At 44.1% G+C, this 245877-nt stretch overlaps 11 protein-coding genes and 1 long non-coding RNA gene across 21 annotated transcripts; 6 read left to right on the top strand and 6 right to left on the bottom strand.

Annotated features, from left to right (window-relative positions):
- Nucleotides 1-16807: 16807 nt before the first annotated feature.
- On the bottom strand, nt 16808-19370 carry LOC111846753 (forkhead box protein B1). Its single transcript, XM_023817296.2, has one exon. The coding sequence runs from the start codon at nt 18907-18909 to the stop codon at nt 17965-17967; it is 945 nt and encodes a 314-aa protein (XP_023673064.1). The 5' UTR covers nt 18910-19370; the 3' UTR covers nt 16808-17964.
- A 53605-nt stretch (nt 19371-72975) lies between these two features.
- On the top strand, nt 72976-74841 carry gtf2a2 (general transcription factor IIA, 2). Its single transcript, XM_023816518.2, has 4 exons — nt 72976-73155; nt 73820-73924; nt 74177-74303; nt 74543-74841. The coding sequence occupies exons 1-4, from the start codon at nt 73009-73011 to the stop codon at nt 74566-74568; spliced, it is 405 nt and encodes a 134-aa protein (XP_023672286.1). The 5' UTR covers nt 72976-73008; the 3' UTR covers nt 74569-74841.
- A 4510-nt stretch (nt 74842-79351) lies between these two features.
- On the top strand, nt 79352-128966 carry LOC111847005 (OTU domain-containing protein 7A-like). 3 transcript variants are annotated; one of them, XM_023817812.2, is made up of 13 exons: nt 79352-79707; nt 102495-102622; nt 106661-106857; nt 115317-115499; nt 115734-115955; nt 116396-116497; nt 117156-117283; nt 117833-117945; nt 119597-119724; nt 121468-121617; nt 126168-126282; nt 126711-126795; nt 126877-128966. In XM_023817812.2, the coding sequence occupies exons 3-13, from the start codon at nt 106773-106775 to the stop codon at nt 128395-128397; spliced, it is 2832 nt and encodes a 943-aa protein (XP_023673580.2). In that variant the 5' UTR covers nt 79352-79707; nt 102495-102622; nt 106661-106772; the 3' UTR covers nt 128398-128966. The 3 variants fall into 3 exon arrangements, with proteins under 3 accessions (XP_023673580.2, XP_023673589.2, XP_072574264.1); XM_023817821.2 differs by lacking the exon at nt 102495-102622; XM_072718163.1 differs by lacking the exons at nt 79352-79707; nt 102495-102622; nt 106661-106857 and adding an exon at nt 113488-114019.
- A 7470-nt stretch (nt 128967-136436) lies between these two features.
- On the bottom strand, nt 136437-154235 carry LOC111847773 (Krueppel-like factor 13). Its single transcript, XM_023819260.2, has 2 exons — nt 153445-154235; nt 136437-143528 (listed from the first exon to the last, which is right to left on the bottom strand). Exons 1-2 carry the CDS (start codon nt 153878-153880, stop codon nt 143224-143226), a joined length of 741 nt encoding a protein of 246 aa, XP_023675028.1. The 5' UTR covers nt 153881-154235; the 3' UTR covers nt 136437-143223.
- On the top strand, nt 152796-164654 carry LOC140593449 (uncharacterized). Its single transcript, XR_011993819.1, has 3 exons — nt 152796-153190; nt 157540-157669; nt 164521-164654. It is a non-coding gene; the product is annotated as an uncharacterized lncRNA (long non-coding RNA).
- An 18469-nt stretch (nt 164655-183123) lies between these two features.
- On the top strand, nt 183124-190158 carry LOC111846687 (transient receptor potential cation channel subfamily M member 1-like). Of its 5 annotated transcripts, none has more exons than XM_023817134.1 (7): nt 183124-183269; nt 184740-184816; nt 185618-185804; nt 187286-187410; nt 187955-188126; nt 189572-189746; nt 189829-190158. In XM_023817134.1, exons 2-7 carry the CDS (start codon nt 184781-184783, stop codon nt 190007-190009), a joined length of 876 nt encoding a protein of 291 aa, XP_023672902.1. In that variant the 5' UTR covers nt 183124-183269; nt 184740-184780; the 3' UTR covers nt 190010-190158. The 5 variants fall into 5 exon arrangements, with proteins under 5 accessions (XP_023672902.1, XP_023672910.1, XP_023672896.1 ...); XM_023817142.2 differs by lacking the exon at nt 183124-183269 and adding an exon at nt 183345-183495; XM_072718162.1 differs by lacking the exons at nt 183124-183269; nt 184740-184816 and adding an exon at nt 186472-186685 and having other exon boundaries at nt 185670-185804.
- Nucleotides 190159-191290: 1132 nt separating this feature from the next.
- On the top strand, nt 191291-202548 carry LOC111846677 (transient receptor potential cation channel subfamily M member 1-like). Its single transcript, XM_023817118.2, has 18 exons — nt 191291-191368; nt 191807-191907; nt 192312-192488; nt 192633-192767; nt 192924-192974; nt 193075-193215; nt 193333-193362; nt 193597-193886; nt 193997-194225; nt 195075-195203; nt 195312-195443; nt 195776-195904; nt 196094-196345; nt 196770-196944; nt 198728-198872; nt 199630-199832; nt 200372-200504; nt 200812-202548. Exons 1-18 carry the CDS (start codon nt 191311-191313, stop codon nt 202004-202006), a joined length of 3705 nt encoding a protein of 1234 aa, XP_023672886.1. The 5' UTR covers nt 191291-191310; the 3' UTR covers nt 202007-202548.
- Nucleotides 202549-202626: 78 nt separating this feature from the next.
- Nucleotides 202627-216205, bottom strand: rab8b (RAB8B, member RAS oncogene family). 2 transcript variants are annotated; one of them, XM_023817176.2, is made up of 8 exons: nt 216058-216205; nt 209077-209137; nt 207679-207739; nt 206953-207030; nt 206066-206155; nt 205908-205973; nt 205661-205711; nt 202627-205505 (listed from the first exon to the last, which is right to left on the bottom strand). In XM_023817176.2, exons 3-8 carry the CDS (start codon nt 207679-207681, stop codon nt 205413-205415), a joined length of 381 nt encoding a protein of 126 aa, XP_023672944.1. In that variant the 5' UTR covers nt 207682-207739; nt 209077-209137; nt 216058-216205; the 3' UTR covers nt 202627-205412. The 2 variants fall into 2 exon arrangements, with proteins under 2 accessions (XP_023672944.1, XP_023672934.1); XM_023817166.2 differs by having other exon boundaries at nt 215945-216158.
- Nucleotides 216206-217426: 1221 nt separating this feature from the next.
- LOC111846079 (dnaJ homolog subfamily A member 4) lies at nt 217427-220921 on the bottom strand. The gene is made up of 8 exons (XM_023815957.2): nt 220711-220921; nt 220251-220409; nt 219717-219897; nt 219366-219470; nt 218933-219160; nt 218599-218829; nt 218091-218191; nt 217427-217974 (listed from the first exon to the last, which is right to left on the bottom strand). Exons 2-8 carry the CDS (start codon nt 220380-220382, stop codon nt 217765-217767), a joined length of 1188 nt encoding a protein of 395 aa, XP_023671725.1. The 5' UTR covers nt 220383-220409; nt 220711-220921; the 3' UTR covers nt 217427-217764.
- A 3809-nt stretch (nt 220922-224730) lies between these two features.
- On the top strand, nt 224731-234507 carry acsbg1 (acyl-CoA synthetase bubblegum family member 1). The gene is made up of 14 exons (XM_023818313.2): nt 224731-224905; nt 225874-225944; nt 226157-226425; nt 227193-227281; nt 227538-227658; nt 227750-227830; nt 227908-228057; nt 228805-228981; nt 229052-229233; nt 229306-229539; nt 230438-230655; nt 230936-231075; nt 231166-231412; nt 231541-234507. The coding sequence occupies exons 1-14, from the start codon at nt 224826-224828 to the stop codon at nt 231615-231617; spliced, it is 2136 nt and encodes a 711-aa protein (XP_023674081.1). The 5' UTR covers nt 224731-224825; the 3' UTR covers nt 231618-234507.
- Nucleotides 232256-237800, bottom strand: idh3a (isocitrate dehydrogenase (NAD(+)) 3 catalytic subunit alpha). 3 transcript variants are annotated; one of them, XM_023818344.2, is made up of 12 exons: nt 236794-237124; nt 236436-236465; nt 236255-236317; nt 235812-235895; nt 235492-235606; nt 235215-235402; nt 233879-234012; nt 233533-233635; nt 233386-233450; nt 233202-233286; nt 232896-233048; nt 232256-232801 (listed from the first exon to the last, which is right to left on the bottom strand). In XM_023818344.2, the coding sequence occupies exons 3-12, from the start codon at nt 236303-236305 to the stop codon at nt 232718-232720; spliced, it is 1062 nt and encodes a 353-aa protein (XP_023674112.1). In that variant the 5' UTR covers nt 236306-236317; nt 236436-236465; nt 236794-237124; the 3' UTR covers nt 232256-232717. The 3 variants fall into 3 exon arrangements, with proteins under 3 accessions (XP_023674112.1, XP_023674094.1, XP_023674104.1); XM_023818326.1 differs by lacking the exons at nt 236436-236465; nt 236794-237124 and adding an exon at nt 237648-237800; XM_023818336.2 differs by lacking the exons at nt 236436-236465; nt 236794-237124 and adding an exon at nt 237165-237590.
- Nucleotides 237801-239468: 1668 nt separating this feature from the next.
- Nucleotides 239469-244084, bottom strand: lrrc61 (leucine rich repeat containing 61). Its single transcript, XM_023816565.2, has 10 exons — nt 243958-244084; nt 243634-243815; nt 242777-242872; nt 242381-242527; nt 242139-242199; nt 241531-241616; nt 241374-241439; nt 240673-240741; nt 240422-240547; nt 239469-240264 (listed from the first exon to the last, which is right to left on the bottom strand). Exons 2-10 carry the CDS (start codon nt 243659-243661, stop codon nt 240158-240160), a joined length of 786 nt encoding a protein of 261 aa, XP_023672333.1. The 5' UTR covers nt 243662-243815; nt 243958-244084; the 3' UTR covers nt 239469-240157.
- Nucleotides 244085-245877: the final 1793 nt, after the last annotated feature.

The following is a 245877-nucleotide window of genomic DNA, read 5'->3' as shown; positions in this document are numbered from 1 at the left end:
CCAGCAGTCAGACCCAAATTACTTCTGTGTCATTGCTGAACAGTATTTCCCCTCAGAGCATTCTGGGTTTTGTGTACAGCCTGACCCTCCGCAGTGCGTGTGGAAATGAGTGTTTGTATTTTACTTTGGGGTGGGGTGGGGGGTGGGCTGGATGGCTCATCCTCACTGTCGCTGCGAGGCCTACAGCTCGGTTTGGGGGGAAGATACAACTGACGGTATTGATTACCGGAGTGGAGAATCCGGAACAACAGGAGCTCATAGAGAATCCGGGAGACATGAAAGTCGGATACAGGAATTCCAGGAGAAAATCTACCCATAGATGATAAAGAACAGAACCTTGATGGGGATCACTTAATAAATGGGCCTCTATGAAATTTACGCAGAATTCCACAAGATAAATAAAGCAAATTGACATCTCCAAAATGATAACCACATCCATACACACATTGCTGTGTTTAATACACAAACAGATTAGACACAATGAAATCCCAAGATGTTATAGGGTAGCGAAATCTCAGTATGTCATTATTTAGTAAATATATACCTCTCTATTCATTTATTTCAAAAAACAAAGCAGGCATGTTTTCATTTCACACCTTGGCTGATTGAACTAGGACATACATAATTTAACGTTTAATTGTGATTTTTTTTTTTGTTGTTGTTGTTGTTGTTCACTGGCTCCGTATTGGTATAAAAAGGAGTCCCGTTACGGTTGGCACAATTGTGTACAACTGCAGAGAGTCTCAAAGAGGCAGTAAAAGAATTGGGCTGAACACCCCCCTCACACACACCCCCGCCCCCAGGCCTAAGTGGGTGGTCCCTTCACAGTGGGGTAACTGTGGAGTCGGCAGGCATCCGGGCCGCGCTGCATGTTTCTGACGGGACTTTCACGGTGAGCTGCTGTACAGCTGCGAATTATACTCACGCTACGCTACCTTTATTTAAGCCTGGGCTGTCAGCGCTGACGCAGGAAATGCAGCCGGGGGAACCTGCATTTCTACCAGCGTCCTCATCGTTCAATAACTTCCCCTGCAATGATATTTGATTTTGCTGAGACCCTCAAAAGTACACGGTAATAAACAATGACACGTGTCTTTAGCTAATTTATCGTTTAAACAGCTACGGGGGTTTCGAAAGCCGGGTCCCCTAAAGAACCTGTTAGAGGCCCCACAGAATGTGTTTTTTTTGTTGCTACAGAATCCCATTGCGCACACGCCCAGACGGTTGGGCGCACCTTCCCGATAAAAGTACAGCCGCCCCATTCCAGCACGCCCTTAACCCATTGCCCCAGAGTCAGAGAGCATTGCTGACCTGCAGTCTGCGTGCAAAAGCAAGCCGGCTGTTCCCCAGGCAACACAAATCATCATGCGTTTTTTTTTTGAGTTTTTACCTAAATTCTGATTCCATTCTGTAGCGTGTGGAAAATTCATCCGAATATTCCCAAATGAATCTGATACAACATTAAGGAACAACCTTACCAAGACATTCACACCTACGTTGTACGTTGTATCTTTAAAAAATGTTAAAACAAAAAAAAAAAACTTTTTTGTTTAACTGTTAACATATTTATTTAAAACTTTAAAACAAGTAATTGTGAAACAGTTTATGGTAGTTAGCAGACTGCTATATATAAGAAATTATGTTATCCATTAAATTTACTTTTATTAATCGTTTGTGATTACAGCCAGGAAGGGTCCATTGTATAACAGCAAAACACTGCAGAATTATTTAAGTAGGATCCACAAGTCATGCATTTCAATTATTTGTTCAAAGCGGTCCACAATTAAAAGCTGCAAACAAGTCTTTTGAATCCAAACTCAGACAATTAAAAGTGTTTCATGAGTGCATTAGAGGAATAAGTTCTGAATTAGCACTTTGAATACACGAGGATCTGGCTCTGGAATGGCTGCCTTTCACGCTTACGGGAGGCAGAGGGAGGGACGGAGCGGGAGAGAGGGGCCCTTTTTGAAGTGTAAGGGTTTCTTTCTCTTTTTTCCAAGGAAAGAAGATTGAACCAGCCTAATCTTCTACTTGTACATTTGAATGTCTTTTGCTTCTTGAGAGAGAGGATCCTTGTTGCCTGATAATGGCCCAGGTGCAGGGGACACTGGCCATGTCTAACTTGTTCACAACAGGGGTTGTAAATCATTGAAAGCAGGCCACCCTTTGAAGATGCACGCCTGTTTTCAGCGGTGATTTGTGGTCACTCAGGCAAACGTTTACTGCCCCACCGATGGCAGCCCCCCAAACAAGGTGCGGGAGGCAGCCAAGCGTGGCCCCGTGTGCTCACAGGCCCTACATCAAAACAGAGGCACTCGGCGGCTTTCAGCTGTCACCCGGGACGAAGAGCGCGGGGGCGCCGTGCGACGGAAGGGGGGGGGGGGAATGGGTGCTCTCGAATGTGCTCCCTCAGGAGATGTAGAAAAAAAACCAGTATTGATTCCGTGTCAGAATCGATTGCCCTTAAACGTGCCTATTTAACCTGCTTCCCTAATTGATTATGGAGGGAAAACGGAAATTGGTCTTCAAGTAAAATGAATGGAATAGCTGAGACTTGCGTCCAGAGAAACTACAAAAAAAAAAACTACTTGAAAAAGCAGATCATAACCTCGAGCTGAGTCAGTGTGGCCTGACTGCTTTGCTTGGCTGGCAAAGACTCATTAAGCTATCATGGAGATGAAGGATGAGGTCACACCCTTCCATGCAATCTGGCCCAAATCCCAAAACGCTGATCCTTCACCTGTGGGCCAGTGACTGACTTTTGAACCCCGAAGGGTCTCTCCCGCATCCGAGCCATTCCTGAAATTCACGAACATGAAAAGGCACACGGCGAGATCGCTGGTGAAGCGGAAGCGTTTCTATGAGCCGAGGCTCCCGCGTGGGGGTCGTCGTCATTAGGAGGTCAGGAAAGCGCACTGATGAGCATGAAGCCGCATCTAAAAAGCGCAGACGCTGAAACAAAGAGCGCGAGCGCATTCAAAGACTCACGCATCTGTTTCATGCATATAGTTACTAGAGGCAGAATATAATCTATACACTGTGAAATGCGCTAAGCGGCGTCGCATAGAGCTGCAGGGCGGTGGCCGATTAGCATGCGATCGGAGCAGCTTGCCTAAAAAGCACCTTTCAGTGAACGCTTTCGCCTATTAAAATTAAAAAAGGAACTCACAGCGATACATTTCTCCACGCGCTCCGTGGGTTTTGCGGCGAATATGCCGCCATTACTCAAATTGCGTTACCAACAAGCAGCAGCAAAAAGGTGTAAAACTGTCAACATATGAGCCATGTTGCTAAATATGCATTCGAAGTGGCTCCAGATTTCTGTGCCATCATCGCCCAAGGAGTGTCCTCGAAGCCGCGCTGCTTGGAAGCCGCTCTCAATGGCACATCATCAAGATGCAGGCTGCCGTCTTCGAGATCTGCTGCCAGCATCTGAATTAATCATTCCGTTCAGCTAGAGGTGATTTTGTTTGCTTTCGTTTGACCTATATAACAAGACAACAGCCAGCCTCTCTCTCACTGGCCCCGCGATTCACTTGTTAGCGGCAGCGCTAAATAAAGCGAATTAGCGGCGCGCTGGACGCCCTATTGACGTGTCACGGCGGCGCCGGCTGCGGGTAGGCCAGGCCTGTGAAGTTCACTTTGACATGCATACCCCGCATTGCCATGTTTGTTATTTAGATGCCTATTTACATTTGTCAGCAGCCGGCGGTAAGCAGAGCAGTGTCTTCCCCCTACCGCCGTATGACAATCGGCTGCAGCCAGCATCTCAGGAAGGCATTGTGAGCTGCACAGTTTGGGAATGCGAGTGGCTTTATTGCCGATGAATTAGTGTCGTTTTCTTTTCACACACCCAACCCTCCCTCCTAACGCCCCCCCCCCCCCAGTACACCTGTGCGGATGTTAGCCTGTGGGGTAAGGAGTATCTCCCATCTTTCCTTCCAAACTCTAAACGGGGGGGGGGGGGATGAAGCCGTATACCTCACTCCACATTACCGTGTCACGCGTGGCTCAGGAACCAGCTCCAAATTGGCATAACACCAAGTTGCCGTTCTGATGGCACTCAAAAAAGTCAAGTACGCGATTAGCTAAATACGGAGACTACTTGGAATTCTTGCATCGAGTTTCCTGGGCTTATTAATGCAACTTTAGTCAGGAATTTAAGTTCCCTTTTTTAAAAATGATTATCCTTCCTGATTTAGTCTTTACTCTTTCCCTTTTAAAACAACCTTAATATATTATACCAGTGTTACAAACATAAAACCGCTGAATGACTTATTGACTACAATAAGCAATTTCTTTCATACAATTTCATCATTCGGTGCATTCATTAATTACCGTGGATAGCCTACATTCCTCTCTAGCTGGGTCACAGGCCCGAGCTCGCTGAACGCCGTTATTTCTGATAGGGATTTCCACACTCCGGTTTACTAATCTCCGCTATATTTAGTGGAGTCTCTAATTAGTAAGCACGTCTGCGGGAGAGCGAACGCCTTGGTGTCAGAGCTCCCTGCAAACATGGTAATTAGTGAGCATGCAACCTTGCGACTAACATGATTAATTATAGCTCACGGTGCGGCCGGACCAGCGTTGGGGTGCGTCGGTGACGGCACCGATGACACCGGGAGCAGCGGCTCTGCGGGATAATGAGGCCGACGCGGAAATCGGCGCGGCGACTGCAGAGCGAGCGCCGAACCCGGCGTCCATCCGTCCCAAAGACGACCGCGACGGGCCTTGTGGTCCAGGCGGCTCAAAGACGCGTCACAGCTTCTGTACAAACACTCCAGGGCATAAGACAAACAATGCCCTCTCAGGAACTGGCAGCTGCGTACAGCGCGGTATCAAGCCGCGGCGCGATCAGCGTCCTGACATTTGTATTAATTACTCGCTTTACATGAGAAATTGGACCGCACTGGAACCCCCTAGAAGTTTCTTTCTTCACAAACCACCCCATGGACTTGCAGATGGTTGCAGTCTGATGTGCTTTCCATAGAGACTAATTACACCGGGGACTAGCGCAAGGCTAACGCTAACCTGGCACGCTAGCCCAAATCCTCCAGACTCAAAACAGCCATAGGGGAGATATTTGACTTAACATAAATTAGGCCACCCGGGAATCCAGAAATCGAACATACAATGTGAGAATTATGGATAAAGGGATGACGGAAAGTTTTAAGAAAGCCGAAAAAACTGTGTGTGTGTGTGTGTGTGTGTGTGTGTGTAAGATGTGGGTCTTTTTTTTTAACAGAACTTTCACTCCTTTTGTTTTTCCAGAAATGTGTTTTCTGTTGTTACTTCATAGTCACTCTGGAGATGTTTCCTTTCAGTTATTTAACTCCAGTGTTAAATGCAGTGCCACTGAGAAATTTATATCTGCAGTGATGATCATCAAGATGTTCTGGAAAATCCTAAAACTACGGGAGAAATCCGACCGCTTGGATAGACGCGACACCACATCCTTTAGCTGTAGTGAATCAAACATAATCCTGCTAGCGATTAACGTAAAAAGAGCTTACTTCTAGAATATATATTTTGTTTAACAGTATCTGTGGTCTTAACTATTAATTAGTAATATTTCCATGCAATATTAAAATGTTTTTAACATTGCAGGGATGTGATATCTTCTTGCATCCAAATTAAAAGAGATAGACTGATTTCTTCTGTAGAATACACTAGTGACTGCTAATTAACCTCATATTGGGTTAGTTAACAAAGAGACAAAAGAACAAAGTGTAATTTAAATACATGAGATTAGCGCAGTGACAAAGGGCCGGGCCGGCGGGCCTTGCTGCCGGTGAGCGCTGATGCTGAGCTCCCTGCAAACACCCGATCACATCAAAGACGGCTGTGAACAATGACATGGGCTTCTCTGGCAGCATACAAAATAATTAATCGGCCTCTATCACACAGATGCCTGTCACACACTTTTCTGCTGAGCCGTTAAAGTTTAATATCAAACTGTTTGTTTCCGCCAGGATGTTAATTCACACTATTTATTCTGATTCCAGTATGTCTGGTACTACGGTGTGCAGTCCTAAAGAATCTCACTGGCTGGTTGAATGAAAGGAGTTCCTTACAATACCCTGAAAAGATTCGGATGACGCCCAATCTCAAACGAGCCCAACATACAGGAAATGATCCGTCTTCTTCCTCCTCCTGTGTATGTATTTTTTTTTTTACATTTTCTTCCTTAAATGGGAGCCACTGCTGACATCATCCTGCGGTTTTATAGTGGGAGCGGCAGCTGGCTGACCCACAGCCATCCAGTGGGAGGCGCTGTCTCTGCGGAGGGAGGCTCACGCCCACGCACACCGCTGGGGGAGGCGGCCCGGCCCACTGGGCCCGGTCCACGCTTCCAATAAATCAGCTCATCAGAAAGCTCTCATCTATCTGCTGATCTTGCTGGTAGCAAAACGGCAGTCTGTCGCCACCTCTGGTTCCCAAACTAGCTTTGAAGTGTTAGTTTATGGCCGTATTGAGAGAGAAGCTCCTCGACAGGTGATAAATTAATTTGTTACTTCATGGTTGCAGGGGAAATAGTGGGGCACTAAAATCCACAGGGCCTGTAATTATCCCAACACGTTTTGCGAATAGCAAATAGCAGCTAAAATCTGTTAAACCCCAAACACCTCAGTGTCAGCTAAGCTAAATACCTCCATTAAAGAGAGCTGTTTATACTGGGAGAAAGGGGGAAAAGGCAGTTTTAATCCAGTTCCCAGCAAGAAAAGTGAAACTCTATCAAGCCAACCCTTGGTAGTTCTGTGCACAGCTAGAAAGAGGTGCCATTTAAAAATCCCTTAATAAATAGACAGTCGTTAATTTAATTCTAACGCTTGGCAGTTCTGGAACAAATGGGAAATAATATGGTACATAAATCGTATGGATTTTGTATCATTTCATATATTTAAATTTATACAGAGGGGACTTATCCTCATTCACATAAAACATTTATCGTTAAAACAAAATAGTGACAGATGGACTTAATAAGGTGATCTGTTTCAGTTAGTACCATTCTACATTTAAAAAATCTAAACTGCTTTCAACTGCAGGGGCACTTTTGACGAACCTAGATATCGTTGAGGTAAATCACAGCACTGTTACTGTTACGTACAGTTTTGTGTCGGGCACAGTGCGGGCAGACCTCTCTCAGCTACCCGGAGGGGTCCTGATGGAAGTCAGCGTGGTGCGGTGGGGGCATTGCCCTCCAGCTGTGAGAGAGTCCTTCTGCACCGACCAGGAGTCACAGCGGAGGCCTACCAGCTCTATGCCACAGACATGCCCGGGTCTTACCGTGGTAAACAGCCGGGCAGGTGGATTTGTGACCTCCATGTAAACGGCAGAGTGACTGTGTATTAGGTGAATCATTTATCTTCCCACCCAAATTAGAACTAAGCAATAAGCACAAATAAACGGGACCATCTCCAAAACAGAGGTAAAGATAGACTGCTTGGGATGCCTCTCTCTCTCCCTATCTCTCTCTCTCTCTCGCTCCCTTTTTTCTCGTAGTCAGAGCGTCAGACCTGCACCCCTGAGAGTGATCGACGGTAGGTGTAGCTGCTCTCCCCAGGCCCCTGTCTGTCAGCACTTGTTCAGGCAGAATGAGAGTAGGGGAGGGGGGGGCTGAGCCGCCCTCCCCCGAGACGGGCTGGCTTTGAACTTCATTGTGCCTGAGCCCTGAGATTGTGACTGTTGCACATCTCAAGCGCGGCTGCTTGGGGGCACCTGGCAGTCCTGCAGCAGCCCTCATGCAGCAGCCCCTGTGCAGCAGCCCCCGTGCAGCAGCCCTAATGCAGCAGCCCCTGTGCAGCAGCCCCTGTGCAGCAGCCCTCGTGCAGCAGCCCCCGTGCAGCAGCCCCCGTGCAGTGCCATAACATGCTGTATTACACTCACGCACTGCTCACTTGTTTATTGAGGTCTTATTCATATTTATGGTGGCTTTAAGAAAACATGTATGCAGCAAATTGCATCTTTATGCTACATAAAGGTAGACATTCCAGTCTGCATCCCGGTGAGAAGGCTAAAGTGCACTCACTTCTGAATGGTGCTGAATTTTCACCCGGTCCCTTATTAAAAGAGCATAATCTAGAAATAAGAAAATACTCTTTTGAACTTTTTGGATCCTTTCTTAAAAATTGTAATTCCATCTGAACACAAACACTATCTGGATCCTGGCAGGGCACTGGGTCAAGCGTGCATTGTACACATTTGTATTCACATCTTCGTGGGGACCATCCACTCATTTATAAGTAAGCGAAGAAAATACAAGACTTTTGGCATTTTCAGTTTTTTTATGGTAGTCACAGAAAAAAATGGTCCCCACAACATCAAAAGAACAGTTTTTGATTACACTATGGGGATATTTGGTCCCCACAATGTAATATATACATGACCACACACACAAACACACTCACTCCCTGCTGCCAGTGAAAGTGAAGCGATGGGCTTTTCCACGCTGATCCTGCTTGACTAATGGCTTCCATTATCACTTCCTTGTGACAATACGCATCCCCATCCTGAATAACAAATGACCGTCTCTTCCTGCTCTCACATGCTTTGGCAGATACTTTTTATTTTAATCAACCATATTATTGTTACCTACACAAATGACGTAGAGTGTGCACACACACACACTTTTGGCTTTGTGCCAGAAAAGTCATTGAAACTCATAGAATATTTAGTCAGATGTTTACTAAGAATGTGCACAAACGTTAGTCTGCCTCATTCTACCAGAACCCGCTGTCCGGATCCCACCCCCGGCCTGACAGAACCCGCTGTCCGGATCCCACCCCAAGCCAGACAGAACCCGCGGTCCGGATCCCACCCCCGGCCTGACAGAACCCGCTGTCCGGATCCCACCCCCGGCCTGACAGAACCCGCTGTCCGGATCCCACCCCCCGCCTGACAGAACCCGCTGTCTGGATCTCACCACCAGCCAGACAGAACCCGCCGTCCGGATCCCACACCCGGCCTGACAGAACCTGCTGTCTGGATCTCATCACCAGCCAGACAGAACCTGCTGTCTGGATCTCATCACCAGCCAGACAGAACCTGCTGTCTGGATCTCACCACTGGCCCGACAGAGGCCTTTGTCTGGACCCACCGTCGGCTCAACAGATCCCACTGTCCGGAGCCCACCTTCTGTGCGCTGTCCAGAGCCACCATCAGCCAGACAAAGCCCGCTGCCTGTACCCACTGTCGACCCAACAGAGCCTGCAGTTCGGACCCACCGTTACCCCGACAGAGCTCACTGTCTGGATCCCACCATCAGCCTGACAGAGCCAGCTGTCTGGATCCCACCGTCAGCTGGACAGAGCTCACTGTCTGGACCCACTGTCGGCCCGACAGAGCCTGCTGTCCGGATCCCACTGTCGACCCGACAGAGCCCGCTGTACGGACCCCACCGTCAGCCTGTCCCGCTGCTGTTACGAGGCGCTGCCAGCGAGGGGGCTGAACTTGAGCCTTTTCTTGTGTATGACGACCGGCCGAATGCCCCACTGAGCCGTCTTTCCTGCCCGGGGGGGGGAGGGGGGAGGCTCGCCATTGTGTAACCCCGGCCCCTACAGACATACACAAATGGCATTCAAAACAGTCCCTTTACGTTTGCATAATAAACACTGCATCCACTTCTCGGCATGGCCTGACCACGTTCTTATCTGCAAGAGACGGTGACAGATATTTCAATAAAATATTAGTTTTCGGGCGCGCTTCATCTCCCAATACCGCATCATGCACTTGTAGGTACCGTAAAAACGAACCTTTATATTTCTTAATTACGGTGAAACACAGAAACACAAGCCTGAAAGCAAAGTGACTGAATCGAACCCTGGGCTTGTGCACATTTGAGCACAGGATACGGGCAGACACTTGCATTTTTATGTTGACAGGGCCTGTAGCTTAGCAACAGCCTGAATGGCTCTATATGCACTGATTGCACTCAATTGTCTCGACTTTGTGGCAAGTGTTAACCGAGCAGTCCCCTATGGCTGACCAGACGGTGACTGCTGTTACCCCCCACCCCCCCTCAGTTTTTATCTTAGTAAATAAAATTAATCTAGTCAGAGTAAATGTGTTGAGTATGGCTTAAAATGTATTCATTCATTCATTGATTCAGTGCTGAATGTCGGTGATCACCACTGTTTCACTACATGTCGGGTATTTGGGTGTAGAAAGGAGGTGCACATGTAGACGTACCCAAGCACGTCTGTGGACGGCTGTGAGGTTCATCTTTCGTGCAAAATGAACTGTTTTGGCTTTTATTACTCTGTTTTTTTAAGTGGGGGGAGGGTGTCTGTGACACACCGCATTATACCGGTTACATTTCTGATGGCCTTGGCCATCACAGGCACGGACCACGCTAACTTTGAGGTGCCACAGCGAAAGGCTGGTGGAATGCGACCGCCCAATTAGGAGTTATCCGCTTAGACTAATATTGCAATTGCCACCCATTGATATAATTAGTTTCACAGTCACAGCCTGGTAGCATGAATCAAATGTTGACATTCTAATTTCATGCACGCATGGGTGTTTGGCTGGCTGGCCGGACACAAACTCCTGCGCCACTCCGTCTGCTGGCCACCTGATGCCGGCCGGCACCGATCTGTCCCCGTCAGCCTCTTTAAGCCTCGGCATTCCGGAAGATGAGTCCATCGAGCGAACATCAGAGATGGCACTCTGCGGCAGGGTCAGGGTCTGAATCTGAATCTCATTGGATCCCGGCGACACTGATATCAGACCACGCTAGCAGATGTCGGAGGTAAAATCGTACACGTGCTACTGGCTGAACGAAGAGGCGGAGCCTGCATCAGGGCAGGAGGATGGAGCGGCACTTGGGGCGAAGAGTCATTGGTGTGTCCCCCGTCTGAATGTTCCCTGAAGGAGGGGCCTTGTCATAAAGTGGGGGTAAATATCAGCCTCATTATAGAGCTGGGAATGGATGAGGGTTTGCGAGGGGCTGTTGGTTTTTACAATGAATTATATTCTTTATTTATTTAGCAAACAATGTGCTGCTGTTCACAGGAAACAGACTGTATACGTTCAGATGTGTGTCTGTGTGTGTGTGTGTGAGTGAGTGAATACACTTTATATATGAGTGTTTACGATGTACGGCGGCACGTTCTGCTTAGAAGTCGATATATATGCAAATCGTCAAAATTCCAGTGCAGTTCCCTTTGAATTCCGGGGCCTGTTAAGGTCCCCCCCCCCCGCCCCGGCTTGGAGTGACGACCTTAGAACGCACTTCGAAAGCGAGAGGCCTGTAGCCTCAAACACTCGCCCCACCCAGAGATGCGGCAAAAACTGCAAATGCACATAAAATATTTGTTCTGTTGTTGTTGTTTTACTAAAATCATAAAGTGAATAGCTTTCTGGGAGAAAACTATAGCCATAAGCTGTTTTCAGACTACAAAACAAGTCTCAAGTACTCACTTTGCCATATTTACGCAGAAAAGTTGATTGAATTTTTTTCTTACCCTGGATAAATGTGGCAGCCTTTGAGACAAAACAGAAAAACACTCAGTAATTTCTAAAAGGGGCCACGGTTTCAGAAATACAGTCCCATACACACTATTTGTTGTTATATCATTAAGCTTTGATGTAGTAAAACATAAACATTTAAAAGAATTATATACCAGCCCTTTCAGAAAATATAAATTCATTTTTATATCTAATGACCTGTTAGAAAACCTTCTTTCCAGCAAAGAAACAGTGAAGTAATAAGTTAGAGTCATAGATGTTTAATAACTTTCATAATTTAGACAGCCAATGATAGGAAACATACCCAAACACACAGTAATTCAGCTGTTCCTTTGCCTGAATTTTCAAAGTCTTAACAGTAAAAACTTTTTACTTATCCGAAAGCAAGGAATAAATTTCTCTCCAAATGGATGTGAGAGACACATATATTGCAATAGAATGGTCTCATGGCTGCACAAGTAACAATGTCAATAAGGCCTTTTTTTTCGTTTACTGAAAGCCAAAACCCCACAAAATTTATCCAAAGTGATCTCTACCCCCTTGACGTAAGACAAACTATAAAAACATAATAAATAATAAGTTCCTGCCCATTCCGTCTCTACCTACTTAAGGTTAAGTCGACTTTATTATTCAAACCACTGCCACTATGCATTAAGCATAACATAAATTACGCATACTAATTATCTTGGATGGGCTACCACTTTAATTAATTCTTTTAATTAAACTGCAACATTGTGGTTTTGCACAAGATGGTCTATATTTCACGCTGCACCTTGGTTAACCTTCATCTGGGTGTGAATGGATCACGGCCACTAGTACAAGGGCACCAGCGTCTCAGTGCCTTTGCTAATAAAACGGGTCCCACTCATGTCGGCTTTATCTGCAGCTGCGATGCTTCGTGCGCGTTTCTCGTCCAGAATTTGCCATTTGACATCACTTCAGGCCACCGCGTCTTCCTGATCCTTCACGATTTTGGGGATTTGTCTGAAAAATCTGGCTTTTAAGCAGCTTCAGTTCAGTTCATTCATTCATTATTTATTTATTTGTATTTTACGACGCCAGCTAATGCGCCTATGCAACCTTCCGCCTGGCCCGCCCACGCCGCCTCAGCAGCCCCCAGATGTCATGCCCGTGACAGCCATGCATGCGGATAATTTCACACGGTGCATCAGCTAATCCCTGAATCTGCAAGGACTGGATCTCCACAAAGTAGGAGGTGTTTCTAGGTAACGTGCTGAACAGTCCTACTGACAAACCCCACGCAAGACACATCAAACAAAGTGGAACCACGTGAGCAAAGGAGACGGAACGTTTTACCTACAGAACACAAGAGTTCCATCTATGTCCATCAATCTCCAGTATGACTGGGCCTAACGTCTATAAGGGTACCATGGTACCTTCATATAATTCCTGTGTTGTGCAGTCTAGCGGGATTATTTTAACTCGTAGACCAGCATATACTGAAAAACAAAGCCAACATTTCAGTCAATACAGTCACGTGTGTAACATTCGCACAAATTAGCAGCGCTGTTTTGACTCCATCGCCGCAGTCACGTGACCTGCTAACTCTTCCTACAGCAGGTTAAACGGCAGGACCAGGCTCCGACAGGGACCTTCCTCTGTATTCGCTTTCTGAAAGGAATCAGTCACAGGGATCAGAAAAAAAGGTTTCTTTTAGAAAACAGCAAAGTGCAATTCGTCTTTAGTTATGTCCAAAACTCATATAACGTTATTATGGAATTACTGTTGGGATTGCAGTTTCAGATGCGGATTAAAGACTTCACATTTTCATTGAAATCACACGCTGCCCACACACATCCTCGCAGAGTTAAGTTAATAAACTGACACGAAGAAATGGGAGCACCATATTTGGCTCACAATGATAGCCTCAAGTTAAAGGTTTGATATATGGATCTATATTTTATTATGAGTCTCTGGCCCCAGAGAAAGTATTAAAATTTCTGGATGAGTAACCAAACAATAAATAGACAGCAGAGACGCTTTGAATATCTTATTATTTTACATGATAACGAGATAATGCTGGCTAGTGCACGCAGCCATTGACACTCTGTCTAAATTATCCTTTCGATTGGCCAAAGGTAAATGAAGGAGGTCCCGATAAAACCAGAGCTGCACGGGATGTCAATGGCATCTGGAACGAGAGAAGGCGCTTTGGATAAATCACAAGCAAATTCAGCATATTGTTTGCTTTTTAAAACGTCTGTAACTGTTAGTTTTTAATAATGTTTTCTTCATTGATAAGAATGTCTGTAAAAAATCAACGTGAAAGAAAAATTAACAATAACATTAAGCTTATCTCTTTAAGGCCACGATCCTTAGTAATCCGTTAAACTGTTAATCACTGACACTGATAAAAAAAATTCTTGATACCAGTAGCCAATAAAGGGTTAAACACTAAGAATAAATGTATTAAGCCGGAAATTACCATAAAAACAAAATAGTATCGGTTCGTATAAGCAAACGTTCAGAGACTGTAAAAATTAAATAATAAAAAATATATTGCTCAACATCTCGGGGCAGGTTTCAGCTAGCGAGGTTCTCGATATTCCAGTTACCAAAAAATACAAAGGAACTAAGACGGGAGCGGGAGAGGTGAGCTCGTAAGGGCGCATAAATTCAGCACGGAAAGGAAGACCAAACAAGCCCATTCATATCTCAAACATTTCCACATAACAATCCTGTTATTAAATGTAAAAACCAAACTGAGTGTTCGAATTAGTTTTAATGATTATAAATTCTAATTATTATGACGGTAACTGAACCAACACAATTATCTGATGGGTAATTATTGTTCTATCATTAAAGAAATTGCTTGCTGAGAATAGAAAAGTCCATCTTAATAAAAACGTTAACCCCGAGATATCCCGGAATACATACAATAATAACTAACTATTGCATGCAAAGTTTAAACTATATGCGTTTAATTGTTACTGGCTGGTAGGCTTAGAGAAAAAAACAAATTATATTCGCTGTATCAGTTTAACTGATATAAATGCCAATATCGTAGGTTACGTTGAGTACACACACTTCATTAGACAATGTACCTGATTTTATATTTTTTCTATACAGTTTTGTCAGTGTTCAAAATAATTAGGCCTGTGGTTCGATGTCTTATCGCGCTGATGTAAGGTATAGGGCGCAAAACTTACAAAATATCCGTATGTCATGCTTTATTATTTACCCTGAAAGATTCTAAGTGACATTTTACAAATCTCAATAATCGTCACAAAAAAACACTAAACACTAAAAACAGTCAAAATAGCAAAAAAATTCACTGAATATAGCCTCAAAGAAAAAAAAAATAAAGAGCCAGACTGACGGTGAAGTTAAAATTGTACTTGGAAGTAAATGTTTATACTGATGGCACTGAGCCACGATATTTAAGTAATTGCAACGCACGGAAAGGAAAGTTCAAATTAGCGGACAGGTAAATAGGCCTGACTTAAAATCAACAGAGACATATTGGGTAGTTTGTCCCCAGCCACTTCTCAGGTTAAACGCAAAACAAACGCGTGCATCGTGGCAAACGATGAAAATCTGCTAAAAATGAAATTTGTATCGCTTGTCCTAAATTGCTCCGCATCAAATACTGAGCCTTAATTAAATAGATACAATGTTTTACCAAAAATGCTCGCACTGTTGTGCAAACAGACTCGACAGGGGAAAAAAGGGGGGGGGGGGTGTAGAATTTAAATTCCAAAGGGGTCTCAGAACTGGTTTCCTAGTCCCCCAGTCAGCAATGTGTTTGTGAAAATCAGTCTTTTTGTCTCTTAGAAAAAAGGCAAAATCTACATCGGTGGCCCAGTCTAAGTTTGCTATTCTTTGCATTTTCTATTCAAGTGAATAAGAGTGAATGAAGTAGCCCTGGACCCCTTATTTGATCCACTCAATTGCATAAAGTGACGGAATTCTAATATATTTGTTTAATACTTCAAGATGGGCGATTGCTTTTCGCGGTGAAAGGTTTACGGGGACTCCGGGTTTGTGGTGCATGTATGTCGACCAGCAAGCATATTTCATACCTTGTTTTGTGTTTGAGGACGTATTGAGCGCAGTTTACATGCAAATAAAACAGATGTGTCCCAATGTGAATTCCAACAGTGGGCTCTAGAGCTACAGTCAAACACTCCGCAGGCGGTCTGGGAGTCCCGCTTCTGTGCTGTTATCAACACGTAATAATATGACCTTTTTGAATTTTTGTATATGTTATCTATTTGCTAATTTAAAATATATGTCTAACCTTTTTCGTCTTCGACAAGGGATCCTTTGCACGTTTAAATGCGTATTTTTGAGGACATTGTATAACAGATTTTTTGTGGAGGCGCATCTGAGAAAACAGAAATATACACGCATATATAGGCCTGTGTGTGCGTGCAAAGATTATAATTTCGTGTTTTAGACATATCTTTATTTTGGGATTTTAGTACATACAGCCTACACATTCTAATAAAATATAATTGCATCCTTGAAATGTATGCGATAAGGTCAATTTGTGCATCTTGTATAAATATTGATATAATAACATCAATATATACACAGATCGTTGCAAATGTATTACATTTTTTAAAATAACTTGTATAATGTAGTTCCTTTGTAGCGTTTTCTCGGAGTGATCGCGTGCATGGAGCGTGATGAATGAACCCGGTTGTCCGCGCTGTGACCGTAGCATGGTAACTTCATGCATTTTAATCAACCGCTTGATTTATTTATTTCCATCCCTGGAGTGTTGCTGAGGGATTCAGTGACTTGACCGTGTGACAGTTTACATCGCATTTCTCAAAAAGTGCTAATATAGTATCACTACCTGTTAAACTGCACTTTCGCACTTCATGATATTACCGGTGACGTGTCATAATTGTATTTTTCGAAGCGCAGTGAAAGGTGATCCTTGTGTTGTTCTGCGGGAGACCGTTAGCCTCGTTTAGCTTTATAAATAACATCTAATTTTAAAACGACGATACGTGACTCTTCGACATCAACCTGTCCAAAGCTGAAACAGGAAAAATAGAAAAAAAATCATATTACAACAAACTAAAGAACTAGGCCTATATTAAAGATATGCGTTACGAAAGTTAACGCTCGAAGGCCTACTATTGTTTTAGGTTATGCAATAGTAAAACACGCATGCTATATTAATAATAGTTAAAGAATTTTAATAAATTATGTAAGCCATTACTAAGGAAGGTTTAACTCCTTTATGTTCTCCCGCACGCCTGTGTCGCGTGTACCTGCTCGGTCCATTTTATAAATAAAATTCGGACAGATCCATAGCATAACATGAAAATGGTAATTTAACAGAAAACACAACCCATGATTTTACATTTACGCAACTTTTAATGAGAAAATATTTTGATGACCAGGTTTATAATTTATTGCAGACACGTCGCACACTTTTTAAAAGCACGCATGCTTGCAGCAAAAACAACACAAAATTTGGAAATAGCATGCTTATCTATACAGAAACGTACAAATTTACAGCATTTATTACACATGGTCACCACAGCTTTTAAATTAAATGGTTCACAGACCAAAATTTTTCTGCAAACTACAGATAATCTAAAACATTTTACTAAAAAGTGCATTTACACATTTTAATATCCCCTATTTGCAATAATTCATATCAGTTTCGAGTGTACTTAACACCTTGCGTGCCTTTTAAGTGAATATATTTCAAGTCTGAGAGTTTTAAAACGTAATATCTGTGATTGTTCATTTTAATATAATCAATATTAACACAGCTAATAACTAGGTATTTGGTATACCAAATGCAACGAGCATTCTGTGGGCTTTGAAAGTGTTATTACTTTTGTAAATTGGAAATTTAGATTAACTTCAGCGAACTGTCGCTGAACCGTACTTGGTTTTGCTTGCATTTGTTTGTTTCCAATAACGTGACTACTGCTTGTGTTAGAAAGCAACTGTCCGCAATAAACAGGGAATACGTCTGTAAATAATCCTTAATGGTTATTTCAACAATACTGACTATCGAAAATATATTTACTATGAAGCCTGGTATGATCTGGATTAAAGTATTTCGAATTTGCATTAAAACATTCGCCAACCATCCTAACAATTAGTACCTTTTAACTTGTTAACGCCACGTATGAGAATAAAGAAACTGCTTGCAGTACTTTAAACGTATAAGCAATCACCCCTCAAAAGTAACAACACGATCTTAGAGCACCTGCAAAAGAGTATTAAATTATATGTGCGCCGAAAACAAACATGACACTATCTAACCATACTCAAACATGTTATGACATTAACATTAGAAGTTGCACATTAAAGTTAAGATACATATACATAAACATTACTGCAAATCACAAATATCTTGCCTTGACGATTGTAGACGAGTTTTGTTCGGTGTTTAGTTGTCATGGGTTGACAATAAAAATACAGCTTTGGAAGTGGTAAAAACCGTAGGCCTAGTTTTCAAGTCCCAAAAAAGGAGAAAGGGAAACCTTGCGGTTGTCAGTGCACCGCCACCGACTGCAACGCAGAAGACGGGTTTGTCAGGGTCTCGCTCGGGGTGGCAGGGCTGCTTTGGCTGGTAGCTGTCTGCGGGGATGTGGGGCTCAGAGACTGGGGAGAGTTCGACAGGAACGCCGGGATATGCGCCGGCAGTGCGGAAAGACCAGGCACCGAGGCCGGCGTGGGCTTTATTGGCACCGGGATGGCAGGTAATGTCTGCCCACCGTGGCAGAGAGATTTAATAGGCATGCCATAAGCACTGTAGTCACTACTGGCCATTGAAATAGGAGCTGCTGTGTCTATCACGCTGGTACTGTACATATGGGGCCACGTTGTCGTCAGCTGGTTATGCAGGGGATAACCAGCGGACATCGACTGCATCGTGGAAAACGCGAGTCCTCCCGGCATCTTATATTCTCTTGCAATGATGTTCTCGATGGCAAATGGGTGCTTGAAGGTTGACGGCTGGGACACCCCTAAGTTATAGCTGGACATCTGCGGGAGGTGGGTGCCAGTGGCCGCCAGCGCGCTCAGTCGGAGTTTGGCTTGCTGCTGTAGGTAATGGGCAGCGTCCGAGGGCTTGTTGGGTGCCAAGTGGTCTGATGTCGTCATCACCTTAAAGCGTTTACGGCGCCTCAAAAAACTCCCATTTTCAAACATGTCGCCACAACTAGGGTGCAGAGCCCAGAAACTGCCCTTACCCGGCTGGTCCGGCCGCCGCGGGATCTTAATGAAACAGTCGTTGAAGGATAAGTTGTGTCGCAGAGAATTCTGCCACCTCTGCGTGTTCTCCCTGTAATACGGGAACCTGTCCATTATGAACTTGTAAATCTCGCTTAGAGGTAGCATCTTCTCCGGACAGCTCTGGATAGCCATGGCAGTTAGAGAAATGTACGAGTAAGGTGGCTTCTGGTCGCTGTATGTGTTTCTCCCGGGTCGAGGCATCTTCCACGAGCAAATCTGAAGGCAAGGCGGCGTCCTCGGGTCTGGATGATTTCTAAAAAAATCAGTTCAGTACTCTCAGTCTTCCAATATTTTATGTGGCTCGCCCAGCTCGATTAGTAAACATAAATGTAACTGTTATTCAACGCACCCGCGAAATTGCGTTTCCCAAACGGTGAAACTTGCAGAAAGTTGGTAAAGTAAGCAGGGGAGCGATTCCGGAGCTCGGAGTCTGCAGTTGCTGGAAGACGTCCTCAGAAAACAGTCTGCTTTTCTCAGGCGAGCTGTGATCTTTACTTAAGCAAGCGCCGGTAAGCCTCCTTTTTCCCACAAGCTGAATGGGGCAGATCTGTTCTCCCGTCCTTGATAAGATGAGCTAAGTAGCTGCATCCATGTCCTTCCTCTAACCATCTGATAGTTTTATGTGGTGACATGAGCAGAAAAGACCCCTGTAGAGGCGCTTCATTAATGTGCCACTTCTTCGCTATCACATGACAATCGCCTTGGGAGGAGGGGGCTGAGAGAAAGGCATAATCTGGTTTCATTTACACCTATTTACATGGACACCTTGGGCCAATAGAAATCATTTCCATTTGAAGACAGAGCAAAGGGGTGAAAAGGCTCAGCAACCGGAATTGAAGTGTGATGGCACCCAGTAACAGTGTGTGAAGGTATGCGCTAACCTTTCTGTGGACTTCGCAGGGTGCTTAGTCTACAATTCACACTTACAAATGGGGCTAGCAAGCTACGGGATGTTTGACATGGAAATTGGTCGGCATTGGCTGTTTGCTCAGTATTGTCAATGTAGTATTTTTGCTGCCATATGATTGCTATCAGGAAACATTATTTAGACATGTTTCTTGTCCGTGAGTTAAAAACTGTAGATGTTCACAATCACGTAACGGAGCGAGGCATGTTGAATGGCCGTCATAAAGTGACATTCAGTCTTTCTATGAGTAACTATCAACATTGTTTGTATATATTTAATATTCGAAAGCTTGTTATAAATAAACACATACTAAACCTTTGTGTTTTACGCAGGTTTTCGGCGCATAGAAAAACAAAATGCAGTCCAAAATATAGCGGGGACAAAAATATTTTAAGTTTTTATTCTTTGTTGGAAAACCTTAGAATCAAGATTGTAATACTTCGCTGCGAATGCATATGTGCGGATAAATAACAGCAGTACTAAATAATATTAATAAAATCGACGATTAAACTTCGCTATATCAAGACAACCCACTGTTACTGTTTTTATGCATCTGAAAACAAAAATTTCTGTGCACATTAGCATACTTAAATCAGATGATTGTGTAATGATTATATTCACATTTGCATGGCTACCAAAATTTAGAATGTGATAATTTAGCATGTACACGGCATACACATTTTTGTCCTATGACATACGTTGTTTATGATGCTTTTAATTGTTTTGTGCGCGATTTCATTAGTATAATACTGCCTTCACGTTACATTTAAAAGTGAAAGTTAAAAGTAAAATGTTCCTCATGTGTCCGGAAGAACTTACGAAAAATGGATGCGAAGTATGCATGTTTGCATTTTGTTGCATTTTATTCGGCTATATGACATATTCAACTGAGTAACGGCTTAAACGAAAAATGTACTCGAAATATATACAAAAGCGAGGAGAGCCGAACTTACGAAACTTCATCAGGCTAACCGATCTTTGTAATTTTATGTTAAGCAAGTTGAAAAGTACTTCACAAATGCAAATAAACTATTTAGGTCAGCGTTGTGAAAACTGTATAAAATACCCATAAGTCAATTATATGAATGTGAAAACCAAATGGACGCCTATTTTGAGCAATGGGCATTCAGCCCTCTTTTTTTCTAAGCTCACCAAGGGCCACCTTTCTGCTTGGCGAGTTTGCTCTAAGAAGGACCACACACGTTCACGGATTTGCTCATAATTTATGCAAATTTCCTTCCATAAATCTACAATGCGCTTCAGCGAGAGCCCAAAACATTCAGATAGGAAATGGGCAGATGATAAACATATTATTGACTGAGATGCAAATATGTTTTAGACGTAACATATGAGACAGTTTCATGGGAAACGCTGTCGTTATTCTTGTTTACGATAGGGGGTGTCCGACAATAATGTGTGTGTGTGTGTGTGTGCGCGCGTTTGTGTGTGTGTGTCTATATAGGGGTGGGGGGCATAATGAAGAAGAAGGAAAAGTTCCACAACTATTTATATTTACAAAATTGGAGGGAAAAAAAATCAGCGTCTCATGTTGTTATTTTTTCGGCTGCCAAAGCATTTGCTCAGACTATTGAGTTTAGAAAATTGACTCAGTGTCATGCCGCTATGCGTTATTTATTTATTTTTCCTGTACTAAATGCATTTTAAATGTTCTTGTCATTCTTTGTGTATTGACAGAAACCGCGGAAAGGATTTCAATTTCCCAGGCTTTTCACGCGAGCTTTACCAAAGCGGTCCGACAGCCTCTGGGAACCAACGCAAAACGAGCCGAATGATGTGTGATAGTGCAAGTATTCGTCCCATAACGGGACACATTCGGATTTAAAAATACACGGATACATTTATTTATTTTTATTTGGATTTAATGTAATCTAATACTTGAAGACTGCATATGTGCCTGTTGTTTACCGATTATACTGCTTATCCCTTATGTTTCCTTCATTTCACCTGCTGAAATTCGAATTAGACATTACAATAAACTAAATAAAACAAAACAATACATTCATGTTTGACAAATGTCATATTTATAGTCTGTAATAATTATTTCAAATGAAGAGCATTCTGTTTTTTCAAAGGCAAGAAGTAGATTCATTTCATAAATTATTTCCACAAGTCTAATCCAGATTTCCTAATGGCTATATAGTTTAATCGAATCTAAATAAACTAATGTTTGTTATGTTAATTTGTAATCATCTTGTGCTATGGCTATATTCGTATTTCTCCGAATAGGAGCGCACAATGCGGTTATCTCTTCGTGTGTTTTTAGGCCTATACTTTGTTTGTTTGTTATTACGGTTAGATCCCAAAACAGCTGCCATGCCCCGGTTTGTCTTTAACTTAACGCTTAACCAATTGAGATGGGGACAGGCTGTGCAGCGTGTGAGCGCCGCCGGTTTTTCTTACTTTTCTGCGTTTTCACGCCGGGCCGTGGCCATTGTGTTATGCGAAAGGCACACTGAAAATGCCACCATGATTCTGAATAGATTAACTCGCCTTTCTCTCAGCAACCGAAGCCCTGTGTTAAGGCAGCAGTAGATCAACTGTATAATGTGTGCACTGTTTGGTCATTTGTACAAGCTGAACAAAGGTTGGGCTAAGCCAAATTGCATTGCACTTGTGAACCGAGCTTCTATCTGAAGTATCTTTTACAGCAGGGGGACTGAGAACAATTTTGTGTGTGTCTTTAAAAAAAAAGGAAAAAACAAAAGCACTTTCTGAAGCTTCTCAAAGTAAAGTAGTGAGGCGTGACATTCCCAGGGTGATGGGACACAAAAGCTGAGGTCACGGGGATGAAAAAGAGAATCAAACAGCCACTTTCACACGTCTGCCTCAACTGCTGCACCTCCGCACAATAGGAAACAAATGTCGTTAAAAAGAGGATCGCTGCCATTCACTCTAAAGCAGCAAATGATAGCTAAAACAACATTGTCAAAACTGAATCAGTTTCGGATACACTGCCACCCAGCTGCGTGAATAAAATAACCTTCTATAGATTATCATGTAAATTATTACGGGCTGCACTGTAATAATAATAATCCAAATGAAAGTTAAAAAATAATAAAGCCTATATTCAGAAGTACATACATGATTTATTTTAAAAATTGTTAAAACATGCACTACAGGTGTTGCGCACTTAAAGATTGATGGGTAACTAAAGAAATATAGTTAGCAAAAAAAATCTGCAGAATCAACATGTATTTGTCATCGCCAGTGATTTTGTATGCAAAAATAAGGTAGCTTTATACAAAATCTGTAAGAGCGCTTCGAACTCAGAAGTGTGATTAATGCAAACAAAAAGGTGCATTTTAATCTTTTTGTTTTACTTGTTTATTTACAGAATTGTAGGGAGCGATTCTCTTTTGTACTAATAAATTAGCATAAATAATTAATAACAACTTAACGTCGGCGTTAATTTGTTTATTTATGTAATTTAAGTCCCGAAATTTAAACGTTAAAAGTTGGACCAAAATTTTCTTGACTAAAGAAATGTGTTTTTGTCTTTGTCTGTAGCCTGCATAATATGAGGGAAACTGTTTACCACGTATAAAATCTAAAAAGTTTGTTTTGATACCGAACAATTGTATTCAATAGCCGCATTATCATTAAATGTGATGTTGAGAAGTAAAATACTATTCCACTTCACAATTTAAGTGTAAAAAAAGAACAAACAGCTAATTAATGACATGTTAATGTGTATCGCTTAGCATATGTAACATTTCAGTGGTCCGTTTTATTCAGGTCACCTGTGTCAGTAAAACGCCTCGTTCGAGCTCCCTGCGTCACGTGATCGCCCACCCTTGATCTTTTACGGAACGCTACGTTCTGCCCTTTAAATCTGTTGTCACCTTGTTATTGAAACCAGGGTCCCGCTGAGCTCACTGTAAGCTGGATGTGTATTTCATAGCATTATTAGCCCACTGTATCTGCAGGCAATGTAGATTTTATAAAGAACTAATGAATAAACAAATTGCAACTGCTGGCGGTTCAATTTACATTGTTAATACAAACATTTGTATACACACGCAATTAAAACCTTTGACTAAACTCCACTAAATTTTTTTTACTAGAATAATCAAAAGTTGACTTGTAACTGTACATTACATTTTATATGAATATCCATATAATAATTAATAATAAGAATTTGTACCGCTATCTCATGTTAATTGCTCCATGATGATCAGTCGGCATGTTACCAGTCGTAATTTTGCTATTAAGCATAATAATATAGGAATTAAATAATTTCGGAATTGTTTCGGAATTCTTGATTGTTCTTCCGAAAAGACGAAAGTTCCTCATAACTTTTTCATATTCCGGAGAAAATGTTTGTGTTTCACACGAACAGTGCAAACTAACTTGTTAAAATATTGCCAGCTTTCTCACAGTAGGCTACACATCATGTCACCCTAAAATCGTCACCTTCACTCACACCTTCTTGCCGTAGCTGCTTGTGAACATCGTGTGTTTTGTACCAATGAGGCTTAGTGAAAACTCTACTTTCACACTTCGGCAAGTACAGATCTGTCCCTTTCCAGGTGCCTTCGCTGCCGTTTGCCTGCATCTGACACGCCTACAGTATCTTAATGAAGTCCATGGTGAATTCATTTCCTGAAATCCGCTCTGCGGTGCAATTAGCAGCGTATTGGCGATAACGCACATGAATATTCAGGAGAATGTCAATTAATTATCAGACAGAGAGATCTCATTATAGTGCTGAAGCCCCTTTTAGCGCTAAACAAAATTAAGCGGGCTTTTGCCGATGTACTATAGGGTCAGAGAGCATTTTACATTGCGTTAATTTAACTTAATTATCATTTCACTTACGATGCCCTCAGATTTTTGTTAATTAAAATTCGCGTTAATTGGCCTGTAAAGAGGAGACATTAAGTTATTTTAAACTCATATATCATTGCTATAATAGAACGTTTTAGAAAGTACAATTATGATTTCCAATATATATTTTTAATTTAATAGTTATCTGTTATTTAATAATATGTACATTGTTATATTAAAAAGAATAATTAATAATACTGAAATGTTTGATTTAATAAAGTAATAATAGTTTAAACATATTTGTCAGAACAAAAAAAAAAATGTACACACGTCTCACTTACAATGACGCTACTCTTTCAGGTAAGGAACGGTAGCGTATATAATTCTATATTATCAGTTTAGATTTTTTTTTTTATTATTATTTTTTTTCATATATATGCGTGTCATCGTGTTGCACAAATGTTGATAAATATGCATCATTTGACTAATGCTTCAACAGAACACAGTAATTCAAAACTGGATAAATCACTTGGGGTATAATAACCAACCTCCAATGAACAATAAATTTCCAGGAGAAAAGTTTAAATAGGGGATAAAATAAAATCCGATCTCATAAAAGGGAACGACTAAATACGTTTCGACTTAATATGCGTGTATAATTAACTATGTGCTTCTCGCTGACATCAGAAATAAGTGTCGCACCTAGAGAAGGGCCCCCGGGCAATAGGAACATATGTTAGAATCACAGGCAATTGAGCAGTTACACAAACCGAGCATTCATGGACTGGGAAGCGCGTTTTAGAGTGGCGAGTAATTCGTGCTATTTAAGTAAGTACAAGAAACGGTACATGAATGTGAAATAATTATAGGCAATGCGGTTGTTGTTTTAAGGACTAGGGTGCAGTTTGCTAACATGTCGAACATAAGCACCCGACAGCTGTGAAGAGCGCCAAGAAAAAACAACACCAGGGGCAACGATTAAAGAGTATAAATACGTCATTAAAATCAATTACGTCAGGAGAGATTGATCAGTATTTGCCTTCAGACCTGCTAAGTCCCCACTGGTACCACAGTGTACTGAGTGAAAACAGGAGTAATATTCCTTAATGACATTGGGCTATTTGAGAAAATAGAATCACTGAACATATGCTATTTAAATACAGAATTATCCAAACACTTTCAAGTACTTGTGGAATAAAATTGCAATAAATCATGACGTTAATAGGAAAAATGTATGAGTTATTTTTTAAATACACGTATACTGAAAACTGTAATTTTATGTGTTTAAATGTATGCTTCTTTCAGGAGTCGTTATAATGTAAAACGAGTTTTGATATTAATCTGAAAGACATTAAGAAAATGCGGATAAATCACAGTGCAAAAGTTTTATTTTAATTTGACACCTAAAATGAGAAACTTAACGGAGGTTCTTATAGGTGCAGGCTAGTATACGGATAGAGAGAAAGAGACAGAGAGAGCGAGAGAGAGAGAAAGAGAGAGAGAGACGGAGGTAGCGTCCTTTCTGTAGTATGAACAGTACAGACATGCATGCCATTTCTATTGGATGTTTAGAAAAATTACCCACATTCAACATCCTTTACGTTATACTATATTATTAAGTTAAAAAGATACAATAGCAAAACGACAAAAATAATACTATTGCAAACAACAACAACAACAACAATAATAATAATAATAATAATTATTATTATTATTATTATTATTATTATTATTATTATTATTATGGCTTGGTGGATTTCTGGTTTCAAACATAAGGGTCTCTTAAAAATACCAGGAGAACCTGCGGGATTCTGGCTTTATTATGGGGCATTATTAAGAAAATGCAATAACCGATAAAAAAGGTACACGTTATTTTTTTGAACCACGGCGATAGTAACACCATTCGTATCCCACCATACACTACATACACGCTCAGTTGCTCACACTGCGAGTGAATCAGGTAAAGCAGCTTCAGCACGCTGGACAGCTCTACTAGTAAACACACACCCCACCCCCACCCCCAATACGAAGACTAACACAGAACTCAAGAACGAACCGTTAACTGTACCTTTAGGACAATTTACGTATGTTTGGTGACGTTTTCTGAGACTATGGTTGTACAGATCACACATTATTTGGTTATACATAAAACCAATGGCAGATCCTTTACAGAAATCTACAAGTAGGGGCTGAGGTGTTGAGGGTGTCACTGGCTCACAGGTGATGAGAAGATGAACAGCTTTTAAATGGGGAAAACGTGCCAATGGCAGCCAAGGGGCGGGGCTTACAAAGCCATCATGGAGAGCAAGGTTACCTCACTCTGAGCAGGTCACTGAATCCATATGGTGCAGAACAGCTGGAGAGATGAGGCTGTTACCTGAGGTCAGTGTACATGCTGTCAGGCACACGAGAGGCCGGCTCACCCTGGTGTAATTCATCGCTGGTACAAACGCAGCACACTCCGCTAGCATCTCGTGATGGATGGCGTTATTTAAAACTGATCGTCGTGCGAAACGGAGACGACTCTGAATCCACCTGATGGCGGGGGGGGCTTTGCAAGCTTTGAAAGAGGGCGCTACACCTTTGAGGCTAAAAACAGACACAACAAGCTACTGTCTGCCAGACGAAAGATGAAACACAGGTCTGGCCCAGTTAATGCTGCAGCCCCAAGCAGAGGTGCCACTACAAATTTTGGGCCCCTTGAACGAATCTCAAATGGGGCCCCCAACCCACACCAATCCAATTTTGTTTTACATTTTATAGGGCCCCTGTCACTCAAGGAATCGTCCTAACTTTTCCCCTTGATAGTGCCCCTGACTCTGAGAAATACTCGTTTCACTCTCTGACGCGATGAACAGCTCCTTCTTTCCCAGAAAGAGCAGCCGATCTGTTACCTACATCCCACTGTGATGAATGCTTAATTACCAGCAGCTCACAAAGTAATCAATCCTTATCAATTCATACATTACAAGATCACAGAGTCATCAGCAGATGCTTGAAATACATCAAAGGCATTTTAAGTTTTGTTCTTTAAAAGAATCACAGCTCAGAGATAATGGAAACGCTGCACAAATCAGTCACATGAAGACGAAGCTGATTGCTTTCTCAGCTGTTCCTTAGCAGCTTACATGAAATAATTTAAGTTCCTTGCCAAAGACACTTTTCCAAGCCAGGGGTTTATGTGCGTGAGTTTATGGAGTGATGAAAGTGTGCTTGTGTGTATGTGTATGAGCATTAGGCTTTGGTCTTAAAAACAAATAACATCCCCTAACAAGTGTAGAACTGCACTCAAGCAATGAGTGACACCATAGGCCAGTAAGTCAGGCCAGTGTGCTGAATACAGTGAGCTGAACATTGTTAGATGGACACAGCAAACTTAACACCACAAGCTAAACACTGCAGGCTGAGCACAGTGAGCTGAACACCATGGGCTTAGCACCGCAAGCTGAACACTGTGTGCTGAACACTGCAAGCTGTACATGGCATGCTGAGCACCACAAGCTGAACACCACAGACTGAATACAGTGGACTGAACACAACAGGCTAAACACCAACATCATCGGCTGAACAGCTAGGAGCTGAACACTGCGGGTTGTACACTGCAAACTGAACATCTCAAGCTGAACAACCACAGGCTAAACACAGGGACCTGAACACCATGAGCTAAATGGCATGGGTTGTATACTGTAAGCTGTACACCCCAGACTGAACAGTGGGAGCTGAACACTATTAGTTGAATGCCATGAGCTGAACACCAGGAGATGAACAACACGAGCTGAACACTGTGAAATGAACACCGCGGGCTGCACACCATCAGTACCCACTTAGACATGCATCTGCTGGCCCACATGTGCAATACAGTAAATACCACGGAGATTATTCACACACTGCTTGACTCTCGGCTCACAAGTTGAGATTAAACAGCTATTCTTCTGAGCTTTCTTTATTTTGAGACAAGAAATTATTTGCTGGATGATATCTTTAATGGTTAAAAAAAAAGAACAGAGTGGAATAGAAAGTACAATTAAACTGAATAACCGACGGTATGAGTTATTGGTAAACAAAAATGAAAATATTTTATAGTTTACAGCAGGACCAAGAGGGATCAGTTTATAAAAATATGGAATTAATTTCAAATAGCGGTTTGAAATCATCATCACTATAGTTCACACTGCCACTCTAATGTAAAGAAACACTCTCATAGTCAGTATTAGTGGCTGAAGGTTTTGGGTAAATGATTGAATGAAACAGAAGAAGCTGTAAGTTTGCCACATGTCAAAAGATTCAAGAGAGTTTAGTGTCATAAACAAACTAAACAGTAACACTACACAATGAAAATTTCACTCTGTTCTTACAGCCACCAGTAAACATAAACCAAGCACAAAACAAGGTGAATATCAACTTCTCAGTTTGATCACAGTAATAAATTTCATTACTTGACAGATTCTTCTATCCGAAAGGGGGCACATTTTTGAAAAAGCAAGGTGAGCCAGTGTCTAGAGCAATTGGAGGGTTAAGGGTCTGGCCCAAAGGCCAAGAGCAACATCAATCTGCCAAGCTTCGAAGTTGAACCAGTGACCTTCTGAGCACAAGTGCAACATCACAACCTGCTGTGTCTCTGACACACAACCCCAAACCATAACTGACTTCATTTCTTCCCACGTAATATAGTCAAAAGAACACAAGCTAAAAGCAGCAGCGTTTAAGTGCCCAGCTAGCAGGATGCGGCCCTGATTGGGTACGGAGTGGCCCCTGGCTGCTGCAGAGGGCTCCTCACCCCACATGGCGCCCATCCCCCACCTCCTCCACGTTGTGCCTTTCACTTCCAGCAGCCCAGGCCTGTTCGCCCACCACTGATATTCAAATACTGTAATTGGCTATGATTTACATTGTTTTGAATGGACCCAATTTCCACTGTTAAGCACAAACACGCCTCCCCAATAAATCAAGCCTTTAATGGGGCCATACAAACACGTTTCGGGGCGAGTCAGGATTTACTGTGGCTCCTGAAGAGTTGGCCGGTACGCGATGCCTCCTGCTGTCAGGTAATGTGCATGACAGATTTCCAGGCACTAATTCATTTATATATTAATAAGACTATGCTAACCTGAGCTGTAAATAGAGCACAGCAAATAAACCATAATGATGTTTTTTAATCCACGGCTAATCAAAGGGCAGAAGATGGGAGTCACTGTAGCACTTTTCAGATCAATTAATATTTGGTTTTTACATAATGTATTTGGTTCATATGAAACAATGCAAATATTGAACTCATCTGAATATAGCATTCACTCTGCATAATCATCCAAACACAACCTGCTCGTGGAATACAATGAGCCTCGTCATTGGCAGAGTAAAAGCGTCTGTTTTTAAAGGGAAGGCACGATTGGTTTGTGAGAACAGTTCATCAAGTGCTCTTCAGTCATGCATGAACCTGAAAATGTGATAATCTATCTGTTAATAAGGAAAAATGTACTGAATAATAAATAATGGAATTCTACACATGTATTATAAAAACATGGAGGGAAGAAGTATGTACATTAATGACAGATTTTAGTTTCATTGAGATATTTACTAATATCACATCCAACTGCTGACGTGACATATTATGATTATTATTTTAACTACCATGTTTATGATTATGAGACAAATTTGCTTCGTTGTTTATATACAGATTTCATCACGTGGAAGGAGCGGTGCAGATATTCGAAAGACAAACTAAATTAAAGGTACTTCACTTTTTCCATTTTAAGGGAAAAAAACAAATTAGGTAGCTTCAATGAACCGCTGAATGCATCACAGTCCCTGCTACAGTTGTATATGTCTCCTTTCTCCATGCTTTCAGTGTTCAGATCAGACTGCAAGTGGCCTGATTAAGTTGTCAAACATGCCACTTTGCACCCGTGAGATAAATACTAGAGCAGCATCTCCTGCTCCTCTGAAACCATTCCAGATCCTGACTGATCCTGTCACGATCGCAGGCATGCAGATTCCTCTCGCGATTCCAGCAGGAGGAATCTGGAATCGTTCCAGAACATTCCAGGAATGGATGCACGTCCTGGGATACCGGGGGGGGGGGAGGCTTCAATAGGTCATGTAACATTTCGTTATTTGAGCGGTGCGTTCGGAAGTTTTTTACCCCACGTGTACGCTGGTGCTGATGCCAGGAGTGTCTGCCCCCTGTTTTAATAAGGGTGCCCCCTCTTTCCTAATGAAAGGCTCAGTGAGAAGACTCTTGAGTATACATGCTCATAATGAACATGCTCCTCCCTTCTCGCTTTTCATCCATGCATCCATGCCCCAAGACAATAATTAATCCTTTAGTGACAACCGAGCCGCTGACAGGCCCTCTGTACAGGCAGTGACATGATTGGCGACCTTCCTCATAAACTAGCCACAACAAATAACCAGTAACACACCTCAGGGAAAACATTAGTATATTTTGAAATATGAAAAACAGAATTTTTATAAACAGAAATGTAATTTTTAAGAAATGCCCACATTTTCATGGGATCACCACTGTAGCCTCAGACCTCCAGGGTTGGGGGTTCGAGTCCCGCCCCCCTAGTACTTTGTGGGCGGGTTTTGCAGGTTCTCTCCCTTTGCACTAGCGCTTAATTGGGTTTCTTCCCACAGACCAAACACCTGTGTTTAGAAGTTGGTGTGTCTAAATCTCCCAGAGGTGTATGGCTGTGAGTGTGTGCACACCCTGCAGTGACCTGGCACTCTGGTCAGAGTGTTTGCCTGCCTCCTGCTCCATGCTTTTAGGGATTGGCTCCGAGCCACTGTCACCCAGTAGGAGATACGCATTTATAAAAGATGAGTGCTTGGATGGATGGATGGATGGATGGATGGAACAGTGACTGTAACTGCAGCTTTGGAAATATTGGAAGCTTAAGTGATTAAATTTGTTTTTTTTTTTCCTCTGTACTTCTTAGCAGAATTATTGCCTGCAGTTGATTAATTGTCTAGAGTGTATGAATTACAGCATGCAGCCAGCAACAACCACGCAGAGAGGATGAAGACAGACAAACAGGTTTCATGCAGAAGTGGGTCATTGCTGTCATACATGCATTATCAGAGCCACAACGTCCATTAGGGATAAGAAAAACACCAGAGTCCCACCATGGATCAGTGCATCAAAAAGAATATAAAGTGCAGCTACAATGATTTTTTGAAATTTTCAAAAAATCTAAACATGAAATATGCTAAAGGTATTTTAAAGAGTTAGAACATGGTTTTCAGAAACAATGCATTAGAAAAGATTCGCTACATTTCTTATTATTGTTGTAACATTTTTTCTCCTCATCAACCTCCCTTTGTCATCCCTCTCAACATCCCTCTCTTCATCTTCCTGCTCTGTATCATTCCTTCTCCTCATCATCCCTCCCTTCATCATCCTTCTCTTCTTCATTCATCTCTTCATCATCTCTTGACTCATGATCCCTCAATCATCCCTCTCCTCAACATCTCAATCATCTCTTCTCCTCTTCATCCTTTCTTTGTCATCCCTCTCCACCATCCATCTCATCATCCCTCCCTTCATCATCCCTTTTCCTCATCATTTTCCCTTTGTCATCTCTCTCATCATCCCTCTTTTCATCACCTGTCCCTTTATGATCCCTTCTCCTCATCATCCTCCCTTCATCATCCTTCTCTTCTTCACCCATCTCTTCATCATCTCTCGACTCATAATCCCCTCATCATCCCTCTCAACATTTGCCCCCACAGGTTCGTGATCTCTGTCTAGGCCGACCCAGAAACAGACTTCAGCACCTCCAAGACACCGTTAATTCCCACCTCATCCATGTGTCTCTTTGGGGTTTCAGAGTATTTCCCAATTTTTCCACCAGGACTGTTAGCAAAGCAGTATCAACGAAGCACACTGGCACCTGAGCACCAAAACCTTTGGAAAAGACACGTTTTACACGCATACAGAACAAAAACATGTCCTAGGTGTCATGGCTGCCATGTCATCTGCCTCATTGTTTACCATAATGCTAATAATTCATGAGCCTCTGCTAAGGGAGAAAATGCCAATGTATAAGGTCGTAACAGAGTGACAACATTTACACTGAGCTTCACAAAGAATTACAGTAGGTTGAAGTCAACATCCAGCTAAATACACACCTAATACACAAGCTCACCAGAGGGGGTTGGGGTCAAGACTCGCAGATTTATATCTGTCCATCTTTCGGCTGCTTATCCTGTATAGGGTCAGGGGGCATATTTAGGTGGATTCTGAAAGAAGATAAGCCAACGGATTCAAAAGCTCTGTTAAGAAATCCAGGATATCTGCGGTATAATGCAAATAAAAAGGTTTATCAGTAGAGATGTAATTTAATGGAATAATGTATTAATGGACAAATTATAACGGAGAAGCTTTAAACAGATAAATTAAAATGGTGAAGCTTTGAACAAAGTTGGCTGGCAAAAATTGCCTCACTATTGCTAAGCTAAATTGCTCTTGCTTTCAGTATCAACAGCTAAGTCATCACAGCCCAGTTATCTTATTTATAAATGTTTAATCCATGCTGAAAATGTTGGGCCGACATGCTGTCTACCTACTTAAGCTCTCTGTCCGTTACCATGGTATCCACATTCTCCAAAATGTAGAAGAAAAAAAAAAAAACACTCAAAAATATTCTGAGAGTGAAAAGATTATAACACTAAAGATTAGGTGCCAAACAATCAGGAAATATAATTTAAACATGATTTGAGAATATTCAGAATTCAGGTGTGGACGTACGAAACAGGGATTGGAAATTTAATAGCATTCTCACTGCTGCACACATGAAGCTCCAGCAAATGAAACGCAGTTGTCAAGTACCACTGGAAAAAATGACAGTGCTCTGCCACAGGCAGACACAGGCTCCAGCTTAATATATAGTTCTGATCATTAGGGAAATATGCAATTCCCCTGCCTGAACCGAAACCATTACAATCCCAAATAATTGAGTTTCAAAAACCCATTTTCTCTACAACAAAATGAAACAAAACAAAATCCCGGGTAAGTGCAAAATATGGTGAAAAACAAGGCGGTGAACACACGGCCTATCAATAGCGAGGCATGCCCAGGATGCAGCTGTATCCTGTTTAATATATGCACCTAAAAATGATAAAACATCCATCCATCCATCCATCCACCCATCCATCCATCCATCCATCCATCCATACATCCATCCATCTTCCAACCACTTTTCCTGGTCAAGGTCATGGAGGTAAACCAACATGCTGCCCTTAATGAGTTTATAATGGTGTTTTTCCTGTGTTCAATAGGAAAATCAATAGTCTTCATCACCTCTTTTCACCATTATCCTTCTATAGCTGTCCAACCCTACATGCACTTGACCATTTATAGTTAAATATTTACTTTAAACAGTACTTCAGAATGCAAAGTAGTGTATTAGACACAGCCAAGAAACATTTTGGTTAACACTGCAGGCCCGACCTCATAAAACACCCTGAAAAATCAGAGCTTTTGAAGCTGAATTGCTGTCCCTAAAATACTGACTGAAAGTCAGTCCTGTTTGTTTGCTGGCAGACTGGGAAAGAGAACCAGCCCCCTTCTTAACATTACATTGCGGAGAAACAAACAGGAAGACTAGAGTTGAAGGACAGATTGTTTAATATGCACACTCATTTTCTTCATTTAGCCATGCAAAAAGACAGAAGGAAACTCAATATTGTCTTTACGGCTGGCTTGCAGGATCCTGAGGGGCTTCCTTATTGCTGGGGACGTTTTCTAACACAAACCTCGTCTGCGTTTGTTAGTTTAAAAACTCTGAGATTCAAAGAATTCCCCGCGATCCTCCTTGGCACCGGCAACCACGTTTACAAAACAACATTTACACTCGAAAACATTTGCAGATTTAACTAATTAAATTAATTAAAGCAGCGATTAACCAAATGAAGGCTGATTACAAAAATTAGCGGGCTGCTATTTGGAGGACTTGAAATTAGCTAATTACTGAAGTGATTACTTGAATGTGAAGTGCCTTAGATGTGCTTTAAATTGCATCATCACTGAGTACTGGAGTGGGAGCTGATTACAGCTATAAGGGGTTGTTGATTATGAGGAGTATGAAAGGTCGGACAGCACACCTTTCCGTCGAGTCTCAATTACAGACAAGGTGGACATGATGTACGGCGGCTGGAGGGACTCCCAGACAAACGAAGCACACGGGGAACACAGCCTAAAAGCAGCGCCACATTTCCTCCTGGAATTTAACCGTTATAAATAGGTGAAATTTAAAAGTAAACATCGTCAAATGAATCCTTCTGCAAAGAGACAAAATATTAACTGAAAATCAAACAAAATAAATACATACATGAAGAAATACTATATTTATTTGAAATTAAAACTATATTCTGGAAGGCCATGGTCCAGTTATGGATGATTACAGAATATATTTCATCCGATGACAGTCCCCTCCCCCCCCCACACACACAAATTATTACATATTTACAATATTAGTAGCCAAAATGTTTAATAAGACTATGTTGCTAAAAAAAATAATTGCCAATCTTTTATTGTTTTCTCTTTTACATATAGGATAACACTACAAATTCACAAATGACCTGCATTTGTAAATACGATGTTTGTAACCTGCTTTGGCTCACAAAATCATTCAGCTGCGAGAACCGTCATGTCTGCCCTCACTGGGGATATAACACTTGATACATCCCATTTTCTCAGCCCTAATTATTCCATTTGTGAACCTGAATGCCATTTAGATGCAAGGTAATTCAGCATGGTAACTCAATTAGATTTGCACTGACTGGGATTTATGAAACATCAATAGATTCTCAGCGAGACCAATGGGAAGGTGAGTTATTTATCCCCATACCTACTGATAGTGCATTTCCGTGGACCAATTAAATATGCCAGCAATCAGAAAGACGTCTGAAACAATCTTAATGAGATAACACAAGACTTAACCCTTCTCTGCATATTGTGAATACTGAGGCTTAAGAATTAACAGGAGCTTATGAGATATTACTTCTAAAATTAAGTTTTCTTGCCACCCATTTTATAACTTTATACCTACACTAATTCCCATTATCGTAATTTTGGATGTTGAAATAAATCAGGGCCCCAAGGTTTACCACCCTGAAGAAAACATGGACAACACAGATACAGACAAATGTAATATTGTCTGTAGTTTCCCGGCTTCACCGCAACAGTCGGCCATTTTGCCTTCAAAACACACGTTTGTTAGATTCATATCCGTGCCTTGGCATAATGAAATTCATCCATTTGTTCACCATATTTATGCTGATCTCTGGCCAAGAAAATCTGGGTTCCGTCTTTTGCTTTGAAGGACCTACTTTGACACACATTTAAGAATTATCATTATATGTAATTATTCTGAGAAGCTTCACATTACTGCATTTTAGGACTGATTAAACGTAGTGCCTGCGATAAAGTGACATGGTCTGGTAATAATGCCCTAAAAGCTTGTCAAGGAACAGCTGTGAAAGAAAGTTACAGCTTAAGGCAACCTTTGCCCTGTATTTTATACTAATGGATTTCATAGGAATTACTTTGATGCATGAAATAGTGCGAATTAAAAGAAAGATTCATTTAAATGGCATGACACTGTAATGTTTAGCGCTGCGGCTACTCTCCAAGTGCTGCTGGTGTTGTGGCTGATGCAAACAGACACTACAGATAAACACGGCCATGTTCATTTAAACAGAACTGAACACATGCTTAGTAAAGACTGACTGGAGGGAACATACTGTCCATTACAACACTGCTGCAGCGTCTCAGTGTGGCGGCATGCCCGGCATTTTCCCATTTAGTTTTGTTAGACAAGGGGGGTCGTCTTCAGCTGCACTGTCAGACATCAACACAGCGCTGGCTGGTTCTGTGCCACCTAACCTTCTTTATTTGGGTAAGTCTGAAAGTCCAGTCCTTTAAAAATTCTATACCAACTTTGCTATAAAACAGAAATAATTACTAATTTTTCTAACAAAACAAAAATTCTTTCAGTTGGTGACTACTAGTTACTTTTACATGAAAACAACGCTAAGCAATTGTCACCTATGTTTCAGGTACGCCATTCTGAAAATCAACATCCACACCGAAGAAATTAGAAACATACATTTCTAGTTAAATTATAACATTTAAACTGACATTTTTAGTGGAACCAGGTAAAGGTCCGTTTTTGTTATAAGATTTAACCAACACTATATATCCTTTATTTGGACCCGAGCATTAATATATTCAAAGGCCAACGATAACTAAACCAACTCAGGTGACACCCTGAAATCTCAATAAAAGGAGTCCAATTAGAGCAGATTTTATTTTGGGTGTCATCATGATTAATAGCGCACTAAAACGGATCAGGGAGCTTCGCGTCAGCATGGCGACAGAGGGGGCGCTGCGTCTCCCCACGTTACCGGCGACGAGGCGGCGGTACGAGAGGCAGCCCCAGCCATAGTATGAATATTTAATTAATAATTAGTCATGTAATTTCTCCTCAGGAATTATTATCCCTCAAACTGGTTTGTGAATTTAATTATTAGCACCCTTTTTGTTTTCATGTCCCCTCATTACTGTCAGGATTGATGTAACATAAACTTCATTAAAAATTAAAGTAAGAGTCTTAATTACAAGGCTACCCTGACTGAAGTTAGAATTAGCCAAGTCAGTGATGTGCAAATGAGTGCATTATTTAAGAAACATGCTGGAAGTAGTTATGTTAATTTGGAGGGTTCACAGTAGCAGACCTTTTCACTTGCAGTTGCATATTCATTAAACGCACTATGCAAATTTAATGTAGCAGTCTTAGTAATGCCTTGTTAATTTATTCAGATTTATTGAGTACGACTTGTAAAAAGTACCAATTTAATTACTCTATCTACTCGGATGGTAGGTGGCGATATTGGAGGTTTTAGAGTGTGTAAATCTGGATTACTGCACTTTGATGGCGGAGGGGCCACCAGAGGATGCAGCTTTCTTAAATAACTGGACTTGAAAAGAAGAATTTGATTTACTTAATATGATCTGAGAGAAATCACTTAAATTGCGACCAGCTTCCCAACAGGAACGTAAAAAGGGCTGATGGGAGAAACGATGTGAGCTGTATTAACAGAGGAGGAGAATCAACTGCTGAGTCCACAGTCTAATGGTCCTAATGGTCCTGCAGAGACCTGTAAAGGTTACAAATGGAAATCTGTGGACAATCAAGAGTCCTGGCAAGACATTTGTTAGCAAGTCCCACCGTCAGCACCAAACGCACGCGCGCACACACACACACACACACACACACACACACAGGCGCGACGCTGCCCCCTACACGGAGGTGCTTAAGACCAGCTTTCTCCTGAGACCCGAAGCTCTAAACAGCCTCTTTATCCAGCAGCTGCCAAATCTGCACCTCAAACAGAAAAACTGAAAGCAGCGCAGAGGGGGGACGTCGCTCACAAAATCAAATGTTTCTTAGCAATGGCAAATCGACATGTTGTTTTTAAAGTTATAGAACAAATTTCTACAGCATCCACGGGAGCCTAAAGTCAAAAGGAAAAAAAAGGTTGCGGGGAAAACGGTTGTGAGAATTTTAAAGACATTAATTTGAGAGGAAGAGCTTTTTCCGCCCGCAGATCACAGGTTCGGAAATGTTTCGTTTGCTTTAGCGTCAACATTAAAAGTCTGGTATTCCTTTCATCAATGTAGTTAACGGGAGGTTACAAGAAACACATTAATCTTTCTGAATTCCTCTTAGATCTCCATTTTTATCTATGTTGACACATTTTCACAAGTTGTCTTTTATGGTTGACTCTTGGAAGGGCTCAAAGATCTTTGCGCGGGGGGGTAAATCTCAGCAGATGTAGGGGGGAGTAGCGTCTGCGTCAGTGTAGTGGCTGATCTCCTGCAGCCAGCGCCGATTCGTTATCTCCCCGCCTGGGGAAAAGCTCGCGGTTACGTTAAGAAAGAGACAGACCCCCGATTCCTGCGTGCATCGCTGACTGAACTAAAAATGACACAAACATCACTGTACTCCATTCGGTTTTAGAAAACACATTTCTGTACGAAAAAAAATTAAAATTTGTTGACACCTGAGGCTATGTTTATTTCAAAAACACGTTTAAATAAATCTTGTATATGTTTTGCTTGCTGTGCGTGATTTGCATAAAGAAAATAAACTGATAGGGAAATTCAAGGGCCTTAGGTTTTATAAGAGCATATAAACTAAAGGCCCTTAGCGAGATTTCAAAAACACACAGCATAAACATAAACATGCAAACACTTGTAAACAATTTTTAATATATACATACACACACGCAGGTTTGTAATTATGTCTTTGTGGGGACTCTCCATTAATTTCTATGGGGAAAACTCTAATCCCAACATGACGAATTTAACCCCTACCCAGCCCTAACCTTAATCACAATAACCAAACTTTTGCATTTTCAGTTTTTGGAGTGCATTCATAGATCTTTGTGGGGACCTGAAAAATGGTCCCCACAATGTCAAAATAACAGGTTTTTATCACATTGTGGGGGACCTAATCCACACACACACACACACATTATTCAATAAGTACATTATTAGTGTTAAAAAAAATAGCATATGTACGTCTACATACACACACACACACACACACATAAACATTGCTATTTATAATTAAAAATATTGATGTTTATTATTATTTTCAAGGAAGTCCTGGGATGAGCTTTTCTGAGTTGGCAGGTTTGCAGGGTTCCCTGCAAAGCCACAGAGGCCCTGTACGCAACACCAGAAGCTTCCGGAAGGAGGGTCCCTGTCGCGGCGGACAGCCGCCAGCGCCACGCTCATGCATCATTAAGAGGAATGGAGAAACTGCACCCGCAGCTTCGTGCTGAAGCTGAACCGTGAAGGGTCATAACCGGAAGATAACGGATCAGAACACGGAGCCTCTTTGAAACCTGCTCTCATTCTAACAAAGGATTTATGAGGAGTTCTGTACACACATATTTCCACACAGGACTCTTTACCTGTGTGAATACCGGCCCTATTCTACCTGAAGAGTGAGACAAATGTGAGAAGCTGGAACCGTGCAGATCTGAAGAGTGCCTCCTGTCTCTTCTTCCTGACAGGACCTCTGCAACATCCATGGTGACGGATAATGTAACTGCATATTACCATGATGTCTTGGTGGAGCTCAGATTAGCTTAATCGAGTTCATCAGGTGGACTGGCCAGAGAATCCCCTTACCTCCTCCCTCCACTCTGTCGTCTTCCTGCCTGCCATGCTCGCAGAATAAATTCATGACATCATTAGCTTCAAGAATAAGCTCTGCTAGAACAGTAAGTTAAAAGTATGGCTCACCCCAAACGCTGATATCTAGTGTTTTTAACACTTGAATGTCAGCAGGATTTGTTCCTTTACTTCAGCTGTACATGTGTAGCTTTTCATTAGGTTTACTATAATCTTATGGGATTTTTTTTTTTTTAATGTTCAAGTGTGAGTCCAAATCACCTGATTCGAACACACAATTTCATCCATATCAGACATACCTCTTAACCACATGTATGAAGTGACGTACTCTGCAAAATTTAATAAAATATACAGCAATTAAGAGAAAGTTCTCGATATGAATCTGAAACTGAGTAAATCGCATTTTGGTGACCGTATCTCTTGATTTCTATCTTTTCATCTGCTTTTCTGCAGGGCTTGGTCATTAAACTCAGAGATTAGCAAAGGACTATTAAAAATTAAAGAGGTGTATTTAATTTATTGATCCTCAAAAAACTGTCAGTGTGTGGCATATTTGTAACACATCAGAATCCTATCAATAATTTGCACCAGTGTAAGCTGCCATGAAATCTAAATAAATATTTTTAAAAAGGAAAATGAATAAAGGTATATGTAACACACACCCGCATATCTTTACATATGTTTTGTGTGTATAAGATATATACAATAAATAATTAAAGTACATCAATTATGCATAAAAAATACACATTTGTTGTGATTATCATCAAATAAATGTATTTAAGTACTTTATAACCTAGGATTAGAAGCGTGTAAATTACAAGTCACTGAAGCATTCAATATCCTCAGTGTCTTGAAATGAGATTCATATTTTGCTTTTGTTTGATCTGTCCTGAATGTTTTTGACATATAAAACTAAAGAAGGACAAGGTCACCATTTGTTAATGTATAACATGCAATCAATGGGTTTGTTTGTGGCACCAGAATGTCACTCTGTCACTCTGTGAAGACTGCCACCAATTCTGCTACAAATGCAGATAATCAGCAAATCAGTTCATCATACTGAATAAAATGTTAGAGTAGGACAGAGTTTACAGCAACAGAGCCCTTGCCAAGGGGATAAAAGATGGCTGCATCTGTTAGCGACATAAATAACCCCAATTTATACAAGGCTGAAACACAATTAAATGGCAAATGAAGTGTAGCGGAATTAAATGAACAATTAATAGTTTTCCATTATTAGCTGTTTGTTAGGCTCCAGTTGAAATTAAGTAATCACTCACATGACATCACCATCTATTTAAAACTTCCTTTGTCAGCAAAGCCAACTTCCTTTGTCAACATCCGAATCTCAGATTCCCAAATTTAAAAAAAGATAGAAAAATGAACCGCATTTAACAGCTCTTAAATACCTCTCATTAGCAAGATAAACATGGAATTTGTCAACATAATGTGTTTATCCCTCAGGCTGATATTCATGTAGGGCAAAAAAATAGAGCACGATATACACAGACAACAAATCACTCCTGTCAAAAACTCAATGAAAGTTGGAGGTTTTACAGTGTGCTACATGGGGGGATTTAGGGAATCTCTTCCTCTCAGTAGGACGCGCCATAAAATCCATAAAACCATAAAAAACATCTTTCTATAGTTCCGGAAAATTGTACTGTGTTCTGAACAAAGCACGTTAACTTTGAAGAGAAAGCTATGTCCAAAATAACTGAATCCTCCATTTTGACTTTCACACAACCTGTGTCAAAACAAAGCAGCTCCCTCTGTAATGTGGGATATCACACAATTACAGCGCGATTTAAAAGTCATTTATCAAAAGAGACATAAGATTAATTAAGCTTGAAGTCTGGATTACCCTAACCCGCCTCTCATCAAGGTGCATCTCAAACCCACTGGGAGATCAGCTAGAGGGGTCCTGTTGAGGAGAATCCCAAACCCATAATTACGCACGTCGCTTGTCCATTCGCTGCAGGAGATACTTTAACCCTGACACCTACCAGTCTGGCTACATGTACATGCAGCACGGAGTGATGAAGTGAAGACACATCATGTCAATAAATAGGAGACGGACATTTGCGTGAAGTGGTGAAATTTATGTAGGGCCCAAAACACACACCCTAGTGAAAGCTTGGCAGAAAGGGGAAAAAATGGTTGTGAAATCGCGAGAGGGAGTGGATCCTCATCTGAGTGCCACGCCAAACCCAGCAACGCTGGGCTGAAAAGGCAGCAGTCCCCTCAGCCCGCCAGTTCATTATCAAAACAAATATATTACTAAAGCATTCCCATATATATATGTAGCTAACCGCTGCACCGCTAAAAATCACAGCCATTGCTAAATTAATCATAGCCTGACTGGGCCCGTGTCCACGATGGCGGATCAACGTTAGGCTTCCCAGTGGTGGCCGCTCGCACGCTCCTACGGGGTGTTTGAGTTTTGATGGGGCTTCCAGCAAGCCGCGATGCCGTGAGGATTGATGCTGACATGATGGTTTTATCACCGCTGTAGCATGTGGCCCTCTGCATATTATTTTATTATTTCCTGCACACACACATACACACACACACACACACACACACACACACGTGCGCACGCACATATATGCGTGTGCATATATATACATATAATCAGTTCATTAGCTTAGCCGGTCGCGCGGTGTCCCTCATCCGAGCAGGTCACAGCTGTGATGGATGGCCGGCATGTTTGTGGCTCCAGGGTAGGATTCCACTGCTCGGGAGCCTCTGCAGAGCCACGATCAGGGTGGAGAGAAGGAAAATAAGAGCGAAGGCAAGTAACGGAAAGAAGGGCATTTGGATCCATGGAGAATTCTCTCTCCTGGGTCCAGCATATCAAAGACATTAAGAATCTAATGTGCTATTATTCTCCATCACCCCCCTAAGCCTTAAACATCTGTCCTCTGGGTCCCTGTTGTAATAGAGCAGGGCTTTAGCACTGCTTTCTGGGAGAAGACACCGGCACTTACAAGAGCCCTTGACATGCCACTGACTTAATGTTGACTGCATCTGTGGCTACTTGGGCAAAATTGACATTGTCTAGAGAGTAAAGTAATCACCCGCAGCGGCATTACGGAGCATTTATGTTTGAGCTGTGCTTCCAGACAGCAAATCTTGACCTTTATGGGGCCCGCCGTTGGCTCTGCCGGCCGCGCTCTTTCCAGCTCGCTCAGAATTAGATTGTCATTCCAGGAGGCTTTCCTTTAGCTCACTTGTGGGTTTAATTCATGGCTGCAATCAGTTTCTCCTAATGCCACGATAAACTCGAACAGGAAACAGGCCAGCGGAAAAACAAAAATATATATAACAGCGAGATTAAAGCGCCGCACTCGTCTGAGAGGAGCCAACGCTTGGTTTGACAGGTTGACACCGATCACGGGGCAATGGGTATCGCTTCTCTTTGTTCGACACTCATCAAATGGGACATTATTTCCTGGGCTGGTTAGAATCACAGACGAGCGACCCAGCAGCCCCCCAGCAATGACATTAACATGCTTAAAAAACAAATGTCAGAAGTTTTAAAAAGGCAACTGAAGCCATGCTTATATTCCATTTAAAATACATTCATCATTAAGTCAAATATCAGTTCCAATGAAACCAAGTAGAAACTGTTTAAATAATAGAATTAAGAATTAAGAAAAGCTGGTAATATGTCTGTCGATCCATGTACTGGATAAGTGGCCATGGAAGATGGATGGGAATGAATGATGTACAGAGGCCAGTCTTGTCACTGATCTATCTATTCATCTTCCACCCGCTGCTCCCAGTCAGGGTCTCAGGGTCTTGTCAATGGTATAATTTTTACAGCCTCAGATAGTGGTGATTAACTGCAGTGTAGACTCGTCAGGGTCTCACGTTTTGTTAAACATCTCACACTAATAAAGTAAAAATGGCAAGGACGCCGTCAGAGGAGGTCTTTAAATTAAATTCAATAAAATGATGACATGAGTCAAAGGTCAAACATTATAGCTATGAGTTTACATTATCATCCTGTTTAGGTGCTGAGCTATAATGAAACTTTACAAATGTACGTCAGCCTTAATTTTGCTTTTTTTTGCATGTTCAATTCAATATAGATGAATCATTAGACAATAATCACTCATTCTAGATTAGACAAATGAGCAGGTTAATGCACATAAACTGAGGCTCCCTTAAACACACCGTTCATAGGCCAGCATCACGGAAGAGGCTGAAATTGGCAGATGCTCCCTGGTCTTCACCCCATCGCCGGACTGGTCTGATTAGTGCTGAACGCCCCATATTTAACACGACATGCCGATATTCCCGCTTTGTCATCAGGCTTTATGGTGTCATCGTCACTTAGGTTAGATCAGTCTGAACGCTTTGTCATGTGCTGTAGAACAGGACAAAATGACCACATGGGATCTGAAACAGTCATGCCAGAAAGCTATTCATATTTATAAGTCAGGCAATTAAGGTGATAAAGGAGACAGAGGCCTTAAAACCATCAAAAGAAGCATTTCTTCCACCACAAATTCTCAAAACGTTTCATTTGTGTCTTTCAGAATCAATTAACCTTTGATCTAATGTGTTCGGCAAACAATTACAGTTCAGTTTAAGGGTGACAGTGACTGTTAGCTAGCTGACCTTGAATGAATTACCCTCGATTGGGAGGCTTTACACAGAGGGAAACTACAGACAGGGAAAGGAACATAGCAGGAAATAATTGACATTCTTTTCTTTAATTATGGAAAATGAACCTCAACTAAAATATCGCAAGCAAGTACATATGTTTTAGATCATATCGAATTCATACATTTATTGAAAAAGAATCAAAGTTTTTTATGGTCTTATTTAGTTATTATTTAAATTTTGAGGTACATATATTGCACAAATAAACAGAAATATGAACATTTTAGGTATTACTTAGAAAGAATCAATCAAACCTTGTGATGTATGAACTAATTTCACATACTGTGCCAACAAATAAATGTGGGAGACTAAAATATCTGGGATGGTTCCAAGCCACACGGGAAACGTAACCTCCGGCACACCATGGGCCAAGCCAGCCTGGAACGCGGCACGCCCAAGTCACTCTGCGAAATAACCGGTGCCTAAACGATCTTTAAGTGCCACGCCATGCAAATCATCATCATAAAAAAAAAACTATTCAACATGGTCTGATGAGGATGACTGAAAGCCGCTATGCTTTTATTATTTAGCTATTGTGAAAGCAAAATGTACATGACTTTCTCTTTTCAAAAAGAAAAATCAATTAACATAGTTTAGTATTTGAGGTTGTCTTTCTATTAATTGTAATGTAGTCTGAGCACAGTTCACGTCGACGTAAAGGCTTTGTGTTTCCCCCAGGCCCTAATTAAAAAACAATCCCTTTTTAAACAAGAAATGTATTCAGCTCATTAAATATTAACAAGACGGGGAAATTATGGGAGAGCTGCTTTGAAATCCTTTACAGAAGTCTTATTCTGTGTGTCCACTTAGGCTTAGGAGTATGTGTTAATTAAAACCCGGGTTCTAGAAGACAGGCCGTGCCACACTGAAACGATATCCTGGGCGTGGACAGTCAGTCCTCGGGTTCTCCGTCACGGCAGTCAGTCCTCGGGTTCTCCGTCACGGGTGGTATGAAGCAGCAGAGTGGAAAACAAACAGCCTGACCCCTTTCTGCTTTTTCAGGGAGACCTTTATTTTTTTGACTCTTCTAAGAGACGAACGGTGAGATCGAGACCAGCCTAGCAGATGGCTCCAACTATGCCTTTAAGTGCTTTTCTCATTTAGCAATTAAAAGTTTCTAGTCGCGATTTTTCTCCCCAAGTACAGATTGCAAACAACATGAGAGGTCAAATATCTGCAAGGGAAATGGAAGGGGGGGGCGGGAGGGTGTCACGGGGCGGCGGTGACGCCTCAGCTGGCGTGCGGGAGACCGCCATGCACCTGAAGGAAAGCTTATAATCACCCTGCACCAAAATGAATAATTAGCCTCAATAATTACCATCCTTAAGATGAATCTGTGTGGTGCCCCCACACGCACCGCCATTGAGGATAACAGGTGTTCCAGGTGCCTTGAAGGGACAGAGATTAAAGATTATTTCATTATCCCTCTTCCTTCAGGCGCAGACGTCTTGCGCTTTATCCCGTCATGCACAACGAGGTCTGAGCGAGGCTAATTTCCGTCTTGCAGGACTGTGATCCAGGCAGATTTGAAGTCGGGCGCTTGACAGAGAGTGAATGTTGTTTAATCTGGGAGAATGATCTGTCCTTGAGATTTTCGGTAAACTCGGTGTCCATATAACCCCCAGCCACAATCTACCACAGAGGCACACACCCATTTCCGCATCCCGGTTTCACCCTGGAGATTCTGCCCCCCTTACAGAGGGGTGAAGAGAGAGCGTCGGCGGGCTTGGCGCTGCTGCAGAGTGAGCAACCTGACATTAGGAAACAGTCCCCCTTTAGAGGGGTGGCGGCTCCTCGCCTGGCTCTTCAGTGTTGATGGCGGATGCACTGTGAGAGGCACAGGAGAGCCATAGTTCCCCTAATGACGCTGGGAGAGGAAGGAACAATGGCCAGATCGGGGTTAACAGAGCGGTGTGCAGATACAGACCACGCCACTCGCAGGAGACGGGGGTGATCCATGTCTGCCTGCACATGCTCATGTACCGGCCCTCGTCAGTTACACTATGTACACTCCTGTACTTTTAGCACCTCTTACATTCAGACACTACAATCACAATGTGTAAATAAATCAATAATTAAACTGTTCCATAAATACCTTCCAGAAATGCTCGGACGAGCAGAATTTTAAAATAAGCCTCCATCAAACATGAGAGAACAGCGAGGGATCCTAACACCGACCTCCCCTGTAAATGAGTTTGTGCAACGCTGTGAATCCACAGGCCTGACGCGAGTACCTAACCAACACAGCAATAAAGCCGGCCGCCGCGGGGTGTTTGCTCTTGCTGAAATTACTTTAAGACTCACTAAGAAGACACCAGCACTCCTTTGCACACTGAGCCTCTTGTTATTCAGATTTGTGGGTTTTTACAGTTCCAACAACAGGTGTACATGGTCTAATACTCACCTGTGACCATCGGTGTTTACATTAAACACAGACACCAAGATTTCTTACCTGTAAAAAGGACAGAAATAATTCATATGTGATATTTCTCCATGAGATCGTGGTTTTTTTTTATTCCCTAATACACGTGAAGCTATACTTTTTTTAATAAGCTGAATGTATGTTCTGAATGTGCAGCCAAGACAGGTGACTGTATAACAACTACATAACAGCATATGGAGCTATATAACTATACAATTAGGTTTAATGAACACAGTGGGTTTTCTTAAAGACAGTCTGCGCTGCCCTGTTCCACAAACGGCACCATACTGTCCCAGCAGTCGGCACCAAACAAAACAAAGAAAGCAGAAGTGTGCATTTTCCCCCCTTATTTATAACATTTTCATTTATCTTTTAAGCTACTGCGAAAACGTACAATTTAAATAAACAGCGTGTCATTTTGGGAGCTATGTTGATAAATCCCCAGAGTGTAAAACGGGCCGCGTGAATATTTACGCAAATAAAGATGAATGCAGGATGGGCCGCGCGCTGCTTGATTACGCAGCGAGAGGCCGCACTCCATCTCGCATTGCGTCCTCAGTCTTATGATATCTTATCATTAGTTTCCTTGACAATGATTTAGCAGTCGGTATTCTACCTCAGCGTCAAGCACTGTGTTTAAAAGTAACCTTCTTTTAATAATAATGGCCATCTGTCATTTTTTTTCCCCACTGACACCTACAAGGGCCACAAATAAAATTGGACCCCCCAGCCCTCGTCAGGAAGGAGGTTGTATGCAGACATGGCACATCCCCAGATGTATAGTGTCATTTAAATGGTCCTGGAAGGTTACCGAGTCGCTACTGTAACATTACTACCTTTAATTTCTTTGGGGACGGAGGGACTTGGCGTCTGAGGCCCCGGCCGGCTGCAGCGGACAGGCCCGCTGGACGTTAAATAAGATTCAGGAGCGGCGAGCGAGTGGGCCCTGGGAACCGGTAAGGGGCCGGCCTCTGCTCCCACACACTGGCGAGCAGCAACTCGTGCAGAAAGCCGCCATCCATCTCTGGCAATCTGCTAATGGCGCATTTTGGGAACGGACTTTGGTCGGAGGCAGTTTCCAGGTTACTCTTCACCGCCATCCCGCTGTTAAGAGCCACAGCAACGCTGAAGCCTGCCAGTGAAACACAAGCTCCTGCTTTTGGGGGGAGGAGAATCCTCCAGAAGCCCTTCCAGATATAGTAGCTGTGTTTAATGTCCTTTTACCCCCCACCTCAACCCCTGCATTTGTTCATGTCTAACGATGTTTCTGGGAAGGCGGCAGGATGAAGCTTAAAGCACGTTATTTTAATCACAGTATCCGGGGAGTCGAAACTCAATTTAGACACGTTTAAAAACACAGATTAACAACCTTAACATATTTGTCATGTTGTACATCTAACAGCAATATGACGGTACAATCCACGTGCTGTATGGTAGGGCAGCATCATGAGCATAACGTGTTTCTGTGACGAAGGGTCGTGCACTATGTAGGTGATAATTAGCTGTCAATAAATTAGCATAAGGCAGCTCAGAGATTCACGGTCCTCACACAGACACCGCGCAGAAACGCAGATATGATCCACTCTGCTCTGTAATTACGGCCAGCTTCTATGTGCGAGCTAATTTTATTCAAGCTCACGCGACAACGATCTCGCGGTCCTCTGTAAACACGCGCCGCACGTCCTGCGCGTGGCCGCTTCGCCGCGCGTGCTTTACTCCGTCTGACTGACGCAACCAAGCAACACAGCTTTAGTATTTCCTGACCTTTTATGAAAATTAAAACCAAATCTCAATTTTGCATATATTTAACTATGTTATTTACCTTTTCTGATCTTAGGAATCAAATACCAACTATTCATGATAAACTATTTGTATAAGTTACTCATCTTCCACACAGTGCTCTTTTAGGTAAATATATTAGTACTTCTGAGTTCTGGACATGATATAAAATGTAAAACAATGTACGTTTGATTCTACATATTAAAAGACTTGATCATGTTACACTTGGCCGATATTTTTGTGTCCTGATTTACAGCTCTTGCTCAAATTTATCGTATTCTGACATAAAGCACAACAAACATTTTTGCTAAAGCTGAACTGCCCTGTTAATGCTAAAAAATGATCGACTGTGAACACAAGCTACATTCAGTTTTAAGTCTGACAGGCACCTGTCTGAGACGCCGTCACGAAAAACCCTGGAATCAATCCTCCCAAGCGCTCAGACACATTTCCCTCAAAACAATCTTTTCTGCTTCCAGAGATGGCTTTCAATAGGATCCATGTCCTTTTTCACTTTGCCTCACAGCTTTAACTGAGAGCTGAATATGGATGAGAGGCCTGCAGCCTCGCCGAGAAGCGCCGCGTTTTAGCACATAGCAGCTAAAAAAGCGCGTTTTCAGCACGCGCCATGTAAATGCGACGCCGCACGCCTCGCGGCGGCGAGCTGCGCCAGATAACGCCGCGAGCCGCAGGAGTATATACCACTTTATTTGATAATAAACAGCGAATCTATTGCGCACAGCCGAAGCAGGATCAGTAACAACCAAGCATTAATTACACATGTACGTTCATGTGATTTATACCTCTGTTTCAGAAAGAGATTTGGTGGCACAGTAAATACTTTCCGGCGTGTTCCATCTTGGTCACTAATGAAAGACGTATTCCTCCTGTCGTCCTGGCTGACGGTGCCCATAATTCAGCCCCCCTGACAGCTCCTTATCCTTGACAAGCATTTGTCTCCAGATATGGACGCTGCTTCTACGTCGGGCAGACAGGCTCGGCTTAATGCCATTTTGTTATTCTGGGCGAGGGGCTTTTGAATAAAAAGATGTAATATGTTTATCTTTCTGTACAATTACTTCACAACGCACCTTGGAGTGTGTTAAATTGATGTTATCAATATCTTGTCTGTATAACATCCTTATCTGCGTACAAAATACTGAAAGAGGCACTCACAATAACAACCCCATCTCTTTTGCATTCAGATAGAAAATTAATTCATGCTTAAAAAATGTTGCATAACTATATGTAGTTGTTATGCAATTAACGGACTGCATTTCAGTCTAGTTTTGAAAGGGAAAATGCACATTATCTTGCAAACATTCCTACAACATAAGGTTAACATGGTTTTGCAGGAAGCTGTCAAACTAAAGCGGCCGATGACTTATGTACAAGTTCAAAGGGCAAAGAACTGCATTTGTCTGCCATGGTGGTGGATGGTGTGTGTTTGGCATCTGCTGGAGTTACAGACAGGCTAGTTCTGTGAAGACACGAGCACACGTACAGTATGTGCATCAAAAAAATCAAAATAGTAGTTTTATAAATATTATCAGTCTAGTTTGTGCACCTTCGGCCTCTTGGAAGACTTTCACACCATCAATGCACACTAATCGCAGCACAAATTCACACAGATTCATTCATGCTCTTTTATAAGCCATTTCAAAAAAGAAGGAGCATTAAAATAACTACAAACATTCAATAATTTTAATATCACATTTGTTCTAGAAAAGTGTACAGGGTACATGAATCTGAAACAGAACATCACAAAAGACACAGACAGATAATATCAGACATACACTATATGGACAAATGTATTGGGACACACCTGTCCATCATCAAATTCAAATGTTTCATTCAGACCCATTGCCACATGTGTATAAAATCAAGCATCCGGCCATGCAGTCAGGTTTACAAACATTTGTGATAGAATGGGTCATTCTGAAGAGCTCAGAGAATTCAGTGTGGTGCTGTCATAGGATGCCACCTTTGCAATAAGTCAGCTTGTGAATTTTTTTCCCTGCTAGATATTCCACAGTCAACTGTAAGTGGTATTATTGCAAAGTTGAAGTGTTTAGGAACAACAGAAACTCACTCTCAGACAATGTAAAGTAACAGAGCAGGGTCACTGAGGCGCGCAGTGTGTAAAAATCACCAACGTTCAGACTTAACTACTGTAGAGTTCCAAACTTCCTCTGGCATTAACCCCAGCAAAAAAAAACTGTGTACCTGGAGCTTCATGGAATGGGCTTCCAAGCCCAATGACAAACTTCAGATGCAGTGGTGTAAAGCACGCCGCCACTGGATTCTGGAGCAGTGGAAACGTGTTCTGTGGGGTGACAAATTACGTTTCTCTGTCATGCAGTCTGATTGGCAAGTCTTGGTTTGGCAGGTGCCAGGAGAACGTTACCTGCCTGACTGCAATGTGCCAAATGTAAAGTTTGGTAGAGGAGGGATAATGGTATGGGGTTGTTTTTCAGGGGTTGGGCTTGTTCCCAGTGAAGGGAACTCTTAATGCTTCAGCATACCAAGACATTTTGGATAATTCTACTTTGCAGGAAGTTAGGGGAAGGCCCTTTTCTGTTCCAGCATGCCCCAGTACACAAAACAAGATGAATAAAGACATGGTTGGGTGAGTTTGGTATGGAAGAACTTCACAGAGCCCTGACCTCAACCCCATCAAACACCTTTGGGATGAACTAGATCGGAGACTGCAACCACATCAGTGCCTGACCTCACAAATTCTCTTTTGGAAGAATGAGCAAAAATTCCCACAGACACACTCTAAAATCATGTGGAAAACCTTCCCAGAAGAGTGGCAGCTGTTATAGCTGCAAAGAGGGACCAACTCCATATTGATGCTTATGGATTTAGATGGGATGTCATAAAAGTTCTGGTAGGTGAAATGTCCAGGTGTCCCAATAATTTTTTCCATATGGTGTATAATTAACATCTACTCATTAAATACATGGTACAATAATACTATTTCTATATCAACAGTAAACATCCTCCTTGTTCTTATATGTTCTTATATATTATAACTTTTTTTTAAAAAAGAAAAAAAATCAAAGCAAAACATGGTTTTCACTAACGGAAATATTTAATGCGTATTAAGTCAGTCATGGTCAGTCATTTTAACTAATTTGGCCAACAATAAAATGGCTAATTAAAGCATAACTGTATTACTTTGCTAATAAAGCGGACAGATTGACTCTGGGGAACATTTTGTGGGAAGTTAATTATGCACAGATCCACTGTGCAAATGTGAAGCGATAAAGTGATTATTGTAGAGCTGGCTTGCAAAGCAGAACTAGGCGTTCCTGGAGCAGCAGACCCATGGGTCTTTTTGCCGCACAGTACACTGACACTAATCGGATGACCTGGATTACAGGGGGTTAAAGCGACTGGTGCAGGACAGTAAATACTCAACCTTATATCTCACCTTAGCGAGAAAAATTAGAAAACCCCGAAACATTGAGTACTGGATGTTAAAAGGAAGAATTGTATAAAATAAATCAAATTTGATGTATAGGCTTTATGTCACAACAGTGGCATATTAATATAAATAACATAAGTCATATGTTGTGCATTAGTAGGGAAGTAACAGATGTTTCACTGGAGGGGCATAATGACCCCCCCAGTATGTGTCTCAGATGTTGGAGAGCGGCTTTAATGATAACAGCAGATACGTGAGAGAGTGACACGCCGCAGTAGCCAGAAGCCAGCGGCAGGCCTCTCGGTAATAAAGGAGTCTGTACAGCTGTGGGGTGGGGGGTGCGCCCCCACCACAGCGTTGGCGTGTGGTCAATACTCTATCGGCATTTCAATTAAGCTGAGGAACGAGCAGATCATTTTGTCGTCGCGACTTAGCAAATGGATTGTTTGTTATGCCGTCCACCATCAATCAATACAGAGCGCAAACAGGGGCTTCGGCTCTCCACGGCCCCAATGCCTCTCCCACGACTTTGGCACCATCCATCCACGCTTAGGCCAGCGCAGATTCATTCATGCTACTTCTCCTGAAAAGATATGTAGTCTCTGCTATGGTGAAATTTCCATTGACATACATTTTTGGTGTTTCCATTGTTATATTCTACATACTACTGCTGTTAGTAATAGTAGTATGTACTATTCCACATACTACAGTTTTCTTTTGAATTTTGTATTAAAACACTGCTGTTGATTTTGGAACCTGTGCATGTTTCCCATATATATGTATGTCAGACATTCTCAGCAGAAACCAGCTGGATTACTGGCACATTAAAAGAAGTGTTTTCCACTGGAGACACCAGTGAGAAGGGAGATATTCTCCTTGAGTTTGGGAATTGTCCCCATGCAGCGCGTCACACCGTCCAGCACTTCGGCCACCTTCAGTCACACAAACACTTCCCTTCCAATGACAAAGGCACGCTTCACACACCAAACAAGGTGAAATGACAGAGTGCATATAAAAAGGCCTTTAGTGGGCCGCATGAATAATTACAGCATAAAAGTACCACGTGAATCGTCACATCTCTCATCGGTCCTGAATCACCATTTGAAACGTGGTGCTTAATGAGAGCGCAGCAATAACGCTGACGGATGGGCCCAGTCGATCCGGGTGGCTCTTTGTACATACCACTCAAACCAGGTTTATATCTTACAGATAAATACCTCACACTGTGGGCTGAGATGTTAAGGGAAGGAAATTTCAATTAAAGTAGGAGGTCGGATGTATGAAAACACTGTCAGGGAGACTCAGCTGGAAGAAATGCCTGAGATGTTCATACCAGACGGTATAGGGATGTTTTATCCTAACTTTCCCTGGACCAATAACCTTTATTTCATTTTGATTTTCATTCATATTAAACAATTCATCATAAATAGATTAAATATACACATACATTCCAGCCGTGTGGAATCTTTTCCCTAAAGAATATAAAATCATCCTGAACTGCGTTCTGTTGGCTTTTAACCTGAGAAATCACAAACTAAGAGGCAGAATTACACTTCAGGATACAAGCACAATGACTCAAACCTGCCACTGCATGTGAGGAAAGCACATAGACACTGCATGTGAGGAAAGCACACACAGACACTGCATGTGAGGAAAGCACACACAGACACTGCATGTGAGGAAAGCACATAGACACTGCATGTGAGGAAAGCACACACAGACACTGCATGTGAGGAAAGCACATAGACATTGCATGTGAGGAAAGCACATACAGACACTGCATGTGAGGAAAGCACATACAGACACTGCATGTGAGGAAAGCACATACAGACACTGCATGTGAGGAAAGCACACACAGACACTGCATGTGAGGAAAGCACATAGACACTGCATGTGAGGAAAGCACATACAGACACTGCATGTGAGGAAAGCACACAGACACTGCATGTGAGGAAAACACACAGACATTGCATGTAAGGAAAGCACATAGACACCGTATGTGAGGAAAACACATACTGTAGACATTGCATGTGAGGAAAGCACATACAGACACTGCATGTGAGGAAAGCACATAGACACTGCATGTGAGGAAAGCACATAGACACTGCATGTGAGGAAAGCACATAGACACTGCATGTGAGGAAAGCATACACAGACACTCCCCAGAATATGATGGTCCATGTTACAATATTTTGACTTTATGATGGGTAAATGGTTTTCACTTTCAGTACATTACTCAATAAATTATATGGGATATTCAATACTTCATTATAAATGAGGCATTGTGTTAATGATTTAGCTCAACTCTAGGCTAATGTAAATGTCCTAAGCATGACTTAGGTAGGCTAGGCTAAGCTATGATGTTCATTAGGTTAGGTGTAGTGTATTAAAATGCATTTTCACCTTACGATAGATTTATTGGAACGTAACCCCATGGTAACCTGGGTGGAGACTGTGTTTAAAAGTCCGCTGTGTCTCTCCACCAGGTGGCAGGAGTCGTCTCTTTCCCCATGTGCTGAATGATGGCGTGAGGTTTCCCTGGCTGGGTCCAGGCCGCGGACCCCACTTCCAGGGCCAGGTCTCGCCTGCTCCTCTTCTGGGATATTGATGAGTCTCTTCAGCCACTGTTCCGCCGGCCCTTTGGCAGGGTGACAAATCACGGGGCCTGATGCAGATGTGTTAAATAAAGACAGAGCGCCTGACACAGCACAGCTGGCAACATTTTTTTCAGTGTTAAAGTTCAACAAAAGCATCCTTTCAATATAAGACATACAACAACTCACAATACACCATAATCCCAGGCCCAGGGCTTCATGTTAAGTAACATTCTGATTAAAAACCTACTAAATTTACCAAGAGAAAACCAGAAGAAAGTATGAAACATAAACCAAAAATGAAGTTTACTACCTGACTTTACCATAATTGCACTGACATCACTGGTAAGAAGAATATTTGTGATACAAAGAACACACTTTTGGTCTCTGGCCAATAATACAAGCAATGGCTTTTAGCAAGTTACAGAATGAAATAGGATTTATGCTAATAATTAATTAATTAGCTAATCTGCTATATGTCCTCCATATGAACAAACCACAAATGCTTCAGAATTCCATATATTCAACCAAATTAGCATTTTTTTCTCTATTAAAATAAAGCCAATGAACTGAAATTATGCAATTATTTTGGTGGGAAGATATAGTGTGTATTTAATCCATAGCACTAAAATGAGCATTATTCAAATGACAGGATCCATTGTGCTGATAATTAATGAATTGAAACACACTGCCAGTTTTCAATAATAGAAAAGTCAGAAAGAGGAGACGTACTCTTCCATGCTCTCCCATAACACCTTCCGACAAGACACGTGTGAAGACCAAAAAGAAAAAAAAAAAACGGAATTTCTATATAGACGCCCCGGAGTAACCGTCGGGGCTCAGACAGTGTTGGCTAAACGCAGTCAGCCATAGTTCAAACTCACAAAGCGAGGGAGAGGGTTTATTACTGGGCAGAGCTATTAATCTCTGTGCCACTTAACTAAAATCTAAAGCAGAGAAAATATTAAAGTAGATTCTGCTGGGTTAACATGATTGATATGTTAAATTACATTAATAAAGCGCACTCTGCAGAGTTTGACCATGTCATGTATCACACAGGGATTATGATGTTTAATTTACAAAAAAAAAGACATCTGCTTACAAGTTAAGTTAAATTAATGAAGGGAAAGGACCGCACCAGCTTCGTGCCTTAAAAGAAAGTTAATATGTGATCTGTCTTGGCTTGTTAGAGTCTTACTCCTCTCCCCACCCCAGACACTTATTAACCCTTTATTAAAATAAGGAACAATATCTGGAGAATGACTCCCCAGCAAAAAAAAATATATATATAAAAAACAATGCCTTTTAACTGGCACATAAAAATAAGGACATGCTCCAGGCCATCTTAACTCAGCTGAACAGCCCAAGGGGATTACAGCATGGATCTGACTAGTCCTCAAGCGTATATAATACAGTCCGCATGCAGAACTCAATCATAGTGGGAATAGCCAATAAATAGCGACTGTTTTTATTCAGTATAACTTTACTACGCTGTCAAAGAAAATAAAACACTGGAAACATTTTCAGGAGAAATATGTTGCGCTGCCTCCCTCTTGCTAATTGAGTTGCCACCACCAAGACTGGGGCTCTGGAGTATAATTTGTCAGAGCAAAACATTCAATGGTCCAATTTACTGCTTGCTGTAGGCTGCGAAATTCCAGCCGTCTTTGATCAACCTTTTTAGGTCAGTTTCACTCACAAGAAACTCAAGGAACCAGAAAGAATATCCCTCCCCGTTATCATGTTTTCTGAAGGAAAAAAATATGTATTTTTGCGGTTTCACATTGTTTCATACGGCAAAAATGCTACATCCGTTCTATATTGAGTCAAAATTCTGTAGGCCAGAGTAGGCAACTGGTTAAACGTTGGAATGATTATTGCAGCCATGGTACAGGGCATTTTCCTGCTGGTTCAGCCCAGCAGATGCTCCGCAGACCAGCGCGCAAACTGCCGGTGTGCCCTTGTGTTCCGAGCGCCGGCCGCCACAGAAAGCATATCTGCAGCCAGTCTATTCGGCAAAGGTAGCTGCAGGGTCCCCATCTTGCTTAGCTGAGACACAAACCTGTTAAATGTTCCGTTTCTTCCTCATAACATTAAATTATTCAGCACTGTAAATGCACCCATCCGTCCATCATATGGTGCTTGTAAGAGTCTCAGGATCTATGTCAATGTTTATGTTAAATACTAAATTCCAATAAAGCCAAACTGTCTAAGAAAACTTTACTACAAAATACTAGCTACTAATTCTGATTTTTAACAATTAAGTGGACTAAAGCGTCAGCCAAATGAATGCACATATAAAATCTAAACACTTTCACATTCTGTTTTTATTTTCTTTATAGGCCTACTGCAAAACATGGAAAACGTCACTTTAGTCAAACTTCACAGCAAAAGACCTACCGATTTCCGAATCAGAATTCTTCATTGTCATTGCACAATGATACATACAAATAAAAGCTCTTTGGCTCGCTCCTAATATCAGCATCAGTAGCACTACACAACAAAGGCACAACAAACAAACAAACAATAAATAACCAATAAACAACCATAAATAAACAATAACCGTAAACAATAAATAACACAAGGCCAGGGTGTGTAGTAATAAATAAACTGCAATATATAAGCAGTATAAAGTGGCGAGTGTGTAAACTAACAGTTCAAGTGTAAAACAACAGTCCAAGGTACGTAGCAGCATTACTAATCTTTGGGTCTGGATACAGCTCTCAATTTGAAATGCCTTTTCTTGAGGGCATCCCCCTATCCAGTCTGAATGTACAGTAAGAGAGGCGTTTAAGGCCTTTATCTAGCGCCCGGAGCCGTGACCTTGGGAGCCACGCCGCCACCGCGGACGCTCAGACGCGTCTCCACCTTGATTATCTCCCGATCTCATTTATAATCTCGGGAAATGGTCTCAAGGTCACAGGGCTGGAAATTTAATTATGGAGGCGGTATATTAAGTGGCACATTTAAAAATGCTGAATCGAAGTAATTAATTTTTTGGACGGTGGTCCCAGAAGAGCTCCCGCTCCTGCTTTTTTCCTTTGGCCACGATGCTGTGTACGGACATCCATCAGCCTTATTGTGGATGACAGCTGTCTTTTAGCCGTAAACAGCGTCGTTATTCTTGTTTTACGAGAGCTTTTTAAAACAGTATAGCACCTTCTCTGTTTTTAATACATTATATATGCGTGTCTGGTGAAGTGTACTATGCCTCACCTTTGTTGTAAAACATGATTTCGGGTCCCTAGAAATGCTGGCCAATTGAAATAAACACGTGCCCTTAAATTCCCGTCAGGGGCTGAAACATGACCGACGAGGCTGCCCCGGGAGAGCCGAGTCCGGCGCACCGGTCCGGGACGCCGCGGGATTAGCGAGCTTCTCGGCGCGTTTGTTAGGACTCTGCCGCTACCTTTTAGCTAAATAAATAAATAAGCAAACAAATCAATAAATAACCTCCCTGCAGCATTTACCGTCTAGCTTTCAGAAAGCTTGTAATGTTTAATGAACTATTTGTCATTAAAGTCGCTGTAATTTGCCATCTTAATATTAGGCAAGATATGGTTCATATATATTTAATAAAGGCGTGAAGAGGTTGCCATCACTCCCCATGTACATTTAATAATAAAAAAAAATCCTCAGTTTATTTCTTGGGAGAAAAAAAGTAACTAGAGTTGGGGGCATACGGAGGAATTGACGTCCATTTATCTGGAAAGCCCATAGAAAAGTTGTTTGCTTAAATCTCAAGTATAGTGTTTTTTCATTTTGATATAGATGACTGTTACAGGATTTGGCTTAAATGTATACATTTTAGGCGCTATGCATTTAGTAAAGATGATAAAACTCGACGAAATAATGTAATGTATTTGATTTTTCTACTATCGGTAGAACTGGTGTTAGTTTTGGACAGCACAATTTGTCATTCTGATGTATAGTTATGCTATGAATTTACAGTGAAGCCGTGATTTTAAATGGTGACATTTAATGTGACGATGCATTAATTAGATTTGCACCACAAGGACTGTTATCAAAATATTTTGAATGTGTCATCTTTTTCATAACCACCAGGGACACAGAGGTCAAGAACTAGGAGCTGGCAATTATATGCTGTGCAATGCAATGGCCCCACAAGTTGGAAATCTACACTGAAGGAAAAAATCTTGCTGTCGCCACAAAACAAATAAGTTTTAATTACTTGGCAATGCAATGCACTGTCTGCAGCCTAAATCAGCTCAAAATTCAACTCACGCAGGCAAGTCTGCTTCTTATGCCTCAAGCGGAAGACTTACGGAAGTCATTGAAAAGTACTCCTCTCTATGCGCATAATCTTCCCTCTTAGAGTAAACAGTTTAAAGGTTCCGGTTCTAGAACTTGCATTGATCAGCTCACAAATAATAGAATTTGCAAATACAATCAGTTAAATCTGAGTGGTCTAGGTGTAGTCAAACGTGTAGATGGATTTCCTCATAAGAATTAACTGCACAGTATTTAAAAAAAAATAATAAATCTACGTAGTGACTAAATGTTGTTTATGACAAACCCCTTGATACTATATATGACTTTCTGCTTTCAAAGCCTTGTTGCAGGGACACTTGGTCTAATGAAAGCTCATAACTAAAATGTGCTAAACAGCCCATCCTTACACTAGCAGCCTCTCAGACCGTCTTCCGGGAAAATCTGCCGCAAATGAGAACCCCTTCCGCTTGGCTACGATCATGCAAACAATCACAGGGAATTTATTTAACCTTCAGCCGGGCACGCAGCCGGCCCGAGATTGTTGATGGCCCATCAGAGATGATCAAGATGGAGGAGCTAAATAAAGAAGGCCGTTTTTACGACAGAGCCATTGAGCTGCTAACAGGACTTGAAAGGTTGTGTCCGCTGAGCTGGCATGGTCAAGGAGCTCAGCTGCGGGAGGGAAATAAAACTGTTAAGTCATGGCAGTCTTCCCATCAGTCAGGGGGGTAATGATCTCTGACTGGGGCTGGGTTGTATGTCAGCAAATACTCCTCTGTCAGATGGGCCCAGTGGAAGCCCCCGGCCCGCTGCATTGTTATCAGAGAAAGCTGCTCTGATGTATGGAACTCACAGACCGGTCATATAAATAATTTTCACTGCCTGCAGCCTGAATACTGAATTTTAATACTGAGAACTTTAACACGGGTCCCCAAAGGCAGCTTTGTTATCCGCCTGTAGCGACGTGCTGTTTCGATTTTTTTCTTCTTCTGTATAGAAGCAGTCTTGCTGGTCATACCTTTGTATATATTGTTTACAACTTCAATTTGTGATAATTCTGCAGTTTTTTAAATGTTACTGGTAAGCAGAGAAAGGTAGACAGGGCCGCATTCATTATTCACATGCAACAGTAGCTAAAGATTAAAGGGCAAAACACAAGAGCACTTTATATAAAAAACACGTAGAGTGAGCAAACATATTCAGAAACTTAATGCTAATATATGAGTTTTTTTTTGGCTATTCGTGTAGCTTTCTGTTAGTCATTTCGGTGTTTATTTATTCGTGTGTGGCAGGCAACACATACTCACCTGAGTAATTACATTTCAAAAACTGCACGTAACTCCAGTGACATTGGATGTTATAGCTGGGAACTTTTTTCCACTGGTTGTTTTGAATACATTTGTTTTAGTCATATAATGAATTGCACTACTATTTAATTTTTATTATTAAAGTAATTATGGCTGTTAACATAATAGTATTTTGTTGTTTTTACTTACACAAAACATATTTTACATACCTTACAAAAAATACATGTATAACATGATAAAGGTCCATTCTGAAATCCAGTACTGTACCTTAATAGCCATAAAATGGTCAATTTGGTTGTGTACCAATCTATAAGTTGGCCAACCATAGGCACACTTTACGGTGCAAGGCTTTATTTTTATTTCTGAGGAAGGAGAAATACTGAATATGTCAGTTTATATTGGTCATCTGGATGATTAGCGGAGGTCAAGTGGAGATCAGGTCGTTAATGTCATTTCAACATGTTCCGAACCATCTGGAAGTGAGATGAGGCAGGGCCGTCTTCAAGTCCTGCCAGTGACTTCTTGTAGACTCGGTCGAGCTTTTTGTGAGATATTCAGGGATGATTTCTCATAAGAAAAAATCTGAGAAATGTCAAAACAACAGGCCTCATCTTTGCTGCTTCTGTTCTGTTTCTCCTCAGTAAAATGACAAGCGGATATCTTACATGATTTTCCATATCATCTGTATACTGTGGTTGCTCTGAATATTGTAATTGTGAAATGAGAATAGATGTTATTGAAATATAACACTTCAAAGACACTGTGTACCCGCTACCTGATAACTTTTGGTAGTACTGAAAGATTGACAGAACTAAATGTATGACACTTGGCTATTATGCCAGAAATTAAAATGAATCACAAAATGAGGAAGCTTTATTATATATGAATAATTTCTCGCTTGGCATGATGGTATTGTGACAGTGGCCACTGGTGCTCATGGTCATGCTTTTGAAAGCTGCTGAGATTCACGTCTGCAGCTCATCCCACAGCACGTCCCCTAGTGGTCAAACTCGGGAAGATCCAACCGCAACCCAAAATCCATCCGGCGTTCAGAGCGAAAGGAGCTGCACACACATCGCTCAGTCGCACATCCCGATAGTGAACGCTTCCCTCCCTTCATTATCTTCCAGTATGTTAATGAACTAATTCACCATGCACATTCAATCCTCAAAGGTATTCTGCTTCTAATTGTTCTCATTGACTCAATTAATTGTTTGTTTGCAGATTTAATTATTTGTCGATTTCAGAAGTGTACTTAAAAAATTAGTGGAAAAATGAATAACGTCGACATACTATCCACTTCTGAAAGAGAGCTCTCCTGGTGGAACCAGCAGCCACATGTGAAAGATCAGGAAATGAATAAACAAACAAGCGCATGAGTAACAGACACCATAACAACGCGAACATAGTGATATGAAGGGAAAGTCAGGGCTCGCTTGCACAGTGCCGTCCCAAATGAAACTTCAGGCTGCTTCAACAGTTGATCATAATTAAATCTCTCATGCAACACCTTCAGCATCAAATGATTCTCTTGTAAGGACAAATACCACATGCAGTAATCCCACACTAAGGCAACGGTTTTCCAGGAATTTTCTAGAATGTGCTGAAAAGCAGCCCTGATTGTTACTTTTGTTATTTTAAGTGCCTGCTTATTTAATTCAATTGGCAACGTCTTTGACAAAGACACAATAAGCTGCTTGTTCTGCTAGTTTGTAATTACCACAGATGCAAACCCTCTTGAACTGGGCACATCAAAGGAATCAGAGAATTAAAACATGGGTTCACAATAGCTAATCGAGAGCTTTCAGTTCAATTATACATACACAAAGGGTTACTGTTGTCATCTGACGATATTAGTCACTACACTTTAGGTACAATAACTCAATGCTAGCTTTGAACTTTGACCTAGAACCAAACAAACATCAGCAACAGTTCTGACATGATGAGTGTCAAAAACTGTTACTAATGGTCTTGTTTATGTTTTGGTAACTTTCTGTGGAGAAAACACTAATATTTTTAAAAACATTTTGGGATGCAGACCAAGCTAAATTAATTCCTGGGAAGATGACATCGTGTTACTGATAGACACTTGAAACTAGTGACTTGCAGTAGCTATACAGGGAGAAATTGTGCCCGATGCATTTTAAAAAAAAACCAAAATATTAGTAACAACCAAGATCCCTCCGCAACCCTGACCAGGAATAGCTTAGGGAAGATGGATGGGTGGATGGATGGAGATCCTTTTTTCCTAAATATGCAGCAGAAACTGTTGAAAGACACAGAAAATCAGGACTCAGCTATACTAGACTTTTTTTAACGGGCATGAAATATTATCTCTTGGTCAAGGAAATGCCAGTGTGCCACTCTGAAGCCATCGTGCTCCAGCAGGGACATTAATCATAATCGTCAGGTGGCTGATATCCAAGCCACACTGAGTAAAAGAAAAAAACAGCATTCATGATGTGCATTTGCTAGACGGGAGCATATGCTGAAGTTTGGATTCTGCGTGGCCCTTTATCAGCAGCTGTCCTGAAGCCAAGTGCAGAAATGGCACTAGCCCCCCCTGCCAGAACCCTGGACTCCGGCAGCAACAGCAGACACTCCTCATTCTCATTCCAAGTTCTTTGGTGGCTTCTGTGTTCATCACACTGTTCCAAACTTTTCACGAGGATTTCAGTGTACTTCCTCCTCATGCACTGTACACAATTGTATGTGCTATACTTTTACATGACTGGCAGTGCAGTGGGTTTGTTTACACCAGCATCACCACAAACACTTGAGTAAAGCATTGAGCTACGACGTCAGGAGGCAATGGGAATTTGTTTCCCATTTCTTGCCTTGAGTTCCTCCCAGTTTGACAGTTTTATTAGTTTAACTTGTTAGTTCCAATCCCATTATTCAACACATAATGTTTCGGTCAACGACAAACCACATATATGATGTAATATATGGGAGCTGAGAGATTCCTTTTGCTGGATGACTCTGTAGGTTTACTTGTGTTTGTGGTGATGCTGGTGTAAACGAATCCACTGTGCTGTCAGTCATATAAAAGTATAGCATATACAATGATGTACAGTACATAATACTTGATAACCATCAAAATCAGCTATGATACTGGTTTATGTATTTAGTACATTGTACTTTTTAATCGTTATTTAGGCTATACCACATAGCGTAGATGTATAGTAGGATTATACCATATAAGTTTTTGTAAGTACAATCTATGATGTTCACACAATGACAAAATCACCTAACGATGTATTTCTCAGAATGTGTCCCCACCACTAAGTGACACGAGTGTACACTACTAATGTGCACTATGATCTCCAACAATATTCACAGATTTCTTACTGTTCATCTTCCACCTTCACATTCAGCCCAGAGTAGTAAACTTACTTCATTAAAATTGAATATCTTGTCACTGTTGTGTCTGTGTGTGACTTATACAACAATGAGTATGCTGCTGCCACATATCAAAAGTAGAAGTGTACCTCCCAGATGTGTTTATTTCTCTGGTTACATCTTTAAAATGCTGGTAAAAGAACAGAATTTTGGAATTACAATCATGGTAATGTAGGATTATGCATAAATATTATGTAAATGCTTGAAATGGACTGTTCTCTTCAGAGTACTGGCACCTCTCGATATCTGCTGGTACTGAATAACATCTGCACCTTTTTTTGAATAACAAGATGAGTACTGGCACCTGTTTTTAAATAACAAGGGGAGTACCTGCACCTGTTTTTAAATAGCAAGGGGAGTACCGGCACCTGTTTTTAAATAACAAGGGGAGTACCGGCACCTGTTTTGGAATAACAAGGGGAGTACCGGCACCTGTTTTTGAATAACAAGGGGAGTACTGGCACCTGTTTTGGAATAACAAGGGGAGTACCGGCACCTGTTTTTAAATAACAAGGGGAGTACCAGCACCTGTTTTTGAATAACAGTAGGAGTACCGGCACAAGAGCGTACCGGCACCTGTTTTTGAATAACAATGGGAGTACCAGCACCTGCTTTTCCATAACAAAGGGAGTACCGGCACAAGGGAGTACCGGCACCTGTTTTTAAATAACAAGGGGAGTACCTGCACCTGTTTTTAAATAACAAGGGTAGTACCGGCACCTGTTTTTGAATAACAGTGGGAGTACCGGCACCTGTTTTTAAATAACAAGGCGAGTACCGGCATCTGTTTTTAAATGACAAGGGGAGTTCCGGCACTTGTTTTTGAATAACAATGGGAGTACCAGCAGAAGGGAGTACCGGCACCTGTTTTTAAATAACAAGAGGAGTACTGGCACTTGTTTTTGAATAACAATGGGAATACCAGCACCTGTTTTTGAATAACAAAGGGAGTACCGGCACAAGGGAGTACCAGCACCAGTTTTTAAATAACAAGGGGAGTACCAGCACCTGTTTTTAAATAACAAGGGGAGTACCGGCACCTGTTTTGGAATAACAAGGGGAGTACCGGCACCTGTTTTTAAATAACAAGGGGAGTACCGGCACCTGTTTTGGAATAACAAGGGGAGTACCGGCACAAGGGAGTACCAGCACCAGTTTTTAAATAACAAGGGTAGTACTGGCACTTGTTTTTGAATAACAATGGGAGTACCAGCACCTGTTTTTGAATAACAAAGGGAGTACCGGCACAAGGGAGTACCAGCACCAGTTTTTAAATAACAAGGGGAGTACCAGCACCTGTTTTTCCATAACAAAGGGAGTACCAGCACAAGGGAGTACCGGCACCTGTTTTTCCTCATTACAAGCACTTAGATTTAGAGTGGTGATTAAACAGTGCTGCTGCTAACAACATGGAAACCTAAGGAATCGCATTGTCATCATGTGGGACAGCCAAAATGAGCATCTAATGCTAAAGGCTAACCACGTCTTAGCAGGGCCTCAGAGATCATCACAGTGTGCAGCATAACCCTTTCCAGTGACAGCATCTGACCACCTACCCACTAATCCTGAACAGTGTCACAGAGGACCTGGCAGAGCAGGGCACATGTACCCAGTTTATTAGGTACACCAGTGAACCCGACTCAATGCCCACAGCACACAGATACGGTCAACAGGTTCACTCACTACCTGCTGGGACTGGCAGACCTCTGTTGTTACAATCTCATAAACGAAGACACTCAGTGGAGTTTACTCCACGTTGCTTAATAACATCAATAATTTTCTTACTTATTCTTGGCGTTTTTAGAGGAGACTATTTTAATATTTATTTGGGAAATCCCACATGTATTTGGGAAAGAAAAGACACCTCGCCTCGTGTTCCAGATAAGCTGAAGCTCGCAGCGGAGATTTGAATTTCCTTGAATGCTATTGTCACCGTCTCTGTTTTCCCAGCTCACAAAGAAGGCCGAGGAAGCTTTTCAATTATCGCTGCCTAATGGTTTGTATCCTGTCATAAACCTCTGCAAATCCTCTGTAACCGAAAGGGTGACTAGGTAGGGTCGCTAAGGAGAAACAGAAGTATGATGTCGTCAGTGGCTGAGTTTACACTGCGGTATCCCTGCATGCACCCTATGATTGTTCTACAGCTTTAAACAGCAGTTCTGCACTTTTGTTAGCCTCCCATATCACATTTCTGAAGATCTGTCAGCTTTATAGTTTCGCTTTCACTATCAATCTATTCAATGTGCTCATTAACCAATTATTCATGACAATTTAGTGCTTTCATTCTAATTAATTTCCACAATGTTCTTTTAGACAGTCAAAATTATACTAATTTAATCACTGAATTAGTGCAAAAGTTCTAGCAAACTTCAAAATGAAACACTGAGTCTATCATATAAAAAAAACATAGCAAACATGAACATAGTGGAAAAAACTGTTCAATAAACTAATTATATTGGATTATCTTTTACTTAACAAGGCGCACTCATTTGAGAGTAAATAGTTATGTCTTAATTAGTAATTATGTCCTATAATCCAAAGTAAACAGCGGAAAGATATTAGGTAGAATGGCAGAGAATCACACTGGAGGAATGGCAGCCGCATCTAAATCAAGCGTGACATTTTCACGGCAAAAGACGTTTCCTCGATTCTACCTCCCAACATGTAGCTGTGTGATTCATCCACTCCAGATGTTCCTCAAACCATTTTCACAATTAGGCGATTAGGACACGGTGATCATGAAGCCATCTCAGGAGGACTCAGCAAAAACACCTGCACAGCATAATGAATTATCACCAAACTCGTCCAAGCAGTTATATTGAGACCAAATCACTTATAATGTAGGTCTTTTTGCAGCAGGAGGAGACAGAATGACACAAGAAGATAAAGACAGACAGATAAACCTGAGTGACTCACAAGGAACAAAATCCTAAAATGTTCACAGCATATCTGCAGAACTAGATCATATGTTTGCTTATGGGGATTCATCCTATTTCCAGTTTTTGTTCTATTCCTAGTCCCAGGGTTTATTTGCGCTTTATCATACCAATAGCTTTGCCCTAAATACACCCAAGATATAATTAAAGATATTTAAAGCATTTCTTCTCATTTTTCAGCTAATAAATACCAGTTTGCACTGTTTGGTATTTGTCACATATTTTTGGATAATCAATCAATTAATAGTGAAAGAAGTTTATGACTTTTTTTAAAAGATTGAGATACATGCAGTTTAAAGAAATTATAATAGTTTTGATAGGTTAAAGGTCAAGCAAAAGCAATGTAGTTTTGAACATTATTTTAGTTTTTCCACAATAAGTGAACATTACTTGAAAGCAATTAAAATATTGTTTTCGGCAGTGTTAAAAATGCTCATATTTTAATCTAAGCGTGAACTAAAAATGAGACCCATTTATTATTCTAAAATATAATTTAATGGACCTGATGTATGCATTACGGCAGCTAAAGCTGGTCTTTTATATTGAAATATTAATGTTTATCACACATAGACTTTTGAAGTCACAGCAGAAGACTAAAAAATGCTTCTTCCACATTCACAGCAGCTGTTAAACACACCGACCACAGGCCATGTTTAGCACAAGGAAAAAAACATTAGAGCAAACGGGCAAAACAGTTACAACTCACTAATTTAACATTAATAGTCCTGTTTTACCAGAAAGAGCTTACGCAAGACAGACGGTCTGCCAGCTGTTTAAATCCGAGCTCACCCGCAGCAGATGTGTGCTTCTTTCGGGCATTTCTGCTTTCCTTGCTCCTACCTCTGAAGTCATCCTTCCTCTAATTAATGCACTGTTGGAGGCCACGAATTTCTGCACGACAACAAGATGTGCGGTTAAACAAGACCACTGTCGAGGCGATGAATTTGCTCTGCAGAAAGTCGTCTTCCTGCAGAACCGGCATGGCAGGAAGCGTAAGAGCAGCGCTGCAGATGTTATTAAGGAAATCTACATGTTTAAAGTTGCTAATTTGCTAATTACCGTTGCAGTAAAAGAGTTTAGTCACAGAAGACTGTGGAAAGTGTTCCAAATAGCAAAAAAAAAAGGCAATGTGAAAATGCATGACGTAGGAATTATTCTGTTATTAACTGAGTGGAAGCATACTGAAGGGAATATTACAATATGACTTAGAAAATGTGCCACATATGTCATTTTAGGTCATCCACCATTATAAACAGAAGTATTCCGTGATTAATAGAAATTTAGATTTAATAACACATCCCATAATTGACATGTCAATCTTCCTAAAGGTCATGTCATGTTTTATGAAATAATGACAATATTTATTACTAATATTAAAATCCATAGCTGCTATACTGTATGTATTATGACAGTTATGTTCAACAGCATTTCTCAGTGATGAGCATATCAGGATAAAACTGCTAGATGTACAGAATGAGAAATCAAGTACGGTTTTAGGTCATTCTGACAGTAACACGAAGAATTAAGGATCTACACGAATATCCATAAGTACTGAAGAACCGTGATGTTTTACCGGACACGGGTGACAATTCTGTCCACTCAAAACCCCTGTTTTTATTGACTAGTATAGTGCCACCATGTGGCCATTCAATATTTGTTTAGGCCATTTATAATGTCCCAGAGTACTGCAGAACGTGACGTATAATGAATAGATAACATATTACATGTAATATATGTGATAAGCAAAAAAGAAAAAAGAATGATAAATTATTAGAGGCGCAGGTCAAAAATAAAGAGTTATGTTGCCGAAGTCATCCAGCCGTCAGCCTCCCTAGCAACTTGCACATTCAGCCAAACATTACAAAGTAAATAATTAGAGGAAACCAGCACACCATGATCCACACCATGAGCTGTCCTGCGAAAATGGTCAGCAAATAAGAGTGTGAAGAGATGCTTTGATGAGATGTTCTGCGCGGGGGCGTTGATCACTTCATGCAGCGCAAACATCACTACGATGCCCGCGTTTTTACGTCTGGGCATTAATTCGCTTTGGCAGAGCAATTAAATGAAGGAGGCAGTTCCCATTTCCTACGTGGTTTCTCTATTAATCATCATTTACTTTGGTCGTTTATAAATAAAACTGTAAAGAGAGATAAATAAGTTAAACGAATGCAATTACTTAAAACTGAAGTCGTAAATAAATTCTAATAGTCTTGTTTGTGTTGAGCTCGTAGTATTTTACTAAGTCCGAATAATTCAAGTCACTTTCTTTTTTCACTTTTTTATTAATATTTACAAAGTGGCTTCTACTATTTGCATTCTCGGAAAAATGAAAGAAATCTTGTCACTTTAAATCAAGTTGTAACACTCTAATTCATTACTAAAGCCAGAATTTATTATGTAGAACTATGTGTTTGTAGTTTACAAAGTACCGGTTAAACAATGATTTATCAACCTTTTTACAAATATAAATGCTTATTCTAGCATTAAGGAAAGGCATTTTTCAGCATCTGGCAAAGGCAATTTTCAGAATATTGCCCCGCTAATGAACAACTTTGTGCTGTAAGCACTTGGCTTGACAGTCTTCTGACAAAATACTAATGAACAGAGGGTTCTTCATTGTTTCTTAACACATTAATTATTCGCTCATTTATGCATAGTGTAAAGCATAAAACTTGAAATCACTTTATTATTCAAAAGCCAGTGTGTCTAATTAAGAACTTAATTTATTTACGTGATCAATCAGCTTATTCTCTACTGCCCAAATCCATGGTCTATGGTAAATTCTGTAAAATTCTTGCAAAAATTGTTTACTGCGAAGTTAAAAAAAAATGGCAAGAACATAAGGAATTTGCGTGAAACACGTTACACTGACGCATTAGAAGAGGTAAGTGTTCGTTCAGTTACAAAAACTTGGTCATTTGCTACCACCTAGTGGACATCAAAAAAATTACTCAAAAGTGTTATCCACAGATTTGTTCCCGCAGTAAAATAAAGCATCAACCACTGAGACACATTCCTCTTATATTGATTTATGAGAAAGAAAAAGACCAGCGCTTAGCCATAATTGAAACTGTATTTAAAAGTGGGAGACAACACATTTAAGTATTATTCCTTATCAACAATTCCAGAAAATCTTGAGAATAGACTAGCATTTAAAAATCTCATGGTAAGTTCAAAAGAAAAAAATGTGGAAGATGTTTATCTAGACCATATCTAATATCTAATTGCATTTTAACCATTTTGTTTTACACTGCAATACTGCTGGTCTTTATACCTTCAACGGAACATCACTTAATTAAACAACTAAGCCTGATAATAAAATAAAACAAGAGCTACAATCAAAACATATCTGAGGCACATTGAAATCATGACCAAATAAAATATGTGGCAAACTGGCCAAATGATTGTTCTCTCTACTATATTAAGTAAAATAATCCAAAAAAATAATGCTAAAGAGTGGCTGTATGTGTAAATGATGTATGTGTGTAAATGATGTGTATGTGTGTGAATGATGTGTATGTGTGTAAATGATGTATGTGTGTAAATGATGTGTATGTGTGTAAATGATGTGTATGTGTGTAAATGATGTGTATGTGTGTAAATGATGTATGTGTGTAAATGATGTATGTGTGTAAATGATGTATGTGTGTAAATGATGTATGTGTGTGTGCCCTGTGGTGGGTTGGCACCCAGTCCTGGGTTATTTGCTGCCTTGTTCCGGTAGCTTCTGGGATAGGCTGCAGATCCCTGGGACACTGCATAGGATAAGCAGACATAGAAAATGAATGGATGGATGGATAATGCTGAAGACTAAAGACTAAATGGTAAAAAAGTCAGTTTCATTCAAACTACAGTAGACCAATGCAAAATACATGACCACAATGTAAAATGACTGGCACCCCATCAGTCATGCTGTCTGGAACGGGCGCGCTTCTTTGACTCGGGTTGGGCAGTAGGCTGTATCAGAGCACTTCTCAAATGTTACAAAGATGTTTTAAATCTCAGGGTACTTTGATAGTGAACTGTTTCATTTGGATGTGCAACAAATATCCAAAAATCCCCATTTCGACAAGGATTGTGTTACCACGACCCTCACAAAACTGACATCTGCATGCATATTCCTAAAGTTTGTAAGAACCACATTAAATATACAAAGCCTTAGACTTCTGCACTGCTTTTTTATGCAGAATCATCATTGAGTCTGATCCTTAAAACTAGTTTAATTCAAATATAACTAAACGAAAGTACAGCCAAAAAAGTATCCTTCCACAGTTGAACTATTGTGTAACGTAATTGCCACACCCACCACACGACGAACCACCTCAGGGATGAGAACACGAGTGCGGGCGTTTGGGGGGGTGATACCTCAGCACCACACTAGTTTGAATGGAGTGGAACAGTGTGAAATATTCCCTGGAAGCTGGAGGACCTGCTTGTAGGGCCGGATGTAGGTTAACGTCATACCCAGGATGAAGCAATTGCAGGTTAAGGGCCTTGCTCAAGAGGCCAACAGAGTCAGATCACTCCTGGCATTCATGGGATTTGAACCAGTAACCTTCCGGTTGCCATGTGTATTCAGTTTTACTCTTCTTTCCATCTCATGTATGTCTACAGGCTTTAAGAATTAACACTCATTCTCAGGAAATAAAACTCCAGCACTATTGCCAGTTATCCTTATAGATCTTTCTCATTATGTAGTGGAATCTGCACCTTTGGAGGAATCATTCCCTATCATTCTTAATGTGTTCACATTATAAAGGTCAATGATTGAGGTTAATGATCAACAGTCAATAATTAAGAAATAAATATTGTAATAAACTTGCTATCCAAAGATGCAGTCTTAAATGTATATGAAGAAATAACACTAAATACACAAAAAAACAAGCAAGCAAGCAATCACATAAGCCAAAACGCCAGTGTTAAACTGAAATGTGACACATTCAAAAATATGCTGATAACACTGAATACAAAAACTGCTTATTTTGTCCATTCTGCATAACTTCAAAATAGGCCAAGTGTTTTATGCAAGTTCTTTGTGCCAAATACATATACCGAGACTTGTGTTCACCTGTGTAGAACAAACGACCTATTTCTCATTGTACAGGCGCTTGGATATGCGGTAATTCAAACAACGTGAACAGACCTGCTGATCAATCTAAAATACGAAAAACAACAGCTCATCTGACTCGGCCTGCAGCCTAATTACAACCGTGGCCAAAAGTTTTGAGAATGACTCAAATATTAATTTTCACAAAGTCTGCTGCCTCTGTTTTTATGATGGCGACTTGCATATACTCTAGAATGTTATGAAGAGTGATCAGATGAATTGCAATAAATTGTAAAGTCCCTCTTTGCCATGAGAATGAACTTAATCCCAAAAAACCCATTTCCACTGCATTTCAGCCCTGCCACAAAAGGACCTGCTGACATCATTTCAGTGATTCTCTCGTTAACACAGGTGAGAGTGAAATATTAACTTTTTGCATAAACTTAATGTAATTGTCAATAAAAGTCTTTGACACTTATGAAATTATACTTCAGTATATCATCGTTAACATCTGGCAAAAGATCAACAAAGACTGAAGCAGTAAACTGTAAAAACCAATAATAATGATAATAATAATAATAATAATAATTAACTTGTGTCATTCTCAAAACTTTTGAGTATGGCTGTAACTAACTGCAATTCCCAAACTAACTTTAATAAAGAAAAGAACAAAATACTCATGTATTAAAACTTCACATTGTTACCATGTTATGTTTACAGATTAGAAATCGTATTTTGGTAGTAGGCTCAGTTTTGTTAATTATCCTATAGCGTGTTTTAATACCTTTTGGTAGTTTCACACCTTGAGTTTAAGTTTTAATCTCTTTTATCTATGCCCTATTTGGGAAAAACTTGAAGATATTCATTGTACTTTTATGCATTAAACGGAGAATAAATTGTCTTTAAATGTAAAAAAATTTGGCTTTATACTTTCGTAGTAACGCTTCGTATCTGTTATACGTATAGGAATTACTACAAACCAAAAATGATGTAATCCTCATAATCTCCTTAAAACATCAGCCAGGAAAAATAGTTTTAAATGGTTAATATCCCAGATAGCACACATATGTTGAAATGACATTGATTTCATACCAGACAAAAAGGTTGGATCTACATTGAGATTCAATGTTTCATTTTATATCAACATTGAATCAAGGTTTTGCCACCATCAGTTTTTCAATATTGAAAATCTGACCAAAAATCAATTCAGTTTCAACGTCAATAATTTAACACTGACCATAATTCAACGCATTTAACCATAACTCAACGTTGAAACAATGACATGTTGCTATATGGGATGTAACCTGTCACGCTGAATATGTTGCCTGATTTTTTATATTCCTCCAACGTAATATCAAGTCAAAGTCGATACATGGTGTTAGCGAGATTCAACTAAAGTTTACTCATATGTACGAAAAGAAGAACAGAATGACAATTTAAGAAACTTACCTTGTACGTCCATTCACTTCCCATCGGTTTATTTTTTGATTCCGCGTTTCCAGCTGACGACGGCGGTGATGTATTATGTCCCTGGCGGCGTGCCGTAGGCAGTCCTTGGTTCCTGCCGATGAGGCCCGGAAGGCCTGCGAAGCTCCCAGTTTTTTCTAAAGACGCGCTCCGTTTTGCATCGTTCGCGGCTATCATGGCTTATCAGCTGTACAGAAACACCACGCTGGGAAACAGTCTACAGGAGAGTCTCGATGAACTTATTCAGGTAAGAGATTGTGGAGCTGATCGCTCATCGGGTTTGTTAATCTCATTTAACAGTATCAGGAAAATATACAGCCGCCTAGAAGTGCGCCCAGAATTCCTGTTTGTTGTTGTCCAAGTGGTTAACATCGAAATGTCATGGCCGATTACAGTGGCTTTTCATGCTAATCAGTAACATTTGGGCGCCGATGTTTGAACTTGTAAACATGTAGTTGCACCGGAGCCAGCTGATTAAATGGCGTCATATTAAAGCGGCTCGTACTCCCTCCTCCGCAAGCCGGCTACGTGGGGTTTAGATGGGAGTGCGGTTTAAATGGTTTTGAGCAGGCTCAGGATACTCTACATATAACCGCAACCTGTACTATGATGATTCAATGAATGTTTGCGGGTTTGAAGGTAACTATATATTCTTATACTCCACAAACTTTAGTAATCTGGTATCATATTTTAACAGCAGTCTTGTTTATATTAAATGACACGCTCCCTGTTTTATGTGCTGATGTTTATTTCCAGTTACTTAGTCGTATTAAACAGGATCCGTTTCGTTAAGGGGAGGTAGGCCTTAGTGAAAAGTTCTGTGATTATTTAAGGTTCATTGTAGTTTTCATCCTTAAAACCACGCCCCTGTGCATGTTTAGCAACTAAAATGTCCCGCTCTCTGCCCGCAGAGCCAGCAGATCACCCCGCAACTGGCGCTTCAGGTCCTCCTGCAGTTTGACAAAGCCATTAACACGGCTCTGGCCAATCGCGTGCGCAACAGGGTCAACTTCCGGGTGAGTAGGCGCGCGGTCGCGCCTAGATACCACGTGTCCACACTGTATTTTGTGTCCTCTTCCAGGGTTACTTGTCTGGTATCTTTTAAAGGCTTTCTATTAGCGATGATCTACCCTTAGCCCACAAGAGGGCAGTGGTGCTTTGTAAAATCGCCTCTTGATCTTGTCTTGGGGTTGGGGGACACTTTGCATAGATTTGGTGTTGTATATTAAGTTGCATTTAGAATCTTTTGACTGTTCTCTGCTTTTCAGGGCTCTCTGAACACCTACCGATTCTGTGACAATGTGTGGACGTTTGTACTGAACGATGTGGAGTTCAGAGAAGTGACTGACTTGGTGAAGGTGGACAAAGTTAAGATTGTTGCCTGTGATGGGAAAAGTAAGTTAACTGTCTTTCTTTTCTGATAAGTAGAAAAAATGTAAAGCTAATCAGTTAACTTCAAACAGCAAGTTCTTGATTTGTAACATAGTTCAGGATAATGAAACCTCATGGGTTGATCTGTCTGGAAGGGTCAAAACTCTTTAAAAGTCATCATGAAAAGTTTCACCTGGCTTGGAAGGAAGTTATTAACCTCGATGAACATCTGATGAACAAATGATTTTTCTGATCTCTTTCAGATACCGGCTCCAATGCTGCTGAATGAATGGTGGAGCAGATGTGTGCCTCTATCCAATGAAGAAAAAAGCCAACAGATTGGACTGTATATATTTATAATTTATTACTGTGATTTCTGTATATATGCCACCGACGAAGGGATGAGGGAGGCCCCCAGACCTGGCAGGACATTTTAAATGAGTTTCATAGCCAGCTACTTTCAGTTAGTTATTGTTTGATTTCTTTAATGCATTTTTATTTATACATCTGTGGTGTTTTTTTATGATAAAACTAAATGAATAAATAAATTTACCTATGTGAAGTGTGCTGTTTTGGGTAAGTAATGGCTGTAAAATTGTTCTGAGAGAGACGTGTTCGTATGCAAAGCGAAGGGATGCATTAATGTTTCAAATTTTAGTTTTATTCACCTCTTAAATTTTTATTAAGGAAACGTTTCTCATATCTTTCCATGATGCTGGGGAAATATGTCGGGTCATAAGATGGCTGAGAATGATTTGTTTAAAGTCTCTGCTCTAGCTATGGTTTTATAATTAATACAAGAAAACGTTTACTAGCAAAAGACAATGATTCAAGTGTTAAATGTAAGAAAAAATAGAAAAACGTAACCTTTTATTTCTGGAATAATTTCACTTCATTTCACTTTCATCTGGATGAAAACATTTATATAATCGCATCTCTACTTAGCTAAGCATTAGTGAACAGTAGTTTGATGTTACACTTTTTAATGTCACATGTTTTTACTTAGTTTACTGCAGGCTGAGATTTCTCTAGATTTTCACCTGTGTGGGTTAGTAAGGACTTTCCCAATTTTGTCCATTTTCCCAGCTATGGGCACTGAACACTGCCACTGCTTAAATTAGTTAGTTTTGGTTTGGTGCTAATCTGACTGAAAACAATGCATTTCCGTGACTAAGCTGGCGGTTATACCTCAGTTATCTCTATACATATTATGTAAATGTTTTTTTTTTTTTAATGGGAATGCTCGTGTTATTTTGCCTTTTCATAATATCCTTTTTTCTATACAGTATTTTTGAGCTGGTTCTACAGTCTTCCCCCTCCCTCTATGTTCCTATGGCCAATGTCTAGAATCACTTGGCAATTATCTTCATCATCTTTAATAATTAAAGGTGAAATGCACCAGGAGTTTTTACATATTCAAGCACAGTACTGCTATGAAAGAAACTTCCCATCCACCCCAGGAAGGAAGGCGATTACTGTTTATATGGAGTTGAGCCGTGAGTTTGAAGGCACGTACCGATGTACCCCCGCTCAAGACGGCTGTCACATCCCCACTCCTGTCCCCTGCCCTCCAGCACACATGACGTGTCACACCGTCCTCAGCGTCTGCCAGCTGGGGGCGTCTGCATGGCAGGCTGTCGCATCTGAGCACAGAGCGTCGCTCTTTGTGTTCACCGCAGGTCAATGAGCAGCGGGGGGTTGGAAGTGAGTCGCTGAGAGTCGCCTCTCAATGCGAGAATTTTACAGCAGTCTGTCGTTTATTGCGTCATTTAGTTCTTGACGGGAAGCCGTAACTAAAAAAAAAAAAAAGTGTGTTTCGCTAGATATTAATCCAGGGAGAACTGTCAGATTGGCTGGGAGTCCAAGAGGGGGCTTCGGGTTTGGTGTTCCAGGACTCGGGACGAACCCGGGTGCGAGCGGAGACTCGGATCGGTAGTGGGAGCATAGCTGTGGCTCTTACGTTTCTGCTGTGAGCCCCCGTCGGCCTGATGGGCCCGAGTCCTTCCCGCACATTCCTGCCACCAGCTCGGCCGTGAAATTGTGACCCAAATCATTTGGAACTGAATCTCACATGAGGCCTGGTGGAGTGGAGGAGGGAGAAGGAGGGGCACATCCAGACAGGGCCCAGTTTTAACTGCTGGAGCACAGCACAGAGAGGGCTGCTCACAGCGGAGTAGCTGTCAGCCAGTCTTGGATATGGTGTCATTTTCAGACTATTTTACCATCAGTATGGCTACAATGTTCTACAGAGATTCAGTCTACGGTTACCACCTTATCCATGTCAGGGAGGACACTTTGAGCTAGGACAGGATTTGTAAACTACCATTTCAATTAAAAGGACCTGGATTTTACTTAAGCACTGAGTTCTTGCTGTGTGCTGATTGGTTAGTCGCCTATAATCATGCATGTGTCACTAATGTTAATGTGAAACAGCTGGATGAGTCTTTCAATCATAGAAACAAACCAGTAAAAGTGCAAGAAGATCTGAATTACTCAGCCGAGCACGGGAGCCTTTCAGTTAAAATAGTCTGTAAAACCTGAAGTAACTCATAGTGTCCTTTCTGACATGGATTAAGGTGGTCATCCTAGTTAGGTGGCAATGTTAAATGTAGTTGAAATTTGTTGTGACAAAAAAGGCAACTATCTAATTGTTTTGCTCAGACTATAATCTGTATTATAAGAAGTACATTGGTCATGAATCATCTAGTGTCAGTCCAAATGTTTCCTAATTAATGCTATAAACAGCTGCTGAATTGCCAAGATTCTTCATATGGTCTAATCATTTGACATAAAATGAGTGAGTTGATGATCCAGGACGCAGATGCTGTGCAGGTTGGGCTGTGTGGGTCTAGAACCCATCACTGACCGTGGGATCCCCAGCAGGGCAGAGCTAAGCTATTCACCACGGGGCCCGTAAGATTCCGGCTCCTTCTATAACTTCTTCATGGCAGGAGCTGTGCAAACTGCAGCCCCCATGTAACACGTCGGCCTCCCGGATCCAGCACCAGCTGCATGGAGTGACTCTACTTACCCCGTTGCTGCCGCCTCCTGCCGTCTCGCTGTCTGGTAAACAGGGGGATTGCCTTCAGCACAAAGATAACTAGCACTGTTCCTCCAGGGATATTAAGACAAACCGTCTCACAATTGGATGGGACTTCTCTTCTATAAAATATAACCCCTTTTTAAAGAAAGCATCCATCATCTTCCATAACCGTTTTTCGAGGCCCAGCCCAAACACAGTCCAGAGACCGCAATTCCCCTACCTACATACACTTTGGGCCACAGAAGCAAACCACCAATCTAGAAACGTCCCACACGCACCCCATGCAGACAGGCAGTGGGTAAATCTCAATACCAAGAATGCAAATGCCGTACTTGCTAACTTGCCTTCCAGGAATGAACTTGGGGCACAATGAATCATGGTATCGCTCTCGTTCGGCGAGGATGCAAATGATGTATCCTTGATATTTGGGGTGGAGCAAGATCAACATCTAAGGATTTTTACCTTCCTCTTTACTTCTTAGTATTGGAACTGCTCTTCGGCAACGGAAGATGACGTAAAACGGATACATGGAGGCAGCCATGTTTGTTCCGAGATGTGGTAGCTCGAACGGGAGATTGTCGGACGTGATGTCACTCAACTCGGAATTTCCGAGTTCCGAGAGAAAAACGAACGCACCATGAAGCTTGGGTTAGGAGTGCAGTGTCACGCCAGTGGTCTGCTGGCCCTGGAGCAATCGAGAGTTAAGAGTCTTGCTCAAGGGTCCAATGGTGACATCAGTCTGCTGGCCCTGGAATTTGAACCGGTGACCTTCCGATCACAGCCACAGTCTCCCCCAAAGGGCCATCATGCCTACAGAAAAATTAAGCTGTCATTTAGTGATGTCCAGAAGGAAGCTTTCTCCAGGTAGCATTAGAACAACACAGTAATATAGATAACATACAGGCCCCAATTCTTTAGATAAATACATTATTATTTCAGTGCCGCCAATCATGTAGCACATCACTCTCTTCCCAGGTCCGTAAAGCATAAATCAGCAGCTTACCAAGGGTTAGGGCAGCTCCTGTCTTGTGGTGGTGATTTTGCAACAATTATTAATGATGCTGATCGGAGTGGCCCTTGGTTCTGCACAGCACAGTGGTTGGGTCAGTATAGACCAATCCAGCATTCTGTGTTCCAAAGCATCCTGTTACAGTGCGAGAAAATGCAAACTAGTCAACCACATGGAAATGACCGAGAGGGCTTACATGGACAAAGAACACTAACTGTGCTCATATTGATTTCTTTATCTAAACAGTTTCTCCACTGATGCTTTGAAATGCCCACATATATCAGGAATGCGGTTGATATGTTTCCGAAGTGCTCTCACCCCCCCCCAGAAGAAAACTCACTGAAACATTAGAAAACCTGCAAACTCTCCCTCTCTCTCTCCACACACACACACACACACACACACACACACACATTTGCACTCATATCTTTGTATAGACCGTCTGATCATTTCTATGGGAAAACCCCAAATGCCAACAATGACGACCTAAAGCCCACCCAGCCCTAACCTTAACCATAAGTAATTAAACAAAATACAAGACTTTTGGCATTTTTGTTTTTTTATTACAGTCACAGATTTTTATAAAAGAAATGGTCCCCACAAGGTCAAAATAACAGTTTTTTTAATCACATTGTAGGAATACTTAATTCCCCACAATGTAATGAATACATTGACCACCCAGACACACACAGAGCTCTGGTCAGGAATCGCGGCCACCAGTCCAAGAGGTGTGAGGCCACTGTGCTGCCCACATGCTGTACAGATGACCTGGATTAAAACCACAGGACCACACTTCAGCATGCCATTGTATTTAGGACACCAAACTATTTAGGACACTAAAAGTACAGTCTTATCAACTGACTTGTCCTCATTACGGATGACAGCAAGGCACTCCTATAACACCGTGCCCTCCAGATTCTGAGAAAACTGTGTAACCCAATATGAGAGCGACAGGCCCGTGCCGGGAAATCGTTAGACATCATTACAGAGTCCGACGTGCCGTGAAGGCACCAAGCGCCATCCTCTGGCTCAGCACAAACGTGCAGCTATGCAGCCAGGAGTGTTAGACGAGCTCCTTCGCCATTTTCACGCCCACCAACCCCCCGTAGAGGGAAGCCCACCTCCCGGCTTTAACTGACGCTGAAACGGGCGAACTGAATCGGAGGAGACTGGATGCGGCCGGCCCCTGACGTCAGGATGCCGGGGGAGGAGTGACTTTGTGCTGCTGGTGCAGCGGGGAATGACACGGGGGTTAGCGGAGCGGTGCGGAGCCGGCGCGGGTAGGGCGATTTCCCAGCCGCCTTTATTATAAGGGCTTATTATAAGGGAAGCCGAAGAAATGCAAACGATGGGGAGTAAGGACTGAGCGGACGGTGGTAAGGCGGCTTTTCCTTTTTTAGCGATGCATTATGTCGTTGATGTGAGATCTTTGACGGAGGCAGCAGTTTCATCGCTGCAGACGGAGCAGGTGGAGGGTCGCTACGTGCCCGTGTTAAGTCGCGTCTTGCGGGGATAAAGTGCCGAAAGAGCCGGACAGGGGTGTGTGGGGCCGTTAATGCAGATGTGCTGTTTTTAAATGTCAAGACAGCATTAGCTGACTAACTGGAAAAATATTCTAACAGAAAGCACTGGTTTCTGTATGAATACTCAGATAACGCTCTTTAATGATTCTTTATCTCTGTGTTGTACGTAATGCCAGCGTTTTTCATAACGCTCACTTTTTAAATCCGATAATTTAATAATAAGACAGGAAGGTGAAGAAGGGATGCTGGTTTTGTTTTGCTCTGCTTAGTACCGAAAGCGCACACTGCTTTAGCGCAGTTTCCTGTTTATTCAGCCCGCTGTTATACAGTCGACGTGATCTGTTTACAGTATCTTTAATAATAGTATAATAAAAATGTATTAAATCTCTGTTCCCTCCAGTTTTTACGACTTACGCGTTTGAACTTCGATCAGAATATTTTGCGTTTGCTTTCCCAATTGTGTCTCATAAAATGAGATGTAAAGTGTTGTGACTAATATTTTCTCTAGGAAATATATGTATATGCTAAATTTTCTTAGAACACTACAATGACTTATCTTGACCACAATAACATGCAGTTTGAATATATTAATTTAGACCTCGTTCAGACACCTACTTTGGATAACAAGTTAATGTATTTATGTTGGTGAGTTTAATGTAATTTAGTAACTAAAATATATGCAGGTTTACACAGCGTCTATAATCTGAGTTATGAAGACTGATATGGACCCGTGTTACTTTGCAGTAGTTACTAGAGTAAGTAAAACCTAGTTTATGTTTTATGCCATTAATGAACGTATGATTCTAGACGAGTTAAGATTTTGTCTTTGGACATGTAAAGCTTGAAAAAAGTTTAATAGATGCCCTTCAGATTTGCCTTTCTTAATGATATTTAGTATGGTCTGTAGTTGCTGCTTGGTCTATTGTAGGTTATTATCAACTAATGCGTGCTAAATGAAAATATGGAGAGATCACATGTAACCTGGTCAAAATGAAATTTAATGAAGTGTTACTGGCTAGCCTCTTGTGACCTGAGGCGTTTGCTTGAAGCATTTTCCTCCACCTTTTCTAACTAAATGTACTGGAGATGCCTGCCAGTTATTATTTATTTTCTATTTTTAACAGCAAAATAAAATGCTGTTCTGAGGTTCAGGTTTTACGATATGAATTTAGTTATATTGGGATGTCACTGTGCTGTGATTAGGAGTAACACCCAGTGGACGATTCTGCGGCTGCGGAGGCCTGACTTCTACATGTGTTGTGTAATCTCACACAGCAGCTGATTGGTCACCCCCAGAGCCCCTTTATATCAGTATTAAATAAGGCCATGTGGCTTGAAGACCTGATTGACAGGCATCTGTCTTAGTTATATGGAGCACTGCAGCATTATGGGAAAACACCTAATGGTGCCTGCTAACGTCCCAGCATGGTATAGGATCCAGTCCCCCCCCCCCCCACACACACACAACACTGTACTAGGTAAGCAGTTTCTCGATGTATGTCTGTACCAGCTAAACTCTGTTGTTTAAACGGGTAAAAATGATAACACACTTCAATATAAAAGTGTTGAGTCAGCAGCTAACTGCACAAATGATCATCCCCCGCGCTAGATGTGGGGTCGTGACCCAGACATCTATGCGATCATCAGCGAGAGGTGCTCCTTTAAGCGTTTCATGTGCAGATGAGATCCTGCCTGCAGGTGAATTGTGGGTGTGTCCATTGTCCCCCAGATATCCCCAGCTGCATCCTCAGCAGACTTTTCTAGTCGAAATGGGTGTTGTGGCTAATTTACATTTAATTTATCTAGCAGACACTTTTACCCAAAGTGATATACATTTTTGGGAAAGCAGGGTCAGACCATCCCTGGAGCAGTGGCAGGTTAAGGGCCTTGCTCAGGGACCCAAGAGTGACATCACTCTGCTGAGCCTGGGATTTGAACCAGTGACCATTTGATCACAAGCACAGTGTCCTGATGCACACAGCGCCCCCAATAATTTACCTAATATGAGAAGGGTGTGATCTCAGTCTCCCTCTTGAAATGAATTTTACTTGAGTCCTCTCTTCTAGGGGTGCCCAACCGTTTGACGTCCACAAATTGGTTTACACTGTAAAAAGATTTCACCGGTAGAATGGGTGATGGGGGAAAAATTTGCTAAGTGTGCAATGTGTACAGAAATGTGGGACAAATCTCGTATTTTTGTGGATGGATATGTGACACAGCACTTCAGTATGGGGTGTAATTTAAGGCCAGGTGGAATACTAGACTGAGGTTTGGGACCCTACGCTCTGCGACGGAAAATCTCGGACCACTCCTGCTTTGCATGCGGTGGAAAATAAGACATAAAGCTCTTTGAATATCACGCAGGGGAGACTGTAAAAATAACACGTTTAATTTCAAAATCTCTGACAGCTGCACTCATCAGCCTACACATCTCAGAGGCTGTGTGTTTTTTAAGAAGCTGGGTGACATACTGTGGAAAAATAAGGGACAGATACCTCGGTTTGGCCAGTGCCTGGTAGTGCAGTACAGTCCTCATCCTGAGCCGACACCAGCAGAACCCAAGCTGTCCTCTATAACACAGTCATTATGTATGGAAAAGTAACAGATAACACTGAAAAGACAAAAAAATAATCACCCCCTGCTTTGACTAGACAAAAACTGGTCCTCGGGGACCAACAGACAGTCCATGTTTTTGCTCCTGAGGGAGCAAAAATGTGGACTGACTGTGGGTCCCTGAAGATTGGATTGAGAAACACTGGACTAGCGAATATCAAGCTTCAGACCCATCAGCTCGCCCTCTGGGTCTTGCCTAAAAAAATATCACCAAAGGCTTCTGGGCTGGTCCCGGCTCAGGAGTCCGAGCTGAGGTGCAGTCAGAAAGAGCCCCAGGGCACTTTGTCACGGGCCACGGCTTGACCTCTGGGCAGCGGTGACCAGCAGAGAGGCCACAATGTTATTCTTGTGTTCAAACAGAGGCGACTGTTTTGGCGACGGTCCAACCATCGATCTAAAGCCCTATGAGTCCACGCTTCTGTGTCTGGGATTCTGTGTGACACAAAGTGGGAGTATGAGACAGGTTCAAAAGGCCGAGTATTTACCGTATGTCATACAGCTCCTGCTCAGAGTGCGGCCGGCCCAGTTCAGATCTAAAACGAGGGCTGGCTTGAGCACAGTGATGCAGTTTTTCTGTGCTCTCATGCAGCACGTGATCCAGCAGGGTGCTACTTGTGTGTTTGTGTCTGCGTGGTGTAAAGATCTCTAACGCAAACCTGCTGTCTCCCACGTCCCTCTTGATTGCTACAAATGAATCCTCATGTCTCTGGAGATTAAACTATGACTGTAGTGTCAGTCTGTATCAAACCGGGAGGATGACTACCTCGATGAAGAACGCGGGGATATTCCTGACAAGTGCTTCCAGCTCCTCAAGGCCACTTGCTCTGTCGTAATCAAGCTTAAATCCACTGATGGTGGATATTGCGAGTTCACATGTTTGTCTGTGAAGAGGAACAATGAAATTAGCGAAAACTTTCTCTTAAAATACCCATACATGTGTGCTTTATTCCACATTGAGGCTGGATTCTTGTAATTATACTCAGATTATGGTTTATATATTTTTCAAGATGATAACTTAGTTGAAGGATTTTGCAAATTGAGTCTTCTAAATGATACTTATAAATCATTTACACTGAACATTTTAAATATAATTTGGTTCACAGGAATAGCAATGGATATTTAATTGATTTTATATTTCAGTATAGCTTTTACTGTCTCATGGTTTTTTTTTACTCTAAATTATGTTTTGCACTATAATATAAGAAGTATGCATGATGTTTATTCATAGAATGCTGTTAAAAATTAATTTTGTTTCATGTGGATTACATTTTCAGGGCAAGAAAGGCTGTTTACTGAAGTGGTTTATTTAAAAGGATATATTGATCTGTGGAAAAGTTACACTGAAAAATCATACAGCTTTGACTTCATGAGCTGTTCAGTAAAACCCCACCTTCTAAGATAGGACTGACCAAGTCAAGTGTCTTCTGGAAATCATGTGGCACCTCATGCCAGACACAGCAGGGCTCTCTGAGCGGGCTGGAACATCTCAGACATCTCCAGTGGTAGGAAGCCAGGTCACATGGGCTGTCTGCTGGCTCACTGTATTGACCCCGGTCAGGCCAATGTGAGGGCTAACTCAGGGATCCCGGCCAATGAGCTTCCATCATCCCCACTGGGTTATTTTATGGCGCACAAACACGGCATCTGGCTATTAGAGTCAGAAAAAACGTAACATAGTTTTTATTCAACGAGGTCTTTTTTGCAGTTCTTTTTGGCAGGAAAGGTCACCTTCTATGTGTTTGACTTAAAATACAGGTTTCGTTCATCTTATTTGTTTGTGTGTTTTCATTATTTTTATAGAATTTGGGCCAGAAAAAAATGTTGAACCGGAATGATTTAGAAGGTGATCGAAATGGCATCAGTTTGAGACAAAAAAATTATGTAGTATTAAAGAGTACTGAACTCTGATTTCAATCTAATAATTCCACCTGTAAAGGCGACATTTCCCGAGCACTTTTCTTAATGTTAAACGAAGAACTGTTTTCAGGTAATACGGTTTCCTAAGATTGGACAGAAGCTTAGAAGCGCTGAGGTCAGGAGAGCCCACGAGAAAAGGTAAATTGTCAGATGTTTCCCTGAGGACCGACGACACTTACAGATCATGGTAAAAATGAAAGCAGAAATACTGGTTATTAATGTGCTGAGTTAAGCAGGAGACTGAGATTGTATTTCACCTGTCACTGGAAATAATGCCTTTCCATCTTGCTTCTCCTTCCCTCTATCAAATGCAATAAAAACAGGAAGCACTGTAATGTTTTATAGTGTTTCCGTGGCCGCATGATCTGCCTCCTTTGGTTCCTTTTGATGGAATGGTACGTGTCCATCTGCGGCTGTGTGTTAGTGCCTTTGTGACTTTTGTGACTTTTGGGGACGGTGTTTTAGCGCTCTGAAGATGTGGAAAATTACACGCTGCGATTCATATGTGCCGGTCCTGCTAACGGTGCCGTATCGTTGCCCTTGGCACTACATGCGAGAGGCCGGCCACACTGGAGTGAGATCCCGGTGATGGAAATCTGCGGATCGCTGGGGGGGGTGGAGTAACTCAGGTAATAGGGTCAGCAGTATGAAGAAAATGTTAAATGTGTTAAGCTGCTAGAAAATGCAGAGACGTGGCTTTTAGAATTAGGTGATCAGTGGTCATTGTTGACAGACCACAGCACACAACAACGAAATGTGTCCTCTGCATTTAACCCATATGTGACATAGCAGGGGGCAGCTAATTCAGCACCCAGGGAGCAGTGCTTGGGGGTGGTACCTTACTCAGGGTACCTTAGTGGTGCCTTGCTGGTCAGGGATTCAAACCAGTAATTTTTCAATTACAAGTGCATTTCCCTAACCATCAAGCCACCACTGCCCACAAAAATCATGCTAATCGTCAGCTAAGTCGGCCAGTGTACAACAGGCTGCTTGTGCTTGCCTGCTAGTTACTGGATTGTATTTACAAATTTTTCGTTGGCAAATACAGTTTAATTGTTTTTTTTTTATTACAGCCCATTGTTATTTAGAATAGAATAGAGGTCCTTTATTAATCCCTGTGAGGACATTGTCATTTTGCCTGTCCTGTCTTGCTCTCAGTGACAGAAACATATACAGGTGAGAGCAAGCCTGGGGGGTCTCAGTGCAGGGCTACCCAGCATGCAGTGCCCCCGGAGCTGTGGGGTTGAGAGCCCTGCTTCAGGGCCCACGGACATGTGACTGTTCTGCCAGGGCTCAAGCCGGTGACCTTCCAATCACAGGCACAGAGGCTTAGCCCACTGAGTCAGAACCTTCCCCCCCCCCAAAAAAAAGACTTATAGTGAGGAGGTACAATTTATATGTGCTTTATGGAATTTGAACCCACAAGCTCTGCATTGTTAGCGCAAGGCTCTGAGCTACAGGACAGCTTAGGGAAACCTTGCTGTAAATGGAGTTGATTTGGTTAATTCCTGCACACTTTCCTGTTTATTCCGTTATTTCTGAAAATATATAAATATTGTACCATGTGTGAAGTTTTTCTAACTCATGATTCACACTGTAATGATCCTATCTGAAAGAGTGGGTATCCCATTCTCTTCCAGCCTCTCATCCCCAGTTTATCCACAGTACCATTAAGAAGTAACGTAAATGATGCCAAAATCCATATTAACAATCGTGTAAAATTTCTACATTCTGACCCGGATCCGCTTGCTGCTCTCGAGCCCCTCAGACCTGCAGCAGAGCATTTAGGGGGGTTTCATAGGGGCACTTAAAGGAAGCTGGGGCCAATAAGCTTGTTTTTCCTGTTGATTTATTCTAGTTCTTTAAGAAATGTCGGCCCCTGAGCGGCCTGCACTCAAGCAAGACAGGCCCCAAAGAGCCCCCACACCCCTCACTGGCAGTAGGACACTTGGGGGACAGGCACAGCTGGATTTTCGGATCCATATCTTGGTGTCATTGCTTGGGTTGGGCTCAGTGTGCATCATCGGCCTGCCAGGCTGGGCCAGACCTGACCACGTGGAGTCGGGCTCGACCCCGTGCCTGCACCCCCGCCCCCGCAGCTGTGTTCCCGGAACAGGCACGTGCTGGCCAGCTGTGGGTCCTCTGCACACCGCCCTCTCTAATCACATTTGCTGGCACTGCGCGGCTCCCGCTGAGTGCGGGAACAGGCCTGCCGGTAACGTCTGACATTGTCTGGGCCTCCCAGAAGTGTCGTCCATAACTCTGCGTGTCCTGCTTGTGCGGCGGCTGATCAATAGGCCCCGACACAGGTAGCATTCAGCTTGAGAGCTCATTGGTCATCGGCAGCAATATTTGCCTCTGAATTACCCATATATCTTTAAACTAATGGATCTGGATTTGCAACAGAACAACTGTCTTTCATTTATGGCAAGTTTTTCTTGTAATCCAAAATTAAGACTTTGCTTTGCTGATTTGGAGGTTTTGCACTACCACTGTAGTCTACTCTTCACTTCCTGAAAATTCCTTGAGCACAACCCACAGATTGCCTATAAAAAGTGAGACAGGCTGTTCTAGAAAATCCCCACATGCACGCGAGTGACAGAGGTCATCTCTGCTGTTCTCTCAGTCTGTCCGGACGCTGTTTCAGCAGCGGTGGAGATGCTCCGTTAAGATCTATTTGCCAGGGACTGTAGTACCACGGGACGCTGGATTTCTTTTTAATTGACATTGGCAGTTTTTATGGAACCACTTAAATTTTAGCTTGGTGAGATTCAGCCTCTGGGTGGCTCTCAGGGGTTTAATTGCATTAGCATTAGCGATGAAGTAATCGGTCGTGTCTTTGACCCTGATTGTCGGCAGTATGTTGTGCGACCTCCTAAGCCATGGTTTAGGTTCACTAAAGTAGACCGTGCGAGTTCCTCTTAGATGACCGCTGGCTGACCACACGGGGCACTGTCACCAGTGCTGTTATATAATGCAGTTTTATATAAGGTTTATGAGCTCAGGAAACAGCTTGCAGTCTGTGCTAAACAAGCAGAGAGTGGTCCTTACAGGTCTGGCCTTATGGTCCCACTGTATCAGTGACCTTTGCGGTCTTACGGTCGTGATGTAGCAGTGACCTCCTCGGCCTTATGGTCCTGATGTATCATGACATCCGCGGTCATGACATCATCCACATCATGACGTCTTGGCAATCTTACAGTCCTACAGAATCTTTGCACGAATGTCAGTCACGTCAAAGGCTGTCAATAACGGTGAGATGGGGGGGGGGGGGGGGGGCTGACAGTAAGTGCAAGCAGAGCAATAGAGAAGTGAAGCCTTTGATGGTCCTGCACGTTTCGGTACTCTCTTCACAGACGGCCATGTTCTCGAGGTGTCCACCGAGTGTGTGGGAATAGAAACTCCCCTCAGGAGTACTTGCACGCTGCTCTCCGCACACCTGATCACTTCAGTTCTGTTTCATTTACCTATAGGTAGTAAACACAGTGTTGTGTTAGTGTGTGTTGTTAACATTCACTGGTACTTCCTAGAAGTATGGCGGTGTTATGCTGCATCAGGAAGATTCTCTGAGATGTCAGCGAGTCAGAGCAGGGCCGCAGTCTTGCAAGAGGGGACAGGGCCGCTGCACGAAACGGGGCCTTTGGTTATAGTTTATACCCAAATACTGAGAGCGAAACACTGTGGCTTTTTAAAGCAGGGCTGTGACAGGTGAATATATCCAGAAACATGATTAGGGTTCCCCTGATTTTCATATAGTCAGGGTAATTTAATGCATTTAGTGCTTGGATTCCCAGTGTTTTTGTTTATATATAAGCAGACAGTGTGTTTTTAATGCAAACACAGAAAATGCTGAAAATGCTGAGAGGTTATTGAGTTCGTGGGTGGGTGGGTTAGGTGGAGGATGGGGGCTGAGGGGGCAGAATGGCTGGTGACAATCCGAAATCCTGGGTCTAGCAGTGAAAGGATGTGCATTTAGGGTAAGGCTGGCAGATACGGACCAAAAACGGCATCTTAGTATTCTTCGGCAGAATAGCAATACACGATACGCAGAGTGTAATAAATTATGCCTATACCAGTGTTGCGTGGATCAAACACAAAAGCTGCGACATAGAAGTGTTACCCTCCATTGCATCTAGCAAGAAGGTGTCTCCTCAGCTTATGACATTGCTCTCAAAACAGAAGGTGAATGTTTAGGAACAAAAAAACATATTTGGCAAGAATGCCAACCATTGAAAGTGCATTTAATAACTGCATTTTAAAGCACTAGTCTTCTCATAAAACAAAGATTTTTTAAAAATATATATGATTTTTCAAAAATATCTGTAAGTTTTTAAAAACAAAATGAACCAAGTAACAGTGTTGTGACTTTAAAAAAATTATGGATTAACTTTGATAGCCCTGATTTTAACACGTAATTAAAGTAAATTGATATAAACACTATTGTCTCATCCTACATCTCTCTTGAAAATATAACGATATACTATAGAAAGTTCATGTATGGCCCAGCTCTGGTTTAGAGTGCTATCTGTGTCTGTCTGGAAAAGAGTCACTTTGGGTAACGTATTTCATGTGTTAAACATGCCAGTATAATTCTGCAGACACCTTTGCTCTGCCCAGAAGCCCTGTAGTCTAGTAGAATAATGCGGAATCACTTCACAGAGATTTTTTACAGAAGTAACCCGGTTTACAAGTGGTTTACTCTGGTACTCTGGTCTGGTTTACCAGTGTTTTTTTTTGTTTTTCTGTCCCAGTTTACCAGTGGGTTTCTTTGATACTCTGGCCTGGTTTACTCGTACAGTAGCTTTCCATGTTACTCCAACCTGGTTTACTGCTGGTTGTCTCCATAACTGGTCTGGTTTACCAATGGTTTTCTCCATTACTCTAGTCCAGTTTACTGATGGTCTCCTCTGTTTCTCTGGCCTGGTTTCTGGGGGCTTCCTTTGGGCTTACTCTGGATGTATTTACTGCTGATTTCCTCTGTTACTCTGACCTGGTTTACCAGTAGTTTTCTCTTTTACTCTGGTCTGGTTCACCAGTGGATTTCTCTGTTACTCTCGGACAATTTTCCAGTAGTTTTCTCTGTTACTCTAGCCTAGTTTACCAGTGGATTTCTCGATTACTCTGGCCCGGTTTACCATTGGACTTTTACCGCTGGACCTACCCGCCACCCCCCATTGATCAAAGTCACACCAGCCCTGCATTAAGCAGCAGAAAAAAAACATATTCTGCTCCCAGCTGCGTCCGCAAGTTACATCATCAGCGGTCCTGCGAGCTGAGGATGCCTCTCAATCCTGTGGCCCAATTGGTGGGCAAATGCGTCCCCCCAGCTGAATTCTGCTCCGATGTGAATATGGGCACAGTGGTGTACTTACACTTCACTTTTGGTGCTTAATAAATGAAAAATAAAAGATGCCTCAGACTGAAAATGTAAAACAAAGGTCGCTGAGTACTTGCGTGTGCAGCAAGAAAACTGCTTAACATTTCCAAGGGGTATATTAATCTGTCTTTCTGGATACCTGGATGTCAGTCAGTCTGACATTTTATTATTGTACATTAAAACACGTATATAAATGAAACATCCGTTTCTTCTGTGAGCTTGTGACCCTACATTTTAGAAGGTTACCTTGTCTTTTCTTTTTGGGGGGGGGGGGGTTGGGGGTTATAGCATTAGCATTGGTCTCTCATGCCACCGGAAGCAGACTTTCGCCTTAAAGGTGAGCGTCGTTCTCCACAGTGAAGGAGAGGTTGGGGTCCTTTCCACGCTCAGAAACAGCCCCCACACCCCGAGCATAAGTCCACCAGTAAGCAGTTACTTGGCCTCTGCTGGTTTGCTAAAATGTTCTCACTCATCTCTCCTTACTGGGCTCTCAGTTTGACCTTTTCCTCCACAGAGAACCTGATACGTGTTTTTTTTGAGCACTGAATTTTCTCTCAGAGAACATGGTCTGAGTAATTGACATTAGCTGTGCTGGTGACTTACGTTAGTCTGAATAATCTCTAAATAAAGCATGAGACACACTGGGCGGGGGGGGGGGGGGGCAGCTGTGTGTCCTGTTCCAGACTCAGCTGATAGGCCGCGAAGGAACATCGCGTCTCGCTGCCGAAATGATGTCACGGCCCGCAACCGCCTCCCACCCCTGGCCGTGCCAAACTTTTAACCGTATCTGATCTTGCAGCGGTACTGGGCTTAGAACCGCCCTCGTGCCGGAGATGCTAATGTGGGCCGCAGGGGGCGCCATTCCTTAGAGCTGCTGCGGCAGGGATTTTGCCGTGAGATGCTAGTCAGCTCCTTCTCAGAAGGAGCCCTTAGGTCTGCATAAAACGAATCGCTGTCCTAGGTCGTCTTCAAAAAGGCCGTCCTGGTGAAATTACTCACGCAACCGAGCAGTATCTGCAAGCCCGAGAGGACCGGGGGCGTGGGGGCGGTCGTCCGAGTCGCATTCAGAACCGCCACATCTCCGTTAACATGCCGGGTTGCAGGCGCACGGAGGCACAAGCGCTGCTGGAACATCAAGGGCCTCCTTATTCGGGGAGGGGGGGGGGGGGCTGCCCCCATATATAGCCCTGTTTCTTTGGCTGTTGCCCCATAATAGTGTTAGCATTAGCATTAGCGATGCCGCCAGAGAGCTGCAGGTGTGTAGAGGTGCTTGCCCCCCCCCCCCCCCCACATGGACACCCCTCTTCCTGTTTACAGAGGAGAGGTTCTGATCAGGTTGAGGGGGCACTGAGCCCGAACGTGACCAAACCAGCCTTTGCACATCAGAAGGAACATATTTTCTAGCAAAAAGAGTAAGGAGCCAGATATGATTCCAGGCCCAGAATATCTTACTATGTACTCAAGTATGTAGTAAGGAACATAGTAACTAAAAGGCTTAGTCACCTGCTGTGCTTCAGTTTTAAAGGACTATTGTATATTTCATTCATGTATATTTATTTTGTATTTGTCTCCAGTGCCTTGGGCACCTTCTGTCTGTGTTTAGCAGTGGCAGCATACTCCATTTCCTGATTAAGAGAGCATGTGAAAAAGCATTTACACGTCGGCGTAGTAAGTGGGCGGGGCTGAGCGCTGCATTGAATTCTGGGACACTCTGACTGAGCTGCGGAATGCGCACAGACTGATCCGGGTCACATACAGAGCGTTACTGCGGGGTGGTCTATATGATCTCCTGACTGTCAAGCAGCATGTCGATGACATCATCCGTAATATCACCGCATTTGTGTCCACCTGGCGCTGACTTTAAATTCGAGAGAATATCGGAGAATAAAATTTGATTTAGGCAATGAGGTTCTGCAGTTTTGTTTTTGTTGGATTTTTGTCCCAAAGTTAAACAGAAATATTTTCAATGATTTTCATTTGCGTTGAAGTATTCCTGATTATTCGAGGGCCGGGAGTTAGAATCAGGGGCGGCATGGTCCCCCTTGGTAAATTTGTTGGGAGATTTTGTGTGATAGTCGGTTGTTAGAAAAAGGACACGTCACAAGCAGGGCACGTGCGTTCAGGAGAAAGTGGCAGGTGCACAAGTCCCCCTCGTCCCTTTTTTCCGGAAATGTATTATTTTGTATTAAATGTATTTTTTTCAGGGATGTGGCACCACACCTTGTCCTCGGGCCTCGTCACACCCTTGCTCATCCCTGTCACTTTGCTGTCCGCTTTCTTTGCGCCCCCCCCCCTCTCCTTCAGCCTTCGTCCGTGTGTCTGGTTAATCCTTCTGGACTCGTCTTCCCGGGGGAGGCCAGCCTCTGAAGGCAGGAGGCAGGAGGAGTCTGCCCTATCCCCAGCGTGTGAGGGGAAACCCCCAGGCCCTGAAGTCCCCCCCCCCCCCAGTGGGCAGAACACCCCCCCCCCCCCCGCCCAGCGTCCTATTAATGTGCAGAAGCTGAGAAAATGTGATGCATCAGCGAGACAAAACCAGAGGATAAAGAAAGAGTGATAGAATCATCCAGAAGCATCCGTCTCCGTTTAAAGGGCCCTCGTCTAATTTATTGGGGCTTTAATCTCTGTGACTGTTACAGAAGCTGCTCCCAAACAAGCTGCCTCAGAGATCCCGGTTATGTTTCACTGCTGGTTTATTTATTTACGACCTCAGGAGATGGGTATCTATCAGCTATTACACACACATATTAGTATTGATATGCAATGATACCTTTCGGCCGCGATGCTTCAGTTTATGTCCTCGTGTTTTTTCTTGTGATTTAGCTGCACGCAGATACTCAGTCTGTAATGCCAGCTCATGATTTCACAGCCCATTTGCACTAAGGGTGAAGTGGCACGGCGATGCACAAGTGAAGCAGACAGAGAGTAAAGGGCGTGTTTGTGGAATCGCTGGCCGGCTCCTTATGGCAGCGCCGGCTTGGTTCGCTTCCGGAATAAAAGCGCGCTGTGCTGTACTTCCTGAAAGGCCAGTGAAAGGGTATTCCAGAAACCTGGCCCAGGCGCCCCCCCACTCCCAGCATCCTCCCTGGCCTGCACCTCGACCCCCCCAGAACACAAGTGGCCCATTGTGGCCCAGGAAGAAGAGACCGGGACGCACTGATTGATTCTCTCACTGAATACAAATGCTCATTTTCACAGGGCGCCGCGGTACAGCTGCTGAATGCTGAGCGCCCTGGTGCGCTCGCACGGCCTCGTGAGACACCACGGCCCATTGAGTCACGTTGGCGACACTGATTGGCTGACAGGCGTCCCCCGGAAACGCCGATTGACAAGCGCGCTGTCCTGTCAGTGCCGGCAGGTGCCGGTACGCCTTGTGAAGCATGCTCACCATTCATCCACATGTTACTGCTATTACAGTAAAACCGTCAATGTAAACATCATTATGAAATGAGTCTTCATAATTAGAGCTTAATTACCACCAGTAGAGAAATCCAAGACTATTAATGCTGCTATTTTGCATTTGACACTTTGTTTACACACTCGCTGCTTTATAACTGGACACTGTCACCTTATTTATTACTTAATATCCCACTCTTGTGTTGTTTATTGTTTATTGGTTGTTTATTGTTTGTTTATTGTTTCCGTAAATGACAATTGACATGTGTCTTTTTTGTTTTTTTCTGTCTTTTTGGAGTGACCCAAATGGTTTTTTGTCAAATGTGCTATCGTGCAGTGACTATAAAGAATTCTTTTTAACCACGAGGAAGCGGATTGCTGTGATACGGCTGTCTAGGACCCCGGCGTGACCCCCAGTGATGAGTGATCTAATGTGGTGCAATTTTTTTTCCCCCAAAACATGAACTATGAATAATTATGTAAATTACAGGCTGAGGTCACATGATTGCAGATTAAGAAGCTTGTCATTCTTCACGCGTCAGGGACGGATGAGAGCTGCCAAGGTGGATTTTAGTTTTTTATCCGGCTGAAACGTGGCCGATGATTTTCCCAAGGTCACGGAGGTCATGGCTGCCGTTTGTAGCAGCCTAAGTTGCCCTTGCTTGTGCTGCTTATTCTTCATGGGTGTATGGGCATGTAACGTCAATGGCAGCTATCAGACCCTCAGGAGAATATACCAGATGATACGTCCTCCCCAGGCTGGCACCTTCAGGATCTCATCCTCACTCACCTACCAGTATGAACTAGACCCAGACATAAAAGGATTTCCTTACGTCTCCCTCCGTGCAGAGGCAGAGGCAGCTGGGCGGGGCAGCTGGGCGGGGCAGCTGCATGTGCCGGCCATGTGCGAAAACCCACAGCGCTCATGCCATCCTGGAATTCCTGCCCGTCTTCAGTTCCTTACCCATGCAGGGCAGACTGTGGAGCGGGCGGCCACAGATTTTGACATTGCACGATACGTTCTGCGGGTCTGCATTTTGGCCGTGCAGACACAGTAGGCCTGCCCTAGAGAGTCACGCCGCCAGGCCTGACACCCATCATAGGTAACAGATCACCTCCATTTCATACCGTCTTCGTCACTGACCAGTGGGGGGGGATGTGGAATTACTGCCACGAATTTCCTATAGGTATAAGGATGCAAGTCATTCTGCAATTAACAACAAAGCACATTTTTCATTGTTTTTCTGTTTAGTACGGGAAACTGGTTTAGTCACTAACTCTACTGTGCAAGATGTAAAACTAAATTAAAAATGTACATAAGAATATTGATAGAATAAGAGCACAAGGGAAGCAACATCATAATTATTTGTATAGTGTAGACAGCCACTTTTCCTAAATATATTATTGTTCTTGCACTTGCCAGCGTATTCCGTGTTACACGGGTACCGGCTGAAAACTGACTGAGAGAATCTCAGTGCCGTTTAATGAGAGTTGGTGCAGAAAAGGCTGTAATCCACCATGACTGGGAGATCGATAACCCCGGGAGGAGTGTTCAGGCGGCCTTATCCTCCGCCTTATTACTGCAGTGACCTCTGTCTTTGCCGGTTACCCCACTTGCCCTAGAAATGAATTTGAAAAAAAAAAAGAGATATCAGCCCGTATCAGAAGGCTCTGTGCTGGGACTGGCAGGGGATGGGGCTCTGCGATGCCGGAAAGCCCATCTGCTGTTTTTGGCTGCAGGTGGGGGTCACTGGCGTTTCATTTGGACCATGCGCTCGCAGGAACTGCGACCACGGGCCGCAACAGGCTATTTTTGGACAGGACGCTCTATGCGATTCATACAAGTGCTGACAGAAAACAAGTCATTGTGAGATTGCGCCGTACAAGGGGAAGAACCAGGGTGTGGTCGGGCTAACAGAGGCAGTATCTCTGGAATGGCTGGAAGCTGGGATGGTGTACAATCATATCTTCTCGAGGTTCAGATGCATACCACACTGGTACCACGGTACATTGATTCTTTATGAACAGTGTTTCGCATTAGAAATTAGAAAATAATGTGAGTAAATGTTTTATCCAACGCAGAATCATTTTGAGGTAAAAAAAAATATATATATATATGTATATCAATCAGGGATCAAATATGGAATTCCTAAAACATAACGATTCCATACAAATCGAATCACGCTGAATGTCGCCGCAGATGATTTTTCCCGGATAACTGGACTGAGATCCAGGGAACGCAGCCGGATCCGTCCCTCTGCCTTCCAGAATCCTCCGGCGGGAGCAACAATGCCGGCAGATGGTTTGTCAGTGGCGGGTCTCGCAGCAATTCCCGCGGTGGGAGATGGGAGCTTCGGAAAGCGCCGCTTTGCAGTGACACCCTCTTCTCCGTGTTCTGTGTTAAGCTGCTGAGACTCGGGGGAGGTCACACCTCACAGGCTACCTGACATTTATGCTCACTCTCCTCATCTTATATTAATATTTTGGTTTTTTCTAATGTTTTTATATCTTCTGTAACACTGTTTATAAAGCTGGACCTTGAGGTCCATGTATTTGCTCCCTCCCAGCTCCCTGCCAGACAGTCCACATTTTTGCTCCTACTGGGAGCTGGGAGGGAGCAAAAACATGGACTGTCTGCGGGTCCCCGAGGACCGGATTGGCAAACACTGCTTTGTAATGATATGCAAGCATCTTAGCTGCATCTTAAGCACTTTCTCCTGTGAAAGAATGCCCCCTGAAGTCACAGGTGATTTCAGTTAAATTTAGCATAAATTAGCTAAACAGACGTTTATTCTTCCTGGGTTGTGATTTGTCTTGTCTGTTTGGCTTAGGGCTGGCATTGCAGGCTCCTACACTAAGGCTGCGGGTTTGAATGGAGCCCCGACTGTTTGATAACAATCTCTGTGATATACAGCATATAACGATCCAGACTCTTTATGTCCAGAGTGACGGCTTAGCTGGAGATGGCAGGACAGAAGCGCAGGACCTGAGGAAGGTGGAAACACTAACCCAGGGTGTAGGGATCAGGGTGGGCTGTTTAGTTTGGCTTTATTCTCCCCCTTAATAAATAAACATTTGCGTTTAAATGATTATGTTATGTACCCCCCCCTCCAATATGAAACTGTCACCTATTCACTTGCTTTAACACCCTGTTTATGGTGCCAGGAGGGGTGAGTGTGGAGACATACGCTGGGGAAACAGGGAGCAACCCTTCATGACAGAGCAGCCCCCCCCAGTTGAAATCAGAGCAGAGTTGGGGACCCCCTACTGACAGTACATGATCACAGCTCAGGACTCGATGATGTTTCTGTTTCTGGCTATGATTGAGGGGGGGCCCCTTTAGTGTTTCTCGGAATGCGTCAATTTACAAAATGATCCCCCCCCTGTAGGGGGTCATGCACCCCTGGTTGAAAACCAGGAAGGCCAAAACAAATCTGAGCATCAGCGATGAGGTCACCCTGCTGCTTCAGGCTCAGGGCTTCTTGGGAGGGACACTTGTTTGAAGAACCAGGGAAAACAGAACCCCCACCCCACCCCCTGTTCAGATGTGCTGTACAGATGATGCCTTTGCACTGTGGCCAGTAAACCACCCTTTCCAGCTCATTACCTGCCCCACAGCGCGCCTGCAGTGGGGAAACCCCTTTAGCTTCAGACTGCCGAGGAACGTCTTGGATGGATTATTCCGGAAAGCAAATAAGAGCCGCTTGTCACTGGAAACAAGCTGCGCTGATTTAATCACGTTTGGCAGCGAGTGTGCAGCTGTGTTCTGGGCCGCTCTGTCCTCACGTTGCCATCATGTGACACCTTTCCCCGTCACATGACTGACAAAAGGCCCCCCCCTCTAGAGGAATGTTCACATCCTTACCGCCACGTTCCTGCCTTGGCTCTTGTGATTCTTGTCTTTCCCAGCTTACATTTATAAGTGAATCAAAACGTTTAGTAAAATGGACCTGGTCGATCCAGTTCATTCTTTCTCAAAAGCTGTTTTGACACTACCCATATGTTCATGTATCTAATAGTTCCATATGGTATCGGTGATGAACTAAAGATATATATTTGCGTAATTTAGCTAAATACAGACTGGAAAATGTACCATAGATGCACACAAGGATTTTTCTTACTCTATTTAAAGTGAACATGTTGATCCTAGCTGTGGAGTTACCGAGCTAGATAACACTTGACTTAAAGCAGTCATCGTAATACATTATAGATACCTGCATAATGCATTATAATGCATAAAGTATTATAAACACGGTTGTATCTATTTATAAAAAGGCATAACACATTATTACCAATGTTTATGGTGCATTATGAATGCTCATCTATAATGTACTATATATATGCCTTCATAAGGCATTTTAAGTGTCAGCATAAAAAGTGCTTTAAGTAAACTGTTACCCAAAGCTGCCATATGAAATCATTACAGCTTCAGTATCTTCCATCCATCCTTCCCTCCATCCATCCATCCATTCACCCATCCATCCATCCATCCATTCACCCATGTTCTAACCAGTTATCCTGGTCAGGGTCACCTGCAGCCTAGCCAAGGCAGCACAAGGCAGAAATGCACTTTGGAAAGAGTGCCAGTTCATTGCCGTAAAGGGTTTGTGCATTCCTGTACTGAATTAAGAATCATTTTTATCCAGCCTAGCTGAGGTAGCAGTGAACAGTGCGAGGTGCCGTGTGATGAGGTAGATTGTAATTCAGCAGACGGAAAGAGAAATAGCAGAGAACTTAAGAAGCTTAGTGCTGGTTATTACTGTGTTTGGCCAACGCAGCGGCTCGTACAGCAGAAACAACTACTGTTTGCTAGCTTCGGTTAAGGCTCTGTTTCGCAGCGGCATTCGCGCATCACACCCTCAGAGTAAGTGTTCAGCTCACGCCGCGGAAGGTTCTGGAAAGCGTGGTGTGTAATTTCCCAGGAAACGTGGGAGGGTCAGCGTTAGAATGCGATCAGGTTACGCGCGTTTGGCTTCACGTTTTCAAACACACCACATTTATTTATATACGCCATTGTAGCCCAGGCTGTCGTCTCCTTCGGTAACTCCACATGGCAGCGGGCTCTTCTAGAGCGCCGGCATGAACTTCTGTTTCTCAGCAGAGAGACTTTTGACTGACTTTAATACCTTCATCCCGGAACTCCAATGTGCTGATGACTGAAAGCTCTGCGAAAACCCAAAAGCGTCTTTTGAGTTATTTATTTGCATCCCACGTACAACACTTAGGTGAGTGTTGTCAGTTGCGGTCCATTTGGGACTTTTGCATTGGTTGTCTTCTGGGGATCTGTTGGAATGACCTTTGGGATCAAATGTGCAGAGACAGACTGGATTCAGTGCAACTTGAAGGGTTCTTAGCAAAATAAAGCAAGAGCTCTTGACCCCAGTAACTCCATCCATCGTCCGCTCTACTCATGAACAGGAGATCATCCTGACTTAACTTTTCCATGGGCTGCTTCTTCTGAAGTAAGCAGGATGGGCTGCTCTCTGGTACGGAACTCTAGTTTTTATATATTATCCATGAGTATCCCAAGTTTAGAAACGTTCTTGGACTGGTGCATTTTGGTGTATGGATATGGTCAGTAACTCAGACATTTAGAGACTTGCTGGTGTCCTTCTCGATCATGGCTAAGCAAAATTTGCTTCGACAGGCCTTCAGCTATGGGTCACCTACTGTCCATGTTGAACATACATCTGGACCAGACCTACCAGCCATACCAGCTATAGGGGATTAACTCCAACAATGATTCTGCTGACAAGATTGCAGGAAAGCAGAATACCGTTTTATTAAACAGGTTCCACATCTAATAAGCAACTAGCGTGAGCTAGGTATTTATTTTGTTTTTTGGAAGAGTGAATTCAGGGTCAGTTGTGACCTTCAGCTCAGTTTGCAGAACAGCATTATTCAGTGGTTTTACTGGCTTGGCTTGACTCTCCACCGTGTGTCTGAAACCACAGAGGCCTAAGGAGACATCATCGCTGGCCTGGCCCTGGTTGTCAGAGGCTGCTCTTTGCTTTGAGGCTACAAACAGACATTCGGAAACTTTCAAAGGTGACATGTCATCAACAAAACTGTTTTCGCAGTCGGGTGAACTTTTGTATCGGTGAAATGGCATGGATACTGGTGACTCTCATTGAATAGCATGAGTCTGATCTCAGTGAAGAATAATTTCTAAACTGCAGGTTATTTGAATATGAGCCAGACATCAGTTTCATTTAAATCGCAGAAGGCTCACAACTGGCTTTGGGATATGGCGAACAGCGTTGCAGGCCAGTGACAGTATGGATGGATGGATTGATTGGTGGAATTCTCTATTTACCTTGAAGGAAACTGCAAAAAATATCCGGGAAAGTATTGCACGGAATTCTGTAGCAATGGTTCAGAAATGAAAAGTATTGCACAAATGAATGCTCTGTGGATGCAGTTCTGGGCCATTCAGATAGTTGGTCCTCGTTGTCATAGGGTGACTTGTAGAGTTTAATAGATGATGGTAGGAAGGCCCTTTCTTATCGCTCCTTGGAGCAGCATCTCTGTCTCTGTTGGCTGCTGGAAATGCTCTGTTTGTCCATAACATAAGATGATAATATCACCACAGTGGAAAAGCTTCAGAGTTGCTCCATCACACATTGGCCCAAGTTAAGGATTAGCATGTAGTTGCTTAGATATGTAGTTGCTTAGATAATCGTCTTATTCATTAACACGGCAGGATATTCAGCTCAATGGTACCGCACCAAGGCCTTTCCCGGTTCTGAGGAGTTGGTGATGTCTGGGGTCATCGATCACTGCCTGGTTAGGAAATGACCGTTTCTGCTTTCTGAACCGGCTGGCATGTAGAAAAGCAACCATTATCCTCAGAACAGTGTCGAACTCCTCAGGGTGAAAAAAGCGTAAGGTTTTGTTTCAGGTCTTTTACGGGCCTCTGACTTAAATGTGCTTCTTTTCTGAGGTCTTTGTGCTGTTTTATTCTGAAGAGCAAAGAAATATTCGGCTTGTTTAATATGTACAGTCAGTCCTGCTGCAACGCGACTAATGTGTTTCTGAAAAACCTCAGGTTCACTAAAATCACGTACTAAAATAAATATATCCAATTGGAAAAAGGTTTTGGCGTATGTGACTCCAAGCTTAGATACTCACGCCAAACAAAATGAATTAAATAATAAAAACAGTGATACCTGTGGCCAATAATGTAATTGTATGCTTTTTAAATAAAAAATAATAATACATTAATGAGTTATACTATGAACATCTCCTATTGGTCTTATGAGAATGGCCTATTAGTATATTACTGAGAGCTGGGACTAGCAGAAGCCAAAAGGACACTTCCTCAACCATTTGTTGTATTTTCTGACCCCACGAAATGGGGCTCTTGGTTTGCTTTGGGACCTGCCTTGAGCCCCATCTAGTGGGGTCAGAAAATATAGCAACTGGTTCATGACGCGTCATTTTGGCCATCATGAGATGGGAGTAGTGAGCCACAGCCACTGTGCTGCCGGGCACAAATACAACAGATTACGGTATGTGGAGGGGCACTGAGGGCAACATGGCTACGGTCTATGGAAACACATGTAAGTCAATAAAAAAACGTTGCTGTGTTTTTCTGTGACAATTTATCAAATATTTTTAGATTTCTACAACCTAGGACCTTTGACCTGTGCAATGGGTGGTTGTACAAAAAGTTTGATTCTTTTAGATGTAAAAATCGGTTTGACCAATTCACAGAAAATAACTGGTTCTTTACTTACCCTGCTTACCTATGATGGCAGTGGAAATGGTGCCAGAGGGACAGATAACTGTTTACGTTGTGACCGGTTGGCGTTATGCTCGGTCTCGTTGCCGTGATGAATGCATCATGGCACACGCCAAACTCACACACATGCGGCATGGAAACTCGCTCCTCGCCCTCTTCATGCATCACTGTTAGGAAAGCTTGTTTTGACTGAAACTGCTCTTTCTAACTCTACCGTTGCTGGTCTTAGTCACAGAACCACACTTTTTGAGTGGAATCTCATATTTATTGACTGTAAGGATCACTATTCTGCTGCTAAAAGTTTTCCTTTTCAAAGGAAACATAATAAATATATGTGTTATTTTTTCCATCGAGAGGAAATTCAGAAAGAAACGTCCTTCGATGACTAGAGAGGAGATACAGGTTTAAAATATGAAAGGTCAAACCCATGGATTGACCTAAATATGACCTCTGTTTGGTACCATGCGGTCAAAGTAACATGACCCATGAGACTACGTGCGAGCGATGCCAAGTACAAACACAGACAATGTGAAAGGAATCGGCTCAGTTCATAGGCGGAGCAGGAAAGGCAGGACTAACCGCAGCCCCCTATCCTGCTCCTATGATACAGCGTGAAACACGTGGTATCTGTCTTTGATCAGTACGTGCTATAAAATGCAAATGACCTTGCAGCCTGTTTGACATCCAGAGGCCTTGTTCTCCGTCACGTTCAGCCCTCTGTGATTTTTGGTTTCTTCTCCATGTCGTGGTATGAGCTCGTTGGCTTCTTCCAGAGCTCCATGCTACGGGGAGGAGCTTCACAGGGATGTGGCACCACGTTGTCTTGTCCTACGCCATGTAGCTGACTGGCGAGCCTGAGAAACACAGGTACCCTCTGCATTTTGACTTCACGGCCGTTTTTTCCACTGTTGGGGCCCTGGAGCTGGCAGGCATGCTGTAAGACGCCCCGCGCCCCGTCAGGGAGCCTCTCTCCTGTGCTGCCGCTCAGTTGCCACTTCCTGTTGGGAGGACTTTGGTGACAGCGGTTAGCGGGTTCGTGCTGCGATTAGGCCAGGATGTCAGGATGTCTGCGTGTGACAGAATCGGGCATGTGGAAAGAGCGTCGCGTGGTGCCTCACGGTAGCGTGGTGAAATACGTGTGTTTCGTGGCTTTTTTATCATAATCAATCAATCAAGGTCCCCAGCTTCTCTGCCGTGTTTTAGCATTTCTACACCTGACGGGTCAAAGACCTAAAACCACTTTTATATATTATTGTGAATTATTATGCCTGCATGTCAGGTCATTGAAAATTTAAACACTTTCCTTATTCCATTGCCAATGTTATTCAAAGAGTAATATCTTTGGGACTATTAACATTTTTGCAGTAAGCTTTGACTTAATATGCTAACATTTAATAACGCTTATACTTTTAATCATTTTGCATAGTCTGTCTTTGCAAAGAGTCGTCAGGACAAGTTTGCTCCCTAGATCAGCGTTATGTGACAAAATGAGCATGGCCGTCACCTCCCGAAACGAGGGGTTAATCGTGCCCCCCGACCTCCTGTTCTCATCACGTACAGAGTGTGTCAAAGTGCTGCTTTGTTCTGCAATTCCAGGCGCCGTGGCAGCGGTCTTCCTGACATCCCCGCTCCTCCTCGCAGGAGTATAGCGTGAGGCACTTGGGCATCAGCAGGCAGAAGCACATCCACACTGGGGCGTCTGGGGAACGAGTTTCGTGCCGAAGGTGAGCACCTCCAATCCCTAATATCCCACTTCAAGCTCATCCACTCAGTCCTGGCACAAATTATTCCAGATATATAACTGCTTCGATTGTTTGTCACAGAGAAAGAAAATTTCCATAGTATTTAAATTCAATTTAACTATGGAAGGTGTATAAATATATAGCAGGAATATCTTTTTGATTGCTAATCAAGTCCAAGACCAAAGATGACATTTCAATTTTAATAGTATTTGCTATTGCACCATGTGTTCTTCAAGCAACATTAGGTAACTTGTGATTTTATTTTCTTTTAACCTAATAAACAAAACATAAAAAAGATTCATTGCTCCGCTTGAGACTTCGCTCTCTATTAGAAACCAGAACACTTGAAATGTCATTGTGTTTTTTTTTAATCATTTTTAAGCCTGAAACAAATCAGCGCCTTATGATCATATGTAAGCTTTTTTTATTTCATTTAACGGGGAACCATACTGCGCACTTTCGTGGCTGAGTGGCTTCCCATATCTCCTTTTAGAAGATCATTTATGAAGCTGGATTCCTGTTATTGGGCTTCAGAAGTAAATGTCATGGTCTCGGTGCAATGACTAGCTGTTAAGAACCAGACGCAAAGATGCAAAGGCCTCCATTCTTTTAAACCACTGACTGTCTGTTTTCCACCATGCAGACCTTTACACTGGGGCTCAGTACGTAAGCTGTATACCTTGGCGATGGTTTTGCTTGCTCCGTACGGGTGTGGCAAGAAAGGGAGTGTGCACATAGCTGGCGTTTATTCAGCTGTGAGGCCCTAAGGTGCATCCCGATTGCTGTTTGGCTTCGAACGAGCCAGCAGTGAGGTATCTTGCCGTGTTTGGTCTCTTTGAGTCAGGATTTCATTGCGGTTGCGGTCACTATGGCCAAAACAACTGGAGGTTTAGTTCTGCCGCTCGGATGCTGTCATTGTCAGTCTGCGCTCCTCATTATTGGTTATTTAAAGATGGTTCATGTCCTGTTATTGGTTGTTGTAGAACAAATACTTTCCAAAAAGGCATAATCTTTTATGCTTATAACTTAGTAATGTGGAGTTCACCATGTGCTAGTTGCTATTGGTCAACCAGTACCAGTCTCATCTCTGGGATTTAGGTCTAGGTAGGCAGCCACAAAAAAGAATTAGCAACAGTGGTAACTTCCGTAGAACTTGGCTCACATAACATTTTAATCCGCCCCTAATGGCTCTCCATGGCCGAAGCTGTCAGAGACGAACAGAGGCACGATCACGCCCAGTGGAGAGGAAGGAGTGAGTCACGCAGGGGCCAAGCGATGTTTCATTATCTCGCAGGCAGGGTGTCACTCCGCAGGCTGAGAAACACAGCCTGGCCCCAAGGGCCCCTGGCGGCCCACCTGTGCGGGGACACATTTCCGGCCCCTTCCTGTCACCCAGTAAATGTTTGGCCCCTCTTCTCGGGGTGCCGGGTTTCAGGATCATGTGACCTCAGCCTCGCAAAAGGCCCATCCATATAAACGGGCCCCGAGGTTTATATGCCTGCCGAGGAGAGGGTGGTTGGGGGGGGCAGCCATCACGGGTGCCAGGCGTAATTAATAATGAACTCATTAGAGCAGCTTGATAATATAATACCTATGCGACTCTCAGAGGCCATTAAGTATTTTAATTGCATGAGCAGTTCAAAAAATGTTTTACAGTGATTTGCTCTAGCTAAAGCTTCTTAATTCTAGATTAATTAATAAAGGTATTGGAAACAATTTTATGTAATTTTTTTATTTCCAGGGATAGCAATATTTGATATTGACTTGGTTTTTGAATTATATACAACATTGATAATTATTTTATCGTTATGTATCTAATTTTATTTTGGCTACAGTGATTCGCCCCAACAATGAACTAAGCAGACCCTCGGCACTAACCAGGATGAGCGCGTGGACAATGGATGGAATGAAACACCATTGCTTTGGAGGAACCAACATTGCCAACATATTAATTTTGAAATTGCATAAAAGTTGCATGACGGATTCTCTGAAATCCAGAGTGAGAGCAAAAAGTGGTAGCTTATGGCTGAAATGAAAAGCAAAATTGCACCAATATTTGCGGAATTTGGGTTTCAAAACAGGACAAATTTAAATAGTCTGCCATCATCGTTCTGGCAGGTGACACAGGCAGGTGGCATCAGGGGATGAGCAGGACCTGTACGCATATAGAAGTCCTCTAAAAGTACGCTACTGGCAATAGCTAAAACTCACTCATGTTCAATATGATTTGTGGCACTTTTTAATTCGCTTTGATGTGATCAGAGACTGGCTACATCATAGTCACAGGGCCTGTTATTCTTAGCTTTTTTATGTTATTCTTTGGGCTGTTGCCAAGAGCTCCTGGAGTATTCCGACACATGACGAGCTGCTGACACAGTCATACCATCACATTTCTGTAGTGTCACACCCCTGCTGAAACTCTGCAGTGGTACATTCCCTTATTTTCTCCAGGGTGACATCACCACTGCAAGTAACTCATCACACACAAAATATTTATGTAGCTCTTGTCACTGGGCACCTGCCAAATCATCACCAATTAGCACATGGTCGCTAGTAACTAAAGTCTCCTCCTTCAGTCAAGTTGACCCATGATATCAGACTGTGGAAAAGTGAGGAGAATTCGGTGCCCTAGAAACTGGACCATAATGTTGCTCGCCTCGTGTTGGGTTGGGGTTAGGGTTGGGGTTGGGGTTAGGGTTGGGGCAGGTGGCGTGATCCGGAAACCTGTTTGGCCCTGTTCTCCTGCTGCTTACGGAAAATGTCAGAGAGCAAATACCCCAGAGCAGTGAAACAGTAACAGGTGGGGGGAGGGGAGGTTGTTTGTCCATTTTTCAGCTGAGCATGTCATCGTGGCCTGTGTGTGTTGGTGGTGGTGCTGACCCCTCACTCCGCAGCCTCTGTCCCTTTACTTCCGGAGACAAACGACTGGATTCGTTCAGATTTCTAGTGGCTGAGAGGAAGCTGCGGTCTTGGCATGGAATTAAACGGAGCTGCCCCAGATTCCTGGGCGGAATGTAGCGGCCGTGCTCCGTGTCTGACGGAGGTTTACGCTCCTCGATACCTGGGCTCGGGGCGTGCCATACCGAGTGGTGAGCCACCCATGACAGACGGACTTTGGAGAACAGAGAGAGTCCATTTGTTGTTAAGTTTATCTTTGTTAATATATCCCCCCTAAACACATGCATCATGTGTGATGATCAACTGGGAGGTGATTAAGAAAAAGAGCCGTCTTATGCAGAAATGAGGAGTCTTTCTTTTTCTCCAGTTCCTATCTGGGGGCAACTTTGTTTGTAACATATTAAAATCTCACTTATAGCGGTAGCAGGGGCATCAGGCGTCTAAGTGGCGTTTCAGTCCATCGGCCTGCAAGCAGACGCCTCACGCCCATCGTGGGGGCAGTTTGGCCGGGGAGGGATCTCAGGGGTAAACAGTGCGGGTGCCTCGCGTGGTACGAGCGTGAGTCATTCTCACATACTGCTCCCATTGTTACTTCTGTGGTCACCGGGGGGTGGGGGGGGGGGCAAGGAGATACAGAGTGTGCCCGGGTGCGTCGTCACGGGGAGGGAGGGGCCGCCCCCTCACTTCCTCCCATGCAGGTCGTGAGGCCCCGCCCCCCCAATAGAGGAATACGCCACCGCTCACACAGGGGAAGCTGTAGCTGTCGACGTTAACAGCTGATATATATATATACAGTTTAAAGTATCAGATTCAGATGGAAATTATTTATTTAGTAGATCCTTTTATCCAAAGTGACACACATTTTTGAGAAAGCAGAGTCAGACAGTCCTGGGAGTAACTGGGGGTTAGGGGCCATGCTCTGGGACCCAATAGTGACATCACTCTGTCAGCCCCAGGATTTGAACCTTTTACCTACTGGTTTCTGGCACAGCGCCCTGACACCGCCTTTCGCCCCTGATGGACTCACGTGTCAGAGTGATGTCACCATTTCTTCGAGCCCAAAGCTCTGCTTAGCAGGAAGTGGCTCCTGATTTAACATCATTTTTTCCTCTCTGTCCTCAGAGATGCCGATCGGCCTCCCAGTGACGCTAACAGCTGTTTCCAGATGAGCACCTAAAGCCTGGCGGCTACATCGGTTTCCACTGCGCCCTGGGCGCCCCATCCATATGATCACATGACCCTGGATATGGACGCGGTCCTGTCACACTTTGTTCGGTCCACTGGGGCAGAACCTGGTCTGGCAAGAGACCTGCTGGAAGGTAAGGGCTGGGCACTGCTCCTTCTCGCTCCTGTAGGGGGCATGGGTGTGCCTGTATGCGTGTGTCTCTCATGTGTCTGTATATTCAGAGCAGTCAAATATCTACAGAGAATAATTATCCTCACCATGTTCTCACAAGGATAAAAGCAAAGCACAGCTTCTGTCAGGCAAACAGATACCAACACCTCTAAGTCTGGCCTGAAAATATTCCCAGAGCCATTTCTCTTGCTGTATGCTTTCGGTTATGTGATTTAAACAGGGACATTTTTCATCCAAAGGATGTTTAAAAATATTTCTTGTCACATTCAGCTTTGATGGAAAGCAGCTTTTCTTGCTGGGAGACACTGTGTGACACCGTAATGTGTGTGTGTGTGTGAGAGAGTTATGTATATATTACATTGTGGGGGCCAAATGTCCCCACAATGTGATAAAAACCTGTTATTTTGATGTTGTGGGGGACATTTTTTCCAGTCCCCACAAGGGAAATTCAATTTTATAAAAATCTGTAAAGACTGCACTCAGAAAACTAAAAATGTCAAAAGTCTTGTATGTTGTTTGTTTACTTATGGTTAAGGTTAGGGTTAGGGTTAGGTAGAGGTTGAGGTAGTCGTAGTTGGGATTAGGGTTTTGCCCATAGAAATGAATGACGGTTCCCATAAAGATATGACTACAAACATGTGTGTGTGTGTGTGTGTGTGTGTGTGTTCATGGTCCAGCTGCTGATTCAGTGTCCGCCATGACAGTTTTACGAGTGCTGGCTGCGGCACAGTGACAGTGAGTGAGGAAACCCGAAAACGCCCGAAAAATGCTGTCAGGAGTCTTACATAGCAGTCCTGTTTTGGACTGAACATCATGCATTCCAAATCCATCAGAAATATATAAAGACACCAGCCTTCACTGTTACATTATAAACAAAAGCAACCAGGAACAGTGTGATTTGAGATGCTTACCAGGCTGGGTCTCAGCTTATTGTTATAATCAAGCACACATGGGATCAAGTGGGAAAGTAGCTGAAATTACATTTTTACTGTAAACGATTCTGCTACATCACACCATTCTGCAGGATGATAATCGTCCTTTGCAAGAGGACCTTTGGAAAGACAGTCGTGTGTGACCCTGTTGTTCTATATTATGCCACATAAACGACGCCTACATGTAATCAGGGTTGCCAACTTTGGTCAGCTGGTTGGATTGAGATTTTTAATTCGCCACATGTCTGCACCCTCATCTACATGTATGTAACAGTTTTATTACCTTGTAAAAAGTCTGCAGGGTTTGCAAAGTACTCCACTTTTGATGTATCTAATTTTAGTATTTGCCGTAAGATGTCTTGCGTGAGAGTGAGTCTGAATGCGTGAGCGTCACGCCAGACGCATGGGAGTCGGCAACCCTGATGTAATACATGTGGACGTAATAGTTATTATGTGGTCGATGTAATGGAGGGTGAGTAGTTTCCGGTTCTGCTGAGGTATGTTTGCTCTTCTCTGCGAGTTATTGTGCGATAGTATGAAAAGAGGCAGGGTGCTGATAATGAAGCAGCGCTTTGCCAGAATCGCAGGCGCGTGTCTTGTTCGGGAGCCCGGCTGCGACCCGCTGCTTTATTTCAATATTGCCAATGCCGCATGGCTCTGTGACTCTCATACTGCATCGTGAGACAATTCTGGAAAGCCAGACGTTAAGCGCGTGTAAGACATTCCTGCGAGCCGTGAGGCGGTGAGCTCGTACGCATGCATCAGCCTGGCACACTAGCTTGGTAAGCCTCTCTGAAATGTCTCACTGGTTTTAAGGGCCGGTGGCTATAGCCAGTGGTTCCTGTTTGTTTTTGCCTTCTGCTCGGGGTGACGGTTCTGCATGCGCCTGTGGTCGTCCACGGGGTTTAGCATGTGACACTAACCATAGCTCCATATTATTATGTTCATACTGTGTAGTGTGAAATTACTGAAGTAATTTATTTGGAAATTGATTTATAACGTTATTCTATACCTCTTTAATTTATAGCCTGCATTATTGGATGATTGAGTGAATGTGTACTTTGTTATGTGTTTGTGGTTGTGAAACTCCGGGTGAACCGTAGCTGTACATGTAGGCCTGTTATTCAGCGCACAGGCTGATACTGGGGCATCCTTGTGGAATGCCAGCCCTTCCCATGCTCCCTCTCTTTCCACGGATAAGGTCACTTGCGGTTATCTTAGTGAGAATGTAAGGGGAAGGCTGCCCTCTAGGGGACTGGAGAGGGATTGATGTCGCTCTGTGGTCCTGTAAGGAGCTGAATCTGTTTATCTCCGATACTTTTCATATCCGCTTTTGGATAGCTGGCCGCCTGAGGATGGTTGTGGTGGACACCTCAGAGGACTAAGTGCAGCCGCATGACCTCAGGTTAAATATCTCGTGTCTGCTTTTAAGAAAATCTAATCACTGGTCTAGTCCATAAAACCTCTAATAGATGACATTACACACATTGCACCTTGGTGGCATGCAGTCCTGAAATGATCTTGAAATAATCTTTTCACCAACAACACAGATCCTAGGGAGCGGATGTGACTCCCGGTGAAGAGACTCCATTAACAAACTCACCGTCAAAGCCAGACTCAGAAAGAGGGTGATGTAACCTCTAGATGCTGCAATGGCCTTGTTATTCGGAAGGGATGTGCTGTTGATTAGTGACTCACACAGTTTAAATTAGAGAAAAGCATGACATTAGGAAAACCCAAAATACAATGGAAAAAAAGAAGCATTCAGCACTGAGAAGCTGGACCACCCACTCCATGGACCACCCACTCCATGACTCTGTGGGAAATGCAGAAACCGTCGTGTCAGAAGCCATTGTATTCATCTGTTTTCAGATGTAACTGACTAAATACATAAATCAATGTGAATGGGATTCTCCTATTTTCTAGGCCATTACCGAGCCTCAGAATGTCTTGAACTTAGTAAATTCAACTCTAATAAACAAGAAAAATGTCAGACCGTCGGGAGGGGTCAGCTTCAGCAGGCAGGATGACTGAAGCTGCGTGGAACATGCTGACAGAGGGACAGGGGGCATGAAGCAGAGGCTGCTGAAACAAGCCACCAAAGCAACACCTTCCCCCCACTCCCCCACCCCCCACTCGCCTCCCCCGGCTGTTATCGCCTTTTTCCAGCGCGGCTGCGGAAGAGTGACAGACGCTGTGGAGGAAATCCCCCATCACAGGGCCCCCGGTGCAGCTCGTGCCCCCCACTCTGGTCCCGACTCGCCGCGTCTCATTTAATGGCCTGATGAGTTTCCGAAGCGTCACAGTGTCCTTTTGTGGGTTTCTGTACAATCATGTAAAATGTTTCCCCTCGTCTTGAGCAAAGGAGGGTGCAGGATGGACGTGCTGTTTTAGTGCAGTTTCATGGCTGGTGATTTCCTCAGTGAGCCCCGTCTGCGTTCGAGCGACGCGGTCTGTGCTACGTCGGTGCACCGCAGCCGAAAGTGTCTCAAGGTCACGTTGGGTGTATTGAGGTGAATTACCTGTACGGTCCATGCAAAGGCAAAATGAGGCAATTCCACTGTGAGCAGAAATGATTGGCGCAGCTGTTTAGTCAGAAATAAACAGTGAAAGGTGTTTTTATTCTAAGCCGAGATCCCATTGAAGCAAAGGGGCCGCAGCCTGGAACTGCTGTTTGCGAGAAGCTCTCCGGCCGTGATGGTGAGCAGGAGGACGTTCACGGGGATTTTATTCAGGGAGGGGCTGAAATGGGGTTTGTAGAGACAGGAGGGCAAATGAAAAAAAATGAACTGAGTTAAAGAAACCGGTCACATAATTCAACCCGCTGCAGTCCCACCCAGACACTGGCACCGCAGTAGAAAATGAGCCCAGTCACCACCTCCCCCCACCCCCCCCCCAGTGAAATCTATCATATCGCATGCTTCACTGATTCTCTCATACCATAATGGGTGCACTGACCAGTAGGTGGCAGCACTGACCAGAGGGGGGCAGCACTAACCAAAAGGTGGCAGCACTGACCAGAGGGGGGCAGAACTGACCCCACCGTGACCCCGGTCTGTGACCCAGTACCATGCAATGCTGGGGAAGCTACACTGAACGCATAGCTTTGAAAGCTACCGGCCACTTCACACTGGAAGAAGCTAAGCTACAGCAAAACTACCCTAATGAGAAATCTGGTTAAGCTACTTAGAAAAAGTAGTTCAAACTATTTTGTAAAAAACATCATCAAATTGGCGTGTTATACAAAATTATAACAAAATACTATAATACAAAAAAGTCACATGCCAGCAAACAAAAAATGCCACTCAAACAGAGTTTACTGCAAAAAGCGCCTTAACTAAAACAGGCAATATTGCACCTCCATACATAAACAGACACACATCACACAATTTTAAACAGGTGGAAAGGAAGGCAATTGTGCACCTGCCGGTATTAGAGGAACAGATCTCCAGCTCTCAGTCACACGCACGCACACACACACACACACACACAGCATTCACCAGCATTCACAAACACACAAGCTTGAACACTGTTCTAAATATATGACACATGAGCATCTCAAACTTCTTATCCGAAAGACGGTTCCTATTGGCACTGAAAATGTCCTTTCGTTACCAACCTGAGAGTCGCTATGGAAAAGTAAAAATAAAAAAAAACGTTTGTAGTTTCAGTAAACTGCACAAAAATGGCAAGAAAGTAATTTAACTACTTGAATCACTATGCAAATACACTTGCAATTGAATTACCAGTAAGCTACTGCAAAATGTAGTTAAGCTACTATTTTAACTACATGTAGTTCACTACTCCTCCGCCTGCACGTATCCCGGGTTACGCCAGGCTGTGGTAATGAGCAGTCCATCTCTGATTTCCCTCTTAACCTACGAAATGCCGCTGTGTTGTTGAATAAACATCATTAAATAATCGCCACACAGATATACATGCTTGAACTAATGTCATGGCAAGGGATTGCTTTATTTTATAGTATACTTCTGCGTGGTTCAGACTGCCTTCCCCGCCGGATAATCACCCTAAGTGATGAGGCAGGCGGGCAGTCAGGTACCCTGATGTCTCTCTGTAGAGTGAAGATGCCTCGTCTCCCGCTGCAGGATCCCCTGTGTGCTGCTCAGGCTCCCAGCTGCTTGATCTTGGCTGGGTTACTATGCGGATTTGCCTTGTTTGGCTCTTACAGCTGCAGCCTGCAAAACGTCTCGCAGTGCTGCCGTGAGGGGCTGTGTGTGTGTGTGTGTGTCTGTGTGTGTCTGTGTCTGTGTGTGTGTGTCTGTGTCTGTGCCTGTGTCTGTGGATTAGGTTTATATTACATTGTGGGGACCAAATGTCCCCAAAATGTAATAAAAACCTGTTTTTGACCTTAGTCAAAAAAGTAATAATGCCAAAAGTCTTGTATCTTGTTTGGTTACTTATGGTTAAGGTTAGGGCTGGGTAGGGCTTAAGGATGTCATGTTGGGATTAGAGTTTTCCCCATAGAAATGAATTGAGAGCCCCCACAAAGATATGATTACAAACCTATGTGTGTTTATGTGTGTGTGTGTGTGTGTGTGTGTGTACACGTTACACCCAAACATTGAGGTGGATTCCCACAAAACGAAAGTACTTTACACCTTCACTGAATATTCCAAAGCAATCTTTGTTTTGGGCTTTTATCTGTTTCTGCGTGTTCCAGTGGATGTTAGTTGGGAAACCCCCCCCCCCCACCACCTCTGTGGGCCCAGCCCCCACCCCAAAATGGGGACTGAATGCATAGAGTGTCATTTTAGTAAAGTGCTGCAGTGAAAATTGGTGGCTTGGTGGTCAGATGCCATCGTTAGGTGGGGGGGGGGAAGGGGGTGCCCCACCCGATGCATCCAACAGCCTGCTCGTGTCCCGCGAGCAGAAGGGTGTGCAGACAGCAGCCGGAACAATGCAGAACAATCTGGAGCCAACCGTCTCTTCTGGTGAGCCGACCTTCCCACGAGCTGCATCACTGAGGATGCGGGTTAGTTTTGGATGAGAACCCCGTCGTTGGGATTAACTCCATACCTGTGCCCCTCCCTTCCTGGACAGACAATTAGTTGTGCTGTGCTCATTCTGTCTCTCCGTTTGCTCCCCGAGTGTCTCTTGCCTGAGGGGATACAGGATAATGATGTTTTTTTGTCACTATCTGTTCACTGATTGCTCATCGTATGTGTGCGTGAGGGGCTGAGAAATAATGAACGGAAATATCGCTTTTTTTCTGTCTGCCCAGAGGCTGCGGTTCAGTTCATAGCTGGATTTTGTGCCATATGGCATCAGGTCACAGGGTCACAGGGTGGTGACCCAGAATCGGGCCTGAGCTTCTCAGGCTCTCATCCGTCCGCACCCTGCCCCCCCCCCCCCTCCCCCAGCACTGGAAGCTGGAGGAGGAGTAACCTCACCCTCTACAGTTCCCTTTATGAAAACGAAAGGAACCGTTTCTCGGTTTTGAGCGGGCGGGTGGCCAGTGTGTCCTGGCAAAGTGCGTGCAAACAGTCACACGTAATCACAGTCACACGTAATCACAGTCACTCGTAATCACAGTCACACGTAATCACAGTCACTCGTAATCACAGTCACACGTGATCACAGTCACACGTGATCACAGTCACTCGTGATCACAGTCACTCGTGATCACAGTCACACGTGATCACAGTCACTCGTGATCACAGCCACTCGTAATCACAGTCACACGTAATCACAGTCACTTGTAATCACAGTCACTCTTAATCACAGTCACTCTTAATCACAGTCATACATGATAATAGTAATGGAGTCATCTGTGACCCCTGTGAATGTTTAATCTTTGTGCAATCACCACAACCCTGTGCAGCTTAGGGGTCACAGTGGGTGGGTGGGTGGATGGATGGATGGATGGATGTTTAATATGCCTGTTGATGTGGCTGTATAAATGACATCCTCTTCCCTGTCGCCCAAACCCTCGGTGAGAGCTGCTATTGTTAGACGTGTCATTATTCTTTCTTTGCCCTTGTCTCCTACGCAGCTTAGCACAGGGTTTCCCGTCTGCCGCCATTAATGCTGGGGCCCCTTTGTAACGTGCACTAGACCTAATTCCAGCAAAGCCGTCCTGACAGCCACAGATAACACATACGCAGAGGCAGGAAGAGCGAGCACACAGCCTCTCCCCGTCTGCCTGGCGCGTCTGCCAGTGCTGGGCCGGTGGTAAGTGGCGGTTTGAATCCTGTCACTGTCAGACTGAGCCGCAGCCCCTCCCTGATCCATATAGCCCCGTTATCCTCATTGCATTGTCTCCGTAATCATATTTCCTATCAGTCACTGAGGGGAGGTCTTTCTCCCACAGCTTATGCTCACGTCTGCTCATTTACTTTCACAACGCTACACACTCTAAGGTGCTCATAACATCAGCAAATTAGCTTCACACATACCCCGAACACATATCTCCGTTCGCCGTGGTGATAAAGGTAGTAAAAATTTGTCTTCTGCAGACAGCTGTTGACATCCATCCCAGCTCACAACCTGTTTAAATAGAGTGTTCTTTACAGGATGAGTTGGGGTAGTTTTTACAGGATGCAGGCCTCCCTGTTGTTTGGCAGTCTTTACAGGATGCAGGCCTCCCTGTTGTTAGGCAGTCTTTACAGGATGCAGGCCTCCCTGTTGTTTGGCAGTCTTTACAGGATGCAGGCCTCCCTGTTGTTGGGCAGTCTTTACAGGATGCAGGCTTCCCTGTTGTTGGGCAGTCTTTACGGGATACAGGTCTCCCTGTTGTTGGACCGTCTTTACAGGATGCAGGCCTCCCTGTTGAAGGGAAGTCTTTATAGGATTCAGGCCTCCCTGTTGTTGGGCAGTCTTGACAGGATGCAGGCCTCCCTGTTCTTGGGCAGTCTTGACAGGATGCAGGCTTCCCTGTTGTTGGACAGTCTTTACAGGATGCAGGCCTCCCTGTTGAAGGGAAGTCTTTACAGGATGCAGGCCTCCCTGTTGAAGGGAAGTCTTTATAGGATTCAGGCCTCCCTGTTGTTGGGCAGTCTTGACAGGATGCATGCTTCCCTGTTGTTGGGCAGTCTTTACAGGATGCAGGCCTCCCTATTATTGGGCAGTCTTTACAGGTTTTAGACCTCCTCCCTGTTGCCACATTGCCTTCTAGTATTTGTCTAGGTTGATAAATTCTGCTTCACTCTAATTGTCAGTGAATGGTGAATGGTAAGCTGTTCTAATCTGTGTAAACTTCGCCACTACACAATGACGAAGATCAAGGATACAGCTAGTTTCAGCTCTATATTACCTCAGAATGCGGCCCTTGTTGCTCTCCACAGCAAATTAAATTATTTCTGTGTATGAATATAACTCGACTGGAATCCCAAGGCGGATGCACCCCAGCCTTGGGTCCTGTGCTGCTTTGGACAGGGGCCCCACAGGGACCCTTAGCAGGATGAGCGGTTAGAAGATGGATGGATCGATGGATGAATAGAGCTGTCAGTCTCGCTGTTTGTGTATACAGGGAAAAACTGGGACCTGAGCGCTGCCCTCGGTGACTATGAGCAGCTGCGGCAGGTCCACACGGCCAACCTCCCCCACGTGTTTAACGAGGGCCGTTACCAGAAGGCGAGAGAGCGGGACACGCCTCAGCACCAGAGCAAGCCGGAGCGGCCGGGCGTGCCCAAGCATGAGGATGGGATGCAAGGTGAGGCCGCCTGTTGGCCATAAACAGTCACTATACTGGGGGGGACAGCAAACTTGCCCCTTTATGGACCACAGCTAATCACAGGCCACGGCTCAGGCTGACTCATGTCTCACGCCAATAGATATCGCCAATACTTAGTCTGCTGCAATCTGATTTGCTGATTGGTTGTCAACCACAAGCTCACTAACAAACGCCTCATCATCACCTTTGTTCCTCGATGTTGACACGCTGCAGAGAAACGCCTCACGCGGGGCATCTCCCACGCCAGCTCGGCCATCGTGTCCTTGGCACGCTCACACGTGGCCGGCGAGTGCGGCGGCAGTGAGCAGCTGCCCCTGGAGTTGCCCATTTACACATTCCAGCTGCCCGACCTCAGCGTCTACAGCGAGGACTTCCGGAGCTTCATCGAGTGGGACCTCATCGAGCGTTCCACCATGGTGGCCCTGGAGCAAGCTGGTGAGGGTGCTGCCCGCACTCTGGGTCTTTGTTCTGGTCAAAAGTCTTGCATTAAAATCATCACAGCAGGAGTCCCACTGTTCGTTTTTCCCGATTTTTAATAGCTGGTGTGATGAGTGTTTTGGGTTGATGTTTTTTTTACAAGGAGGCCAAATTGGTCTATTTGGCATAGTTTGCCATCAAAATCCAGAAAAATTAGCTTACATATGGTAAAGAACCTTGGGAAAAGCATCCATAGCAGATGGATGTGACAAAAGACAAAAGCTGGACATCCACGAAATCCCTCTGGTTTTGTTACATTCTCCGTGTCCAGCAGATGCACCAATATCTGTTACTGCTGGGTATTTTTCATGTCAATTCTGGATTTTAAGTCAGGCTTCCTCACTCGCTTGAGGTGAGCTGTGAAGACCTTCTCACCAGCATCCCCCTGTGCTCCCCAGGTCGCCTGAACTGGTGGTCCACCATGGGCACCAACTGCAAACGTCTGCTCCCGCTCACCACCACAGGCGACGGAAACTGTCTCCTGCACGCCGCCTCCTTGGGTGAGTGGGGGGGGGTCTCTAGCTGTCCATCGCTCTGGTTCCGCCTTTTCGAAAATGACCCACTTCCTGAAGAATCCTCATCTGGAGAAGCCTGAAGAGAATCCCTTTGCTCTGACGAGTGCTGCTAGAAACCAGAGGCCGGTTCAGCCGTGGATGATTCCACAGGAAATTTCAGACAGATCTCTGCCTACATCTAATAGTCTGACCATTACGGCCCAGAGATTATAGTGCCGTCCTACAATCGGGGAGCCCCATGATTCAATTTTAGAAAAGTGAAAGGGTCTTATTGTTAGAAATGTTACAGAAGTATATCTGAGGACCTACACAGATGGGAGGTCATTCTGGATGTGAATTAAATAAATCATTTGAGATGCATTTAAAATATGAAATTACTATCCTGTAAAACGATCCAAAGGAAGTCGAATGAATATCCACGTCCAGGCAGCGATTATTGACAGTCAGTCATGTCTGATCTAGATAGTACAATGTAGCCAGGGATTGAACCAAGGGGTCCCAAGTAAGAGTACTGACCTGACATCAGGAGGAGACTCCATGGCCTGTTTCTGCTCACTCTGTGAGTCTGTCGTTCCCCACTTTCACGCTCTGGGATTCTCTAACGGCACAGATTTTTCTCTTTGTCCGTACCTGTGCTATTCAGGAATGTGGGGCTTCCACGACAGAGACCTAGTGCTCAGAAAGTCCCTGTACGCCATGATGAAGAGCGGCGCCGAGAGGGACGCCCTGAAGAGGAGGTGGAGGTGGCAGCAGACTCAGCAGAACAAGGAGGTCGGTGCTCAGCGCCATCTTCAGGGCGAATGTACCAAGTGCACGTTTGAGAACCGCCAGTGGTCTTCAAGTTACCTTCTGGTCCTTATCTAACTGTTTGGAAGAATCAGATCTAAAGCCTACTGTTTGGGAATTTCGGAATTGGTGTCAAAGCCTGTTGTTAATGTATACTAAAATTTCAGTGAGGGTTCCATTAAATATTTAGTAAATATAACACAAAAAAAACCAAAACCAAAAATACAATGCTCCAGAATATGTCATAAACTTAATTATGGCTCCTACAAATGAGCTTATGTATGCATTTAGATATTATCACAAAGCCAGTATTAATGTAGGCAAAGTGAAGTTCACATCCATTGCATAAACATCATCCAGGTACCATTCTCATCTCATCCATACTGAGGATTCGGACACACTGCTCACTCTGCATACTGTATTTCGCCTACTACACAGCAAACAAGTATGTGATTTTGGATGCACCCTCTGTGTGCACACTGTCGAGCGTGTGTCTCTGTGTGCACACTGTGGAGCGTGTGTCTGTGTGTGCAGTCGGGGCTGGTGTACACGGAGGAGGAGTGGGAGAGGGAGTGGAGCGAGCTGCTGAAGTTGGCGTCCAGTGAGCCGCGAACACACGTCAACAAAAGTGACGGCACGGCTGGAGGGTGAGTGCAGGCGGGTGGGCGAGGGAACAAGGGAGCCAGTGAGGGCGGGAGGGAGGAGTGGGCAATGGAGGGAGGAGTGGGCAATGGAGGGAGGAGTGGGCAATGGAGGGAGGAGGGCACATGGCCCTCAGGATGTGGAAAAGTTAATAGCAAACAGCGGGGAGGTGTAAGCAGGGCATTACAGGAGGCTGCTAAAGGCAGCTAGCAGGACATGTGGACCCAGAGTATGTGGAGCAGGACACTGATTTGTGGTTCCTCTATGCCTGTCTGCCTGAGACACGATGAACCAGGGCGCTGACCCCAGCATGGAGGCGGCACAGAACGGTCTCGATGAAGGGGTTTTATCAAACCTCACAGAGGATGAGCACTTTGAGAGGAGACACGGAGCTTCCTACTAATCTGTCATGAATAGCCGGCGTCCCTTTTTACGTTTGATTATGCTTTTCAAATAAGAAGGACGTGTGCGATGCAGGATGTTGAAATCAGGAAGTTACTGAGCAAAATGACTCGTGTATAAATGTAATTTCCTCTGCGATGTGCAAGATAGCCATCTGCTGGCAGGATTGGCCATCGACAGTCTTTAGGAAGAATAGTGATTCACTGGAAGACTCACTGAATGATGAGTGCATGATGTACAGACTGTGGTCACCACTTTGCAGGACTGGACATTGTGCCCCGTGTTCTGTCAGAAGTGCAATGATGACAAGCTCCTGTGAAACACTCAGCGTTAAGATCGGGGGCTACAGATTAGTCATATTTTATGAGTGTATTCATTATTAGATATAGTGCAATCATTGCTAAATTTATTACGATGAAAACATTTATTAAACTGTATATTGTTTGTATTAACTAGTTTTACAACTTAGGTTCATAATCGTAAAATTAAGAAATTTATGCATAAGTTTAAAATAAATATGTAAAGACTGGGCAGGATGGCTGGATTGAGGGTGATGGCAGTGGAACTTGCTGGGTAGTGATCAGCCTTTTTAATGGCAGCTGTAAGCGATTGTGAAGACCGGGCGTGTCCTCTGGAAACAGAAGTCTCCTCCCTGGCATGTTGATCATCTGCATGTTAAAAAGTGCTGAATCTGCGTTAATATAGCCTCGCTGCTGTTCTGACCTGAGGACCTGTTTGTTCTGTGGTCCCAGGAGGGGGGGAGGCTGGCTGGCCTGCCGGATCCCACACACAGGGCCTCTGTGTGCCCCAGTGAGTGCAGGGGAGTTACGGGGCGCAGCTGTGGCCTCCAGGGCCTTCATACGGGGGCTGGTTAGAGTTATGAAGCACAGAGAGGGTCTGTGGGAACAGTAGTGTTTACTAGTCGGATATCGCAGGACATGCCAGTAGAGGGCGCACTGAGCCATGTAGAAATGTTGGAGTGAGTTACATGTTGCCCTGTGTCCAGCGTTGGGGAAGTTGCTTACAAATGTACTCTATTACGGACAGAGGTGGAAAGTTCAGGTCCAGAAAGTACAAATCCAGACCAAGGTTTTGTTTCAACCAACCAGGTAAGTACTGTGTAACTATGACTTTACTGGGTGGTTAAAACAAAACCTTGGTCTGGATTCATACTTCCTAGACCTGAACTTTCCACCTCTGTCCGTAATGGATTACATTTGTGAGTAACTTCCCCAACGCTGCTTATGCCTGCAGGGTGGATAACTCAGAAGAGCCCGTGTACGAGAGCCTGGAAGAGTTTCACGTCTTCGTGCTGGCGCACGTGCTGCGACGGCCCATCGTGGTGGTGGCCGACACCATGCTAAGAGACTCTGGAGGAGAAGGTGAGTCCAGTGGGCTGAGGGTCACCAGTATGACTCCCTGCTGGGGACGCGACCCCGTGTCCTTCACCAGATTCATAGTCTACATTACATTATATTGACTTACCAAGCGCTTCTGTCCGAAGCAACAGCAAAGGGATCCCATAGTGCATCACAAGCATGAGAGCCAGCTAGAGTAAGTGCTGCTAGGCTGAGCTTCCAGTGAGAGACCAGAGACTTCAGCATCATGGGAAGAGCTATGCACACAGATCTGGCTTTGAGGGCTAGTACAGCTGGTCCCAGAACAGATGGGTCTTGAGGTGTTTGTTGAAAGTAGAGAGGGATTCGGATAACCGGATGTGGATCCATTAGCGTGTTCCGCCATTGTGGAACCACACACTAGCAACGTCTCAAGTGAGACTCCTCACGTGGTGGAAGGAGATGCAAGCAGCGCTGCTTTGCTGACTGGGGAGGGCGAGACAGGATGTGGGTTTCGATGATGCTGATAGGTTCTGTTCCATTGGCGGCTCTGAAATCCAGGACCAGGGACTTGAACTTCATGCGCGCCGTCCCAAGGTCCCTGGCAGGCCATGCAGCATACGTACAGCACGCAAAAACATTACACAAAAATTGTTTTTCAGTATTTATAGTTTTATTGGATATGTTAAATTACAAAGGGGCATTCTCGCACTATTTGCATCATTTCTCGCACATATTCCATAGGGAAATTCGTCTGTCGTTAGTCTGCTTGGTTCACGCCTAAATTCATCACTGCCTTTTCCAGAAACAGATGTTATCAGTGTTTTCTCAAAGGAATTTGGTCATGTGACCGGCCGACAGTGGCACATGGCCCCGGGTGACAGCTGGAGGGACTGCACACTCAGCATTAGAGAGTGACCTTGAGTCTCTGTGATCCCCCTCTCTGTGCCGTGGAACATTCCTGCACAACACAACATGTAGGCAACTGTCATCTAATGCGGCGTCTGTCTGTGACCCCCCTAGTGTCGCCCTGGGTCACCCAACTATGGGTCATTCTATAGTAATGTGCTGTTTGCCTCACTTCTACATGAATAAATGAATAAATAATAAAGTAGTATATTTTACGCTAGACAGTATAGTATACGCTAGATGCTAAGTTTGTATTTCACATGACCAGACATTCATCTCTCGAGTGGATGGGATATTCATAATGACGCCTTAATTTCTGTCCCGTGTTTCTGTATTTTGACTTATTTAGTTTATCGTACTGCTGCCAAATCCTCACTTACTAGCCAGAATGTGCTAGAGGGTAGAATGTACAAGCAGCAGTCTGCGATTAATTAGATATTTTAATCAATTTTCACGTGGAAATTATGAATGAGTAAGTAAGAATAGTACTTGTAGTAACTGTAGCCATTTTGATGCATTTTTAAGTTATGTTATGTTAAAAAAAAAAACTCAACTTATTGTTTAACCGCACGATTTGTGCAATACCCATATCAAATAAAAATAAGTTTTCGATGACATCTTTTACTTTATTTTGCTTTGCTTTAATCACTACATGCCGTCACTGCTATTCGTTTGTTATATCTGTGTCACTTTGTTGGGGCCAGTTTTCTTACTCAGTGTTTCTGACCCTGTTACTTGTAGTAACAGTGACTAATTCACCGCTTACAGATACCAGTTAATTGTGCAGCTATGTTGAATGCAGGCCACATAGCCCCAGCGGCCTGCTTTGCTCTGCGTGCTGACTCCCCCCCCCCCCCCCGCCCCCGCCTGTCATTGCAGCGTTTGCTCCCATCCCCTTCGGGGGGCTCTACCTCCCCCTGGAGGTCCCTCCAAACCGGTGCCACTGCTCCCCGCTGGTGCTGGCATACGACCAGGCCCACTTCTCCGCCCTGGTGTCCATGGAGCAGAAGGAGCAACAGCGAGAGCAAGGTACAGCCACCACATCCCCAGGGGCCACATCCCCAGGGGCCACATCCCCAGGGGCCAGGCAGGGTGACGGGGCTGAGTCTCCACTCTGTATCTATGAGTAGTACAAGGTGCCAGCTGGTGTGAGAGGCAGCTAATGCTGGGAAAATCTGCTGTCAGTACCTCCAGGGAAAGGGGTTCGAATCCCACCTCCTGTGTTTCCTCCCACAGTGCAAATACATGCAACTATGCTGCCTAGCATCTCTAGTCGGCACATTCAGTATTATATGAGCGCGTGTGTGTGTGTGTGTGTGTGTGTGTGCGTGTGTGTGTGTGTGTGTGCGTGTGTGTGTGCCCTGTCATGGACTGGCATCCCTTCCAGGCCTCAGATCCCCATTGAGACTAACCAGGATGAAATCCCAGTTCTCCACAGATGAGTGTAAGAGGCAGATTCTGACTTTTTAAGAGTGCTGCATGTTAGATGGCCGGTGTTTCAGCATGCCCTCCTGACTAAGGAGGGCACTGTCCAGGCTTGTACATGCAACCCACGCCAATTAGAGCAGAGCGGGCCCACATCTGAGTGGCCTTTTGGACCTGGACTGGCCCCTCCCCCTGAAGTGTTTTGCTCAGTTATCTCCCACAGAGGCCCCGCCCCTTTGATGCCCACCATGATTCTCGCAGATGCCCCACCTCCTCGTTGCGTTGCCCTCATGACACTCACAGAGGCCCCAACCCCTTTGTGCCCCCTGTCACTCCCAGAAAGGCTCTGCCCCCACTATTCCCCCCCATGGCTCCCAGAAAGGCCCCGCCCCCTCTGTGCCCCCCCATGGCTCTCAGAAAGGCCCCGCCCCCTCTGTGCCCCCCCATGGCTCTCAGAAAGGCCCCGCCCCCTCTGTGCCCCCCCATGGCTCTCAGAAATGCCCCGCCCCCCCGTGCCCCCCCTATGACTCCCAGAAATGCCCCGCCCCCTCTGTGCCCCCCCATGGCTCTCAGAAAGGCCCCGCCCCCTCTGTGCCCCCCCATGGCTCTCAGAAAGGCCCCGCCCCCTCTGTGCCCCCCCTATGGCTCTCAGAAAGGCCCCGCCCCCTCTGTGCCCCCCCCCATGGCTCTCAGAAAGGCCCTGCCCCCTCTGTGCCCCCCCTATGGCTCTCAGAAAGGCCCCGCCCCCCCTCTGTGCCCCCCCATGGCTCTCAGAAAGGCCCCACCCCCTCTGTGCCCCCCCATGGCTCTCAGAAAGGCCCCGCCCCCTCTGTGCCCCCCCTATGGCTCTCAGAAAGGCCCCGCCCCCTCTGTGCCCCCCCATGGCTCTCAGAAAGGCCCTGCCCCCTCTGTGCCCCCCCATGGCTCTCAGAAAGGTCCCGCCCCCTCTGTGCCCCCCCATGGCTCTCAGAAAGGCCCCGCCCCCTCTGTGCCCCCCCCTGGCTCTCAGAAAGGCCCTGCCCCCTCTGTGCCCCCCCATGGCTCTCAGAAAGGCCCCACCCCCTCTGTGCCCGCATGCCTCATTCTGCCCTTGCTGCCATAAGCCCTCGCTAACCCCAAAATGGCGGTGCGTGTGAAGGCGTGCCAGCTGTCCCGCCCCCTAAATGCCCGCTTGTGATTCTGCGGTTACAGAAGTATGACAGAAGTCTGTCCATGTAAACTTCTACCGTTATTTTTAGATTCGGTTCCCAGAGAGCTGCAGGTTTTCTTTGGCATGAGCTGTGCTTTAATCCGCACATAAATATGGAAAAGGTCTCCATATTTATCCCGTGAACAGCCCTGAACACTGAGCCAGACAGCGGGCTGCCTGCCTGCTGCCCTCGGCAGTGTGCGGCACAGTCTGCAGTACACAGAGTTTTTGTTTACAGAAATCTTTCATGTGGCCGTGCAAATGTGGTATCCACATGCCTGGGATGCCGAGACAGAGCAGGTACTGAGGGTGACATTGTCATCCGTGGTTTTTGCTTTGAAGGGCAGACATCCAAACGCTGTCAGACTGCAGGGCTTACATATTTTTGACAGTGTGTAATTTCACATGTAAAGTGTTTTTATAAATAAATAAATAAATAAATGAAAAATGTGTATCATGATACATTGAACTAAAGGAACCTGCTGTAAATCCAGCCTCACAGACATGAAATGCAATGCAGAGGCTGACTTGATTGTGCTGCCGGTACTTATTAAAATATCCACCAGAGGGCGCCCCAGTATGACCTTTCAGGAAGCACAGGCCAAGATACTGCCTGGTGGCTAAAGTAGGATTAAGCAGTGTTAAATCAAACAACTAATTCAGTCTGGCTTATAGTCTGGCTTTATTTCCAGTAAAAAAAAATCATTACATGCATCCATCTGTAAATTTATGTTCATTATACTGACTTCTATTTTTCTTTCCAGTCTAAGCCAGGCTATAAATGTATGGTTTGCAGGTTTCTTATATTTCAATGTAACTTACAATTTTCAGCTGCTAGTCTCAAATCATGACATGCTGCTGGTTCTAAACTTTTCAAAATAACGTCTGAATCTCGTGCCAGGTATCAGGCAAATGTTGAGAACTGCTGTTAATTGACCCTTGCTCGAAGGAGATATTTGTGGGTTTTGGTTCCTTTATAATATTAGTGTAGTTCTTTTTTCACCAGAGACTAGAGGAGACCGTTATGTACTGTACTCCCCTGAGCAGTTGCTGCTTGGGAGTTTTCACACCCCTGGGTAGGGCAGCCATTTTCTCAGACTTCTCTGCCCTGTACATGGCAGACACTTCATCCTGTGTGTTCTTTGATGGCCATAATCGATCTATGCATCTGTGCGCTCCTCGTTTACCCTCGACTGTGAAAGGAGGTGCCGATTACTCGAAGCAGCAGGTCTCAGCAAGACGGCACAGGCCCCGGTGTCTGTTTACACTCTTTATTCCCTCCCTCGCTGGGCCAGCTCTGCCCTATCATTTCCTCCACATCGCCACCCTTGGCGGTTTCCAAAAAGCCGTCCAAATAGCAGCTGGCACGCTGCTCACATTTCTGGGAGGGCTGTGATGTCATCTGTGCAAACAGAGTTCGAGAAGGTCGTCTCGGGACAGGGCTCCACCGCTGCCAACTGCGGTAGTAAATACAGTGCCTGAGCTCCTCCGAGCCGTACCGGGAACGACTAGCGGGACAAAGCAGGAACGGCCTGTACGGCAGCTTTGGGCTGGAGGCTTGGCGAGCAGCTGTGACAGGAGCCTGGGGGTGACCCGAATCTCCCCCCCACGCGACCCGCACGCCACTGGCACCTCGAACGCACATCTCCGTACAGCGTCAGCAGCCTCCCGCGTCTCCGTCTTTGTTTACACTGGCTCTCCTGGGCAGCTTTTGGGTTCTTCTTTTACTGAAGGTGCCAGCTTGCATATGTTTTTCTTAGGTTAGCGAGTTTGGCGTAGGGCTAGTGCAGAGTCAATGGAGTGTTAGCAGGGGTTAGCATGAGGTTGGCGCGTTGCTAACGTGGGTTCCATGGCGTTAGCACAGGGCTAGCATGGGGTCAATGCGGTGTTAACACGGGGTTAGCATGGGGCTAGAATGGTGGTTAGCACGGGGCAGGCATAGCTCAAACAGGCATGTACAAACTCACCCGTTTCTCAAACCAGCACTAAACTGAAAGACACTAAACTGAAATGCATCTGTTTCAGCTTGGCTGATGTGCTAAAATGCATTACCCCCCAGTCTGCTGCAGGAGAGTCACGAATTGCCCCCCACAGGGAGGGCACAGCGCCACACCCCCAGCCAGCTTTCAAATTTAAATCTAAACTTCAACACAAATAAGAACAAATGGCACAGACTGTGCCGGCCTTGTATTTCACACACTGTCTGACACTCATTAAAAAGTTGCCTTTGATTGAAATGTCAGTCTGTTTCAGAAATGCCGCCGCTCTCCAGGCTCTGGCGGGTCCAGGCCTCGAATGCCATTGGGATGCAGATTATTAGCCGCTTTGCATGAGGAGTCAGGATTTATGCTAATTGGATGTCAGTAATGCGATACAGTGGCGCAGGCAGGGAGGTGTCTCCCCCACTGTCACATGTCCCTGCATTATCAGCACACAGACATGCAGCAGCAGCAGCGCAGCTTCTGAGTGATCCGGGGGGGACCACGCTTCTATGTTCGGGGCCATGTAAACTAAGCAGAGCCCCTAGCACCGTAGTGCAGGGCACCAAGGCTGTACTGCGCCGCAAAGCTGCGAATGGATCTTGTTACGGGAGCATCCACAGCAGTGCTGCCTAGGGATGGCGTGCAGCTCATCCTCTGTGCAGAGGTGGCTTCAACATCTCGGTGTGTCAGAATGTATGCAAGGTAGCTTGGTGCAGAGCACAGGAACGTGGAGGGTGGTTTGGCACCGTCCCCTAACCCAGAGCAAACTGGATGGGGGAGGAGTCTGAGCTGAGACAGACCCCAACCCTGGCAGTCCTGACCTGCCTGTCTGTCTCTATCTCTGTGTGTCTGTCTGTTTTTCTGTCTGTCTCTTGGTCTGTCTGCTTGTCTCTGTTTCTATCTGTCTTCCTTTCTGTCGGTCTGCCTCTCTGTCTGCCTCTGTCTGTCTGTCCTTCTGTACCTGACCCTTCCCTCCCTTGCAGCTGTTATTCCCCTGACTGACTCAGAGCACAAGCTGCTGGCTCTCCACTTCGCTGTGGACCCTGGGCAGGACTGGGTGTGGGGGAAGGACGATGGAGACAGCAGCAAGCTTGCCAAGTAAGCGGTGTCACTCTCTGCCTCTGGATCGGGGGGGACAGGACGTCCCTGGGGGGGTGGGGGGCCTCAGCCAGACACTGGTGGAGTTAGCCATGGTCAGGCTGGAGGCCCACAGCAACTGTGCCAGTTGGAGGATGAGTGGTTAGCCGCAGTCAGGAGTTCTCCCCACGAGTGTTAATCTGGAGCACTGAGATGGATTTAAAGGGCCAGCATGCGGGGAAGATCAGGAGGGGGGACAGGTGTACCTTAGGGCCACATCCACATAGCTGTGCTACAGTGTGCAAAATCTGTGGACAAACTAAAGGAGTAAGGATTCTGTGTGGCTCCAGATTCAGTGTCACCTATGATGTTAAGGTACACAAACACTAACACTCCTTACAGGTTCTGATTCGGCGTGATTTTAATTGAACTCTTTTAATTTTTTCCAGTCTCATCCTGTCTTTGGAAGCCAAACTCAACCTTCTGCACAGCTACATGAATGTAACGTGGATCCGAATTCCATCAGAAACAAGGGTAACGTTCCTCCATGCGTCGGCATCTCTAGCGTGACCACAGGAGGGCACTCTCTAAGTCCCTGTCTGCTCCGATCTGCAGGCTCCCCTGGCCCAGCCGGAGTCTCCCACAGCCTCGGCCGGAGAGGACGTGCAGTCACTGGCAGAGTCCGCCGACTCGGACCGCGACTCCATCTGCAGCAACTCCAACGTCAACAATAGCAAATCCAGCAAGGAGAAGGAGAAGGACAAGCAGCGCAAGGACAAGGAGAGGGAGAAGGAGAAGACACGGGTCGACTCGGTGGCCAACAGGCTGGGAAGCCTGAGCAGGACGCTGGGGATTAAACTCAAGAAAAACATGGGGGGGCTGGGGGGACTGGTCCACAGCAAGATCAGCAGGTCGAGCTCCACCAACGGGCGTAACACCGAAAACGGCGAGAAGCTCCGCAAGAAGGACCTCAAATCACAAAAAGGCAGCAAGGAGGAGTCGGGCCATTCAACCACCACATCCTCCTCAGAGAAGACCACCAGCCCCTCCCCCATTGAGGGGCCACTGGGCTCCTCCCCCCCAGAGAAGCTCGGTATGCTGGGCAGGCCTCTGGGCGACAAGGCAGCGGACCCATGGAAGTACAGTGCCGACGTCAAGCTGAGCCTGAGCATCCTGCGGGCGGCCATGCTGGGTGAGCGCAAATTCATCCTGGCCGGATTGCTGCTCACTAGCCGCCGGCACCAGTTCCACCAGGAGATGATCAACTTCTACCTGGCCAACGCCCAGGAGCGCTTCAGTGCTGAGCAGGAGCAGAAGAGGAAGGACGCAGAGAGGAAAGTGCTGCCCAACGGCATGGTGGCAAGGAAGCCTGAGCAGGAGAGCTTGCTCCAGAAGGACAAGCCTCACGGCTCACCAGACGCAGCCGGCTCCCCCCTCCTACACCAAAGCCATAACTCACAGCCAGTCGTAAAGACGCAGGAGAGGAACAGCCCCACGCTGGCCCCTCCTTGTAACGGTGCTAAAAAACCTGGGCCCATCCCCGTGTCCGTCCACTACAGCCACACACCCCCAATCCAGAGGCATAGTGTCATCCATCTACAGCCAAGCTCTCTCCCCAGTGAACCCCGCAAGCCAGCCGCCCTCCTCATTGAACCTCGCAAGCCGGCCGCCCTCCCTAGTGAGCCCCGCAAGCCGGCCGCCCTCCCCAGCGAGACTCGCAAGCCGGCACTGGGCAGCTTGAAGACATGCGCCACCTACCCCCAGCAGAACCGCACGCTGTCCTCTCAGAGCCACAGCCCGAACCGGGCGCCCGGGAACCACGTGCCGGGGGCCCGCACCGGTGACCCCTACAGCATGCCTGGGGAGCACAAGTCCCACACGTATACTAACGGCTTCGAGGCCAGCAATAGCGGCGAGCCCCTGGATGAGGGATCGCCCGCTCGGGCCTGGCCGAGCCGCGACAAGCCCAGAGGCCGCGGCACCAGCTGCGCCTTTTACTACCTGCAGCAGAAACGCTGCAAACGGGGGAACTGCTCCTTCTACGGAAGGCCAGAAACCGAGAACTACTGCTCGTACTGCTACCGGGAGGAGCTGCGGCGCAGGGAGCGCGACGGCAAGGCGCAGCGGCCCGGATAGCCCTGGTGATGCAGCCGCTGGTGCAGACGGCCTCAGCGAGGCCCTGGGGACAGCGGCAGCCCGGCATCCAGCTTCCTGCCCGTCCGGGAAACCCCTCTTTGTTCTTGCGCCCGATAACAAAGCGAACGTGGCTGAAATCGGTTTACAGCTTTGGCCAGAGATTTTTGTTGTTTTATTTATGACTCAGATTACGAATTTTATATATTTTTAAAGTAAAATCTTTTATTCGATGACGCAGGGCCATATTACAGCATCATATTGTTTGTGAAGCATATGTGCAACATCACAAAAACCTCCATTTAGAACAGTTTATTCAGATGCAATATGACACAGCTGAATGATTTTGTTCGTAAAACTAATTTAATTATGGAAGTAAGTTGCATAGAGAGCAAATATAAGTGCAACATGTTTTTTAAAAGCAATAAGTTATCTGGTGTCTTGATGTCGAGTTTGTGTGAAGATGTTTTTTTCCCTATGCATTAATGTTTTCAGCAGATAGCATATTTTGTCATACCACAGCCAAGTATGGGCGGTTTTAGTTGAATACAATTAAAATCAGTTCATGAGCACGTGTAATGTATTTTCATTTATGATGTTAAATGACCTATCTAGGCAGTCAAAGGCTTCCATTATATTTTCCAGTGTTCTTAGATATGCAAGATTGCAGTGAGGTTGCTCGTGGGAGTTTTACTTAAACAAAAATGTTCTGAGGCCAGAAGGAAAACATGATTGGTTCAGTTTACCTCTCTGAACCAGTCATTTTTCCTTCTGCCCTCAGATCATTTTTGTCTAAGTAAAAATCGCATGAGCAGTAAAGTTCGCTCTATGCAGCCGTTGGAAGACAGTGGGAATCGCCAGGGCTGAAAGCTAACACCAAAACATGGCACAACGTACTTCTGAGCTTTTCCTGCAGGCCCAGACTGCACTTGTAGCTCCTGTGGCTGTCGTATCCACACATCTGCTTCAGAAATACAGTCTTTATCATAGCGGTGGGTTCAGAGTCTCCTGGCCAAAGCTACGGAGCCGCCATTTCAGCTGCTGTCAGGGTTCCTGTCCCAAATTGTCAGCCCTCTTCCTTCGTATGTAATAGGACCACCATCAGACACAGGAAATATGATCTTGTATTCATTTGAAAGTTTTACACTACTCTAAATTACTCTATATCTAATTTGCACATTAGGTACTGATGTAAATATGAAAAAATAGCTTATACTTTAAAAAAGTAGTGTGTTGTTTCTGGACTAGAGAATGTGACAACACTGGGAATTTACAAGCCACTTTAAATTGTAATATTAGAAGAAAAAATATTTTTATATCTTCACAAAATGCCATAAAGCAATATTTAGCATATTTATTCTGGCTACATAGTGAAAGAGTGTTCTGCTATATATTTGGTCACATTTAATATTAAGTGGGTAGTGGAGCTTTTTACCTGAGCTGTAGGTACATCATAAGGGGATCAGGGTGACATTAAAGCAGTGCTGACATCATTCGCATAGCAGCATCTTTACAGGATATAAAGCACAACGTGATCAGAAGGTTGCCGGTTCAAATCCCAGTGTCGACAGAGTGATGTCACCGTTTAGCCCTTGAGAAAGGCCCTTAATCCCCAGTTGCTTCAGGGATGGTCTGACCCTGCTTTCTCAATTGTATGTCGCTTTGAATAAAAGCATCTGCCAAATAAATAAAAACGTAAAAGCAGAACTTTCTACAGAATGTGAAGTGTCACTAGATATTTGAATGCTACTGAATATCTGTGGTGCTTACAGCTCATTAACATTTGTGCAATTTATACATCAAATGAAAGGAGGTTTATGCCATTTCATTTTATGCCGTCGTGTTCTTCAAACGGCTGGTTGATCCCATGATGCCAGAGAGTCTCCTTCTAAAAGTGCAGGGTGTAAATGAGAGAGCGTCTTCAATTAATACAGTGTCACAGTACATATAATTACATTTAATTAATGGATGCACACAAATTATATGTCCTGTTACATGATATGTGGAGCAGTGAGTTTTGATTTAATATTTAATATTCAAAATGGACCTTGATGGAAGCAGTTGTTGAATTATGCAGCAGTGTGCGTCTTTGATTTAACGCAAAGATCTGGATCACTGGATCATCCATGACCTGGATCACTGGATCACCTGTCATCTTCAAAGGTTGCTAATATTTTGCATCAAACTCCAGGAAATATGTTTTAAAATACATTTTTTGTGAAGCTAAGTGTACAGTAGTGTTTAACCTTCATGTAAGGATGCCTGCTGGGATTGTGTAAGAAGCCCAGAATGTTCTGGGGATGGTCCATTCTGAGAAGGATAATGGTCATACTGTGCGATGGTGGTACGTTAGCATGCAAAATGCCAGTCACAGGTAAGTTGGCCAGGTCATAAACTGTTTAATTGTTAATATTTTGTACACATTCCCAATTTCAGGCCAGCACCGCCTTGATATAACCCATGGACAGCAGTGGTATTTACCGTCACTCCTGCTGACCACAAACAGTCACACCAAATATTGAATAAGCATGTTTCATATTTAGGAGATGCTGAAGGAGATAATCTGCTAACCAGCCAGCTATTATCTTCTGACTCTACTCGCCATTTAGTTTGTAAAACATCTGAGGTAGAACAGGGAGCCCCAGAAACAAGACCGACTCCTGCTCGCAGTGAGTTCCAACACATAGCAAATGACACCCCCGCATTCACGAAGGCGTTCTCAGACGGTCCGTAGTCGCCGTGAAAAGGCGCCTGTGCGCACAGTGCCGCTGCTGCTCGGTACGACTCCCCTAAACTGCGTCCTACCAGGCTTGTGGCACTTTGCACGAGGATCACCAGCATAGGAAGCAAATTTATTACAGCAAGCGAGTGGCTGTCACATTTTCACGGACGCCCCCTCCCCCAGCTATCTGTGTATCTGTGAGCAGACAGTGAACCCCCCCTGTCAGACGGTCTGGGGGGGGGGGGGGGCTCATCTCATTCGCATTCTGCCTTGTTCCCTCGCATATGGCACCACATTGCCATCACCCGGCACTTTCCGTGCCCTCACGCTGCCAGCGAGGGGGGGGGGGGGGTGAAGCGATAATACTGAGGGAAGGCTACAGTTTTCAGGAAAGATTAACAGACAGGCAACAATTGTGTGAATGATGTGTTTCCACCAGAACTTTGTGATCGACGTAATCCCGAGGCTCGACGTTAATAATTGCTCCAGTCCGATCTTGATACAGCTCAGAAGCCCCCACCACCAGCAACAGGTCCTGTATGACACTGCCCCCCCACCATTGCCCGGGTGCCGTGTCCCAACAACTGATTATCAAAGACCCTAATTAAAAACTGCCTTTCATGTCGTAATGAAAGCAGCTGTCGCCGCTGCCTGTCACGTGATCAGCCCTGCTCTGCTGAAAAACATGGCCGTGCCTTTGAAAAATATCAGTGTTAAGTGATCAGATTATTGGAGGGTCCAGATTAAAATAAAACGAATTTATAATATGCTCACAATGCGTGCACTTCAGCAGACTGCATTTGGCTTTATAATGTGCTTTTCAAAAGCCTTTGCAGTACCCACCCCCACAAACACATTCAGACAGTAATAAATGTTAATATATTACAGAACCAAACATTAGTTTTGTATACATTGGTGCACACAATATTTGGTAAGCTAATGAGTAAATTTTTGCAAGCTACACTTTTCCAAACAGGTTTCCTAAGATCTACGTTTATATAATATACTAGCAGAAAATCAAGAGTCCCGGTTATGCAACACTTGTTATCTGGGTAGGCTTCCAGCGGCGCCGGTGTGTTGGGGCCGCGGATGGTAACGACCCCCGGAGTGGAGCCGCGGTCTCCACGGAGCGAGGCGGTGCTGAGAGCGGCCCGCTGGCCCCTGCCAGCCCGAGCACTCACAGCACATCCTGTTCCCCGGCACACAGGCCTGCGAAGCCACCCGCTGCAGAGTGGGCGGTGTTGGACGGCTCTCCGGCGCCTGCCCTCGCACGCATCGCGGGAGGAATCGCACGCTGTTCAGCGCCGAAATGCCGCTGCATTGTCAGACACCCCGACTCGCGGCCCCTCAGTCTCACGCCGGCTCGCAGGGCAGCCGGATCCCGGCGCGGCGCCGCTGGGGGCAGGTTGGGGGCGGGCCGGGGGCTCCGGGACCTTCCGTGCATCACAAAAAGAGCGGCACGACTACAGAAACCCCCGCCCCCAGCCTGAGTCGTGCCGGGGGAGGCTTTGCGATCGGTACACGTTGTCAGTTCTGGTGTCAGACACGCTGATTCCCACATGTAAATGTTGTTGCAGTTCCCCCCTCCTGCTTAAAGCACCCACATATGCTGCATGTATATATACCGTCTGTGTGTGTATATATATATATTTATACACACACACATCATCATGCCTATTCCTAGCCGATTTGCAGTATTATGGGCGTCTGCCCACTCGATGCTCCCATTAAGTGCTACTTCCTTTCGTTTTTGTCATCAGTGTAGCTCTCCAAATAAATTACTTTTCTCCTTATGCTATGTCCTTATGCTGCTAATTGACAGGTTATGGTTTTGGCTCTGTTTCCGTTGTATGCAAACGGTCTGAGGTGATGCCCGTTCACTGAGAACAAAGGAGATTCAGCCTCACCTGGAAATTAAAAAGCGGTTTCCACCATACTATTAAAAGCATGCATACGGATCCAAAAGTACAATAGCTCTTCTGACATTTTACCCTAACGATCTCTAAATGGGCGTGATTGAAGTGTGTTTCTTTTGCACAAAGATAAAAAATAAAATCCCGCTTCTTGTGCAGGCTTGTTGGACGGCACGTTAATCGACGTTAAAGTACGCAGAGACGCCCTCCTCTGAATTCTCTAGGAGACTGAAAAACAAACAAACAAAAAAAAGTAAGTCGGGCGGCGTTATGCGTGCGTCAACCGCGGCGGCGGTACTGGAAATGCGTGCTCCAGCTCGCTGTCTGACATTGGTGTCAGCGTGTGGGAAGCTGGGATTGGCACAGAGAGAGGCAGCAGGCAGATAACTAGCCTGAGTGCGGAGTACCCAGCGTGTTCCAGCTATTTTTAGTGGCCCTTCCTATTACACTTTGGATTTAGTGATTCACATTTGGGATCTGAATGCCGGGAGATGAACGGGGACGCGCTTCCGGGGAGGGGGAGGGAGCAGCCTGTGAAAGGAACTGAGCCTCTTTCCAAACTCACCACAATGGGAAACCTGTAATGAGCTAATCACACCAAGTCGGTCACGGCGGTGTATTTGTGGCAGGGGGACGGGGGAGGTCACATAACGTTGAAACACATGCAAACGGGGGTGGGTGGCAGAGATAAAGCAGCCATGCAATCCCCCCCCCCCCCCCCCCCCCCATATCCACATGAAACACATAAAGATTCCAGACGTAATGCCGTGGCAACCAAACCTTCTTCATTGCTGTCCGAGCTTCACACAAAGGAACAATGGGCACTTCCTGATTCGAGTGCAGACAACAGGAAGTGAAATTCGCATTGTCCCTGCATGGCAGATATATGAGACTGGTGTCGTCCTGGGTCAGGGGACATCAGCCGGCTGCCCCTGCCCCCCCCCCAGCCAGGCAGAATATGCGGCGTGCAGCGACGGTTACAGCCAAACTAAAATGGTTACAGCCAAACTAAAATGGCCACTGAAAGAGGCCAGTACAGTTGTGAGTGGGACCTGCAAGAAGATGGAGGGGCAGATAAGGACAGGGAGAGCCACTCTTATCCCGGGACGATCATGTGACCTGACAGGAATGGCGGCGCGTGGCCGACCACTACCACGGAGCCCAGGCGTCTGCTGACACCTCCGCAGCTGCTGACAGTCACGGCTCTAAGCTAGCATGCTCCCCCGCTCCTTCCGGGGGCGGAGATGATCGCCTGGTGAATGGCAGCCGGCCTCATTCCTAATTCGGTTTATATTCTTGCTGCTGGTCCTCAAGCGTGTGAGAGAACTGGCAGCCTGCGACGTACTGGTGCCATGCTGGATATCCCAGCAGCCATTCTTACAGACTGCCGACTGCTAGAAGAGCGATGGCTCTAACTACACTCTCCAAGTGTCTCAGCTCTTTTTCCCTCTGAATCGAATGGAGAAGCACATCTGGCACAGAGCAGTGCCATAAAGAATGTTCTGGATTACAGTGTGCCACCCCATTGCCACCAGTAATTTACTAAACACAAAAGCCTCCGGCTGCAGCCTCTCTACCTACCTTTCTTGCACTAATTGGTTAATTAATCACCCACTCTTGATCTGACTGGATGACAGGACATTCCCTGACTGAATCTGTCCAGACCCACCGTCAAACAATCATATCCCTTTCACCTCCTGTCTAAAAATCCTCCTTGGCACCCAGCCTTCGATATCTTCACATGCATTTTTAATTTGTGTAATTAACTTCTTATTGTCTATTCACAGCAGCAGTTAAGATTAAGTGATGTGAGATGTCAAATATTACTGAAAATCTCACTTTTAAAATGAAAATAAAAAACAGCTCACTCCATGATCTTTCCAGTTCAAAGAAAATGCAGTGAAACTGGTCAATAAAGTTGATGCTAATTTTCAGGTACGTTGTGTCATGTGCCCATTGTGGTCTGAATCATGGTCTTCCTCACAGTCTGCCTTATCATCTGAGTCATGGGCTTCCTCCCATTTAACCACTTGAGTGCAAGTGCACTGATACTACACACACTTTGGTGATGTACATTGATTTAATAAGCAAAGTGTACAAGTGTATGTAAAAAGCTGAAGTGTGAACTGTGATATCATTTGTGCTAATTGTGTTTGAGGATGTCCACTGTAGCATAGGGTATGTAATCATTTGTTGTACAACTATGCGCACTTACATTAACACTTCTTAGGAAGCATGTTGCGATCTGCTGTGCTGACAGACTTCCTCATGTTCAAAGTAAACAGTCTTCACTGATGCAGTGCATTGTGGTCTATATACTTAGCCAAAAGACCACTTCCATGCAGTATTTGCCAAAGTGTGGATAAAGTGAAAATTAAGCATGCTGCACTTGAGGGACTGAACACCCTTGAATTCTTGTGCTAAGCTCAGGAACACGTCTGCCAAGTGTGGTAGTGTGTAATCATATACTTAGTGAAGCAAATGGGATGAAGCCATGGTCTTCCTTATGGTCTGAATCAAGCCCTGCCTCGTGGTCTGAATAATGGTCTGAATCAAGCCCTGCCTCGTGGTCTGAATAATGGTCTGAATCATGGCCTGCTTTGTGGTCTGAATCATGGTCTGCCTCATGGCCTGCCTCATGGTCTAAATCATGGCCTGCCTCATGGTCTGAATCATGGCCTGCCTCACGGTCTGAATCATTGCCTGCCTCATGGTCTGCCTCGTTTTCTGGATAATGGTCTGAATCATAACCTGCCTTATGGTCTGAATCAAGGCCTGCTTCATAGTCTTAATAATGGTTTGAATAATGGCCTGCCTTGTGGTCTGAATCATGGTCTAAATCGTGGCCTGCCTCATGGTCTGAATCATGGCTGCCTCATGGTCTGAATCATGGCCTGCCTCATTTTCTGAATAATGGTCTGAATCATGGCCTGCCTCGTGGTCTGAATCATGGTTTGCCTTACGGTCTGAATCATGGCCTGCCTAGTGGTCTGAGTAATGGTCTGAATCAAGGCCTGCTCTGTCTGGGAGGGCATTCAGATTCTGGTCTCTGACTGGATCCACATAAGTGTCTCTGTATAACTGGATATTTATTCACTTTATCTTATATTTAAAATGCGCTCTTCAATGTAAACATTGTAGTATATATTTGCGAAGATTCTGCTTAATTCACTACAACAGGCTTTGGCCTAGACCTCAGTCATCTCTTCCTGGATTCACAGATGAGGATCCTTGTGTGGCCTAGTTGCCAACTCTGTTCCTTCTGCTAAATTTTGATATTATAGTCTTTTTTCATTGTGAATTCCTACCATTTTCTTGTTTCATATGTGCAAATACCAGCAAGATATACTGTACACTATTACAGTGCTCGAGTGTATAGGGCTGTAAAGAATCAACACAACACTAAATCCTTTATTTATGAATTTATTTCCAAATGTAAACTTCACTAATTCATGCATACAAGGTAAGACAACAGACAATATTTTACATTTTGTTAATTTTTTTGCATAGGACATAGTCACAATATATTGTCTAACAAGTAAAAAATAATTTCATAAAAAGGTACAGCAGAGCGACAACAGACCAGCACATTAAGATCTATATCATTTATGGAACTGTACAACGGCAATACTTCAACGTAGTGATTTGGTTGATTGAGAAGTATGTTACACGGTACACGGCTTTACTGTGGTAACGGGAGAGGAGGAACTGAACTGGCCGAAGTTATCTCACGAAGCAGGGAACACTGGTGCAGGGCAGCAAATAAGCACCATTAAATGCTCAGAACAGGCATCGCAGGTGATGTACAAAAGACAGAGAGAGAGATCCATCAGAAAGGCAAGTTTGTTCAGGGGGAAATCTAGAGGGCAGGTACTGCTCAAAGGTCTACAGCCACACTGAAGATTTCGCAATTATTAAATCCTATGCGATGCTGGAGGATACAGGCCAGACAGCATTAAAACCATGCATTGACTCTGGGAGCGTAAGGGAACAGATTGATCCAACATGTCACACTTTTAAGACGTATTGCCATTGGATTCGCTGTCCCGCAGGCTTTCAGGGTGAGACATGACCTACGCTATAGGTCCAGGCTTCACCATCTGAATGCGGCGCTGGATTGTTTTAGTCTCTGCCAGTGCTGACCTTGTATTTCCACTGGCTCACATCATTATTTGTACATCTGTGTATGATCACAGTGTTCGAGACGACCACTGACCTGAGGCCCAAATATAATCCGCTAAAAGAGGCATATGGGGATGGGGATTCTCGAAGCGTGGTCACTAGCGTGCTGGTTACCAGCTCAGGCTTCCAAACTGCTTGATGCAGTATTACTGTCCCTGCTCAGATAATCCATGAAAAACAATGACTGGGTATAACTGACATTCTTCACGGATTAGTGAATGTGCACGTATTCACGGCGTAAATGTCTTCGCAGTAGAGGCATCGAAAAAAATAACTCATCAGGCCTCAATACGTCCAGATATTGAGCAAAACCAAGGAAATGATTACATGGCTTCTGGAATTGTCCTATTCTAACATGGAGATCTTTAAAGAAAACGCCACGGCAGAAGGCTCACCCAACGGACCTGTGGCGAAGCGCGCGTGAGGTGCGGTGAAGACGCACCAGCAAAAACGGCATCACTCGCGGACCCCAGGGGATCGCCGGGGGAAACGCGGGCCGTGCCATGGGGCGTGCAGGAAGGTGGCGGAGCCGACCGCGCGTCAGCACGGACGTGGGGATGCGGGAGCCGTTCGACGGCTGTGCAGATTCTCACGCTGATGTCTGGATACAGTCACCAAACATCATAGGGACATCTTTCATCTTTCCTTTGGTTACGATTCCTGAATGTAGTCTACATGAAATAAGGAGGGTTAACTAACTCAACATGGTTAGTAAGTCTACTTCTTTGCAACACATATACTAGCATATCATCTCACTCGTTTCATGCCAGCCGACAGGCATTGCTGGTTAATCAATTGTCTCCGATTTCATCTCATACTGTCGTAAGCTTCCCCGGGCACCTGCCCAGATGCAGCTTAGAGCAAAGGGGTTTTACTACTCTGGTTCACATTGCTGACAGCTGCTTCACACACCATGTCCACTGCAGAGGACACCGGGCATGCAGTGGAGAGCAACCGCAAAGGTGCCTTCCACGGCCACCAGCAGCAGTATCCAAGGAGACAAAACTCCCAAGTCCTCGTCATTCAGCCATCACCGGGAAGGGCTTGGGGCTGCAGGACGATGCAGCCCGACGCGACGGACAGTGAGTGAGTTTTTCCAAATTCCCTTTTATCACAGAGCTCAGATTTCAAACAAAACAGCAGAAGCTTTGCCTGAGGAACCAGCCTACTGGACAGAGAAGAAGCACACTCTTAGAAAAACACGACTAAACTAAACAAAAGAACTAAAAAAAATAATAATAAAAAAGCCAACGTTTACATTTTTGAAGAAAAAAAAGTACCAAGTCTATTACTCACAAAGACTTATAATTAATGAATCACAGTCGATGTACAGAAGATGTAAAAAATAAATATATACAATTAAAATGAAGCTGTGGTACACTGCGTGGCTCTGGACAGCATGTGGTGATGCTGGCAGGTTCGGAATGGACAGACACAGACTTGTACAGAGCAGAAGAATTAACCAGAGATCCGCTATACCAAACTGCATTACATTTATCCTGTACAGCATGATAATTCAACATCTTATTGGAATCAAATGTATCAAAGCGCATTACTAGCAAGTCAGCTGCAGTTTTAAAACTAAAATTGATTTATTTAATACACAAAAAAAAACCCATTCAATCCTGCACACAAGTCTATCTGTCATTCATACAAAAAGAGTCATGTTCTGTTATGCTTCGAAACGTCACTACAGATTTTTCCAATTTCGTCTTATAACATTAATGGAATGGTCTTCTACATGCCTTTGGCACACAAGTTTAAAGTTGATTTCAAACGGCTTGTAACGTCATCCTGAAGCACACGCAGTACACCGATAACGTCAAGTACTCGCGGCAAATATGACGGCAGATCTGTGACGACTGTGTGTCGGGGTAAGCGGCTAAAAGGGGACAATCACATTTAACATACAGTCATACAGCCGTGTGACATGGGCCATTTGAAACGGATTAAAGTCAGTGCCCTCGGTATGCTGTTGTGATTTTGGGAACACCCAAATGGACAAGAATGCCAAACTGCTCGGGAATTCCCCTCTCCACTGGGCACAGAAACGCCATGTCAGTATGTGTATTATATGCTCCCCATATAGTTCGGCACATATAAAAAGAAGCAACTAAGTAAAAACGAATATATTTATATGTATAATGTAGTACATCACAATGCTGTGGTCTCTATGGTTACGCGGGTGGATAATGTAGAAATGCAACCGAGTAGCTAATATGTCTCGCAATTTCCCCCCTCATTTCAGGTCACGGTACTTCCTGTCACATCATGCTACTTCCTGTGCCCCATGTGCTGAGAGACAGAGGAAACCTTTATATTCAGGAAAGCATATCATTATTAATAATAATATTTATAACAACAATAAAATTCAGTGTCTCTGCGTAAAATAGGAGAGTATGCGCTTTCATTTTCAGTATTCATTACTCTATGTGTCTGGGGAGGGGAATGACAGGACGATGCCATGAGCTGAATTAATAACACAAATAATGGAAATACAGACAGAATACAGAACAGAGAGATAATAATCACAATAATCAAAACATGACATGAAAACAGTAAAAGTATTTGGGGGAAAAACAACCCATTAAAAGAACATATACAGATTAAAATGAATATTCCCACAATACCATGAAGTTAAATGCTAATTTGTTAGCCAAGCACTAAATAAATACTGATGAGCTACACGTCAGGCAGTTAGAAATTGGCATTTCTCATGTGTCTCAAGTAGTTTGTTACAGTGAAAACAAAAGAAACTGTATTAAACAAAAGCAGGACAGCTGAAGCGCTGAATGTTTCACCCCTCTTTCTGGAAGTTTCTCTCGGTATGCTAGCAAAAGCCAGCCGCTGACAACCTGACAAGTAAGTGTGATACAGTAAGGCCTCGCAGTGAGGCTCTGAGGGAAAATCACTGCGCGGGTCACCTGCCGATTCCCCCTGAACCTGCAGAGCGGCGACGTAATGAGTGGTCAGGGTGCGGGGATTACCGTGCAGCCTGGGAGAGGCACGGGGAGCTTTCTGCATGCGTCTGCTCCTACACTGGCCCGCAGTGTCGAGAGGTGCATGGGGGCCACAGAGGATCAGCTGATTGGGGGGGCGTGTAACTGTACAGTGGCAGCCCTAAAGCATTATTCATGTAGCAAACAGCACAAGACATCCGAACACCGGAGACTGTCCTCTAATAACCTTTTCTCTTTCAAGTATTATTAACATATATAGGTTTATATATATCTAGGCATCTATATATGATAAACCTATAAATCAAACTACCGCTTGTGAATCTTCCCTGTTTACTTCCTGTTGATGAGTGGCAGATTTCGTCATGTTTATTCTCGACTGGCCATTAAAGCCCAGCCACTGCTGATCATGTGACTAGTGGTCACTGCTGATCATGTGACAGGCAGAGGGGGATTGTGGGTAGAGCTGAGTCTTACGGCGATTCCTAGGACACAAGAGAAGCGTGTCGTTCTCCGGTTTCGGCACACAGAGGAATCCCTAGATGCGCAATGGTCGTCCGGCTGGAGCTGGTTTTGGCTTTACATGGCAGCTGCAGGGGTGTTTTATTAAGGAAAACGCTGGGGGGGGGGGGCAGGAGAGGTGGCCTGGGTGGAGGTGGGGAGACAAGGGGGCCCGTTCATGGTCCTAGATCCGCTTCCCTTGTCACACCAGCAGAGCGGTGCCTTTCCGACGGGGGGGGGGCACTGACCAGAGAGGAGTGAGCCAGTGGGTTAACATGACTCAGGCTGCATGGCCCTCTGTCCTCTGGCTATGTCCCGAGTGCCCGTGGGGCTCTGCAGCCTTTTCCCGGAACTAGGGAGGGACGTGTGATTATAGCAGAGTTATTGCATTGCTATACCCAGGAAACATCAGTGTGAATCGGCCACACTCTTCCCTTCTGCCGGCTGACTGATATGTTTCAGGGCGACGCGTTAAGCGGGGGAGGGGGGCACAGAGGCAGCATGTAATGAGAGGGAGAGTTTAAAAGCAGCTGTTGGAAAGCTTTCAGAGGTAAGAGGTAATGTACTCTTACCACATGCTAAAGCAGCCGCAACAAAGTGGATGTGGATCCCTCCCCCTACCCTGCTGCAGTCTCTTAATGCAACTCTGGAGGCTCTGGGGGGGGGTTGCAGTACCAGCCAGCAGCCCCTCCCCGTCCCCTCGCTGTCTAAATGCGCCATGATGGGACAGTGGTGCAGCAGGTAACGTGGTGAGTCGACTTCCTGAAATCGTGCAAAAAGTGCCCCACCCTTCCAGAAATCGTGGATCCCCTACCAACGTGCCTCGGTGAAGTACCCACGATGCAATGCAGGGCAGAGTTGACAGCGCCCCGCTGCTGCATCTCCCCAGTGAGGATCCAGTTAACCCCCCTGTCGCTAAGCCCTCAGAGGCTGCAGTGCGCTCTTCTCAGGCTTGGCAGTTGGCGTCCTGTTTCCGTTGTGACCCAGGGGTGTAGCTGGGTGTGGGCTCTTCTGATTGGTCAGCTCCCGGTGATGCCGGCCCTTATCTAGGGCCTCTGGATCAGGGTTACCCCACTGTCTCTCCCAGATAGCCGTCGCTAACTAGACGCTGGTGCCCTGCCAGGAATCTGCGAAAATCCTCCAGCTTGTCAGGGGCCTGGAGTCCTTTGGGCCCAAGAGTGGCCTGCCCCCCAAGTGGGGTGTCCCTCTAACGGCAGCTTGAGAGTGACGGGAAAAGCCAAACAGCACCATTGGCTAGCGATCAGATCCCCCAAGTCCAGCAAGATGGACACATTCCTACAGCTGATAGGAGCCAGTCTTTTGGGACAGGAAGAGGAAACAGCCACTTCTCAGTGGTTTACGATGTCCTGTAACGCAGATGTGACCCTCGGGTTGGCTTGGGGGGGTGTGGCATGTGCTCTGCGGCGGGGGGGGGGTTGGGCGTTAACTGTTGCAAGTCCCTTTCTTCCACAAACAGACACTGACACCTTGTATTGCTGGATGTGTAGGTCTTAATTTGTAAACAGCTGCTTTGAAACTTCAATTATCTAAATTTAAAATCCCATTGATCGTTATTCTGGCTGGGCAGGTTCAGGTTTTAGTGCAGGACAAATAACCTGGGGTGCGAGACCCGCGCCTCATGTCCGAGATGTTTCCCTTTAAGAGAACAGAAATGGAGTCACTGAGGTTGTTGTGTTTTAATGGAGATCCGGTTTTATTCCCACACACTGAGAAACGGAGAAACAAGAATGAAGTCTCAAGGGCGAATAGGAACAAAAGCAAAACTTAAACCTTGGGCTGAGTGACATTAATCCAGTGCTAGTTTCCCCCAGTGTGAAAACTAACAGATGAAGAAAGAAAAAAAAAAAAAGAGTGCAAATCCTGTTGAGTGTAAGGCTGCTTTCTGTGTGTTTGTCTTCATTGCATTCACTCTTTCAAGCTAGCAAGGCCGTCCCTGAGCGGGGAACAAAATTCAACCCAGTTGAATTTCGGAGTAAAGTGATGTTTGTATTGTGCAGTCAAGTAAGTAGTAATAAAACAACTGTCCTGAATCCTGAGGTGTAGATGTGATTCCCCCCCTCCCCAATTTAAATAAAGGTGAAGAATACTTTATATACCGCTCGATTCATCTGTCTGTTTTTTTTCCTTGTTGCTAATTTTTGTTGTTATTTTTAAACCTGAAATGAGTTGTTTAAAATTAAAGAAAAACTTAAATAAGAACACTATCGATACCCCGGCGAGTGCCATAAGCTAAAAACAGTACATAAATATTGAATACTAAGCAAAGATGGCCTTCTGGGGAAGGCGTGTTTTCGATTTTTTTTTATTTATTTTTTTTTGGTTTTTTCTGTTTCTTTTGAGTTGCACAAAAGATTGCACTACAACAGGGCCGTTATTTACAGTGCAGCAAGCGAACAGGGGATTAGCGCTTAGGAGGCAGCGGACGAGTGTGCAACACGCGAGTGACGGGGCCCACGGCCATCCGTCTGGCCAGGAAGGAAAGTGCGGGTGGGGCTTAAGGTGGGTGGGCGGGGTCTGGATGAGGGGGTGTGGCTTAAGGTGAGCTGGCGGGGCTCAGGGTGGGGCTGGAGGCGTCCGAGCGGCTGTAGTCGCTGAGCGAGCCGGTGCGTGCGGCCACGCCCAAGGCTGGCCCATAGGGCCGCTTCAGCATGCCGGGCTCGAAGCCGGAGTGGCGCCGGGCGTGCTTCATCAGGTGGTCGCTCCGCATGAAGCGCTTGTCACACAGCGGGCAGCCGAACTTCTTCTCGCCGGTGTGCGTGCGGTAGTGCCGCGCCAGCTCGTCGGAGCGGGCAAACTTCTTACTGCAGTCCGGCCAGGTGCAGGGGAAGGGCCGCTCTCCTGCAGGACGGCAAAACAGACACCGGCGTTTACCACCATTCATACCATGCGGGCCCCCTGCTGGCCACAGGCATTCACTACACTAAATATTAAATAAACGGCATTTTCTTTTAACCAGCTAGCTAGATACTGACTTTACTCACTAGCTAATTATTTTCTAAAACATTTGGGGGCTATGCCAGCCTCTCAAAGGCTGCGTTAAATAGGTACTTGGCGAGCGCCTTCATACCTGGGTCTCCAGCATCAGACAGCCCCGAAATGCGACCACAGAGTCACACAGACTAATATCAGCCAGCTGGACCAGCAGCACTGGCCAAGCCTCCCACAAAATGGATGAACAATGAAGGTCTTTTGTTTGGGCACCATAACACATGAAACGCTAACAGTACCTTATTCACCCAGAGGAGTCACAAAAATCACCCCCCTGCAAACTGCTAATGCTATAAGCCAGCTGAATGTGCTCGGTGCAGCCACCCTCGCCGGCGGTTACCGTAGCCACTGACCAGCAGGTGTGCCAAGCGTGGCTGCAGCCTGCTGGTGGAACCAGACGCTTAATCACAATGTAAACTGCTATTTATCGCACTAGGAGCGAAAGGGGAAGTCAGCGCTTGTTTTAGGGTCCATAAAAACACCACAGCCATCGATTAAAAGGGTGTTCCTTTATAACTGTTTGCTACGCAAAACGCGTTTTCACCGAGGGCTGGTAGCGTGACTCTGCGGGAAATACCGGCTTCTCAGCAGAAAAAGGCGAAATTAGCCTCTCGTAGTACAGGCCCACGCCAGCGGGGGGGTGGGGGAAGTGCTAGGGGACGCCCCCCAAACTGCACGACCATCTGAATAGCTACTGGGGTTCCTGGCACCTTTAAATGCTGACGGGGGCTTCAGAGAAGTGCTGCGCTACGTCTTTCAGTCATGGCCTTATTCTCAGGAGCCAGACAGGCAGGCTCATTAGTCGGCTGCCAGATAATGACCTTAAAATCAGCAGCCAGTCCCGTATTGACATGACTGTACACGACACGCGAAAGCCTCTCACCGTGGTGGGACGCGATTCTCCAGAAAGCAGACGGGGGGGGGGGGGGGACACAGCGTTTCCCGGGGGGCTGTCACTCTGCCTCGTGAGAAAGGGGCAGACACCGGCTAATCGAGCATTTTGTGAGCCGTGCCTGACTTCAAAATGGCGGTTCTTTCGTGGTTCACTCAGTTACATCACGGTTTAAAATAACACAATAAAGCCACGTCACTGGTGAATTTATTTAGAAGGAAGGGGCCGAATCCAGATGTGAGGCTCTCCGTAGTCCGGCAGCACATTTCAGTAAAAACAGCACATCTACTTTACGAGACTTTTTTTACTTATTATAAGATGGAAGGAGACAGACTCAGTGTTTTAGGGTCAGTCTGAAAACAAGCGTCACTCACAGACCATCCACAGCTATGCTTGTTATATAAGTACAATACACAAGTCAATCAAGCAGCATGGTGCAAATTCAACACAAACTAGGGTAGGAAACCAGAGAGCAGAGGACCCCCCCCCTCCCCCTCCAAACCACCACTAAGCCATAGAGTGACAGAGCTCAAATGGCAGAGAGCACCCTCATCTCCAGATGGGCAGAGTGTTAGACGCCCGGCACACAGGAAATTCAGGAGCATGCATGCGTGCGCACACACACACACACACACACACACACACACGCACACACACACGCGCACACACACACGCGCACACACACACGCGCACACACACACACGCGCACACACACACACGCGCACACACACACACGCGCGCACACACATACCAGGGGGGGCGGGGGCTATGGTACATTTACCTGTCACAAAACAAACAAACAAGGTCATTTTTACACAGAAACATTACTTTGCTTTGATTGTACCTTTCCCAATTCAGACAGATGCCCCCCCCCCCCAAATCAGGCAGTGTCCCTTGATTCTGACAAACCCCACCCTGATTCAGACAAAGCCCCCCCTAATTCCTAATTCATCCCTCCCCGATTCAAACAGATCCCTCCTCTAATTCAGACAGAGCAAGCTCCCCCCCCCCCCCAGTTCAGACAGCGCGCCCCCACCATAAGAGTCATGGGTCCTGGCTAAAGGACAGCCTTCAACTCGCCGCACGGTGACAGGCAGAAGGTAACAGACTCCATGGCATGAATATTTCACAGAAAGGGGGAGGTGAACAAGGCGACCGTGCGCAGGGGGGGGGGGCAGTGAAGCCAGTGCATATCAGTTACCTGCAACCAGCCATGACACCCGCCTGTAAAAAGTCTGTATCGCAGCCGCACCTGACGATGCAGACTCATGGATGAAGCTTCCGGGTCAGACACCTGGGGGGCGGGGGGGGTGGGGGGCGGCGTCAGTGAAGTGGAAAAGCTTTTAGCGGGTGTGCAGACGACGCCCAGCCAGGCCACACAAAGACCACGGGGCCCCAGGGGGTCTAAATCTGCCCATCCTCTGCATTTCTGCATGCCGGTCTATGCACTGTAGCATGCACCCTGCTGTGTCTTGCGCTCACGCTGCAGTAAGAAATGCACGTGTGACGCTCCATGTTAGCTATAAGCTAAGTGCTTTTTGTGGTGTAGCAAAAAAATGTGCTTTTCGTGATTCAATGGGAAATGTACGCTTGAGACTCCACGTTAGCTATAAGCTAACCGCTTTTCACAATGCAGTGAGAAATGCACGCTTGACACTCCATGCCCCGCCTTCCCGGCCTGGGACACTCTTCCGTAAGGACACTCACGGTGGCCCGGATTGGCTGGCCGGACACTCACGGTGGCCCGGATTGGCTGGCCGGACACTCACGGTGGCCCGGATTGGCTGGCCGGACACTCACGGTGGCCCGGATTGGCTGGCCCGCCTCCTGACGTCAGGCACTATTTTCCTGATCCTGAATTGTACAACGAGAGACCCGCAGAAGCCCAGAAAAAAATGCCCCCCTTTGTTCCTGAAACAGAGCAATGGGGGGCCCACAGCCCTGAACAGCCGCCCATCACCCCCCTGCCAGCAGCCCCCGGGGCAGCCCGGACGCCCACGATGACGTCAGGGCCTGCCGATGGGCGGGGGGGGGGGGGGGGCACCGTTAGGAGCCGTGCCGGAGGCGGGCCACACAGTCTGCCATTCTTGGAATGGGAGGGGTAATTAGGGAGGCTCTGGATCAGTGCTCTGCTCTAACGAGCACAGTGACCTAGTTACCCTGAGAGAGACTCGCTTCCGGAACGTTCACGCTGCCTCTCCTACTAACCAAACAGCAGCAGCACCATTATGTCACAGGTAGTCAGGTTACATAAGCGCTCCCCGTCTGGGGCTTTCACAGACGTCCTCCCGTGAGCGCGCCGGGATTCACGTTAAAGTGGAATCCACACCTAACCTGGCAAGCAAGGGCTGAAATAACAGCCGGAAACAGGAGATAAAATGCCGATACTCTGGTGCACCCTTAAATACTCGGGTAGCCTTAGGTGGGCCCCGGACACCCCCCCGAGCGGACGGCTCCTCAGTCCCACATGGGTGTCATGGATGTAGCCATCCACGTACCAGTTAGACTTGGCTCAACCTCACAGTGTGTCATGTGACCTGGATCAGAGGTCAAGCAGGGGTCACACACAGGGATTAAAATGTCAGCACAGGAGGAGTGGAGGGGGTCAGCCAATGAATTTTAAAGTTCAGAGTCATAATTTATTGTCAAGCCTAAAAGGCCTTTCCTCGGCTTAACTGGATATTTAGCTATAAATATGTAGCCGATAACAGAAAACTTGCTTGTTTAAATTGGACATTGAAAAAAGTTTGAATGCAACACAAAATAAGGAGGGGAGAGTGTTTGGTGTCTCTTACAACAGCCAAAAAGTGCCAAAATCCACAAGGCAGGCACAGGGTTCATCAAGGAGTGCCTATGTGGATTATTAGAACAACATCAGAAAATATTACGTTTTTCTTTTTTTATGGGAAACTTAAATCATGACCGGCCTCGTTTTTATGGCGAAGATGGACCTCATAGACGAGCAGAGGGTCACATACAGGTCAAATGCTTCCAAACCAAGTAACGGCTCACTCTCCCAGCCTCGATGTATCAGATGTACGACAAATGAAATGCAAGAATACGCTGGTGAACTTCCTGCAACACATAAAATTAAAGGCCCTTAGTCATCTGAGAGAAGTATGTACTCCAGAAACCTCCTTAAAGATTTACTCCTCATAAAGCCATCGGTCCACGTCCGTGTGACTTTTCGTACGTATGGAACGGACTTCAAGGGAGGGTTAATGAGCCGGGACAACCTTCGGGAAATGGGACTCCTCTCATCGGGGGGGGGGGGGGGGGGGACTTTGGGCTCAGGAAAGTGTGCCAGAGGCTGGTTAAAGATACACAGGCAAACCAGCAGGTGGTACAGCAGTTAAAGGGCTGAAAGGCAGCAGCTAGTCTGGCAGAACGCGGGAGGAAGGCGGCAGATGCCGGGATGTGGCAGGAGACACGCCGACTGCGTTGCCTAGGTGATACTACGACCAATGCCGGCCCTCTACACACCATAGTGAAACTTCTCTCTACTCCTGACTTACAAACAGCAAGCGAGAAGAGCTGTATGTGGATACGCCAGAGGTAGAAGATGCTGAACATGGCTCTCTCTGACCATCACCTTTGTACCAATTTAATCATTTTGACTTATAATTCCACAGGGACGCCTCAGGAGACTAAGGCTGTTAATCATGCTTGGCTTTTTTGGGGGGGGGGGGGGGGGGGCTGTTCACTTTTGTCTTTAAGAGTCTGCCAATGCGTGGGAATCCTGTAAGGCGAATGAAAGAGTCAACATGTGGTCTTCATTATTTTCTTCAGCTCCACTATAAACACAAGCTACTGTATGTAAATAACCACAAAATACAAACACACCCCATCCTTTTCTTCAAAGACGCCAGAAAGGAGTCCAAAAAAAGAGTCTGCTGCCTCATGCATGACCCACACACATGTACACGATGCCTAGCGAACAAGCGGCCGCCCAGATGGTCAGCTTCTGTGGCCTTACACACATTCTACCCGCTGCTATCAAAACAGAAAGGCACACTGCACAGCTAGGTCTGAAAATGCTCTATCAAAAAGGCTAAATCAATAAAAGACACACGAAACCTAATAAAATTAACAAATGGTTATGATTTTTAAAAATGGGCAGCGTTCAAATATCAGCTGTAAAAATTAATTAAATTCCTATTAAAACGGCACAAAATTAAGATTCCACACGAGGCCGCAGATGCTGCTCATTAGATGCACCTGTATTTGCTCCCTGGGACTGGCAGCCTTTCGGTATCCACGGCGATAACTGCCCGTTCATCTGCTACTCAAGGCCCAGTCATCAAATGCCCCTACACTTACATCATCGAGTATAACAGACAAACCCACGGCATCCAGGACATGCTGCGAGACATGGGCCGCATTCAGTTGTCTGGAAAAGCTGGACGGGTTCCACCTCGGCATGTGCCCGCCCCTCCCCCCGCCGCACCAGGAAGCCTCGCCATTCGCTGGATGTTCATCCTGCTCTTCCTGCTCCCCACACCACACTGCGTGCCTCGCTGACACGATGCCCAGACAGGCTGATTAATGAGCCTCTCGCAGTGTAAAAGCCAGACCTGTATAATGGAGAGGTTAAACTCTCCATTCTTTACATGCTGTAGAACAGTGTTTCCCAATCCGGTCCTTGAGGACTGCAGACAGTCCATGTTTTTGCTTCCACCCAGCTCCCTGGAAGTGGGAGAGAGCGAAAACATGGACTGTCTGTGGGTTTCCAATGACTGGGTTGGGAAACACTTCTGCAGAAGACTCTGAGTCCATGTATGTTTTTATATTTTACTGACAACAGACTAGATCGCCACAGGATCTCTAGAGCCCAAAGCCTGTTCCTCCAGATACCACCAAAGTGGGGTCTGGACCACAGTGCCGGAAACCTCGCTGCTCCCTGTGCGTCGGTGCTGCTGCGCTAAGCTTCTTCTTATGACATGCGGGCCTCTTAAAAGGAGGAGGGAGTGCTTCATCTGAGAACCTGCTTAGTCGCGGATGGAAGAAGATGACAGAACCGGGTCGAGGATGAAAGACGAAAGCTTGAGGTATCGGATGAAACACGCCAGGCTGTGGCTCAGAGCAGACCATCGGCCAGGATCTAACTGGGTAGCAATCTGCTCGTGGTGTTTATGTGGATTAGGAGAAAAGGCCAGCTTGGCATCATTTACATCCCAGGGGGAAACATGAATGTAGAGTCCCCTTCAAATGTAGCTGCTCTTCAGTCTCAGCCTGGAGCTCTTGCAGCCCCTACATCCCAAGCATGATCTATATGTTACACCACTAAACTATTACAAACAAAATACCCTACACACCATTTTAGAAATTTTGAATTCTTTCTTGCTAGCAATTGTGATAATCATAAAATGGATCTTGTAAACAATTTTGGGCTGGCATGTGAAAAACGCATTCCTCTGACGCTTGGTGTTCATTGTTGTTCCAGAAAACCTTCCTGGATTCGACGTGTTACATGCAGAGAAGAAAAACAACCCGCACGTCCAGTCCCCCAGCCCTGACTGTCATTAAAAGGGAACACCTTCACTTCCTGAAGATCAGATAAGCAAAGAACATAATGTACTCAGGCTACAGAAACTGAAAGCCCATTTGAAAGCAAATTCAGAATGAAAACAACATGAAGGGCCCCTTAGCAGAGTGGCAGTGTGATCTGAAAACCCTTGTTTGAATACTGATATTGTGCAAAATTTAAGAGAAAAGGGCCAATGACATCGAGAAAGCATGCAAAGCATAGGAGGCGTTTCAGCATAAGCAGAAGACTTTGAAGATTAATGAATATCAAGAACGTGGCTTATTTTTAAGTGGCACCCCAAACTGTGCTTCATGCAAACTTGAGAATAAAACTGTCACGTTTCAGTGAGACACAGAGGCATGGCAGCCAGCATAGTTCAGATTTACATCCTCAAGAACCAAGATCAATAGTGCTATCTGCTGATATATAATGTAGGAAATTAACACAGGAGCAGAACAAACAGCAATGTAAATATACCTATCAGCATGAGTGGTACCACAACACAAGCCATCCTCGAGAAACAAGACAATTAGCAATAAGGAGAAAGAATCAGTCCCCCTGTAGTCTTATCAGAATTCATAACGTCTGAAGCCAGTGTTCAGAAAGGAGCCACTCCCAGTTTGATTACACTGCACTGTTTGTAGAGAATGTTGGCAAAATGTACACAGGAAAACTACTTTTGTCCAGTTTTTGATTACCTAAGATTTTATCAGTTATTTCATTTAATGACACATTACTGAAATGTTTATATTTAATAGCGGTACTGTACATTGTTTACACAAGAAAATATCTTATTTATTCTGAATACAGTAATATTTTCAATTCGTATACAATGAAAACTTAGAATCTGCATTTCTCCCGGGGGCTGGGACCGCCACGTTTTTCTTTAGGTCTCCACCCCCACGTGACTCACAGCTCCTTGAATTGATAGGGTTAAGCGAAGAGGAAGTGGAGGCCTCGCATTCTCCCCACAGGCCTCGTTTTATCATTCTGCTATGACCGCAGAAAAATTACACCATGCGACTCTGCCAAAAGCATACCCTTAATTACCATATTGCGGAGTGTGCAGCATGGGAAAGTGATTATAGGTACGGTGATTATAGTAAAAACAGGTGATTCTGCACGTAATAGGTGATTACAGAATGTGCTATTCAATTTTGTCCCCAGGCTTGAAGGACTCATTCAAAAACACAATCGTGCTGTGCGTCTGCGATGCCACATATAAAGGGGCAAATATGACCCAAACAGACACGATAAAACTCAAGCTGAAGCAAAAATGTTCCTCGGTATCGGCTGTTATGAGTCAAGGACGCCACTTGGCTTTAAACTTTGCTTTTGGAACAGCACGTTCCCGTTTCAGTATCAGCCTGTACAGAAGGGGGATCCGTGCCTCGTCGCTCCGTTGGTACAGTCTGGCAGCAAAGGGCCCGATGAGCCCAGGAAAAGCAGTCAAACGCAGAGCGGAGCTGTAGCCTCCACTTGACTGACACACGTTCTCTGATTACCCCAACAAGTGAGACGGGAAACTCATTATTTAATAGTAACGCTGCCAGCCCAAAAGGTCGCGTCTGACCTGCAAAACACCCCGAGGTACAGGGTGCTGTCGCTCGTTAGATACCTGAAAAGCACTTTGTCACTGAAAGCTTACAGCACTCATGCTGTTTTCGTCATATGTGTGTGTGTGTGTGTGTGTGTGTATGTGTATATATATATATATATATATATATATATATAGCATCGGTTTAAAAGCTATAGATCAACGCATTAAAATTGAAGAACAAAATAATATAGCAGCTTATTATAATATTTGACGTTAATATGTCCCGATGGACCGTTGTGCATTGAGATTTGGAACTGATTTTAATTAGTTTCACTTGTATCGGCAATTGCTGCATTACACAGGAGGACCTTTAATAAAATCAAAATCCAACCATGGCTTTAACAGCAAGACACGACAGCTTTGGGGTGTCTTTCAGTTTGTGTGTCAACGTGCTTTAGCTTAGGGGCTCACTGGACTACTGGTGTAACCGTTAAAAAATACACAATCGCATTCGAAAATACAATCTATACCTTACAAACACCAGAAAAACATCGTAGTAACACCCCACCTGACGTGCCATTTAAGTAACACCTTTGATCAAACGCACTGCTACTTTCATGCTCGTTAGACTCAAAGAACTGCGCGTCCTGGCAGCTGAAAGCCATGTCCGCATTATTAGTAACATTGCTATTGTTACCAGACGCCTCAATGTATCGTTAAGACTCTTAAAAATCAGACTACACGATAGCAATCGTAATTTAAAACCAGACCAGAACCTGAAAAACGTGATCAATATAAAAAGCTAATAATTTGGACGGACTAGCTCGCTCTCTGACACGCAACTCCCGCAGCTAAAGAGACCGTAAATCCCTCTATGTGCGACACTAACATACAAACGCACCCTCGTATGCATGTGTTACAGCTCCGGATATACATGCAAATAATACAGAGATAAGCAGAGAGGCTCCGTTTATTCGTATACACCTAAAACAAGAATCCGTGGGCCGGCCGGGATCCGGAATCTCACACCCCCCTGTCGGCTCGGAGTTCGGCGCTCAGCTAGCTGGGTCTGTTGCTGGCCAGATCAGCTGGCAGGCCCTCCGAGGGGGTGTGGTGCATCACAACAAAGAGCTCGGGAGTCAGACGGGCACCGCGCAGCCCACACCAACCCCCACTTTTCTGCCTTTTCCCCTTCCTGCTCCATAATCCAGGGACAGATATATCCATTTTAAAGCTGTGCACCGTGATCGCGGGCGTTTGCCTGCGGATCCGCTCGCATATCGGGGGAGGGGGCTCGCCGCGTATCCCCGAAGTTTCCCTTAAGTTCACACATTCCGTCGTAGTCGCTCCATACTTCCATGCGCAGGAGGATGCATACTTTATCACTAGTTACATCATGCATCTGCAGGCACTAACGGCCTGCTCGGGCTCATTTTTAAAAAGTACTGCAGAAATGTAGGCAGCAAAAAAGGGAGTCTGCAGTTACCCCCTCTCCACTACATGTCAGCCGGAGCCTGGGTCATGTCCTGAAAAACCCGAAGGTGACTGGTGAGGTAAACGGGGACTGAATGCTGCGGCTCTTCTTTTTCGCAGGCGTTACGGTATCTGATGTGCATAACAGCAGGCAGACTTATACGCGTAATATGCCGAAACATATAATTAACCTGTACGCCGATCTTAAAGCAACACTTTTACCAAAATCACACCGAAATCCAGAAATCAATCCAGGAATTCAAGGTGCGCTCGATAACGAGCTGTAGTTAAATATTCTGCCAACCATCAATTATTTACTTAACATGCAACTGACCTGTATGTGTCCTTAGGTGGGCTTTAAGGTGAGACGATTTGCCATAAACTTTTTCACACCCTGAATAGTGGCATTTGTGCTTCTTTTGGGGAGATTCGTGCTCGCTTCCTCTCATGCGCCTTACTCTTTGTTTGGGACCGGTGCTACCGTTGATGGTGGTAGGTGTGGCAGCGTTTCCATCGTCGCTTGAAAGCGGTGACTGTTTGTTCTCGTCTTTTATTTTTGTCTGGTCGAATGGACTGGCTGAGGTCTGCTGGTTGAAATCTGCTAAAATTCTGGCCACCACAAAGTTGTCTTTCGCCACCGTATCTTTACTCTCTTCTCCGATCCTTGGGGGAGATAGCGTTTCTTGTTTTATCTCCCTGTTCCCTCTAGGACCATGGACAATAGCCCGACTGGACATTGACACAAGGCACTCTGCTGCAAAATGATCCATTTCGTATAACAGATACAATCCCTGTTTATGTGTGACATTCAAAAGTAACTGCGTGTTAAAATCATCCGTTCCCCTTTGATCCTTTTCTGTGATGCTGATATGGAGGTAGTAGCTAGGTCACTCATTACAAAACTCACTTTATGACCTTACCGGCTTCTCATCAAAATGAACATCCTGTTCGCAAACCGGTCGAAATCGAAACGTCAGTGCGTCAGACGAGGTCTCTCCCAATGTTTTATAATTTTCTCGCCTATACGATTGCCAAAAAGTTAAGTAGATTTTAAATGAAAACTCCCATCATTGCATCTCACCTCCCTCTTTCCTGCACTGTGACAATATAATGCTTTCGAATTAGTGCAGTTTCTATCCACGTTGGGGGCGGGGCTGCCCGGAACATATGGCGACGGCGTCATCGTCTTCGCGCTTTCATTGGTCAGCGTCTGACCCCTAAAAGGCTCTGTCCCCGCCCCCCCTGAGAACTTCAGGCACTTTTAAACGGGCCGGGTCACGTGATAAGGCGCGAGTGTGGGCGCGCTTGCACGGGAGGTGAGGGTGCACTTTTCGCGTTTACGCTTGTGTGAGGTTATGTGAAAAGACATAACGATATGATACGATGCGAACATTGAATATAACGAGACTGATGTAGATTGAGATTGAGATTCAGGACCCACCCAAATCACACCAGGCAAAAATTATACTATACTGATATCTTTTTTTCCATCGGAATGACCTGGTCGTACTGGTGTTAGACCTTCAGTTTTACGTATCAAAATTTGCATATGTCAATTGATAGAACTCTCTATTTCGCAGAAATGTGAATTCCTTAAAAGGTGAAAACTGATTGAACTATCAGTACTGACACACAATGTAATGATGGCACAGAATTTACCTCCATGTAATAATCCACTTTACTGTATGTATAAAGCTGAGCACTGTAAGCCATCTGGTGTGTTTGCTTTACACATAACACGTTCTCATTGTATCTAATGTGCCTTCTGTTTGTATCCTATGACAGTATATGACTCATCTTTAAAACAATGCTGTAAGTAAAAGTCATAACACAATTGCCATAATGCCCTTGTCAAAAGAGCCGTCAGCTAATTTTACTTGCTGAATAAATAATACCTTTATTTTTTTACTAAAACAATGGACAAGCATCACACAATTTACTGTATGGCACAAAGGCAGATACCCCACTCCACAGCGACAGAAGGGCTTCAGGAAAATCCCGGGAATGACTGGAAACTCATGCTGAATTCATTATAAATGTATAGGAATATTTTAATATTGAAATAGTTCCCATTGGAAATGATAAAGATTGATTGCTGTCCCCCAAATTGTTCAAATGTAGCATTAGAAATACAGTTTTATTTAAAAGCATAGGCTCACATTTTTGACTGCTAATATAAAGTACAAGCCATTACCATTAAGCTTTAATAAAGATGTGTACCTTTCAAGGGTAATGAGCTTTTCTCTTTTATGATACTTGGTACTTATTGTTTTATTACATTATTTTAATTTCATTTCCCATATCATACAGTCTGCGATTGTGTAGTTGTTATGATATACCATTATCACCACAATAACATTTGTTTCTCTTTTCTAATATTAAAATCATGACAAACAGTCTGGCGGTGAAGTTAATTTGGCAGGTTTTAGAGACCCGAGTGTTACCTTTCACAGGCTGATGTACGATCACCGCTGACTCCCCATTTTCATTCCGCATGTGGGCCCTGCATTTTAGCTGCAGAATTACCAAGACTGCTGCTCAGAGAGAGGACACCCCCCTGCTCGAACACGTCATTCTGCGCCGCTATTAAGAGCAAAGTCTGCCCACCATTATGGGAGGGCATAAAATATCAAGCCAGCGGTTCTGAGTGAGTTCTAGAAGTCCGCTGTAAGTTTGCTGGCCTGGAAACACTGCCTTAAAGGCCTTTCACACACGTGTCGGTGTTGTGTTGCTGTACTGAACTTCTCCAGGGTGATTATTTGTAAATGATCTTTTCAAAGCCATGTCATCCTTTTGTGGTGAGCTTTGACACCGCAAAGCAAAAGCGATTTAATTTACTGCATGATATCTGCTGTGTCTCTATTGTCCACAGAATAGGCCTATTATGATGCCTTTTAGGGAGCTATTCTTACACACAACCTTTATAATCACATTTTTGTATCATCATATACTGACCAAGTGTCGGAGATGTGTGCCTAACTTTGTCATTTTTCTTTCTCCGGTGGTGGAACTGTAACCAAACACTTTGTCTTTAGGGGGAATTAAAGGAACTCCACCCAGCCTGGTTCTCATAAGAGCAAAGAATCATCCAATTAAATGACTTACACATAAATTAAAAGCACTGACAATTTAGATGAATCAGAATCACATACAGTTGATAAAAAAATAAAATAAAAAGAATCATTTTCCGCCTAATTAAAGAAGTGGTTTCTTAATTAGAAGTTGTTTAGGTATTCACTGTCATTCCTAAGTGCCGGTGAATTACCTTTTCAGAATAGTTGTTTTTTTCAAAACTCCTCTAGCTTTGTGTTTCCTAACCCAGTTCACGTTTTTGCACCTTCCCAGACAGTCCACATTTTTGCTGGGAGGGAGCAAAAACATGGACTGTAGGTGGGTCTCTGAGGAGCTGAGAGGGAAACACTGCTCTAATTTCTCAGAAACAGAGATGTGGCACCCGCTATTTTCAATTCTTGTGGTTTGGCTTTGAAGCTTTAACCTGAAATAAGGAAACGTTTAATTTCCCATCATGGGGGCAAAGAACAGCCCCGCCTGCTTATCTGCGCTGTGCTGCACTGGCGAAATGGGTGGGGTGAAATTTCACTTTCACGGTATCTCTATATTGCAAAGGTCTCTTGTGCAAAGTTGAACTGGCTTCTCTAATGTCCTTCCCTAGATGATGTTTTGTCTTTGCTGCGTCGTGTTGTGAAACCGTCACTGTGCAAATCAGAACTGCTCCAAAGTGAGTCATGAAAGCCATCGGGCCTCCACTAGCCTGAATGATGCTCCTTATCATAAACGACTAAATCAGAGAGCTGAACCCTTAATTATAAATTTTGCAGAAAGAAATACAGAGATTTAGGAAATAGCTCAATAGCTAATCACTTGACCCTGCATGTTCCTTTTTAAAAATGTTCTCAAAAGTTCTTTGTGTTTAGCTGAGGCTTGGGCCCAAAGTCACTGCGCTGCTTGACTGGGGTCTGTATGGTGACACGTCTTCGCATTGCTGGCCGGTTGCAAAGGCAGAGGCGTTGCTTCCTCTCTCAGCTCCAGATTTCCTCGTGGGGTGTGTGGCTGAATTTCTCTTTAGGAGAGTTTGCTGTCTGTAGGTACATGTCTGTCTGTGTCTCCAGTGGAGAACAAGATGGGATTTGGGAAAGGCACCCAGTTTCCTCACCTGGGAAGCCGCTCTGTTTGCTAGGGAAAATGTTTTGTGTGTCATACGTAGGAAATTAAGGTTTGCTTGTAGGATTTGTGAGGAATGCATGGTTCATTCTCACTTCTCCTACATGACAGCAAATCCTCCATTGTGCCGAGTCCATGGACCCAGCAAAATGCTGCATGGCGGTATTGTCTACACCGTACAAAAGAGCAGTGACACAAACTGCACACTGCTTACGCCGATGACCCCTGACTTCTGTCCCTATTCAAGCGGTGCCATGGATCATGTGACACCAGCCTCATGGGGGTCTGCTGAGCAATGCACCTCGATCAGGGATCCTCCAGTCCTGCAATATGACCCAGGACCCCGTTTCCCGATCACAATGATATAGGGAACTGAGGTATGTACCTCTCCATGTTATTTAAAAACCTGCTTGTCTTTGCACAAGTCTGTTCTTTCTGGGTAAAGGGTCAGCACTGATCTATATGCTGCTGTGTTTCTGTTAATCACGGGCTGAGCTATAGTCATTAATGAATCTCTCCTAGCAGCCCTTCCTGTTGTCACAGAGGTCTGGGAGACGCCATCGTGGTGGAGCTGATGTGGGTGGCGTGGCCTCTCTTCTGAATGCCATAAGCCTGATAGCATGTTAATATCCCCAGTGTTAGTCACATGTAGGCTGTCACGTGATCCTGAATATCCCTTTGTTTTGCGGAATGCTCTTAAATTAAAATGTGAGGTGGCAGCAAGTCAAGAAGCAATCTGTGACGTGCAATTCTGCGTCACTATGAAAATAAGGGAACAGAGTGACATTATGTGCAATATCACGCTAGTTTTTTTGCTTATTGTTACGCACTGAAAGGCTACAAATGATATGACTGTATATTCCTATTTTCTTATGTTTTCCAAGAATCAGCCCAGTCTCCAATGTTGCAAATCATTCTTCTCACATATGCCAAAATCCCATTACTGTAATGTTGAGGCACATTCTCAACTATTGTTCAGCACAGATTTTTCCACTAAACCTTTAAATATATATATATATTCAGTACTTGCGACACAGGTTTGTATTTGTTTCAGACAGTGAGTCCGCAGAAGAACACATTGCACCAGTTAATCCAGTTGATTCCATGTGGATCTGTCTAAATAAGTGCCACTGAGAAGATTCAAGCTAAAAACATAGCATGCAAACCCATGCATCTCTGCATGTAATGAATCAGAACAATGCAGATCATCCCAGCCTGCACTCTGGAGAATGAAATATTTAATTCAAGTGCTGTTTTGTTTGTTTATTAATTAAAATGTGCACATTTGGTCATATATAAGCCTGACCTAATTTATAGTGCTCACACTACATTACACTGACTAAGCCATATCTGCAAGTCACATTTAGTACCAGTGTTTGCCAGTGTTGTTTCCTTGACTATGAAAACTACAAGTGTGCTTGTGATTCAGACCAGGACATGTTGTTCACTTTCACAGATATGTAGGTGGCTTTTTTTTCAAGGAACTCTGGTATGGAGAGACATTTTCATCTTAATGGAGATCTTACTTCTGAGACCCATGTAGTGGCATTGAACTGTTGCCAAAAGTTTGGTCTCCACAGGCCGCATTAGAGGTCTGGTTTATAACATCGTTCGCCTGTGACTGGGGTCCCATTGCAGCAGGGCAGAATGGGTTCCTTTCCACCAGGGAGGGGAGAACATGACTTAGCCAAGGTTCCTCAGCTGGCTCCTGCCTCAGTGCTTCCTAGGGACTTGTTAGGCGTGTGCATGTGGGGGGACTGCCACTGGCGGCCACACCTGTTTTCATGTGACCTACAAAACAAGCAAAAGCACGCTGAAAGCATAGCACAGGACTATGCTCTGGCTGGCTCCCTACCCCTGGATGAGAGCTGGGGGGGGGGGGGGGGGGCTACAGAAAGCAGAGTCCAGCCAAGAGCTGGAGAACAGCCAAGACTGATGAAATCCATAACAAAAAAAGCCTGACAAACAACAGCCCAGACATTGCTGCATTTCTCGCCTGTTTCCTTGCAGCTCAAATCTATCTTCCACATGACAGCTTAAAAATAGTAACAGAAATTCTAACATTCAAGCAGTTTATTCTTGAGTAATGGTAACATGAAACCCAGATTTCCTTCTCTAGTGCATTTTAAATACATGCATGTGCTGAAACTGACCTCAAAATGTAGGAGGCAGCTGTGGATAAAGTTGCATTGTAGGGTATTAATTACCATTGTCATACCACTACAGTTGAATTCCGGTTATTTATTGGATAAGTTATGCAACATTTTGTCCAGATATCACCTGCTACAGCTTTGTTTTCACAGCTGTCTTACAAAATATTTTGCTGTAGGTAGACAAATGGATCCTACTAAACTGCAAGTTGATATTCTTCTTTTTCAGAATCAGAATACTTTTATTATACAGGAGGAAATTGTTTGTAATTACAGTCTACACAGTACACACCTACAAAAAAAATGAAAAAATAGACAATACACAATGCTATATACAACAATTTCTATATAAAAATAAATAAGTATAGATGTGAAAATGACAAATAAGTGAGTATGAAAATAAGTAGGGAACTGTGGTGAAAATATACAAATTTAGCACAATACATGAAAGGAAATACTCGTAATTCATACAATAGTGTTAATGTATTTAAGAACTTTCACATGTGTAAGAAATATCCGTTTTGATTTTTATCCCTTTGTGTAATCCTACAACCTGTTGAAACAAAGAATCTGAAAATGAACTTTCTAACAGAAATAAATAAATAATGTCAATACGGTCGTAAAAATCATTTCAAAGGCTGTGTTTTGGAAGCTTGCTCCTGCTGCCAGAGCACATTCTTATGGGGTTGTTTTGGTCGGAGAGCACGCGAAGTCACTGAGTTCATGGCTGGGCGGAGGCCGGTCGGCTGCAGCGTAAGTTCGGCGGGCGGGCAGCAGCAGACGGGCTCGGCTCCACCGGCCGTGTTTAATGCGGCGCCAGCGCGCACGACCCTTCCGCGGCGAGAGCGAACGGGGCACAGCGACGAGGCGTGAGCTGCCGGTGCGGTGGCACGGCGTAGCGGGCTGCGTAGGGCGACTCGCCTCGGGTGACCCCGCCGCTGAACAGAGAACATCCCGTCCTGGGATATTAATAGCGCCGCTTGCGTCACCGGATTGTGCTAGACTGCGCTGGTAGACACGCGACGGAGCTCCGGCGCGCGGGGGGCAGGGGGCGGCGCGCACGCGGAGAACCCGCGCGCTCACGGTTGCTCCGCTAAACTGGATATAATCAGAGTCGCTTCCCGGTTTCGCTCCCCGCGAACAAAAGGTGCCGTGTTATAATCGGCATACTAACGACTTGTTTTCAAGCTCTGACAAGTGGCCGTAAGGCGCTGACCTTGCGAAACTTAAAGCATTGCAAAATGTCTCTGGTGAGCCCTGCACTACAGGGACAAAGGGCATAAACAGGAATTGTTTATCCGTTTTTGAAATTATTGTTCAGCCCCACGATTTTAGGGAACAGAAATACACAATATTGATGCATTACATTTCTCCCTGAACGAGATTATTTGCTGCTGATATTTGGAGTCAGTGACTTGCTGAAAAGGTTTTACTACAATAATTTCTACTGCAGCCTGTCGGTGACGTATGTGTGCGTCTATACATCTGTGGTGTGTTCCTACATCGAATGATCTAGAAAGAGAATAACGTCGCTTATGTGGATAACACATTAGAATTCTTTTTAATGCGAAGCGATACATTTCACGATTTAAGGCAACTAATAATCCATGTAAAAATGCCAAAGTCATCTTCCAGCACGTCTCTATGACTTAATTGTTTAAAATGTCATATCAAATAAGAAAATCCACCACCCATACTTCCAGATTCGATTATATCTCGCTCTTTCCTTTTGTAAGTATTAAGGTACGTCTAAATCCGCTGTTCCAAAAACATTCCCTGATCAACGTGTTTTTTTTTTTTTTTGGTGTGTTGTTTATGAATTCAAAGTCGTTTTGTTCCTAGTACACACCACTGGGCTTCCCATCTCCCCAGCTGTAAGCCCACGGGCTGATGATAAATGAGCTGGAGACCCAATGAATGCTTGGCAGGATCCCAGGGGGGAGGGAGTGAAGCGGTGGGCAGCCTTCTCAGTTCCTGGGTTCAGTGGCTGCGCTGTTGGGTGGGGATATGAGGTTTCTCTCAGAAAATGTCTTGGCTGAGCTACGCTGATCCTCAGCTGGCACAGACCAGAAACAGCCCCATTCCCCTGGAAAACGCTGACTTTACAAATGGACCTGCTATAAAACTACATCTGTCTCTTTGACATATCTTTATATACTGTATCTTAATAGAAAGCGGTCATTCGCACAGGTAGATGTAACAGTATGTGTTCTTTGTTGGACTTTTCTCTGATAAAATGCGCTGTTCACTTCTGTTCCAGAATTAATATAAACTTGTCATTGGCTGTTAAAGCTCCCATGGCAAGATAAATAAAAACATCAACAGAGAATTATGGCAAAGTGAAAATGTTAATTGAGATCACTTATTGGCATCAAAGAGCCTTCACCATGCCTAAAATGCCCTAAATCAACTGGTGACCAAGGTTTCTGATTTTCTGAAAAAGTCTAATGGATTCCTAAGAAGTTTGTGGGGCGTTCATAAGGAAAACTTCAGGTAGCTGTGAGCGAAAATCAAGCTTTTATCCAAAATATTGAAGTCTCAGAAGGATCCGGAGGAATGGCTGTGCGTGTGCAGCTGTGTCGACTTGAGGGACCTAAATAACAATAATAATAATCTATAACAGAGTAATATGAGCTGAGTGAAGAAGCTGAGAACATGGGTTGTTCGAGCACTTGGGAGACATTCAGCAGCCTCTTGACGTCGACTTCACATCCAAGGCCTGATATGGCCGCCTAGATTTCATCTCCACTCTGCTATCAGACACAGTGATTCTGGACGCCCCAATCCACAGCCTTTTTACTCCACCCTAGCTGGGCCAGTCTGGTGTCGTTTCCAGACAACGGGCTGCGTGTAAATTACAGTCGGCCACAGACACGCCCATCCATAATTACGCGTGAGAAATGAACCCCTTGAGAAGGCTTTTGTTAGGTCTGCAGCTGAGCTTAAAAAGTGTCCAGGCTTTCAGCTGCATGCAGCATATGGCCAGCCGACATTAAGGACCTCAGGAGCAGCTTAAGTGAACTGGGAGAATGGGGCTTGTTCCGCACAGAAAGAGGTTAGTTGGGCGTGGAATAAATACCAATTGTCACAGTGTCAAAAAGTCAAAATAAAAAAAAAGAGTTTCTGAGTCACTAGGAAAATTCCAGAAGAACCATTGTGGAGGCTGTGGTTACACTGACACTGCTGAATAAGATTGGCCACACGTAAGAGCCAAATGAAGGATACAACAGCTTTTAACCAATCAATTTTTCAATACTATAAGTATAATAAATATTATAAATATTATATAACCTCAGTCACAAAAAAGAAAATCTATATTCTTGCATTCAGATTGAAGGCTGTGTATCGGTACATGGAAAACATGGTTTGATGTGCTTTTCTTATGCCTAGCTTTTTATCCATCCATCCATCCATCCATCCATATTTTAACTGCTTATCCATTACAGGGCTGTGTGGGCCTGCAGCCTGTCCCAGGCAGCACAGGAAATGGCAGGGGCCACCCTGTGAGGGATACCAGTCTGACACACACTATATCCTTATTTGTAAGGAGAATATAAGGCATTTATTCATGCATCCACCCATCCTTCCATTTATTTTTCATAAGCACTTTCTCAGTATGTGGTCAGAGTGGTCCTGGCAGCACAGGCAGCACAGGCAGCACAGGCAGCACAGGCAGCACAGGCAGGGGACACCCTGGGCAGGATGCTTTGCCCTTAGGGGCCAGGATTCAATTAATTTGGTCTTTTTATGCCAATCAATTTGCTTATTTTCCTATCTTAGAGCCAGGAAGAGGTAATAAATTTTTCAGTGGTATACCCTCAAATACTCAGTTCAGATAATATACATTTGCATGAATGAGCGTTCAACCCTGCTTTGCATCTGGCCTGTGTGTTAGTGTTGCTTCTGGAATTCATCAGATGTTGTGCCATACTTTTCAAAGTGGAATTGTGTTGATTTTGAAATGAGCATAATTCTTGGATTTGAATAATCTGAATACATACTTTGCTTTTTCTTATCGCTGTTTCACTTTTACTTTAAAGTGTAAGGAGTGAAAATAACAGATAATGATAATCAGACTGCATTTCGGTAAATAGCGTCAAAATTGTGACCCGAGGCGTTCTCTAAGAACCCAGGGAGGGCTGCGTCTGTGATTTTAGCAGTGCCAACTTCCCCTTTCCTGCATGTGACCTAGTGACCTTCTGGAATATCAGGCTCTTCCCAAGCATGAGATTAACATTAGCCAGCACATCAGCTAATTAATATGTTCAAATGGCGACCTGCACCACCTGTCACTCGGACCAGTCGTGTGGAGATGGCCTCCTCCTCTTTCACGGGACTTTTAGTTTTGCATAATTAGGCATTAAAAAAATAAATCCAGCGCTGCTCGGCTCCGTCCATTGAGCTTAACGCCGTCGTTGCTCAGAGGTAGTTCCGCTCCACCTTCTGTATTCCTGGACTGCAGAGATTTCTCAAGAGATCTGTGAGTAGCAAGCATTTGAAGGCATTGTCCCGCTTATGGACATTTTGCCATGACACGTGTGAAGGACACATGTGAAGGACGCGTGTGAAGGACGTGTGTGAAGGATGTGTGTGAAGGACGCGTGTGAAGTGCCAGTGGGACACAATGCAGGTGCAAAGGGGTTTGGCCCTTTCATGTCTGTGAATCAGGCACCTGAGCCTACTCCTATATGTTCAAAAGGTATTTCCTTTTAATTATATGATTTATAGTTATAAAGCTTGATGTTTGTACTTACTTTCCTGAATGTAACTAAAATCCACATGATAAATGTCTATAGTTTGTATTGTAGAGATGTTTTTTTCCCCCCACATTGCGTTTTCCCATGCAATCCATTTTTGTTTATTTTAGCGTTAGTCCAATTGGTCATGTAGCTTTTGGTAAATATAGAACGTGAAATATTCACTGCGTCCAGTTCCTTTTAAATAGCTGAGTCTGGGCACTTCGATGGATTCTCAAAATGGCTGACAGTCAGTTGCTTGAGGAAGTGGACTTCTAGCACGAATGACGGTGTCAGAGGGTAACTGCACGTCTCTGCATTGTTCCATTTTTATCTTTACAGCCTGACTGTCTGTCTGAGCCCTGTGTGTAATGTCACGCTTACAGCGACGGCCTCTGCGGCGTCCTCAAACAGCCACAGCGGCCCAGTGCGAGGGGTGTGACTCAACTAGCCTTTCTGATTCCCGCACCCGATAACAGCTCTGACACTGCCTCTCCATGCTTGTGAAATAAGGAACCATAATGATTTTAAACCTACGCATCTTTACCAGTCTATGACCCTGTACTAGATATGGGGCTGGCAGTTAGACAGACAGATGGATAGATTGATATATTTACCATTATTTATGTAGTAAGTTGCATTCCCCTTATGGAAAAGTTTTTAAAGAATAACAAACTAATGTGTTTTACCCAAATCATATAAGCTCTTTATATGACAGTCAAAATAAATATCCAAACCATTTCAGCTTAATATGTTATTAAGCATATATGACCAATATGCATGTAAAATACATATGAAATTAATGTACCATCAGAAATATGTCCTACATTCATGTGTAATCCATATTAAATATATGTGTCATTAGTCATTTGTTCTTTATTAATGTGAAATACATATTAAATTAATGTTTTGTAAAACATATATGTTCGACATTGATGTACAATGCATATTAAATGAATGTTTTGTCAGTATTGGTTTTATACATAATTCTTTGAATCATGGACAGTAGTTCCACAAAACTACAGTCAATATTTTGAAAAGCAAACATCCTTTATCGCTTGATGCGTTTATTTTGTGTTCTGAGATCACAACATGAATTTTCTCATGTCTAATTAAACCAACTGAATGTGGAGGGTATCATACATGTCTTTCATTAGAATAATAGAAAAATTTTATTAAGAAACAACAAGCCATAAAAATGTATTTCCTACTAGAGTCGTATGTTATCATGAATTGTAAAATGTAAAGTTCATGTAAAAGTTTTACATTTTTCCCACAGGCATTTCCTTTGCGTGTCTTATATGTCAGGTGTGTTTTTGGTGTGAATGTGGCCATAATCATACAAGGAAAAACACTGACTTATCATGAACATATAAAAAAACATCATGCATTGTCATGAATAATTAGAATAAGAAAAATGCTTGATAGTCTTACATGAACCATGCATTTTTTTCATATGGGTCCTGGGTAACTAATGTAAAATTCACATTCTGCTTGTGATGTACTATCTGACTGACATGTAGGTCACTGTAGCATCTGCCAGATGAATAAATAGATTGAAATGTAACGTAACGGTATATCTGAGCTGATCGATGGCAAAGACGGACACACTGAGGCCTTGAGCTGATCATACAGCCTGTGGTTTTTATGGCAGGAACCTATTCAGACATTTCCAAGAATTCAGCCATGATATCGACTGACTGTTAGCGCACAGTAATCATGTCTGAAGCAGCGGGACAGTCAATAAGACTAGATATGAAATCACCACAGTCAAGGTATCAGTGTGAAATGTTTTATTCCTTAAATTTATTCAGATTTAAATGTGTTCTACACCCCTGCTATTCCAGTTAAGAGAGCGTTATTGTGGGTGTTGTAACGTATCCTTACTCGCAGTAATTTATGAGAGCTGAAAGACAACGTGTCCAGTCCTCTCATTTGGCTTTGGCACGGCGCTGTTCTAATCGTAACCACTAGGGTGAGTTACTGTGTAGGGGTGTGAAAAATCACAGCGAAAAAATAGAAATCTGTGAAGGTGTGACTGAATCTGAAGGCTCTGGGAAAGGTGTACATGCTTATGTCATTATCAGTGACATAAGCATGAAATACACCCCTTGGCCAGTATTATAGGTACACCTACATATTAACACAGTCAGCCTGCTCCTCCAAACAGCCAATCACGCAGCTCACAGCGCACGGACAGGGTCAGGAGGGCCTCTTACTGTCCGGCTGAGCAGTTCAATGGCTAAGACGCCTGGTTTTGAATGTAGTGTGATTGTTGGTCCCAGCGTCTCAGAAACAGTCGCCCTCCTGGGACTTTGGCACACTACAGCGCCTAGGTGTGATGAACGAAAAAATATTCAGTCAGCAGCATTGCTGTTGCTGAAAACACATAGTTAATGAGAGAGGTCAGAGGAGAATGGCCAGACCGGTTAAAGCTAACAGGAAGGTCACAAGTGCAAGAAAAACAGCTCAGTGTAACAGTGGCGTGCAGAAAGGCTTCACTGAACACACAACTCAGCAGGCCCCGCGGTGATTCAGGGGGGGTCCTACCTGGTAACATGCAGGGACACTGAATCAAGTGGCTGTTGAGTGTATAAATCATTGAATATACAGATGCAGACAATAAACAGAAAAGCCACTTCAGGTCAGGCGTTGTTGAAGTAGACATACAGATTAAATACAGATGGCGAGTTAAATATTAAAGAAATAAACGGAAAAGTTTTAGTGTATTTATACAGTAAAAAAGTTTTCTTCGTATTTTCCTGTCCAGGAATTTGAATCTGCACATTTACACAGTCCACTTCAGCTGACACAAAAATGAATCGGCCTACAGTTTTTGCAAAGAGTCCATTCATGCTAAAGTCCTAATTTTTTTTACTGTTTTTTTTTTCTGTGAAGGAAAAATGTGAATATTTTTACTTGCATGAAATATACTCTATGACAAATGCTTGCGGCACGTCAACAGATTTTTTTTTTCTGAACAAGGCACATTTTAATTACTACAAAGTGTAAATCCAGGCCAGATTAAGTAGCTCCCCAGTTTCAAGAGCTTCTCAGTTTTCTACCTCTGTCATCGTATGTGGTGAGTATTATTTAAAGAGAGGGAGCAGTAGGAAAATCACTGTGCTGAACCGCCGTAACCACATCTAAGCGACGTATCTGGAAGGAGCAGCACCCAGTGAGCCAGTCAGCAGCCTTCGGCAGTCGGGGAATTGCCCCCGTGTCTTTCACCGTGTTTGTGTTCATGCTAGCGTAGCGATTTGTGCAGCAAGAACTTTTCGCACGCAGCCAAAAGATCTTCACCTCTTGTTTTTCTCCCAAGCCCACAGCAGATGAGAGGGATACTGTCTCCCAGGGCGCTGGTTTCTAAGAACCGGCTGCTCTCCTTGTTCGAGACAATCAGTCCCCAGTGGTCGACATCTGTTTGGCAGGCAGAGCCTGTGGTGCACTGGGACCAGCCATGAGGGCCAGAATGAGGCCCTCCCCTTTCTTAAACCCCTCCCCGGCTACTGCGTACAGCTGAAACGCTCCTAAACGAAGCAGCTTTGCAGCTTTGCCAGTTCCAGGGAACGTGGGCTTCCAGTGTCATCATGGAAGAACAAAGGAAGACTCCAGCATTGCTCATTTGCTGTGGAAAACAAATGTTTGGCTTTAGCTAAACAAATAAGATGGTCAAACCAGTCCGGACAGCAGCCTCTCTTTGTTGTGAATTAGGGATGGAGTAACTTAAAGCTGGTTTTTCTACCATTCAGTCACAGATGCTGCACAGTCTGTCCATGTCTTTAGGATACATGATGGAGTAGGAGAATGGAGGTAGTTCACCACTGAGAAAAGACACAGCAGACAGGGAGTGATTCTCCAAAGTGAGAACTCTGCCGGCGTGTTGCTAGGTCACACTGCCCCCTTAGGGAAGGAACAGGGCAAGCAGCCTCCGTGGGCTCATTAATGTGGGACAGCAGAGTGTCAAAAGTCGCTGCCTTTTGGTGTTCCGGCAGGGGCACCTGCATGTGCGCATTTCCCATGCAGGGACACCTGCCCGTAGATGCATGCGCGCATTTCCCATGCAGGGATGCCTGCCCGCAGATGCATGTCTGCATTTCCCATGCAAAGTTCCCATGATAGTTTCATGTTTCATTTAGCACCAGTATGGAATATAATCATTTGCAGGAAATAAAACAAGAAAAAAAACCATATGCAGAACTGAACATATGTGGGTTAATGTGTCTCCAGGCAGTCCTTTTGCATTAATAATAAAAACAATATTTAATCTGACATTTAATTAGAAATTAGTCAATATGTCCTGTTTCTGCAAATCTTGATCATCCTTCTCGCTGTTCGTTCTGTTCGGGGTCACAGGGGGCCCGGGGCTTATCCGTGGGTGGTGGGGTTGGGGGGGGGGGGTACCAGTCCATCACACGGCACACGCACGCACCCAGTAGAAAAAGCTTTTCGGCTTATTAAATTAAAAATGTTGATAAATGATTTATTAAATCACTTGCAGATTTGTATTGCCAAATTGCCTGAATTTTCTCACAAGGGGAAATTCAGGTGTATTTTATTACATTCTGTAAACTGCGAAACCACACTGTGAACACAGCCTTGGCGTGCTAAGAGAGCGCAAGCATAATTCCATATTTGACAGAATATAGTGTAACAGGAAACGGTCTCCCTGGGGGGTCTGGAACCTGTCTGCTCAGGCCACTGTTATCATGCCCCCTACAGCCAAGGGCTGTCATCCACAGGTACGTACAGCATCGTCCAGGACCATCAGCACTGCTAAGCGGGTTTTGAAGGAGACAGAGAGCAGGATGGTCACCCAGAAGTTTCCAGAAGCTCCTACTTGTGTCCAGAGCATGGACTGGAAGTGAGAGATGCCTCAATCAAGGGAATCAGACATATAATAAATCTCAAATCTTATGCACTGGGGGGCAACCCTGCCCCTCCCCCAGGAATGGACTGTTAGAGGAAGAAAAACAAGGTCTGGGATCTATTGCATGATAGATATCATCAAGGTAATAAAACTTTATATATACTGCAAGTGCTTTTGATGAAGGTCTTATGCTACTCAGATGTGGATAGATAAAGATGAACTAATGTATTCTGGTGTGTTATGGTGTGGGGCTTATTTTGTTGTTATATATGAATATTGTATATATGAATATTTATAAACCATTCCATAGTAAAATACGCTTACATTTTTTAATGTAAATACAGGAAAAAAAGAAATGCCTGGAAATTACTTATATTTTGTCATTGGCATCCCATAATTAATAAAGAAAGAGTTACAGAGGTATATGTGGCGTAAGGTGTACATTTGGCCAGCATTGGCAGGCATGGTGTAGTGTTGCACCAAATTTACAGTGTGATCATTTTTTTCCACCTAAAAACACCAACAAAAATGTCTGTTTTATTTGCTGAAGATAGATATGCTGAGAGAGTTGCTGTAGATGTCAAGGATCCACCCACAGACTCCTGTTTTCTGAAGACGTTTTATCTACTATCCCCTTTTTGATTTTGCCACAGTGGTGGAGATAAGGTGGTGCTGATGTAACCTGCCACAGCGCCGGTCTGTTCCGGCTTGGCTTCTTACCTCCGGGTGGATGGCAGAGGACGCAAACGACAGAGTAAAAAGCGGCTCCACACGTTCCTCTGCGCCAGCCTGTTCTCCTGGAACAGCGTTGGCCGGCGGGGGTCCTGTTCTCCTCCCCAGAAAACGGCAGGTCTGCCTGCCCCGGCACGTCCTACAGGCCCAGCGTGAAGGTGCAGCTGAGCCACACGCCGGAACTCGCCACCACACAGGAGAAGCTCAGAATCGGGGTGCGGAAAACATGGCTGGCATTACTGAGCGTTTCAACTGGTACAGAGTCACTGGAGCTTAAATCGGTCTCTGTGGTGACATAAGAACAATCAGGGTTGCCAGATCAGTCGGCCATTTCATTATTTATGTTCACTGCCACACCTTCTAGGCCGAAATCCTCTTTGTGCAAGGGGCTTGCCTTTACATCTGCACTCTTTCACGACAGACTCGATTAAAACGCAAGTAGTACTAGCGGAACAAATCAGTACATAAAGGTCCTTGGAGACTTTGGGGAAAGCGTAACATGGCAGAGGGTTTCCAATTAAAATTTAATTGCACATTATCCTCAGAGAATATAAATTGTGCAGCATTTGGTTAAGCAGGCTTTGATACACTATTCCAGTTCATTTTCAGATTTTGATCGCATTATTTAAATAGCTACAATATGTTGAAAATACCTCTGCGGATATTATTTTTCTTTTCTTTAAGGGCCTATTAATATACTCGATTCATCCATCCATCCATCCATCCATCCATCCATCCTTGTACCGTGTATTCACTGCTGGCTTGTGGCGTGTTCATACACTAACACAAGGAGGTATTTTTGACATTGAATGGCTAACCAGCTGTTCATTTCTGTTTTAGCAGAGTATAAATTATGAGGCACGTAGCAAGATCCTGTCACTCTGGACTGCCTTGTAAATTATATTAATATTAATAATCCTACTATGGGACTCAAACATGGGGGAGCTTTCTGTGACGGTCGGCCCCTCAGACGCTTGAGGCCCATTGCCACGGCGACAGTGGGGTCTCTGGTCCCGTATCATTCCTCACCTGCTGTTTCTAGATCTATTTTGTCCAAAACCAGCATTCAGGTGCTTTATTATTAAAGCACTGCCCCTTTAAATATAAGACTATGCACGTAAATATATGCATGTAAATATGCAGTTTTCCTCAACATCTGTTAACAACAGAGAACTGCACAAACTACATTAACTCGTATGGCAAAAGCTTTTTTTCTTAACAAGTGGTCTCAGTGCTCCCTCTAGTGATAATCCAAAGAAATGCATCCAAAGCTTGGCTCAGCTGGCAAAGACAGACAAATTATTATAAAGCATAAAAATAGCACGTAGAAGTCTGTTCATTAGTGTCAGCCTTTATAATTACCTCCAGTCTCCAAAGGCTAAACACTCTTAATATTTATTACTGCATGTGTTTTAGGCTATTTCACATCTGAAGCCTGAAAAAGTCTTGGTTTTTTTTGCCGAGTACAGCTGCAAGCCCGCCTTCTATCATGAGCGAGTCGGAGACGTGCTGAAGGTCTTTATCTGATGAAGCTCACAGCAACTTTAGATAATTCTCATATTTCTTTGCTTTCATCCTCAGCCAGGATGTCTCATAGGTTTATTATCTGACGCTGCGAGTGAGTCAAATTCCGAAGAACTACTCGTTATCCGTGTCGTCTTTCTAGTTCAGTGTGTTTTCCGTGTGACTGCTTATTCAGTAAGAGAGACACGGCTCTCCCTTGAAACACATTAGCTGTGAACGGAGCAGTATCCCACACCCAAAAGCAGAAGTCAAATTTGGTATTAAACCTATCAAGATAATCCACAGTAACAGTAACACCCAAAACATTCTTCTTCTTTGGAAGCGCAAACTGCATTTCAGAGAATCTCAGGAATTCTAAACATGCTATTAAAAATCACACACTACAAAACTGACAAACAAATAGCTCCCAAGACTGAGCAACAAGAGCTACGCAAGGTGACACTTAAATAAGGCACTGAAACAGACAGATGTAGGAACTATCCAATAATAACTGATAGGCTGGTGAATTACAATCGGTGCGTCTGAAGTTGCCCCCAAGCTCCCTCTGGTGGTTGTGTCAAGACATGGCAGGATCTCCAGATCTCTCCAAAGGCCAAATCCCCATATGAGATATATTTTATTTTCCATTTGTTAAAGGTGTATGTATTTCACATACCTCATCTTGCGCTTCATGAGAAGGTTTTTATTTTGTGCAGGACTGGCCAGTGTGCCGTAACCCATAGCAGCTGGGGTTAGGGGCCTTTTATTCAAAGGCCCAACGGCCATATTATTATCCTGTCGGCCAGGGGATTCGAACCCCCCACCTTCCGGACACAGTCCCATAACCCACTGACCTACAGCTACACACAATGGCCTCATTATCAGGTACATCAGCTTTCTGACACAAACAGCCTGTTCCTACAAACCAGCCAATCATGGGGCTGCAATTTAATACATACAGGATACATCAGAGTGGATGGATTTACTTACTCTTTAGATGCCTGATCTAAGCCATTTTAAATGTGCTGTGAGTGTTTGTTTAATACACGGTGGTACCAGCATCTGAGAAACAGGCACCTGCCTGGGATTTTCACAAACTACAGTGTCTAGAGTTTACAGAGGATACTGCAACAGACAAAATCATCGTCACTGGCAATTTTGTTATAGGAAACAGCTTGTTAATGAGCAAACATGGAGGAGAATAGTTCTCTGGTGCAAGCGAGATTGTAGTTTCTTGTCCATAACACAAAGGCATGCTGGGAATCCTTCAGCCAGCATTGCACCTTTGCCAGGGCTTAACGGCCAGTATGTCTCTATTCGCAACAATATAACTTTGTTAAGCTCATAATGGGTGCCAATAAAAGAGCACACTGGAGCGCATCTTGTTGTTTAAAGCTAAGAAGAAGGTCACAAGGGCGAAAATAAAAGCTCAGTTTAGCCACGGTGTAAAGAAAAGCTTCTCAGTTCAGTTCAGTTCAGTTTTATTTGTCATATGCAAGTTAGCACAGGGTCAACATTACAATGAAATGTGATTGATGAGCATAAACAAGTCTCTTAGCAATATAGTAAAAAGAAATAACAATATAAAGTCAAAATTGTAAAAAAAAAAAAATGTAACCGCTGGCATGTACTGAGGTGGGGGGGGGGAGACAACATTATTACACATGAAATAAAGTGACAAGAGTGAGCAGCAGTACAATTGTCAATGATTTAAGGTGGCAGTTAAGTAACAGTATTGCAGTTTTTTACTTTTATTTTTTATAATATATAACCTTCTCCTAAGTCATCATCCCAGGATGTAACTCTGGAGACAAAGGAGGTTGTACTTGGTAGTTCACAGGGGTAACTAGTAAAAGTAAAGTATGTAATACAAGTAGGAGGAGGAGAGGGTACTGGAGGAGATAGACAAGAGGTTTCACTAGTTTCAGAATCACCTGAACCTCCCCAAATCCTCCAGTAACATCCAGCAACACATTTCTCTGCTGACAGAAATCCAGCCTCCAAATCTTGACATGAGTTGAGCAATGGTTGGAAGCTAAACTATGACTGAGACAGAGAAACCAGTAGAGGCCACCTGTGCATTATGAACCAACTCTGCCATTTGGGAGTAGAAGAAGTGTCATGGACTGGCCAATCAGTCCAGACCAGCAAGGCAAAAATATACTGGAAACTGAACAGATATTAGCAGACCTCTCTGAAAGTGTTTATCAAAATATCAATGCTGACTCCCACATGGGAGACGACCCCCACTCTCATGAGATGATAGATAGATAGATAGATAGATAGATAGATAGATAGATAGATAGATAGATAGATTATGGAAAACAGTGGAAGCTCTGAATCCCTTTCAGAGGACTTGGTTGTAGTTAATTGGTGTCAGACATGTTACATGTGTTCCTGAACAGAGCTGGAGGAAATCGGGGTATTATCCAAATAAAGAGACAAATTAATTCAGTATGATACAGAGAACATCACGGAGAAATGTGGAAAAAACTGTGGGGGCATTTACTATATTAAAAGGCATCACATGATGCTCATAATGGCCAGTGGGAGGTTGATGGCTGACTTCGAAAACTTGATGCACATGAAGCTTTGGGGGCGTTCCCTAGGATACCAAACAGGGTGACATCAGTGCACAAGGATACCAGTTCTTCATGGTGATCTTATTGAGTTTGCTGTAACAAAGGTAATCAGTCAGAGACCGCCATCTCTTTCTGTTAAAAAGAAATACCTCAAGATCTATTTATGGTCTGTGCTATGGAAGAACTGAAATGTCCTGTTTACCAAACACTTTGAGCTGGCTATGATATCTAGAGGGCACTTAGACAAGCTAAGAGAACTTGCTCAGTGAGCAGTGATGGCCGTTGTCCTGCACACCACTGACGCCAGAGACATGGAAGAGGTACAGGCGCATGAAACACAAGACCCGTGTGGAGGTAACCCTACAAAAATTAGACAGCGTTAACTGGATCTTAATAATGTTTTTACTGGATTGTATGTACACTGCCATAATTATGTCTGGCACAGTATTATAAACGGAAAAGCACCACACAAGTGTAACATCAATGTTCGTTTGCTTGAATCTATGTGCTATAAATACAAAAAAGAGAGTCTCTTTCTGGCTGTCACTTCACTTTGCACGCTTTAAGACCTAGTCAGGCCATGGAACACCAAAGGAGATTTACCTTCCATTACCATTTATTAAATCTCCATCCATTAAAAGCACAGCTCACAGAAGCTGGGTGCATTAAGCCTGATTATAGAGGGCAATGTTGAGGGTAGGGGGTCTATGTATGAAGCACATTGCTGTGATGTCCTCCTATTATCTTGTCAGTTCAGAAAGAGCTACAGAGATCTGGAGAAGAGTCTGACTCCTGACTTCAGTTGTTGTTCTATTGTTTTTCTTGGGGTTTATCCTGCTCTTGATTGACGTTTTCTAGCTGCAATCTCATTTTTGCTGTTAAACGCTCATTGTCAAGGATACCCGTCTCCTCACAGTGTCTTACTGTGACACACCGCAAGGCCAAAAATGGAGAACAGGGCTCTAGGAACAGTAAAGCAGAGCGACTCCTTTAAACGGCCTTCAATCAAGCGCACCACATCGGGATCGCAGAAGGTAAGGTGGCCCGGAAGGTTCTGATGCTACCTTCAGCAATCTAACCTGTTGGTTCGCCAACAGCCAGCTGCTGATGAAAGTCCAACCTGGCCATTCAGGTTGGTGGGGAGTGTAGCTTTGCAAGGTAGCTTCTCATAAGGCTACACAGCCAACGGTACGTCAAGAAAGATGTATGGAATGGTGGGGGCAAAACACAACCCCCTTCATACTGCTATGTGATGCAATGCACCAGGGTGAGGATAAAGTTACTCTCCAAAACTACCAAAAAGAAGCTACATTTTTATTTCGATTAAAATAGCATTTAAGGTAGCTGTTAAGAATATAAGCTGAGGGAAAATGTATGCGACATTTCACAAATGTTTTGTCAGCGAGTCGCTTTATAGGAATTTACAAAGTGAATTAGGCTGCTATAAGCCTTATAGGACCACATACTAACTGTATATCTTTGGTTACGACATCATGCATTTTGAGGAAAATATGAGGATAATAAACTCAAATTTGTTACTATGAAAAATCGATTCTCTGTTTAGGTTCATTATTCAAATTTTGAAATATTACATAAATATTATGCATTCATGTGCAGAACAGTACAGAAGTAGTTCAGGAGTAACACAAAATATATAAGCAAATCTTTTGCAATTTTTTAACTCGGGAAAACATATTTAAAAGTAAATCCTGAAATAAATAGTTTATGTCACCATCTTTCAACATTAGTGGTGAGATACCCACCTTTACCACGATGCATGAAATGCTCTTTGGAATCATCTGGAACTACTTCTGAACCATATCAGCTGAATTAAAAAGTAGGACGTGTTTCAGACCAAGGTGTCAGGTTTAGATGCTGCCTATGGAAATTATTGGAGACCCTTTGCCCCCTTTGAGACATTATGGAGCAGGTGGGTTGAGAACCTAATGCTTCAGCTACTCAGGGTTTTGATGCCTTCTTCCTTCTTTTACTCCTAGTTTAGGAATGAATGACATGGTCTAATCTACACCAAACCCACACAGGACCTGGACATTATAGTAGGGCTGGGCGATATCATATCGATATTATATCACGCATGCACAATAATCACCAGGGTTTCAGCATAAACTGATGTTTAATAAACATGTCAGACTTTAAACTTTAAAAAGTACCACCACACCAGTGATGTCTTTTTACCTTGGTTATCCGCATGATCTCTTCTTTTAAATGATGTCGCAGCTACTGATCTGTTCCTTTCTTCACTGCCACTTCAGTGCATATCGCATTGAAGTATACCAAACCATAGTAAGCTGAAACAGTATTATGCGGTGTGCTCCGCTAAAGTGCATATCACACTGAAATATACCAAAACAGTATTATGTGGTGTGATCCGCTAACTGAATTTAATAAACATAAATATACGCTTATACAGATAAGTTTATACAGATTACTTTTGGGTGTCACAAAATGCATCTCATTAATATTTTAGCCATACTACTAATCTGCTTAGCAAATTGTGGGTGTAAATAAATGTCTGTATAGTAACAAAAAACTAGCATCCGGCCAAATGTTTCACCTGTCATCTGAAGCCCTAGTGACACACTTGTGCGATGTAATATCAATATGATATCGCCCAGCTCAACATTATAGACGGGGAACATCAGACTTAAATTAGCTGCTGCTAATTTAAGTCTACAGTTCCATATGTCATCTGGTAGTCTGTAATTCCATGTGTCAGCTGGTAGTCTACAGTTCCACACATCAACTTGTAATCTACAGAAATTGCATATGTCAGCTGGCGATGTAAAATTCCATACATCATTTCACGTCAGATAGTAGTCTCCACTTCCACGCATCAGGTGGTAGTTTACAATTGCATGCACCAGCTGGTAGTCTACAATTCCAAGTCATCCATTTTTGTTTCTGTTTTGGTAGGCTATTACCTCCATGAGGTAACTGGTAGTCTGCGGTTACACACATCAACTGGGAGTCTACAGTTTCAGTTGTCAACTGATAGTCTACAGTTTCATACATCGACTCATACTTTACAATTCCACATGTAAGCTGGCAGTCTGCAATTCAACATGTTAGCTGGTAGGCTACACTTCCACGTGACAGTTGGAAATTTACATTTCCCTGTGTCAGCAGGTAGGCTGCATATCCACGTTTCAGCTGGTAGTCTACAGTTTCATGCATCAGCTGATAGTTTACAATTCCGTGCATCAGCTTATGGTCTACAATTTGGTCATTTGGTAGTCTGTAGTTCCATGCATCAGTTGTTAGACTACAGCTCTACATATAAGCTGGCAGTCTACAGTTCCTCATGTCAGCTGGTAGACTACACTTCCACATGTCAGTTGGGAATCTACAGTTCCATTTGTCAGTTGGGAATCTACAGTTCCATTTCTCAGATGGTAATCTCTAGTTCCATAGCCTGTCAACTGATATACCACAAATCAGCTAGTACTCTTCAATTCAGCGCTTCAGCTGGTAGTCTGCAGTTCCTTGGGACAACTGGTAGTCTAAAGCAGCGATTCTCAACCCATGGGTCCAACCCAAATTTGGGCCGTGGGAAGTTCTGAATGGGCTGTGAGGGAGAGTTGGAAATGTAATCATTTTAAAACCAGCAAGTTCCTTTGCTGATCCACGATCAGATTTCCCAGCCCCAATCCTAGAATTAACCTATATATAAACAGGTCTTAGGTCTGCTAATGCTTAGCACAAAACTAGTGAACACTCAACCAATCCAAGAAGCCAAACCACAGATGCTTAACTTAAAATTCACTGACACATCCAATCAGATTTGTGCGATAGGCATTGATTGGTGTAAATTGCAGACCACTGAATGCTTGATCATAGTGTTAATTTAAACCTATACTTGATATAGGGTCATGACTGAGCTGGTATGGTAAAAACTGGGACGTGGTGCAAAAAAGGTTGAGAACCACTGGTCTACAGTTCCTTGGGTCAACTAGTAATCCACAGTTCCACATGTCAAGTAGTAGTCTACAATTCCATGTGTCAGCTGGTAGTCTACAATTCCATATGTAAACCGGTATTGCACAGTTCCACGTCAGGTAGTAAACTACAGTTCAGTGTCAGCTGGTAGTCTGTGGCTCCATGTGTCAGACTGTAGTCTACAGTTCCTCACATCAGCTATAAATCAGATGGAAGCAGGTATACAGAAAAATCAGCTATAGTTTACAGCTCTAGCTTTATGTAGCATACAAATTTATTTCTGCAGTCTGACCAGCCAATAGAGTCCAGTGAAAGTGTGCCTGTGTGAATTGGCAGTGATGCAGGCCACATACCACATGACGACATTCCCTTTAATCTCCCGTAATGGACCTGTGAGTACACTGCCAGCCACATCAGATTAATATTTCAGATTTTTCCTTATTCCTGCTTTCATGTGATTAATAGTCTAGAAAGTAAATTCAAGGGACTGAGGGCTGGCGGCTTTACACTGATATGTGCACTTTAAATAAAATATACAGTATGAGTGTATATGGATGTATCATATACTGTATATAGAGGAAACATTCATCTTGATAAAGTAACACGGGGGTGCAGGGAGCAGGGAGGTCTCCCCTCATAGCATAATGGTAGGTCCCAGTGGGGATAGATGGCAGGGCCACTGCGATGACATCAGTGTTATTCATATGTCATGTGCCCACAAAAGCCATACAACATGCTCTCTTCAGATAGTACCCTAAAATTAATGTAATACCCACATAAATTGATATTCTGAATGACACTTAAACATGTGTTATTAGATTATTACCTGTCCATATTCCAAGGAGTTATCTGGGGGGGGGGCTATAGACTGCCCCAGGGGGCACAACACCCTGAATGGGATGCAGGTCCATCACAGGTGACAGTCACACAACTTAGAGACCCTATTTGTACATTTTTTGGATGACAGGAGTAACGCACACAAGAGAGCAAGGACACGTGAACACCACGCATATGTGAAGCTCCATCTCTGGAGGTGTCCCACCGCTACCTACTATACTGGACAAACACTTTGTATTAGTATATCGGGGATTTGCAGACTTTTCGGGGAGTAGGTGGGAGGGGTCCCTTAGAGTAAATTTTAAATGTATGTCAAAGGGGCATTTAGAACCTCAAAAGGGGGCCCTTTCAATCATTTGTGGCAAAGAGGCAGGTGCTCAGGCACCACCAGCCCCCTCCTGTCTGGGGATTTGCCCTGATATTTTAAACCCTGAGCATTAACTAATCAATTGCCTGTCTGAAGCACAATGTACTGAATTGTAGTCCGGGAAAAAATGAATTACCCTGCACATAATCCTGTGCCTGTGATTGGATGTCACAAATCCTGTGATCGACCACGTAGTTGCATCATGGGTGAGCCTTTGAGCTGTTAACCCCAAAGACCCCCCCCCCCCCCCCAAAAAATAAAAATGCTCCAGGGGTACTAGAAAAATGGCTGCTCAGACCCTAAGCTTCACTTCCACGTGTGTGTCTCAAAGAAGAGCATGATGGGATATGCCAATACATCCCCATGTACCTGAACCCATACTTTCATTTCCATACAACATACAGCCTGTCTCACACTACCAGTCTATGTATAATACGCTTGGTTTACACTTTCCTTTAAACGCTGTTCTGAGGGTTTAAATATTAATCCAAGCGTTTCATGAAATGAGTCCGACACTGTGTCTGCTGTCAATTTTACATTAAACGAGTTAACTATAAACAAGCAATCCGTTGTAATAACTGGCTTCCTATTGTCTAAGCCGCATTCTTTATTACAATTCAGAATCATAAGACTTTTATCATCCTAAAGGAAATTGTGTTATACTGCACATTACACAATTCATAAAAGAAACAAACGGAAGAACACGCAAGTGCACTACGGTAAATTCCAGATTCCACTAAACCCACTGCATCCCTTATATATTAGGAACTTTTTAATGGCTGGGAAAGACTGTCTTATCACGTCTTTCCGTAAGCTGACGGCATACCTACTCTCTGTACACACACCCCGCATGCAAAGGTAAAGTCATCACCCTTCTATAAACCATAGTAAATTAATACCACTTTCTTTGAGAGATCTTTTTCTTTCAGATTGCGGTGGATAATTGCCTGTGAGTTCTCGCAGTACAATCGGGAATGACCTAAAAACGAGAGTTTAATCTGGTTATTTAACACAGCGCGATCACCGCAGGCACCAAGCCAGGTCCGTCCAGGAACTCACGTGTCTCTACCGGGGATTTCCCGGCTGCGATTCATGCCTTGTGTTCCCCTCTGCTGCCCCGACTTCTCCCCGCAGAACCTCAATGCCCTGACAGCACGCATCTGTTTGCCATTTTTTTAAGTAGTATGAACAGGTTAACGGCTGCTGAGCCAGTAGTAAGGTTTCGGGTGCCCCCGATGTTCCTGTTATGTTCTTACATGGAATAATTACACTGGGTGCCTAAAATTTTGATGTACTGAACATTTATAACTTGTGAATTACATAACTTATAAATTACATAACCTTCCAATTGTTGCTATTTTAATTGAACCAGAATCAGAGTTCTGCCACAAAAACATAGGTTAATATGCTATTAAATCATGGTCGTAAATTCCGGGGGGTGGGTGGTTGTGATCCCCCAATAAATTAAAACCCGATAATACACCCCCCAATAATCGTATTTCCCCCAAAATGGATCGGGACCTCAACCCCCTGCATTCTAACCAAAGTTACACCCTTGTATCTAATAGTTGATTGCGACAGATTCTTGTATTAAATTAATTTAAAGTCATTAAATAATTAACTCAAAGATCGCTGTTTCCACTGAAGGCGAAAAATAATCTCTGGATGACGTACATCAAACAACAGTTGCAAAAACAGAACAGGACAGTCAGAGATATTATTTTTTGTTAAAACGTTCAGTTATATAATGGTCTGGAAATATTTTGTTTAATCTGTTTATAATCGTACTTATTTTAGAACACATCTTATGACTTATTTAAAGTCTAAGGGCTAATCCATTAGACATAGTACTCGTGATAGATAAGTGGATTTGGGACTGGGGTAGTACAACAAGTCCTTTCACATACAGGAACAACATAATAACACAGCCATTCAAAAAACATAATGTAAAATAAGAGCAAATCAGAGCGTCGCCCCCACCAGAACTAATTCCCCGCTGTTAATGTTTTGAACGTCGAAAAAAAACTAGCGCAAGGCGAAAACTCGTGTTTAATTCAGTATTTTCTTGTCAAGCATTAATCCAGGGCAGGGTGTTCAAAGACGAAATCTTTCCGCTTACATTATGCGCTAACGCGACACACTCAGTTTGGCCACGTAGCTGAGCCGATTCGATTAGTAATACCTTTCATCTTGGTCCCTAATCACATCACATGCCGCATGCTTCCCCAGCGGTGTTCCTCATCAAATGCATTCACGCTGACTCCGGATCAGATTTATGGTAATAGCGTAGCATCCCTGTTGGCAGTAATGCGATTTCGAATCTTTGACCACAGGCTGCCAGTGAGTCATCGTAAAAGCCAGTCAGTAGCACTTTCTGTTCGGTAAAGTCCAAAACATGACTTGGTGTATGAAGAATGTAAGCGAACTTTCTCAAGGTGAATGCTTAATGTCTCTCAATGACACGTTTCGTTTATCCTTTATTCAGCTAATTGCATTATTCAGTCATCAGTAAGTCCAGGAAAATACTACTGTGAGAAAAAAAATACACAATGAGAATCATGTTATATTTTCGGACTATAATGAAGACACTATAAACTCAAAGATACCCATTCCAGGTCAATTAACCACCTCGGATTGATTTATAGACGCAATTTTTATTCGCATTTATTTTATAAGAAATTGTTTTAAAATGAAGAAAAATAAGCACCTATTTATTCATGTGATCAGTTTCCAAATTAGTGTAATAATAAGCCTATTAATTGTTGAATCCATATGGAAAATAATATCCTTCCATTAGTGTGAACTGCAATTCATAATAGTAGTTTAAAATAGTATTAATGACTTATCTACATAATCATATTTTACTCCTGGTACAATAACGGCCCCTGAGAATGGCCACGTGACTTCCCTGGAGCGATCTAGGAATATAAATGCAAAACACTATTTTTATAAGTGATTTTTGAGGGAAGGAGGGAGATATATTAGGGCAGGACATTATTAGATTATATGCCTATAGGAAGGGATTTATTATGCTGATGTGACAGAAGCATTGAAGGACGATTTTTTAAAATAATATATTATATAGTCATTATTATTCGTTATATATTTGGTTTCAGGCAAAAAAAACTGGGTTATGTTTGAATAGGCTAAAACAATGGATATTTACTGAGCACTCGCTACTGCTCCTCCATGGTTCTGGATATACAGATGATTATTCTAATCTGGATAGAAAACAGTTTCGAAATATACCATTGTGTTTGGCTTGGCCATAAATCATGTTAATTTGATTAAATCTAAATCTGATTCCAGGGCATTCGGGCGATGCTGTGCAGCTCTAAACAGACGTATTTCTTGCTTCCTAGATTTCTGTTATAACTGCTGTGCATAATGGCTTTCATAAGCACCTGTAGGAACGGCCTTTGTCCTTTATATCTGTGAGGAGTAACAGTCCACGTGTATTCGGTGACCGAACTTCATATAAACCTTCGCAATGTATAGGGCGACGGACAGCTTCTCACAAACCCCAGATGTGTTTCATTTCGTTCTCACTTCGTTGGTTAGATTTTTTTGTGGTGAAAAAAATAAAGCAATAAAGCAAAAATTTAAAAAGCAAAAAGGACTTTGGCTATTCTGGAATACTTATATGGGCCTATACGATAGGCTATAGACTGCATCACATTAAAATGGAAGCATACTTTCAGAAAAGACCAATTGTTTCAATTATGTAAATGTGGTTGAAATAACAGCAGAATTTGACACCTCCAAAATAACAAAGACGTCAGAGTTAAGCCTTTCTTCTGAATTCTATCTTCTCTGGTTTGGCTGGACGGAATCGTTTGACGCGCTTTCTCAGCATCCCCGCACACAACCCCACTGTCCTGGGAGGAAAATGTAAAGAAAAAAAGCGAAAATTGGGTATTAGGGTTGACTATCAAAGCAGATTTGTTGTGCTTTGTCCCATCTTGGGATGAAAATACCCTGTGGGCAAGGAGATGGGTCATGCGACTCCCAAAAGGATTACCGTGAATTCGAGTCATGAGACCGGCTCGAACAAAGAGCCAGCTCACATGCTCATCATATGAACCACTCCTCATAAAGTGATGGAGGTTCACGTCTTGTGGGACTCGCTGGTTTGGGGGTCTGGGAGCAATGAGCTGGGAGCGCTCGTCTGTAAAGCACGCGAGGGGTGGACCCACGGCCTTACCGCGGATCCCGGCCAGGCCGCCGCGCTGACGCGCACACGGTAAGACACACGCGCATTACCTGTAAGCGTCATTCCGCATATGCAGCAATAATTTAATTGCCGCTAAATATTTTGAGCCCCATAGGCCTTTCGTATCGCAGAGATCGTCTAACACAAGTTCACAGTTAAAGTTGTTTGTCTTGTATGAGTCGACCTTGTAGTGGACTAAAAAAAAAAAAAAAGAAATCAGTGGGAGTTTCTTCCAAGAGTTCAGATCACGAAAAAGGTATTTCCGGTCTAAAAACAATTAACTTTGGATATGAGATATAATATTGTTCCAAATAATCATAATTCCATAAATCAGTAGCGTTAGCTGTAAATATATGTAACATGGTTGCCATAATAAAAAATCTAATGTTAAGTATAAATAAATATTTATAAACATGTTTGTGCAAATAATTTATATCGGTGTAAAAACGTATAACATTCTTCATGGCAGTGTTGTTTAAAGTGAATAACAGTTTTTATTTTTTAATGATACATCTTATTTTAACAACGTTGTTGAGAGATTTGTTTAAAAAGTTTCAGTATTGTAATACTGAACGAATCAAAATGCAAATATTAATTTTTATTACGGTTATTTTGATCCAGCACTAGATGACGATCAGAATACCCAGAATGGTAGTTGATTATTGTACGGAATCAGCTTTTTTTATGGAATCGTTTTAGGACTCGCCTGCCTGCTTGATTTTATGGGCTCGTTTCACGTCTGCAAAGCGGGAATTCGGCGTCTTTGCGACTTTATTAACTCCTACTAAACACGTACTGATAACTTCAGGCAGAGCTAAATGTGGTCGTTATCAATGTGTTGCGTCTTCCACACCTCCATTCGAATGTAACCAATTTATGTGGTGTCCGGAAGCCATTTTCCTTAAATAAGCGCCACATGTACATTTTTTTCCTTCGTACCTTGAGCTTTTTGTTAGCTTATTGTTATCATCAGTTCAGTTATGTATGCTTTGCCCTACTTGTGATTCAGCAGAGAGCCTTGTTTCCACACAGAACGTGCTGTTTAGGAGCACATTCAAATATGCGGAAATGAAATACGGCGACTAAATACAGTGTAAATAACACATTGATTTCTTAGTGATATGCCGAGGCCAGTCATCCTTCAATCCATCCTATAACTATTCGTCGTGTTTGCGCGGAGCTCGTCCAGACACAAGGTGGAGCAACACCCCGGATGCCATAATGAACAAATGTTAAGTATGCGTAGCACTGAATAGCGATTGAGTCTCCGGAAAAGCCAGACAAAGCCAGCGTGTGTTTAACAGCTCTCTGAGAGTGCTGTGTCCCTTCAGCAGAATGTTTAAATTTTTTTAATACTGTTTTTATGTGGCTTGTGGATGAATGCGAGGCCCTTCTTGGTGATCTGGACTCACAACCTTTGTCCCCAGTTTAGGTCAGCAGTGTCCAGTTCTTCCCCACATCGATAATCTAATCTTCACATTCCGCATTATTTTTTTGCAGGCTCAGAAAGCTTGGATAGAGAAAATCTTTTATAAGAGAGAATGCGTCCAGATATTTCCCAGCAAAGAACCAAACAGGTAGGTGGAACCTATGGATGGAGTCTCTGGTAATTTTATAGTCCTGACTGTATTTCTTTAATTATTAAAACAGAAAAATGGAAAAATAATACAAATCTAAAATTACAGAGAAATTTTGACAGTTTCACTAGCATAATGTTGTGTTCTAAAGCTGCAAAATTTCCTCACACATACTGAAGTGCCCTTGCACAGGCTAAATGTGACCATGCACATGCTGAATGTATCGGCAAACATGCTAAATGTGTCCATGCACATGCTGAATGTAATCATGCACATGCTGAATGTAATCATGCACAGGCTAAATGTATCTGCAAACATGCTAAATGTGTCCATGCACATGCTGAATGTAATCATGCACATGCTAAATGTATCCACGAACATGCTTAATGTTTCCGTGCATATACTAAATAACGTGTTGGTGACATCCTTGAAGGATCACAGCCTTGTGTAGCATACACGCCTCCCACATAGAGCAGCATAAAGGTGGGAGTGATGGGCCAGCCTGAGAGAAGCCCTCTGGAGTCACCCCTCCAGCCATCGACAGGGACCGTGACCCTCTGTGAGCTGCAGCTTGTATCTGCTGCAGGATGGTGGCATCATAAACCACAGAGCTTCCGCTGACAGGGCATTAAGGGCAGGAGTGGCTCCGTACAAACAATAAGACCCTCATCCATTTCCACTTCACTCGGGTCTCTGTTCTTCTCCAGGTGTCTTACATTCCAGCTGCTAATGGACCCACACAAGCCCTTCATATTTATCACTTATGGCCACTTCTTGTGAACTATGTCCATCGTCATGTAGGTGCAGCTGTGGTCAGCTGGTCAACAAGCATGTGGCCATCCCTCCTGGCAAAACCAGCGCGGAGGAGAACGTCCAGGTGGACATCCTACAGGAGAAGTGGAGCGTGGCCAAACACACCCAAGCCTTCCCCACAGACGCCTACGGCACCCTGGAGTTCCAGAGCGCAGGTCACGTCAACAAGACTATGGTACGTCAGTCACGACCCTATTACTGCAATGCAACAGGCACTAAGCCACAGCTACAGGCCACGCCTCAGTCCTACAAACTGCAATGCTCACAGAAAGTCTTGGGACACTTGCTTAATTCTGTAATAAATTATTGGTTTTATAATAAAAGTCATTCACAAATAATGTTTAACATATCTGCACATCTTCCACACAGACTGTGTCTTTGCCAAGTGTTATAACTGTTTTGATTGACGCATTCAGTTCTGATCCTGCAATTTTGTTATTAATTGCAATCGTAGTCATTGCCTTCCAAAGGGATAATTAATGCAAATATTAGAGTTTATGTTATTGCAAAGGTGTTACTAATTAAAAAGCAACCAAAGAGTCTGCCTGTCGATAAACTTTTTAACTCAGATCAGCCTTTTTAGAACTATAATTTAGGTTTCAATTTATTACTATTTTACTTTAAATTACAGTTTGTTTCTAGTGTAATATTTATCCTTTGTCAACATATGAACAAAGTAATGATTTTATTAAATTAAAGCAATACATTTGCAATATTTTTATTGACTTAAGCAGTCATCTCAGGCATTTCTGTGAGCAGTGTATGGGCCTTTCCTCTTACTCGGCATGGGTCACTGCTGTCTGTTCAGATTGCTCACTAACGGCTCTCCGCTTCTCTATCAGTACGTCCGGGTTTCCTATGACACCAAACCTGACAGCTTGCTGCAGCTGATGATTAAGGACTGGCAGCTGGAGCTGCCCACGCTGCTCATCTCTGTTCACGGAGGTCTGCAGAACTTTGACCTTCAGCCCAAACTGAAGCAGGTCTTTGGAAAGGGCCTGATCAAGGCTGCTGTGACCACAGGGGCGTGGATCTTCACCGGTGGAGTCAGCACTGGTTGGTATCTACTCTAGTGTAGTGTTTCCCAACCCGATCCTCAGGGACCCCCAGACGGCCCACATTCTTGCTTCACCCCGATCCCAGAGGACTGGGCTGGGAAACAGTGCCCTAGCACTGGGGTGCCCAACTCCAGTCCTGGGGGGCCGGAGCCCTGCACATTATTGGGTTGCCCCTCATTTAACACACCTGATTCAACTCCTTGTGCTAATTACCACACAGCTCTTGAGCTGAATCATTTATGGTGGAACAGGGAAAGAATTAAGCTACACAGGGCTCCGGCCCCCCAGGACTGGAGTTGGACACCCCTGCACTAGCAGGTGGCCTCTGCAGCAGCAGATCTAAATATCATATGAGTTTCATAAAAATGAATGATTATCAGAAATATTAAAGGCAGAATAAGTATTATGAGAACTTCTCTACAAGTGGTGAGCAAACAGAAATGCAACACGGTGACTTAAACACTCTGTAGCTAAAACTTCCTGTGAAACAAATTACAACTGTAGCGTCAGTATTATTCAGTAAAGTTCCTTAAGTGGCCTGGAACCACGTACATATGAAATAAACTCTCCCGGCTGCATGTGCTCCCGTGTGCTGTAGGGGTGGTCCGGCACGTTGGAGACGCATTGAAAGACCACTCCTCGAAATCGCGAGGGAAGGTCTACGCGGTGGGCATCGCCCCCTGGGGCATCGTGGAGAATAAGGAGGACCTCATTGGGCGAGATGTGAGTCTGTAGCGACCTCATTGGGCGAGATGTGAGTCTGTAGCGAAGTACAACAGACCATCCGCAAAGCCGAGCCGAAAGAAGACTCCTCCAGCAGTTTTGGTCCTTCTCACACTTAGACAATATGGTTGTATTGCTTCTCTCATTGGAAACTATTTACATATTATTTATGTCAGAGGGGCCCAATAGAGAAGTCAGATTTGGGCCAGTGACCTTCTGATCATGGGCACAGCACCCCTATAAAGAAATAACTTAAAACTATTTTATGTTGAAGAATGGACTTAAGACAGCACCTAGTTGTAATATACAGTACACCGTTATGGGTTGGTGTCCCATCCCGGATTATTCCCTCCCATGCGCCTGTAGCTTCCGAGATAGGCTCCAGACCCATGCAAACCTGCATAGGACTAGTTGGTAAAGAAAATGGATGGATGAATGGATAGATGATGGATGGAATATTTAGTAGAAGTTAAGCTGAATGTGAATGAAATTTACTGTCTGTCACTGTCCCCAAAGTAAAGTGTGATGCTCGTGGCACCCCCAGGTGACACGGCCCTACCAGACCATGTCAAACCCCCTCAGCAAGCTGTCGCTGCTCAACAACAGCCACTCCCATTTTATCCTGGCTGACAACGGCACCCACGGCAAGTACGGCGCCGAGGTGAAGCTGCGCAGACAGCTGGAGAAGCACATCTCCCTGCAGAAGATCAACACACGTAAGCAGGGCCTGCCCTCACTCACCATGGGAGGGGAACACGTGGCACAGAAAGGGAACGTGTGACACGGGGAGGGAACGTGTGACACGGGGAGGGAACATGTGGCACAGGAAGGGAACATGCGGCACGGTGAAGGGAACATGCGGCACGGTGAAGGGAACATTCGGCACGGTGAAGGGAACATGTGGCACAGGAAGGGAACATGCGGCACGGTGAAGGGAACATGTGGCACAGGAAGAGAACATGCGGCACGGGAAGGGAACACGTGGCACAGGAAGGGAACGTGCGCCACGGGAAGGGAACATGTGGCACAGGAACAGAACACGCACCACCGGGAAGGGAACATGTGGCACAGGAAGGGAACACGTGGTTAAATTGATCCTGTTACTGCCATTCAGTGCTTAACGTTACCAAACCCTGTTTGTCCAGCACTTAACACAAAACTATCTTTACTGCAGTGCTACATTGTTTGCACAGTACTTATCTGTTTAAAATTTATTTTTAGATTTATCTTGACTGGTAGTGTGAGCTGTAGTGGCCAAAGAAGCTAGGGGGCGCTCTTCTGGCCGGCAGTTCGGCTCGCCCATGTGACCTTTGGGTTTCCCTTTGTCATCCTATGCCTGGGGCTACTGGTAAGGCAGGGACAGCAAAGGGGTGCCCAGCTGTCACCACTCACTGCACCCAGGGTCACACGGGGACGGTTAATGTCATAGCCAGTGTTTTACGGCTCGGGATCGAGTCTGATGGCCTAATTTCCTGTCCTGGAGTTTTATGGCCAAGGCCAGCCCATTTTATATTTGTTCTGGGGGAACTTTGATAAATGATGCCACAATTCAAGTCGATAAATGTGTTACTGATGTATTACTGAAGAAAATAAATAATAAATAGCATATTGTTCAAGTAGTCTGACTTTTTCAGCCCCGCATGGTCTCTTTCTAACATCCATCATTTGAGAAAATTTCAGTGATTAGCAATAGCGAGCGATTATTTGTGGCACCTCCTGAATGACAAGCAATCACACAGATGCACGTGCCACGTATTTGCGTAGCTCTCTATGCAGGGCAATAGTGGTCTATTGTGCGTGACAAAACTCGCCGGTTAACATTCTGTAGTGCTGCTGTTGAATTTTTAAGTTGTAAAATTATTATTCTTCTCGATTTTAAAATCAGCAATTTATTTGGTTTCTGACCGGCACAAAAGCTGAGCGGCTTACCTGTAATTCTCCCGATTGGCCTGGTTCAGGCTGTTTCTGGGTATTAGGGGTCGCTTAGTTCTTTCTGGGGCCCCAAAAGGTCATAGCTAGCTAGCTGGTTAGCAGAGCTTGCTGCCTTAGCATCTACTTAATAAGGAATGCATTTATTTAATATTTCGTGTAGTGACTATCTGTAGCCAGCAGAGGGTTTCAGTAACGATAAACATGCCCACCATGTGTGTCTCTCTGACAGGATTGGGCCAGGGCGTACCACTGGTCTGTTTGATTGTAGAGGGGGGGCCCAATGTCATCTCCATCGTGCTGGAGAGCCTGCGAGAGGACCCCCCCGTGCCCGTGGTGGTATGTGACGGCAGCGGACGAGCCTCCGACATCATCTCCTTCGCTCACAAGTACTCAGAGGACGGAGGGTGAGCTCGAGATCCATGTCAGGTGTCAGAAACCACGGCGCCCCCTTCAGGTGGAATCCACAACCACCTTGTCTCTCCACAGGGTCATCAGCGAGAACGCGAAGGACCAGCTCCTAGTCACTGTTCAGAAGACGTTCAACTACAACCGCAGCCAAGCTCAGCAGGTCTTCCTGATGATCGCAGAATGCATGAAAAAGCGAGAACTCGTAAGTAACGTTAGAAGCAGTGTGAGCAGTAGCCATCGTAGACATGATGATATGTGAAACATGCCTATAGATACTGTTATACATTTATGAACTGAAGCACATATAAATTATAATCATATTTATAGGAAATATTATGTGGCAAATGTGAACTATAATAAGTGATTTATTTGTGATAAATCGATTAATAAAGAATTGATCATCTGTCATATCTTGTCATTCTTCATTTGTGTCCTTATCCATTTGGTGACAAACATTACAATTCATGTGTCTAATAACCCAAGAAAGAAACATTGTCTGTTTTCTCTGTCTTCTCTGTTGCATCTACATAAATGCTACTACAAATTCACTGTTTTGTAAGAATGTTAATGTTAATATAGGAAAGGATGAAAAGATATTTAGAGCAGCTGATAACTGGCAGATATCAACCATGATTCTTACTGACAGAGAATCCATCCACCCACCCATCCATCCATTCATCCAACCATCCATCCATGTTGACTAGTTGCTTATCCAGTTGGGGTCCTGTTGATTGGACGAGCCAGTATCGAAGCCTGAGGCATGATGTACCAACGAAGAGAGATGGGGAACTGGTGCAGTGAAAATATTTAAATATAATGTTATGGATTAAATAATAGACACGACCCCTAAGTGCAGCCAGTATTGATGAGGTGATACGTAAATATACCTCACACAGTAACATTTTTATTCCTACTCTTTCTCCTCTGTTCTTCTCTTAGCCTTACAGTAAAATATCCGCCACATCTGCAGCCCATTTTCATGACCCTGCTTTCCAGTGCAGTATCCCAGGTCTCAGGACCATACATGGCTGATGCCCTAACATGTTCATGTCGAAAATGAACCACTTTCTACTGTCACTGAGCTAAAGTCCCTGTCCTGGAGCAGCAATAATGAATCTCTGTGTGTCTGTAGGTCATAGGGACACATCATGCCTTATATCAGGCACTGAGGTGTTTTGAGATCTTTGGAGCTGAATCTGTTGGCTGTAGACTCAAAGCCCCAGCAGAGGTTGTCATCCTGCTTGGTCATGAATGGTACCTTGGTACCTTCCAGCCTGGAATCCCCGCCTATTTGTACACATACCCAGATGTCTCACTTTGTCTCCCTCTGATTTGGGCCCGATCATCTTCCTTGTAGCTGCATTTCTGCATCATGTGATCCATCACACCATCACAGCAGATTTCCTGTGACGCAGAGGACATGCGACCTACTTGATTATAGGCCTGTGTGCTGCGCAGAATGCATGCAGAAGTGATATCAGCGATTAAAAATGAACCAGCAAAGCCATGTAGAGTACGCGCGCTGACGTCTCACCCGTGATGCAGATAACGGTGTTCCGCATGGGGTCAGAGGGCCAGCAGGACATCGAGATGGCCATCCTCACAGCCCTGCTGAAAGGTACTGCCTCCATGCAGGAGATTAACGAAACAAAGTGTCTCAGAATCACTCAGAATGTGCACGGCAGGTTATAATAAGTAGCCATTCATGGGGAGTTTTAATTGCAGTAAAAATGTGGTAAAATGTATGAGCCGGTCGCAATTAATGTAAGAGCTGCAATATAACTTGCCTAGTGTTCAGTTTTCTATCTGTTTAATGTAAAGTATGACATGTGATTGATGACTACAACGGCGGATTGAATTTTTGGTGATATGCTGGTCTATGGTTTAATGGTGTCGGAAATGATTAGTGTACATAACCAGTGACGGATTACTTTAACACGCTTGCCGTGGTTGGTTGCCATGGAAGCACACGGTAATCTGATGTGCCGTGTTGTGTGAGGCAACATCGCGACTCCCCATTATAGCCGTGTGTGCGTGTGTGTGCGTGTGTGTTCAGGCACCAACGCGTCGGCTGCAGACCAGCTGAGCTTAGCGCTGGCCTGGAACAGGGTGGACATCGCAAGCAGCCAGATCTTTGTCTATGGACACCACCTGCCAGTGAGTCTCAGTGCTGGTGGGAGCGATTAGATGCAAGGCAATGCAGAGGCTGTCATAAGCTGCATAAGTACAGCCTTAAAATGTGTGTTTATCCCAACATTAGTATACAAGGGCATAACTTTGGGTTGAGCTTTGGGAGGGTTGAGGTCTCCACCCATTTAAGGGCGTCCAGGGGCTTATATTGGCTGGTTACAACCCCCAATTCCCTCCATAATTTACTCCCATGTCAGTACATATCCTAAAGGTCTCAAGCTGCTTTCTACCAGAGATGCTTCAAAACACATTTTTTTCCCGAAAATGTTCAGTAGACATCTATAATCGTGTCGGTTAGGCAGAAACACTGCAAACCCCAGAAGCAGCAGGCTGGTGACCCTGTGCTGGGCGGCTCTGCCTCTCTCTGCTAGCCTGCGAGCGCCCTGTCAGCCACCAGGGCCCCGCCTGTCCAGGAGACCCGGAGGACCTCCTCTGTCGGCCTCCGCTCTAGCAAGGGCAAGGGCAGGGGCAAGAGGGGCCGGGGCAGGAAGGCGAAGCCAGAGCCGCCGGAGGAGACGGATCCTCGGAAGCTGGAGCTACTCAACTGGGTAAGATTGGACCCCTGCTGCCTGGGGAGGCCTGAGCACTGCACCTCTTTGGCGGCTCAGGACAGACACACGTAGACGTTACAGAGACCATCCGGGAGAAGGTCCTCCTACCGCACAGAAGCTGCCCCCTTGTGGCCTCTGTAGGTAAACTCCCTGGAGCAGGCCATGATGGACGCCCTGGTGCTGGACCGCGTCGACTTCGTCAAACTGCTGATCGAGAACGGGGTCAACATCCACCATTTCCTCACCATTCCACGCCTGGAGGAGCTGTACAACACGGTGAGATCCCTTAACACCACAGCTGATCTTAGAACAGCAAGGGTCACGTGATGCGGGTCACATGACTACAACAGTACCGCAACCATGGGAGCAGGCACCATACTTTGTGCAAGGAAATGTGCTCATTACATACTAACACTGCTGTGGTTATTGCAGAGGCTGGGGCCGACGAATACATTACATTTTGTAGTAAGAGATGTTAAAAAGGTAAGATATGAAGATGTCTGTCAGATACTCCTTCGAAATACAGACAAGTTCTAAAAACAATCCAGCTGCTACAGCAGATCCTGGGCCTGATGTCTTACAGGGGAACCTGCCACCAGATTACCAGATAACGCTGATCGACATTGGCCTGGTGCTGGAGCTTCTCATGGGCGGGGCTTATCGCTGTAATTACACGAGGAAGACCTTCCGGACGCTGTACAACAATCTGTACGGGCTGAAGAGGGTGAGCGTCACCACATGCATAATGTCCGTATTACACCGGAGATCTGGGAACAGTTTGAAATAATGTGATGCATGTAAATAATCAAACACTGCCTCCCCCCCCCATGCAATCCCAAAGCCCAAAGCTCTGAAGCTCCTGGGAATGGAGGTGAGACCCGAACTGGAACCTCTTTCTGTGGTTCTGCAATTCTACATCATTTCATTCTTGTCTTCCGTTTTCTCTTTGGTTATGAGTAGTGAGCCAATAAAGTAAATGGTTACTTTGATTACTACGGAAAACTATTTTGTGCCCGTTCCATGTCAGTGATGTATTTTAAGGGCTGTTCAGTTTAATCGCTCTACTTTTTGACAATTAAAGACAAATCTCGCTAAATTTCACCAGGATGACGAGCCACGGCCAAAAGGCAAGAAAAAAATAAAGAAGAAGGAGGAGGAGATTGATATCGACATTGACGACCCGGAGGTCAGCCGATTTCAGTACCCCTTCCATGAGCTCATGGTGTGGGCAGTGCTTATGAAGCGCCAGAAGATGGCGCTCTTCCTTTGGCAGAGGGGGGAGGAGGCTATGGCTAAGGCTCTTGTGGCATGCAAGCTCTACAAGGCCATGTCCCATGAGTCGTCTCGCAGTGAGCTGGTGGACGACATCTCCCAAGACCTCGAAAACCATTCAAAGTGAGTTCCTCAAGGTTCACGTCGCCGCTACAGCACCATCGAGCTGTCTGTGTGCTTTCACTCCCTCGGAGAGAACACGCGGGTAGCTCTTGCTCTCCTGTGCGCCGCAGGGAGTTTGGACAGCTGGCCTACGACTTGCTGGAGCAGTCCTACAAGCATGACGAGCAGGTGGCCATGAAGCTCCTCACGTATGAGCTGAAGAACTGGAGCAACTCCACATGCCTGAAGCTGGCGGTGGCGGCCAAGCACCGGGACTTCATAGCTCACACGTGCAGCCAGATGTTGCTCACCGACATGTGGATGGGCTGCCTGAGATTTGGCAAGAACCCGGGTCTGAAGGTACGTTTTCATACCAACCTCAGCTCAGCAATATGTGGCTTAATTCCAGGGTGTTACTTCAGAAAGGAAGGTCATTATCCAGAGGCGGGCTGATTCTGGAAAAGAAGTCCTTAATTCTTAAAGAAAGACCCTATTTCAGGTGTCTGTGGAATCATGACAAAGACTGTCACACATAATTTTGATAAAGTCGTTAATCCAGGAGGAACATGTAAGTGATGGGGTTTATCATCAGTGCAATGAACGGAGTCCACGCTTGTGTGAGGGAACAAGCAGTAACTGCTGCAAGCACCTCTGGGAGCCCTGAGCAGATCACTGCAGGTACCGAGCGCTGGAATGAAGCCGCTGAGCTCACGGCGGCGGGGATTACTGAGCACTTTCAATCAGCACCGTAATACCACCCTTTCGCTGTCCTGTTCCTGCCTAATTACTGATATCTGTGGTTGATTGAGAAAGCAGTAAAACCAGAAAGAACATTCCTGATCATCATATGAGGACAAAAGCAATTGTTTTTACCTTTTAATACTGATTTATGACAGAATAAAATGTAGAGAATGATATTGGGGAATTTTGAAATGGAATTCCTTTATACCACAGATGAATAAATAAGTAGCTAAGTAATAATTAAATATGTATAATTAAACTGGTATAAATGTGTTAAATCCAGTTGTCAATTCACATTTTTATTAACACAACTGTAATTAAAATTGGTAACAATTTACTTGCACTTTTAATAAATATCCATTTATGATGGGTTTATCAATAAACAGCTAAATCCCATTAAAATGAGCCCAGGACTGAGTATTGCCCCTGTGCTTCCCAGCCTTACCGATGAATTCCTTTAAAATCCAGGTGATTCTTGGCATCATTTTCCCACCCTTGATTTTGTTCTTGGATTTTCGTATTGGAGAAGAGTTAAAAGAAGCGTCTGGAAACAATGAGGATGGAAAAGAGAGGGAGGATGACACCAAATCCAGCAAGGTAGCCATAATTTCCGGGATGTGCACCTGCTGTGGACGGCGCCTCCTGGTGGCTGCATTTGGTGGAACCGCTCACACAGTTTTAACCCTGGTTCTATGCTGCTTTCAGGATGTCAATGCTGATCTGATATCCAAAAAGGACGATGAGGAGGAAGGTGACAGCAAACAGAGGAGAATTCCCATTGGATTGAAGATTTATGAATTCTACAATGCCCCATTCACCAAGTTTTGGTTTAACACTGTAAGAGTGTTATATATACTGTATACACAGTATAAAGCACATTTCACTGATGAAGTCTACAGATCATTCTTGTAGTAGAATAAACTGTTTTTTTTTAAACACTACAACGAGCACACACACACACACACAGGTTTGTAATTATATCTCTGTGGGGACTCTCCATTCATTTCTATGGGGAAAACTCTAATCCCAACATGATTAGCCCTTAACCCCTACCCAGCCCTAACCGTAACCATAAGTAACCTTACTAAATATGAGAGTTGAATCCCTGAAAGAATGGCTTTCTGATCTACCAGACTCATGCCAAAATCCATCACCTCTCCTTTGCCCAGATTTCATACCTGATGTATCTGATGCTGTATAATTACATAATCCTGGTCAAGATGGAGCGCTGGCCCTCGTTGCAGGAGTGGATAGTCATTTCCTACATCATCACCCTGGGGCTGGAGAAGGTCCGCCAGGTGAGGAAATGGCTCTTCTGTTCTACTTCTGTGAATTTAGTCTTACAAAAATGTCCAATAAGCATGAAAAACACAAATGCAATTTTCATGTGTTTTATCACCTGGAGAAATCAGCAACCTGAGAAATGTCCTCACAAACGTAGTAGATATTGAATGTCTTGCCGTCTACATTCATCATATCCCTTTAAGATCCTGATGTCCGAACCTGGCAAACTAAGACTGAAGATCAACGTGTGGTTGGAGGAGTACTGGAACATCACAGACCTGGTGGCCATCTCCACTTTCCTGCTAGGGTTGCTGCTCAGGCTGCAGACAGAGCCCTACATGGGCTACGGCCGCGTTATCTACTGTGTGGACATCATCTTTTGGTACATCCGTGTCCTGGACATCTTTGGGGTCAACAAATACCTGGGACCCTATGTCATGATGATTGGCAAGATGGTAAGATTTACATGGTCGTGGAGAAAAGTCGTCCCAGAGGAACAGCTTTCAATGATAATGAAAGACTGGATTTCCTGTGGTCAGTCCTCAGCCCGTTAACTTATCCAAGGCTCCTAGGCTGACACCAGTATGGGCACTCACACTCTCGAGTACCACTTTGTACCTTTGCTTGTCTCTGGGGCTGTACCCTCAAGGGTCTGCCAATTGTACCTTTTAAGGTACAGAAATGGACTCTGAGGAACATTCCCAAGGTACAAACAGCATTAATATACCATCAATGGTACAGATATGTTCCACAGAGTTTGGATGTTTGCTGGGGCCCGTGACTATAGCCTAGGACAGCTTATGCATTAATGTGCCACTGGTCCTGGGAGAGGGAGTCTCTGTAAGTGGGTGCCAGACAGCGCCTCCCTGTGTTTCCCAGATGATCGACATGCTGTACTTCGTGGTCATCATGCTGGTGGTGCTCATGAGCTTCGGTGTGGCGCGGCAGGCCATCTTACACCCGGACGAGGAGCCCACATGGCGCCTGGCGCGCAACATCTTCTACATGCCCTACTGGATGATCTACGGAGAGGTGTTTGCGGACTCCATAGATCGTAAGACTAGAATTCATAGTAAGATTCTGTTTCCTGTTTCAAGGGCGGATGATCAGTTCTGACTCTTGTCCATTATCCATTGACCGGATTCGGGTCCATTGCCACTAGCAGTTCAGTTAGCCCCTCAGCTTCAGCCATTCACTCTGAAAAGGTTTGCGGCTCTGTCCGTAATTCATATAGCTCCCCCTGCTGGCTCAATGGCACAAACGTGCACTTTTTAAGCACAATAAAATAATTACTGCCCTTTATATCTGTGATTGTCTTTATAATTTAAAAGGATAATCGCTACACTGAAATACTGCTTAATATCTAAACAGTTAAAAATATGAAGCATCTAGATCACTGTCGTTGAGTAAAATACAATTTTGGTCCGTGAGTCTCTGGCTTTCCCATGAGCTGACGATCATCTGCTGTCTCTATCAGAAGGAACATATTAAACATAATAATTGACATATAAAATCTCTGGTGGAATAAGTATTTTTTTTCTTTTCAACTGCTAAGGGTCTGTATTGAGTAAGTTTGTTTTTAAAATGGAAATATATGTATATTATGGTTTTCTTCCTGACAGACTAAGGCTGGTTTACTCTCAGGCCTGTTTACGGTTATTATGTTATAATGGTTCTGCTCCATCTTTGCTTCTCATAATGCCGCTTGCCTGTAGTCTACGCGATGGAAATCAACCGTAAGTAACCTTCATGATACAGGATCCTATTTATATGCTGTTACAGTTTTTCTCCATTGCTTTGGAGCATTTCTCAAATGACAACATTTGCAAAGCAACGAGTGTAATCCCCACACCATAATGTCACTTCTGCACAGCAGTTGTACAACTGTCATCATTTGGCACAATTTTCAGTTGCTTTAGTCTTGTTGGTTAAAATAGATTGTGTAGCTATATACGTACTTGCACATCGTGTTAGTCATCACAGGCAAAACCATTAACCAAACTTTCAAAATGACTTTAAAACAGGTTCTATACACTGGAGTGATACAGCATTGTTGTGTTTTTGGTTTCCACAGTACTTTCATTTGTTTTTATTTTGTTGTCCTTGTATTGCTGAATCACTGTTTTTGTGTTATACAGTGCTGTGTGACTTTGTACTTTGTCCTGAGACCTGAAGAAGACACATGTGCATTCGAGTGCTTTCTCTTGCCGGTGAACTTTACATTCTGTAATGTAGAGCCTTGCAATGTTAAAACTGGTGTCTCTGACACGAATAAGTATCAGTTTGCTAAAGAAAAATGATCAGTCAGTGGCAATGAGAAAGTAGGAACCGACTATCATTCTGAGCTCAGGAACGTACTTACACTGACAATATATCCAAGTATTTTGACCCTCATGGTTAAAACGATGCTGATTGTACTTTTCATTTTGGTGGCACTGATTAATTTATTGGTGGAAATAATTTGCCTTTGAGAAATGAGTTAATTGTATTGCTTAAAGTTACAGGCTTTTGCAGCTAAACCATAGCTATATGCAGGAACTGTTTTGAGAAATACTCTTATAATGGTGAGAATGTTAATTATGTTTCATGAAATGTACCAAAGCAATTGAGAGTAACTGTAAATATACTGTATACACCATTGTCTTACATTTTATCTAAAGATAAATACTGTAAATTCAATATTTTAAGTGTTTTGTACAAAAGCATTAAAGACAAGTAATTCAGCTAATGGATCTATTTAATGGATCTTCATCTAGGTGTTATAACAGGTTATTTCCTCGTTCACATTCGAGGGCCACTGGTCCCGCAGACTTACGCCTCCTTACGTTCTGCTACAGCTCCGTGTGGCGAGAACATGTATGATGAGGATGGGAAGAAGCTCCCCCCCTGCATCCCCGGCGCCTGGCTCACCCCCGCCATCATGGCCTGCTACTTACTGGTCGCCAACATCCTCCTAGTGAACCTTCTCATCGCCGTGTTCAAGTACGAGCTCCATCGACGGGCAGCGCAGAGGAAGCCTGCAGTCGCATTGCTACGCATTACCTTCCCCAACAGTCATTGTACTGTCACTGTTAATTAATGTCTGAATGTCTTTTTTACTGTCTATATATGTGTGTTGACGAATAATCACTAAAACTAAAAACTAAAACAAAAGGATGCTTTCGGGTTAAAAATTTCTAAGACAGCAGTACACAAAAATAAGGTGAAGCAGGAGATACTGGGAATGACCAGAACCCAACCAGATAAAAGGCAGAAGCGACATTCTAATGCCAGGGATGACCGTTAACTTATCCGACAGTTTCTTATGAATCAGAGGATGACATCAAGTGACCTTCAAAAGGAATGGGAAACATTAAATGCAGGTGTGAAGTGCACTGCTAGGATAGTTTGTATCAGGCTCCTAGAAGCAGGACTGAGATCCCATAAAGCAAGGAAGAAGCCCTTCATCAATGAGAAACAGGGAAGAACCAGATTGCAGAAAAATATACATTATTCACAGACGCACACCCATAAATTGAGAAATGAGTGAAACAAAAAATTGTGCTGTTGTCTCTTAATTTTTTCCGCAGCTCCATCCATCCATCCATCCATCCATCCATCCATCCATCCATCCATCCATCCATCCATCCATCCATCCATCCATCCATCCATCCATCCATCCATCCATCCATCCATCCATCCATCCATCCATCCATCCATCCATGTCATTAACACTCTGTTCCTTGTCTTTCCTCTACAGCAATACCTTCTTCGAGGTCAAATCCATATCCAACCAAATCTGGAAGTTCCAGAGATACCAGCTGATCATGACCTTCAACGACCGGCCAGTCCTTCCTCCCCCCCTCATCATCTTCAGCCACATCTACATCCTGCTGAAACATCTCTGCTGTCGATGCAGGAAGAAGACGGAAGGGGAATTGGACGAGCGTGATAAAGGGCTAAGTGGGTCACCGATGGCACCTGCTGCTGTTTAAATGCATACTGGGGAGGCAGGAACGCTCTCAGTAATAATAACAACCAGCATCAATAATACCTTTCGTGATGGGATAGACTGGCATGCTGCCCAGAGGCGGCCTATTGCTGGCTGGGATTGGCACCAGGCCCCACTGCCACAAGCGTGTGAAGTGCAAGCAGCTGAGGGATGGATGGATGGATGGATGGATACTTTATGAATCCCAAAGGAAATTTTAGGGTCATATATAATCATATAATACACTGGCAAAAAACATACAAAAAATAAACAAATGAAAGAGTTGTGTGACATTCAATAGCATTTTAAATAATTTAAGAGAAATTGTAAATCAGATGTTCACCAAAAAGCTTAGCACTACCCCCCAGTATAACCACCCCTCCCCGACGACGCGTTTGGTTTAATCATGTCATCTTTATTTGGGGCACCGGGATACATCCATCCATGTCCCCGTCCAGCAGAGAGTCCCAGTGAGATAAACCATCGATCTGCTCATTTTGTCTTTTGACAGAGCTTTCGCTGAATGCCGAAGAGCTGAAGAACCTTTATGAGTTTGAGGAGCAGTGCGTGGAGGAGTACTTCCGGGAGATGGAGGACAAGGAGCAGTCATCCAATGATGAGCGCATCCGGGTGACGTGTGAAAGGTGCGCAGTGCACCTCCACCAGCATCAAACACGCCACACCTCCACCAGCATCAAACACGCCAATACAGCCTGTTCGTGCTACTCATGGCATTTCCATACGTGACAAAGTAAATGTGAGCCAGCTAACATACACACATCTCTCACCTGATTTTTTATCTTTTAACAGTAACTGTATTCATAACCAGTGTAAGAGTCAAGGGGGTAAGGGGCACCCCCAAAAATAATCAGCAAAGAAATCTAGTAAATATTAGTCTATTAGCTGGCGTCCCATTTGTTCTGCTCCTAAGTTCTTCGGCTGCCCCCTCAGGGTGGAGAACATGTCCATGCGTCTGGAGGAGGTGAACGAGCGGGAGAACTCCATGAAGGCCGCCCTGCAGACCGTGGACCTGCGCCTGGCTCAGCTGGAGGAGTTCTCTGGCCGTATGATGAACGCGCTAGAGAAGCTGGCTGGGCTGGAGAAGGCGGAACCGGCCTACATGCACCCAGGGTACCCCTCTGCCAGAGAACCTTCCGGGCTGTTGCGGCACAGCAGCATCAACAGCGCCGACGGATACAGCCTCTACCGCTACCACCTGGAGGCTGAGGATCGCGCCCAGGAGGAGCGGGACGGCGGCGAGAGGCGGAGCTTCCTGGTGCCCGAGAGACAGAGCAGCCTCCTGTGCGCCACCCCAACTATGTCAGCCAAGGAGTACGGCCAGACGTTAGATGTCGCCGCCCCGGTGGAAAAGAGACAGCACAGCGCCTCCGTTGATATTTTGATCTCTCCTTGTGATCAGACGAGCGGCGATTCTGACAAATGTAATGCTGAGCCCTCCAAACCGACGGAGCTCGGCGAGTCGGCGCTGGACGCCATGCTGGCGAATGCAGGAGTGACAACGAAGAAGGCTAAACTGGAGGCAGCGGTCTCTTACCCACTGGAGAAGTGTGTGGCAGTGCGCTACTATCCTTCCGATTCCTCGAATGGTGTCCTCTCTTCAATCAGGAAGTGCCAAAGCAGCATCATCCTAAACCTGGCAGGGGAGGAAGACAAGAGCAGCTGGGCCAAGGACTACAGCACCTTCATGGAACAGGCAAGCGGGCCGTCATCCTCAGGCCGATGGGCCCCCTGCTTCGAATACAAAGTGCATCCCAGCCTCTTCGGCCGCATTCCCAAAGTGTCCGTCGTGCGGCATCCCGCCAAGTCGTCCGCCGACGGTGAGGAGCAGGTGGCCAGGGCCCCAAAGGAAGACAAGAGCAGAACGGAGACGCACAGACACCAAAGCGTCAACGACAGGGACCACCTGTTGGCGGTCGAGGACAGGATGTACCCACCTCTCAGGTCGAAGAGCTTGAACACCAAGCCCCAGAAGGTGAGATCTTTGGGGGACAGCATGGAGAAGCCTAGGGCTGCCTCCAGTGTGAAGGACATTTGGGGGGCGTGTGATGGCTCAGTGGGTGAGGGAGTGACAGGTCATGTGAAATTAGGCCCAAAAGACGCCATGAACGCTGAAACCGACTGCTGACAGTGAATTCACCCACATGGCACCACAACAGAAGCACAGCGCCATCTGCAGGTACAGCTCAGCCACAACCATCTGGTATCCTCTGTATATTAGTCTAAAATTAATCAATAATTTTCTGTTCTGCTTAGAAAGCATCAGGGATGGATGAACATCGTTGTGAAGTTATGTTTCAATGTATTAGTTGAGCTGGTAAAAAAAAATGTAACAACCTACATTACATAGTATATATTTTACATGATTTATTCTTATTTCAGTAACTAGGTTTCAGATAACTAGGTGGCCGTCACCGTGGCAAACACGCTGGGCACTAACAGGATTGGAACAAGCTCATACGTACGATCACAAACACACAATCACGCTACTCATAAACCACGGAAACAAAAAAAAAGTAGAAATCTATCACATTTTTAAGATGAAGCTTGGGTTAAAGTCCAGTACACAATTAAGATGCCATTGGGAAGAGGAAGGAAAGAACAATAGGGGCCCCTTAACTAAAGCTGCTTGGGCTCCTAAAGATAGCGATAGTGCGCCGGGGGGGGGGGGGGGGGGAAGAGGAGCGGAGGAGTTAGCAGTGGCCCTCGCTCCACCTGCATCACAGAGAATCAGAAACCAAACTGGGATTCTTTACATAATTTTTACTGAAGTCGCCATATTGTAGAAAAAAGTTCACAATTAACAAAACCAACAGTTCTTTTCATCTTTACACAATTATCAGTCCACAACGAGATTTAAATGTTACAGAAATAGGCTTGACGTTGCTCTCGGACAAACAATAGGCTGCTAACAGTGTTTTAAAATAAGAAGGTGTATCTGGCAATTCCTTTATGGTTTGGTAAACATGGTAAGATACTAACATGAGTTAAATGGAATGCTTTCACTGTTACATTATTAGGATAGAGCTTTATCAATGTATGCATATTTATGTTTGTATACAAACATACTTGCAAATCCATGGTCCCAGAAATATGTAAAATGTTATTTTCAACAGTTATTGCACAACAATAAAAGCACAGTTACATTCTTAACAAATGGTCTATGCAGTGCATTGATTTAATGTAACTCAAGCAATCATCCATTTAATCTAAGAAAATATACTATCTGCCGGTGATGATTCACGGCACAATGGAAGACTGCCGACAGCATGCCAGGTACCCACGATCCCAGCAGATCAGACGCTTTGTGGTCAGTGAACATCCACATCTTGGAGCAATGATTCGGCATCGTAGGTGCAGATATGGCTATCCAAGAAAGCAAATACATTTTGGTACAACAGCATACAGCTGAGATCCTTTCACCGTAAAGAGATATAAATTTTACAGACAGCCATATGTCAGTCTACGAAACGTGGTTTGTGCACCACCAGGAAGAAACTGCAACATGTGGAGTCAAGTGCTGTGCTCTGTATGCGGTCTGTAAAACCTGTTTAGGGAACAGAGATGCTGCTTATAAAATATGAATGCAGTACGTGTGTTTCCTGTACTCTGGGGCTGGGGGGTGCTTACCAAGTCTTTTTGGGGGAGGAAGTGGGAGGGGCTTCCCTCAAACCACAATGCGTTTCTATTTTAGCAAGACCACAACTGGAGCCTTTCTGTTAATGACGGGTCAGAGAAATGTTGAACATCACTTTAACTTATCTGACTAAATTACTAACCCTTCCCGGTTAATCCCGTTTAAACATCACACGCTTCTTCCTCTCCTCTTTTTATGATGATCTACAATGACGGTGGCATGAAGATACAGCCTCTGGCACAGGTGACGTAAAAACGGACACACATATACAAAGGCAGGCAGAGAATCAGCCCTGCATTCGTTTCTGTAAACAGGACACACTTTTACATGTCACAACCTCATGGAATAAGGAAGCTCGTTTTTGCCAGTAAAATATGAACAGGTGGTTAATATTAATACGATCGGATTACTCGGTGTGTTATATTTTAGTCGTCTCATTTACACAGAGATCTATGCATGCATTTAGTGGTTTTCCAACAACTTCACAAGTACCGCAGAGATAGTGGGCCCAATGTCCTGCAGGGTACATAGAGAAACAAACACAGTTATGAACCAGAAGGCGTCTGCATTCAAACATCCAGAAGAGCTGAGGTTTAGTTCACGACCACCTCAACAAGAATTTGTATGAAGCTCTCGCTTTTTATCTGGTCTCAGGACCAGCTGAAAGTTCATTTTCCGGACAATGTCTGAACGACAGCAAAGCTCAGAGGGCAGTGAGAAAATAACGCAGCCACGTGACTTTAAGACGGCTAAAAACAGAAAGAACTTACTACTGACACTTTTAAAAAGACATGAATGCCAAGACATTATAATTACGGTTTGTTTGGTCTTGCCAGTGGCACTTGGCATAGCACATCTATGTCGGCAAACATCTATGTGCTACCAAAAACAGGACACTTTGAAGATCTATTATAGTATTGCACAATGTAGTTTACTAAATTTTCTCTGCAAAATATTTGTCATCAGTGACAGTATGCTGTACAATTAAACAGCCAGTCCTTCATTTCAGGTGCTTTTCCACTAATAACATTTCATCATACTTTTAATATCTTCCACTCATAAACATAAAACAGCTTCCGCTTCTGATTTTCCAGAACAGGCCAGAACTTTAGCTGAATGTCTTGTCAACAATCTCGGTAAAAAGAAAAAACTACCTTCAAAAAGTTCCCTATCTTTTGTTGTATTTCAGCTACTCTTTATCATAACATTTAAATAATATTCGTTTTAATTTATTGGAAAGCAATTAAAAAGTATAAATTCAGCAACGGGAACGAAATTGGTCAGCTTTGACTGAGAATAAAAGTAATCCTTCCATGTGCTCGTGCGAGAGACATTTCAGGATCTATGGCACGTGCGCCACACTGCGCCGCTCTTACAGTGACTTGTGCTCCTTAAACGGTAAATGGCGGAAATGATAACATGGCCTGGGAGATTTCACATTCTCACACAGCAAACACTCAGCCAGGGAGGAACGCCAGGGAAACAGAACCAGTGTCTGACTGCCTCGCTAAAAACACCCGGCGCCGGGATCTTCGCAGGAGCGAAGGTTAGAGGAGAAGGAGCTTCAGGGCACAAAGCACGTTAACGTGGGCTTCCACGGATAAAAGACGTAAACAGACAAAGATGCTGTAATGGCGGGTCGGGATCCGGACTGCGGGGAACCGGGAATCTATCGGAACCAGTGGGTGACTTGAGATTTGACGTTTTTGACTCATTTTTAGTTTGTGAAACCGGCCCTTGGAGGCGGCTGTCGCCGTGGTCAGCAGAATACACAGCCGTGAGCAGCAGCCCGTGAGCAGCCCATGAGCAGCAGCCCATGAGCTTTCCTACACAGGCTGCTCAACACTCTGCTTTTAGAAAAGCAGTGCGGGTGTCCAGGACAATAGTGAGCAGTCCATTAGAGCAGGGAACACCGGAAGATGCTGCTCTTCTTTGACCGGTTCTCTGTGATTTTCACAGGTCCTCCGCCACCAGATGCGCTGTTGTCGTTCTAGCAGAGAAAGTAGAACAGCAGAACATGACGTTAAATTGATGTTAGCCTGCGATAATGTTTCCGAATGACTGCGGCTGCGGAACCCCATGCTACGGTAGGAGCAGCTCGCCGGCTTGGATCCTGGGGGATTCCGGGTCGTCGTTAATGCTCACCATTTTCCTGTTGAGTCTTGTCATGATGTCTCTGGCAAGTGTGAAGAAGGCCTGTGGATTACAAACAAGAGCGGGCTTCACCTCCTTCGTAATTACTTATGAGTGACACGCACACCACTTCATACAGTGAGCTGATCGTCCCACCAGGCCTCAATAGTGCAGAAAGTTCCATCTAACCCATCCATCCATGCTTCCATGTAACAGAGACCCTTATGGATAAGCTGTGTCCGGTGTTTCCCTGTCTCACCTCTTCCACGTTTATGCTGGATTTCGCACTGGTTTCCAGGAACTTGATCCCATAGTCTATGGCCAGCTGGAGAGAGTGAGAGAGACGTCAGTGCTGGGTAAGCTGCACGTACCCAGCCCCCCCCCCCCAGACACCCAGCAAGGTGGCACCAGTCTCACCTTCTCGCCTCGCTCTTTGGATACTTGTCTCTTGTCGTTCATGTCACACTTGTTGCCCAGGATCATGCGTTCCACATCCGACGATGCATGCTGGGGACAGGCATCAGAGTTACCGGTTAGCGTTAGTGCTGCCGTTTGCCTGAAAACATCCACTTCCAGGTTAAGGGGAAAAACACGCCCGGATACAGAAGCCGAAATGCGGGGAAGGACCCTGTGATCGTGTGTGGGGTGGAAACAAACCAGCAAACAGCAAGTGTTGGAACAGTCGACAGTGACGAGGCCTCCTTCCTTTCAGAAACACTCACAGGCAGTAGATGACCTATGTATCACCATGAAGTCCAAAGCTGACTATCCGGCCTGCTCTGAAGAACTCATAATGTGCTTGTGAAAATGACTTTCCTGAAAATGACTTAAAGCTGAGCCTGGGCCTTCGACGGGGGGTGGTGGGTGTGGCTAACCGCTAACAGTGTGGCTAACAGTTAATGTAGCTAGCTTCATCCAAGTGGCTGAGCTGAAACTGTAGGTAGAGATATTTCTGAATACAGACCTGGCAGTGAGTGTTTGAGGGTTAGAATGGGAATGAGCAGTGACAGAATGCAAATGAAAAAAAACTGTTCTGCTTGAACATATATTCCTGCGTTTGTTGTACTGGGGATAGCAAAGTAAAGGTCCCATCGACTGACAATGGAAGCCGGACCGCTGCGTGGCATTATCTTGCTTGTAAAATATAAAACAGCCATGATGACTTTCTGCCTCTTCATCAATCTCAATTGAAATGGCACGGTGACAGAACTCGCCTGAGTGGCTTGGCGTGCAGACGCAGAGAGAGGCCTGGGGCCCGGGGCCCGGGGACCGGGGACCGGGGCCGAGACGCTACGCTGACTCACCTCCTCGATATTCCGGATCCAGTTCTTGATGTTCTCGAAGGACTTCTCGTTAGTGATGTCATACACCAGCATGATGCCCTGAGAGAGACGGAGACAGAGAAAGGGGAACGAACGTGACGAAGCGGTGTCTCTGATCGCTGCGCCTGAACGCAAACACACCCAGAGCAGCTGGTCACCACGCCTGTTTAACGTATTTACAGGGCAGGTGCCGTTTCTCAGTTGAGGTAATCATAAAAGAAATCAGCACGAGCCAAACACTCATAGGAAGACATGTCATCAGTGCACTTTGTAGGCCAGAAGTGAAAACCCCACAATACATCTTTACAAATATCAGTGGTGAAGGAACAGCACAGCCATGGTGATACCTTATGCAAGGTCACTGCAGGTATAACCACCACTTTAAGGATAGTTCAGGCTCAGTATAATAACCTATACTAATCTAGGAATAATCAGGTATGCAAGGAGTACAGCAGCCTGAGCACAGGCCTCTGCCTAGACAGGGCATTCATAGTGATCTCTACCCTTACAGCAGCAAGCGAAACAAAAAAAAATCACTTTTGGAATGGATCCGATGAGAGAAAACCCTGAGATTTAAGGGCAGTAACCAGGGTGTGGTGGCCGCAGTCCCGTCTGACTGCCAGGGCACCGTGACACAGTGCTGTGACAGTACGACCAGCCGGCGCACAGAGCTAAAGCTCCTCTGAGCTGGACGCGATGTTGCCTCACCATGGCTCCTCTGTAGTAGGCCGTCGTGATGGTCCGGAAGCGCTCCTGTCCCGCCGTGTCCCTGCAGAAGAGGCACAAACACGCATTCGAGTTTCTCCCAGCACTGACAGGGTTTCAGCGGGACAGGCCACCCTGTCATCCCGAGATCATGAACAGCAGCGGGCGACCACCTCCCATCGGCCTCCTTCATATCCTGCATGTATGTCGCACAGAGTGGCTGTGGAATGCCAGTGCGATCTTCCCCATTGCGCCCCCCTCCCCACCCTTACAAAGCAGCTTTGTTGACTTAGTGGAGAAAAATCTTGACCTTAAAGGAAGAATATGCATACCTGTCAAGTTTTGGATTTGAAAATAAGGGAAATTTTCCAGCACCCACCGCGAGGCATCCCACCACCCCAACCAAGCTCCAGTATCCCTTACATTTTAAGACAGGTGTACAAGAAATCTAAAATAACCACTTGTCATTTACATTTTATTTTCATTACAAATTTTCTTTTAATTTCTCATGTTCACTCATGTGGCTCTCTGGCATTCACTAATGACTTATTATACAGATTTGTTGCAGACTTTGTATCCTTGCTGAAGTCGTCACAGAAGGTGAAAGTAACGTTGTTTTTGGCACACAGCATTGCCATTTTAACCTCCGCATTTATGACCTGGTTAATGTTGTAAATGACCTGCAGGCTACTGCAGGTGGCAGTTCTCACGAGGCTACTGGCAGTTCAGTTTGGAGAGGCAGAGGAATTTTTTTTTTTTAAATTATATTATAATACGGGAGATTTACAGGAAAATACTAATACGAGAGGACGGCGGGAAAGAGGGGTGAAATACAGTAGTTTCCCGGCCAAAACGGGAGACTTGATAGCTATGAATATGTCAGGAAAGTTCCTGGACGATCTCGCACTTACGGCTGTTTATTAATTTTACCCAGTGTGACTGAACATAATCAGACCTTAAGCTTGGCAGCGAGACGAAGGAAGCATCCGTGAGGATACAGAGAAACAGCCTGCGTTCCTCTGCATGCTTCCTGTAGCCAGCAGAAGCTAAGGCGCACTCTCTCCCCGTCTCTCTCTCTCAGCTGTGGGCCATGAGACACTGCAGAGCACCACTTACACTCCCCTGACCTGTTTCTCACTTATACATGTGGGTTATGAGTTTAATTCTGCCTTAGAGCAGTACAGAGTCTCGCTCACTGAACAGAATGGAAGAGATGGTTTGTGCAACATCAGTTGGCGAACTTGATGCATATCTCCAATTCTAAGTGTGACAAAATACAAAATGATACTAGTGTGTATATATATATATAAGCACGAGTGGCCCTCACACCAAGCATTTTATATCATCTAAGGCTCCGAAGAAAACAAAGGATACAATCTTAGTGTCACACTGATTACTTACCATATCTGAAGCTTAATTTTCTTCCCATCCAGTTCGATGGTTCTGATCTTGAAGTCGATCCCTAAAATGACAGAAAAGCACTGATATCACAAATGGTTGCAAACATGCGGTCACAAAAATATTAACATTAATTACGTCATCGGCTACTCTTTGAGAAGGCTAGGAAGACCATAACAGCTGACTTATGCACATTATTTGTTTAAAGTTTAATTCTATTCATTCTATTGAACTTCCAAAAGTTATTTGCACCCCTGTAAATAATAATAATTTTATTTCATTAAATAGAAAAAAAAAATACTTTCGTTTGAAGAGTAACAAAAACCACAAGCACATGACAGAAAGTCAGAGTGACAACAAAAGGTCCTGACATTATATAAAAAGGTCAAAGGTGAGATTTCACACCATTGCGTGGCAAGTTAAAAGCAAAATACCTCTGACGGGGTAGACAGTGTTTCCCCATAATGCCACTTGAAGCCGTTTAAAAACTTCAGTTAATTTCTCATGCACAACGTGTAAACCCCACATAAGCCAGGCTGGATCCTCGTGTTCTGGACTTAGTGCCAACGTTCTTGGCTTTGCTCACCGGCACGGGCACAGAGAACGGCCTGCTTCTCTACAGGAAGGGATCCCATTAGCGGTCTGGGATGGGCCAAGCCACCCACAAGCGGGACTGACTCGGCACGGAAGCCGGCTGCTGTCCGCACGTTAAACAAAAGTGTAGATCAGAAGAGATTCCCTTTTTTGGATCCCAGGCTGTATGAACTCTGGATTTAATCAGACGGTCCCCGCAGCTACACTGCAAAATCTGCCTTCTAAGTAGCTATGGAAGTAAAAGCAGATATTGTGCAGTAGCCTCAGCTTCACCTGGCTGACACCAACCGCTCCCCCTCCCTAAGAGAAAGCGATTAAAGCTCCCCCTCCGCTTTAACATGACAGTGGAGACGAACGGCATTTAAACATCAGCAGAGGGAAGAGCAGCACTCAGAGATACTCTGAACATACTTTCTCTGGCTTGGACATTAGCGGCAAGTAAACATCAGACTACTACAATTCAGGATACCGCTTCCCAGATTCAGAATTCTGATTCAAATTACAGGGGAAAACAGGTAGTGATAATTTCCCATTGTAATCATAATGATAGCAATTACAAGGCATGTAATAATGCACAGCAATGATGGCAGGCCTTACACACGTAACTACAAAGACTTTGTTAAACCATTTAACAGGATAAAGAAAAATAAAAATACATAGAATAAATAAGGAGTTGGGTTTGTTACCCCTTGTTAACTAGTTCCAGTCTTAGAAAGAACCCTGTTATGATACAGTAGCTACATAATATTCCTGAGCAAAAAATATAAAGTTACTGTTGCATAGTACTGTCATCTAAACATTTTTCAAATGTTTCTATAATGAAGGCCCAGAGTAACATAATAGCTCTAGAAAGATCAAACAGGCTTCAATTAATATTTTGTGAATATGTTTGTCATTACTGGTGAAATGACCTTCTGACCCACCAAACTAGCACAGCGGTCATTTTCAGCAGCCTGTTCCCCCCTGTGGAGGGTGCCCCCCTGTGGGAATGAGGTGTTCCAGCCGAAAACCACCCACACCCAGCGGCCTGCACCTCCCTGGGGCACAAGGGCGACAGGCTAAATAAAGCTAAAGCGGCCCACTAATCTTAGCCAGGCCTGCAAAATGAGCGACGTATGAGCACTAGAACGATACCAACAGATAGGAAAGCAAACTGCTTATGTGCAGCCTCAGCCTCGAAAGCAATACCATGGAGTATCACGGTAACACAGCCCCAACAAAGCACAAAAATAGCTGGCGGGTGGGATTTACATCTTTAGTGTTAATATTTATTCACAGAAAACCAAAATAACGGGCAACTTCTCAATGAACTTTAATAATAAATAATATTTGAATATTAAACAAATAAGCATCATGCAGATAACAATGAAAGGAAATAACAAACCCTCTATCAGACACTAAATTACTAGCAAAACAACTTCTTTTGATTTCAGCAAGGTGCCCTTTGAAGCCGACGGAGTAGAATGCTGAAAATAAGAGCAGATATCGTGCGGAAAACAGCAGCGCAGAGAGGAAGTGGTGAGCTGCACAGAGCAAGGGCTCGGGCCGGCCTCGCGGGCCTTTCCGGAGCACGGCGGAGGCGGCTGACGCCGAGCCCAGCAGTGGCGTCATGCTCTCCCATGTCGCTCCTTTTTGGGGGGGGGGGGAAACCGGCTGTAGCAGCCACACCTTTGAGGTCACATGGTGGGCCGAGGAGTGACAGCCGGGGCCAGGGCCAAGCAGGACACCTCTATCTCAGCACCACATGGGGGTCCGGCCCGGCTGGTGCTGAGGCAGACGCCCCAGCACTCAGGAAATCTCTGAATAATCAGATACCGGCACAGCCTCCTTCAGTTCACCGCCATCTTTACTGAAGGGTAAAACAACAAATCCTGGTGATCTCCATTAAAAACAGCAGAGGGCACAGCTAAGAGTCAACCTGCAAATGAAAATGTCAGTGCATGACAAACTACAGCTGAATACCTGGTGAAGAAATGCAGGTAAATTATGCTTCAGAAGCAGTCGGCGTTGTAGGCTTTGATCAGTGCAGTTAACGATCTCCAGCCCACTTCAAAAAACAGAGCGAGGCGTTCAGCTTTCCCCCGCAAGGAACCGGGAGTCTCTAAAGGATGACCCTGCTAGGCACGACCTCCTCCTCTGTCGGGAGGACGCAGACCATCTCGGAGCTGCAAGGGTAGCCTCAGCTGTCACTATTACATTTCCTCCATTATGAAACGCCGACGAGAGCAAGAAAAATGTGTCAATGTACAGGATACGGCCGTCAGGGAAGTACGTGTTTAAACTGCTGTCGCAGTCCAGGAAGCGGAACAGAAACAGCGCCTGCAGCGATTAGGGAAGCCCGCGGAGAGGCTGAGGTCGGGGTCAATGACCTCCCTTCTCCCGCCCGCAGGCCTGAATCCTTACTGCCGGAGAGGCGGAGGAATGCAGAGTCTCAGCGGTTCCCACTACACACCCAGCCAGCTGAGGGTCACGAGGTCCAGAAGCGGCACTGACAGAAAGTCTTCTGTTCCTCCGAGTCGGCAGAGCACAGCCCGGCCCAGCTCGGGAGTGGACCAGCTGCCTGCAGTCCTGCTTAATCACTGCCATGACAGGAGATGCCCAATAAAGAGCGGGCTCTCTGCTCCATGACATATCAGCACGTAAGCTCCACTATCTGACATTCACTCACACTTTTACTGTACTTCTGGGAGGAAGATGTCTGCCATAGTAAACCTTACTGTCAAATGCAGACAGAATTTTACTGTCCCCAGCAGTGATGGTCATTTTCAAATCAAGACATTAGACAGCTTGGCTTGACCGTAAGTAAATCATCCCAGAATAATTGTTTTACCTGAAGTCCAAGTTATAAATACAAACATCAGATTTTGTCATGACTCCACTATTTGGCTGGGAATAAAAGAAGCCAAGGGTAATGATCCACTCACATCTTATTGGATGAAGGGGTGACACATTCTGGCAGCACAGTAAGAATGTCCTCAGAATCAGTGGGGAAATCCTCAGCACTAAAGCACTCAGAGTCTTAAAAAGGTGGCCAGCATATGGTTCTGGTGACACAATCATTGAGAACACATAGCTTATTATCCAGATTCAAATTTCACCGCCATATTCAGTCCCATCTGTATATGTGAAAGGATTAGAATTCACATAATTTTAAGGATTTTTTTTTTTTAAGTATGCAAAAACATCCCTTTGTTTTCCCATAGTTTCCCCGTTTTGGTTGCACTGTGAGATTTGGAGCAGACATAGTGATGTGTCTAGTTAACACAACAGGGATTGGCAGTGTCCCATACCCTGAAAGGAGTTTTAACAGCCATAAAAGATTAACCCATTAAGGAGAATGCCTGGTGAACAGCGTGTCGCTCTCTCTGCTCCGAGCCCGGCTGTTTTTACTGGAAAAGGGGGCAGGCCGAAGATAACAACACTTCCTGTCTGATGTCTGCGCTGCTCTCTTACCACCAGCTTTTTTCACAAGACAAAAACCAATAAAATCTCCTTTTAGGTACTGAAATTCAGGAAAATTCACGAGGCCCAGAAGCTTCAGAAGAGTGTTATACGAACTGGAGAGCGTTTATCACCAAGACACTTTCATAATACTATATTACTAAAGTCACACAGGAAATGTATAACACTTCATGTGAAACCCTTCCACAAACGCCAGCAGACTATAACAAAATATATTTAATATCAGAAATGCTATGTATAGATATACTGCAAGACAGGTGCTTTCTAAGGATTTTGGAAAAATGCTCTGATCAAACAGCAAGTCTGGTCAGTCTATTATTCATTAATTTCACTTAACCTAACATTTAACCCATGCCCAATAAGCCAACACACTTAGATATTAAAGGTAATCTTTCCCAGGTTGAAGCACAAGTCTAAACATGTAAAACACCATAATCTTTTAGAACTGAAGCCTCTCACTTCTAAGTATCGGATGTCAAATATCGGATGTGAAAAAGTAAACTGAAAAGGGTCTTCAATTAACTTACATTCCGACTCAAAATAGCACCCTGAAGGAACTCTAGACCACAATTCAGACGGTGACTGGGAAACACCACAAAATTAGCACATAGCACACACAGACATTTGCAATCTTGGAGTGCCGGATAAAGGCCAACAGAGTTGCAGCAAGAGAAGTCTTTTACGAATAACACAGAGAAATATTGATTCACTACTAAGTGTCAGGAACACGTAAATAAAATTGTGATTATTTTTAACCCTCTGATGACGACAAAACATCCTCCAGAACATTTGGGCCATTTCGATATTTTTTTTTACTTTTACAGCCTAGAATTTTAGCTCCACCTTGGCCTGAGCACTTGCACATTCCTCATGAATTCTTTTTATTAGTCAACACGTGCCGCAGGACAGCCAGCGATTGTCAGAAATGACGAGGTGTGCCCAAGTGAGCTCCAGAACCCCCCGAGTTCAACGGGAGCCCCAGAGCGACATTAACGTCCCTGCAGACGCTCGACTTTCGCGCTGTGACTCAGCAGTAAGGAAGCCGGCGTGGTGACAGGCATTCTAATTCGCTATATGTGTGGTGAAACCACCCAAGGAAGATGTCCGTCTTTGAGGAAATCTTAACACTGTGTATGATGCCAGCCGCACATGGGACGGGGCCCACAATCAGCCCCACCGTGACCCCTAAGCGTGTGCAGTCACATGACCGATGGAGACGTGATCGACCACAGGACGGCAGAGCGCCAGCGCGAGTAACGGCAAGTCACCCAACAGAAGTGACTCTGTGGCATCGGGCGCCATGTGTAACCTTGGCAGCAAATAAACGCTACAATCTGTGCTTTAATGACAGCGGGCAGACACAGCAGGGGGGCACTTTAATAGCCAATGACGCCCTGTATAAAAAGCAGGCACACAGACCCAACTAGTTAAGTGCACAATTATTTGCATCTGATGAGGAAATCGACTAGACTATAATTACACGCTGTAAACCGGTGCTCTTGAAACACCCACTGGCATTCTCATATCAGTCTATGTGCCATTCAGCGGCTAATTGTGCTAATGAGGGATTCTTAGGCTTACTACACTATACCAGAAGAGGGTGAGGGTAACCAGTTACTTAACTCAACATTTCAGGCTCGTATAAACATCCACCACAAGCAAGGAAAACAGGTCTTCCTGTTCTGTACATCCTGCTGCACAGGGTGAGTTTTCTGTAACGGTTTGTTTTTTATTTTCACTTGCACTTTTGCTCAATGCAACGACTGCTTTGCACTATTTCCCTATATACCACCTTTAGTCAGCAACAGGTCTGTTCTAACAAATTAAAGGAAATTAAAGGAATAAACGCACATTCTCACTACGTGCAGCGATGACACTGATGTCAGCGTCTTCGCGTTAGTCATTTCTTGTATTTAAATGAGCCACTAACGAATTCACACACAAAGCGTACAAATTCACGTGGAAAGGCACCGTTGCCTGCTGTGTAGCAGCTCTGCGGTAAATCATGGATAGCAGACGGCTATTTAGGGAGGGTCTGGGAGAGACCGGGCTCGGGGTGACGCTGTGACAGTCCCGGAGGCAGGCACACAACAACGGCAGCTCTGTCTGCGCCGCCGTACAAACTCATTATTTATTATTAATAAAGTTACCACTTTCTCCGCGATCATATCCAATATCCCCGCACACGAGGAGCACATCCTCTGCCGCGGACCGGGGCAGAAGCCCTAGGTCTCCGGGGCACCAGACGGTGACTCCCGAACATGTTCGCGTGATGAACCCACGGCTGCGCCCTTCCCCGAAAAGATTTATTCCTCATAACCAACCGGAGTGAAACACGCAGCCAAGAAAGTTTCCTTTCTTATACTCTGAATGAACAATGAAACAAATCTGAATGAACAATGTAACCAACACAAGCGGCGGGCGGATACATTTATAGTCAAGCGCCAGCTTCCCGTCCCAGAATGGAGGCTGACCGCCCAATTGACTAACTAACTAAGTTAACTGACCGACTGACTAAATCCAAATGACATGTTAAATAAGACACAGTCGGTCCTTTTCACAGAAACTTTGCGGGCTACCGGCTTCCCCAGCTCGGCGCAGGACTTAACTGTTTCCTGCGTGCGAGCAAGGCGTGCCGCGGTCTCTCTGGAGGCCCATCCCTCCACCGCAAACCCATCGCCTTTATTTACTGTCCCTTATTCTCCCCAAAACCGTTATATCAGCTGGCGCAGCTCCCCGCGACCAACACCCAGCCCCCACCCTCTGCGGAAATAAATAACGCTCATTGCAATGTGACAAAATCCGGTAAACTAACCTATTGTGGATATAAAGGTGGTATTGAACGCGTCTTCGCTGAACCTGAAGAGCAGGCACGTCTTGCCGACACCGCTATCTCCTATGAGCAAGAGTTTGAAAAGGTAGTCGTACGTTTTCGCCATTTTGCTGCTCGGGCTCCTGGCTTCGGAGAAATGACAATGTATCGGTCTGGCTCGCTTTTACTTCTGACACAGTATCCATACGGTGTCAAGAAAGGAGGGCGTGAGCGGCGTGACGCCAGCGCGTCGGCGCGCACAGCTTCACGGTAAATGTATTTCTTGCGCCGCCTATCGCCGTATGAATCAGGTAGTAATTAAAACTATTTTTTGTCTATTCGGATAAAGAGGAACTCTTTGCGACTGCCGATTACTGTGCAATTTATTTCCTTTTCACGTAAACATATAAGGTATAAGATTTGCTATACATATTGTCTTTTACCGACCTGGCCACAGTCCAACTATTTAACCTGGTCAGGATCCTATCTACCCTAGACGGGATATCAGTGTATGACAGGATATACACACGCAATCGTACACCGTGAGCAATTTAGGAACGCCAGCTATTGGAGATGCCTGTATATGGATTTCAAGAAGACATCGGAGTATCCTCAGGAAATATCCCCGTCAAGAAGAGAACATGCAAAGCTGGTATTTGAGCACCCAACACAGTAGTGTGAGGCTGTGGTGTGACCCACTAAGCCAGGGGCGCCCAACTCCAGTCCTGGAGGGCCAGAACCCTGCACATTTTTGGGTTTCCCCTCATTTAACACACCTGATTCAACTCCTTGTGATAATTACCACAAAGCTCTTGAGCTGAATCATTTATGGTGGAACAGGGAAAGAACTAAGCTACACAGGGCTCTGGCCCCCCAGGACTGGAGTTGGGCACCCCTGCACTAAGCCTTCATGCCACCTTAGAGAGAGTTTGAGAAACTGTTAAAAGAAAGTACATATTTCACCAGCTGTGGGAAACCATACAATGTCAGAGCACATCACAGTACTATAGTGTGTATTCTTTAAACAGCTGTTATATAAATGTGGAATATTTAGAATAATCAACTGTGCTGCAGTTATATGGCTTATTACATAGGCAACAGAAATTCATGTATTTTGCATTTGCACTACGCATATATGTAACATTGATGGATGTTTTGATTTTGCCCATAATGCAGGATCAAATGTAATGGAATTACTATGCTGAAGGTTTAGTTTCATGATTTACTCATCAGTTTAAGATAATCTATAATTGGTTACATATAGTAGTAAAAAAATTTGGTACATTGACAAATCATTAATGTGAAGTGTTTTGACTCTATATAGTTTGCCTTTATGAAAGTTACAGATCCAGGACAACTGGGAAGTACTTTGAAGTCAGATGTTAGGCACCTTTTTGGTTACACAGGACCTTCTTGTGCAGCAAAAGGCATCAGGGCACTGAATGTTACATTATATCAAAGTTCAATCACCCAAATATAAACAACTAGTCAGAAAAGGATTTTTATTTCTGGAATTACATTTTGTGTAGTGGAATTAAAAAGAACATAGAGTAATACAGTATAAAATGCTTTATTTTTAAAGTTTTTAGGAGCCATGGGCACATGAGAACCTTCACAGAAAGCATAGATGATCAAATTTTCACTTAAAGGCCTTTTAAATTGTAAATAAAAAGGAATGAATGGGTAAGGAAATATTGTGTAAATTATGATATTCTCCATTGCACTGAGGCATTTTCCAGCTCAACTCAAAATAAAGACGTACTGTACAACATGCAGTGAATGCACGCACACACGATACACATAAATCCACCAGTGTGCCACGTTTAGTGTGTCTGGCATTGCACGCCACCCCTGGGCCCTTCATCCTCTTCATACGCCTCCCCGCGGAAGCTCCTCTGGGAGCTGAAAGTCATCTCACAGAGATCAACCTCCTCCATGTCATCAGTGATCATTTGCTCATCCCTGGTAGGCAGCAAGGCCTCCAGTTGGGGCAGCATGTGCTCTGGAAGCCAGTCCTTCTCTGGAAACTGAACCTAAGAGAGGGCCACACAGAGCGCCACGTAAGTGATGCAAACCGCAGAGTGAGCAGTCTTATCAAACTAGAATGTGTGCGTCTGCACACAGGAGACTTCCCTGTGAGGTAACGTACCGAGAATTCAATAAAGAGCTGTCCCTTTACATAAGGGTCTCGGTTTATGGGCATGCCTTCATTGGGCACACATCTGGTGTTCCTGTGCTTTATAACTTGACCTGAAATTCAGAGCAATCCTACATTACTGCACTGTGCACGTAAAGATGCCCCACCACACAAGAAAATACCTCATGCATACATCACAGTCAATAACAAACGAAGGGCGGCTATCAGTTTTCCAGAACTCCATTTCCACGTGGGTGGATATCGAAATCGGTTAGTTCGATTTAAAAGTTCTTCAAAGAATAGCTCAGTTGTGCTTTGGAAAAAAATGTAGCCTTAGAGGTTAAACTCAGTGTAGAAAAACACCCATCAACACGAACTCACTACAGTCTGAGGGAATTTTAAAAAAAAATCCATCACCTTAGCAGTACAATGTCATGTGCACAAGACTTGAACACTATACAGAGAGTTAGTTACAAGAAATAATCTACAGGGCACTTTAAACAGGACGCCATTTGCTGACCTGGTGGTGAGCTGATGAGCAGCATTCTGTTATCAAGGGTACGGATGGTCTTCTTGAAGCCACAAAGGGCTTCTACCAACTTGATTTCCATTTTCATTAGTAGATTATTTCCTTGTCTTTGGAATATTGCATGTTCCTTCTGATCCAGGACGATAATGACATCACCAGGTTCCAGTCCTGGTTCCTGGTCACCCTCGCCATGGAATGTAATCTTCTGGCTATCCTTCATACCTGTTTGAAGCAAATGACATTTCTTAGGTGTCTCAGCATTTGGAAACATTATTAGCTGAAACCTTTCTGTGGGGAAACGAGATAAAGGTTGGATGATACACACCTTTGTCAATGATTACTTCCAGAATTTTCTTCTTGCGTTCCACTTTGTGGCCGTTGCAGTTCTTGCAGCGGTCCTTGGCGCTGAACCTCTCCCCTTGGCCATGGCAGTCAGAACACATGCTCTGAATCTGCTGAATCATTCCTGGTCCAATCTGCTGAATCTGAATCTGAATGCCCCTTCCTTTGCAGGTTGAACACTTCTCTAGAGCTCCCTTCTTCCCACCATAGCCTAAAGCAAAAATAACACTTCATTATTATACAATAACGCCAGATTTAAAAAAAGTAAATTACAAAATGTGCCGAAGTGTTTCATTAAATAAGGAGCAGACCGAAATAAGGGAAGTTTTCTATGACGGTCAGCTGAACCGTGAGCAAGGAGCAGTTTATCATGAATTATTCAGATTAAGAACAGTACTCTATCTTGAAGGACATACCATCACACTTCTCACAGATGATGTTCTTTTGAAGACCAAGCTTCCTAGTTGTGCCATTGTAGAGCTCCTCTAGTGAAACACTAAGCTGATGCACGACATTCTTCCCTACATAAGGAAAAACAATAGCAATAAATGACAAGCAGCTAAGAAGCAAGGTAATTCAGATGTCAAATTTCATACTAACAAAGCTATGGTAAAACAATGTATGGGTGCAAATTACAGCACAGTTTTGAATGAAGTAGCAGTTGAGTATATTTTATTTTCATTATATTTTTTTGGCATAATCAAAACTTAAGTTATATAAATGGTTTCCATAGCACTGAATCCCAATGACGCATATTACTACATTACCTTTCCTTTCCCTTTGTGTTCTGCCACCTCCCCCAAAAAACATGTTGAAAATGTCCATCGGGGAGGAGAATTCCCCTCCACCCATGCCCCCTTCTTTAATCGCTTGCTCCCCGCCTTGGTCGTACAGATCTCTCTTCTTTGGGTCTGACAACACCTCATATGCCTGCGATATGAGTTTGAACTACGAAGAAAAATACGTGTCAAGTTAAAAGAAAATTATCAACAATTTCCCAAGGCTTGTTGTGACGACATGCAATACATGATCGTCATAGTACGTCATCTAATCATGAAAGCGCATATTTTGTAATTTCGGACAGCGCTACTAAATTCATAGTTACTAAGCTTATGCTGTTAGACTGTCCAAAACCGACATTGCAGTGGAATAAAATACGCAGCGTGTGCTAGTAGGTATTCAACCACAAGAACGCCATCGCGATACTGGGACTGGGGCATCTTGGAGGTCACGGCGAGACGCCAGGACTTCCAGAAGCTTCCGCAGAGCGCGTTCCCCGTCTCCCAGGGCCGTAGTCGTACCTTCTCGCCCTCGTTGGGGTTTTTGTCCGGGTGGTACTTCAGCGCCAGCTTTCTGTACGCCTTCTTAATCTCATCGCCGGACGCTTTGGGACTGACTCCCAGCAAGTCGTAAAAGCCGGTTTCGCGAACCATGTTGCCGGTAAATGGAGACGGTTAATGCTGGCGGGGATTATACGAAAGCAGCGGTTAGCAGCACAATAGGAAATAACAATATATATAGTATATATTTACAAAAAAAAAGCGCAGGCTTTATAATAAGGCTAATATGAAAGAAGACAATAAAAATCCGTAGATTTGCCAACAGGAATAGCTAGTTATTCTTACTATTTCCGCATTTCCTTGATGCAGTTGCCCATCTACCTTCACCTAACGAACGCTGAGGGGGTATTTTAAACCACCTCCATGACACCCCCTTAATGTGTAACTCCTGCCCCGCATAGAGTATTTTCCATCGTCGTACCTGGCCGAACAGTCGCCCAGCGCTTTCTCTCCGTCTTCCCCGAAATGAGACTGAATGCCGCTTTTTATGGCGCCCCTGCGCAGAACCTTCTAGAGCGTCTGACACGAGGCTGGAAGCTTCTAGGGACTCGGCAGGGCATCTGACGCGGAGGCACAGCCGCATCCGGACATGCGCCGCAGCCTTTCCAGAAGCCCCCTGTCGACTGAATGCTCGGGAAGGATCTCCGTAAACTGTGCCAGGACAAATACAAACTTTTTACAAATACAAACTATCAAGTTTTATATATATATTCCGATAATATAAATACGTGTTGCTGTATGGCAGCTAAATTAGCAGCTACAGCATATCAAACAGCTGCTCGTGTTTCTTCACTGGCTTCCTGTCAACACTGCTTTTTCTAGACGGCGCTGCAAGGCTGGGGCCCATTTATGGCACATGTCCTAGAATAAATAAAACAGCTACGGGCAGTGACATCTTAGATTACAGAGAATTGGGATCTGAACGTGTAAGATACGTCCGTCTGCTTTCGGTATTTATATCGAGCCTTATGGACCAGCGGGTGACACTGTCCACACTGCTAACATTTAAGTGTGAATCCGTTACATTTACTTACTACCTGCTCACTCATTCTCTAACCTTCCTCTCATTTTCAATTTTTTTTTACTGCCATACGCCCACGTAGGTGGTAGCTGGTGGTAAAACTCACATTAATGCAGCAGCTATTCGTGTGGGCATAACACATTAAAAGGCATATGGTACAGTTTATGTGCAACTGTAACAGGTAAATATAATAAACACAACAAATTCCTAGGTGCATCAGCACCTACAGTGGATATATAGAAAGTGTGCACACCCTTGGAAAAATGCCAGATTTTTTATGTTAAAAATGGGACAGCGAAAAATAATTTAAAAACTTTTCCCACCTTCAATGTGACCTATAACCTGTACAGTTCAAATGAAAACCAAACAAATCTCAGGGGGAAAAATAAAAAATGTACAATAAGCTGGTTGCATAAGTGTGCACACCCTTAAACTAATACTATGTTGAAGGACCTTTTGATTTAATTCCAGCATTCAGTCTTTTTGGGTAGGAGTCTATCTGCATGCCACATCTTGACTTGGCAATATTTGCCCACTCTTTCTTGCAGAAGTGCTCCAAATCTGTCAGATTGCGAGGGCATCTCTCGTGCACAGCTCTATTAAGGTCACCCCACGGATTTTTAACTGGATTTAGGTCTGGGCTCTGGCTGGGCCAGTCCAAAACTTTAATTTTCTTCAGGTGAAGCCATTCTTTTGTAGATTTGGATGTATGCTTGTTGTCATTGTCATGCTGAAAGGTGAAATTCCTCTTCATCTTCAGCGTTTTTACATTACAAAACCCCAGCATTTTAACACTTTATAACCACTGTTAGCACACTTTGGCCTGAGTCTAAGCAGTGGTGCCACTGGCTCTCCCTCTATGAGCATCAGTGGTTCAAGATTTTTCATCACAACTGTTTTGAGGTGAAACTCACTGAAAGTCTTGTGCTATAGCTGCAGGGGTGGATAAGAGTACATGAGGGGTCCAGGCCTACACCAGTTAAATCAAAGACAAGATAGCTAACCTAGCAAAGGACCAAACACCTCATTACCAAATCAGATGAGTAGGACTCAAACTGCTTACTGTCATGTTAACATCTTACATCTTACTTTCGGATGGATGACCACAAGATATTTATATATATATGAGAGAGTGAGCGAGAGAGAGAGTTTTAAAAACCAGTGTAACTCAGGCTTTGCATTAGATTATTTGTCGATTATTTTTGGGACCTCGCCTTAGAGTCTTTGTAACTTTGCGGAAAGAATAGTAATCTTTCATCTTTTTTGCACCCTGTCTTACACGTGAACAAAAAATATGAATATTTCCATTGCATTTTCTTAAGAGAAATGCCATTTCTACAATAATTTTTGTTTAACCTAAAATCTTAGTCCATCCATCCATCCTCTGTAACTCCATTACCTATTAAGGGTTGTGGTGGTGTGGAAGATATTGGCAGAATGGAGGGAACAACCTAGGATGGGGTGCCAAGCCATTCACAGAGCACACTCACACATATGGGCAATTTAGTAGCTCCAGTTAATCTCAGCATGTCTTTGGACTGTGGGAGAGAAACCGGAGTACCCAGAGGAGATCCCACGACATCATGGGGAGAACATACAAACTCCACACACATGGAGCCATAGCAGAGACTCAAACCCTGGTCGAGAGGTGTGAGACGATAGTGCTAAACACCATGCTGACCCTCAACACCATGAATTTGATATTTTTCACAAATTCCACAAAAAGTTGTGCTTTCTGTTCCACACAACAATGAACAGAAAATACATGTTAAAATCAAAATGTTATTTGTCCCTATTGTTTATAAAAAGTGAATTTTAATGTTTTATTGGCCAAAGTAAAATATTAATTTATTGCTATTGATCTTTAAGTAATGTGCAATCATTTGTATTATAGTAATTATAAGTGATTTAAGTATAAATTGAGTGGATATTTAACTCATGATCAGGTCCTGATTTGCTCTCTGTGGACACCAGAGGAATAATGACTGGAATCTACGCCACAAACTCCCCAGCAGCAGATCCTTTAAGTTCTGTACATTGTGAGGTGGGACCAACATTTATCAGACTTGTGTGTGCAGCACATCCCACAGAAGCTTAATTACATTGAGTTCTGGGGAATTTGGAGGCTAAGTCAACACCTTGAACTCCCATCCCGGTGTGCCCCTAGTGGTCTGGTGCCCCGGGGCAAATGCCAGGTTTGCCCAGACCACACGTCGGCCCTGCATGCACGCTGAAAGATGCCACTGTTGCCATGAAGGGATGCACTTGGTCTGCAGCAATGCTTAGGTAGGTGGTGTCTGTCAAAGTAAAATCCACATGAATACAAGGACCCAAGTTTGCCTAGGAGAACACTGCCCACAGAACGCCAGTTTTCCTTCTTCCCATAGTGGATCCTGGTGCCATCTTTTCCCCTGGTAAACGCAATACATGTCCACATGATGTAACAGAAAATGTGACTAATCAGACCAGTCCACCTTTTTCCATTACTCCATGGCCCAGTTCTGACGCTCATGTGCCCATTGATGGTGCTTTCGGCGGCGGACAGTGGCCAGCCTGGGCACTCTGATTGGTCCATGCTCATCACTGAGTCTTTTTTCCGTATCTCTGCAGTGTTGCAGTGTGGGCTACAACAAGCCTTGAAGAATTATGACATAATCGTAAACTATCTATCGTTAATTAACTAATCTAATTCGGCATTGAGTAAATCCTTTAGTCTGAGTGTATCCATATTCATCGCAATTATATATTACTTTGCATTTAAATATATCTATCAAAACAAAATTTTACTACATGTATGAAATGCATTTTTAAAACAAATGTCATTAAACTGATATATTCATAACCATTTACCCATTCGGAATAAAACATGAAAAAAACTGTTTTATAATATCTGCATGAAATTTTAATCCCTACACTAAGGTCACCACAGGCACCATATTTTGAAAATGACCAAAATGTGCTTTAAAATGTAGGAAACAAATTTGCATTGCAGGGCCATGATAATAGGCCTACTGGTTTCAATGGATTTTCGTTTACCTACAGCATGTACCGAGATTGTAGAATGTAGGCTAAGTGAAATGTTTTATTTTTCTTTCATTAGAAGTTTTTCAGATATCCAGGCTTTTTTGAGTTTATTCGTGGTATCCCGCTGGATTCGCTTCAAGATTAAAATATTTGCATTTAAATGGGCTAGAGCTGGTTAGGATGCATTGCATGTTCACACAATGAAATTAAGAAAATACGCTATTAGACGGGATTTAATCATTTTAATAACAGACAAGACGCAGAGCATGCGATACGATGCATTGTTAACGTTTTAAGTGTGCGGAGAAACATTTAGGTGGCTGTTTTAATTTCATTGCAGCGCTGATCGGAGTATTACACACTCTGCCGTCCCCCTCATTAGAATGAGAACAGCACTCAGCGGTGCCTCGAGCAAACTTTGGCACTATTCATCTGTGCTCTTTCATAATGTCAGGTTTTGGAAGGTGTAACACTGTAAGTCGCTAGTCAGCATGTTCACTATAGACGGTACAATCGGATCTACGGAATACAGTCAAAACCACCAGGAATGCATCGACGAAACCGCAGACAGGTGAGAAATATTTAAAAATGTATCTTCAACCTATATATTCAATCACGGCGTATTTTTGTCATGTACGACTATACATAGGCTATATTATATAGACGTAGATGTTCATGTGTGTCATTAAACCACAGAGTGTTGCAGGCTACTTCCAAAAGTAAACTTTGTGTCAACAGTAAATCAGATTAGCCGTGACTCCAAGCTGTGTCTGTGTTATGGAGCGAACGATGGGGTAGCCGGAAAGAGAATTTCTCAAATGGGATCAATAAAGTGATATTATTATTGTGATTATTATTCATATTCATATTATTATTATCATCATCATCACCATCCTCAATAATAATAATAATAATGTGAATAATAATAATAATAATAAGGAAGGAGTTTTCTAAAAGCTTTTAAGTGTGCAATGTGTCTAACTATATAACTTGAAGTAAGTCAACTCTTTTTACACTTCATTGAAAATCATTTAATTTAACGGCTCGGCTTGTCGCTTAAAATGCTGCAGACCAGCCGAGTGGGTATAAAAGCGAGTCCAGAACCATCCTGTCCAAGGCCTGGGGGGTGTTAGGCTCTTTCTAAAACTCTGTGATTCAAAACGAACACTGCATGGTTACTTAACTGGAACAGAGCAGACATTTTGGCTTTCTCTCAAGAACAGTGAATGGTGCTTTTTTTCTTTTTGGATTTGACTTAAGCTTTAAAACAAAACGTCACTATTTCCTGCTGCGCCAGGAGACTGTATATTGTAAGATTCATTAAAAAGAGTTTCCTCTACCACGGGGACTGAGTAGCTCTTCTGATTTAACCGGACTCTCCCCCTGAACAAAGCCGCGGGGCTGTGCTGGTAAGTCCCCTAAGCCGGACATTGTGCGGAGCGAACAATGCGTAGCATGTGATTTACCGAAATACTATAGGGTGCAGCTGCTCTGTGCTTGTTCGTCCCCTCCTCACCGTCGCCGCCCTGCCTGTTACAGCCTGGGACTGTCAGCACAGGGGTTCATGCAGAGCTTGGTGAAGGACAGAGACAAGCAGGCCATCGAGTCAAGTGAGCGTCCACCGTCCACATAACTCGGCAGTTTTACGGTTACCGATGCATATTTTAACTGGATACAATAATGCGAAATTATCGCGATAATTATTAGTTAATTCTCCTTGAAATTGTTTCTGACTCCGTTGTTTGACGTACAAGATCATCATGTTCATCAGCTGTATTTGAGTTTGATAGCCCTTTCATATCGCACCCCCTTTTTACACTAGACGTTAAAAGCATTCAAGGGATCGCTGACCATGCGTCGCTCGCACCAGCCGACTGTCTTTGGACAACGGAGGCCAGTGGTTCCGTTAAACTTAGGATAGATGAAACATGCCTGCAGGAACCTGTCACTCTCCACCAGATGTTTAAATCCTCAGTGGAGAGGTATGGTGACCTGTGGGCTCTGGCGACCATGAAGCACGGTGGATGGGAGAAGATCACATTCTCTGAGTACTACCGCTGCTGTCGAGCGGCCGCCCGGAGCTTCCTAAAGGTATCAGTTGCATGATTCATTAACGCAACTTCATATACTGCTGAACGGCGGAATTTTTTTCAGTGTAGTCTGTAAAATAAGTGAAACCTGTTCAACAAGTTGTGACACATTATGTCTGAATTGACTTTGATATTTGAAGAATCAAACTTGTTTTTTTCAGTGTATTTTTCACATTGATCCTCAAACCTTTAATTCTCTTGGCATAGCATGTATTATAATACAAAATGTGTTACAATTACAGTACTGTGCAAAAGTCTAAGGCAGTCAAGCAAATGGTTTATGGCTGTTTATCTTCGTAGTACGTGTATATTTGGTCAGAAAAAAATATTACGGTAACATAATAAAAATGAGCAAGAATTTAGTCTGTTCTGCAAAAGGTTACTGATGTCTTCTTGGATGGCTGGATGAATACTGCTTTGGTTCCCAAACCTCAGTCATTCTCTGTGTTCGTTACATTTCTTCACCAGCTCAATTAATTAATTAGATTTATTGAATAACTCAATGGGGTATCTTTTAGCCAAACAAGGTGAGGTAGTGGTGGAGTCAGAAAATATACTATAGTGTATTGCACGGTTGCTGCAAATACCATGGTGATTTTAGGAGATGTTTTGAAACGGCTAAGCTGACACACTTTGACAGACATAATGTCATAGTTTTACCTACATGAAGATCATTTAAACAACATTTTCTGCGACTGCCTAGGACTTTTGCACAGTACGGTATATAATATGCAGGTAGTAATGGATGTCCTGTCTTCCTGCATGCAGCTTGGCTTGGAGAGGTTCCATAGTGTGGCCATTCTTGGGTTTAATTCCGCAGAATGGTTCTTTTCAGCGGTTGGTGCCATATTTGCAGGGTGAGCTGCCGTGATCAAGTTACGACAGCTCGCTGTCTCTGCAATACTGTACGGACTTTCATGCCCTTTTAAAATCGGTCCTTTTACACTGATAGATTTAGCTGCTATGTTAATAGTGATTGTGTAGCTTGGTGTACTATTGTTTTTTAAGCAATTTGTAGTAATTCATATTATAGTAATTATAAATGATTTAAGTATACATTGACTGAAAAGTTAACAAACGGTCAGATCCTGATTTGCTCTCTGTGGACACCAGAGGGATAATGACTGGAATCTATGCCACAAACTCTCCAGAAGCATGCCACTACATCGCTAATGACTGCGAAGCTAACGTCATTGTGGTGGAAAATCGAAGGCAGCTGGACAAGATTCTGCAGGTAAAAGGTTTCCTGCACATCTCCTTCGCTTTGAAACACATTGTACTTTACTAGGTTAGATTTCACCTTGTCTTTTTCCCCGACCCTCCAGGTTAAGGGTAGGCTGCCTCATTTGAAAGCTATCATACAATATTCTGAACCAACTGAGATGTCGCTGCCCAATTTGTACTCGGTGAGCCTGCTGTTATTTGTGCATCATTAGCACGTCGTTGCCTTGGGCCATAAGTGACAGGAATTCTTTTTCAACAGTGGGAGGAGTTTATGGCCCTCGGAGAGGATATCCCCGAGAAAGATCTGGATGATGTCATCAACAGTCAGAAAGCGAATCAGTGCTGTGTTCTCATTTATACATCTGGAACAACGGGGAAGCCCAAGGGAGTGATGCTTAGCCATGATAATGTACGTCAACTCTAGAATTTTGGTGTCAATACATCTTCCAGAATGTTCATTATTTTATTAAATCCCTTAGTGTGAGTGTATCAATTTTTATTATCATTATATATTACTTTATTTTTACATTTACTTTTATTTATCAGATGCTATTGTCCGAAACAACATACAAATGAGGCAAATAGCGCATTACAGACATATATCCTATCAAGTAGTTAACTAAGCATACAGTAAGTGAAGGTAGACCGAGCTTCCAGTGAATGTAAGTGTCAGCGTTCGCGGGGAGGGCGAGCAGGGAAGCAGGCGAAGTGCCGCCAGAACGTCAGGAAAACTGGATTTATTAATCAAAGACGGACAAGCACGGACAACACTCTGACACTACAATGACGAGTCTGGGGAAGACGGACTCAGACGAGGACTAAATACAAAAGACGAGCTAGACATAACAGGACCCAGGTGATCACAATCAGGGCTGAACACGAGGTAACGAGGTGGGCGTGGCACACATCAGGAGCGGACGGAGCGGGGTGTGACAGTAAGCAGTATTGGAGCAGGAGCTACACAACACCTTCCAACAAAGCCAGAACTTAATAAGAGAATTCACTGACAAGAAGTAACAGTAAGAACATTAAGAGAACATAGTGAGACGTCGTTATTACATTGTCTTATGTTTTTGCAAGACGGATATTGTGACTTCATGGTTTGAAGTCAGGGCATGAACTTCAGGCTGTAGGTCCTCCCTCCACCACCTCCCAGATCACATGGATCGCCTTCCACGCAAGCAGGGTAGGGGACATGCAGCCCGGCGATGTCCACCAAGAGGTCCTGGTCAGCTACCTGCCCCTCAGCCACATCGCCGCTCAGATCTACGACCTCTGGACTGGCATTCAATGGGGGGAGCTTGTTTACTTTGCACAGCCTGATGCTCTAAAGGTAGCTATATAGCTGAGAGAGCTTGTTCCACATGTTTGTTTCCTACGTAAGTCACTTTTTTTTCCTTCAGGGAAGTTTAGTGAGCACTCTGAAGGAGGTCCATCCCACATCTCTCATGGGTGTTCCTCGCGTTTGGGAAAAAATGATGGAGAAGATCAAAGAAGGCATCACCCAGTTGGGCTACGTGAAGAAGAAACTGGTGACGTGGGCTATGTCTGTTAGCCTGGAGGCTCACCAAAGGGGCATCAGCAAGTACGGCGATTAACCCGCGTGGCCTTTCCCATGACGTCTTTGTGAATCCTGGAACATCTCTTTGTTTTGTAGGAGTGAAGGAAGGCCGTTCCTCCTGAACGTGGTGGACAGCCTTGTGCTGGAGAAGCTCCGCGCCGAGCTCGGCTTCTCTGGCTGCCAGAAGTTCTTCTCGGGGGCGGCCCCCTTAGCCAGTGAGACGCTGGCCTTCTTCCTGGGCCTGGACATCAGGCTGTACGAGGGCTATGGCATGAGCGAAAGCTCTGGGCCTCACTTCATGTCCGGCCCAAATGCCTACAGGCTCTCAAGGTTTGATTCCTCCTGCAGGTGCAGCACATACATGTTTTATAGCACACATTAGGGCATTTATGCTTCATTAAGCTCAGTCGTGACCCTATACCAAGTTCAGGTTTAAATTAACGCTGTGATCAAGCACACAGTGCACTCTGCAATTTTCACCAATCTCACAAATCTGATTGGATGTGCCATTGAATTTTAAATTCAGCACCTGTGGTTTGGCTTCATGGATTGGTTGAGTGTTCACTCATTTTGCTCAAAGCATTTTCACCCCATTTGTATAGGATTATAGGATTGGGGATGGGAAATCTGATCGAGGATCAGAATAGGAGCTTGCTGGTTTTAAAAGCTTACATTCCCAACTTTGCCTTTCAGAATTTGGGTCGCAATCCATGGGTTAAGAATCACTGCCCTACAGAATGTTTTCTCCAGTGCTGGTGACAGCGAGCAGCAATATCTGATCATGCATTTGGGCTTGATTTGCCAATCAAACTATCCATCCATCCATCCATCCACCCTTCCATCAATCCATCTACTCATCCATCCATCCAACCATCATTCCACTCATCTATCTACCCATATATCCATCCTCCTATCTGTGTACTCATATATCATCCATCCATTCATCCACTTATATATCAATCCATCCATCCTTCTACTCCATCCATCAGTCCTACTCATCCATCCATCATCCATCCATCCTTCTACTCATCCACGCATATATCCATCCAACCCTCCTTTCATCCATCCTTCCACTCATCCATCTACCCATATATTCATCCATCTAGCCTTCTGCTCATCCATCCATGTAACTGCTTATCCTGGTCAGGGCCATGGGACCTGTCAGGCTCAGTAATTCCTAGCAATCCTATTTGGACTTCGATGACATGCTGACCTTAATTCTGTATAGCTGTGGCAAAGTGATTCCTGGCTGCAAGTTCAAGCTGGACAAAGAGGACGCAGATGGGAACGGGGAGGTGTGCCTCTGGGGACGCAACATCTTCATGGGCTACCTAAATATGGAGGACAAGACGCGGGAGGCCTTGGACGAGGAGGGCTGGCTGCATTCCGGGGATCTCGGAAAGGCAGATGAGGACGGCTTCCTTTACATCACCGGCCGGATGAAAGGTCAGCCCTGCCACGCTGCATCGATTAAGCAGAACGATCCCATAGTGCGGTATTTCCAAAACCGGTCCTCGGGGATCCACAGACGGCCCACATTTTTGCTCACTCCCTGCTCCCTGCCAGACAGTCCACAAAAATATGGACTGTCTGCGGGTCCCCGAGGACCGGACTGGGAAGCACTGACTCCTGCCACTGTATTAACATGCATCCAGTGCTTTCCCTCGCAGTGCGTTTGAGCTTTTGTGCTGTAAGTCTATAATGAAATATATCTGTGTTCACACAGAGCTGATAATCACGGCAGGTGGGGAAAATATCCCGCCAGTGCTCATAGAAGACGCAGTGAAAAAGGAAATTCCCATCATCAGCAACGCCATGCTGATTGGGGACAAGAGGAAGTTCCTGTCGATGCTGCTGACCCTGAAGGTACCTCACAGCTGAACGGGTACACCCGGCAAACGCTTCCTAAGACACACTCCTTGACTGCATTCTTTTGGTGTCCCGGTTGCCTTTCAGTGCGTCTGCAATGCAGAGACGACGGAGCCCATCGACGAGCTGAGCATAGAGGCTGTAGAATGCTGCCAGCAACTTGGAAGCCAGGCTATGAGAGTGTCGGACATCATCGGGGGTAAGGACAAGGTGGTGTACCGGCTCATCCAAGAGGGAATCGACAGGGTCAACTCCCGAGCGACATCCAACGCCCAGCGCATACAGAAGTGGGCTGTGCTGCCAAGAGACTTCTCAGTCTCCGGAGGGGAACTCGGTACGAAGGCTTGTATGAACCCACATAACCAAAGCCGTCGCTCAGAGTTTCAAATGTGCTCAACCTACCAAAATGGGGCTACATAAAGTGAAGGCATAGATGTTTTCAAAGGATCTGTCTCGTTGTAGGTCCCACGATGAAACTGCGCAGACCCGTCGTCCTGGAGTTATATCGGCAGGAAATCGAGGCGTTCTACACAGAATGAACATGTAGCTAATCCTACTACCCAATGGGGCGCCTCTAAACCATAACATACTGTACTGCTGTTCCATTAATGTGGGGGCCTCCCTCCTCTGCTCCTCCTCACCATGACCACTAGGCACAGTTCTCATCTTTTTAATGTCAGCTCCATCCTCAAATTGCTCATTTCAACATGATTTTCACTTTAGTTACCAAATTACACCATTTTCAGAAATCACTGACCGACTGACCTGTTCACACAGGATTATACTTAAGTTTGGTTCCTCTGATTCTGGGCATCTTTGCAAATACTACCAAGGGGTCCATCCATCCTCTGACCATTTACCCTGGTCAGGGCTGATGGGGAACCTGGAACCAATCCCAGGCATATTACATCACAAGGCTGGGTACAGCCTGGACAGGACACTAGTCCACCACAGGGCACACAGGCACACGCACAATATGCAATTTATAGACACCAGCTCCATGTCTTTGGACTGCAGAAGGACACTAGCACAGCACTATGACATCATGCAAACTCCACACAGAGCAGGGTTGGAACTGGAAACCCCAACCCTAGAGATGTGAGGCTACAGCGCCCCCCAACGACTGCCCAGTGATATAGCAAACACAAACAGAGCTCACTCACATAGAAGGGACAGATTTGGATGCCAGAAATATTTTTATTTTAAGTTTCTGTGCTTGAAGATGCAGTGGTCCAGATCTTTAAAAAAATAAAGCAGACACAAAACCTTTAAAAATACCCCATTGCAAACCACAGGGAAACAAAGATAAGGCCATACCCACCATTAACAACGGCAAATCTGCAAAGTGTGACATTTATCAGAAAAGAAACACCAAAAGCAGTCAATAACTTACATTACATAATGACTAAAAAGAAAAAAAAATACACAGTTCAGAATGGTCACAGGCTGGAAGAGTTGTTTTTTCGGAGCAGAAAGAAGAAAAGCCACATTCGTGAAGTTAGAGCTTCAGGTGTTTTCCTTTGAACACTTAATGTAGGCGAGCCAAACAGTGCAAGGGTTGAAGGTCGAGGTCTGATCTTTGCAGCTTCTGGAAGCATCCCCCATACAGACAGTGACATCATAAGGTAGCAGCATCTTCTCAGTCCATGTCCTGCACTCTGGAACAGATCTCGCCCGTGAACTCTGAGCACTTGGAGTTTCCACCGAGGTCTTTGGTCAGAACCTGAGGAGGGCAGGTGGAGAAATGTGAGCGGCTCTCTAAATCACGCTCCGGGGGGTTTTAATGGCGCCGCAAAGACCTGAGGGAGGAAGCCCACCTTCTTGTCTCTGATCGTGTCGAAACAGGCACTCTCAATCTTCTTGGCGTGGCCGTGCAGCCCCATGTGCCGCAGCATCATGACGGCGCTGAGCAGCAGAGCCGTGGGATTGGCCAGATCTTTCCCTGCGATGTCCGGTGCTGTTCCATGGACCTAAGAGAGGGGAGTGTTTGCACTGCAGTGTCACAGCATATCAGCTCAATTTTAAATTTAAATACTTTTTGCATTTGGAATGCAAATTATAATGTACTTGAAAAACAATCTTACTGAAGACAGCATTTTCAAATCGACAAACCTTTAACCTACCGATTCAAATATGGCGACACCGTTAGCCCCGATGTTACCACTAGGGGTCACTCCCAGCCCGCCGATGAGACCAGCACACAGATCACTGAAACATGCATAAACATCTTGGTAAGGCTGTTTACCATCACTATACAGCTGCTAAAACGAATCTATTAAAAGAAGTAGTAATCGTTCTTGAGTGTACCTCAAGATATCGCCGTACAGATTTGGCATCACAAGTACATCGAAATGTGTGGGATCTTGCACCATCTGAAAGAAAACATTACTAAATGCATCAGGCAGCAGGAATGAGCAAGTATCTGCAGTGTAGGAGTTGGAGGATGTGACATACGTTAAGGCAGACGGTGTCCAGATACATCTCCGTAAATTTAATGTCCTTGAAGTTCTCCGCCACCTCTCTGCACTTCCTCAGAAAGAGGCCGTCGGACATCCGCCTTTCGTTAAGAATGAACGAGCACAAACGGCAAATGGTCAGCATTAAGGCCTCTACCAAGACTCTCTCTCCTGTAACCAGGCTGGCCAGCATTTAACAGTTGAGTTTACAGTGAAGGAACACACTGCAACAGAACAACGACAGCATGCCCACTACCTGGTGTTAGAGTCAGCTTTTAGGCTTCATGGTTACACCATCACCATTACCTCTGACACTTATATACACGACACAGATGTTGGCTTACATGATGTTGGCTTTGTGGACCGCTGTGACGCTCGTCCTTTGGTTATTCCTGGCGTACTCGAAAGCGTACTCAGCTATACGCTTACTGGCATCCTCAGTGATGAGTTTAATACTCTGTACAACTCCATCAACAATCTGAAAGCAATCAGAGGTACGGCAAAGAGTTCACATTCAAACATGCAGCACTGCGGAAAACCCTTAAGCAGTCAAAGAAAATGTCTAAATGATCTTCATGTTGGGTGTAAAAGTATGACGTCCGTCAAGATGTGTTGGCTTAACCATTTCAAAACCATATCGAAAAATCATCCAACACACACAAGTTGACCACTAGCACACTGCATATAGCTATTCAATATCTCACTGACTTTAATACTAATTTAATTAAGTGAGCTGTTGGTGAAATTTAATTAATACATGGAATGGCTGAGGTGCCTCTAATGAGAGATTTGGGATCTGAAGTGGTGATCTTCTGGTCATCCAGTAAGGTACCAGGGGCTCAGAGGAAATTCTTGTGGGTTTTATTGTGTTATCCTTAATTTGAATATGTTCTATTGTTAAACTTTTTCCTGAGTAAATATACACCTACTACCTAGATAAATAAAAAAATAAACTTTGAGCATTGTCTGACTACCCAAGGCTTTTACACATTACTGTATGAACATACACATTTATAAGAAATTACAGTTTGGGAAACGAAATTCTTTAACAGTGGACATTCAAGAGGCTCATAAATTTTACAGGGAATGTAAAAAAATGAATAAATACAACTTAAATTGGATACAAAAAGACAAATGCACATAAGAAAATACCAGAGCTCAATATCTTTCGAAATATAAACTCCTCCATTGCTGATTAAAAACCTGAATGTTGCATGTATCATCACTAGGGCTGGAAAACCAGATTGACGGGGGGGGGGGGGGGGGTCACAGATAGTGCCAAACATGCCAAGCAGCGTGGTCAATGCAGATCTGTGTGATGGACATATGGGGGGGGGGTATGGTCAGGGTTCCCCTTGAGGGATCCAAGGGCTCCTCAGCCAGGAGACAGATGAAGATCTGGATACCTTGAGGGGCTCCCATTGTGCCATGAAGTTTTATGGGTCTTTTCTTGCTTGTTCATGTAACCAGTTTAGGTGGGGTCTTTTAAATATGGGCATCCCTCTTAGATTAACACCAAAGAGTTTCATTCCTAGATTTTTCCAAGATCAAAGTTACGCACATGCATGTGCGCGCACACATACACACACACGCAGACACACATACACAAGCACAGACATACATATGTGCAGATGCCACAGATCTATCCGTGATTATCTCAGCGGTGAAGGAGCCTCTCACCACGTGCTCGATTCCACTGTACTCCCCCTCCGTGTTTTCTCGGATGGTGACCAGGTTCACGTCGTTGTAAGGTGTCTTGTAGCCCTCGATGGACACACAGGGACGCACGTTGGCGTACAGGTCAAAGGTCTTCCTCAGCAGCAGGTTCATGGAAGGGTGGCCGGCAGCGATGGGAGTCTTCAGAGGTCCTGCAGGATAACACGAGTGGTATGCTTAAACAGCGCAGCGCCCTCCCATGGCGGTACGCTCTGATAAGAACGTCTGTTGTGTGAAGCACCTTTTAGGCCGATTTTGTTGTTGTCCATGGAGTCTTTGGCCTCAGGGGGAATCATCCACCTCCCTCCGGGCCCTTTGATTGCCGTCACGCTCCGCTCTTCCCACTGAATGGGAGCCTGGGAGAACATGACAGAACCATACTTGGCTCCTCCAGAACACAGACCATAGCTAACTTACAAGATCAAAGACAAGAGCATTAGGAAACGCAACAACGTGGGACTGTCAGCAGACAAGGCTTGTCCCAACTTGCAGGCAAAATAGGAGTCGACGGCATCTTCACAGAACATATGCAGACAGGGAGATATTTTCTGAGAGGCTGACCTTAGCCGCCTCAAAGATTTTCATAACTGCGGTGGAAATCTCTGGGCCGATTCCATCACCAGGGATTAATGTGACAGTCTGCACCTTTAAAGAAACAGCACACCAGGTTAAGTGCCAACCTTACGAAAGTGTCACACTTCTAATTTTAAACATTAAGTGCCCGTCCTGAATCTATATTAACAGTTTGCACAAATTCATTTTATGGGTTTATTCTGCAACAATAAAAAATGAACAGTAATGTAATTCAAGGTCTGTAATGGAATGCAGGGTGAGCCAGTCCCTGGAGCAGCTGGGTAAACGCCTTGCTCAAGGGCCCAGCAGTGACGCCACGGTCACCTACAGGATCTAACCCTACCCCACAAAATGGGAAATGAGCAGAAACAAGTAGTAACTAAACTTTTATTAAAAAATCATTTAGTTTTTAACCACCAATATGCACTTACACTTTGCGTAAAACTTCTTGCGTACTGGCTCTTGCTCTTTAAACCTCCCATAACCAGAGGCAACTGCAAAACATAATATATTTCAGAAAAACAAAACGTTTCATTTAAAGAAAGGCACATTCACTTAAGTAAAGAAGACATCTTACAGAGACACGTTATTTGGTTAAAGAGGGTCAATTACCCTAACGTAACGATCTTCAATGACTTAGCCCAGTGGTTTTCAACCTGTGGGCCGCGGCCCCCTAGTGGGCCGCGACGGTATTGCAGGGGGGCCCCCAATTATTATTTATAGAAATTGTAATATTGTTAATATAATAAAAAATGTCTAGTCAAAATCAAATAAATCATAATTTGATATATAATGAAATAAATTACCAGTTTATTCAATAAAGACAATTAACAGCCTTGCTTCCGAGTACTTAGTTAACCCGACACAAAAAGCGGGATCGTTTAAATTCTTTTGCAGTGGGCCGCGGAAACATATGTGTTTGGCTGTGTGGGCCGTGAGTTAAAAAAGGTTGGGAACCACTGACTTAGCCTAATCTCAGTCAACATCATATACACAGCGTCGAAAATGTCGTGTATCTGTAACGTCTGTAAAAGAAAATTACTGCAAGAAACGAAACGATCCTGTTTAGTTTAGCCAAACGGTTCAGAACACGATGTTCACATCGCCTGGGATCGACGGGTTATTTCCGGAGAAAAAGCTGAAACTCCGCATAAGAGCATAAACGATTAATTAATCGGGACGGTTTGAGCTTTTAACTCCATTGGCGGCTTCCCGGGGCTTCAATCCGTCGGCCGCCTCCTCGCCATTAAAGCCGCCGTGACCTTGCCCGGATACGGGCCGGCCAGGGGATATCAGGCGGTCTCCGTCTTTACACTTCTCTAGAGTGAGCTTAATACCCACCCTTTTCCAGCCTTACTTCAGATGGGCCGGGTCCCTAACCAAAGCGGCGGGGTAATCCTCCAGAGCCCGACACGTGTCCTGCTCGGGGAATCCGCGGCCCGACCTTCATCCTCACTAACTAAACCGAGTTTAGCAGCCAGGCTACCGGGCCAGATTAGCTCGGTAATTTGCCGAGTTAGCGCACCAGGATGTCCTGCACAACACTAACCCAAACTTCCTAACAATAACGCTAACCCTTCCTGCTAATATATAAGTATGCAGCGCACGATCAGCAGCCTTTCCTCCGGCTTGCGGCTCCGAGTATTATAGAGGCTGATAAACAGCATCCCCGCTCCGCACAGGCGCCCTGCTTGCATATGAAGGACACGCCGGGCCTCCTCATCCAGCATCGCCGCGTCCGAATAAGTCCACATCCCGCGTTCAGGACGCCGTGCGAGGTGAGAGCGGCGTGTGCGGGATGCGTGAGAGCCTGCCGCCGATTACCGTGGACCTCCAGGTGCGCCCGGCCATGTTCACGGCTCCCTGCCGAACTCCGTGCTCTCAGCCGCTAAGGAGGATCAGTGCACCACGGGCGTTTAACGCTGTGTTTGCCGGAAAGCTGCTACTCGGTCCCGTTATTTCCGCCTACATATTTCATCCCTTTGCATAACCACGCTTTAAGGATTGCTGTCAAAGTTATAAAATGTCTGGAACAGCATTATGTAATAGGATATGTGTATTTGAATGATCTAAATAGGACATACCATAAGACGGTTAGCATTTAGCTATATTATGATAATTATGTCAGACAAGACAGGAAGACACCCCAAACCATCTGTAGCCCCACATCTTGTGGTCTCACTCACATTATTTATATTTACAAACAGGTTAAGCGGGTATAGAAAATTGATGGATGTGTGCTTATCTATTAATAGCACATTTTCATATTCTGTATATATATCTTAGTTATATTGTTTGGTTGTGTAGACCCTATTTAAACACTCGTTGATGAAGTACGATAACAAAAGCAATGCGATCAAGGTTGTTTATAGGCACCACTGTTGGAGGGATGATTCTGGGTAGGCATTTTGGGGATTTCTGCTAAATATATGATCGGGTCTTATTTTAATATGCAATTTTGAGTTCTCCAGACAGTGATTAATTTCTCGACCTGTGGAAAATATTTTTCTTGAAAACTGAGTTAAAACAGCATTTCAGATTATGTCTCCGACAAAACTGTCACTTGATATGAAAATTTAAGACGGCAATATTTCTGATTCTACTGCAATCTCTTTTCCCACAGTAAAGCATGGTTACTGGCTGTACTTCCGTATTTATGGTCACGTGGTATTAAGCTAGTCCAAAATGAATAGTATCGACTAAAGGGATACCAAATTAATTTGTATGCAAACGATTCAATAGCGTTTATATAGTGCTGAAACAAAGTTAATAAAACTCGACATAATAGTGAACATTGGTAGTCATCAATAGTACTAGAGAATATGCCAAAGCAATATTCTATTTCGGTATATAGGATTGGTATCATCCGTAAACGTACCTTTACACGCTATAGATCAGGGTTATTCAAATCACGGTCCTCGATGTTCCAGTACTGCTGGGTTTCCAGCCTTCCTTTACCTGTCAGTCAGGTGTGAAGCCTCTGACCAATCAGAATCAGTAATTATTAAACAACTACCTGGGAGAACTGAAAACAAGGCCTGGATTTGGAATCAAGGTCCAGATTTGAAGAACCCTGCTATGGATCTTTAAGTTTGTGAATTACGAGTTTATACCGTTCATTAGTTTGAGAGGCAATGTGTGTTTAGCCCACACCCTCGACATTTTTCTGTATTATCAGCGGTTGTCAGTGAAAACGTCCAAATCTTTATTATGAAGTCACCGCGTGGAGCAAAATTTACAAAAACGAAAATCGACCGATACTCGAACTTATTTCTATTCCTGTGTCAGAGGACGTGCAAACTAATGTAAGTTTATAAACCCTGCAACTGTTACTTCTGCCCATGAAATAAAAAAATTGTAAAAATAATTGTAATTACAAGGACGTGTGGGGTAAGACGAATCTGTTCAATTAAAAATGTAATATAATAAAACTGGCAATTTGGAAATACAATGATGTACCGTAATGCTTCCAAGTGACTAATCAAAACATGCAGCCAAGACCCCACTACATTATAATACCGTTAAGGGATGTAAGAAAATATCGAGGCTATTGAGAATCACGATATTGTATCGATTCTCAAAAACATTGTATCGATTTTAAATCATTATTTTACCTGCAAAGAAATGTAAGGCTTGGTCAGACAATTTGCCAAGAACGAGTTTTAATTGTTTGATATAGCACCACCCTATTGTACATTTGCAACATGCTGCGTTATGCAGTAGAACCAAAACCATGTTCAGTATTGGTTATAGCTTAAGGGTGTTACAGGTAGGTATTTAATTAGCAGCAGTATATGTTAATTTTTTACTGATTTGTCCACATACAGGTAGAAAAATTATAAATATGTTAGTTCAACTAAATGTTCTGTCCATGTAGCAGCATTTATTAGACTTTGTGTGTAAAACAAATACCTTTACATGCCTAACAATGAATTAATATCAAACTGTGTAGCTTCAAGTCCACTGGACCCCATAGCAGGTCAACAATTCAGTAGAGAAACGTATTGCAAGCCACAAGGATAAGGTAACAACTTTAAGCAGAATTACCATGTTAAACATAGTGACATTTTCAAAAATTACATATTTATCAGACACATTTGAGGCTGAGCTTCCAATGAATGTCCAGGTAAGCAGTACTGGAGCAGCAGCTACCAGAACTGCAACAGGCTAGTAGAGGAATTCATGGAACAGACAGGTCTTGAAATGCTTCGCAAAGGGGGAGAGGCAATCTGATGACCGGATGTGTTTCAGCAGCTCGTTACGCTGATTTGTTTTCAAAGCTGCCTTCTGCCTCAGTGCCCTGTGAGGCTCTGCATGGGGGTTTGCCACCCTTTTCAAACTGTGTACTCCTTGGGCATGCTCTTGAGGCTCAAAGCCCTCTCTGTCTGACCAATCACATGAGCTGCTCGGTTGTTCAGCAGCCTGCATTCATGAAGGATGTCTATGGAAGGAAAGGGCCAGAAACACATGATGTTTGTCAGGGTCAAAATGAATCCATGTTTTGCACAGTTTCAGTGAATCCTGTTGCTGATAGACACCTTCCAATTGGCACCCTTTTATGAGCGTAATACGGTGCTGTACGATTTCCATCAACTTACCACTGAACTGTTTATAAGCTTCCTCAATAATTGCACTATTTGAGGTCTTTATTTCTGGAAATCCATCCTCGACCCAGGGCTTGCAGTCTGGTAGTTCTGGCAGGGGTCCATTTCTATATATACCAGCTGATAAAGGGAGACAATCTTTTGATGCAGTTTTGCTTTCACATGGACTCCAATTTGATAAAATAGTTTATAGTAAGGATGCATGACCTTTATAATAAGTACTGCTTGTATGTTGCTTTCAATACCTTTTATGATGTCATCAATGTCTTTGCAGAGCTGGTACAAATCACTCCCCCGTCCAACCACTCGTTCACCTGAAAAATAAGATGAAATGGATACATTTTGAAAGAGAAGTTAGTCAGAACTATACACCCACAAAGCATCTGCACCTGACTAAATACAAGTATATTCAAGAAATGCCTCAACACCTGTCTGTTCCAGGAATACCTCTACTAGCCTGATCCCACTCCGTCTTCCCTGAATGCTCTTAATGTTGCACGTTCTGATGATTTGAATAGCAGTCTTATTAGGTTCTTGCTTTGTCTGGTAGATGTTGTGTAGCTCCTACTCTAATACTGCTCACACGTGTATCTGGGTGTTCACTGGAAGCTCGGCCTAGCTGCACTTATGCCAAGTCAACTCCGTAACAGCCGTATGTTTGCAAAATGCTATTTGCCTCACTTGAACGTCACTTTGGACAAAAGCACCTGCTTAATAGAAATAAATGTAAATATACTATCGTGACTTTATTAGAAGCATAAACAAATATATATTCATGATTCTCCTATGGAAAATCACGGACGTATGAACATACTCTGAGTCCACCTTAAGCCCTCATTCATCAGCCATCACATTCTATAATGATTATATAACTGAAACTTGCCTATTCGGCCCCAAGAACACGCATTTGTATAAACCAGCACATCTCTGAGGAAAACATGCTTACCATCCAGCACTTTGATATTTGGAAACATTTCAAGCAGTATGCTTCGGTATGAGGAGTTCTTACAGACTTTAAAAAAAGAAACATACTTCAGTGGGTAGTCATTTGCTATGTTTTGTCCCACATTAATACATACATATAGAGCTTTAATACTGCTCACCTGGATTGGTATAGTCGTAAGTATTGTCCTTCAGTCTAATATTTTCAAGTTTTCTTAATGACTTAAGGGAGTGGAGATTTTCCACACTGAGAACACAAGTCACACAACATAAACAGAACATTTCATTTCAGTCTGCACAAAATGGTGATTTGCTTGCAGTGGGAACCAAAGAAGAATTATGTGTGTTACAAATATTTATCCAAAATGACATATGACCTTGTAAAGACTTGTAAAGAATGACAACAGTTTTAGAGATAAGCTCTTCCACCAACAAACCAAGTTAAAATATTGAAGGTTATTTTATAGAAACATGTACACGATTAATTATAGAACACATTCCATATCAAATTGTGAAAATACCTCAAGAACCAAGGTGCTATCTTTATCCTGAGAAGTTTGGAAAGAACATGCAATATTTAAGGCTCCTTTGTCAGAGCTAGCGATGTGAAAGGCGTGAGTGTGCCGTGTGCAGCAAATTAGAGGTCATATGAGAAGATCATCAAAGATGATGTTCACAAGATAATTTTCTAGTCAAAGACTTGTTAACATTGTAAGACTTAGGAATAACATTTAATATTAATACTTAGGAATAAATCCTTCACAATTACCTGCTAATAAGGTTTCCAGCCAAATTTAGGCTCTGTAGACTGTCACAAGTGCAAATGGATTCTGAAATGATATGCAGAGGAACATTTGACAGCCTTTACAACATGATTGGCCAAAGGAATGCCTGCAGGTAAATTATGGACATTCACATTCACACAATTACTGTAGGAGTAAATGTGCCCAATTTTCAGTTTGAATATAAGAATATTAGTCCTTTTGATATGACAATATGAAATGCTCTTGCCTATACTTGCGATCCGATTCGCTGACAAGTTGAGTACTAGAAGTCGCCGAAGAGATGCTAGAGGTACCAGATTTGCAATGTTGTTTCCAGAAAGGTCCAGCCTCTCCAGGTTCATGCATTCTCCTATGCATCCCAGATCAATGATACCTGTGAACATAATCAGTGATAGATAGCATGTTTAACTAAAGCTGAACACATGTAAAACCACAATCAATTCAATTCTGTTTTTATTACTGTCTAGCAACTTCTTGCACAGTGCAAATATAAACACAAGACATGTAATAATTAAACAATATGTACCAAACAGCCAATATATATGTGCAAAAGTACAAATGAGATCAACAGTATCTGGTGCTGTGGTACAATCATGCAATAATCGCTTAAAGAAAATCTTACCCAGATTTCGGAGTTTAAGGAACAAGATTGATTCCAAATCAAACTCTCCTGTCCTTGATTTAAGCAACACGGGTGTAATTTTAGCAACGTCTGTTTCTGAAAAGCATTAAAATGTGATTAGAATTTTCTTGCAGGCAAAAACAATTTTCTTGCCTCATACTCCGCTCATATTAGGTAACTGACTATGGCTCTGCAACCCAGTGTCTTATCCAGACAGCTGTAAATGTACAGATTTAAGAATACACTTTTGTATAGCAAGCTGGGGAAAATCAGGGAGAATAATGTGGAATGACTTCCAAAGTAGGTCATTTGTCATATATCATTAGATATATAAATACAGCACAGCACAGCACATTAAATGCTTATATTCGACAATAAATAACCATCCATCTGCGTTACAGCAGATCACTATATAGACTACTTAATAGTTCTGTCAGCTCACTCACATTCCTATAGTCCTCCTGTCTGAAAAGTTCCGCGGCAGTTAAGTGTAGGGACCACACTGGCAGCGCAAATATACAATAGTTATGTTTATATACTGCCAGTGCCTAGAACCCGTTATTTAACACTGTTTTATATCAGTTATTTAATATATTTGAGTTTGTTCGGCGAGACCGATGCAACGCTGCTTTATTACTTAAGAAATCCCTCTAAGAAATAACCAAAACAGTTCATTTTACGCTTCTTAAAGAAGACCAATTAAGGTAAATAAGGGATAATTAAATGTAATGGATGGACCTTCCCCTTGTCACGTTACCGAGAGAAGCGCTTTACCTCTGGGACCTTTAACCCACCTACAGATAAATCAGGCATCGTCCTCTTGAGCAGACGATGTCCCGACGGCGACCCATACTTACCCTGCTCCTTCTCTCTCTTGACATCCATCCTTAAATATTCATTTGTTTTTTTTTATTCCTTCAGTTATTTAATTAACTACGAATGTGTCGAACACTATACATCTTTGGAGAAAGCGTAGTAAGTTAGGTCGATTTTAATGTCGTTTTCGGCGAATCCAGAGAATCTGCGCGCTGCATTATCCCTGCAGCAGCAATTGTCGGGTATGTAGAAAAACATACGCATCGTTCGTGACGACACGCTTTCAACAGACACAATTAGCATACATTAAAGGAAATTATCATAATTTTAAGTCAAGAGATTTAAAATATACACTACATCTGTACCAAATTCTGCAAACGGGAATCAGACCGCATTATTTACGATTCCGTAGAGACGGGTTCGTTAGCTTGTCGTCAAGGATACAGGTCAGTTTGCCGGAAATGAAGATACTATTGCGTGGTGCTTTGCAACCATGCTGTTCAAAAGACGGCAAGACGTGGTGCATTGGCGGTATCTAGGATACCACGTTGGTACGCAACCGACCCTCTGATTTATGATCCGATTAACCTTCGCCACTCCCCATGTTAAACATTATGAGATAAATGCTATCTGAGCCAAGATCGGTTTGTACTGGCACGAAACATGCACTGGAACGACAGTGTTTGGTATCTGGAAGTGCAATTTCATTGTTATTAGTCAATCATTGTAAACATTAATATGCTGCGTCTTGCTGGCCTGATTTGCAAAAGACTTTCCGCTGCTCAGTTGAAGAGTTATTTCTGTGTATCCTCTGACGTTGCATGCTTGCGTATAAGTAGGTCATTCATGTCGAGGCACAAGGGGAGATTCGGAAACAGCAGAAGAGAAAATAGGCATAACTTATTTTTCAAATCATACTTTAAACAGTAGCATGCTGGTCTCACCTCCAAGTTTGGGTTTGAGTTTGAGTTTGAATCCCACTTGCATGTGTGAAATTTGCACGTTCTCCCTGTGTTATGTGTGTTTTCTAACTGGCGTCTCTAAATTAGCCAGAGTGTGTGCATGTATGTGCCCGGTGATGAACTGGCATCCCAACCAGAATGTCTTGTACTCTGTGCTGCTTAGGATGGGCTACAGGTGACTCTGGCCAGTATAGTGGTAGGAAGATGGATGGGCGGGTACCACAGTACAGATTTACCGTTGAAAAATGCAAGTTCAGTTATTCGTTTCATATATCAATCCTTCCATCCGTCTTCGAACCAGTTATTCTTGTGAGTGTTGCCTGGAGCCTCATACAGGGCACGAGGCTGGGCTACATTCTGCACTGGATGTCACAATCACAACTACTAATGAGTATGTGCATCAAATGCTTCTTTTGGAAGATGCCGGAAAGCTGGGTGAACTGCATAAATGTTTTCCGTTCCCCAAATTATATAAAAGCGGTAACAAGCGATTGTCAGCAATCACAAAAACAATCAGATAAAGGGTTAAAGGCTGGTAGCGGTTTACAGAGTTCTGCCAAAAGCTAGATGCGCCACTCTCCCAAGCCGAGTACGTTACTAAAAAATGGATCCAAGCCTGATCTTGCATTTATAAAGAGTAAGTTTATCTTGTTCATGTGTGTGCCTACTTGGATGGATGGTTCCAGACTGAAAAGGAATTTCTAAAGGGTTTTTTCAATGTTAGCTTGTGGGCAATTCCAAGCGTTTAGACTTTTTGGCAGAATTTGGGTATTTTTGTTAGAAGCTTTGTAGTGTAGATCCTGGCAGAATTCCTCATTTTCTTTTAATTTGTGTTGGGAAATTCTCTGAAATTTTGTAGGCATCACTGTCTTTTTTTTCTTCAAAAGGCAGCTCTGTTTAAGGTTGGTCTTGCACACCATATATGTTAACAAAAGTTTTGGGTACCATTATTGATCTTGGCTTGCTGCCGTAGATTAGAATAATTGTGCAGCCATTCCGTCTGTTATATTGGTTATCAGTTTGCTTTGTAATGTTTGGTTTGAGCTTTAAAAATATGCAGCAGATTATATATGCAATATATATATCATTGCGACCTTGAAGTGTTCTGATTGCAACTATAGGCTATAAATTATGACATTGTATATTAATGTTCCAATTATACATTATATATAACTGGAACATTCCATAACATGAGCTTATCATATTGTGATAGTGAATCTGCTCCGAAATTTCAATAACATTGGACATTTAAAGCAATTTTCTCAACCATTACAACCTAATACTTTCTGTCGTGATATTCTAGTAAATATCCTACAATTAACT

The sequence above is a fragment of the Paramormyrops kingsleyae genome, chromosome 11 (genome assembly GCF_048594095.1).
Source record: "Paramormyrops kingsleyae isolate MSU_618 chromosome 11, PKINGS_0.4, whole genome shotgun sequence".
In the NCBI taxonomy this organism is placed as follows: Eukaryota; Metazoa; Chordata; class Actinopteri; order Osteoglossiformes; family Mormyridae; genus Paramormyrops; species Paramormyrops kingsleyae.
This window is presented reverse-complemented; position numbering and strand designations above follow the sequence as displayed.

What these genes read in the sequence shown, in the direction of transcription:
- LOC111846753 (XM_023817296.2), bottom strand. Translation starts at nt 18,909, where the DNA reads ATGCCTCGACCCGGGAGAAACACATACAGCGACCAGAAGCCACCTTAC.
- gtf2a2 (XM_023816518.2), top strand. Translation starts at nt 73,009, where the DNA reads ATGAGGCCCGGAAGGCCTGCGAAGCTCCCAGTTTTTTCTAAAGACGCG. An exon ending in GCAACAGGGTCAACTTCCGG is followed by an intron (nt 73,925 to 74,176) that starts GTGAGTAGGCGC and finishes TCTGCTTTTCAG; the next exon opens with GGCTCTCTGAACACCTACCG. An exon ending in TGTTGCCTGTGATGGGAAAA is followed by an intron (nt 74,304 to 74,542) that starts GTAAGTTAACTG and finishes GATCTCTTTCAG; the next exon opens with ATACCGGCTCCAATGCTGCT.
- LOC111847005 (XM_023817821.2), top strand. Translation starts at nt 106,773, where the DNA reads ATGACCCTGGATATGGACGCGGTCCTGTCACACTTTGTTCGGTCCACT. An exon ending in GCATGAGGATGGGATGCAAG is followed by an intron (nt 115,500 to 115,733) that starts GTGAGGCCGCCT and finishes GACACGCTGCAG; the next exon opens with AGAAACGCCTCACGCGGGGC. An exon ending in CCTGCACGCCGCCTCCTTGG is followed by an intron (nt 116,498 to 117,155) that starts GTGAGTGGGGGG and finishes TGTGCTATTCAG; the next exon opens with GAATGTGGGGCTTCCACGAC.
- LOC111847773 (XM_023819260.2), bottom strand. Translation starts at nt 153,880, where the DNA reads ATGGATCATTTTGCAGCAGAGTGCCTTGTGTCAATGTCCAGTCGGGCT. An exon ending in CCACCTAAGGACACATACAG is followed by an intron (nt 143,529 to 153,444) that starts GTCAGTTGCATG and finishes GCCGTCCTGCAG; the next exon opens with GAGAGCGGCCCTTCCCCTGC.
- LOC111846687 (XM_023817128.2), top strand. Translation starts at nt 186,415, where the DNA reads ATGGGTCACTGCTGTCTGTTCAGATTGCTCACTAACGGCTCTCCGCTT. An exon ending in CACCGGTGGAGTCAGCACTG is followed by an intron (nt 186,686 to 187,285) that starts GTTGGTATCTAC and finishes CGTGTGCTGTAG; the next exon opens with GGGTGGTCCGGCACGTTGGA. An exon ending in CCTGCAGAAGATCAACACAC is followed by an intron (nt 188,127 to 189,571) that starts GTAAGCAGGGCC and finishes TCTCTCTGACAG; the next exon opens with GATTGGGCCAGGGCGTACCA.
- LOC111846677 (XM_023817118.2), top strand. Translation starts at nt 191,311, where the DNA reads ATGGGGTCAGAGGGCCAGCAGGACATCGAGATGGCCATCCTCACAGCC. An exon ending in ATGACACCAAATCCAGCAAG is followed by an intron (nt 195,204 to 195,311) that starts GTAGCCATAATT and finishes TGCTGCTTTCAG; the next exon opens with GATGTCAATGCTGATCTGAT. An exon ending in GTTTGCGGACTCCATAGATC is followed by an intron (nt 196,945 to 198,727) that starts GTAAGACTAGAA and finishes GTTCTGCTACAG; the next exon opens with CTCCGTGTGGCGAGAACATG.
- rab8b (XM_023817166.2), bottom strand. Translation starts at nt 216,068, where the DNA reads ATGGCGAAAACGTACGACTACCTTTTCAAACTCTTGCTCATAGGAGAT. An exon ending in CCTACTACAGAGGAGCCATG is followed by an intron (nt 207,031 to 207,678) that starts GTGAGGCAACAT and finishes CGTCTCTCTCAG; the next exon opens with GGCATCATGCTGGTGTATGA. An exon ending in CCAAAGAGCGAGGCGAGAAG is followed by an intron (nt 205,974 to 206,065) that starts GTGAGACTGGTG and finishes CACTCTCTCCAG; the next exon opens with CTGGCCATAGACTATGGGAT.
- LOC111846079 (XM_023815957.2), bottom strand. Translation starts at nt 220,382, where the DNA reads ATGGTTCGCGAAACCGGCTTTTACGACTTGCTGGGAGTCAGTCCCAAA. An exon ending in ACCCCAACGAGGGCGAGAAG is followed by an intron (nt 219,898 to 220,250) that starts GTACGACTACGG and finishes TTTTCTTCGTAG; the next exon opens with TTCAAACTCATATCGCAGGC. An exon ending in AGCTCTTTATTGAATTCTCG is followed by an intron (nt 217,975 to 218,090) that starts GTACGTTACCTC and finishes GCCCTCTCTTAG; the next exon opens with GTTCAGTTTCCAGAGAAGGA.
- acsbg1 (XM_023818313.2), top strand. Translation starts at nt 224,826, where the DNA reads ATGTTCACTATAGACGGTACAATCGGATCTACGGAATACAGTCAAAAC. An exon ending in CACCAAAGGGGCATCAGCAA is followed by an intron (nt 229,234 to 229,305) that starts GTACGGCGATTA and finishes TTTGTTTTGTAG; the next exon opens with GAGTGAAGGAAGGCCGTTCC. An exon ending in CATCACCGGCCGGATGAAAG is followed by an intron (nt 230,656 to 230,935) that starts GTCAGCCCTGCC and finishes GTGTTCACACAG; the next exon opens with AGCTGATAATCACGGCAGGT.
- idh3a (XM_023818326.1), bottom strand. Translation starts at nt 237,674, where the DNA reads ATGGCCGGGCGCACCTGGAGGTCCACG. An exon ending in GTGTCGCCATATTTGAATCG is followed by an intron (nt 233,049 to 233,201) that starts GTAGGTTAAAGG and finishes CCCCTCTCTTAG; the next exon opens with GTCCATGGAACAGCACCGGA. An exon ending in ACACGATCAGAGACAAGAAG is followed by an intron (nt 232,802 to 232,895) that starts GTGGGCTTCCTC and finishes TGCCCTCCTCAG; the next exon opens with GTTCTGACCAAAGACCTCGG.
- lrrc61 (XM_023816565.2), bottom strand. Translation starts at nt 243,661, where the DNA reads ATGGATGTCAAGAGAGAGAAGGAGCAGG. An exon ending in CCTTAAACTCCGAAATCTGG is followed by an intron (nt 242,528 to 242,776) that starts GTAAGATTTTCT and finishes TTATGTTCACAG; the next exon opens with GTATCATTGATCTGGGATGC. An exon ending in TTACGACTATACCAATCCAG is followed by an intron (nt 241,440 to 241,530) that starts GTGAGCAGTATT and finishes CTTTTTTTAAAG; the next exon opens with TCTGTAAGAACTCCTCATAC.